The sequence below is a fragment of the Petromyzon marinus genome, chromosome 6 (assembly GCF_048934315.1).
Source record: "Petromyzon marinus isolate PM22_M1 ecotype Great Lakes invasive population chromosome 6, UKy_Petmar_22M1.pri1.0, whole genome shotgun sequence".
Classification (NCBI taxonomy): Eukaryota; Metazoa; Chordata; class Hyperoartia; order Petromyzontiformes; family Petromyzontidae; genus Petromyzon; species Petromyzon marinus.
In genome coordinates this window covers 16,416,989-16,705,346 of record NC_133672.1, presented here as the reverse complement: position 1 = coordinate 16,705,346, position 288,358 = coordinate 16,416,989, and the positions used below count along the sequence as shown (strand labels likewise).

Sequence of the window (288,358 nt, the reverse complement as noted above, 5' to 3'; positions counted from 1 at the left end):
TGATTAATCACTGCGCGCCCCGGCGCCGTGTGAGATTAATTGCCAGGCCTGGAGTGGGAAGCCGTGGGAGGCGTGCCGTCGAGTCGCTTGCCGAGGAAGGGAGCCTGACTCGTGTCTGTTACGCCCGTGCCGCCCGGCAAGCCTGGGCGAGCGAGTGAGAAAGGGATATACACTGTACCGTTTTTCCTTCGCGAGGATTATCGATGAGAGGGAGAAAAAAAAAATCACACGTTCCGCCTGTACACGTCTGTGGAGTGGGCGCCTTGGTCGTAATGGCATTAGAGAGATTATCAGCAAGTCCAAGCGTGTCTTACACGAAATGCAAAAAGCCAAATATTGATCTGGTCCAGGTGGGACACGCGGCGTGCACGCTCTTGCGCCTCCCTTTGTGTGGAGGCGCACGGTGAGAATGGCGAGAGGAGCGGTCACGGAGGAACAGACGGTTCGCCATCGCGTTTCCCGCAGCGCTGCTGGAGCAGAGGTCGCGTTATGGATCTTCATGAGCACACGTGCTCATTTCGCCTTCACTACCGTCTCGGCAAACATCCCCGGCACTTTGTGTCCAAGGGAAACCCCGAGGATTGGCAGTGTTTGTTCCTTTGTGATACCGTCTTATTGTGCGGGGAATGTCAATCAAGTGTCGCGGTATTATGCTCCGCCGATGCATATGGTAGTAGCGCATTATAACAGTGATACCTGTCTGAGATTCAAAGCTCAAAGCGGCGCTCAAAATCAGCATGAACATAGACTTCATAACCAAGCGAACGTCTGCCTAAATAGGATACATATTGAATCTTTGAGACATGTAATATAAATGAAGGCATGGAAATTTAGGTTGGCAAAGTACAGGTTTAACAGTGATTAGATAGGAGGATAAAACTTTTCCATTTCATCAAAGGCACCGGGTCCCAGCACATGCTGGTCTATGTTCCTAATGCAGTGTTTACATCAAAATGCTATTAGACTTCAATCCCATTGCTGGAGCAAAGCACTGCACGGGGCCAGATCCAGTGCAAGATACAAGCATACTTAGATTTAATACAACGTATGCTTGCGGTGCACTGCGATGGAGTCTAGTTACCATGCTGAGACACAGGGCGGTCCGATAGAATCGGTGCACTTGACTTTGCTCGCCTGATTTTGAGAACTCCTCCAGAAACAGACCAATCCTATGAATCTATGTCTCCACCGTACACCCGAGCTGCTGGTAGTAGCTTTTGGTGGTAGTGCGGTGCATCAGTTTGCTAAACACATTTTATTATCCCATCTTATGTGTGTGTTCAGCGACTGTAGTTTGGCCAGTAATAGCTGTGCAAAAGTCATCACGGTGGCACACCGCGCGGCATATTACAGTAATAAGCCTGCATGACAATTGACATGAATCGAAGTGGCATTGCTGCCGTGAAAACTATTTCCACAGAACGGCACAAGAGCGCGCGGGTGAAAATAGGCAGCGTTTTGTCCTGCATTGTGATATTCTCACACTGCGCACTCATTATAAAGCCGCCGCTGCTGCCACTTCTGCCCGTGCTGCTAATGCTCGTTAATTAGTAGTGGCAATTTAGTGACCGTGCGTATGAATGTCATGCACCCGACACGAGCAGAAGTAGCAGCAGCAAAAGCCATTAAATATACTCATCGCGACGACACATTCGCACCGTGCCACATGTACGCACTCGGGGTGAGGATTCCTGAAACGCCAATAGCGAGCATCGGCGTTTCAGGAAGAAGCGATGGTTTCCTCAAGCATCGCTGCCTCTCTGGGGATCGCTATTGAGGCCGCAGTCTATGCACCTGCGTTGGGACAATGCGTGTGATGGCGTGACCGAGGCCTGCGGAGTGAGACGCTTGGCTTCGGTGCGCAATATTGCCTGTGTTGAGTTTGTCTCCCTGCTCGTGGGCTCGCGATCCGGCCCGTGCACCTCATTAGGAATCCCTGGAACGCCACTCCACCGTTCTGCCTCGGTTGTCACTGATACTCAATTAGATTCTCAATTTATTTCACTTTGGGTAATTGCAACTGCCACCTTTATGGGATTACGCTGTAATTGATGTTTAACGGGGACAGATTTGCTGGAATCGGGCTTATAGATCACAAGGCAGATATGGTGCGCCCTGGTTTGTGGGCCAGATGGCAGGAGTTGTGGTGGCCGGCTGTAAATTGTTTTCATTTCATATCATGGCAGCTCCAAAAAAAAGGCTCGGACAGGCTCTCTGAAATGATATTGCATTCTAAACAAACCGTGTTAAATATAAAAAGGGGGTGGGGTGGCTGGCTTATCAGCAGTATGATAGAGTTTGCCGATGTCTGTGCTGTATATCAATTTAGAACAGGACTGGATGATGCGCACGGCAAAGCTAATTTTCTGCCGCGTTGGTTCGGCTAATCTGAGTGGGGTTTTACAGCTGATTTGTGGCGGCCGCCCCTGGCCTGGTCTCAAGGAGCCCTCGCTTCCCCTAGGCTCTGCGTTCCTCCTGCTTCATCTCGCCCCGCTCGTTGCGTCTCTCTCTCTCTCTGTCCTCTCTGTAGCCCTGTGCGTTCCCTGCCTCTCTACCCGCATCCTTAATGTTTCTCTTTTTGGAGAAAGTGGTATTTCTTTGTGCACCATCATCAACAACAGCCATGACGACGAAGGCTTCTCGAAGCCATCGCCATCTCTCACGGTCTAGCAATGCAACGATCCAACAAGCTCCTGTATACGCGCTCATTTCATTGCTCCATCTCTGCATTAGATATCCTATCTGGCGTGTTTTGTTATTTGGCTGCTACTTCATTGCTAGCCTTGACCACCGGATATCCCAATTAGCAACGTGTTTTGTCCAACTCCACTTACATTTTTGAAGAGTCAAAAATGATGTCTCTAATCTGCAGATATTCTGTGATCCATTTGTTCATCTTTCTGTCTTTCAGTTTTACTCCGAGCAAGTCCCTTGTTTTGTACACCAAACAAACATAAAATGGCCTCACACTTGCCGCACAGGCCGATTGTCACTCTACTCTTGGCACTAATGGGCCACAATCTGCACGCATATTTACAAGATGTTCTTATCCAGATTGAACCAGAGCCAGACTCTATTTCCATTGAACTAAGCTTGCGACCTGTTCTAATTGTTTATGCCTTGGTAGCGTTATGATTATCTCATTATTTCTCACTTGGCCATATGCATTTGCCGTTGCGGGACTGAACAAAGTTGCTGCCCCAAAGTTTCTGCACGACAGTGGGTAATATGATAAATGATTTGCAGATTTCACAACCCCGAAAGGCTGGCCTAATTTGCTGAGTGTGGATGCGCTGGAGTACCAGTCCAGCCTCCCCTCGGTCGCGTGGACGGCGGTAGCTGGAGCCGGCGCGACAGCGCACGCTCCATTCCCATTTTTTTTAAATCTTTTTTTTTTAGAGCTCAGGTTTTGAAAATTAATCCCTCAGGTGTTTGCTGAGATGTTAGGGTTCATTTGTACAAAAGAGTGTGCTTTTGCATTTCTGAAGAAAATGTATAGCTTTTGTCTATTAAATTCAGAAAATATTTTAATGAGACCACCCCCTTTGATTGATGATTCATGATAAGATCCATGTGGAATATACATAATGTAATATATTAATTTTGAATGAGGAAAAATGTTGGAGTGCAGTTTTTTAAAATTGTGCAGGTACATCCGTGCACATGCCGAGTGCTGATTGTAGCTTTAAACGGTCATAAAATTTGAAGTGCTCAGAAAGACGATGCAAGGCATCGCAGCCATCGAGCAGAACAAAGCAACCCGGACAAGTGTCTGCACCCCAAAAACACGCGCCAGTGCCATGCCATGGCTTCATCGCGGGTGGATGAGTAGTGTATCATGTTGTGAGCATTCACGCTCTGTGTTCACGCTGTGTATTTATGCTGTGTGTGGCTCTGCGTTCACGCTGTCTGGATGCAAGTTATGCCCATTATTGATTGGTCATTTTTTTTTCTTATCCAAGTTCCAAAAAAATCCAAGTCTAGTTTTTTTTTTTTGCTGACATGCAAAAACCTGCTGACAATAAGCGGGGAGCTCTGTCTTCTCTATTCTTGTTCGTAAAATGAACAAACGGTGTGACACCAGGTGCGGGAACAGTGAGCGTGAACACGGTTTTAGAGCATGTGTGCGCCGCCGGCTGGTGTCCCACCGTGCAGCGCACGCTCGTGCCACTTTCCCATGCTCAAGCAACACATCTGACCAGGAGTAGCCTCGGGCGATTGTGGAATATTTCCCACAATCTCCCGAGGACCAGGGACTTATTTTCCAGAGCCTCAGCCCAAGCCAGCTCCGGGTTAAATTGAGCCACGCCTCACGTGTTCCTCGTGTGGCTGCCACCGGAAAGCGGCACCAGCTGAACCACAGGGCCCAGGCTGTCGGTGGGCCGGCCTGCACACCGTGGGTGGCCACCGAGAGCCGTTCCTGAGAAATCCCGGGTGGGCTACGCCGCACAAAGTCTCCCAAAACCCCTTGGGCATCTCCGCCCACACATTCACCCGACATTCATACTGCTGCTTCCCACACCTTGATTCTTGAGTCCTTTGTTCTTTTCCCCACTGCCATGGCTTTAAATATGGAAATGTATCACGCTCATTATGGTGGCGTGTCAGAGAAACGTGTCCGGCATGCCAACCCTGGCTGCCGTAATAATGTGAAAGCTTTAAAAAAAAAAAAGACAAAACAGCTGCATTGGAAGAATGCCGGAAAGACTGTTGGTGGCCGACGGATATTGAGGATTGCTGTGCGAGGAAACGTAACAAACAAATTCGTGCTCGTGTGCGCTCGGGTGAAGTTGACTTGAGCACGAGTAAGTGCATCATATTTTTATGGTTAACATTTTAAATGGCTTGTTGAGCTGTGATGTATTTTGGTATTCTTTTATCTGTCATTTGGCATAAATCTGACGTGCTTTCTACAAAGTACCTGTTTTAAACTTTTATGTTTAATTAACATTTGATGAGAAAAAAAAAAGTGTTGCACCGTATAATACATTATTTTTGAGGAATAAGAATTTTCAAGTTAAATAAAAACTAACATTTTAAAGCCAACTTGAAAGAAGATGGTGTGCTGCGTGTTATTCATGTTATTTTCATTAAGATGTGCCTCACAGTGTTTCTAAATGTCAAAGGATAGTTCAAACAAGCACGATTAAATAACGCAAGAAAATATGCATTTACTGCTGATGGAACTCTGAAAATGCAGTGTTTGTAAGACAACGTTTCGACATATATATTTTACATTGGAGACCATGTTTCCTCTGTTACACTCATGGTGTTTTGATACCTTATTGTCTTCTAAAAAAAAAAATCTACAACAAAGGATCGACAAAATACTGCTCGGGAAATTAGTTTCAGCTGCAAATATTATAAGGGTCATGAAGAAAGACAAAGCGAAAGATGGACAGCAACGTAGACTGACATATATAAACACAGTTGAACAAATTGAAATGCAGTCGGACACACAGACGGAACAAATGGAATATGAAGATCCAAAATACTTGAGGGAAAGTGAGGCGAGACAATGAGTGATTTCCTGCAAACTTGCAGTGAAGGAGCCTGGACAACACGGGAGAAAAGGCCCTAATCAGTAGGGTATAAAATTAGCGTGGCCAACCGTTGTTCTCCTGTCACGTTGATTAACGTTTCGCCGCTAATGCGTTCGGCAGTGCCCGTAAATTTTGGGTCAGTCTCATTTTTTGGGTCTGCGCCTTCTGATAGTCGGCATTTGTCCAGAATCTATTTACTCCCCTCCCCCCTCCCCCCCCGAGTCCTCCGACGTGAGCTGTAATGTGGCTATAAAGCAGTCGGGAACTCCACGCTGATTGTCCCCATAATTGGGTAACAGATTAATCCACTGATTGGCCCTGATTTTGATGAATATCTCAATTTGACCGAAACACCTTAAGAGGTTTTTTTTTGCATTTAAAAGCTTTTTTTTTTGCCACCGTCTAAAGTGCCTAAGAAGGCGAATTTTAGATTAACTGCCCAATCCCAGAACGGGAAAACGGCGCCTGCGCGGTCGCCCCTTTCCCGTTGACGGGATTGGATCGCGGCGCGCGCACGCGACGCTGAACCACGGCCGCCGAGGCGTTGCCGCGGCGGCCGTGGCAGCAGTCGGCGGGTCGTCGGAGGCCAAAACGAACTCAACCCTCACCTGCTGTTACGGGAAGCCCCAGCGCCCCCCCCCAGCCCCCCGCCACCACCCCATCCGCCACGTCCCCCAAGGAAATGAGGGGGTCGCTATTACGAATTAACCCACAATTTCCCATTTTCAGGTCAGGGAAAAATTAAAATCCATTTTTATAGCCTTTTGAAGCTAATGAAAATGTTGAAAGCTTATTCTAGCCGTTTGATAAAACTGATTGACGACTCGCATTTCATGGCTTCACCTTTTTAAGAGTTTCGTGCTGCCGGCCCAGTAATTGCGCAATGTGCGCTTTTTTAATTAACTGTGGTGCTCTCATTCTGGATTCTGGCAGGATTTAATGCGGCTTGTTGGGAGAATTGCTCGGTTCGTTTGAACGTTGTCGGAACGGCGTGTCGGACATATTTAAAGTCTCGAAGAACGCCGCGGTCCCTTGCGAGGGAAGCCGATAAAGGCGGCGGTGGCGGCGGCGGCCTACCGCTGTGCCATGCGGCCATTTCCCTGAGTGGGATCGTGTGACGACTGCCGGGTTGGGACCATCAGGACATCAGTGGTGCTCGTATGCTAATCACAGCAATTGTCTTGACGCTCGGGGTTTAAGGGTTCAAAAGCGTGCGGGAGAGAACATGCACGTGGGCGCCAACGGTTCGGCACTTGTTATCTCAGCTTCGGAGCAACCAATGAAGGTCACTGTTGCTCTGAAGCAAAAATTAACAAGGAAAATTCTGAAAAGAGCAAGACGCTATAACAGTAATGAAACTGTCGCACTCACCGCACGGATTTGTTTCAAGCCGAGGGGGGGGGGGTGGGGGGTTTGTTTCACCAAGGGCCCTGGGCAGGTACAAAAAGTGCACCTTTCTTCCCTTAATTTATATTAAAAAAAAATATTCCATGCCGGAGAAGGGAATTAGGCAGTCGTGTTTGAGGGCTCTGCGCCGGCTCGCTCCGTGTCGTTACCGTGAAGCCCATTTCGGGCGGCGGCAGACAGGAGCGGCAGGAGGAGCCTTATTAAGACAAATCCGATGGAATTTCATATTCCGCTTGATGACGGATTGGCTGGGCTGAGGCGCTCACACAAAATTCAATTTTAATGATACAAGTTTTCTTGTGAGGGCAGCTACCTGCATCATTGCCTTTGGATCGCTGCTCCCGTCCAGACCATCCCAGGCCCAAATTCAACAGTGACCTCTTGTCTGCAGCCCTTACACCTCTTGCAGAGACACAGTGCTGTATTCCACTGAATTATTTGCAAAATTCTACCTGTCTTAAGCAAGCTATGTGTTTTGGTAGTTTTACACTTGTACAACTTTCACTTGCATTACTCTGCAAAAAAGTTACGTTACAAAAGAGCATTGTCATGGGTTTGTATGAAATACATCAGCTTAACGCACTGAAACTATTCGACAAATGTTTTCATACGGAGTGAATTATACCCTTGCTTTGAACGTAATCCAGGTGAAATTAAGACTATATTGTTACGTTGTTTTACAGACATTTAAATACGTCAGTGTGTCAAATCTATATTCATGCACACACAGGTGCTCTGTAGAACTGCACAGTCTCTCACGTGCGCACTAGGATGTGAATAGGGCACCGCGGAAGACACATCTGGGGCTTTTCCTCGAGTCGCGCATCCGCTCGGCTGACGGCCGCACACCGCCAACATCGTCAACAAAAGTCACGTTTTGTTAATTTTCTGTAGGTGGAATCACGGAGGGGAGTTGGGGGGGAGGGGGGTCGCCGTGGAGAGCGAGCGAGGGCGGTTGTGGGCGGCGAGGGGTGTGAAGGGTCGTGCGAGCGATGCAATGGGGTCTCTCGCCGAGCGGAGGAGCGGAGACCTAAAATAAACACTTATTGTGACCCGTGTCATTCATCTTCATTCTGTGGGGCTCGCCGTGGCGCGGTCACACATCCCAGCGGCGGCAGGCTGCATTATGAATTAATATGGTTTATATTAGCAAAGAAAATTTGGCCGGGAAACAGTTTGTTCTTGGTTATATTTCGTGAGCAACAGCCTTTATCAAATATACTATTTTGGGACGAGATGAAATTTGTGCATTTATATCTAAAGTTCATACATGTTACTTATTACCCCGTCATTAAAAATTCATATTTCATCTCACAGCAGTGTACACACATTATTAATGAATGAAAATTAAACTAATGTTTTTCATTTGAAAAATGTCAGTTTGTTTGACAGGTTGTTCATTACTCAACAGATTAAACTAAGATGTAAGTCATGCCATTAAACCAGCCGCGGAAACATTACAAAGATGGCCTATTGAATAATTTATCAGGTTTTTTTTTTTACAAATCATAATCTAGAGTTTATGGACTTTAACAGTAAATTTTTCATTTTGTGCAGAGAATTGATTGTGTTTTTTTTGTTGCCAATATCATCAATTTAGAATTACTTCCACAGGAAACAAAACAGCGACAACAAGTATATTATTCGTGCTCGCGGCAGGGCTGTGAATGACGGGTGACTAAAGCAGGCCCTGGTGGAGTCTTGTGGCAGGCTCACCCAACTCACTCTTGCTTCGCGAACTGCCCTCTCCCCAGACCCAGCCGTGACCAGCCCTACAGCGCCATTCGTTATCCTTTCACCCTCGCTGTAGCCACAGAGCACCGTGTTGCGACGATTGAGGTTTCGCTCAAAAGGCAAGGCATCTTGAAAGGGGACGTATTTAATAAATAATTATTGCCTGAAAAGTGCAAATATTTATAAACAACATTTTTTTTAACGTGTCCTCGCGCGGGAAATACCACGGCACATGGCGCGCGCAGGATCCCGGCGAAACGTGACGGGTTTGATCCGCTGCCTTTTCTCGACGTGTTGCTATAATTTCCAGCGCAGATGTCACTTTTGAATAAAACATAAAACCCACTGCGTGCTGTAAGAGAACAAATTAGTGCTATTTGTAACCCACTCTAATTGCTCCGTCACTTGGTAATTTAGCCGTGTAAAGTGCCGTGTTCGGAACGTTTACAGGGATGAGCAGTGGCGGCGGCTCCGAGCCGCTGGCCTGGTGCCAGGCCTGCGCGCCAGAGTAATTGTTTGGTGCCTGTGCAGATGTTTTGACTGGAGAGGGCCTCATTTGCACACGGAGCCGTGCGTTTGTTACACCGAGGCAGCGTAACACCCGTCACAATTTAAGATTGCCGGCTACCGCGATATATCTGGCTCGGGCCGCTTAGCAGGCAGTGCTTGCTCTGAAGTTCGCCGATGAGCCGGTTGATAAGCACGCAGATGTATCACCGTCTCTCGCAGCATCCGTTTTGTCGCAGCGCACTTCAGTAATTGTTGTTATAGTAACGTTGTAGGCGCTTCATGTTGCACAAACAACAGTGGCGTTTTGTTCAACATAAAAGCCCCGATTTTTACGTAGATTTATTTTGTTCACCACCCTATTGACAAAACTACATTTGAACATCAATGTAACTGTGTACATAAAAAAAAATATCTCGTTGCGTCAGCTTAATATGATAGCTATAAATTAATGTAGCCTGTACCTGAAACCGATCTGTCCAGCGTCACCTGCTGTGCCCCGTGTCTCCCCTCTGATCGATACGCACCGCCAAGGAGCATCGATGTATCTTTCTGGGCTAATGGCTTCTGCAGTCGGCAGCCGACACCTCGCGTACCTGCCTGCCCTGGCCTCCGTCTCTGATCACCTGTCCTCTCATGCACGTGACCTGTGAGCTTTGCTGCCGCACTGAGTGCACCACCCGTGCCAGCGAATTGACAGCGAGCGTCCGCGGGAAGAGCGCACGCGTGATGATTTATAGCAGTGTCCTGCATTCTAATTGTGCGATCACTGTCAAGGGACAACGGAATTTCCTTTTGGAACTCTCGTCGGTTTAGCAGTTGGGAGAATGGCCGTAGAGGATGACGTTCACACAACTGCATCTGAGGTTGCTTCGACAGACACCCACCCCCCCCCCCCCCCCTCTTTATCCACGAGAGAAGCCCACCGCTTATATAAAATAACAGGGAAAAATTGTTTCTCTTGTTTTTTTTATATTGTCGGAAAACGAGCTGGATGTTACTGTCGACTGGCCTGAACTCCGCGCAGAGAGAGAGAGAGAGAGTCTTAAATGGCCTTGTTAGGTGGAGTAAGTCGGGTGGTGGGTGGTACAAGTTGATGGAAACTCACTGTTGTGCGCCGAGTCATTGGCGCTTTCATTGTTTTTGGAATGCATCCGATGTGCCAAAATGCGGACTGTCTGCTTGAAATATAACGATGTTGACTCGCTGTGTGGACATCTAACACATTGACCAAATGTGATTGTTTGATTAGAGTTGTTGCGGATTAATGTGACCGTGGATGTGAACACGCCTCTTGAAGAACAAACGGCCCCCACAAAAAGTGTGTTTCTGCATTCCTACACGTTTTGAATTGCAATATGTGGAATGCATATTAATGTCTAGGGTGCAGTCCAGCACACATTAAAACGCTGACGACTCATTGCACCCAGTGAGTTAATAGTCTGACGCCACACACCACCAAACGTCACCTGCCAAGACTATTTAAGACTCTCTCTTTGTGAACAACTTTGTTTCAGGAAGAAGAACAGTTGGCTAAAACATTGAGAGCTTCGTATCCTCTGAACAACAGTTAAAAAAAACCTTGTTATTACGTTTTTTTTAATTACGTGTGTATGTTCGTTGCAGCATTGACTTGATGAGTTGTATTGTGTGCCTTTTAAAAACCGCCGTGCAAAGACTACTTGTCACGTGTGAAATAATCAATAAGCTGAAGTAAGTACAAAAGCCAATGTAATATTATGTTTTTTGCATCGTCGACTGTCTCAGCCTGATCACGAGGTCAGGTTGGGACCATCGACTCGCTACACTTGAGAAGCTGATTTAATTTATGGGTGGCTGACAGCTGGATTCGAAAAACCTAGTGCATGCTCAGTTCGCTAACAGAGCATTTACCTCCAGGCCACATCCGGGAGTCTCATATCCTCGTGTTAATACATGTTTAACTTATCTCCTTACATCGGCATCACCCGTGATATAAACGCATGTTGCTATCATTTCACTGAATTAATTGCGAGTGGATGAGAAAACTTCAGAAACGAGATGACGCATTTCGAGGAGTCGGTGGGTAGCGATTTATGCAATGCTTTTCAAAGTTAATTAAAACATAATGGGCTCTCGAACAGACATCACTTGTGGGTTTTCCCGTGCTAACCCGTGGACAAAAGACACGCTAAATAAAGCTTTCTGAGCAGCCATTGTTCCCTCAGGACAAACACGTTCCAGTGACTTTTTTTTTACAGACTCCTTCACTCCGACTCTTTTTGTGGTTGTCGTAAAGCACCACCATCCACACAAAGGCGCGCATTAACTCCCCCCCCCCTACCCCGTCGTTTCAAAGGGAGGATAACGTTTCAGGCTTTCCAGGCAAAACCCGATAAAACTCCCCATTTTCATAGCGATTACGACTGTTTACGCTGGTTTGTAAACCGGAAACTAAAGTTGTGCGCGTGCCCTGCTCACGGCTGCTGCCCTGCCGAGGGCCTCAGGCGCCCTCGGCAGGGCAGGCAACGACGCGAGAGAGCGAAATGCCACGCGCCAGCGGCACATGAAGAGCGGCCACAATCTGAAAGGTCCACGGTTTGTTGCAATGAGAAGAAGGGGTTTTGGTGGTGGGAGTCAAAAGCCATCCAAATGCTATCCCAGTCCCCAGTGTTAACCACCGGTGCTTTGCCAGGGCCTCTTTTTCACCTTTTTAGTTTCCCGATCACCGTGTCATCCACACACAGCGCCGTCTATGGCGAGTCGTTTTCTGACAGCTGCATGACAAACCTCTTACTCAGCCGGCACTGCGCTCTCGGCTCAGCGTTCTCAATCAAGGTCGCCCGGGTGTCAAAAAAACCGAACGCAGGGTTTCGAGACGAGTTGGCCGCGCGAACAACGCCGTCGCTCGTTATTTTGTGAAGCGGTGACGAGCGTGGGACACGAATCGGCGTTGGTTGGAGTCAGTTCGGTGCACCAGCGTTGTTGACCCTGTCACGTGGCTGTCGCGCGAGGGAGTCCCTCTGCCCTGGTCCAGGTATCGCTGGGCCCTCATGCTCTCACGATGCGGGGCCGTTGCGATCAACCCGCGATCGGTTTGTTCATCCGGCTCCGACGAGGATCAGGATGTCTCGCCGCCACGGCGAGATTGTGATCGGGTGCTCTGTAATCTTCGAGCAGACTGTGAAATCTTACATGGCGTTTTTAATAATAACAACAACAACAACAAAACGCCACGCACACTCTCTCTCTCTCTGCTACGCGGCAATGACACGCGTCCGGATATAGCTGCGTGATGTGTTTCTAACAGGAAACATATCGTGTAAATTAGGTGATGTTTAAAGGCACTCGGGATTCTTGCAATACAATTGCCCAACACAATGGTTTGGTTGTGTTGTTGTATTTGCTTGCATGTTCATTACACTGAGGACAATAAAATTCTGCTCGGGTATTGCGGCTGTAAATAGATAACAAGAACCTTTTTTGGCAAAGCAGCGCTGTAAGTAACGAGGTGAACATAACAGCGACTATTAAACTGAAAGCAATCTCGTAAAAAAAAAGGTATCCAAGCTGGGGTTTTTGTCATGCCTTGTTAAACTGACTGCAAAACAATATCTTGCAATTCCTCGAAAGTTCCTGATGTTGTTACCCGGTCCGCGGGACTTTGTGTTGCGGCTCTCCCTTTGTGAATGCGTGCAGAGAGCGAGGCTGGGAAACCCTGCCTTGCCGTTTGCACAAAGCACCTTACGTTCCCCTTAATTTGTTATTTAAAGTGTAAAGAGAAAGAAAATCACCCCATATGCATTGTGGGTAACTCATACTTTTTGTGGTGTCGATAGTGTCTTTCAGTGTCAGTTTATTTATTTTTGGTATAGCCCTGTGAGCCATTCGGCTCTTGAATCGGGTGCAACCACAACAAACAAAAAAACACGAACAAGAAAAGCATCTTAAAGTGACTTTGTGACTGTGCAAACAGAAAATCCATGAAAAAAAACAGCAAAACATTCCTGAAAAAGCACCGTACACCAACGCTGTGTGCAAAAAAATCCCAGTGGGATGCAAGTCAAACAACAACAACCACAAGCAAACTTAGATTAAGGCCATCATTCTAACTCAGTACTACAAAACAAACATGGCCAAACCAAAAAACTTTTCGAAATCACCAAAAAATAAAGCCATAATTGCAACCTAACAGTGATCACAGGGACTGTGACCGAATTTTTACAATAAACTACATAAATAACATGTAACACCAAATCCTAGAACCATAACTGACTGCATGAGTTACTCCACAACAACAGAAGCATCAGTCGGAGTCAGCGAACCTTGCAAGATAATGTCCACCACAATGGAACAAATGCAACGACATTGGGAAGTTAGACGACTAACTTCAACCACAGCTTCGATTCAGCCATGTCCAACCCCATCTCCCCCAGCGCCCTCACGCTGTTCAACTTCACCGCCATGACAACTGCCACCTCGCCACGTGCTGTCAACCCCAGTTCCCCCGTCTCCCTCGCACGACTTGCCAGGAGCTTCCGGGTCTCCTCCTCGAAGAGCTCCTTCCAACACCTAATCTCAAGTCCGTTTCTCCGTAGAAATACCCACTCAACCCTCCCTATCAATTCTTTACCAATTGAATCATTGATTCCCGATTAATTAACCTCTTAGTCCGTTGTTTCATCCGTTTAAAGGGGCCAAAGTTGGTATTTTCTGGTCAGCAGACAGCCAAGACAACCCCCCGATCCACGTCTATCCTGTCCCCCAAGGCGCTTTAACTTGAATGTCACCAGAGTGGTGGGAGAGGGTTCTTAGTCTCTCTACCATTCTTATTAAGCGAGTTTTCCATTCATCTATATTATACACGTGTTTATATCTCTGAAATCCATATAAACCGATGCATCGTTGTCAGATCGCTATCCTTTCGTACCCATACACCGTGCCCTGGCCGTCAGTGACCGAGCTGCATATGCGCCTTCCCACCACAGCAACCGCCCACAGGGCCTTTAGGATATCCCTCATCGCCAGACAATTATAGAACAGAAACCGCTGGCCCGAACAGTGAGCCTTCTTGCATGAGCAACGCACTTTTTAACCGACCTTCCCGTGCTGGAATTGTTTAACGCAGCCAATTGTATTCGTACGCTCTGCGTTTTGTAGAACACGACAAGCATACGTGCAGTGTGTCCCTGGATTTAACGCTCAAGGGTATGTTGTTAAGCCAGGACTCCACGTTCCGAGTGTTCTATATTGACTACTTGCTTCATCATGTGTGGTTCACGTGGCTGCTTTTGTTGGTAGTTCCCCGGCCCATCGTCTAGCAGTGCCTTACCCACATGCTCGCGGGCTCTGGAAAAGCACATTGTGTGCCCCTTTCAGGTAAAACATGACCAGCGTACTGTCAGCCCTGTAACATATCCAACAGTCGTCTTTGTAGGATTCTACGCCCTGTTACTAACACGGACCGCTTGTGCTTGTCGTGTTTGCCCTCGCGTCTGCTCTTATCAGTGCCCTGTCGTATCATCTTGGTGCGATTGTAACCCTGTCCGCTACCAGGTGGCTGGTGTGCAGTGGAAGGGGCAATGTTTGTCGTGGATTGCGGGCCCAGGCGATCTCCACGATGGCATTTGGTGCAGGGAGGTCTTTGTGGTGGCGAGGGCCTTCAGGGCCGCGTGACCGGGCTAAATCATTTATACGGGTTGATGATGATGATGATGTTGTTGTCTCATATCTGGGTCTCCATGATGGGTTTCACGTCCTCCCTTCGTTGGTTTTGGAGGCTAGGCAGGGTGGCATCGCACGTTCTGGCCCTTGCGTCGGGCCCCGGGCGGTGGCCGTGTTTTCTTGTTCAGATTTGGTCATATTGATGACAAACACTGTGACCAACGGGAAAAGTGAATGACTCAGAACAACCAAGTCAGCGATGAGACTCCCAATGACGACGCGCCTTAATGTCGCAAGTGTGCAACGACCACAGGAGCATTCGGATATTTTCGGTGAAATAGTCCAGATGCAGCAGCAGCAGCAATATTTAATGTGGGCCGTCACTGCGTGTGTGCCCACACACCCCCTGCATCTTAAACAATAGTCTAAAATACGTGGTTGTTTACACAGTAGGGGTGTGGTTCCCCCCACCCCTTTCCCGGGGAGTTTAGACGCCATCAACGGCATGCTGCGTGGGATTAGTGTACAGTTCAGCGCCTGCCTCGCTGCTACTCCCGTCCCATTGCACAGAATGAGAGGAGCCCCTTCCCCCAGACCCCCCCCCCCCCCCCCCCCCACGGCTCTGCTGGCAAATACCCCCCCGATTATGATGAACCGCTGTTTGTTTAAACCCAATTTACAAAACCACACAGTGGGATTCCCCACGGGCTTCTATAGTCCCGTGGCAAGGATTTATTTTATGTGCTGATGAAAAATGTCTTCTCTGAAGGGTGTCTAGCTGGGCTTCACAACAGTGAAAACGTACGCATGAATTAGCATAATTTGGCCTCCCGCCTGCTGATTGCTTATCTTCATAAATGCCATGTGAAAATTATAGGATTAAAAAAAGGATGTGAGCGTTTTAAATATTTAAATCCTTTAACGCTGTTGATTGTTACAGTTTATTTTGAGTATATAATTTTTCATTGTTAATTAATGAATGCATTTAATCACGCAGGTGTCGGAACGCAGGGCCCTTAGCCACATGCTCCTTTGCCCCGACCTGTGCCTTTGGTGCCAAATCAGTTCAGTTTGATTGGATTAACCGGTGAAAACCCTAATTGTCATCAAGGAATATTAAAGTAGCGGGTGAAGCGCTTTGCTCGAGGCTGTCTCCGCTGATTACGTTATTTTGATGCGCCTGCACCACAGACATTGGGTCCTGGTTAGTACTTGTTAAAATTATTTTCCAGCCTTACATATACTTACACAGCTGTCAGTTATTATTACTCACAGGGGCCGTATAAATTGCGACAACAATGCGGTGGCGTGAAATGTCGCCGCGGTTGTTTTTGGGCGCGGGATGCAACAAAGTCAGCGGATCGGCCTCGGCGCAGCGTCGCCCGCCTGCCCCAGTGCCGTGCTCTGCGCGCGAGATTTACGCAACAAGTTGATATCGATGAACATTCCCGAGCAGTGTAAACAACCCTCCAGCGTCCACGGCTCCGGCTTTACATTTCACACAGACAGGGGAAACACCCCCACCCCCCCCCACACACACACACACACACAAAGTTTCGTAGTGCTGTTTCAAATAAGAGGATGGTATGGAGGGACGTATTAGTGTGCGTGCCAGGAGCAAACTTAATGAAAGTCCTGCACGGTTCCGGCTCTCCAGCGACCGCCGGACACTACCGGGACCGAATCCGCGAAATTAGCCGCTACATCATCATGTGACGGCTGCTGCGACCCCGGCGCACCCCCACACCCCCCCCCCCCGGACGCTGCTCGGCGAGCTATTTCGGCAGGTTGCACCGGATTTTCGGTCCGCCCCGTGTTTTGCGCGCGAAGGCGCGGCGCCGCGGCGCGGGTGTTGCAGACGCGCGGGGGGCAGTCGTCGAGCCTGGGGCTGATGCACGCGCGCGCACGCACGCGCACGCACGCGCACGCACGCGCACGCACGCACGCGCACGCACGCACGCGCACGCGGCTCGGGCCGTCCTCGTTCGCGGCTCCTGTCGCGTTGCATCTCGCCCCCGTCGTGACAGAGCGTTGTCACGCTTCACCGTGGTCCCCGTTGCCTTACCTCGGCACGTTGGGGTTTTTTTGTTGTTGCTGTTCTCTCGTTGTCAACGGAGGCCAGGTTATTATCCTCTTTGGTTCTTTCGGTAAAGTCACGTAGAATGAGAATAAAATAATAAATTGATAAAATAGGACAGCGCTGTCCTACCAGACAGTCTCGTCCCTTCACCTGATGAAGGCCGCTTGTGTTGTGGCCGAAACGTCGTGATAATATTATTGTGTTATTTTATTTGATCAATTTATTATTTTATTCTCATTCTACGTGACTTTACCGAAAGAACCAAAGAAGATGAATCATTGCAGTCACGAAAGCTTTAAATCGAAGGTTATTATCCGGCAAGTGATCAGCTGAAGAGCCCGAGTGGTGATGACGGTCCGACGCCCAGCACGTTCGCTTCTCCACAAACTTGACAAACATGAAACAAACTCCCCCAAAAAATTCACGCGTTTCATGCCCGTTTATATTCTGCAAAAAAAAAATTAATGTAAAAAATTCGGGCGAATGTCTGCCATATGAAAGTAACGCGGCCATTTGAAGGTCTCCATTGCTGGTCGTACATTAAGTGCCTCTGCAAAGCAATGCGTAAGTCCTTTCGTGAAAACTTTTATTCCTCACGCAAAGTAATTGTGCTTTGGCTTCAGTCGAGGCCGTTTAAGGACGTGATGGAAAGCACAAACGCGCTCAGATATATATCAGAGGGCATGAGTTAACTGGTCTATCAGTCAAAACAGAGGGATGCTCTGCTTTGTGAGTGTTAGGATAAAGGAAGTGATGAACGGTTTCTTTAATGTTGCTGCTAATAACAACGAAGTACAGTGTTCAAATTATTATTTTTTGGACCTCACTATAACGATCTCAGGCTATATCAGAGCTCTGCAGCTACTGAGTTTGGTATGTGAATGTTAATGTGCTTGTTTTACCCAAGCGACTGTTCGGTGGGGGGGGGGGGGGGTTGGCTCGGGACCGCGATGCGAAATCCGCAGTTGTTTTGAAGGCAGAAATAAGTTGGGCCCCTTGGATGCCGCAGCGCTTCGCGGTGCTGACAGTCAACAAAGGAGCCAAATTTTAAATGGACGGGAAGGTAATTACACATCGCGCATGCCGGAGGCCCTGTCCCCATGTGGATCCGAGCACGACGTTCGCACCGCCAAAGTTCAGCCTTTAATTTCACACCGATTCCGCTCGTATTAATGACAGTAATGGGAGTAATATGCCATAAATTAACTTTTCCATTACACAATGTACTCGGGAAGCGCCCACACCGGGAGTCCTTTAATAGGCTTTTAAAAGAGGGGGGAGGTGGTGGGGGGGGACGGCGCAGCAGTGGAAGCCCGATGGCCCCAGATTGGCGCCGTGTGATGTGACGACACGTGGGCAGGTCTCTCGCCGATCATGCCATCTGACTGCCCAGATGGAATCTCACAGTCGGCGCGCGCGCGCGCGCGCGCGGTGGCCGGAGCCTCGACGCCGTAATCGCTGCGGCGCGCGCGGCTCCGTCCGTGATTGAGGAGCCGCGGCGCTGTGCGGAGCGAGCGGCTGCGACGCGGCTGTCACTGCGAGCTGCGGGAGGGGGGGGGGGGGCACCGCTCCGCGTCTCCTCGCCCTTAGTTTACGTTGTTTATTTTAGCATGCCGAGCGGTGGCAGCCACACCGCCTCTAACGGGAGCCATAAAAACAGCTGTGTTTTCGTGCATTTCCCAGTCACGGCGCGCATAAAACATTCCAAGAGTTGTAAATGTTGTGGCAGGAGAGCGAAGCAACTCAGCCCAGCCTGGGCACGCCACCAGCGCGGCTGGGTGCGTGTTTGAGCCGAATTAATATTCCGCTGGCAGGGATGAGGAGTGAGATGAAGATGTAATGGGGAAGGGTCCATGTGATGGCGTGTGTGTGGAGTGAGCTTTGGGAGCGGTGGCTTCGAGGGGTCGGGGGCTTTGACCTCGGCACTCGAGAAACTAGCGGTGGCAAGTTGAGTTGGTTCGTGGTGCTCAACCTTCGCTGGTGGTCGACCGGCGATCTGGAAGCCGCTCGGACAATGCTGGCTCCGTTCAAAGCAGAGCCACACAAGAGCTACCTATGCACACTCGAGTAGGCAATACGGGTTGCGTTTGACAAACCTCCAGAGAAACCAAAGCGCTTGCTTTTTAAACAATTGCTCGGCACTGCTGAAGATTGGTAATTTGTTAATCGCCAGTTCACGTAACTTACCTTGCAAGTTTGCTTCATGTAAAAAAAAACATTTAATCTGTAATGCCAGGTAATGCATTGTGCAGGAATGTAATGATGCGTCTTCTTAGTGAGACGTAATGACGTAATATATTCAGATTTAGTTTTTCTTCAGAAAGTGGGCGAACCCCTCGTGTGCTCACTTCGTGACGCTTCTCAAAGAGCAACCACGTTGGCCTTTTGTGTGCATTGTTCCTGTGGGCGACTGGGGCGCCGGGAGTTGGGGGAGGGGGATTTACATTTTATGACATGGAGAAATGTCCACGCCATTCAGTGATCACTTTAGATGAGGCCGATTAGAGGCCGGCGAGGAGGTCGCTGTTGGCAAACGGAGTGCTGCCTTTTCCGCCGTGTGGATTGCTGGTCTTTCAGTGCAGGGCGCATTGGTGAGCCCATGATACACGGCCCTATGTACATGTACAGCATTTTCAGTCACTCCAATGCTGGAGGAGGGCCTCTCCATGTCTTGCTGGTCATGGGGGTCATTTGACCATACTTCAGTTGGGTTTTGTGCAGACACGAAATGTGTCCGTGGGAGCAAAGAAGTACAGTGCAACAATGGATGTTGCTGCACTTTCCCCTACCGACTGTACCACATAGGTCCAAAGCCTAAGACAACCTGTTTTGTGCATGGCGGTCACTTAATAAAGTCGAGGCCGCTATTCATTGTTGGTGCCGGCCCAGTGCTCACATCTTGGGACACAGTCAAGCAGGCGGAATAAGGCTGCAATTGCAAGACTAAGACGCTTTATCAGCACAAACTGACGAACCTAAACAGTAACATAAAATACGTGATTAAAGGCGCGACCGGACACAACAATGCTCACCACTATTTATATATATAACAAAATATATGATTTTCTATATTGAGCAATGTAGCAGGTATTAGAAGTTTAAAACTTTACAGGCTTCTGGAATGAAAGGAAACAACACCAACAGTGGATGTTGCTTCACCTGCCAGTCGCAAGCTCAGCGAATCAAGGGAGAGACAGTGACGTGAAATTCCATCTCACAAATCACATCTAATTTTAGTTACCTCAGATCTCCGTATCACCTGAAATAAAATAAACACGGCTACATTTTAAATGCTTTTCATGCAAACTCTTGCAGTGAGGGAAAAAAGTATTTGATCCCCTGCTGATTTATTGCGTTTGCCCACTTACAAATAATTGATCAGTCTATAATTTTAATGGTAGGTTTATTTGAACAGTGAGAGACAGAATAACAACAACAAAATCCAGAAAAAAGCATGTGAAAAATTTTATAAATTGATTTGCATTTTAATGAGGGAAATAGGTATTTGACCCCTCTGCAAAACATGACTTAGTACTTGGTGGCAAAACCCTTGTTGGCAATCACAGAGGTCAGACGTTTCTTGTAGTTGGCCACCAGGTTTGCACACATCTCAGGAGGGATTTTGTCCCACTCCTCTTTGCAGATCTTCTCCAAGTCATTAAGGTTTCGAGGCTGACATTTGGCAACTCGAACCTTCAGCTCCCTCCACAGATTTTCTATGGGATTAAGGTCTGGAGACTGGCTAGGCCACTCCAGGACCTTAATGTGCTTCTTCTTGAGCCACTCTTTTGTTGCCTTTGCCGTGTGTTTTGGGTCATTGTCATGCTGGAATACCCATCCACGACCCATTTTCAATGCCCCGGCTGAGGGAGGGAGGTTCTCACCCAAGATTTGATGGTACATCGTCCCTTTGATGCGGTGAAGTTATCCTGTCCCCTTAGCAGAAAAACACCCCCAAAGCATAATGTTTCCACCTCCATGTTTGACGGTGGGGATGGTGTTCTTGGGGTTATAGGCAGCATTCCTCCTCCTCCAAACACAGCGAGTTGAGTTGATGCCAAAGAGCTCCATTTTGGTCTCATCTGACCACAACACTTTAACCTAGTTGTCCTCTGAATCATTCAAATATTAATTGGCAAACTTCAGACGGGCATGTATATGTGCTTTTTTGAACAGGGGGACCTTGTGGGCGCTGCAGGATTTCAGTCCTTCACGGCATAGTGTGTTACCAATTGTTTTATTAGTTACTATGATCCCAGCTGCCTTGAGATCATTGACAAGATCCTCCCGTGTCGTTCTGGGCTGATTCCTCACCGTTGTCATGATCATTGCAACTCCACGAGGTGAGATCTTGCATGGAGCCCCAGGACGAGGGAGATTGACAGTTCTTTTGTGTTTCTTCCATTTGCGAATAATCGCACCAACTGTTGTCACCTTCTCACCAAGCTGCTTGGCAATGGTCTTGTAGCCCATTCCAGCCTTGTGTAGGTCTACAATCTTGTCCCTGACATCCTCGGAGAGCTCTTTGGTCTTGTCCATGGTGGAGAGTTTGGAATCTGATTGATTGATTGCTTGTGTGGACAGGTGTCTTGTATACAGGTAACAAGCTGAGATTAGGAGCACTCCCTTTAAGAGTGTGCTCCTAATCTCAGCTCGTTACCTGTATAAAAGACACTTGGGAGCCAGAGATCTTTCTGATTGAGAGAGGGTCAAATACTTATTTCCCTCATTAAAATGCAAATCAATTAATAACATTTTGACATGCGTTTTTCTGGATTTTGTTGTTATTCTGTCTCTCACTGTTCAAATAAACCTACCATTAAAATTATAGACTGATCATTTCTTTGTCAATGGGCAAACGTACAAAATCAGCAGGGGATCAAATACTTTTTTCCCTCACTGTAAATGCCGCAGACATCGTCTGAATTGTGTTAAGTTATTCAATTGCAGTATTACCAGTCGTTAATTTCCATTGGTCCCGCATCTTTGTCGACTCACGGGTTATTATCTGCCACGACCTGGATCAGAAAGATAAACACGGAAGAAATGCTGAAAAGTGCTCAGAGCATGGAGAGGCGCATGCTTTGAGTTAGACCGAGAGACAGAAGCAAACCCCACGCGGATCGGGAAACAAATGCAAATTAGAGACACGGTATTGACTGTTCAGGAAAGTAAGTGGGCCTCGGACCGGACACATCGCTCGAAGGGATGATGGCAGATTGATGAGACTGGTGAATTAATGGCAGCCAAAGGCGCGAACATGCCAGAGAGAATGTCCATTGCAGAGATGGAGTGATTGGATGAGTTCATGCACAGGAGCGAAATGAATTGTGGCATCGCGGGACCGTAAGGCATGGCACAAATGTGGGGTGGAGACCTTCATTCAGCAGTGGATAGATCACGGTTGGTGATGAATCCGAGTGGTGGAGGCTCACATCGTGGAAACTTAACGGTGCAGATCACACAGCCACGGGTACACAACCACACAGATAACGCCAAACCTAGTGCAGCTCCTCAGCTCAGAAACAACATTCATGCATGAGCAGAATGAGAGGTTTGATTATTCAAATATCTCGTGTAAGGGGCTCTGTGTATTACCTAAAGGAAAGCAATGCCCTTTGTAAAGTACGAAATCGTAATTTGAAGCTTTCGTGGCTGCAGAAATCCATACTCTTTTATTGTATTTATACCTACGTGACTTTACCGAAAGAACCAGAGAGCACGAAATCGTACTTTATACACTACCTGTGTTGACTCTCTGTTGAGAAACTTTAAGGGACAGATTAAGCACTGTCCCTAAGTGATGGATTTCAAAGGCAGTAAAATGGAATCCATTGAAAGGCCCTCTTATGTTACACGAGAAATATGAATGTTAGACCAATTTGTCAAACAGTTGTGGTAAATAAAATATTTCCGTTATCATGCCAAGCGGACCCCTGTAGGCTGGGCTTCCGTTCAATCAGCGCCGTCGCTTGTGCCTTTGTTGCGCTGGCGTATGAGCGCTCACTGCTCCCATCCATTACGGATTGGCAGAGCTGACAACCCCCTCCAGCCCAGCAGTAATTTATTAGCGGTCAAAAGTGTGTTTTTATGATTCTGTAAGCCATTTACCAAGGGGATGACAGGCTGATGGGCGACTCGCTCGTTACGGGATGCGCTTGCTGCTGGTAAGCGGCCATCACCGCCCCCCCCCACGCCGCGCCGCCGTTTTACCCGTGGCATGCGGTTTTTGCGGCAGTGACCCCCTCGGTGGTGCGGCTCGGCTCTCGGGGTCGCCTGGCGCGCGCGAGCCAAGGCTGCGGTCTAACGCACGGCGGCGAGCTCGCTGCCTCGTGCCGTGCCTTCCTTTCCTCGGCTCGAGCCCACGGTACTCCCCCCCCCCACCTCAGTGGCGTTCGCGAGCGAGAACGAACAGGGCGCCCTCTTGCGTGAGATTCCCTGAATTTGAGCGTGAAGTGATTGCCGCTCGACAACGGTTAGGGGAAAGCGCTCCCGGGCTTGTCCCCCCCCCCCCCCCCCATTCGATGTCGTTCGCCCACCCCCGCCCAGCAACCGCCCACCCTCATCGCGTGCCCTCTACAGCACCCGTGACCCTTCGTTGGCTCTGTGGGACACTGAGCGCTACACGCACATTGTGTTCCCTGAAAACTACGCATCACAGCCTCGCTGACCACGGCATTTAGCTTACGCAGCGATACCTGCACACGCGCGCGCACACACACACAAGCACTGCAGGGCACCTGCTGGCCTCAACAAAACAGCTCTGGTTGATTATATTACTTATCTTTAAAATATTGTAATGCAAGATGCAACGATGACGAATTACACAAACGCCCCAGACGCGCGCACACAAATCGCACACAGACACGTGGGGTGAGTGAAATACTGCGGAGTGCGAGACGCTGAAAAAGTGACACCCGTTTGACCATTATTTCGAATCCCATCTCTTTCGCACAATTGTCTACTTAGTTATCACATGGCTTGCCATTAATTGACATGGATGTTAATGAAAGTAAAGTAACAAGTATGGAACTGTGGACACTTTATATAGCCCATACTCTGCTCCTGGCTTCACGTCCAGTTTTGTCAAATTAGATTTATTTCATTTTATACCTACGTGACTTTACCGAAAGAGCCAAAGGGTAAAGATTTGTACTTCTCCGTTGTGGCCTTGGTTTCAGTCGAATGAGATTGCACTGATTTAACTATACCATTCACAAATGACTGAAAAGAGTCATATAGTACCCACCAAAATAACTGCTTTTTGAGTTTATCCATAATAAAGGTGTTTTTTGGGTTATTGGTCGCGAAAGCCTACGTAGATTTCAAGTTTTCGTGACTGCAGGGATCCATACTCTTTGTTTTTTTTCGGTAAAGCCACGTAGGTATAAAATAAAATAAATTAAATCACGACGTTTCGGGCGCAACACAAGCGTCCGTCACCAGGTGTGACAACCACAGCAAGAAACAATTGCGATTCAGCTGATTGCAATTCAGCTATTTCAGATCATTACAATGTGTAACGTTCATAACGTACACGCTGTCAGTTATACAAATAATAATGACGTGATTTAACAAACTACAAAAATGACGTTATGTAAATGCAATATTGCAATTTAAAATTTTGAAAACAAAAACCCATTTAGCAAAGCACTTGTTTAATCCACGATTGCTGTTTGTTTACCTTTGATTAATTATTGAGTTGAGTGTTTTTCATAAATACGAGCAACCCTACGTCCTTTGGACGTGACCGTCCATCCCTCCCAGCCAGCCGTGATCCCTTTTATTATATAGAGAGCCCTCCCTTTATCTCTCTACCTTTCGCTTGCTTTCTCTGTACAATGTCGCAATTTATCTCGATTTCTCGCTTTGTCTTTAATTCTATATGTTTCTCAATTCCTCTGCCCGCTCTCCTCCCTTCACTGTACCTCACCCACTTCCCTTCCCATCTCTCCGTCCCCCTCTCTCTCTCTCACCTCTAACCCTCGCTCCCCCTAGTCCCACTCTCCTCTTTCCGTTTTTCTCTCTTCCCTCTCCGTTGCATGCCCTTTATAACTCTCTCTCTCGCTCTCCTCGCCCTCCCCCTCTCCCACCACTGGCCTCCCTGGCCTTCCTCACTCCGTGCTCTCGCTCGGCTCGTAATGCTTCGTGAGCGTACGGTGGATGTATCGGCCAGCGAGAGGATTCCGCGCGAGGTCTGCACGTATACGAAACCGGCTCGACGCGGCGGCTCTGCGGGATGACGTCTGCTCACAGAACGTGCGCGCACGCGCGCACTCGGAAACGGGTGGTGGTGGTGGGTGGGGGGGGCAACCAGCCAGACAGGAATCCACCCAGGTCATCGAGGCGAGAATAACAAAAAAACTTTCTCATCTCGTACAGTATCGCAATGAGTATATGTTTTTTTTTGTGTGTGTGTGCCGGGAAACAAAACGTTTAAAGAGAAATAAAAAAAAACGTCGAATGATAACCACGCGACGGTTTGATAATTTAGCGCAAACAGACGAAGAGGATTATCGTGGATCTTGCGTCGCGTGATTTGTCGTAGTCTCGCCACATCGCGATACGAGCCTCGTTCATCAAACAAAAGCACCACGGTGTGGGAAGTCAACAGCAGTGTTCTTGCATAGAGGCTGGGTTCCCGTCGTGAGAATGCGGAATTCCCACCACCGGCTCAGGGCCAACGGTGCAAGATGCGTGCGGAGAGGCCGTAATGAGGCAGCGCTTAGCCACATCGAGCTGCGGCAAGGTGTGGGTTTGGGGATGCGTGGCGCCGGCGGTCAGGTGGCGCGGCTCCAGGTACCGGGTGCCGCTCGGGTTGCCACCACGCTGGGCCCCCGTCCGGTAACGCCAGCGCTTCTCGGCCAGGGAAGCGAGGCGCACCGCGGGACACTGGCGTGGACACCGCACCCGGCACCACACGATGCACCCTCCTTCGCATCAATCAAGTGCCAGCCTGTGGTGGCGGAAGGCTGAGCCGCGCCTTCATCCGCGGGGACGTCCACGCGTCGATGTCGCTCCCAGCGCCAGCGACGGAACGCGGGACGCGCTCGCTCACTCATCCGCCGCCCGCTGCACGATCGTTGTTTTTAAAATTCATGCGAAGTTTTTTTGCTCCCTATATTTCATGCGTGTCTCTACTGCCCTGTGTTCTCTGTGTGTGTGTGTGTTCGAGCGTATGTATGCCTACGCGCATGAATAAGTGCGTGTAGTGGTTGTCACTTTGTGCTACGAAACCGGCGACCCGAATTGGATTCCCGCTCACGGACAAACAGCGACGATTACCTGAACCAATTCTAGGGCCCAGCCTCGGTGGACTAAAATCAGCACCTGGGACGATGTGTAAACATCGTCACTAGGGAGGCAAAGGCGGCCGGGCGTGGTTTAGGGCACCCACCCCCGTCGTGTGCCGTGCCGGCCTTCATAGGTGTTCGCGGACAGCACTTGCCCCAACAGTCTGTTCAGGCTACTCGGGGGATCTTTGTCTTTGTTGTACACATATGCGTGTCAGTGTTTGCTGCTTGAGCTGACCAAGCCAGGTCGAGGCTAGATTTGGCCGGGATTCTCACAGCTTGTACCCAAACAGAATCTTTTTTTTTTAGAAAGCATTGGTGTGTGCGCGTTACGCGCGCGCGCGCGCGTCTGTGTGTGTGTGTGGGAGGGAGAGGTTAGTGTCTGTGTGTGTATGTCAGTGCGTGTGGGTCTTAGCTGGGGAGAACAATAGACCAGGAAGATTAGTGCTCTAGGTTTGCTTTGTCGTCACTATCACAAACGAGCAACTCCGCTGCGGAGCGCTCTTGCAGACTGACGTGCCGACAGCATGTTTGGTCGCACAGTGTGAGCACGAGGCTGAAGGCGAATAGAGATTCCAGCTGGTGGGATCCGGCGAGAGCAGGAAAGGAAACCAAAAAAAGGACAACAACAAAAAACCCGCCTGCAGATAGCAATCTGTTGAGGGGGTGGGGGTGGGTGGGGGGCAGTTGGAGGGACAGAGCCTTTAGTTGAGCGCATTAGCACACCTGGTTTGGGCAGGAAGCGGGATGGCGTACGGGAGCGCAGTCTCCGTCGTCCGAGGAGCTCGGGGTTGAGATCAAAAACTCGCTGGCCGCTCGCCAGGCGAGGAGGGGGCGGGGGGGCGACCGGGCGACCGACGGGTGCGGGGCCCCAGCGTAAAGTCCTCACGGACACCGCCGCCGCCGCCGCAGACCGAGCCGTGAGTAAATAAAAAAGCGCCGCTACCCTTCGTGTCGCGCCAGACAGCAGCCGTTCGTTGACGAGGTTCTCTTGCACCAACCCCTCACCACTCCCCACCCCCCCCCCCCCCGCGCTACGATCGGAGGGCTCCGTCGACAACAGCAAGTTGCGAATTGTTGTCTGTTGTGCGTTCGTTGCGTTTCCACAGAGAGGGGGGTCGTGTGGTGCGAGTGCACTCTTGTGTCGGCGAAGGTCGAGGCGGAGGGCCCTGGCGGCTGTCTCCACACGGGCTGCCGGATTCTAAGAAGGGCAGTCCGCCCTGCTGTGCCTCTTTGCATTTAGCCTCACGCGGGGTTTTTTTTTTGGTGTTTAATGGCATTTTTCTGTACTATTAAATCCTATTACGTTCAAGAAAGCTTCAAACGGAATTTTGCCACAGTAGCTGCTTTTAGCAGCTACTGTGGCAGCCGCTGAAAGCTGCTAAAGCTAATTTGATAATATTTTGAATATCTTTTTTTATGGGATAGGTATGATAGCTAATTCTTAAAGTATAACTGAAAGCATCCGTCAGATTAAAAATCGCAGCCGAAGTGTTATTTTATGTATGACTTAAAACCGACTCTTCACACCGTAATGTTAGCAATGTCATTAAAGGTGTAGGCAGCTTAGTAATACGTTGCAGTCGATGAAAACAAAACAAACACATCTTAATTCTGCAAATCATGCTTTATTAATAACCATGGTAGTTATAACAACACAGAGACGGATGTGTGGTAGCGGATTGAGGGAGGGGGGGTAGGGGAGTGAGGGGGTAGTGAGGGGGGAGTGAGGGGGGAGTGAGGTGGGAGTGGGGGGGGGGGTGAGGGGGAGTGGGGGGGGAGTGTGGTAGGGGAGTGAGGGGGAGTGTGGGAGGGGAGCTAGGGGGAGTGAGGGGGAGTGCGGTAGGGGAGTGAGGTGGGAGTGAGGGGGAAGTGCGGAGGGGGAGTGAGGTGGGAGTTAGGGGGGAGTGAGCGGGGAGTGTGGTAGGGGAGTGAGGGGGGAGTGAGGTGGGAGTGAGGGGGGTGAGGTGGGAGTGAGGGGGGAGTGCGGTAGGGGAGTGAGGGGGGAGTGAGCGGGAGTGTGGTAGGGGAGTGAGCGGGAGTGTGGTAGGGGAGTGAGGGGGGAGTGAGCGGGAGTGTGGTAGGGGAGTGAGCGGGAGTGTGGGAGGGGAGCTAGGGGGAGTGAGGTGGGAGTGAGGGGGAGTGAGGTGGGAGTGAGGGGGGAGTGAGGGGGGAGTGAGGTGGGAGTGAGGGGGGAGTGAGGGGGGAGTGAGGTGGGAGTGAGGGGGGAGTGAGGTAGGGGAGTGAGGGGGGAGTACGGTAGGGGAGTGAGGTGGGAGTGAGGGGGGAGTGCGGTAGGGGAGTGAGGTGGGAGTGAGGGGGGAGTGAGGTGGGAGTGAGGGGGGAGTGCGGTAGGGGAGTGAGGGGGGAGTGAGCGGGAGTGTGGTAGGTGAGTGATAGGGGGGAGTGTGGTAGAGGAGTGAGGGAGGGAGTGTAGCTGGGGAGTGTGGTAGGTGATTGAGGGGTTGTGCTTTAAGGGAGAGAGGGGTGTGTGGTAGGGGGTAGATGGGTGTGTTGTAGGGGGATGAGTGAAAGAAAGTATTTCTTTAGAGTGTGAGAATGTCTGGTTGGTGTTTCGTAAAAGCTTTGAATAGTTTTATGGCCTCTTCTCTACTACCCCCCTTTCACCCACCCTATCCTCTGCCACTGCCTCTTGTTCTCCACTGCTACCCAATTTAACTGCACTGGATGCAAACCACTTTCTCAAGCTCTTGTGCAACTTGTTAATATTCGCGCGCTCATTCCATTGATTCATCTGTCGAGGGGTTTTTTCCTTCTTTTTTTCTGTGCACCAGAGGCTAGGGGCAAGTGGGAGTGGAGGTAGAGAGCGTTACCCCGTCGGTAATGACCGTGGCTTTAGCTGCCTCTAACTTTCGCCCACGTACGCACGTGGAGTGGGCGCGTGCCGCGCTCGGAGCCGCGCGTGAGAGCTCGCCGAGGGCCTCCTGCCGCGCGCCCGCCCGCCCGCCCGCGCCTGAGCGTCGCATGAGCCACGTGTGACGGTCTCCGAGCACGAGCGACAAGCTCTCTTTTTGGATTTTTCCAGATCCCAAACGGCGGTTGCGACGGTGCGACGCGGCCGACGGTTGCGTTTTGTGCGCCGCACGCGCTTCAGATGCCCTTTTGCGGCCCTCTGGAAAGCTCTCCCTTCTGATATTTGGAAGCCACTGGACCTACACACTTTAAAATCTCGATTTAAAACGAATTTCTTTAGAAATGCGTTTTGTGTTTAGTTTGTTGTCCTTCCCCCGCACCTCCGATTAGTGCGGTTGGCTACGTACAGTGCGAAAGAAGTTCAACATACATACATATTTTCCCCAAATCATCCACATCTCCTCCTCTGTTCCCGAGAATGAAGGCACGATCATCTGTGAATGGAGCCTGATTTCGAGCGGCTCTTTTCCGTGGTTTTGCGTCGGTGTGATGACCGTCAATCACCAAGCTGGGGATTTGCACACTTACAGTGAAGGAAAAAAGTATTTGATCCTCTGCTGATTTTGTACGTTTGCCCACTGACAAAGAAATGATCAGTCTATAATTTTAATGGTAGGTTTATTTGAACAGTGAGAGACAGAATAGCAACAAAAAGCATCCAGAAAAACGCATTTTAATGAGGAAAATAAGTATTGGACCCCTCTGCAAAACATGACTTCGTACTTGGTGGCAAAACCCTTGTTGGCAATCACAGAGGCCAGACGTTTCTTGTAGTTGGCCACCAGGTTTGCACACATCTCAGGAGGGATTTTGTCTCACTCCTCTTTGCAGACCTTCTCCAAGTCATTAAGGTTTTGAGGCTGACGTTTGGTAACTCGAACCTTCAGCTCCCTCCACAGATTTTATATGGGATTAAGGTCTGGAGATTAGCTAGGCTACTTCAGGACCTTAATGTGCTTCTTCGTTAGCCACTCCTTTGTTGCCTTGGCCGTGTGTTTTGGTCATTGTCATGCTGGAATACCCATCCACGACCCATTTTCAATGCCCTGGCTGAGGGAAGGAGGTGCTCACCCAAGATTTGACGGTACATAGCCCCGTCCATCGTCCCTTTGATGCGGTGAAGTTGTCCTGTCCCCTTAGCAGAAAAACACCCCCAAAGCATAATGTTTCTACCTCCATGTTTGACGGTGGGGATGGTGTTCTTGGGGTCATAGGCAGCATTCCTCCTATTCCAAACACGGCGAGTTGAGTTAATGCCCAAGAGCTCCATTTTGGTCTCATCTGACCACAACACTTTCACCCAGTTGTCTCCTCTGAATCATTCAGATGTTCATTGGCAAACTTCAGACGGGCATGTATATGTGCTTTCTTGAGCAGGGGGACCTTGCGGGCGCTGCCGGATTTCAGTCCTTCATGGCGTAGTGTGTTACCAATTGTTTTCTTGGTGACTATGGCCCCAGCTGCCTTGAGATCATTGACAAGATCCTCCCGTGTAGTTCTGGGCTGATTCCTCACCGTTCTCATGATCATTGCAACTCCACGAGGTGAGATCTTGCATGGAGCCCCAGCACGAGGGAGATTGACAGTTCTTTTGTGTTTCTTCCATTTGCGAATAATCGCTCCAACTGTTGTCACCTTCTCACCAAGCTGCTTGGCAATGGTCTTGTAGCCCATTCCAGCCTTCTGTAGGTCTACAATCTTGTCCCTGACATCCTTGGAAAGCGCTTTGGTCTTGGCCATGGTGGAGAGTTTGGAATCTGATTGATTGATTGCTTCTGTGGACAGGTGCCTTTTATACAGGTAACAAGCTGAGATTAGGAGCACTCCCTTTAAGAGTGTGCTCCTAATCTCAGCTCGTTACCTGTATAAAAGACATCTGGGAGCCAAAAATCTTTCCGATTGAGAGGGGGTCAAATACTTATTTCCCTCATTAAAATGCAAATCAATTTATAACATTTTTGACATGTGTTATTCTGGATTTTGTTGATAGTCTGCCTCTCACTGTTCAAATAAACCTACCATTAAAATTATAGACTGATCATTTCTTTGTCAGTGGGCAAACGTACAAAATCAGCAGGGGATCAAATACTTTTTTCCCTCACTGTATGCTCTATGAAATCTAAAATACAACGCTCCATAGGTTTGCAAGACATTTTTTCACAATCGCGTGAGCATTTCGAACTTTGTTGTGCTACAGCGTATTTGTAACCTTGGGATTTGTGACATTGGTGTCACAAAGCAGGAAAACAGAGTAAACATTGCATTTGGTAATTTACAATTATTCCAATTGTTGTATTAGCTATCCAAACGTGGTAAAGTAGTGTTAATTCCCAAACTGTTATACGTTTTGTGGGTAAACGGTTGAAATAAAAAAAAACTCTTCTTGCGAGATCTCGCTGCCTCTGGAGGAGAGGGCAACATCGCCGCCAGACGGAGCCTGGTAACGATGGGTCCACGTGTGGTGCTCCGCCTGCATCGTGTCAGATTTATATTTTTATATCTGAAATCTCATTCTGTGCTCAATGATCAAGGTAAAACTCTTGTGGAAGCGCAAACAAATCTCTACCTTTTAAATGAATATATTTTACTCTTTTATCATTATTAACAGCAGTGATAATTTGGCGCCGTAAAGCTGATTAACATTGGTGGCATTGACTAAAGTTTAATCAATGCTGTGCAGGTATCACTGATTAATACAACACTAAGATATTTCTGGGAAAAATGGAACCCACTGCTTAACTATTATGACGCAGCCCCTGTTTTGATGGACGCATTCCCTTGCATGGGATTTGGGAAATGTCCTCCTAGGTTGGGCACCGCTGCCCCGTTCTGCACCGTGCCACGCCGTGCCGCCCCGTGCTGTCCCGTGCTGCCCCGATGCCTCCGGGCCTACCTGTTCACGCGCGCTTAGTCGCACCACGCCTGGGTACTCCGCTCTCGGTTTCATTCTCCCCATCATCCGACGGTTCCGCGAGCCATCGCTGGACGCTCTCGCTCGCTCGTACGCTCGCGGGCGCTGCATTGCCGGTCTGTCCCCATGCTTCGAACCCCCCCCTCCCCCCCAGCAAAACAGTTGCCCCCGCAATTTCAAAATAAAATAGTTTCAGTCAAAAAGATGAATATGGTAATAAAATATTTACCCATTTTATTGAACCCTCGTAATTTAATTTGCTCCACACAGGTTTTTGGATTTGGGGTTTTTCTCTTACATAGCACCGTAAGATTTCACTTGATAAAATGTAACTTGCCAGGTTCACGGCTTTTAATGTTATTGTGATGCAGACAACACATGTGCGCATTGTTCTTTGGGATGTTTAATAAAAAAAAACCTGCAAAAGAAACAGGTAAAGGGCGAGATATATTTGTGTGTGCTTATTTTTTTACGGTGACATGCTATCTTGGTAAATGTTGTGTTCGTGCAAATACAAAAAAAACATGCAAGAGGCTTGTGGTAGTAATGGGTGTCGGTGGGTTCATTGGTGTTGGCGGCACACTGCTGTTGACGGGTGGTGGTCCGCAGATGTCGTCGTGACCCAGCATGCGTTGGTTGGTAAACAGGTATCGGTAGGTATTTGCGAGTCCGGAGTACACCTGTGTTGACGCCGCTTGAGGTAGGTGTTGGGTACGCGGGAGTGTTGACGGCTCTTGAGGTAGGTGTTGGATACGCGGGAGTGTTGACGCCGCTTGAGGTAGGTGTTGGCTACGCGGGAGTGTTGACGGCACTTGAGGTAGGTGTTGGATACGTGGGAGTGTTGATGGCTCTTGAGGTAGGTGTTGGATACGCGGGAGTGTTGACGCTGCTTGAGGTAGGTGTTGGATACGCGGGAGTGTTGACGGCGCTTGAGGTAGGTGTTGGATACGCGGGAGTGTTGACGGCGCTTGAGGTAGGTGTTGGATACGCGGGAGTGTTGACGCCGCTTGAGGTAGGTGTTGATTACGCGGGAATGTTGATGGCGCTTGAGGTAGGTGTTGGATATGGGGGAGTGTTGACGGCTCTTGAGGTAGGTGTTGGATACGCGGGAGTGTTGGCGGCGCTTGAGGTAGGTGTTGGATATGCGGGAGTGTTGACGCCGCTTGAGGTAGGTGTTGGTTACGCGGGAATGTTGATGGCGCTTGAGGTAGTTGTTGGATATGGGGGAGTGTTGACGGCACTTGAGGTAGGTGTTGGTTACGCGGGAGTGTTGACGGCTCTTGAGGTAGGTGTTGGTTACGCGGGAGTGTTGATGGCGCTTGAGGTAGGTGTTGGATATGGGGGAGTGTTGACGGCTCTTGAGGTAGGTGTTGGTTACGCGGGAGTGTTGACGCTGCTTGAGGTAGGTGTTGGTTACGCGGGAGTGTTGACGGCTCTTGAGGTAGGTGTTGGATACGCGGGAGTGTTGACGCCGCTTGAGGTAGGTGTTGGATACGCGGGAGTGTTGACGCCACTTGAGGTAGGTGTTGGATACGCGGGAGTATTGACGGCTCTTGAGGTAGGTGTTGGATACGCGGGAGTGTTGATGGCGCTTTAGGTAGGTATTGGATACGCGGGAGTGTTGACGGCGCTTGAGGTAGGTGTTGGATATGCGGGAGTGTTGATGCCACTTGAGGTAGGTGTTGGATACGCGGGAGTATTGACGGCTCTTGAGGTAGGTGTTGGATACGTGGGAGTGTTGACGGCTCTTGAGGTAGGTGTTGGTTACGCGGGAGTGTTGACGCTGCTTGAGGTAGGTGTTGGTTACGCGGGAGTGTTGACGGCTCTTGAGGTAGGTGTTGGATACGCGGGAGTGTTGACGCCGCTTGAGGTAGGTGTTGGAAACGTGGGAGTGTTGACGCCGCTTGAGGTAGGTGTTGGTTACGCGGGAGTGTTGACGGCTCTTGAGGTAGGTGTTGGTTACGCGGGAGTGTTGACGCCGCTTGAGGTAGGTGTTGGAAACGTGGGAGTGTTGACGCCGCTTGAGGTAGGTGTTGGATACGCGGGAGTGTTGACGGCTCTTGGGGTAGGTGTTGGTTATGCGGGAGTGTTGATGGCTCTTGAGGTAGGTGTTGGATACGCGGGAGTGTTGACGGCGCTTGGGGTAGGTGTTGGATACGCGGGAGTGTTGATAGCTCTTGAGGTAGGTGTTGGATACGCGGGAGTGTTGACGCCACTTGAGGTAGGTGTTGAATACGCGGGAGTGTTGACGGCGCTTGAGGTAGGTGTTGGATATGCGGGGGTGTTAATGGCGCTTGAGGTAGGTGTTGGATACGCGGGAGTGTTGACGCCGCTTGAGGTAGGTGTTGGATACGCGGGAGTGTTGATGGCGCTTGAGGTAGGTGTTGGATATGCGGGAGTGTTGATGCCACTTGAGGTAGGTGTTGGATACGCGGGAGTATTGACGGATACGCGGGAGTGTTGATGGCGCTTTAGGTAGGTATTGGATATGCGGGAGTGTTGACGGCGCTTGAGGTAGGTGTTGGATATGCGGGAGTGTTGATGCCACTTGAGGTAGGTGTTAGATACGCGGGAGTATTGACGGCTCTTGAGGTAGGTGTTGGATACGCGGGAGTGTTGACGGCTCTTGAGGTAGGTGTTGGTTACGCGGGAGTGTTGACGCCGCTTGAGGTAGGTGTTGGAAACGTGGGAGTGTTGACGCCGCTTGAGGTAGGTGTTGGATACGCGGGAGTGTTGACGGCTCTTGGGGTAAGTGTTGGTTACGCGGGAGTGTTGATGGCTCTTGAGGTAGGTGTTGGATACGCGGGAGTGTTGACGCCGCTTGAGGTAGGTGTTGGTTACGCGGGAGTGTTGATGGCTCTTGAGGTAGGTGTTGGATACGCGGGAGTGTTGACGGCGCTTGGGGTAGGTGTTGGATACGCGGGAGTGTTGACGGCGCTTGAGGTAGGTGTTGGATATGCGGGGGTGTTAATGGCGCTTGAGGTAGGTGTTGGATACGCGGGAGTGTTGACGCCGCTTGAGGTAGGTGTTGAATTCGCGGGAGTGTTGATGGCGCTTGAGGTAGGTGTTTGGTACGCGGGAGTGTTGACGCCGCTTGAGGTAGGTGTTGGATACGCGGGAGTGTTGACGGCTCTTGAGGTAGGTGTTGGGTACGCGGGAGTGTTGATGCCGCTTGAGGTAGGTGTTGGTTACGCGGGAGTGTTGACGGCTCTTGAGGTAGGTGTTGGATACGCGGGAGTGTTGACGCCGCTTGAGGTAGGTGTTGGATACGCGGGAGTGTTAATGGCGCTTGAGGTAGGTGTTGGATACGCGGGAGTGTTGACGCCGCTTGAGGTAGGTGTTGGTTACGCAGGAGTGTTGACGGCTCTTGAGGTAGGTGTTGGATACGCGGGAGTGTTGACGCCGCTTGAGGTAGGTGTTGAATACGTGGGAGTGTTAATGGCGCTTGAGGTAGGTGTTGGATACGCGGGAGTGTTGACGCCGCTTGAGGTAGGTGTTGGATACGCGGGAGTGTTGATGGCGCTTGAGGTAGGTGTTGGATACGCGGGAGTGTTGATGGCGCTTGAGGTAGGTATTGGATACGCGGGAGTGTTGATGCCGCTTGAGGTAGGTGTTGGATTCGCGGGAGTGTTGACGGCGCTTGAGGTAGGTGTTGGATACGCTGGAGTGTTGACGCCGCTTGAGGTAGGTGTTGGATACGCGGGAGTGTTGACGGCGCTTGAGGTAGGTGTTGGATACGCGGGAGTGTTGATGGCTCTTGAGGTAGGTGTTGGATACGCGGGAGTGTTGACGGCGCTTGAGGTAGGTGTTGGATACGCGGGAGTGTTAATGGCGCTTGAGGTAGGTGTTGGATACGCGGGAGTGTTGAACGCGCTCACGGAGGTGTTCACAGCGGACTCAGCGGACGAAGTGTGCCGGCGGTGCGTCGGTGTAGGGGTAGTGCGGGGAAGTTTCTGCGGAGGCTTCAATCTGAGCCCCACGGATCTCCCCTTGTTAGAAAAGTTGCGCGTCGAGTTTGGTTCGCGGCGGCGATGGTCGCGTGCGGTGCTCTGAGGTTTGTTGGCGGGGGGCGGGGGTGGGGGCGGGGGGGGGGGGCTCCCCTCGGCGCTCTCCGGTGCGCTGACTGCGCCGGCGCTCCGGTGGTGCACGCCTGGGCACGGACCTGCCCCGTGCCCAGTTGCAGGCGTGAGAGGAGTTGCTCGCGAGCGTGAGAGGGGTCGCGTGAGAGGAGTTGCTCGCGAGCGTGAGAGGGGTCGCGTGAGAGGAGTTGCTCGCGAGCGCCAGGGGAGTTGCGCGAGTGGAGTTGCGCGAGCACGAGGGGAGTTGCGTGGGGGGAGTTGCGTGATGGGAGTTGCGTGAGGAGAGTTGCGTGATGGGAGTTGCGTGGGGGGAGTTGCGTGAGGGTGAGGGGAGTTGCGTGAGGGGAGTTGCGTGAGGGGAGTTGCGTGATGGGAGTTGCGTGAGGGGAGTTGCGTGAGGGGAGTTGCGTGAGGGGAGTTGCGTGAGGAGAGTTGCGTGAGGGGAGTTGCGTGAGGGGAGTTGCGCGAGGGGAGTTGCGTGAGGAGAGTTGCGTGAGGGGAGTTGCGTGAGGGGAGTTGCGTGAGGAGAGTTGCGTGAGGGGAGTTGCGTGAGGGGAGTTGCGCGAGGGGAGTTGCGTGAGGAGAGTTGCGTGAGGGGAGTTGCGTGAGGGGAGTTGCGTGATGGGAGTTGCGTGAGGGGAGTTGCGTGATGGGAGTTGCGTGAGGGGAGTTGCGTGAGGGGAGTTGCGTGGGGGGAGTTGCGTGATGGGAGTTGCGTGAGGAGAGTTGCGTTAGGGGAGTTGCGTGATGGGAGTTGCGTGAGGGGAGTTGCGTGATGGGAGTTGCGTGAGGGGAGTTGCGTGATGGGAGTTGCGTGGGGGGAGTTGCGTGAGGGGAGTTGCGTGGGGGGAGTTGCGTGAGGGGAGTTGCGTGAGGGGAGTTGCGTGAGGGGAGTTGCGTGATGGGAGTTGCGTGAGGGGAGTTGCGTGAGGGGAGTTGCGTGAGGAGAGTTGCGTGAGGAGAGTTGCGTGATGGGAGTTGCGTGAGGAGAGTTGCGTGAGGGGAGTTGCGTGGGGGGAGTTGCGTGATGGGAGTTGCGTGGGGGGAGTTGCGTGAGGGGAGTTGCGTGAGGGGAGTTGCGTGAGGGGAGTTGCGTGATGGGAGTTGCGTGAGGAGAGTTGCGTGAGGGGAGTTGCGTGAGGGGAGTTGCGTGAGGGGAGTTGCGTGAGGGGAGTTGCGTGATTGGAGTTGCGTGAGGGGAGTTGCGTGGGGGGAGTTGCGTGGGGGGAGTTGCGTGATGGGAGTTGCGTGAGGAGAGTTGCGTGAGGGGAGTTTCGTGAGGGGAGTTGCGTGATGGGAGTTGCGTGATGGGAGTTGCGTGGGGGGAGTTGCGTGAGGGGAGTTGCGTGGGGGGAGTTGCGTGAGGGGAGTTGCGTGAGGGGAGTTGCGTGATGGGAGTTGCGTGAGGGGAGTTGCGTGGAGGGAGTTGCGTGATGGGAGTTGCGTGAGGAGAGTTGCGTGAGGGGAGTTGCGTGATTGGAGTTGCGTGAGGGGAGTTGCGTGAGGGGAGTTGCTTGAGGGGAGTTGCGTGATGGGAGTTGCGTGAGGGGAGTTGCGTGAGGGGAGTTGCGTGAGGGGAGTTGCGTGAGGAGAGTTGCGTGAGGGTGAGGGGAGTTGCGTGAGGGTGAGGGGAGTTGCGTGAGGAGAGTTGCGTGAGGGTGAGGGGAGTTGCGTGAGGGTGAGGGGAGTTGCGTGAGGAGAGTTGCGTGAGGGTAAGCGGAGTTGCTTGAGGGGAGTTGCGTGAGGAGAGTTGCGTGAGGGGAGTTGCGTGATTGGAGTTGCGTGAGGGGAGTTGCGTGAGGGGAGTTGCTTGAGGGGAGTTGCGTGATGGGAGTTGCGTGAGGGGAGTTGCGTGAGGGGAGTTGCGTGAGGGGAGTTGCGTGAGGAGAGTTGCGTGAGGGTGAGGGGAGTTGCGTGAGGGTGAGGGGAGTTGCGTGAGGAGAGTTGCGTGAGGGTGAGGGGAGTTGCGTGAGGGTGAGGGGAGTTGCGTGAGGGGAGTTGCGTGAGGAGAGTTGTGTGAGGGTGAGGGGAGTTGCGTGAGGGGAGTTGCGCGAGGGGAGTTGCGTGAGGGGAGTTGCGTGAGGGTGAGGGGAGTTGCGTGAGGGTGAGGGGAGTTGCGTGAGGGTGAGGGGAGTTGCGTGAGGATAGTTGCGTGAGGGGAGTTGCGTGAGGGCGAGGGGAGTTGCGTGATGGGAGTTGCGTGAGGGTGAGGGGAGTTGCGTGATGGGAGTTGCGTGAGGAGAGTTGCGTGAGGGTGAGGGGAGTTGCGTGAGGGGAGTTGCGTGAGGGGAGTTGCGTGAGGAGAGTTGCGTGAGGAGAGTTGCGTGAGGAGAGTTGCGTGAGGGGAGTTGCGTGAGGGGAGTTGCGTGAGGAGAGTTGCGCGAGGAGAGTTGCGTGAGGAGAGTTGCGTGAGGGCGAGGGGAGTTGCGTGAGGGGAGTTGCGTGAGGAGAGTTGCGTGAGGGGAGTTGCGTGAGGGGAGTTGCGTGAGGGGAGTTGCGCGAGGGGAGTTGCGTGAGGAGAGTTGCGTGAGGGGAGTTGCGTGAGGGGAGTTGCGTGAGGGGAGTTGCGTGAGGGTGAGGAGAGTTGCGTGGGGGGAGTTGCGTGGGGGGAGTTGCGTGAGGAGAGTTGCGTGAGGAGAGTTGCGTGAGGGTGAGGAGAGTTGCGTGGGGGGAGTTGCGTGGGGGGAGTTGCGTGAGGAGAGTTGCGTGAGGGGAGTTGCGTGGGGGGAGTTGCGTGAGGAGAGTTGCGTGAGGGTGAGGGGAGTTGCGTGGGGGGAGTTGCGTAGGGGGAGTTGCGTGAGGGGAGTTGCGTGAGGGTGAGGGGAGTTGCGTGGGGGGAGTTGCGTGAGGAGAGTTGCGTGAGGGGAGTTGCGTGGGGGGAGTTGCGTGAGGAGAGTTGCGTGAGGGTGAGGGGAGTTGCGTGGGGGGAGTTGCGTAGGGGGAGTGTGAAGCCGCGAGCGCTGCGCGCGCCCCCCCCCCGCACCGCCCCCCCCCACGCACCCCCCACCCCCCCCCCGCACCGCGCAGGTGCTCGCGGCAGGGGAGGTGCGACTCCGCTGCCCGCCGCCGTCTCCGCTCGCTCGTCACTGCGGCTCCGGCTCCCCACTCCCCTCCCCAGCTCCTCCCGCCTCCACCCCCTCCCTTTCACCCCCACACCCCTCACTTGGGCCGGTGACTGACGGACGAACCGACTGTCCGGCGCGGTCGGCCGACCAATCGGCTCCCGAGGCCTACGCGCATACATAATGAGCCTCTCCATATTAATGACCCACATTCTGATTTAAAGCTCTTGATGATGATTGTGTGCGTTTGGTCCCAGCTGGCTGTGCTTGGAGCATGCCACTGGAGGACAGTTGTGTTAATTGCTCCGCACTGTCAGGGGGTCTTTGATTTATCACGCCGAGAGCCTGGCTGTGGAAGCAGCATTCACGCGTGCTCATGGACGGGACAGGACTTTGCCTCACTGAGCCTCTGCCTCTCCACTACTACCAGCCGTGAGTGCCTCTTTCTCAACGCTTGCGATATTTGAAACTTAAATTCCACTGCTCGCTTGAAAATTCTGTGCGCGGTTGTGAATATTTCGGTGGTGTGTGTGTGTGGTGTGTGTGTGTTTTTTTTTTGTTACGATTTAAAACGTCGTTTGCGCGTATGGAAAATGCGAGCGTACATTTGGTAATTATTCAAAAGTGCAGCAAATTTTTTGCCTTTCTTACATGGCGTAACCTGCCGTGGGGCAGCGTTATGCTTTGCACCCAAGTGTTTGTTGACGCCGCGTGTTTCACCGTTCGATGGATGTCGTTACGGCGCTCCGTGAAAGTTTACTGTCGCCCGTACGATTCCGACGGTGGCGTTCGCCAACCCGACAGGGCATGGAGAGAGGGGCCCCGTTGAGAGGACAGCGAGGTACATGGCAGGGCTGCCGTGGCGCGAAACGCTCGGCATTGTGGTGGTCATTTGCGTGGCTGTCATGTCGTGAATGTGCATTGTGGAGTGTCAGGGCCCGCCGGGGTTTTTGCAATGATAATCGCCTTTCATGGTAACCGCTCGACGACACGTCCTTCGGCATCTTCTGACAGGCGTTTTGGCGGGCGGCACAATGTGTTTGATAAAGTTATCTGCAAGCCTCCGCGATTGCTTTCATTGTGGTTTAATTCAATTCCAAATGTTTCTTGTTAGGGAAAGGGAGAGAAAGTTGTTTCGCACGCCTCCTTTGCTGCTCCGGTCGCGTTTAAAGCAGATTATACGGTGACAGGCTGCGCTGTGTATAATCTTCTCTCGCCGCTTGCTAACCCTGCATTAAATTGTCATCGTCCCAAACTAAGAAGGGAAATAAATAGCCGCTCTTGGTGTTATCCAGGCAGTGAAATATTTCGCCCTCTTCCACTGAAGCGGCTCGGCGCTCATACCTCACAGGCAGATTACCGCGCCGGGCTGACACATCCAATCGCCGGCGCATTGCACTTTTGGTTATTGCATTCTGCCCCATCCCTGCCTCCATATTTCACAGGGTAACAGGAGATGAACTACTCTGTCAAACACTGTCTTTTCCCGGTGTTCTTGTTTATGTTCATGCGTTCGAGGGGGGCGAGTGTGACGATGTCCCGTACATACGAAATGGTGGCGCTCCGTCTCCGGAACGGAGGGTGACCCACGCCGTAGCCTGGCGCTGGACAGTCCGCCGGTCGCCCTCGCCTCGTCTCACGGAGGCAGGGGCGCGCGCGATGTGGCAGGCGGGCGGCGCTCCTCTCGCGTTCCACAGCGATGCGATCGGAGAGGGGGAGGTGGCGACTGACTTAAGATCGTAGCTCGCCGTGGAGAAGAAACTAGGGGGGGGGATGGGGGGGGGGGGAGACGCGCGAGATTCCCCTCCCATTTGAGTGCTCGCAAAGCGAACACTCGAGTGTAGCAGCGCCAGGTAATTGACTTTGAAATGAATTAGTGCACAAAATCGTTTCGGTTGAAGCGTGATAAAGGAATCAAAATTGCTGTGAGTGACAACTGTCTTTTCAATTACTCAAGCATGACGTGGCGGGCGCGGGGCTCGCGTGTGATGAACGGGCGAACGCCGCCGTGTCCGCTGCTGCCGTCTCACACGTCGGCCCGTGCCTCTGGTCGTGGACGCGAGCCGCTAATTGCCCCGTGCGGTGTCACGGTTGGCACGCGATGTTGCGTCGCTTTGTCCGTCGATGGCTGCACGTGATCGAGAACGACGCTGCGTTGTGTACACTGTGTGTGTGTGTGCATTTTAAAAAAAAAGTGCCGCCCGTGAAGCGTTCAGCATTTTGTGAGGGGTATTTTTAATTTGCCGCTTTCCAATACCCCATTGCACACCATTGCGCGCTCATGTTCTCGTTGAAAATATGACGACACGCCATTGTCATCCTTCCCAAAAACTACCGGACATCGTAAAAAAGAAAAATCCTCATTTTATGTTATTCAATAATGGTGAAATACAGATCAACATTTTTTGGTAATTCTTTCTTAATCCACTTGCATCATTTTTGTGAACATGTCTGTGACGGGTAAAACATGGAAACAGAAAATACACGCGTATTGTTATTTGCGAACAATCGCCAGATTAAAAATGCCGCACGTAAAAACAATATTGTAATTTGTCCGTCGTGTAATGTGTCTGCACAAACCTCACGATGTGTACTCAAACTCACAGCAGTGCAATCAAAATCACCGCACTCGTCAAATATTTTAGTCTTCCACCGGGGATTGATAAAAGCCGTAGTTCGAACGTCAGTTGTAGGATTTTTTTTCAATTTTATTACGATGGTTTCATGCCATTACAGTCATTACAATTACTCATAACTCACACTTTACTTCCCACTGGCAATATGTAAACATACGAGTAAAAATCTTCTCGCCTTTATCATTGGACCTTCGCGCCAATACAGCACCTTGGCCATGTTGTGTCTCTGCCCATCTGTGCAATTCATCTTTGACAGTAATCACATTTCCACTCCAGGTGATCCCATAGACGTGGGCCCTAAATCAGCGAGCGGCAAGGCGGGCACCATCCCGTGCTGGGATATGACGATCATTTTTAAACAAGCAGACCCAGAAAACCCCGGCGAGCACGGCAGGTTTATCACGCTGTCAGCGCCCGTTTGGGCGTCTTAAAAGTTGTCGTGCATTGCGGCGCGTCCGGCTCGAGCCGGCCATGCCGGACGTGTCGCTCTGCTCCGTGGAACTTTAAATTATTCCATTTTCATGAGCATCCACGATTACGTATTATAATTTACATTTTTAAAGAAAAACACTCCGTAACTTGCAAAATTATTTTTTTGTGGCTCAGTGCAGTTATCATTTTATTCTTACTCACAATTTCCATAATATGATGAACATGCCATCGCTGTTATTGTGTTTGGCAGTAGCGTTGTGATCGGTAACGGTGTTATTGGTAGTGGTGTTGTGATTTGTAGTGGTGTTGTGATTGGGAGTGGTGTTTTTGGTAGTGGTGTTGTGATTGGTCGTGGTGTTAATGGTAGTGGGGTTGTGATTGGTAGTGGGGTTGTGATTGGTAGTGGTGTTGTGATTGGTAGTGGTGTTGTGATTGGTAGTGGTGTTGTGTTTAGTAGTTGTGTTGTGATTGGTAGTGGTGTTGCGTTTAGTAGTGGTGTTGTGATTGGTAGTGGTGTTGTGATTGGTAGTGGTGTTGTGTTTGTAGTGGTGTTGTGTTTGGTAGTGGTGTTGTGTTTGGTAGTGGTGTTGTGTTTTATTAGTGGTGTTGTGATTGGTAGCGGTGTTGTGATTGATAGTGGTGTTGTGATTGGTAGTGGTGTTGTGATTGGTAATAGGTGTTGTGATTGGTAGTGGTGTTGTGATTGGTAGTTGTGTTGTGATTGGTAGTGGTGTTGCGTTTAGTAGTGGTGTTGTGATTGGTAGTGGTGTTGTGATTGGTAGTGGTGTTGTGATTTGTAGTGGTGTTGTGTTTGGTAGTGGTGTTGTGTTTGGTAGTGGTGTTGTGATTGGTAGTGGTGTTGTGATTGGTAGTGGTGTTGTGTTTGGTAGTGGTGTTGTGATTGGTAGTGGTGTTGTGAATGGTAGTGGTGTTGTGATTCGTAGTGGTGTTGTGATTGGTAAGTGGCGTTGTGATTAGTAAGTGGTGTTGTGATTGGTAGTGGTGTTGTGTTTGCTAGTGGTGTTGTTTTTGGTAGTGGTGTTATGATTGGTAGTGGTGTTGTGATTGGTAGTGGTGTTGTCATTTGTAGTGGTGTTGTGTTTGGTAGTGGTGTTGCGATTGGTAGTGGTGTTGTGATTGGTAGTGGTGTTGTGATTGGTAGTGGTGTTGTGATTGGTAGTGGTGTTGTGAATGGTAGTGGTGTTGTGTTTGGTAGTGGTGTTGTGATTGGTAGTGGTGTTATTGGTAGTGGTGTTGTGATTGGTAGTGGTGTTGTGTTTGCTAGTGGTGTTGTTTTTGGTAGTGGTGTTGTGATTGGTAGTGGTGTTATTGGTAGTGGTGTTATTGGTAGTGGTATTGTGATTGGTAGTGGTGTTGTGTTTGGTAGTGGTGTTGTGATTGATAGTGGTGTTGTGATTGGTAGTGGTGTTGTGATTGGTAGTGGTGTTGTAATTGGTAGTGGTGTTGTGTTTGGTAGTGGTGTTGTGATTGGTAGTGGTGTTATTGGTAGTGGTGTTGTGATTGGTAGTGGTGTTGTGATAAGTAACGATATTGTGGCTAGTTGCACTTTTAAACTGGTGATGATACCGGAAGAGAGATGACTCAACTCATAATTGTGTGAATTCAGAAACAGGGCTCTGCCGCATTATGATTGTTTTCTCAATGCACCACGAGCAGACCCATAACAATCTCCAGTGGTAGGTGTAAAGTAGTGTTGGGGAACAGGGAGAGGGATGGTGGTGTGTGTTTTTGTCTGTTGGCTGTGTATCTGCTCAGTGTGTGGGACATTGGTGTGTACGTCGCTGTACATCGGCGCTCTGTCTGCACTGCTGTGGGGCGACATTGTGTGTTTATGAGTATGCATTGGCTGTGTGCGCAGTGTCGGGAAAGGTGGTGTGTATTTATCCGTCGGTACGGCTCGACGACTTACTTTGTAAGGGATGGCGGTGTGTGCTCGTAAACGGGTGCGTTGGGTTAACGCAGTGTCTCAGTGAACGGTGCGCGAGAGCATTATTGTACCCCTCATTGTTTCCCGGACTTGAGCATTGTTACATGACCGACAACATCATGACCGTTGCAGCCGCCGCGCCGCGCGTGTGTCCCGATATTTTTAGAACGCCTTCACCACATGACGGGTTTTAGTGTGACGCATGTTATAGCGTTACACGGAAAGTGCTCGCAGCGTCCAGAAAATTTGCAAGGGGATTCCGCCGCCGTTGCACGCTCATTCATCATTGTTATCTAAAGTACCTGCTTTGACAGTGGCGGTGAGAGTATCGGGTGGATGGAAGGGGGGGGGTCACTCCGCGGAGTGCGCGCGTTTTGCCGCTCCGGTCTCCCCCAGGTTAACTGGCGCAGCACGAAGCCCTCCCCGTCGCCCTGGCTCGGTGCCGAACGGGTGCCGTCTGCAGCTCCATGCGTTCCGATAAAACCTCACAAAGCGCGCGCGCACGCGCGCGCGCACGCACAAATGTCCGCGCCGGGTGCGGATAAAGGGATGCGACGCGCTCTCCTTCGGACATGCCCGTGGAAAAATTTGACAATGGCTTTGTGACTTTTAAGATGACTTCACTGCTCCCTGCCTCACAGCGTCAGCTGCTTATTGTGCTATAAAATACATCAAGGGGAATATCAGTCACAGGGTTATTTTAGCATGCTTGAAGAGTAAATGGAGTTCGCGTGCATAAAATACATTTTATATCCCAAAAGGCCTTCATGCGTACATTTGCATTCGGAAGAATATTTCTTTATAGTTTGGGGATATATTAAAATTGCTTTATATTGCTATATCTATTGTTATTAACTTCATATAAAATAATGTTTAAAACAAACATATATATTTTTTTATTAAATGCGCAGATACTTTGCCAGAATTACAATAGAGCGTAAACTTTCGTCACGTTTGTGTGTAGATGAGTGCGCATCACACATTTGTTTGTTTTTGGATGTCTGGCGCATGATGTTTCGCCGGCGTGTGTCATTAAGCAGAGCCCTTCAAGGGCGGTGGTAGGGACCGCGTGGTTGTGGCATTAATAGCCAGAATTTTGCGCATTCCAATTTCGACACGGTCAGTGACGGGAAGGTCACCGTGAACTCGAACAGCGTCAGCACAAGGGTCACGGGGCAGCTTGTTGGCTCTCACACGGCTGGGAATGACAGAGAGCCACGGCGGTTGTGCTCACGGGGTCACGGCTCTCCTAAAGGGGCGACGCATGGTAGACACTGAGAGTTTGAGAGATCGAGCGAGCGAGCGGGGGAGGACGGCGACCGGGAAGCGACCGTTGAGTTTACGTGCGGGAGACTCGAAGCCGAGCGCCGGCGCCTTGGCCGCCTCCGGCAGCGGCGAGAGTGAGCGCGCAATTGGTGGTGGGAAGTGATCGCGAGCCGTGGGGGATGTGCAGCGAGGCAGCCCTTGTGACCCCCACGGCGCGGCTGGATGTTTTGAAGCACGCGGCTGTGGGCGATGGAGATGAGGCATGGGGGCTGCTGGGGGGGGGGGGGATTTGTGTTTTAGCCATGTGGATTTAGGATTGATTGCCTGGTTATCTGAGTGACGGTACAGTAAATACTTCCACCAGAGATCCGGAATGTGCAGTCGCACCAGCTGGCTACTAGGCCTATTTATAGCTTCCACTGGTCCGAACCAGAGCAGGTGGTTATTATAACCATGATAACTGCAATGTAGACAGAGCTTTGTGTGTTTTTATCGATGCTCTGATCCGGACAAAATTCAGTAAAACACTTTTTACAAGAAGGTGCTACACTGAGAGTTGCTGTAGGTCAGCACTCTTAGCCAGGCGAACTGTGAGCCAGGGAAATGATGTGACACAGGCAGCCAGGGAGGGGGGTTTATCTCCAGCCAGACGAGTCGCGAACAACCAAGCGTTGACGTCTGATTTATGACATATTTATCTAGGGATAATGACACACGGTAGCGGGCTGCAGAGCCGGTTCATCCAATTTTCTACCTCCAATGGCTTTCCAAGTGGAGGCATTTTCCTTCTTCCACAGTTTGATGAGCATCAAATAAATTTGGCCATAATCACAGAGCAGTTAGGCCGACAGCGCCGGGGCTTTGTTTAAATCTAAAGTGCTATATTCCATGGTTGGTGGGTCCCCTCCGAGCCGGCCAGCAGGGTGTACTGTGGCAGCACAGCGGGCTGCGGCTGCCCTCCGCCCTCCCCATCACTCTCCCCCAGCCTCGATCTCACACAATCGAGCTCGGGCATCCCTATCGCTCTCTATCGTAGCCCCTCTCCTGCTCCCCCCCCACACCCAACAATCTTACTCGCCACTCTTTCCCCTGCGCATCCCCCCTTTCGCGGTGTCCCACGACTCCGCAGCGCTCCTCTTCGCTCCTCGCTGCCGGCACGCTGAGTGGCCGGGGGGGTAATTAGCCGAATATAAATGCGGCGAGCTGGGAGGGAAGGGGACGGACGGCAGGGACTCTCGCTGCTGATTAGTGCCGTCCGCAATTAGCTTATCTTTTCCATTAATTCGTATTAAAATGGATAGTCCAGTTATATATATACAGTTCACGTGCACACATTTTACTAAAATATTCGGAACTTTTTTTTCAGTGGAAAATCAAAATGCCAGGATAATCGACTGTTCTGGCAAATATTTTTTTGTAAATATCATTAAATTGTTTTGCAAAAACGAACCCACGAGCTTAACACGTAACCTTAAACAATGCGAATTACACCCCAATGCAGCTCGAAGAACTGGATGGAGTCCAAAAGAACTCGCAAACAAACACGTTGCGAAAGAGCAACGCAGAAGATCAGTGGGGCTCATCTTCCGCGAAACGCATTGTCCACCCTAAATTGCATCCACACAAACCATGGCAGATGCGAATACCTGATGCGCAAATCGAAAATTAAAAAACTCCAGTGGTGGTGCGACTGTGGTCATCGAGAACAGAGACCGTGCAACGTATAACGACGCAATGCCCGATCCACAAATACGAATGAGACATCACGGCGGTGATACACTCCGCTGTTCCTGACGCGGCTATCTGGGCTTGACCATCTGAATGTGAAATTGTAGTTGTTGCTCTGCGTCTACATCAGCAGCCGTACAAAAGAAAGAAGAGGCAAACACGTAAACTCCTTGTTTATCCAGAATTTAGTCCAATTAAAATGATTCGTGTTGCATATTATTTATTTGTAGTCATTCAATCTAGGGCTATGTAGACGTCTTGAGGCAGCAGTTACGCAAGTGGCTATGTAAATGCCTGTTTAAAGGTGTTTGCGATGTAACGATGTCTATCGTGGCAACAACGAGACCGCGATTGTCGTTTGGTTTGACGCAGGACGAGGATATTCCACCGGAAAGAATAAAAATTCACGCGCCGGGCTTAAACGATCGTCTATTCACGTGGGCTTCGTCTCATAGATGCCGATTCATCTTTTGACCATCAGCGGGTGTCGTGAAGAAATTAAAGAGTTAAAACTCGTTTCGTAGTCGCATGCATTTTTTTTTACGCACTGCTTCAAGCTGGCGTCACTTGGCGCGATTCGGTACTGTTTCGGTATTGTTTTGAAACAAATGCATTGCCCCTGCCTTACAGCATTGTTTTACAGCGAACAACAAAATGCACACTTACCGTACGTCAGCAGAAAATGTTGACTTTTTCACGGGAATTGTGAAAAATACATTCCCCCGCAGCAGTACGCACACACGGGAAAAATAAATGAATGACGAACACATTCTATGTAAGCATAATTATACCGTGCGTGTATTGTGCACGTCTTAATACTTTCATTATGCTCATCTGACAGTTGTTCTACGCGAGTGAGGCAGTCGAGCACGTTCATTGAAAGCCAACCTATACTCTATCTCCCCTGGTCTTTTTTCAGAATTTTGCGCTGTGAGAGCTCTTAATTTCACAGAGTGCTGATGAGACTCGTGCACCCCGTCTCGCCCAGAACGGACCAAGGGGTGCACGCGTTTGTGACCCCGAAGCCACACACACACGCGCACACAAAGACACACATCTCCCGTGTAGCCTTGAACAGACTGTTGGGGGAAAGTGCTGTCAAGGAGCACCTATCAAGGCCAGCACTGAAAAGGAGTAGGTGGGCGTCTAGTCTGACACCCGGCCGCCCCTGTCTCTCCAAAGATGATTGTTAGACACCACACCGGGTATTCATTGGAGGCTGAGTCTACCGAGGGAAAGCCCGAGACTGGTTTCAACTATTTGTCACTGAGCTTGAATAAAATTCAGATCGCCGAGTTCATAGCGCAGTGCGCTCACCACTGCTCCACCGCTCGCCCATGCACACGTACACACACACACGCGCGCATTTGCGCACGCACACAGCGTAGCGGCGTTAGCGCCAGAGCGAGTTTGTAGCAAAAACAAACTGCTGCGAGTGAAGCGGCGGCCGATGGACGCGCGTCTGTGGTGGGAGTGTCCCCGTTGCGACGATCTGCTCGCTGTCGCATTGCCCGCCCGCCTAGAACATCACTGTCTGTCGCACCGCACCAGGGGATCGCTGTGTCATCGAATATTTTATGCAAAATATTACACGCATGAGTGAAATGTACGAGATATTTGCGCTTAGGTAGTATAATGCCGTGCTGATTAAATAAGTCTAGTGTTGGCAGGGGCGGTCATGCAAAACAAAAATAAATACTAAATGCATTCACACTTACAATAGCGAAGCTGAGTACAAGGGGAGTAAATTAACACAAGGAGGTAAACGTAACGATCAATCTTGTCGCAGAATGAAAGGAACGGTCACGCACGTGTTGCCAGTGACAATGCCACGCACACATACGTGCGATGCGAAATAAGTTCAACATACACACACATAAAATTCTCACGACGTTTCGGCCACAACACAAGTGGCCTTCTTCAGGTGAAAGGAACAAACCTGTCGGGACGACAGAGCTACAATGAACGCTGCTAAGATTCGCAGCGTGTCTTTTAAGCTGGTTGAGGGAAGTGAGGCACCTTGACAAAGGGGTTTACATATCAAACAGGAGAATTTAGCATTGAAACAGTTGAGGGATTAGCTTGTGACTGGTCACAGAAATAGCTAAGTTAAAGTCAAAGCCTACACATCCACAGAGGCACCTCGTACATGGACGCCAAAGGGGCTGCAACAACTCAACTATTATACAGTAAACCGATGTGAAAAAAACCCAAGTCTATTTTATTATTTTATTCTCATTCTACGTGACTTTACCGAAAGAACCAAAGAAGATGAATCCTTGCAGTCACGAAAGCTTTAAATCGAAAAATACACACACATACATAAAATACAATGCGGATTAATGTAGCATGTACATGCATCTCGATTCGCTATACACACGGAGGCGCACATGTGTACATCCACAAGCACGCTCATATACAAATAAGCATCTCCATGCACGTGCGTGCACGTGCATTCGTCTGCACGTACACGAAGCATGCGCACATACATACGTACAACATGCTTACAAATGTACAGAGACACACACATATATATATTTGTGATAACGTAATTTGGACTTTTAAAAACACGCGTAAAACGTACAACTACGTAAAGATCCATACACTCGGGAAAGTTTTGACTTTTAAATTATAGTTTGCACGGGAAGGAAAATCGGCTATAATCATGATAATTTCAAACTTGCAATTAATCGCTCAGCATCTCAAGGTTAGAGCAAAACATTTCAAACATCCACGTGTTTTTTTTAGGCTGCTTTACGTCCGTCTCTTGTATGATATATTGAAGTGGGTGCCACGGGGCAGCTTCCCTTTGCTCGAGAGCCTGGGCGTTTGCACATCGGTATTTACGGAGCAGATGTAAGGGGTATTGTCGGGAAAATGATGGCTGAGCATTAGGAGACACGTTGCGGAACAGGCGAACTGAAAATACAGCGTCAATGTCAGATTCCAGGGCCAAGTGCGTCGGAGCAGTCCTTGCGCATTGCCATTCTGCTCCACATTGGGCTCACCGTGCCAGCTCATGCCACTGTTTATGAGCGCAGTGTCTTCATAGCCACAACGAAATAATGAACTGTATTGGCTGAATGTCGTGATCATAATATGATGGAAAAGGAAGGCCAGCAAGTTAAAATTACAATTCCTCTCTGCGCAGCAGAAAGGTCCAGTTCATTCCCGACCCAAAAACAGGCCGGAAATGAATGAATGACTGACACAGTTGAAAGGAACAACTTGTGTTCTGCAGGGACACCTGGACTCTCGGTGCTTGATCTGTCTGGAGGACTCGAGAGAAGTGGCGCTGGGAGACACCAAACAATAACTCAGTGGCAGAGCTTTGGATGGCATCACTGGACAGGTGGCAGGCTGGCATTCATCTATCTAGTGGCCAGAACAAAACCTGCTGGACATTTGTAGGGTGTGCACCACAGGTTTTTTTTTGGCTTTTGTTCGTCTGTCTGTGCTGCTGTAGATATACACAGTGAACGTTTGTCTGTGTATATGCCGTATGTCTTCCCTTCAAATGCACGAAACAAAGATCCCCCGTATAGATTTAACAGACTTTTAGGGCAAGTGCTGTTAACGAGCACCTATGAGGGCCGGCACGGCACACGAGGGGGTGGGTGGCCAGCATCACACCCGTCCGCCTTTGTCTCTCCAGTGGCGATGTTTACATACTGCACCAGGTGCTCATTTTAGGCTGAGTCGACCTAGGGGAGGCCCAGGACCGGTTCAAATTATCGTCGCTGATGTTGGCCGTGAACTCGGGTCGCCAGGTCCGTAGCGCAGTGCACTAACCGCTAGACTACCGCTCCCCACCTGTGCATATGCACACACAGACACACATGCACTCATTGTGTGCACATGTAGTGGAGTCACGCCGTTTGCATTAAGTTGACTTTTTGAGACTCCAGCAGTCGTCGTGCACAGTTTGATTAGAGTTGCAGCCATTCACCTTTCCGAGGGAAACACTTTTCTGTTCCAATGTTTTATTTGACCACTCAGGGCACAATGTATGGACTGTGAGTACGTATTTACAAAAGTACATGTGCAAACGTGTCTCCAAGCTTCACACCTTAGAATTGAAAATACATTTTTTTTCTATAAAATTCAGTTGTATGTTTCTTTGATTTTTTTATTTATTTCCCTTTATACTTTAAAACTTCCAAAATAAAAGTATGTCCACGTGTATCCTGAGCAGTTGGGATGAACAGCTGACACTTATCGGTCTAAAGAAGTAGATTTTAACCGCAAGCAATGTTTTTATAAAAGTTTAATTGTCGTGATATAATAGGACATTAACGGTATTCCATTGCTATGTGGGACAAACATCTGAGATAATGTTGATTTATAATAGCCTTACAAAGGGCGAGGGTTGGGAATAGGTTTGTAACTGATGTATGCATAATACATGGCTCATAATGAATCACTTTAATGCCAGCAAAATGTTACAATGTGGACATGTTTAATTTGGGTGGAAAAAACACATTATGTCTTCGATGAAGTTTGAACCTGCCACTCCAGCATTACAGTTATTATTGTTTAAAAGATTAGTTCTAGGAACATATATATGTTTTATTAAAAAATACGTTTTAATTGGATTCGATTTAAAAAGAAAAGAATGAAAATAACTCCTAATAGTAAAAGGGCAACATTATTACAATTTCAGCAGCATGCAGTGTTGTACAGGCATGCAGGTTACTGGTGGCAGTAGTAATAGTGGTGGTGTTGGTAGTGTTACTCATAATAATGAATAAAGGTTTTTGGGTTAAATCGCGTAAGTATGAATGTGTCGTAACCTTCCACCACCCGACACAGCCAGTAAGGCTTGTCACGTAAACAACGCGCCAGTTAGTTACTACTTCAGCCGACCAGTGTGTTGGAGAATAAATCCACAACATTTACAGTGTTACTCAGTGGTAGTGTTCGTGCTGATAGTGGCCGTGGTGGGAGTTGTGATGGTTGTGTTGGTAGTAGTAATGTGGTTGGTCATGGTGTGTTTAGAATTGCTTTTTGTATTTAGTTTGCTGTCCTTCCAGCAACCTCCGATTAGCACGGTTGGCTACGTACGGTGCAAAAGAAGTTCAACATATATACATACGAGGATGTTGTTGTTATTGGCAGTTGTGTTAGTGGTGGGAGTCTCCGTATTGGAAATGATAATGTTGCAGTTGTGTTTATTGTAGTTTTGGTAGTGTCTGTGTTGGTAGTGGAAACCTACTCTGTGGTCACCACCTTCATTGCTCTCAGATGAAGTGGTCTCACTAGCCATTCAGCCCCTCGTGATGTCAATGCCCTCTGCCTCAGCTAGGAATCATCACTTTTCGGCACTGGGGCCCAAGGAGAAATAGACTCTACTCCAAGTCTAACAGTACCAACATTGTCCAAAGTACTCACAACCCAAAAGCTCACTACCATGAATATCACCCAGTTCTCGCAATTCTACTACGTTTTTTTACGATCTTATCGTTTATATGTATATAGTGCCTTTGTCCCAGGTGCTAAACAATTATAGTATAATTGTACATTCGATGATAGTGGACAACATGGAGAGTGGGGTTATTAAAAGTGGCGGTGTAGCTATGGTGACAGAAATAAGGACAGATAGGAGTGGTTAAGGAGGGGTTGGGGTCGTGGTAGTGATACGGGTTGAAGTAGGCTCACATCCGCTTCCTGTCACCAAATATGCCCACCACCCCAAGCTTTCTACCCACTCTCCATATCACCAGCGCCTATGTCGGAATCGCTATGCCTGTCTCAACAACCCCATGACCATGAGGCTTACTGCACAAACGTGCCAGCCACCCTTTTGTTAAATTTATACTGCTGAATGTCGTTTCTTGTTGACGTTATTCCTGCAGGAGGGCACCATATAAATCGTTTGTCTCACTGGGACCTGACACACGCACACCCTCTGAGCTCTACTCACTCTGAGTTGTTCCTCCCTGGCTGCCAACTCTACAAGTGCACTCGCTCCCCTAGCTGGGGTGGTGAAATTTGATGTCATCCCTAAACCAGTCTGTAAATTCTGTACCATAAATTCCCCCAAATGTCACCTCTTTTGAGGGTCTCTCCCCTCACCTTCTGACCCCCTCCCCTCACCTTCTAACCCCCTCTAACACGAGAGTCTCTGTCGTCCACCGACCACCGAATCCAAACTCCAACTTTTCAGATCTGACCTCGACGTCAGGTCTCTCCTCCCCTCCACTCACCGTTGCTGGTGATTTGAGTCTCCAGTCCCGTGCAATTCATTAATCCCTCCCAGCTGACCTCATATTAACAGCTCAGCCCAGCCCCATGGCCACAGTCGTCTCCAACACACAAGTCCATCACTCTCACCACCATTTTACCTTTTACTTATTGTGACCACCACCTTACAAACGTATCCTTTTACCTCTCAAGGCCACCTCTTTCCAGATCACCAACGTTCATTGCACCTCACCAGACACCCATCCCCTTCAGTTCTCGGCTTCCGCATTCAGCCTTTCGATCCCAGCTGCAGTATCCCCCATTGCCTACTGCTACGAATGATCTATCTCCTGTAAAGACCTGTACATCGTACAGAACCTCCTCGACCCTTGAAAAAAAAGTCACTTTTTTCAAATTTTCTTGCTGTGGTTTTCACACCTGATGATGATTGCTTGTGTTGCAGTCGAAACGTCGTGAGAATTGTATTGTTTTATATTGTTATTATTTTATTGTTTCCCTTCTACGTGACTTTACCGAAAGAACCAAGAATATGAATCCCTGCAGTTACGAAAGCTTTAAATCAAAACTCTCCTCTAATTTTTCTGCTAAGGTTGCATTCTGGTATTTGACTCTGCTTCTATTACTCCCCAGTCACCTTCCCTTGACATTCCTCAGCCCATCACCATAAGCAGCATCACTACAATCATGTCCAACCTACAATTCTCCATCCTCTGCTTCACAAATTCACCCCTCACTGTGTAGCCTCGCTGTGTGTAAATCGCCAGCTTCGTTCAAGGCTTCAGTCTCCTCCAGTACCGTCCCCCAAGCCTTCAAGACTGCTGCTGTCAAAAAAAGAAGAATCCAAACTGTCCCAACATGCCTGCAGATGTCCTTCCTATCTCAAATCTCCTTTATATCAGAGAAGCTCGAATAGGTGTTATCTTCTCGCATGTCCCCAAACACCTCTCCCTTCGTGATCTCCACGATTCAGTACAATCTGGTTTCTGCCAAGGCCATTCTTATGAAACTGCTTTCCTTCAGGTGGTAAATGGCCTTCTCTCTTCAGACCATAGCTCACTCTCACTCCAAGTTCTGTTAAACCTTCCTATTGCTATGGACGCCATAGACAACTTCAACTTTATCGACCAACTCCATAACAATGATCGTGTCTCGGGCACTTACCTATCAAACTGCTTTTTCCACTTACACACGAGGACTGTAGTGTTGGTGGTGGTAGTGGTAGTTAGTAGTGGTAGTGGTGGTGTTAGTGGAAGATATAGCACTAGCGTCACCACCACAGAAAGGCCACAGCCTGGGCCGCTGGTCCGGGGCGCTGGGGTGCCAGTAGCTCTGGGCAAGACGCCCTCACTCCATGAGCTGACGGCACCGCTGGGCTGATCTCATGTGTGCTCGGGGTGTCCGCTCGCTCCGCAGGCGCTCGGGCGGCTGTGCCGTGCCGGGTCCCAGCTGATTGGCCGCACCCTACACCATGAATCACCACTGACGCTAATAGTTCCCCGTGCTGGTTAAGGGGTGCTGCGTTAGGTGTAAAACATGACATCTTCACAATTCTGCGGTGCACTTAAGCTCGGCCCCACGCTCACACCCTTTCCCCCTCCAGCCAATATCCTTAATGAGGCCAGTAATTAATTGGTGTCCTCAAATCTCCTGATTACTGACATGGAAGGCAGGGCTGCAGGATTAACCCCATTCTCCCTATCCACTAAGTCAACAGACAGCAACCAATTCCACAATAAATGACTTCGCTGCAGTACGTAGCACCACAAACTGGTAATGTCTGTCGTCCTTTGCTCCCACTCTCAAAGCCTAATTACCCGTGTGCGCCGAGCTCCGTGTGCTCGTGGGAGGCAGCGCACACTCCCTTTACCAGGAGCCTGCCGCACGTTGTGCCGAACAAGCGGTGTTTGCGGCGGCGGCGGCGGCGGCGCACAGACGGTCAGGAGCCCTGCGCTCAGATCAGATTCACGGGCCTTGCCCGTTCGCCAGTTACGTCTCGGAGAAAACACAATGCGCACTCTCTTGAACTCTGCAGATGTATAAGTGCATCGTCTTTATCGAACAATAAAGATATTTAATAAAAAGGCCACTTGGTTTAAATGTTGCTGAACGTATATTATTCTTCCTTAGGGTCATTTTAATTTCCTTGTATTTTCACGACGATACATCATGCCGTATTGACTGTGGAGTGACTGATGCTGACGGCTTTTGCCTTTCAAGAAAGTCCCAAGATTTATGGTAATTTATCGCTCTTGTATCCCTTGTCCCCCGTGCTGCCCCCGCCTGTCCTCTCTATTGACGTCGTTCCCAGGCTCCTAAGCAGGATGTCAGCCAAAGATCGCCGCATCGATTCCAACGGGGGCTCATACATCAAGACGGAGCCGTCGAGCCCCAGCTCCATGCTGGATGGCATCTCCAGCAGCCACCACAGCCCCGGTGGCTCCTCCGACGGCAGCGGCAGCTACTCCACCGCCGGCAGCATCAACGGCCACCACCATCATCACCATCACAATCACCACAACCACCACCACCACCACAACCACCACGGCCTGGACTCGCCCCCCGTGGGCTTTCACGGCATGCCCAACGCGGCGGTGCCGCGCCGGCGCTACGAGGACTGCTCGGCTGGAGTGGGGGGCGGAGGCCCCCCACAGCTCACGGATGATCCCACGGCCAAATGCGAGTACATGCTCAACGCCATGCCCAAGCGCCTGTGCCTGGTGTGCGGGGACGTGGCGTCCGGCTACCACTACGGCGTTGCCTCGTGCGAGGCCTGTAAGGCCTTCTTCAAGCGCACAATCCAAGGTATGGGCCTTTCTCAAGCGTTCTTCGACTTCCGCGGCCTCAGAATAGTTTTCTCTCTCGTGAAACGGCACTCCGCCGAGTTTGAACGCCTCTTCTGTGACTTGGCCTTCGTGCGGTAAAAACACCGATTTGCTCCGCTGCTAACAGCCCCACGCATTTGCATGCGCTCTTCACAAACCGCCTGTGGCCCACATTGTGCAGGATGAGTGCGGTGGAAGTGGTCATGCCAGAGATCTCTGGGCAACGGCTCCTGCTGCTGGTGGCTCCGCAGTCAGAGTTCAAAATCCAGAGCGAACCTGGAGTCCCCTTTTGAACCCATACAGATTTTGCCAATAATCGCAAACTGTTATATGTTTGCGAGCATGCACCTTCCGTGTCCGGTGGTCCAGAATGATATAAATTATTGTCTCTTATAACAGCTGCTTTATACACGTGCATGTCGCGTTTTTATTATTGTGGCACGACGCATTGCCATCCACCTGGATACATTACCCAAGCCGAGAGTCCCATTTCGTGAACCCCCGTGCCTTCTCAGATTTCTGCACTCGGTGTACTCCTTCTCAATGTGCCAAAGCAAGTTTTGCTTCGATGGAACAAAGGGTTATCGAACTAATTATGGGCGTTCTTGCAGTTTATTGAGAGTGTTGTGCGTTAGATTTGCGCATGTCATTCAGTGTGTGCCGGTGCCTACTGTTGTGTCAATACAAACATACACGTTTTTGTGTCACCTGATATTGCGTTGTCTGGCTGTGTGCGCGCGCACGCGCGCGCGTGTGTGTGTGTCTGCACGCGTGGGTGTTCCGCGCGTGGGTATGTATATGCATGCGCGTGTGTGTTTGCCGAGTTGAGAAAGAGACAAAGGAGCAACAAAAATAAGAACACATTACTTCAAAAGGGCTGTGCTCCTCTGTGTCACCGAGTGAAATATTTGGGTCTCATTTTAAATGCGCTCTTGTCCAGAGCAGCCACAGTCCTGCGTGGTAATTACGTAAGTGCTCGACGCGCGCGGTAATTGGATACTGGCATTACATTCTAAATGCAAAAATTACTTGGAATTAAAGACGAGATGAAATCAGAACGGACAACAAAATCACACGTTTCACTTCAGTAATGCTGAAGAATCCGAGTTTTTATCTCTGCATTTGCATCTGAATTGGAGTGGAGTGGCCCGGGATCAAGTGAGGGGTTTTTCCTGTCTCTGCGCCTCGGCGCAGCGAGGGCTGATTAAGTTCTGACGCCTGAGGTTGTCCACTCGGCAAATTATCGACAGTGGTTTGCTTTCTGCTTCTCTGCTTTTTCCGATGCCTGGCTTCGACCGACCGTGTTTTGTCAATATCAATCAGTGTTTACTAAGTGTGATTAACTCTGAAATATTTCATCTCGGCTTGCATCCCCAGGGGCCAGAGTGCTAATTACGCTAATACGCATGTGGTTCAATGATCTGTAAAGGTTTCTTGGCTGCTTCTGATCCAGTGTGAGGATGATGCAGCAAGGCCCCTTGTGTGCCCTGTCTTGTCTAATGAGTGGCAATACCACCCGGACAACTTCACTCAATCTCACCCACACAGATCACTCTTCTCTCACTCTCATCCACACGGATCGCTATTCACTCACTCTCATCCACACAGATCACTCTTCACTCACTCTTATCCACACAGATCACTCTTCACTCACTCTTATCTCCATGGATCACTCTTCACTCACTCTAATCCGCGTGGATCACGCTTCTCTCTCTTTCTCTCATCTACATGGGTCATATTTCACTCTCACTCATCCGGCATGAACTACACTCGTCACAGTCTCTCACGTTTAACATCTACTGTATATGAAGAATTTGAAGAATCCCATTCATAATGAGAGATGTCGTTCCTCTTTGAGAATTAAATTTCACCACATTATGATTGAACCCAAGTAAATTTTAGCGTCAATTAAGATTATCATTAAGCACATTTTAGAGGATTGTGACCAAATCATCATGGATGCAGTTGAACTCGTCAAATCTCAGAGATTGAGCATGTCTGAGACTGGGTGGCGCTTGGATGGGCGACCACCATGCATGGCAGGTTGTTGTAGAATTATCAGCTATGTGGTGGGCAGCGGAGGGCAGTACAGCAAAATCGATGGTTGAACTTGCTCCCCGCTCTTCACCAACGCAACACTAAGCAGCATGGTGGAGTACAGTCGAATAGCCCCAACAACCGGCGTGGCTTGGGGAGACCCTCATCCAGCAGCAGATGGACCAGGGTGTCTTCATGTTCGTATTTTGAAATGGTTGGTCTGGTCGCTGTGTGTGGAAGCGTGCTGTGTCTGCCCATCCAGGATCCGCCTGGCGCTACGAATCGCCCCTCACCGCAGTCAACTCGAGCGCTGGCACATCTTGCCGTGTCTAATGTTCTTGTCTCCTGCGTCCGCTTTGTGTTGCCACATCGGTGTCGCCGTTTGCCGCCGTCGCCGCCGCCGCTACTATCCACCGCTGCCCCCGCGCGCAGGGAGCATCGAGTACAGCTGCCCGGCCACCAATGAGTGCGAGATCACCAAGCGGCGCCGCAAGTCGTGCCAGGCGTGCCGCTTCATGAAGTGCCTCAAGGTGGGCATGCTCAAGGAAGGTGAGTGGCCAACGGCGCGCGTGTGTGTGTGTGTGTGGCGCATGCATGCATTTTCACGACCGGGGTCATTCATCATCTCGACACGAGCGGTGCGTCTCCGTGACCTGAGTGCGCATCCTCCCCACAGTGGCGAGCGAGGCCACGAATCCAATTTCGTCGACTGGTGCCTCTCGGCACGTGCCGCTGACAGTGCCACGTGCTCGTTTTGCGGCGTTGCTCACCGGCGTACGCGGTGATGGAGACCTCAACTCTTGAGTCGCTTTTGTGCCAGCAAAGCCCCACGCTCTCCGAGCATCATTATTTGGGCTTCACGGCCGCGAGTTATTCGTGGAGTTTCGTGCATCTTGGTCGAGGAGGGGGTGGTCGTTCTATGGCTGTTTCCAAGAGGAGGCTTGGGGGGGGGGAGGGTAGGGGGGATGGCCCGGGGGGGCGGTGGTCTGACTAGAGGAGCCCGGGGGAGCCGTATGTAATCGCAGCGATTGCGGTCGTCACAGGGGAGCGGGGGTCCATGCTCTGAAGCACACACATGCGAATGGGAGGTGGAGAAGGAGAGGGCCCGGCTTCGGATAAGCAAGTGCCAGCAAAGTTAACGTGCCTGCGTCTGTCGTCTATCTCAGCAGCATACAACACTGTGGGTACAATGACGGCAAACGAATAGAATAACGCTGACTCGGATAAATCGGCGTTCCACCGGCGTTAACTACCGCCACCTAATGCCGTGTTGTCGATGTGTACACCGTGGGGGCAGCACTTGTTACGGGACCTTTTATTTTAAATTAAGCCGGCGCTTGCGCAATGTTTATATATATAAAAAAAGTATTGTTCGTCTAAATGAACTAATGCATTAACAAAAATTGGCTGCGCAATGAAACCTTGGAACAGTTATACAATTTTCCCATTTGCATAGCAGAGTATCATTAGAGAGAAGGAAAAAGGCAAGGGCGATGATGTGTAAAGAGTTTGTTACTTTGCAGCGTAATGCAACCTATTAATCATTATTCATGTGAGAGACGGCCCGGCGAGGAGGGGAGTCCAACTGAATGCAGCAACGTGGCGCCTTGATGCCCGAATAATAAAGGAGAGTAACTCGTGCTGGTAATTTGTGTTTTAGTGTTACAGATGGCTTTGTCGTCCATCATGTTTACTGATATACTGGGTTCTTCCCCGACTTCATTTTCTAAATGTGTCTAAATGCACATTTACCCTTCCTTTATGAATGTTATCTAATACCGAGAATGTACTCAGCGTTATTAATGCCGGGCATGCCGGACACACAGACGTAAGTGGTGCCGGTTGCATCTCTGGGCATTTGCATGCAAGCCCTGTCGATTTGAAGCTCCTTCTGTTTAATTGGATTCACCCCTCTCGAGGGCCGTTTGTCATTCCCGGCCGCGTCTGCGCGTGTTTTATTGTGTGCGCCGGGTTTTTTAAATTTTTATTTGGGTCTGGACATTCCGCCCGTCATGCGCGCGACATGCCAACGTGCGGGCGCCCTCAGCTCCCCCGGCACAGAGAGAGGGGGAGAGGCTCAACAGGATGACGCTCCGAGCCCTCACAGCTCCGCACTCCACCTTCACTTCACCCTCACTCCACCTTCAATCCTCCCTCACTCCACCCCTCACACTCCACCCTCACACTCCACCCTCACACTCCTCCCTCACTCCACCCCTCACTCCACCCTCACTCCACCTTCAATCCTCCCTCACTCCACCCCTCACACTCCACCCTCACTCCACCTTCACTCCTCCCTCACTCCACCCCTCACTCCACCCTCACTCCACCTTCAATCCTCCCTCACTCCACCCTCACACTCCACCCTCACTCCACCTTCACTCCTCCCTCACTCCACCCCTCACTCCACCCTCACTCCACCTTCAATCCTCCCTCACTCCACCCTCACACTCCACCCTCACTCCACCTTCACTCCTCCCTCACTCCACCCCTCACTCCACCCTCACTCCACCTTCAATCCTCCCTCACTCCACCCTCACACTCCACCCTCACTCCACCTTCACTCCTCCCTCACTCCACCCCTCACTCCACCCTCACTCCACCTTCAATCCTCCCTCACTCCACCCTCACACTCCACCCTCACTCCACCTTCACTCCTCCCTCACTCCACCCTCACTCCACCTTCAATCCTCCCTCCCTCCACCCTCACACTCCACCCTCACACTCCACTCTCACACTCCACCCTCACTCCACCTTCACTCCACCCTCACTCCACTCACACTCCACCCCTCACTCCACCTTCACTCCACCCTCACTTCTCCCTCACTCCACTCACACTCTACCCCTCACTCCACCCTCACACTCCTCCCTCACTCCACCCCTCACTCCACCTTCACTCCTCCCTCACTCCCCCCTCACACTCCACCCTCACACTCCACCCTCACACTCCCCCTCACACTCTCCCCTCACACTCCCCCCTCAAACTCCCCCCTCACACTCCCCCCTCACACTCCCCCCTCACACTCCCCCCTCACACTCCCCCCTCACACTCCCCCCTCACACTCCGCCCTGCACCACACGGCAGTTTGCTCTCTGCCGAACACGTTCCCATCGCGCAGGGCGCATGCCTGCACTGGGCGCTGTGTGCTGCTGCTAATGTTGCTGTAAATAAGGGCTCCGGATCAATGACGACCGTCATCACTGGCAAATGCGCGGACTTGAAAACCATATTTGTCACGATGAAGTCTGCTTGATTTACAACGATCCAAACTCCGCACGCACAAATGGATTGCGCGGCACCGCCCAGTTGTTTATGGTACTTGTGTTTGATGGGCGTTGCGCGGGGACGGAATAAAAACCTCGCCTGCCGTTTCTCCATCGCTGTCGGCGGGGGGGTGGGGTGGAAGAAGCAACCGCAGATGAAACTCTGATGAACGCAGGAGGAGCGGCGCTCTCACTGTCCTCTTCGTCGGTCTGACGTGTGCGGACACTTGACGAGGCGTGTGTCACAGGAGGGTAATGGGGCCACGATGCCGAACTTAGTCGTAGGTGCCACGCCGTCATCATCAGCGCGAGCGGCGGGGGTGGAGGGGGGGGGGCAGTCCCTCCGGCACAACACAAGACTCAAGTCCCCCGCTGAACAAAGAGCCTCTGAGAGAGAGAGGGAGACGAAAGGGGGTGGTGGGGTTTGTGCTGTGAATGGTGATACTTTAGATTCTCAAACGCATCGCATCACTCACCCAATATCGATAGAGGAATATTAATAAATTGAGCGCGGTCGTTTATTGAGAGATGACCTGCACGAGCGATTGGTGCCCACGGGAGCGACGGAGTCTCTTCTGTCGGTGCAAGTGCCGTACGTGACGTACCCTTATCTGTTTGTTCATCCGAAGCATCGTAATCGTCGTCATGAGCACTGATCAATCCACTGCTGGATGAAGGCCTGCCCCCTGTCTCTGCCTCCCCCCCCCCAAGCTGTCATCATCTCTCATGGTCTTGCAATTCAGCAATCCATCTTGGCACTTGCATGTCAGCTGATTTCTGCACTCTGTCTCTGCAGTGGACATCCTCTCAGGCGTGTTCCTTCCTTCAGTTGCTCCTATGTCTCGAGTCTCGACCGCCAGCCTTCATCTCTCCTCGCCATGCATGCTACCCTCAGTCACATTTCTCAGCAGTCAATACAATGTCTCCAACCTGCGTACATTCTCCCAAGCATCCGTTCCTCGTTCTGTCATCCAGTGTCATTCCGTGCATTCAAACTCTCCACGCTTCTTTGTCCACGTTCAATCTGTCGTTCCCTTTTCTTTGTCAGTGTCCATGTTTTCAGATCCATAAGTCACAGTGGGTGATGTGCACTGATTAAACGCGGTCTTCTTTAGGTAAATTGCTACGGTGATTTTTATCGTTAGGTTCAAATTTTCTCACAGCACCGCAACCTTTTGTCGTCTGCTTCTTTATTTAAACGCTGTTTACCTCGGTTCACGTTCAATAACCGTCCGAGGTATACATACTCTATTGTGTTTTCCATTTGTCTTCCTGCTACGTATATGTGTAATTGTTTGGAAACCCAGTAAACTTTCCAACGTTGGGCCAACATTGCCACGTGCTCGGGACCGTTGACCCAAAGTTTGCGCAGCATTCACCCAGTTTCGTGTTTTCTGGGGAGATTGTTGTATGCGACTTTAGCCCGTTTATCGTTCTCTATAATTCCGAGTTATTTTTTTCTGGATAGTATCAAGACTGTTATCCGGCTAATCCAACATGGTTCATGTTTTTTCCATTTATAATGATGCCCTTACTTCTCAGGTCTAATTTTCAGAAAACATTAATATGTCCCTGTGAATAGCCTTACTCTGCTTGTCTGACTCAACTTTGTAATACGTACTAATTTCAAACGTTTATTTTATTTAGGCCCCTGATTTGTTAGTGGTCGGATGATTGCATCAATTTTCAATGCGATTTCATAATCCGCAGAGGCCCTGCGTAGTGTTCATGATAATCCTTTAATCTTTTCCAGGATCTGGTGGATAGTATTTATGTGGTCGATGTTAGAGAATCATTTCTTCAACTCTGCTTGCTCAAGTGGTCGGTCGGCCTCTAAATTCCGTTTTATTCTATTCCCAATGATCTCCCTGAACAATTTATATACGTGCGATAAGAGGCACCTAATGGGTCTTCAATTCCTCCAGTCGATTTTATCAGCCTCATTGAATAGAAGAATGATTGAGGTATCATTTCCAAGATTGAGGTGTTTAATTTCTGTGTAAACGTTTAGTAAATATATCCGTTAACTTTGTCACAACAACTAGTCTTGCTTATTTGATAATGTCCATAGTGTATAGCTGCTGGTCCAGGAATATTAAATTTTTTCATCATGTGAAGGGCAGTGTCTACTTTTTTAGGTATCTGGAATTTCCACCCCTTCATCAAAACCATGGTTTCAAGGCAGGGATAGACGATGTTTTTGCTATAGATCTTTGCATACAATTTCAATCAAGGGTTATGGTTCCAACTCTTTATCTGAGGAATGCCATTTGGGAATTGTCAATCGACACCCTCATTTCTGCTGCTTTAGTTTCTTTCTATGACATCCATCTTCAACCATTGTCGTGCTGCGTTCTCCGATGTTACATTTATTACCCATTTGAAATGGTCGGCACCAACTTTGACCTTAATGAAACATTTTTTAAAATTATAAAATGATGAGAAAAAGTAGACTCGATCCCCAGTCTGAATATCGTGGATGGCCCGTGGTGGCTTGGAGATGAAAAATCTGCTTAAATTACTAATTATTGGGAGAGGAGGACTGTGCACTGCGATAAGTGGCCCTGTCCTTTAAAGGTGTAAGAGCAAATGCGGCTCCCTGGAAACGCGGCAGCCGCCTGTGACCTTTATTTCTGTCCCTGTTGGCACGGCAGCGCCTCGGTGTCACAAAGAGCCACTGCGATAAGCGAGCCAGGGACGTGCAATCCGCGTCACGAAGCGCTGGTGGAGCGTACGTGGCAGGGCTCTCGGACGCGCCGTCGGGTTGTTGCCGCGTATTTGTGCGGCGTGGTGTCCGACGTTTCGCACACCGCGCGCCGGGGGGCTTCTTCAGTTCGGTGCCTGAAGAAGCTTCCGGCACGCGGTGTGTGAAACGGGCGTCGCGCCGAACAGCGCGCGGCATGCAGGACAAGAACCACGTCGGACGGCGTTGCGGCACAACTGCAAACACCTGCGCGGTACAAAATTGTTTTCAAGTAAATTGTACACTGATCAGTGCATGCAGGCAAAGTGAGAGCGGTCGAAAAGTTTTGATAGCGGAGGTAGAAACCGAGTTATGCCAGTCCAACGTTAGTCATGTTCTCAGTCAACCACGTAATAATACATCAATTGATGTCAGGGGTGAACATATTTAAGAGGAAATTGATAAAGCGCTGGCCTTGCGCGCACGGTGATCGTCGAAACCTCTTGAGTGGTTTTCATTCCACGTACGAGCGTGGGTGCAGCGTGGATATAACCGCGTAGTGTAGTCATATGTGCAGCATGGATATCATCGCGCGTAATGCATGAACGCTTGCGCGGCATAAATATGATTGCGTGTAGTGTATGCGCATGTGTGTGCAGCATGGTGCTGGCCACCCACCACCTCGTGTGCCATGCCGGCCTTCGTAGTTGCTTGCTAACAGCCCTTGCCCCAAAAGTCGGTGAAGGCTATAGGGGGTGATCTTTGTCTGTCTTTGTGCAGCGTGGACAGGAAGAGGCCCTCATCTGTAGCGCCAGTAAATCTGAGCCCTAAAAAGATAACGGGCAGCAGGGTAACCCCTTCCCCACAGCTGCCCCCCACCCCCACCCCCACCCACCCACCCCCACCCCCACCCACCCCCACCCCCACCCCCACCCCCACCCCCACCCCCACCCCCACCCCACAAAGACAAAGATCCCCCGTATAGCCTGAACAGACTGTTGGGGAAAGTGCTATTAGCGAGCACCTATGAAGGCCGGCACGGCACACGAGCGAGTGGGTGGCCGCCTTTGTCTCGCTAGTTGCGATGTTTACACACCGCACTAAGTACTGATTTGAGGCTGAGTCGACCTAGAGGAGACCCATAATCGGTTCAGATAATCGTCACCAGTGTTGGCCATGAGCGGGAATCGAACTCGGGTCGGCAGGTGTAGCGCGACACGCTAACCACCGCTACACACCCCCCGACCGACAAAGACAAAGACGCACACACCTAGGTGCGCGAACGAGCGAGTGCCCCTCTCAGTTGTGGACTGCACGCGTGCTGACATTAAAACTGCACTCGAAGCCCTCTCCTCGTCGCCAGCTGCGCACGTCTCTGTGGGTGGGAGGGGTGGAAAAGAGGGGTGGCCATGCCCCCCTGCATGACCTGAGCACCCCGATGAAGGCCTGTCACTCGGCGTGTTCTCAGTTTGGGTTTTTTTCTCTCTTCACAGCAATGTTTTAATTATCGGGTATTTTTACTCCGCATACCTCATGCACCAAGATGATTCAGATATTGATCAAATAAATGCTTCCTGAATAAATGCAGTGTCAGGACCTTCATATTTGTTACACTTTTCTCCTGGGACTGCATAGACAATTAAATGCTTGGGGGTTGGGGGTCTTGGTGGATGGAGGGGAGGGAAGGTGGGGGGGAGATGGAACATTTCTGGATCGTTGGGCTACTCCCTTAAGCAGAAATCAGTGTTTTCTCAATTTCCCACTCTCCCTATCTCCCTCCCTCACTTCCTCCCTATCTCCCTCCATCACTTCATCCCTATCTTCCTCCCTATCTCCCCCCTCCCTTCCTCCCTATCTCCCTCCCTCACTTCCTCCCTATCTCCCTCCCTCACTTCATCCCTATCTTCCTCCCTATCTCCCTCCCTATCTCCCTCCCTATCTCCCTCCCTCCCTTCCTCACTTCCTTCCTCCCTATCTCCCTCTCTATCTATCTCCCTCCCTTCTTCCCTATCGCCCTCCCTCCCTTCCTCCCTATCTCCCTCCCTATTTCCCTTCCTTCCTCCCTATCTTCCTCCCTATCTTCCTTCCTCCCTATCTCCCTCCCTATCTCCCTCCCTTCCTCCCTATCTCCCTCCCTATCTCCCTTCCTCCCTCCCTTCCTCACTTCCTTCCTCCCTATCTCCCTCTCTATCTATCTCCCTCCCTTATTCCCTATCACCCTCCATCCCTTCCTCCCTATCTCCCTCCCTATCTTCCTTCCTCCCTATCTTCCTCCCTATCTTCCTTCCTATCTCCCTTCCTATCTCCCTCCCTCCCTTCCTCACTTCCTTCCTCTCTATCTCTCTCTCTATCTATCTCCCTCCCTTCTTCCCTATCGCCCTCCCTCCCTTCCTCCCTATCTCCCTTCCTCCCTATGTCCCTCCGTATCTATCTCCCTCCCTTCTTCCCTATCGCCCTCCCTCCATATCTTCCTTCCTTCCTATCTCCCTTCCTCCCTATCTCCCTCCGTATCTATCTCCCTCCCTTCTTCCCTATCGCCCTCCCTTCCTCCGTATCTCCCTTCCTTCCTCCCTATCTCCCTTCCTTCCTCCCTATCTCCCTCCCTTCCCTATCGCCCTCCCTCCCTTCCTCCCTATCTCCCTTCCTCCCTATCTCCCTTCCTCCCTATCTCCCTCCCTATCTATCTCCCTCCCTTCTTCCCTATCGCCCTCCCTCCCTTCCTCCCTATCTCCCTTCTCCCCTATATCCCTCCCACCCTCGCTCCCCCCGTCTCTCCCTGGAGACGCTCCCTCCTTTACTTTTGGCCACAGCCTCCCCCCCCCCATCCAGAATGCCCGTCTGGAAAATCCTGAGGTTTAATTTTTTCTTCCTCCAGTGGATGAGCCCCTGTGGTATGCAGATGGTATTGATTCGGCAGTTTGATTTGGGTAGCGTAATCGTCGGTAGGTGTGGTGAGAGAAAGTAGGCGGAGGAGCTTGAGTGGCAGTTAGAAATTGCTTGCACTCAGCAGGCTGCTGTGCAATGAGGAATGCATCCCTATCTGTCAAGCCACTGTCAGCAATGTCAGCGTAGAATCTCATCATTTGTTTGGCAGGGATGGCCTTTTTTTTTCTTCTGCTTCTTCTTCCGCGAGAGACTGGATGCAACATCTTTGTCAAAAAAAAACACACAAACCTTCCCGGCTTCAAGTTCTCCGTCCCATCAAATGCGAACAAATGCTGCTGCGCTGGCGGCAGTGCTCATGCCGCGCACGAGCCTCGAAGCATCGGCGTTGCGCTGTTAAGCCACCGCCGCCGCTGCTCCACTTGGTGTCATAAACGCTTCGAGTCAAAAGCCACAGCGGTTGTTTCTCTCGCTGTGGTGAGCGCAGGGAGCCCGTGCTCATCTCTAGCTCACACCCCCACGAGGTACTGGTGGAAACTCCACATTCCTGTGGTGGGGTGGGGGGGTGCCTACGAGTCACTTCAAAGTGCAGCCACTGTTGAATTCTACACAAAGTGGTCTCAGTTGCATTGACACCTCTAGGGATGAGTGGCTGAGCTGGCCCCTGACCACGATTTGAACTCGAAACCTTCCAATTGGGTGTTGCGTATTCTTAGCACCACGTGACCGAATATGACGATGATGATAAATACTAATAGTAATAATTCGCTGGTGCGCAAACACACGGCGTGCGTTTTACATCCGAGTGCTATATTAAAATACCTCTGCAAATATTTCCAGTGCTAAAGTCAACAAAGATGCAGTAGGCAGGGAGGGTGTATTGAGCCCACAGTCGCCTTTGCAGAAATGACACCTCATTCTTCCCCACCTGCATTATATCACCAAGAAAAAACGCATGTTAATGTAGCTCTGCGCGGCTGAGGGTGCGCGAGTTCTTTTGACGTATGCACCATATATGGCGCTTGTGTATAAACACCCTTGCCCGCTCGCTATTTGTTTAGTGGACGGACACCTCGGGAGGGTGCCGTGGCGAGTTTTCATCTTGCTCAACAGCTTTTGAAGGCTACCATTGAATGGCCGCGTGGAGGGATTGCGCTGAAAGGTGCTGTCATCTCAAATCCTTCCAGATTGCTTCTCCCCTCATCTGTCAAATAGGTGTCACAGCCAGCCAGACAGAATTAACAAATAAAAAAGCAACGTATTACATGAAACATAACAGTGGAATTAGCCAGGTATTGACCGGCCTGTCCATCTGACAGCTTTTATTCCCTTTGTTTCCGTCAGGTTTTATGATTTAGGCGAAGGCTCGGCCTCCCTAAGCTGTAACTCAGTGAGGCGGAGCGGGCGCTTTGTGTGTGCGCTCCGCCTTCTGTCTTCGCTCGTGCGCACAACCGCTCTCCACTTTAATTATCGCAGACTCTATCACGGCCCTCATTTATTTGGTGCCCGTGTTTACGAGTGAGTGAGCGCGCAGGTTTTGCCGAGCCCCCGATTCAGTTTGCCCGCTCGCTCGCCCGCCGTCAGGAGCCCTCCGCTTGCTCTCCCTGGGGTGACGCGGCTCGTCACCGCTGTTAACTGTAATTAATTTGGATTTATTACAGCCGCCTCCAAACAAAAAAAGAAAAGGAGCACAAATGAACCTGTTCCCCCGTTAATGCATGTTAACTAGTTTCATTACTCCTCTGAACCCGTCGCGCATTTCCCGTTTGCACGGCTGTCTGCCTAATGGATGTCATACTCTTGCCAGCGGTAAATTTGTCGCTAAGAGAGGCACCGGCAGCTGGCAGACGACAGGGACACGCGCGCGTATGCGCGTGTGAGCGGGCGCGCGCGCGCGCGTGCGTCCGCACGCACTTGCGCGCGCGTGCGTGCAAGGGTGTGCGTGCTGGAAGTGTGAGACCGGAGTGGGGTGTGGGTAGCTGATGTGGGGGAGGATCTCGTGGGACTGGAGAAGTGTACCCAACCTCACTTATCTTGTCAGAACCAGGCACGACTGCTCGAGCTGCGGCGGCGCTACTGCCGCCCGGGTTAAATGACGGCGTCCCGAGTGACGGGTTCAGCTCTGACCCCGGTCACGGGGAGGGAGGTCCCCCGCCGAGGGTCCCTCTCGGCGCGTCACACCTTGGGGAGCGCCAGCTTTGGCGGGCGGCGCTGGCTGCTTGCCCTCGTTGCGCCCAGGGATGATCGCTCGGGCTTTGTCAGCCACAGATGAGGCGGCGATCTCACCTCCATGATGACCCTCATGTTCGTTCTCTTGTGTACGCCGTCTTCAGTTTTCTGACCGAACGTAGCCGTCTTCGGGTTCACAATGAAACACGTCAGAGATACCCACCGCAAGCCTTTAAATGTTTCACTGGAACTGTCGGTGACGCATTTGTAAATTTTAAATAACACGGTGTTTCTCCCAAAAATGGAGAGATCGTGTTGCAGTTGGGTGGAGGTGGGGGGGCAGGCAGGAAAAGAACACGAGTGGCTCAGACACCATACCAATCCAAGGCGGCGATCGCGTAGCAGGGCCGCATCTCTGCAGTTGAGCTGAAACATTGCATCCGCCAGTGCTTCGTGCGGCTTGCCTGCTCTGATGAGGTTTAGGCCGGTCACGTCGGCTGCTGGGCTTCAGCCCGGTTATGTCAACCTCAAGAGCGGGGCCCGGAGCCCACCGAGCATCACCGTGCGGTCACGACGACGCGACGGGGGCCGGCGCCACAAAGGCTCTAGCGCGGGCCGCGGCGCTGTCCCATTCACAAGGGCCGGGGCCTCTCGCCGCGTGATGAATGGAGAGCACGGCTCAGCTCCCAGTCACTTTGCCCGAATTGATTATGGTTTTAATTTCATCGGGCTGTTTACCTTTCTGCCGCCTACCTTTAATGCCCGCTTCCCTTTTTTGGCCGCTTAATTGATGTTTTGGCTCTGGAGAGAAGGATCCCCGGGAAGTATTTTTATTCCAAGCCTCGTGTCACTTTAGATCTGATCAATGCAAAATCCATTATTTAAATCAATATGGGGTGAGGGGAGGGGAGTGTTACTTGAGAGATGGAAGTAGGGCAGCTGCAGGAACCCCGCGTTGTCCGCGGGCATCGGGTGGGTGGACGGACGCGCCGCTCTGGCCCCACGCTCGTCCGCGTGTCATTTTTAAGAGGACAGTTTATAGAGTGAGCCAGAAATGAAAGCTGCAGATCGGTGGATCCCATTCGGCCGTGGCCACCACCAGGCGTGATGAACAGCGGACACACTCTTCACGCTCCGCATGATTTACACCCTAATTTCACGTTAGGCTGTCGTAAAGTCACTCTATATGTCTTGCTGATGGTTTAGAACAAAAATTGTCATTTATCTGAGAAGAAGATGATTTTAGCATACACTATTTTGTGCATGGCTAATGAAGAAGTTATTTACCGTGGCACCGGTCCTGCTGAAAACAGCGGAGAAGTGGTAAATATAAAACACAACGTGTCAGCACAGAATCGGAATAGGTGACACAAAGCCTTTGCCATTGCAGCACCAACGTTTTAGAACAACATTGTTTCCTCCCTTGAAATCGTAAATCTTTCTTTAAAAAATATTCTGAAGCAGAAGATTAGTGCTGGATACAATCACATTTGCAAATGTGATTCGTAACTTTGAGCCTTATCTGTGTATCGATAGTTACATGTTAATGTTTTATTGTGGGACTATGTGTTGTGTTGGTGTGGTCAGGGACTGTTCTTGTTGTTGTTTTGCTGCCTTACCCAAGCTTGCATTTAGTTTTTGTTTTAATCCCCAGTAATGTAAGTACTTATGTACTTCATCTATATTCATGAATTTTTTTGTAACATGCTTACATGGTCTCTATTTTTCACTCTTATTTTTGTTGTACCTTGCTTACCCACCCCTACTGGACATCTGTGAAAAATAGGTTTACAGCTTATCGGATTCCTCCAGGATAAATCAAGATTCTGATACTGACCAAGAACAAATGACGATTACATGATATACAGTGAATTTTGCTCGTTTCTGCCAATATTCGTGGAGTTATTTGACACTGCTGGTTCAGTGCTTTTAAAGTAAATTGTTGAAGGGGTATTAGGCCGGAGATTGGCTCCAAACAAAGCTTACTCTTAAGAATAACGCAAGGAGGCACATGGCATGGCCACGGAGGGGGCAGGGGAGGAGGGGGGGACACACGGTACACATTGTAGGACACGTCACACAAGGCGTGAGGCATGGGTACGGATTGCCGGATGCGGGACATGGAGCATGGCCCGTGGGAATCCCATTGTAGCGTGTGCCCTGAGCTTAGATGCCAAGGAATATATTTGGACCTTGTCACTTCTTTCTCAGCCAGTCGGTGCACCCAAGGGCCCCCGTTGGAAGTTTATTTTGCGCCAATACGGAAAAGCAATGGAAAAACCTTGCATGGAAACCACCTTCATGATGTTAGGTACTGTGAGAATGATTGCAAATTATGCCATCATTACTTGAGAGATGGAAAAATTAATTGCTTAGGACACTTGCGCATTTGTATTTTTCATTTAACACGTTCCTTTGCGCACGTGTACGCTCAGAATAAAGGTACAGCGCTATTGTGGCCGAGCTGAAATTGAGGTGCGCGTCCTGTGCAGTGCGGCAGATAGAGCCTACAGAGCATGGCAGGAGTCGTCGCGATTGCTAAAATCAAGTTGGGGGGCAGGGGGGGGGGCTATAAATGTGGTGATCTCTTGTTGCCTCTTCTCTGCGTCATCTAGCATTTCTCTCCCGTGAAATATTGTTTGTGATCTCCTCCGTGCTAATTCCAGCGCGGTAGGAGCTTCCATCAGCTCTGGTTATTGCGCCGCCGCGGCTTTGGAGTCTGGACAGTGGTGGGTTTTGGAGGCAGCGCCGCCTGCCAAAACAATGATCGAGTTTTGCCAAACAGTCAGCCTCACGCGGCCCTCGTCGTCTCGCATTTGCCCGGCCGGGACGCAAAGGGCGCTTGACCTGCGCGGCGTCAGCGACGGCTCGGCGGCGGTGTGCGCGGGCGACAGCGTGACGTGATCCCGGCCCGCCACGCCGTGACAGCCGGGGGCCGGTGCGCTCCAGCGACGCGCCATGGCAGCAGCATCTGAGGTGCGGGCTCCTGGAGCCGGCCACGTTACCAACAGCTGTGCTGCCGCCGCAGCTACCGCCCCGCCCTCCCGCCCGCCCCCCTCTCGTTGCCCTTCCCACGCATCGGCTTCCAGCGCTCACTGCCGACAAAAATGCCCTCCTTACTCGTGACCTGCGCGCGAAGTTCATTCGTCCTCTTCAATTCGAGCCACGGCGAAATTGGCTTAAGAGTGTGGGTCAAGAAGTGTCTGTGTTGAGTGACAATGTAGCGGTTAGCGCTCTGCACTATGAACCCGGCGAACCCAAGTTCAATTCCCGCTCACGGCCAACACCAGGTGATAATTATTTGAACTGGTCGTGGGCCTCTACGTCGACTCAGCCTCAAATGAGTACCTGGTGCGATGTGTAAATGTCGCCACTCGGGAGACAAAGGTGGCCGGGCGTGGTGCTGGCCACCCTCGGGTGCCGAGCCAGCCTTCATAGGTGCTCGCTAACAGCATTTGCCTCAAAAGTCTGTTGAGGCTATATAGGGGATCTTTGCCTTTGTGTGTTGAATGGCGCTTGGGTCTGTCTCGTTCACGTGGCCTTAAAGTGCACATAGCCTGGCACGAACCCCGTGGTGACGTCACCGCTACTTCCTGGCAAATGACGGTTGGTTATTGTGTGTTTACAAACATGTTTAGGGAGTGAGGTCTGCAGTCTCATGCAGTGGATCACGAAACACAGTGTCAGAAACGGTAGTCTCTCGCTTGGCTTGAATAAAAAGTATCCTGGTTGCCTCGTTAATAATGATGAATGTGCTCTGAAGAGGATTACGCTATACACATTTATGTAATGTGCAATCATTTTTGTTTCCGTATTAAAGCGGGAGAGGACGTTGGCAAAGGCACCGCATATCACAAAAAATGTGTATCCTGGCTCAGCCCAGCATGAACCGTCGTTGTCAAACTTGTGTAATATCACAGCGGGCTTTTCATAATTGAAATTATATCTTTAAATTGAATGAGCGAGCGCTCCCTTGGCCTGTGCGTGTGGATGTTGGTGCCACAGATATTCCCCTGACGTTATAATGCACGTGGCTGGCACAGGGTCATGGCGCCATCACTCCCTACGCATGGACCGATGTGGGGGTTTTTTTCTTTTTTGTGTGCAAATAAAAACACCGGTATGTTGTACATTTTGTACACAAACGCTGTCTCGGAGCTTGCGCTCATTTTTGACTGCACAACAGGGATGGTGCTGGCGTAGTCTCGATCGTTTGATTACAGCCACAGTTCGGTGCAAATTATTCCGCCGCGATCAATGCGGCACAGCGTTCTGCGGATGTGTGCTGTGCAGACAAATACACGGGAAGTTTGTTTGCTGAAAGGAAGAGGAAATCAACATTTTGGCCAACATTCAAGACACCCACCCCACCCACCCCCCTCCCTCCCTTTGATACGCGCGCAGCGTGCTAGACTTGGAGGGTTAACGAACTCATCTGTCGCTCAGCTCTTAAAGTGTTTGCCCAGATGTGACGACGAACGGTAGCGAACTGAACGTCTAATGCGATCCTAATTTAGGCGAGAAAAATCATCTTTGGATTCGCCGAGCCATCAATTAACGCTTGTAATGTATCTAGCGTTTATTTTTAGACGGAAGCTCTAGTGCAGTCGTGCTTTGCCTTGCTCAGCACGACGTTAACAAATGCTGTTTGTCAATTGCACGCGCGGCGCGGTGTTTACTTATCGGGACAGTTCAGACACATATTGATTAGGACACTTACACACATTCGTACGCCAAGTCATGGAGAGTTACACATGCAGCGTGTACATCTCTCCCGTCACTTCCATGAGCAGGCCCGCCAGCGTGGGAAGTCATTTGTCCGGCTGAGATTGGCTGCGGGATGACCGTATGCAAAGTGGAAATAGACGACAAAAAACGCCGCCTTCAGGCACGTAGCTCGATTTGTATTCCTTGCCTGGAGGCGATGACTCTATTAGACACATTTAAATCTCTGTGTGCCATCTTTATGCTTGTCATTAAATTCATTCTGTGCAAATGTTTGCAAGGAGCACCTCGGTGCGATTCCTATCGAAGTCATTAGAGACCGTAAACTGATGATAACGTACCACAAAGCGGAGGGGCCCGGTGTTATTTTGCGATTTCTAAGCAGCTGCGGTTATGTGCAGCATCGTCACGGCATTGTTACCTGACTTAGAACGTGAGCCTCAAACACGTCGCCTGACAGCTTCCCCACTCGACCTCTCAGCCGCCTCGCCCCGTTTCGCTCCGTCCTAGCGCGGACGCTGCAAGTAGACCTGACGTGGACGCACGCTCGCACGTGCCTCCGGCGATACTCGTGCTCGCTGCCCACATCCCCCGGGGGCAGGACAGAAAGCACTTGAGATGAGAGAAAAAAATCATAAGCATCGCCCTTTATCAATCCGCTGTGAACGCATTCGTGCAATCGCTAAAAAAAAGTTGATGCAGCTCGTCGGCCCGTTATGAATTTTCACTCTTGTGGCAACTCCTGAGAAAATAAATGCGCCCATATTTTGTTTGCGCGTTCTTTAACTCGAAGATGTTCACCGTGGCGTAAGTGCTGAGGCTCACATTTATTTCCATTACGTTGTGAGCAGCTTTTCCAGAGGCGATGCGCATCACCGCTGAATAATTTGTTACACCGTCTGATTACGTTGCAGGAGACAGGGAGGGGAACTGCAAGAGCTCTGTTTAATTAGTCGTAACTCGCAGAGTTGTGAGTCGAGTGCCTGGGTCGTGGAGAATGCTGGGCTCGCTCTGGGAGGAGGTTAAGCAGACTTCTGGTGCGGAACGCTCCTCAATTTTACACTCGGCATTGCCGTTAACGTGTCAAATGTGAGGTGTCATTTTTGGTTAGCTGTTTACCGTGACGCTGCGGGTCTCATGAGAAACTGGATTAATTAAATTAGGGACCTCTTGATGAAAGTAAATTAAAAGGATAGATTGGGCAAAGGACAGCGCTCTCATGTGGGATCGCTGGCCGCTGCGTGTAAATCAGGGATGCACCAGCTCAGGGCTGACCTTCCCAGCGTGGACAGGTTATTTATCGATGGCCTGAACGTTACCTCCAAGCAAGACGTTATTGACAACAGAGCCACCTAAATTGGCCTAACTGGCAATCATATGGAAGATCAATGCAATAGAACATAACACATATTCAATTAAATGCATTTGAATTCGTGTAGAAACACATCAACAATGTAGATACGTGTTAAATCCGTTTGACTCTGTTTTTATGATCAAGGTTTTTGCGATTGGAAATTTCCACACTCGTATTGAACATTTATCACGGTTAAAATGTCAGTGCGGAGCGAAGTGTCATGATGACTGCTCTAGCAATGTAACCTTCCGTGGAGACGGCAGCTGAGAGTGAGCCAGCCTGCCGCTAGCATGTGTAATTTACATCTCATATTTAAAAACTAAAATAAGGACTTGCCCTTTTATTAAATTCTGTTTCTCTCAAAATATGTGGAACTACATTTAAATTATTTAGATATCTAAATGTTATAACTCCAATTTTAATCTTCGAAGAATTAATAAATTATGTGGTTAGTTATTAAACAAACCTTTAAGACATCATTAAATACATCTATATATTTTTGCAAACACCTACATTTTAAAAACACTTGTGACTGTTGAATTTACATTAATGATGGGGGGGGGGGGGGGAGGTTGGGGGGTGCGGGGCGATGGGGAACGATGATAATGCTGGAAATAATAATGGTTGTAAAGGGGTCACGCTTCCTGTCGCTGCTGCTGCTGCTGCTGCTGTGTCTGCCTCGCACGCTGCCTTCCAGGCGTGCGTCTCGACCGGGTGCGAGGGGGGCGGCAGAAGTACAAGCGACGGATCGACGCCGAGAACAGCCCCTACCTCAACCCCCAGCTGGCGCAGCCAGTCAAGAAGCCCTGCAACGGGAGCCTCGGTGGGGCCCGCTCCACCTCAGTCGTGCGCGGCCCACTCGTGCCCGGCCGATGCCACCGCACGACACGCACTCGCATTTCCTTTCACCTTTGTGCCAACGTGCTGTTCGGCGGTGTTTTATGCACCCGCCTGGGTTCTGACGTCCCGTGTCAGAGGGACACGGAGGTGTCTAGGCTTTGGAAAGGGAGCAGCCCAAAGAGCGATAAGGGAAGGATTTTGTTCGAAATGTGTGTTCCAATGCGGTGGAGCAGTGGCGTGTGTGCCGGAGACAGTTTTGTCATGCCTGCTGTTATGAGACGCTGCAGAGCTGGTAGAATTGAGCCGTTTGTCAATGGGTAAGACTGTAATTAAATGCTTCCCCACTCGGCCGGGGCGAGATCTCCCCTGGGTGATGCGACTGAGGATTAGTGTATCACTTGTCTCCACGCTGCGCTGGAAATCCACCAGTGCAGCAGCAGCAGCAGCAGAAAAAAAAATATCACCTGGCAGCCTCGGTGCTGCGTCTAGACTTCGAGGCTCCACGGCTAAACGGTGATGGCGCAGAGCGTCTCGCCGCTCTCTCCTCCCTCTCTTCTCCTCTCTCTCTCTCTCGCGGCTTTCGCAGCTTTCCGACTCAAGCCGTGCGCCCTGCACGGGGAAAACAACCCCAGAGCTGCCCGTGATTAACTCCCCCCGTTTGGCTGCAGCCCTTTCAATTTTCACTCTTTATCTGAAGCACTGCAGATAATGCACCGGAGGGCTTTTTAATTGGCCGTGGTATCACGGGCACCCGTGTAATCTATGGCCGGTTTCCATTTACTGGGTGTCAGAGGTTCATTCAGGCAAGAAATTTTATTGTCGTAAAGTCCCAGTCCTGTTGTTCTTCTGGCTGCCTGGAACATTTACAGCTCCCGAAGCCATTAATGTTAATAGTTGTATTGATTCCACTTATGCCAACATTAACCAAGCATCTTCTACTGTCCCTTATTCTCCTTGACATGGAGGAATTGAAATGAATAAAGGGTTTGGCGTTGCGTCGACAAGAAAAATATGTTTCGCACGCATTGATTAAGCAATTTGAACAGTGAATGTGCAGTTCAAGTCAATTAATGTGTAGAATTATTGGTTCTTAAATAATAAATTGTCAGTGTTAATGAGCATTTAAGATCGTGAATGTAAATCAATAGCGTGGATTGCCTCAAACATGTAAATGAAAATAATGACATTTACTATATTATTATATTTATATTCAATTATAAAACAGTTTTTTCTCTTTAATTACTTATTATTGCTAAGTATTAGGCATGAGGACTCAATGTTGTGATTGCACGTTAGACACAAATTAAAAACGTAATCTTGAAACACGTACTCACACCCAATTGCGGATTACATATTTTTGTTTCGTATCAAATTTCTCGACGATCGCAGGTAAAATGTTCGACTTATTCTTAAACGTGCCATCGGGAAAGAGTCTTCCGGTGCAGCTGGGGAGTGCGTGGCTTCAATTTGGATCCCAAGTTCAGGACACGTGTGGTCCTGGTCCCTCGGCATCGCACTGAGCGCGCCACCTTTGCATTGCTCCCGCCAGTGAACAAGATCATCTCGCACCTGCTGGTGGCTGAACCCGAGAAGATCTACGCTATGCCCGACCCCACCGTGCCCGAGGGAGACATCAAGGCCCTCACCACGCTGTGCGACCTGGCCGACCGCGAGCTCGTGGTCATCATCGGCTGGGCCAAGCACATTCCAGGTGAGGCGGTCCCGCACACGCAAAGACAAACGTCCCTCCCGTGTAGCCTATAATGGACTTGGGGAAAGTGCTGTTAAGCGAGCACCCATGAAAGCCGGCAGGGCCACACGAGGGGATGGGTGGCCAACATCACGCCCGGCCGCCTTTGTCTCCCCAGTGGCGATGTTTACACATTACACCTAAGTACTCATTTGAGGCTGAGTTGACATAGGGGAGGCCCAGTACCAGTTCAGATCATCGTCACAGATGTCGGTTGTGAGCAGGAATTGAACACGGATAACCACTGCACCACCACTCGTCACCTATATACACTGACACATGCAGCAACAACAACTAAAAGCTGAAGTTCATCACTAATTGGCAGGGAAGTCATCACAACCTTGTGCCAGACTAGCTAGACTTTGAGGCTCAGTGAAGTGGTGACACCTCGCTGACAGGAGGTTATAGGACAGGCTCAGATGTTATGGGTTAACTGGCTGGAGTGAATGGCAGATGCACATTCACACAAAGACAAATGCAAAGATCCCCCATATGGTCTCTAACCAATCGCTGGGACAATTGCTGAGTTTTCAAGCGCACCTATTAAGGCTGGCATGGCGAAGGAGAGAATGGGTGGACAGTACCATGCCCAGCCACCTTTGTCTCTATCGTGCTGATGTTTACCCACAGTGCCAAGGTATTTATATCAGGCTAAATTGGCCATGGCCTGGAACTGAATTCAAGTAGTGGGTTAAAAACTCATTGCAAGACCACTGCACCATCAATTCGCTTTGCATACACCCACACGTATAAGCACACAAAGATCCCCCAGATAGCCGTAAATGGGCTATTGGGGCAAGTGCTGTTAATGAGTACTAATTAAGGCTGGCAAGATACAAAAGCAGAGGCACACACGCATATAATGCACACACACACAGGCCCCATGAGAGTTTGTATATCTTAGGCAAGTTTGGTAGACTTGCAAACACACACACAATAATAATAATAACAAACAGAACCACTGTTCACCACTACGTGAAAATGATGTCACGCTGACGCTTGTATCAAGTTAAATGCTCGCACACGCGCGTATACATGCAAACATACATGCAGATACACAATCTAGCCCCACTATGGTTTCCATTTGTGCACGTGCTCTCTCACACGTGCATAGGTGAATCACAGAAGCTCACACGAGCCCACGCGCGAATTGAGCCTTTAAAATAGCGTTGTGAAATTAAACATTGCAAACGTACATCACACAAAAACACTAGCTAAATTAGAAATGAAGTAAAGATTTGAAAAAATATATATAGATACCTCTTAGCACAGGTTGGATTTTCATGAAGTTGAATTTGTTTGGAATTTTAAAGTCCTGCACTCGTGTTTATGCGGATTGTGCAAAGTGTTCGTCGTGCAGTCGGTATCGCAGAGTGCATGCGGTGGCTGGCCATGCGCGAGTGTGTCTAAAATTTGCTTAATGTGACCTGGCTCTCCCCACCTCTTGTGAACCTCGGGAGTTCAGTCATGAGGATTTTTCTTGCATCGGCAAGGCACTGCGGCTCTTCGTGATGACTTTACAGCCCATTCATTGGTCCCCTCGGATGCCGCTTTAATGGATAAATAAGTATGAATGCCCCATCTAACCGCAATTAACATTTAACTGTGCCGGTGTGGAAAAGAGAGCGAGGGAGCATTGAAATAAAATCAATAGGGGTCTCTTGATATATATGAAATGCAATAAGAAAATTGATTTGCTTAATGTTATGTAGTGTTGTGGGTATCTTCCGTGGTTTTCCATCACGAAAGGTCAGGTGTTGTAAATGGACAAGAAAAAAAGAATTCTGCGAGTACTCTGTATAAAATTGAGTTACCATACTAATATCTTCTTTGCATTAGGAAGGTGCTCTGTGGCCAGTCGGGCGTTTTAACTGATTATGGCACAATGAAATTAAGTGGCTTCGATAACATAAATCTATTTGAGAGATGGGTTTTTAGAGAGAGATTAAGGGGAGCAGCGAAGCAGGCAGACATGTGCTTTGCTCCTATCTCTGCGGAGCCTGATTGTTGGCCTCCAAGCCGTGCAGCGGCTCCCTCACTCAGCGTGGACGAGCTGCCTCTCCCGTAATAGAGGAGACGCATCGTTCTTTAACATTAGTCATATTAAAGGCAGAGCATGGGAACATTAACCGTAGTATATTTAATGTGGCCCTAATTCGTCATTTCCTGCAGGCTGGGGCTGCCGAGCACTGTTGCGCTGCTCGAGCAGATCCGCGGCCATGAGAACCGCGTGGCATCGGGGCACTCTTAATGGCCGGCAAAACTCGCGCGGCAATTAAAGTTACGACGACAGAGAAAATGACATGGGGGGGGGGGGGTGGTCATCAACCGCGTTGCTCCTGCCCAGAGGCCGCCATTGAATCGGTGGAGCTGCTTCTGTGTTGGTGTTTTTCTACTGAACTATCCGGTACTGTTCACCAATGAACTGCTCAATCGAAACAAACCCGAGTCCAGCCTAGGAGCGAGCTTTAATTGGGCCTCACAGATCCGCCAGTATTGATACGGCATGGCGGTTGTGTGGAGTGCAAACTGCCTCATGCGTTGCAGTAATCGCATTACCGACTCCGTCGCCATGAATAACCACATTTCCAGCTATCACGTTGCCAATAGCTGCATTGACGGCCAGAACGTGGGTGATGTGGTGGATGGCTCCATGGACTGGGAGCCAGCGGAGGGTCCGGTAATCATGTGACGCTGCTATTTAGTGAGGATCCTGGCAGCCACTTCCCGGAACACATGAAGTGTTGGTATGAGGGCTTGACAAATAAATGAAGGTGTGGGCCGGCACTCGTGAAGGCAGGAAGCTGAGCATGTGTGAGTTCGGGCTTCTGCAGCAGCAGGGTTGAGCTGATCTTTCACGCTTTTCTGGTTTCTGCAATGCTGATGGCCCACACTGCTAATGATGGCATTGCTGACCTCGGAGCTGACACGCGGAATAAGAATCCCAGGCAACTTGTCTCAGCCCGTGTCTCATTCCCCTGTGCCGATTCCATATTAACTGTGCGCGTCGGTGTTATCGGTGTAAGATTCCATCGTACGTGCGCAGACGTGGAGGAGCGGGGGGGGAGGGGGCGCACTTGTGCTCTACTACGTCGCGATATCGAGGCACATCTGGAGGTGCCGCCAGTAAAATATAAAACGTGAATTTTGTGCTCAGGATTGACGTTTGTTTAGTGATGGAGTGAACGACAGTCCTTCCAAGCGATGATTAATCAATACTTCCTGGCTGTCAGTGCGGGGCCACTCCTCTGGCCTCCACAGAGACCTGCATGGGGCCAGGGACCACTGGGCCACAGGGGTCACACAGCCCCTGAGAGCCCTCCCAGAGGCATCCATGAGTTCCACCTATGCACTGTCAAGGGGCTTCGTGGCACGTGGCGGTGCTGAGGGAGAAGAGGAGGTGGGATTGGCTGGGTGGCTGTGAAGCACACACGGCGTTCGGGGGCTAGAAGTGGGACGAGGGGGAGCTGGTGTGCGAGTGAGGCTGCATACCGATGGGAGCATTTCAGCTGGAGGGTGATGTTGCCAATAATGCAGACCCTCGTGGCTTTCCCTTTGGCTTAGCGCGCGCGTTGATTGTGGCTTTCTAAAGATTTGCTGAGTGTCACTGATATAAAACGTAGAGATTAGTGCCACGAGCTGAAATTAATGTTCACAATATTTCATCTCTCTAGTCCACATTTGTGAAAGGTTTTTCCTACTTTTATATTATTGTTTTCCATTCCAGCACATTTCTTGTTAGATAACTGTTAAACTGCATTCATATTTCCCCTTTCCACGATGTGTTCCACAATTCTGACATATTCAGAATTATTTGTCATTTTTGTATTTCAATTTTCGTTTTAAACCTATCGCTATTTTGATTGTGTTAATCAGTTTCCTTCTCGTTGTTTCTCGTGCGTTTCACATCCGGGTTTCTCGTTTCCCCTGCAGGCCATACATTTCCCTCCATCCTTCGTTTTGTTATTTTTCATTTCCAGACTTTGTCTAATTGGTTTTCTTTTCTAATTGATGGCCATTAGATGTGTTTGTTCTCTCCGCCCCGTCCTCCAAGTCATCAATAAACGTGAAGTGGAAAGGCCCTCTCAGCCGCCTGATTATGTTCCAATCACTTCCCCTGTCAGCACTCAGCATGACTTAGGGTAATGCCCAGCCAGGCTCTCTACAGGAACAGGAAATATGTTTGCTCTTCTCCCTGTTTAATAACCCTGAAAAGGTAATGAGCCCGTGAACGAGGCTGATACATATTTGCTTCTCTCAACTGTGCTGCGGGTTGCATCAGATGCTGCCGCTGCCGCTGCTCTTTACTGTTTGCTGAGAGAACAAAATCCCCCCACCCACCCACCCACCCCACCCCCCTCCTCAACTCGCACGAGCGCTCATTTTCTCAGCTCTCGGACCTAAAATTAGACGAAGCAGCTTAAGATGCTGAGGAGGTCCTTACGTGGCTCTATAAGGGATTAGTTTTTTTACACGGCGTGGCACAAGTCATTAGAATAAAAGCGGGCTCCGTATAGCGCTGTCGGCCCGCGGAGTGAGCCCTCCGTGACAAGAGCGATTGCCGCTCGCAAAACACGGCGTTATTGCGCATTTTCCTCGTGGTTAGTTCGATCGCATTTGCAAATCAAATCAATTCATCAGTTTCTATCATCGTCATTAATAACACTCGCGGTTTACAATCTTCTTGTAATAAGATGCAAATGTGTGTTGAAAGCGAGTTACCTATAAATCACCATCCTGTCGGTGGCAATCATTAAATATCAGAATGCACAGTCAATTTTTAGTATTTTCAATTTACCGTATGCCTTCTGGAATATAAAGATAGATGGATGTAATTACACAAACCAAACACTATTTCAATTCACCTTGGACAGCAAATTTAGTGTAAGGAATAACATTCCTGTCATCACGGCCCATTATTTCATGTGGTTCAGGCAAAGTTCACAAGCAGGCACAGAGAGAGAGAGAGAGGGGCAGCATTGTCTGTAGGCCGCGTCGTGCACACAGAGCGGGGCAAGGCTGCGGGCACAGCAGCATGTCCGGCCACCGCACACGCTCATTCGTAAGGTCGCACTCATTACACACAAAGTGCTTGCCACAAATGAACCACGATACCTCGCTGATCTCGTCAAGGAGTATAAACCATCACGTGAACTCCGCTCACCCTCACTGCAACGGCTTTTGGCTAACCATGGAAGGAAGAAGGTCACTCCATCGCGCGCTTTCAGATGCGCTTCCGCGGCCGTATGGAACGCTCTTCCTTCCGATATTAGGACGCCACTGGAGCTTTCCACTTTTAAATCTAAATTGAAAACGGATTTCTTTGGAACTGCTTTTTGTGTTTAGTTTATCAGCACGGTTGGCTACGTACGGTGGAAAAGAAATTCAACATACACGATGCCACTTTATTTATCTTCTCTGCTTCCTGCATTATAGCTCATCAAACTCAAGTAACAATCGTGTTTGCCTAACGTATTCTCATGTAATGGCATGCATACATTATATATGTTTACTGTGCATCACATGTATATTGTATCGTTATAAATGTTTTTATCTCTCTTGATGGATGCGCCCTTCAGACCGTGTCGCATGCCCCGTGCCATCTGTGTCCCATGTACCGTGTTGCACCAGCGTGCACCAGCGTGAGTGCACGTGCGGTAACATCGCTTTTCTTAAGAGGGATTTCACGAGGATGCCATCACGGAGGCATGGGATGTAGGAGGGATGTACGTGGGTGCCATGAAGGGGGATTGTGAAGTAGGATAGCGATGTACGTGGTAGAATTGGCACGAAAACTAAAGTAAACTATGTTTTTTTTACCAGGTAAGGCCCACTGAGTTATGTAGCTATAATCAGACCTGGCTACAAATAATAGCTCAACGAAGTGGCTAATCACGTGGAAATTTATAGCAGCCCAATACTGAAAGCGCGTGACGTTTCTAAATGTGGAGGGAAACACCCCGAGGACCCGTAGAAAAACCCACGCGACCACGGGGACAATATTCAAACTCCAAATATACAGGGGGTCAGGGTCGGGATTGAACCAACGACCTCCTGTATACCAACATTAGGGCAGGGGGGGGGGGGCGAGGTTGGGCATAGGAGGTTGCCCGTGTAGCTGTGAGGGAGGTGCCAACGCTGGCGCTGGGTCCGTGCCAGCAGAGTGGAGGCACGAGGTCGTAGCACTGTCGTGACGTTTTAAGCTGCACCCTGGGCCTGACCGGCTCCTTGCACGCATCTGTTTTGTCTGACGAGCGAGGTGCCCGTGCGCGTGTTTATTTTATTTATCTCCTCTTGTATCTCTGAAGTAATTATTTTGATTATCTATACTTTGATTGCCTGCCATATGGTAGCAATGATCTAATCAGTGGCAACTTTTAACCATTAACGTTTTGTTTGTAAACATCTGTCAGGCACCAGGTATGTTAAACGTGACAAATCCTCCTGTCCAGTCTGTGTGGCCAGTCTAATGGAAACTTTTAACGAATCCCGATGATATGCCATACCGGGATGAATGCCTGTGAGAAGCGCCGTGCTGTGCTGTAGAAACAAACTCAAATGACGAACTCCGTAGATTTTAATGCTTATTTGCGTTTGCTTTGGCGCTACAACTAGGAGTGGGAGCTTTGCGTGCAAACCATTCAAGTTAACGCTAATTTGCAGCACAAATTGCGTTCAAAAAGAATAACATGCGGCCATAGTAATTTATGCTTTATGTCTCTTGAAATTATACGGACTTAGATTAATTGCGGCGAAGGGTTTATTTTTTATTAGCTTACTTTCACATTTGGCTGCAGCGAGGGTCCATCTGCTGCGGTGGCCTCGGCAAGCACTGAGCCCCGTGCCTCGACGTGGGGTTTAAATTAGCCTCATGCACGCGCGCAGTGTGCTCGCATCCACCGAGTGCCTGCGGTCCACCAAATCTCACGGTGGAGTCGCATCCACCAGCTTCGTATGGAAAAAGATTGCTTTAGAATAATATGTTTTCTTGTTCGCTTCCTCCCAGAAACATGTTGGTGCGCTCTCCGCATTATTATCATCGCTGCCGTAAACTCCGTAGCATAAACCGAGCCTCTGGCGGCTGCTGGAGAGGGCGTTGGGCGGCGTTGCTGGGCCGCGAGGTTCTAAATAATTCACTCCGTGATGCAGCTGGATTTCCTCTCTCACATGTCTGGACTCCTCTTCCATTTAAGGAGGCTTTTTGGACTCGGAAATTTAATCCAATTCATTCCACCAGGGGATTTCTTCTTAAATTCCATCAGTAGATGTTTACGGGTACCGTGGGACAAGAGGAGCTAATGTATTCCGCTTGGTTCCCCCGCCTCAAATTCACCCAACCCCAATTCCCTTTCCTCTTAAAAATGACAGTAAATCGAGTTGTGGCTTTAAATTAGAGGAACACCTTACAACAGCCGCATTATCCAGCCCTGTACTTTGCAGAGTGACTTGATTTTTTTTTTTACAAAACACAAATTTCGTCGGTGTGGCCAGGCCAGCGCAATTTGCGAGTTAGCGACGGTGGCTGCAGCAGTCCCGGGGGTGTTTGTGTGCAGTTGAAAGCATCCCTGCTGAGTGATGCTCAGGGAGAGTGGAGCAGGGCAGGGCAGATCCCGGGGGACGCGCGACCCCCTTCCCCATCTGCGGCCCCTCTGCTCCTTAATGAAACTGTATTGTGCGGCAACGATAATGAAGTGGACAGGACCTCTCCTGCAGCACCCTCTCTCCGCGGCGCGGGCGTCCGGCACTGCTCGCCCATCGCGTGCTGCCCTCCCGCCCTTTCTCCCCCCCTACCCCCCCTCGGCTCGCCCCCGCTGGTCGCCCACAGTGCCCAGCCCAGCCTCAATCAGCCATGTTTATCCAGCCAGATGAGCCTGCCTTATGGTACCACCGGGCGTGCACTGATGGTGCAGTTTGTCTTTATCCGCCGCTTCATCTGGCCACGGCCATTATGGGCCCCGGGTGCTGATTACTTCTGGGCACAATTCATCCATCTGAACCCAGCACGCTGTCCGCTGAGGTCCCGTGCCCACACACCGCCTAATATTTACTGTGAAATATGAGCCGTCGCCATCTGTAATGGCTGTAAAATTTCATAATTACATGTCCTTTATTGCATTGCGTAATGATCCTGAAGCGGCGCAAAAGAATAATTAATTAGGAGATTATGAGCCGTAGATTCGGAGAATTAAGGGAATTATTTGGGGGGGGGGGGGGGAGAGGGGGGAGCCTACACACTCTGAGCCCCTCCGCGACTCTGCTTTACTGCGTGTGCAGCCCAAAAACACGAAGGCGGCTCGGAATGTCCCAGCGCGCGTCGCCGCGCAACAGAGGGCCATTATTATCCAACCGCTTTCAGTGTTCGACAAACATATTTAGCAAAAACACGCCACGCTAAGTGGGTGATATTTGTTGAAGAAACCTCGTCGAGTAGTTTTGAGGATATCTTAGTGTGTGTGTGTTTATGAATGCGTTGGGCTTTATTGCAGATGTTTGCATGGTTCAGTTTAAACAGTCATGGGTCTCCCCTCACAAGTCCTGGAATGAAAAAGTGTGAATATTTTCATTATTCTGACCTAAAATAGATTAGGCACTTGGCTACTGATTTCTGTAGCATTTGCCCGCTTATGTTGCCACAATTGGCTATTGAGTCAATTAGTGAGATGCATTTATTGTGTCTAACAAGGAAATCAATATTAAAATTGGTTGATTTACTGGTGCTGTAATTATGATTCCATGTTGATGGGGAGCGTAGGATAGTGTGATTATCGTCCTTATTTTGGTACAACAAGACATTTATTGTCTCTGTGGGACCGTGTTCTATTTTGTCTTCAAAACACGAGTTAATTGCCTCCTGTGGACGTGCTGTGTGGCACCGTTTGCAACACACAGCCCTTCCTCGTGGACGACACTTGGAAAGGAAAATGGCTCACGTGGGTCCCTGCAGGCTTCTGCTAAGGCTGCCAGTGGCATGCGCTGTCCCGCCAATGGCGGGACAACGCATGCCACTGCCGGGGCCGAGTGGAGGGCCAGGTGCCCCATGGGCACTGTGCCACTCTGCTGCCCTCGTCCTGTTCCTCTGCTCTGAGCGAAGGGCCAAGTGCCCCACTGCGCCTTGCGCCACTCCGATGCCCTCTGCGCAGCCCAGGCTTCTTGCAACAGCGCTCGGGATTGACTGATTAAAATGTAAATGTTGATATTTGGGAACATAAAAGTCGCTTCCCCGTGTGCCACTTACCGCCCTCCCTGAACGCTCACAAGCTGCGATTCGCGGTGCTTCAAAATTAGTGCCAGCGTAGCGATCGCCGCCAAAACCCAAACTCTGTTTCTCCCAGCAATTCTGGCCTCTAATTAGGCAAACAGGCGAACGATCCAAGCATCCTGAACAGCTGCTCCAGTATATTTAGAATTAATCTCAGCTCAGAATAGTCTAATTTATGCAATGGTCTGGAATTACGGCATGCTTAATTAGGCTCATTGAAGCCATGTGACTGAGGCTGCCCCGGGAGAAGATGCTGAGGGCTCCGAATGTGGATTACATTGTTCCGAGAGCAGACCTGAGCCACGCTAATCAGCCCCCACACCTGTCTGGATTAAAGGTCAGCTGTGGTTAGCACAAGAGACTGGGATTTAAACTGGAAGCTTATCCACTAGGATTTGTAGTATTCATGTAGCGGCTAACACAGCGATCAAACTTGTCTTTTTTTGGGGAACTCAGCCTCACACAAGACTCTCGTGTAATTGTCCCGACATCCATCTGAGTCTCGAGTATTACACATGATGAATCCTTTATTCTTGACCAATTGAATGTGTAAAATGTGAAGCAGGGTTTTAATGGTATTAGTGAGCTTTAGGATAAAACTGAATACAAGATTCACAAAATAATGTAGTTCATGCGACGTTGTGAAGATATATTTTTTTGCATCCACTATTTGTGTTTCCGCAATTGATAATAATGAAATGTAACACTCCTTGTGGCTGAGAATTATCTGGCGTCAAATGTTGCCAATCTTGGCTGCAAGTCCTATGATGTTGACAAATTTGGCAAGTTGTATCATCCATCTGCTAGGTATTAGGGGATTATGATCAGTAGTTTCCGTGATGCAGGAAATGAAGCGGCACAGCCCAGGCAACTTGCCATGGAGTAAAGGCTACCTTTGCTGCAGGACGCACCACCACCGCTGATATGGGGGCATCAGCAGAGTCGTTTTAAAGCCAAACAATGCTTTGTGCAGTTTGTGTGGAATAAGCACTGTTTCCTTTATACGCTGCTAATTTAAATTGCTTACCTTTCAGCCTCAAGCTATTTACATTCCATTCACTGAAACAAAATGATCTTTTCAATCAGATGTTTATTGTGAGGTTTTTTTTCTTCTTCTTCTTCTTCCAAAACCACAATCAGGAGGCCCCAAGACCTCCACAGATAGCATCTTTTCAAGTGACCAGAAATAGAGGGAACCATTATCACGGTAACCTCCAGCGGCACCAGGCATCCTTCTTTCTCGCGCTCCCATTCAGCGCTCGGCCCGTCACTCACGGCTGCCGCCGTGCCCCCCCCCCCCCGAATGTGGCGCGTGGTGGGGGGGGGCGCTCCGGCACCGCCACGGCGACGTTGGCCACCGCCAGGCTTTTGCCGTTCTGCACACGTAAACATCGACGGGGGCGTCCTCTCCATCATCCAAAGTAAATTCACTCTGAAGGCCTATTCTTCCCCCCCCGTATTGATCTCTTCATGTGAATGTAGATTTGTATCTGTTAATTAATGCAGTGGGAAGCAGCCCTTGTGTTAATCAGCGAGATAAGAAAAATTGGACACTGGGATGGGGCTGACAACAGTAAAAGTGTCAGGCTGATAACATCACCAATATCACCGCAGATAAAAAGTTCTGCCAGCGCTCAATAGACCAATCATTCCGGTTTTAATTATTGGCCCGAAGATTCTGACCAACTGAAAGCGTATAAATCCAATCGTTTGCCGCTGGCAGTTTTGAGTGTGCTGAGCATTCCTCTCGGATGCCGGAGGCCTCGGGGGCCGGGACTCGCTGCACGGCGCACGCAAGCCCTGCCCGCCTCATGCCCCCCACGAGGCCCCGATGCAGTGACAGGTTTAAACGCGCACCGGCCAGTGCTATCCTACACCCGTTGAGTACGGGCACCGCATTGCCGCTGAGCCATGCCCGTTGACATCGGTGCCAGTAGTTTAATGCTCCGAACGATCCTCGCAAAACGGGATTGCTGTCGGGAAAATAAATGTCAAGGAAAGTGCCCACTTCGGTGAGGTTCGCAAGGCTAGTGGTATCTGCCGGTGATGAAACGGTATCATTCTCATTGCTTGTTAATAGAAAATTAGTATAGATTTGTTTCATTAAAAACTATTTCGAAAAAAAAAAGTTTCAAATGGCAAAGGTGTCATATTAACTGTGAAATCTCGGTGTGAATCGCAGACTCGTCTCATTAAAATGTTGCAGTGCTCTAATTTAATAAGTCAAACAAAAGATGTATTAATATAAAGTTTTAAATTAGAAAGACAGATAGTCAGATAGCAATTTGCTGCGACTCCACAAATGAAAAAAAGGAACTTAACTTATTATCCTGATCCCTTTTGCACATTTATGTTATAATTTTTAATGGTACTGACCAGACCGAGAGTGGGTTATTTAATTTGCGCTGAGCAAGACAAAACTCTGTAGTACGGGAAAGCAGTTATCACTCCATAAATACATCGGAAGGAGCACCGTGGTACAGACCATTATTGAGCTCTCAACCAAAAAACATGGATCTCAAAGCATTGTATGGGTGTACGTGTGTGCGCGTGTGTGCATGTATGTGTATGCGTGTGTGTGTGTGTGTACGTGTGTACGTGCCTGTGCGTGGCCCGCGTGTGCCCGCTATGCGTGCCAGGCTTCTCCACGCTGTCGCTGGGCGACCAGATGTCGCTGCTGCAGAGCGCGTGGATGGAGATCCTGCTGCTGGGCGTCGTGTTCCGCTCGCTGCCCTACGAAGACGAGCTCGTGTGGGCCGAGGACTACGTGATGGACGAGGAGCTGTCCAAGGTGGCCGGCCTGCTCGACCTCAACTCCGCCATCCTGCAGCTTGTGCGCAAGTACAAGGCCCTGAAGCTCGACAAGGAGGAGTTTGTGGCGCTGAAGGCCATTGCCCTGGCTAACTCTGGTACGCCCAGCACGGAGCCCACCTTAGCACGGTGCTGCGTCAAACACATCACCCCGTGTAACAAAAAAAAAAAAGATGCAACATTACCCTAAATTGTAAAAGTCTTTGGTTGTGGTACAAGATTCTGTAAATGTTTGAATTTACGCAATTAGTTTATATTTCCGGCGAGGACGCCCCACCGTGGAGATGGAGCGATGAGATAATTTTGTACGCAAAAGTGAAATGATGGATTGTGACATTGCAAGGCCGTAACAGTTGGCGATGGTGGGGGGGAGGTTTTCATCCAGCAGTGGATAGACCGCGACTGATGATGATGATACAATCGGTAGTAGTAGCGCACAGGACCACAAGTGTTTGAAGAAGAAGAAGAACACTGCTTTCATAGTCCCTCACGACACCGTGCTGCTCTGTTGCACGAATGAGCTAACACAAACAGAAACAAAGCTCACATTTTCCCCTAAAATTATTTGTCAGTTTTTAATGGGCGTATAACTGCAGCCTTAATGAAAGAATGTAGGTCGTCCTGTAATTCATGAACAACTTTGAGAGTGTTTCCGTTTTTGTGCAGTAGAATATAATGTGCAAGCCGCGCTCCCACAATGTGCGTGCACTCAATCGGTTTTTAAGAGCCATGCTCCAGCGCAGCCATTTATCCAAAGCAAATGTTTTATTCTTTTTTGATAAATATTTGTATTGAGCAGTGCCAGATGCTGACATGGATGTCAGTCCATTGATGAAAAAGTCAAGGTCGTGCACGAAGTGTGCTGCAGCCTCCCTTCAGCGCCGCCCGCACTCCCCCGTGCCTCTGAAAACGCTCGCTACACACGCACACAGGCCAGTGTCTTGGTCTGAGGCCAGCTGGTTTCTCTCGTTAATTACAACAGGGGAAAATGTCAATAAAATGTGTTAAATGAAATGTAATGAGTGGCCGTATGGGAGGGCAGTCATTTGTTCGCATTGTTCGCTCTTCAAGGTATTGACAGTTTGTTTTGGGAGCAGCGCGTTGATCAATGGTGGCTGCGAATCGGTCAAACTGAAAAATGAAAAAGCAGATTGGCTTTGCTCAGTTTCAGCGGAGACATTAGAGGCTGCGGTAAGCCACAGACGAGGCTTTTGTCTAATCGTGCCCCCGAGAACTAAAACGTGACTCCTTTCGAAATTATTTTTAATTGATTTTGTAATTAACGGGTTCAGCCCTTCCATCGACGTAGGGCCTGTTGACTGATGGGAAGGAAATTGTTTCACCAAAGTAACACCGTGCTCATTTGTCTTCTCAAGTAGCTCTGATGTTGCAAGTTATGTGTTCGAGAATCTCAACTGATCTGCCTTTTTATCAGCCTTTTAAAAACAATAACATTTAAGCCTGGCTAAGCTAGACGACTAAACGTCTTGAGGTTACGCTTGAGAACTGCCTAAAGTACAGGGCACATGCGCTTTCCTTATTGAGTGATTTGTCTTTTTAAATCCCGGTCCACCACAATCGAGCACACAAGCTGTCGTGTACAAGGTACTCTATACGTACCTCGATGTACACACCGCAACAAAAAACAATTGACGATAATAATTGTAATTCATATTGAATTTAGTTATAACCGCATCTCAAGACACTTTACAAAAAATGAGAAATACATTAGTGTTGAAGAGGAGGGTTGTGACTTATATAGTGTGCGTGTGTTCTGTGCGTGGGTGAAAACACTGTACGCTGCATAGTCTTCTGTGTGTATGTATTTGTGTGCGTGTGTGTGAATCCGTGTTAGCAGCAAGGAGAGGGTAATGCATCTACGAGTTGTCACTATTGTACGGTGGATGGCTCAGACAATAGGCATGTCCTTTCCAACTTCATTCGTCGCAAGTAGATGCTGCCCGCAATGATGCGGTCGCATGTAAAATTAGTTGGGTGCAGCAAATTTTTATTTCCATTGTGCAATTATCTTGCAGCGTAATTGTGCCTGTCTGCCGCATACTCATGCAACATTAGCCACAGCCTGCTCGTGTTCCTGCGAGCTGCATACTAACGCCCCGGAATCGCGACGCACGCCACATTCATACTTGGGCACGCACGTGCGCCGACGGCACTGGAAAGTGGTGGTGCGTACTGTTCGGCGTGCCGCGCACCAGTCCTCGTGTGAGCCCTGTTGTGACGTGAGCCGCCTCGGTTGTTTTTGTGTCTCGTTTAAATTGGTCACTTGGTATAATGGTACAGCAATTAGCAGGTGTGTAATGGGGGGGTTTAGAGGAGGGGAGGGGGGGGGGGGTTACTAAGACTGTCAGAACTTAACAAACTCTATTCCAAAGTTTTCATCGCACAAGTTCGGTTGAGAGACAACCGGATGAGCCGTGATGAACAGTTGATGTGGAAATAAGTAGATTGCTCAAAGCAGGGGAGTGCGCATGGAGACAACTGGTCTCCTTTATAAGAGAGACTTGTGAAAAAAAAGGTGTATAAGTAAAGCAGCTTATTCTTGTGTATGACAAACGTAGGTGCAAATTGTACGTCCAGGTTTAAGTAGAGCAACGAGTTGGTTTGGATATGAAATTGAATGGCTCGCCTGCATTAGCTCCTGCCATATACTGAGGCGCTGGAGACAACCACGATCATGGTGGCATCTCTGACATTTTTACAATACATATTTTTTATCATCATTAATTTTCAACTAAATACACAGCACGGTATAAACAATTACACGGTAACAGAAAACAAGTAGCACATCGATCATATGTGACATATCTTCTAGTTGCCAAAATACTTTTGAATATGGTATCAGACAGGGCTTAATTTCGCATTGAATATTTTATGGGTCACTGGCAAACTAGAGCAGGCTCATGACTAGCAGCCACAGCCATAGAAGTATACTGGATGTGATATGCCAAAATATTTTCCAGTTCACTGACCCAGACGGAACCAGCAAAAGTTTGAGTACTTTTTATGTTATTTAGCAGGTAAATATCACTGAACTATGAGCTCTTTTTCAGAGGCAACCTGGCCACACATGAAAGCTCATGTAAGTGCCTCATGATCATGTGGCAATTTGTAGTAGCAGCCAAATAATATAAACGCGTAAATTTTGATTTAAAGCTTTCGTGACTGCAGTAATTCATATTCTTAGTTCTTTCGGTAAAGTCACGTTGAAGGGAAACAACAAAATAATAAAATATATATAAAACAATAAAAATTCTCACGACGTTTCGACCATAACACCACCTGAAGACGACCGTTTGTGTTATGGTCGAAACGTCGTGAGAATTTTTATTGTTTTATATATATATATATTATTATTTCATTGCTTCCCTTCAACGTGACTTTACCGAAAGAACCAAGAATATAATATAAACGCGTGTTTAAAATGTGGAGGGTAAAACCAGAGGACCCAGAGAATAATCCACGCGACCATGGGAAGATCAACCCCCACTTTGAATATGCATGTGTCAGGGTCGGAGTCGAACCCACGATCTCCTGCATATCACGCGAGATAGATAACATCTCCCCACCACCATTGCGCCCAAATCCTGGTACCAGGTCGTGATCTACAAGGCATTATCCGAAAGTGTTCGACACGGTGTGAACATAGCCTGCGTTGCTAACCGGTGTGTGGCCTGCTCGTGCCGTTGCCGTCCCACAGACTCAATGCACATCGAGGACGGAGAGGCGGTGCAAAAGCTTCAGGACGTTCTGCACGAGGCGCTGCAGGACTTTGAGGGCAGCATGCACGGCGAGGACGCCCGGCGCGTCGGCAAACTGCTCATGACGCTGCCGCTGCTCCGGCAGACGGCGACGCGCGCCGTGCAGCACTTCTACTCTGTCAAACTGGAGGGCAAGGTGCCCATGCACAAACTTTTCCTCGAGATGCTGGAGGCCAAGGTCTGACCGGACCTTGAGCGGCGCTTAAAAAAAGAAAGTAAAAAAAAAAGAGGACGGACGGACAGCAATCGGGGGGTGGGGGGAGGGGGAGGGGGGTAACGCGCGGCCGTTCGCTCCCTTTCAACTACGGAAATTCCTTGCACTTGACGATGTTGATGGACGCTCTTGGATAGGATGGAGGCTCCGCTGGGACCCTTTGCGCAGGAGGCCCGTCGTTACGCCCGTCACCGCGGCGGTGCCTCGCCCCGCGTGCGTTTGTAGAGGATGTCCTGCTCATGGAGGCGGCCGGCGCGGAGGAGTGGAGCTTCCTCGTTTGTAAATGAAGCACAGAAGCGCAACACTGCCCAACCCGCCTGCGGTCGCTTGGCCTCCTGCTGGGGTGGCCGCGCTGGTACGCGTGGACAGCGGCAAAACTCGGAGACTGCGGACGCAATAGGAGCTACCCTCACTGACTGACGCGTGGCAGTGTTATTTAAATCAAGGATACCTATTTAATAAAAAAAAGATGAATAATTCTTATATCTAAATGCATCATAAGTTCCGATAGGTAGTCATCAAGTCTTCCACATTGTTGTTGTTGTTATGTTTCCCGTGTGCAGACGTTATGCAATTTGTAATATCGGTGCTGCTTTTTTTTTTTGTTCACTTAAAATTTGTACTGCTTTGCTTATTTAACACACTTGATTAATTTATGTAAATTCTGTAAACTTTGAGTTTCAATCTCAGGATTAATTCCTTCATATTCCACCGTGTCATTTTAATTACATGTAGGACTACTTGTAGATAATATTGTAAAATAAATGCACAAATCAGGTCTAATTATGAATAATGTCAGTTTTAGTGCATCTGTTAGCGGTTTTGAGTGCAGAGTGAGGCGTCACAGCAGCTATGATCTTGAGCTCGCTGTTACAGCCTCGGGCAGCACCATAACACACAGCTTTGCACTGAACAGCAACTGCACACCAACAGACCACAGCACCATAACACGAAGCTCTGCGCTCGCCAACAACCAATGTCCAGCAGCACACTGCACCACGACACACCGAACACATAACACGTAACAACACATAACAACACATAACAACACATAACACGTAACAACACATAACACATAACAACACATAACAACACATAACAACACATAACAACACATAACAACACATAACAACACATAACAACACACAACATATAACAACACATAACAACACATAACAACACATAACAACACATAACAACACATAACAACACATAACAACTGAGCACCTGCGGACAAGACTTTGAAAGATCCAGTTGTCCATGTCCTGACTTACGATGGCACTGCTACAAATGACAATACAAGCAATAATTGGGGAATTGAAGCAAAGTCGTAACATTCAGAATGAGAACACACAACACGGGTAATTTTAGGCTTTAAATTGGTGGTACATTTTGAATCGGGTTTATGCCACGCGTTTGGCTAATGGGTGATGTCCCCCCCGTGCAATTACGATGGTAAAAACGGCCACGTGTCGGCGCATGGCACGCCAAATGGAAAATTATTGGTGCCTTTTTTTGGAAGGGATCGGCTCGGCTGTGTGCTGTGGTGTTGGCTCGAAAACAACAACAACAACAACAACAACAAAAACTCCTGCAAATGTGTGACCCCCATCATCTGTCTCCCGTTTTGAGTGTAGCTTTGACTGTGGTGTACTGTGCAAGTCACTTAGAAACAGGGTAGGCTAGTGTTTCCGTCATGAATGTGAAGTTTATATGATATAGCTGCTGTAAAATTATTGTCTAGTACAGGTAGATTTATTTAAAGCCTCTTGTGTCAATCTTCCATGTCAAATAATATAACTATTGTAAGGATTTAAATAAAAGGACATTTGTGTAATGTAATATAACAGATAAAATACTCGTGTACATTTTATAAACAAAAGATGTTTTGATTTTTCTTTTTCGCATTTATTCGATGTTGAAAGTGCTTAATTACCAAAAAAAAATTCTGCTGTATATTGCAACTGAAGTACAATACAATGCAGCCGTGGGACGTGAATCAGTGTTGTGTGTCTAGGAAGCCATTAGCTCGTTATACCTGCAAGGTGGTGCCGTTAACCTGATTGCCAACTGTAAACGTGCATTGTTATTCAACCCGTGCTGTTCGTGGCTAAACGCAGTGCATTTCTTCTACTGTATATTATAGAAGTCACTTTGTTATCGATGAAAAAAAAAGGTAATCGCTGTATTTGATATAAAATGCGCAACTGATTTAAAATTGGCGTTGTAATCCCGTTCACTTTAAACGCGTGCACTCGCCACGTGTAGTCAGTCGACGCCGGGGCGCTGGTCTCCCTCTTTTTGGGTCGGTGGTCTGCAGGACGTGAAAGCTTTTGGTATTGAAATCCAACTTAAAAGCGTGATCGTGACGGTTGTAATTTTTGAACACGATGCGCCGGCTATTTAAGGAGGCAATGACAAAGTGTATTGAAGCAAAAGAACAACTGCACAAAGATGCCCCGTTTGTATGTTACAGGACAGTGGGAAGCTGCGGAGATCAGATTTTTAATTTACTTGGTGTTTAGACGGCTGTAATTCCAATCAACCGGGATCTTGTGAACTTAGTACAAATGTAAACTGCACATATACGAATAGACGTGCAATATGACCACTTATTTGCTGAAACAAAGAGGCAAACTGTTCAGCAAAACTCGGCAACAACAATGTATTGGTTCTTAAGCACGTGCACGTGTTCCCAGCTAACAGTCACGCAATATTGAAGTTGACATTTTCCTAAGCAGCTTAGCTTATGCCTGCTTTCAGCCATTTGAAGATCATGTTCTGTCTTGCTGTGGCAGATTGCTGGTCCGATAATGCAAATATAGCAGTGACGCAGTGCTGCTGCTGCTGACAGCGCAGAGGGTGGATTGAGCGGAGGGATCCGGTCCGCCTGGATCAGGGCAGCTCACGCCGGGCTCCGTGCGGCACGTCATGCTGGGGACAGGCGAGAGCTGTGCGGCGTCAGCCCGTCAGCGTAACTCGAACCTGCGCCGAGCCTAGCTGCAGCCACGCTTGCCCATTGACTCGGGCCTGATAACATCGCACGGACATTTGACCCAAAGAGCAACTTGTGTGCAATGCCGATCGACTCGACGCAAGCGGGCGAACGGAGAGCCAGAGCCGTGGCTATGGCCCTGCGCGGGTGCCCGGGTCCACGCTTCGCGACTGCGGTGGAGAGCGAAGTCGGCGGCCACACGGGGTCGCGTGCTCACGGCCGCGCGCCCTCGCAAACCCGTTGGTGTGCGCGCACGCACGCGCGCACGCACGCACGCACGCGCAGCTCCATTAACTTTTTATTTGTCTGCTCGCATGAATAAAAACAATGATACATTTGTACCATCATCAAATTACAACTGCTTTTGTGGAATTAACTGCATGTTTGTTGCTTTGTTTTCCGAGGGCCGTGACAAAAGCATAAGCGATGTCTCGTAGTCGGTTACTTTTAGATTATTTTATTAAATGCAGAACAATAATGCTCGAAATAGTATTTCCTTGCCCCGATTTTCTTCACATCCCTTGCGAATTACATTCGCGGCAAAATTAGGGTGCTGTCACTAAAAATCACCGTTTACCTCCATGATTCCAACAAACTACAAACTGATAACCTATTGGATGAATTCCAAAAGCTATCAACTGATATCTTCACGTAGAGGAACAGGAAGAGTTAACAATTATAAATGTAATCACAGAATTCTCTGTGGGGTGCCCAAGAGATTGCTTCCAATGTTTGGTCCACTGGTCTATAACGATGTTACACGTGTGCAGGATACCGGCTATAACGGCTAATGGGACTAATCCTGCTCAGTGCGTGGCTATCAGGGCACCCTCCATCACAGCCACCCGCGGCTGCGATTAATTACGCTGCCGAACACGTTGCTGGGCTTTCCAGAAGATAGTGTTCTGTGCCATCGCAGCAGCATGAAGCCCCAGTGTAGGCGAGACAAAAACAAAAGGTTTTACCGAACTTGCTTCCGCCAATTTCTAACTCAGTTTGGGTCTTTATTTCCATAAATGCTATTGAAGAATGACTTTAAGCTTTAACATAAACAAAACACATTTCTCCACCTGATGACGGCCGCCTGTGTTTCGATCGAAACGTCGTAGTTTTTTGTAAAAAAATTTAAACCTATCTACGTGACTTTAACGAAAGACCCAAATAATATGAATTCCTGCAGTCACGAAAGCTTTAAGTCGAGGTAAAATATATATATAACAAAAAACTCGAAATATCAAGTATTTACGAGAAATTACGTCTTCAAAAGCTGATCAAAAAATGTAACAAAAATATTTTCCAATTACACATCTGTACCCACACATGTGTGCGATACCTGCCACAGTGGGTGGCAGGGTATGCACGGCCACCTGTACCTGGAACGCTGTAGACTAGCGGCTTGCACAGTCGGATTGTACGTAGCTGCTCGTTCCTTCGGCTGAGAGCGAGCAACCTTCCTTCACTCCACAGTACGCAGATGACATAAAACCCTGAACTGAAAAGTGCTAACTCCAAATAAGGACATTTAAAGAAGCTTATATGAAGTCAGTAGCCGAAAATCCTTTCAAACAAAATGTGAAAGAAAGAAATTGCTTGCTGTCCAACAGACTCCAATGCTTCTACGCGTTAATGACACGTTTACTGGCGTTCGTAGTGGAGTGCAAATTAATGCTTTGCGTGCAGCCAGAGCGAGGCTCTGTGCTGTCTGTGAAACCCTCTTGCCACAGTCCACGGTAACTTCGCATGCCTAGACTCGTGCAGAGGTGGTCCCATGTCTCATGTTCTAGGACTCCAATGGTTCACACCTTTCAGGGGCGTACCTTACATCGTATAGCGTGAACTTGTCTCCACGACAATTGGAGGACAGGGTCCAGGCCACTTTAAATAATCAGCGCAAGGCTGAAGTGTAGTGACATCACCGAGAGACTTGGCTGGCAGATATGGTGATATGGGATTGAATCACTTATTACGATGTCAGGGATTGTGATGGGAAGGACAATGCAGCAGGAATATGGTCGGTGCTGCCATGCACGGCCTCCATGCAGCAATCAAGCTCATCAGACTGGGATTCTGGCATTGTAAAATGTAATATTATCTCACTTGTATTAAAGTAGAAACCTCCATTGCGTTAACACCTTGTCTCAGGTTAAGACAGAGCCTCCAATTTCCATCACAACCTAAAACCCGGGCTCCTAATTCTCAACCCACAACGTGGCTCTATGTCCCTGAAGCTTCTGAAATTCTATTCAAATATTTACAGCAATTAATACTCGGAGACAGACACCAACCGCACTCTATCGGCAAAGTGCCACAGTGTATTGATAGGCTCTTAAATAATTTGACCACCGGATGGGGCCACTTCTCTAAAAGGTGAATCATTGTCAAGCGGCGTCCTTCAGCGAGCAAATTCCCAGGATTTTCCCATTGGGAATTCTTCCGTCATGAAATGAGAAGTGATTTCATGCCCGTTGGGCCACACGGCCGATTTATCCCAGTGTTTTGTGGTGCCAGAATCCCCCATGGCAACAATGAATGCAACACAGAACGATCACAGCCATCAGACACATAAATTGCTTTTATCAGGCACATCGCTTCAGACACATCGCATCATCAGACGCATCACAGTGATCAGACACATCACAGGCATCAGGCACATCAGACACACCACCGCCATCACACACATCAATTTTCATCGGACACATCACAGTAATAGGGCACATCACAGATATTATATGCATCACATTCATCAGACACATCACAGCGATCAGACACATCACAGGCATCAGGCACATCAGACACACCACCGCCATCACACACATCAATTTTCATCGGACACATCACAGTAATAGGGCACATCACAGCAATCATATGCATCACATTCAGCAGACACATCACAGCGATCAGACACATCACAGTCATCAGGCACATCAGACACACCACCGCCATCACACACATCAATTTTCATCGGACACATCACAGTAATAGGGCACATCACAGCAATCATATGCATCACATTCAGCAGACACATCACAGCGATCAGACACATCACAGTCATCAGGCACATCAGACACACCACCGCCATCACACACATTAATTTTCATCGGACACATCACAGTAATAGGGCACATCACAGCAATCATATGCATCACATTCAGCAGACACATCACAGCGATCAGACACATCACAGGCATCAGGCACATCAGACGCGCCACCGCCATCACACACATCAATTTTCATCGGACACATCACAATAATAGGGCACATCACAGCAATCATATGCATCACATTCAGCAGACACATCACAGCGATCAGACACATCACAGGCATCAGGCACATCAGACACACCACCGCCATCACACACATCAATTTTCATCGGACACATCACAGTAATAGGGCACATCACAGCAATTATATGCATCACATTCATCAGACACATCACAGCGATCAGACACGTCACAGGCATCAGGCACATCAGACACGCCACCGCCATCACACACATCAATTTTCATCGGACACATCAAAGTAATAGAGCACATCACAGCAATCAGAGATGAACCCTGACAATCGGAATCACAGATCCCCGCCGAAGGCAGCAGGCGCCATCGGATACTGAAAGTTCGCCGGAGTCCACTGCCAGTTGCACTGTTATGCAAACATCTCGCCATCGCCATCGTCGCTGCCGCTGCTGCTGCTGGGGGGGTTTGTATTTAATGTTGAGACGAAGAGCGTGGATTCCCTCGTCTCAAAGTCGCGCTCCGCAGCTCGCCGCTCGGCAGACAGGCGGGTGCCACCTACCGTCGGCGGTTCGCAGGTCCGGGCCAAGCCGAGCTCAGCCCAAGGGGAAATGGGGAAGTGCGACTGGGAGATCGGTGCTGTGCTGAGCCTCATCAAAGACGCCCGGCCCTGCCGTCTCACGGCGCCCTATCTCATCGAGGCGGACGTTGACCTCGTCACAACTCGCAGGTGACGCACGTGGCGTAGGCAGTAGAGTCGTGTGGCTAGTGCAGATGGGACCGCGCAAATGCTGTGGGTTTTACTCTCCAACACACCGGTGTGCTGAACAAGCAACGAATCGGCATATTTTGTTTACGTGACAAACCTTTTTTTAAATGGCTGTGTCGGGTGGTGGCGGATTTAACGATGCATTTATATTTACGCGATCGAAGCTAAAGCAACCCTTTATTATGGGCCCATGTAGTGCACGTAATGCAGCGGGAGTTAGAGCCGTCGTTATAGTGCGGTGCAGCTGGGGTAATGCAGCCCGCACAGGTAGTGCATTCTTTCCTGGCAGTGCTAGGTAAGTGCAGCAATGCAAATGGTGCCAGGAGTCCAAAGGCAGGACAGGTGATATCGCGCTGCAATATAGTCCCGTTAGTACAGGCAATGCAGGCCAGGTAGTTGCAGGTAGGAGCGATTAAAATAACGCACGCGGTACACGCGCGCAGTGCAAAGCTAGTAGTACAATCGGTTTGGTGCTGCAGGTCATGCGGCCCGAGCCGTACACGGCGGAGAGCGCTTAAACCACGAGGCCACCTGCCCGCCACTCTCGGATGAGGCCATCCGTAGCAGGTGCCTCCCCCCCCCCACACACCCCGATCCTCTTCACCCCACCCTCGTCCTCGGCCAGGTGGGAAGACGGCCTCACCTGGCCTTGAGCACAGAGCGCCGCTTTCGGGGCAGAACGAGATAAGGAGGATTGGCGGAAGACCCGAATAAATCTCTCCTTTATTAACTCGCAACATATTTGCCTTGGGCGTGCAGATTCATTGCAGATATTTGTTTAAGCAAATCGATTGCGGGTGTAATTCACCACGAGCTGCGAAAGAGGTTGCGCCCACGTTTTAAAGGTCTCGGTCGCTCATTAACCCTCGCGGCGGGGTGCGCGCGTGGGGGGGTGGGGGGGGGGCGGTGTGTGGGGGCGGTCGGGGAGGGGGGGGGGGGCAGCGGTGTTGCCCATGAGGCGCGGGGCACCGTGCGGCCTCCTCCCCTGTCAGTATCGCATCTTAACAAACGCCATCAATCAGCCGCCTGCCCGGCGCGGTCTCCCACCGCTCGATTGCTGCGGCGCGGACAACTCACGGAGACACACGTGCGTGCGAGCCATCATCATTATCAATCATCATTACCACCACCACCACCAATCATTATCATCATCATCATCGCTGACATTATTATTATTATTATTATATCAGCAACCGCCGACATAATAGCTAACACCATTGGTTTCATAGCCATCACTATCATCATCGTCATCAACCTCACGGTTTCTCCATGCAGGAGCGCGCTGTCGCTCGGCCTCCCGGGGTTGTCAATCACACGTCACACGCGCGCACAACTGGGGTGGGGGGTGGGGAGGAATGGTGGTTGCTCAACGATCAAAACAGTCGCTCAACAAAGACAGCTGCCGAGGGCGCGCACCTCACCGAGCGGAGACGCCGCGCGGGACGGCGGCGGTCGGCGAGAAGCAAAACGAGCGCGCTCCCGACGACGACGACGAGGAGGAGGAGGAGGCGTTGGCAAAGCGACAACTTTATTTACATTGCACGCGCGACCTGCGGTTTCTACGCGCGAGGGTTGTCGCGTCTGCTTATTGCACCGTGACCCCTTGGCGCAGCGCGTTGACCCCGGCGTTTAAGGCTGGAATGAAAGTCAGTTTCAAGAACAAGCGGTGCAATTTTTTATGGACACGTACGAAAGAACGGTAAAACTAAATAAAATAAAAAATACAGGAGTCGAGATCACGCCCAGGCGTGCACGTAGTTTACCTTCGATTTATCCAGGTCAGCCTCACTAGAGCCTCAATACTGCTCTCAAGGAGGGTCCTGCATCGGCGTGTTCATCCAATACAACGGGCTACATAAACATCTCCGCTTGAACTTGGGCGTACTACAAGTACAATAAATATGTTAATTTCCCACATTAACATAACCATCTCCACGCGCCCACTTCGTTGGGCGCACTACAAGTTGACACTTTGGCTACGCCCATCTTCAAACTTTAAAGACAGCTTGCCTTTGGGAGCTTTCACCCCTTTTTCCACTTGAAGACGATCGCTTGCGTTGCGATCGAAACGTCGTGGATGTCTTTTCGTTAATTTTCAACCTATCTACGTGACTTTACCGATAGACCCAAATAATACGGCCTATAGCGTTTGCACTCGTGCATTTTGTCCAAGACCAAGCTCGGCTATTCGCACGTTTCCTTTTTCCATGGCTCGAGTTGACGCGCCGCGCAAGTCGGAGGTCCTAGGGCGAGAGAGACTGCCGGAGCCGCGGCCCGCGAAGGAAGTCCCCAGGGGGCCACCTGGGTCGTGGCGCGCTCCCGACGGGCGAGTCTCGGGACGCGAGTCGATGCTTCATCGGCCACATTTTTCCATGCAGGGGTGCACCGATGACCCCCCCCCCCCCCCCCGTAGCGAGCCGCGTGGGCTGTGCGGAACCCGGGCTGGGCAGCGCTGCTAAGATGCATCAAGCCATTGACTCGAACGTATCGATCGCAGCGCACAGACTTTACATAAAATACATTCATTAATCACGGTAAAGGGTCCAGTCTCGTGTTTGAAAAGTTTGCTCAAGGCATTCATCAGCCTGACTCCAATCTCTGGCCCGGTCTGTCTCTGAAGCGACTTTGGCAGGGAAAGGGAAATGCTATTGTTGGCTATTGTTGGCTAAACGAGCCTGAGGTTGCCAATAGCATGGCTGCTCGAGTAATGCTGATGAGCGATAAGCTAAATTCGATATTATTGAAACTGGAACCGTTTCTAAGTGGAAGCTAATTTGCAGAGAGCAGCTGAGCCACTTGCACCATCGCTTACTAAACATAGCAGACGTAATCAGTGTGACTCAATCACTCCACTGGCCGAAAGCATGGGCCACCTTAAGGGCATCTTCCCCTTCACATGTAATGCTGTGAATAACAAGTTAACGGGGGTGATATCCAATCACAGTGTTTTACACGATACGCCACTGGAATTTAAGCAGCACAAAGGCATTTATTCCACGTCATCTTCATTCCGTGACATCTGGATTCCCCACCGTATGCACATTTGCAATGACAGAATCAAGTGCAGCTGGGCTTGATGCGCGCGCACCCGCTGACAGACGAGCAGCCCTGGTCAATTCAGGGAACACGCGAGCGAGGCGACAGGGCTCGTCGTTGTCCATGCGCGTTGTGGTGACGACCCACAAGGGGGTTGGTGCGTAGTGGCAGAGGAAGATGACGTTAGAGGGGTGGAGTGTGGACGTGGTGGATGCGGTGGTGCTTCGTGTGAGACAAGAATTGGGGCAGTGCCGGATTAAGCTAGTGCGGGGCCTGGAGCATATGTTACAATAAATAAATACGTAAATATTAAAACACAAATGTTTTACTTACATAGTAAAGTAATTGTATTTCATTTGCTATACAGCCAGATAATACGACGAATCGCTAACCTTAAAAACCCAGTCGTTCATAAAAGTCTAAGGCGGTATAGTACTATAGTAATAGAGCAAGTGCAGAATCACTGAACCGGAATTTATATCTTGAAAGCATTTAGCGCGGGGCCCTTGAAAGTGCGGGGCCCACAGCATTATGTAGCTACTGTTGCTCCTCGGGTAATCCGGCACTGGATGGGGGGAGCGTGGAATGCAACGGTTAGCGCGCTGCGAACCCGACCACCCGAGTTCGATTCCCGCTCACGGCCAACGCCACCAGTGATGATTATCTGAAACGGTCCTGGGTCTCACCTAGGTTGACTCGGCCTCAAATTAGCACCTGGTGCGGTGTGTAAACATCGTCACTGGGAAGACAAAGGCGTCCGGGCGTAGTGCTATCCACCCACCCCTTCGTGTGCCATCCCCAGCCTGCATAGGTGCTCTCTAACAGCACTTGCCCCCAAACAGTCTGTTAAGGCTATACGGGGGATCTTTGTCTTTGGTGGGTGTTGTCGTGATGGATGTGGTGGTACCAGATGTGTTGGGATAGAGATCGGTGGAGACGGTGGCTGTGGTTATTTTATTTGTTCCACTCACAATCCCGTGTCGCCAATTTCTCGGCTATTTTGCAAGTGAGATCCGTGGCACGTGAGCACAGAAACAACAACAGAAAGGCTAAAGAAAAACATCAATACGTCATTTTGCACAACTAAGAAACGAGGCATTTAACGGTCATAAACGAAACACGCGTGCATGCAAAAAAAAGCACAGTGCAAATAAAACGTGAGAGCAAGAGGCGCCATAAATGGTTAGGTGCACGGTGCAAGTATAACGGTGTATGTAAACGAGTAATCGATGCTGTGAGGTGGTGGATTCGTGGTTGTGCTGGTGACTGTGGTGGATGGGAGCAAAAAGCCCATTGTAAAGCAGATGCTGATGAGTGCACATGGTGTGAGTCACGATGTGCACGTGCAGTCGCGCACAAAGTGGAAACAAAACTGCTTTGCATGCAAATGCGTTGGGGCCACTTTGATCAAAACGTTTACGTGAGGCGAGGTCATATTTGCCACGTTTGTGGACACATCGTTTTTTTTTTAAAAACTGCTGTTGTTGCATTACTGGTAAACGCAGGCAACACGGTAAAAGGAATCGGTTACCGGTTTTCCACATTGAAATGTCTCCAGCAGGGGTCGACAACTAAAAAAACACAAGAAGAGACATTTTTTTCGAATTCGGTAAACAAACCCCGCCCCCCCCCCTCTTTCAAGAGCCACAATGCAATGTGTGGCGAATACGAGACGAGACAGGGGTTCTGAAAGAGCGGCATGCGGGTCCGAAGCCGCAGGTTGCCGACCCCTGGCCTAGAGCAATACGCACAAACAATCTTGATTTGAAGCTTTCGTGACTGCAGGAATCCGTACTCTCTGGTTCTTCTTTCGGTAAAGTCACGTAGGTAGAAATATCTTATTTGATTTCTACCTACGTGACTTTACCGAAAGAGCCAAAGAGTACGCACAAACAAGTTCGCCTTTGTGGCTGTGAAACGACGTCAGCTGCTGTGGTGGTGTAGTGGGTTGACAAACGCGGCTTTTAATCCCGAGGACCGCCGCTGAGATCTCCCCACGTCGCAGTAGAGACGATGCTTCTTAAATCTGCCCGCCTCTGTCGACCCGGCAGTTAAGTTGGTTCAGTAGCGTACACCACAGTTACATCGATCGACAGGCTTCGCGTGGTGGGGCAAACTGCGGTGTATGTCCACCTCTTCCTACGAAAATTGCACTGGAATCGATTGCCAATGATTGTGTTTTATCAATCGGTGATCTATTCCCGGTAAACGTGACGTTTTGGGCCAACATTGGAGTGTGGTAAGAATCGTTGGACCCACCTGGGCCCAACGTTGAATCAAAGTTCCACGTTTACTGGGTTCATACTCTTTGGGTCTTTCGGTAAAGTCACGTAGATAGAAAAAAAAAATCACGACGTGTCGATCGTCTTCAGGTGAAACAATACAGCAGGCGGACTGCTGAGGCAGGAAGAAATGTAGCGAAAGAGCTACTGCAGCCAAAGGTTATATACGTTTGAGATGGGTACAACCCAAGGGTAAGCGGGCAGCGCTATAGATGGAATTTGCAAGTAAATGTAAGATCGCAGAGCTAGGCATAACTCGGCTAATCATGTATTTTTCACGTTTAAAAAACGTCTATTTTTCACCTGAAGACGATTGCTTGTGTTGCGATCGAAACGTCGTGATTTTATTTTAATATTTTTTCTATCTACGTGACTTTACCGAAATACCCAAAGAGGATGAATTCCTGCAGTCGCGAAAGCTTTAAGTCAAGTTTACTGGGTTTTTAAAACGAGAATCGCTTAACGGATAAAATAAGATTAACAACCCTAGTTTTTAACTTGGTTTTACATGGACATTTTAGTCATGCTTGCCGCATTGAACCGGGTCATTCACCTCTAATGTAATAAAGATTCACAAGACAATCACAAAACGGGGTGGTCGAGAGCGACCTCGGCGCAGAATCTCGAGTCAAGCGACTTCGACAAAGAGTCGCGCGCTACCAAGGGCCTTCACCTACATTCGAATCTCGGTCGCTCAAACCCCCGAGCTCCGTGCCTTGACCCGAGGCTAAAAAGGTGCCCAGACCCCACTACGCCGAGCCACTCCCGGCCCCGCTACGGCGTCGAGGAACTTTTGACGAAACGTGGCGTCAGGTTTAGTTACAGGTTGCCGATAGCCCAGTAACCGTGGGACGTTCGGCTAATGTTGAGCAAACGTTGGCCTGTTTGGGGGGGAGGGGGTGGAGGTGAATCGTCTCAGTCACATTTACATGGTTTTACAAATTGCACCACGCTTAAATGTCCTCTTTAACCGGTGGAGCCCGGCGAGATTCGCGAGCTACCTTTCACGGCGCGGTCCATTGTAGTTGCATGCAATATTCATGCAGTTGCATGTAATATTCATGCAGTTATGTGCAACGTTACAGTGTGCGGGCACCGGGAGTTTGTGTAACGCGCTCGTACTCCGTGGCGTTTCTCGCTCGTTTTACGCGACTCCCCCGGGCTCGTGGATCCGAGTCGCACTCGGCCCTAGCACTCGAACCGCGTCGTGGAGTGTGGGGGACACCATCGACGTTGCCTGGCGACCGTCGAAGTGGGAGCGGGCGGCCGGGCCCTCGTTCCGAGCGGTCTTCACTGTACGCGCTAACCCGGCCGAGGACACGGGGATACACAGAACACGCGCCGCTGTCCGTCAAAGCTGTCTCGCCGCGAGCTCAAGTTCGGCTGGGACCCTCTTTGCTAATTAAGTTTATGCAGCGTGACTGCAAGCTATCCAAAAGCCGCTTACGCGCGATACATTACCAGCGAATTATTTCCGCCCGTCGATACCGACGTGCGTGCAAGACGCAGCATTCGCGTGTGCAATCGATTGAGCGACATGCTATGCCTAAGCAGGACTCGCTGACCGCCAAATGCATTAACACCACACACGAGCACACGCATGCATTCCCCACCGAGTGTTTTCAAGCACGAGTTGGTTTCGAGGGCTGAGCAAACGCCGCGAGCGCTGTCCGTGGTGCTGAAGAGGGCGGCTGCTGCCGCCGCTGCTGCTGAGCCGCTGTCCCGCGGTGCCTCGAGAGGCTGTTCCTGAGGAGCGCTCTCCGTGGTGCTTGAAGAGGGCTGCCGCTTGCTGCTGCTGCTTGCTGGCTGCGGCGCTCAGCCCGTGGAGCTGAAGAGTCGCCGTGCGGCCATCGCAGCCCCGTGCCGCTCCGCCCGCGAGCGGTCGCGACTGGGGAATGCGTTTCAAGCGCCTCCCTTGACGCCGACAATGCGCACCGCGGTCGCGCCTCTGCTGCTGCTGCTCCTGCTGCTGCTGGTCGCGAGCCGGGCCGCGGCACAGGGCCTCTTCCCGCGCCTGGAAAACGTGGCTGCCTTCAGGCCGGTGAGGCTAACGCCGCCGGGCGCGACCTGCGGCCTCTCGGGCACGACCACATTTTGCTTCCCCAGTCCCGGCCCCGATCAGGGAGGAGCCCCGGTGTGCAGGCCGGCCCTGTGCGCCAACGCCTGCCCGCACCACGCCACAACGCCGCCGCACTCTACGCTGGGCTCGCGCTCGTGGGCGACCGAGCCCGGGGCTTGCGCAGCGGTCGATCCGGGGCAGGGGGCGGCCGGCGCTGCCGCGGGAGAGCCGGTGCTACGGTTCGCCGAGCGCAGCGACTGCCTCGCGACTCTGCCGAGCGAGTCCCTGGGACCCGAGGCCTCGTTCACCGTCGCCGTTTGGCTCCGGAAGGAGGGGAGCGGCCTGGCGTGAGTAACAGGGGTCCGCGGTGCGTTGGCGCAACACGTGTAAGGGGGGGGGGGTGTGGGGTGGTGGTGGTGAGGCATTACTCGGTAGTTGCCGCGCAAGTTTTGAGGTCGCTTTGAAGTTGTCAGCGGTCGAAACGCAGCGACAACACGTGGCTCGGCTGCGCGCAGCAACAGGTGCTGCTCCGCTCGCTCGCGATTCGCGAATGTCCATTACGGTGGCGCGCGACTCGCTTCAGAGTGAATCTCGTGGCCTGTGCACCACCACCCACCACCTCTGTCGTACACGGATATCTTGTAAAGGTGACGAACTGTCGTGCACGACGCGGTTGGGTCGAGTTGCGCGTTCGCCTTCAACGTTCACTGGTGGTGGGGTGGTGGTCGCCTTGCGCGGCCCTTGCAGGCGAGGCCTACGCTATTGCGCACCGATTACACGCGGACAGGAGCGGTACTGGACTACCCTAGGAGCAACAGTAGCTACATATGCTACGAAGCCTCGCACTTTCAAACTATCAATTCCGGTTCAGTGATTCTGCACTTGCTCTATTACTATACCGCCTTCAACTTTTATGAACGACTGGGTGTTTAAGGTTATCGATTTGTCGTATTAACTGGCCGTGCGGCAAATGAAAAAATACAATAACTTTACTATGCAAGTAAAAAATTGCGTGTTTTAATATGTAAGTGTTTTAATATGTAATTTAGAGCCCCTTTATAACATATGCTACGGGCCCCGCACTAGCTTATTACGGCACTGAACGTGTGTGCAGAGCACGCAGCAGCAGCAGCACACGTTACATCGCCTTGCCCGTTTAAACGAAACGATATTGTTTGCGGAACGGTCGGTGAGACCAGGACCATCATCGAGAAGGCCACGGAGGGGCGGACTGTGTTCAAGTTGGAGGTGGCGCCCGATGAGGTCAGGTTTCACTACCGCACGGCGGATAGTCTGCAGCAGGGCACTCTTGTCATCAACGCCACGGGCAAGTTCCCCCCGGGCCGCTGGACTCACCTCACTCTGCAGGTGCGCGTGCACCTCTCAGTGGCTTGTGGTGGTGTGTGTGTGTGTGGGTGCCTCTGCACGTGTCTGTGTGTATGTGTCTGTGTGTACGTGTCTGTGTGGGGAGCGGTGGTGTAGCGGTTAGCGCGCTGCGCTATGAACCTGGCGACTCGGGTTCGATTCCCGCTCACGGCCAACACCGGTGACGATTATCTGAACCGGTCCCGGGCCTCGCCTAGGTCGACTCAGCCTCAAATGAGTACCTGGTGCGGTGTGTAAACATTGGCACTAGGGAGACAAAGGCGGTCGGGCGTGGTGCTGGCCACCCACTCCCTCGTGTACCGATCCGGCCTTCATAGGTGCTCACTAACAGCACTTGCCCCCTACAGTCTGTTAAGGCTATATGGGGGATCTTTTTTATCTTTGTGTGTACGTGTATGTGTGTCCCTCTGTGTTTACGTGTCTGTGTGTCCCTCTGTGTGTACGTGTCTTTGTGTATATGTGTCCCTCTGTGTTTACGTGTCTGTGTGATCCTCTGGGTGTACATGTCTTTGTGTATGTGTGTCCCTCTGTGTTTACGTGTCTGTGTGATCCTCTGGGTGTACGTGTCTGTGTGTACGTGTCTGTGTGTCCCTCTTGTGTGTACGTGTTTGTGTCTGTGTGTACGTGTCTGTGTGTCCCTCTGTGTGTACGTGTCTTTGTGTACGTGTATGTGTGTCCCTTTGTGTTTACGTGTCTGTGTGTACGTGTCTGTGTCCCTCTGTGTGTACGTGTCTGTGTGTACGAGTCTGTGTGTCCCTTTGTGTTTACGTGTCTGTGTGTCCCTCTGTGTGTACGTGTCTGTGTGTACGAGTCTGTGTGTCCCTCTGTGTTTACGTGTCTGTGTGTCCCTCTGTGTGTACGTGTCTGTGTGTACGAGTCTGTGTGTCCCTTTGTGTTTACGTGTCTGTGTGTACGTGTCTGTGTCCCTCTGTGTGTACGTGTCTGTGTGTACGAGTCTGTGTGTCCCTTTGTGTTTACGTGTCTGTGTTTACGTGTCTGTGTGTCCCTCTGTGTGTACGTGTCTTTGTGTATGTGTGTCCCTCTGTGTTTACGTGTCTGTGTGTCCCTCTGTGTGTACGTGTCTGTGTGTACGAGTCTGTGTGTCCCTTTGTGTTTACGTGTCTGTGTGTACGTGTCTGTGTCCCTCTGTGTGTACGTGTCTGTGTGTACGAGTCTGTGTGTCCCTTTGTGTTTACGTGTCTGTGTTTACGTGTCTGTGTGTCCCTCTTGTGTGTACGTGTTTGTGTCTGTGTGTACGTGTCTGTGTGCGTGCATTTGTGGATGTGCCTTTAAGGTGCGCACAGCCCACACGCGAGCGCCGTGGTGACATCAACGGAACGGCGGCTGTCGTCTCTCCGTGTGTCTGTGGGGTGCGCTAGTCAGAGCCCTCCCTAGGGAATCGGGGCGACCGCCCTGGGCCCCTTGCTTTGTTGGGGGGGGGGCGCTTCGATGTTACGTTGTCAGATGCAATACTTCCGGTTTAGTTTGAAGAGCGTCAGTCGAGATTTGCCCCGGTGACCGGCATCCCTCTGGGCACCGTGCTGGCAGTAGTTGGCAGTGGTTAGCTCACTGCGCTATGAAACCGGCGACCCGAGTTCTATTCCCGCTCACGGCCAACACCAGTGACGATGATTATCTGAAACACTCCTGGGCCTCCCCTCGGTCGACTCGGCCTCAAACTGGTACCTGGTGCAATGTGTATGCATCAACACTGGGGAGACAAAGGCGGCCGGGCGGGTTGCTGGCCACCCACCCCTTAATGTGCCGTGCCTTCCTTCAAAGGTGCTCGCTCACAGCAGCTCCTGGATGCAGTCTGCTGTTGAACAAATGGGTGAAGAGCAGAGGGCATTTAGTTTGGGACAATACTAGGCACAGTGTGTTTCGATCCAGTAGAGGAGTCATATTTGCATGCTATGAGTAGGACCCTGAGTAGGACTAATAGCTGCATTCTTGGAGACGCTGATGTTTTAAGTGAAAATCTGCAGCCCCGGTCAAAAAACGATTGCAATGGTCAAGCCTCGAGTAAAATGATTTGATGAATCAACGAGCAAACTGTTGCATATATTCGAGAAAGTTGGGTTTCATGGCAAGAGAACCATATACGGAGTATAAAATACAACTCCGCAAACCATTGATCGCGTAACCATTGTGATCCATGCAGTCGATACAAATGTTTAAGGAGAAATAATCATTATTAACCAATTCTTAAACTGTATCAAAAGCGAAGGCAAGGTTATAAGTGGTATCACTAATGTCGTGAAGCATTGATAGTATAAATGTTGTCTGCATAATTAAATATATAAGTCTTAATGCCTGAGTAGGACTAATATTATTAGTACTACTCAACATCAGCCTCTCCAAGATGCAGCTATTAGTCCTACTAAGGTATTAGTCCTACTCAGGTATTAAGACATATATTTAATTATGCAGACAACATTTAGACTATCAATGCTTCACGACATTAGTCCTGAGTAGGACTAATAGCTGCATCTTGGAGGCGCTTATGTTTTAAGTAGAAATCTGTAGCCCCGGTCAAATATATAAGACTATATATATTGTGATTGTGTTCACCATGCCCAGGCATTGCATTTGTAACCAAACGTTTTATTGTTAAATGTGATTCTGCACCTTGATTACGCTTTGTACAACATGGGGACGATGTGCCACCTGACAGGTTTGTTGTGGAGATAAGATGGTAACAAGGAGTCTGGCCGCAGGTGTCTTGGCGTCCTTGCTGTATAGACCTGTCCTGGATGTAACTCTATAGACGCGATAGGGTTGCTGGCAAAGTAATTGCACGGAGTGATATGGCCCTGCTAGGAACATGCCTGCAGACAGATGATACCATCTGGAACCTCCCTGCTCTGCACAGATCCTCATGCCGTGCTTAAATTTAAGCAGCCTCTTTGTTTTGTAATGTAAATACCAGAATGTATTACGTGTCCTTTTGCTGGTTTCTAAAGTCAAGTTACTCACGTGCTGTCAACAAATGGCTATCGACACCCATGTTCATAAATCAGCTGTCGGTCCATGGGAGAAATGCATAGACGTATTTTGGTTCGAAACGGCACAGAGACACAAAGAACCGGGTTACACATTGTCCAAATGACTGACGCATACGAGCTTAATCGTAGCGATCCCCAGCTGTGATCTCGGGAATGAGGGAGACAGGATAGAGGAAGAGAGAGATATGGAGAAGAGTACGGGTAAACAGAGCGAGGAAAAGGAGGGCAAGAGATGACGGGCAGAAAAAAAATGCCACGGGGGGAAGAGACCCTAAAGTTTTCGAACGCATGCGTACACTTTCAACTGCGGTGGCTAATTTTTTAAACTCGACAGAAGCGCGCGTCGAAAAGTTAAGAGCTCATCGTGCGTTCGAAGGGACCGGCACGTTTTGTTACGGTGCGTGCCATCGTGACTGTCATCTCCGTGTCACTCTATGGGAGATGTGATGCTTCAGGGTTGCGTGCTATGGGGTTGCGTGCTATGGGGTTGCGTGCTATGGGGTTGCGTGCTATGGGGTTGCGTGCTATGGGGTTGCGTGCTATGGGGTTGCGTGCTTCTGGCTTGCGCGAGTCGGGGTTGCACGTGTTTGGGTTGCGTGCTGTGGGGTTGCGTGTATCTGGGTTGCGCGGGTTGCGGTTGTGCGGGTTGGGGTTGTGCGGGTTGGGGTTGTGCGGGTTGAGGTTGTGCGGGTTGGGGTTGTGCGGGTTGGGGTTGTGCGGGTTGGGGTTGCGTGTTTGGGGTTGCGAGCGTTGCTGTGCTCCGTGAGAGAGACGAGTTGGGAAGTCACCGTCCGTCTCGCCTCGCTGGTGTCGCTCCGCAGTGCTGCTCCCCGCTCTGACAGGGTTTGCCGGACAGGCTGCAGAGCGGGCCCAGTAATTCTTACGTTTGTCTCCCGGCGGTTGTTCTTGGTGGCGCGTAAATGTCAATCGTGGCCCGATTTGTTCTTTTTTTCCATCTCATAAGTGCTGGGGAGTTTCCATGGAGATAATAGTAGGCCGCGCTGAGGAAACCGGCGTGAAGCTGCCTTAAGCACATTTTCTGTGACTGTCAAACACAGAAGATCTCTTCCTCTGGAGGAAAGGGTAAAACAAAAAATAAAAAAGAGACGTCGTAATGAGTGTGAGGCGCAATTTGGGACGGTTGAATGTTTGTCTCGAGCGCAGAGTGGGAACGAGTGAAAGATGAGTGCCAGGAGGCTTTTGGGAGAGGAGCTGAATGAGAGTGATTTGAATAACATACTGCAATAGCACACGGATTTAATAGAACACAGTGGAGTGGTCGCAAAATGAAAGGCCTTTTTTTCACATAAACAGCTCAGGCTGTTGTAGAAGATCAAATACATGTTCTGTTTTGCATTTCTCATACGTTGATTTCTGCTAATGCATTCTTGTTCAGTAAATACATTGCCTTGACTTGACTGTCTCGTGCATCTGTGACCGGACAAAACGCACGAGCGGCTACCGGATTCTCCTGCAGCTGTCCCATCTGGCTGGCTGGGGAGCCACCAACAGCACCGATAAGTGCGGGACAAAGAGGCCCACCGTGCGGACGTCTGCACGGTTCTCGCGGACCCTGCGCTCGTGCGCGGTGGTGAAGCTGCAGCACGGCCACCGCCGACGACGTGAACGTGAACCGTTCCCCATCGCCGTCGCGCGGGCGCGCGCGCGCGAGGCTTTTGTTGTCCGCGAGCCAGCGGCACGGTGGCGATTGTCTTCGTTGTGCGCGGCGAAACGAACGCAGGTGCAGGGTGCGCGACTCGGCACCTTCATTAACGGGCCCGAGGAGGATGGTTCGGCGTTCCACGCGGCGCTCCTCGCGGGCCCTGTCGCCGACGCCGCACGGCGCGCCGAGCTCAGCGTTGGCCGGGACGTGCACGGTGCGTGGCAGCGTCGGCCCCCTCCACGGCGCCACGGCGTCACGGCCACGACCCTCACCGTGGGGAGACTTGCGCTGCCTGCGTAGTCCTCTGAACCCGTTGCGTTTTTTTTTGTCGACAGGTGCCGGTCGGTTTGTGGGACTGGTGCAGGACCTCCGCTTCTACAGGGCCGCCCTCACTAACAGGTTTGTAGGACTGGTGCAGGACCTCCGTTTATACAGGGCCGCCCTCACTAACAGGTTTGTAGGACTGGTGCAGGGCCTCCGCTTATACAGGGCCGCCCTCACTAACAGGTTTGTAGGACTGGTGCAGGACCTCCGCTTCTCCAGGGCCGCCCTCACTAACAGGTTTGTAGGACTGGTGCAGGACCTCCGCTTATACAGGGCCGCCCTCACTAACAGGTTTGTAGGACTGGTGCAGGGCCTCCGCTTATACAGGGCCGCCCTCACTAACAGGTTTGTAGGACTGGTGCAGGACCTCCGCTTCTCCAGGGCCGCCCTCACTAACAGGTTTGTAGGACTGGTGCAGGACCTCCGCTTATACAGGGCCGCCCTCACTAACAGGTTTGTAGGACTGGTGCAGGACCTCCGCTTCTACAGGGCCGCCCTCACTAACAGGTTTGTAGGACTGGTGCAGGGCCTCCGCTTCTACGTGGTCGCCCTCGCTAACAGGTTTGTAGGACTGGTGCAGGACCTCCGCTTCTACAGGGCCGCCCTCGCTAACAGGTTTGTAGGACTGGTGCAGGACCTCCGCTTCTACAGGGTCGCCCTCACTAACAGGTGCTCGCGACCTTCCCGACTTCAGCGTTCCATCGCAGTGCGGGGTGGCACGCTCGGAGCGCCTTTGATCGCGCGTCGGGAGGAGAGAAATATGCGAGAAATAAACAAGGCGCACATTTCGGCTCTAATCTGGGGAGTATTCAGATCTGATATGCGCAACTGCGCATCAATCCTTGGAGAATGCCAGTGAAAATACGGCTGGGAAACTTTGCAATCTGAAATATCAATGATACCATTCAACTGCGGGTGTAGATGAATGTTGTAAATCTGATGCTGTCAATCGCGGAATGGCAGCGGAGTTATGTAATGTGCTGAAGCAGCACGGTGCGCACATGTGCCCTGGCGTGCTGTTTATCACAGGAACGCTGCCAAGGGCTGCTCTGTGCCACCACGTGCACACGTGCCAGAGGCTACAGCAAGTTTCCTTGATTTATCGGTTTAAATTCAGGTTGTTACGGGTGCTCTTAATTGTTTATACGTATTCATGTGGGCTGTCCCTTTTGTAATGCTGAGAGAAACGGCTGCCCAGAGAAGTGGTCGTGTGTCATTAACGGACGTGGAAGATTAAACAACAACAACAACATAATCATCACCTCGGCACTGATGTCGTGGTCCCCGCAGTGTGCTGAGTGTAGGGGCACACGTGTGCTTTAATGTGCTCCACCTGGGCATCATTGGCGATGTGAGCTATTGGCCAAAAGTTCCACAAATGAGGCACGTGATTAACTTGTCTGTTTGCTATTGCAAGCGGTACTTTAAGTCATCAATAATTCATGAGCTGCACAGAGAAATTACTTGACAAAGCTCCGTGGTTTCTCGTGCTGCGTGGAGTGTGCTCGTGTGTCTGTTCGCCCAATGCTCGTGTACCCACGTGTCCACGTGTCCATATTTCCTGCACAATTGTGTCATGCCACATGTGCACGTGTACACATATGGGCATGTGTCCGTGCACCAGCCTGTTGGGGAGCGGCGGTGCAGCGGTTAGCACACTGCGCTACAAACCCGGCGACCCGGGTTCGATTCCCGCTCTACCGCCAACACCAGTGACGATTATCTGAACCGGTTGTGGGCCTCCCAAATGAGTACCTGGTGCGGTGTGTAAACATCGCCACTGGAGAGACAAAGGCGGTCGGGCGTGGTGCTGGCCACTCACCCCCCTCGTATACCGTTCCGGCCTTCATAGGTGCTAGCTAACAGCACTTGCCCTTACAGTCTGTTAAGGCTATACGGGGGATCTTTTTTTATCTTTGTCATATCCACACGTGTCCACGTTTCACTGTGTCTGTGCGCTCATGCGTTCATGTGCTAGTGCATCTGTGTGTCATTGTGCCCGTGGAACCGTGTGCCAGTGTGTTCATATACCCGTGCATACCGTGTTTTATATAAATGTGTGTGTGTATATAATCCACGTGCCTGCGTGTCCATGCGCGCACGCGTCCGTGTGCCCGACGGTCACAGGGAGGTGGCGGAGCTGCTGACGGGCCGGTTGCCCCCGCTGCACGTCCAGTCCGAGTGCCGCTGCCCCGGCAGCCACCCCCGAGTGTCGCCGCTCCACCAGCGCTACTGCGTGCGCAACGGGGCGAGCGCGGCCACCCACGACGACCGCGTGCCGCGCGTCAGCCCCCACAAGCGGCCCCTCTCCCACGTCAACGACGACGACGCGAGCACCGTTTGGGTGTCGGCGCCGTCGCCCGGCCCCGGGCAACCGCCGCCCAGCGTGGCCGTCTCCATCGAGCTTCGGGGCGGCTCCTATCAGGCAATGTGGTCGCCGTGGTTGAGGCATGACGTGCTGGGGCCCGTTTAGGATGGGAATTGGATTTAGACTCGGAGGAATCCGATGAGCTATAAAGCTCTTTTTTCGATTTAAAGCTTTCGTGACTGCAAGGATTCATCTTCTTTGGTTCTTTCGGTAAAGTCACGTGACCAGTCACAAGCTAATCCCTCAGCTATTTGATATGTAAACCCCTTTGTCAAGGTGCCTCACTTCTCCCAACCAGCTTAAAAGTCGCTACGAATCTTAACATCGTTCATTGAAGCTCTGTCGTCCCGACAGTTCTGTACCTTTCACCTGAAGACGGCCGCTTGCGTTGTGGCCGAAACGTCGTGAGAATTTTATTGTGTTATTTTATTATTTTATTCTCATTCTACGTGACTTTACCGAATGAACCAAAGAAGATTAGCTCTTTTTTATTTACTACAGATGTTCAGTAGGAACGTGCGTTTTGAGCCGCTTGCGTTGAGCTACCATTTGTGGCCAGGTCGCTTCTGAAAAAAACAGCTACATAGCTCAGTGGGCCTTACCTGGTAAAATTAAATAAAAAAAAACCTGTTTAGTAGTTTAAATAGTTTAGTTTTGTAGTGAGCTGTGTCATTGCATTGCGACAGAGCTGCCTCTTGCACTGGGTTAATTCCCCTCCGTTAAATTAGTTATTTTTTTTAATAACAGCGGCCAACCTATTCGAAGGCACCCACGGTGAGAATATTTAATAAGTTTCTACCACTGGCTCAGGGCCGCCAATTGAGTCGCGCCCTCCGTCATACACTCATTCGAGCTCGGCGACACCTCAGCTTCAGTGAGTGGCTGGCTTATAAACATAGCGTGCAGTGAAAGATACACCGGAGTCACGTTGTCACTCGGCACTGAGGTTTGTCTTTACTCCCCTAGGTCTTTTACGTCATCGTTCAGTTCCTGAGCCCCCAGCCCGAGGGCGTGAGGATCCAGAGGAGGCCTGAGGCCGGCTCGCCGTGGGTCGACTGGCAGGTTTTTGCCAAAGACTGTGTTAGCATGTACAACATGAGCAAAAACGGGCCCTTGGAGAAGCCCGACTCCGTTAATTGCCTGCAATTTCCCAGGTGATTGGGCTGTGGCTCATGCAAATAGCCCCACAAAGTGTGTTTCTGCCTCATAAACATACTAATCGATGCAGTTGCCATGGCAGCAGGATTTGAAATGTCACTGACACTAGCGGTGCTTTGACAATTCGTGACATAGTAATTAATGAAGGGACTGATGCAATGGGTAATCGCTGATTATGGCGGGGCTGATAACACCGTGACATTTTTGTTTGGACTCCCCTGGGCTGCAACCCCAATTTACTCATGATATTTTGAAATGATAATGGAGAATTGCTAATTTGCCTCCAAACTGATCCAAGTGGAAAAAAAATAAAACTTAATGTTGACTCGGTTGTCACAACACTTGGAAATGTCTCTCAGATTCACACTTTTCCCCAGCAAGGGCCACTATCAGGTGCACACTGGGCCGGCACCTGGAAGCCTTGCCGAGCCATTCCCAATGCGCATGGCAACTGCAGATTAAGTGCCACGTGATTTGTGCGTAATTGCTTTATGCCACGGTGTTGCGTAAGTTTAAACATTAAATCTATACAATGGCTTTTCAGTTCTTGCACATTTTACAGCCCTTTGTCGGTCCACTGCTGGATGAGAGCCTTCCCATGCTGTGAGGGTCATGGGGGTTAGTTGACCATATTTCACCACGTTGGTTTGTGAATGCGGGGAGTATAGACGTGGAATCATAGTACAGTACAATATTTTATTTTGCTGCATGCACTCTGCTGCCCACCGCATAGAGAGGTCAACGCTCAAATCACACAAAGACATGTACGCACACACACACTCTCACAAAGTATACGCGACCTCCGTGAATCGGACACGTTTGAAAAATGGAATTCCACCATCCATCGCTGGCAGGGAGGTACCGCTGTCCAGGGGAAACGTGACGTTCAGCGTCCTCACTCCGGAGCCAAACCTCCGGCCGGGCTACAACGCCTTCTACGCCACGCCGGCGCTGCAGGCCTTCGTGCTAGCGGCGGAGGTGCGCGTGCTGTTGGAGGGACGGCTCCTCGGTGTAGCGGGGGTGGCAGGCGGGCCCCTGCGTCCCTACCACGCCGTGTCCGAGGTGATCGTCAGCGGAAGGTGCGTGTCATCACGAGGGGAGGGAGGCATGCTACGTAACATTCCGTTTTATCTGCTCGATGTGTGCGCGTGTGTGTGTGTGTGCGGCAGAGACCTGAGCATTTCAGATTTTTGTAAGCTTTGGCAGGATTTTGATTTTTCTTTTATCTGGGAATGGCCAACTTTTGCACGTCAAGCTCTTTGACTGATGTTTCTCTGATAAGGGATGACAGTTATTGCGTGGCTGTCCCGTGTTCGCACTGCACGTGGCTGGGCTGCCACGTGCCGTGAAGAGCAACTCCTGAGCATCAGCTGCTGGCAGAAGGAAGGAGCTTTTGTAGCGGTGGCTTCTTGTGCCACAACGCCACTACCCTGTGCCAAACTGCTACAAGGCAGTAATCGGCAGATGGATATCGCCATATATTTGTGTATGCAATCCAGTGTTTGTAGAAAAGGAGGACGGTGGAATTATTTACGTGAAAGTATGTGCTGTGTGGAAGGCCCATTGCGCTAAACGTTGCACGTTATATATTGTTTTAAGGCCGCAGTGTTATTTGACGAATGTGTTGAGTTTGTGTTGTTGTAATTTGTGCCTGTACACGACTGCCAATGCAGCATCACGAAATAATATGTCTTTTTTATTTAAATGTAATGCACAAGACGTGATGGACATTTCACTTTGTAAGGTGTAGGTCCCTCGGAAGTCACACATACAAGCACGTGTTCATTTAAAAAGGTCAGAAATGGGCTTTTGTTGTCTTGCCAAAATAGGCCGAGTTTATATGACAACACATTTTTTTCTTATAATTTATTTTAATTAACATGCGCACTATCTACGGTTCCACACAGTGTAATGACAATATCATAACTCTTAAATACATTATGGGACGCAGTCGTGATAACAACAATAATAATAATATGTGCAACTTCTGAGTGATGCGGTCTTGTGTGTCATCTGCAGCGCATGCGCATAAATCCGTGCGCGAGGTATTAATTCTTTTAAGCAAGAAACAAATTGCTAACCTTGAACAAATCAGCTGGTAAATGACATGTAATAAAAGTGTTCTTCCCTTTGTAGACTCTCATGTTTATATATCATCATAAGGATGTCAGTTTTATAATTGCAGCCATGAAGACGGCATCTGTGAACGTGTGTGGCACTCACAGATGTCTTTTTAAAAAACTGTTTAGGTTTCCTGGTCGTTAATGCATCTTTCCAGCTGGGCTACGAGCCGGAGCAGAGAAGCATGAGAACGTGTCGTTTGTTTAATCAATGTGACATTCATCCTTGAGTGCTTTGCTATGTTATTCTAAATGTTGTCGCGAACACAGCTATCGCCGGAGATTTAAACGACAGTGCGGCTCAACCTGATTCATTCGCTTGTTAATTTACAGCGCCGTGCGGACGGCAAGGATCGCTGACAGGTGTAAGTGCTGAGATCGCTGCTTGCTTTGCTGCAATTCTTTTTTTTTTTTCACGACAAACTTTGGTGTGAAACTCATTAATTATAAATTACACTGCATTAATACTCCAAGTGGCCATTATGGAAACTAGTTTCATTCAGATTTAAACATTTTATTTCAAGCCGTTAATTTCACGTCCTTTATTTTATTAAATGAAGCCTTAATACACAAGCATAGATGAGTGGTTAACTGGATGAAGAATAGTTAGCCGAAAGAAGAACAATGAACCAATACATCGGAAAATATTTTCATCATTTTATTTCATGCATTTTGGTGTTGATACACAGTGGCGCCCGTGAGGGGTGTTCGCGCGAAGAAACCGGCCATCCGAGTTCGATTCCCACTTACGGCCAGCACCATTGGCGATTATCTGAATGGGTCCTGGGCCTCTCCTAGGTCGACTCAGCCTCAAATGAGTACCTGTTGTGATGTGTAAACATCGACACTGGGAAGACAAAGGCGGCCGGGCGTGGTGTTGGTCACTCACCCCCTCGTGTGCCGTGTCGGCCTTCATAGGTGCTCGCTAACAGCACTTGCCCCAACAGTCTGTTAAGGGGGATCTTTGTCTTTGGATTTCTGTTTTTGGGTGCCTGTATGAGTATGGGTTATGCCTTTACAAGTATGGATTGTGCCTCTGTGGGTATAGGTTGTTGTGTATGAGTATGACTTTTGCCTGTATAGGTATGGGTTGTGTCTGTACAAGTATGGGTTGTACCTGTATGAGTATAGGTTATACCTGTGTAGTGTCAACGATTCAGAGACAGAGTTTCTAGGAGGCACTTTCCTTCTTAACAACTTTCACAGTCTCATCCGCACACTCTCCACAGTAACTCAACCTGGCCTATACACAACACTAGCCGTCTAACACTGACAATGCTGACTGAGACAGCCAACTACTATCCTATCGAGACGACAGCGATGACGAGACGAGTCCACTCCCAGAACCGGCAGCCTCGAGCCCCCCGCTCCCGGCTCCTTTTATGCTCCCAGCGCGGTCTTGGCTCCGCCCTGACCACGCCTCCCTTCTCGAACCCGCTAGCAGCAGGTTCCAGGGGCTTCCAGATGGGGTCCTCCGTGACCCTTGCCCCGAGTTCCTCCGCCCTGCCAACACACGGCCGTGTTCACGCTAGGGCTGAACGATTTGGGGAAAATATCTAATTGCAATTTTTCTGACAGATATTGCGATTTGATTTGTGATTTTTTTTAAGTCAAGCTTCAGTTCAATATTCACTGTGTAATAGATTTAAAACATGCGATGGAGCATTACCACAAGGTACCATCAAAATATGAACTGCTCTATATATTCTAATGCAAGGATGAGAACTTAAAATATATTAATTGCTTCCAACGTTTATTTATTAAAATGTTTAATTGAAATAGAACGATCAAACATAGAACAATTGTTAAGTTAAATAAAGTTATAATAGTAAAAAATAAAACTGACTTTTCAAATCGCAAAAAATCGCAGCCTTTGCGATTTGCTAATCGCATTGTTTCAAATTTCGATTTTAAATCGATTAATCGTTCAGCCCTAGTTCACCTTCACCGGCATGTGTCCTGTCTGCCCACCACAGCTGCCGCTGCTGTCCAACAGCAGCGCTATCACACTACACCTGTATAAATGTGGGCATGGGTTCGACCTGTATCGCCAAGGGTCGGTGCCTTTATGAGTTAAAGGCCTTTTGTGTGGATGTACGTTGAACTTTTTTCGCGCTTTTACGTAGCCGAACGTGCTAATCTGCCTTGTGTGTGCCCCCCCTTCCGCCTTTGAGAGTGGCCACGTGTTGTGCCTGTGGCGAGTACGAGTCGGAGGGGGGCGGGGGAGGCCCTGTGCGAGTGTGGGGGCCGTGTCTGTATCGGTAGGGGCGAGAGTGCGCGCTCATCGCCAAGGGGGGCGCCCGCGTGCGCGCGCGCGTGCGTGCGTGCGTGCGCGTGACACGCAGGTGCGAGTGCCACGGCCACGCCGAGCGCTGTGACTCGTCCACCACCCCCTACCGCTGCCTGTGCTCGGCCCAAAGCAACACGGAGGGGCCCAACGTGAGTGCAGCCGGGTCGGCACCACCACCCTCCGTCCCACGCCCCGCGTGTTCACACACACGGGGCGTCGCTCACCGTTAATCCACTGCTGGATGAAAGCCTCCCAGAGCTGCCCACCCCCGTCTCTTCGGGCTCTCTGTTTAGCTGAAACTGCTGCGAGTGGTGGCCTGGCCGGTAGCCACGGCGCTGTTCGTCAGCGGGGATGTGGCCCCTGGCTGGTGCAGAAACAGCGCGTGCCAAATGATCACTGTAGATCACAAGCGAGTTTTTGTTTTTGTCGACGCATCAGGTTGCACGTGCGGCTGCGCGAGTTTTTTTTTTGTTTTCGGTTCTGTTCTATCCCGCGTGGGTCTTTGAGTGGAATTCTCTTTAGGGGCCGTCCATAAATGACGTCACGCACCTAGCGGGGGGGAGGGGTGGGGGTCAGATATTTGTGACGATGTGTGACGAGGAGGGGGGGGCGGGTTGAGAAATGTGACGTCACATCAAAATGCGCAACTTTGAATAAATATAGACAACACGTTCTACTTAATAAAATAGACTTTTTAATAAACGTTTTCTCCTACAACATCAGAGTGCAGCGCCACATTAAATACGCACTACAATGACAATAGTTTGACGTGATTTGAAGCATGTTTGATTTTCAAAATGGAAATATGGTTTGGGGGGGGGGCAGAGCTTTGTGACGTCATATTTGAGGGGGGGGTCTGACTTTTTGTGACGCCGTGTGACGAGGGGGGGGGGGTCATAAATCGTCCAAAATCGCGTGACGTCATTTATGGACGGTCCCTTAAGCCACCACGCAGGGTTCCCGTGTCTGTGACGATGGGACCAGCCCAAGGCACGGGCTGCCCCCCACCCCCCACCACCACTAGCTTGTGTATCGACACGTAGCAGCAAGGATGGTTAAATGTTGATGAATGTTACACGAGGGCCGGGATGAGGAGGGGGAGCCTAGTCGAGACGCTCTTGGCAGCCACTGAAACTCCGTCGCGGCTTAATGAGAACATATGTCCGTACATGCAATATAGCCAATGCTCGAGTGCATAACACCGCACGGAGGAATAGCAATAAGTACTGTAGTGGTGTTTTTGGTTCTGCTCGCAAGATATTTAATTGCGTGCTACCAATTGAAGTGATGTCTTTGAGACGAACTGGTTATTATTCCTGGCACCTCGGTCCCAAAGAGGCCTGCTTGAGAGTTGTCCTCAGCGTGCAAACCCCAGCTGCGTGTCGTATGTCGTATTGCTGAGCGACTGCGTGGAGCGAGCGTGGGGTTAGTGTGGAGAGAGCGTGGGGTTAGTGTGGAGCGAGCGTGGGTGAGCGTGGGGTTAGTGTGGGGTGAGCGTGGGGTTAGTGTGGGGTGACCGTGGGTGAGCGTGGGGTTAGTGTGCAGCGAGCGTGGGGTTAGTGTGCAGCGAGCGTGGGTGTGCGTGGAGTTAGTGTGGAGCGAGCGTGGGTGAGCGTGGGGTTAGTGTGGAGCGAGCGTGGGTGAGCGTGGGGTTAGTTTGGGGTGAGCGTGGGTGAGCGTGGGTGAACGTGGAGTGAGCGTGGGGTTAGTGTGGGGTAAGCGTGGGTGAGCGTGGGTGAACGTGGAGTGAGTGTTAAACAAGCGAGCGTGGGAGAACGTGGAGTGAGCGTGGGGTTAGTGTGGGGTGAGCGTGGGTGAACGTGGAGCGAGTGTTAAACAAGCGAGCGTGGGAGAACGTGGAGTGAGCGTGGGCAGTGCCGGATTAAGCTAGTCTGTAGCATATGCTGTTATGAAGGGGCCCTAAATAAAAAATAACACAAATATGAAAACACACATGTTTAACTTGCATAGTAATTGCATTTTTTCATTTGCTATACAGCCTGATAATACGACAAATCGCTAACCTTAAACACTCAGTCGTTCGTAAAAGTTGAAGGCGGTATAGTACTATAGTAATAGAGCAAGTGCAGAATCACTGAACCGGAATTGATAGCTTGAAAGCGTTTAGCGCGGGGCCCTTGAAAGTGCGGGGCCCGTAGCGTACGTAGCTACTTGTGCTCCTCGGATAATCTGGCACTGAGCGTGGAGCGAGCGTGGAGCGAGGGTGGCTGAGTGCGGGCGAACATTGGGGGTGAGCGGTCGTGAGTGCTACTAGCACCGTGCCCCGCTGCGCAGTGTGAGCTGTGCAGGCCCCTGTTCAGAGACAAGCCGTGGCGGGCCGGGGACACACGGAACCAAAACGCCTGCCGGCCCTGCCTCTGCTACGGCCGCGCTTTAAGTTGCCGCTACGAGGCCATCCTGGACCCACATCCAGGCCTGCACTGGCGAGGTGGTGGCGGCGTCTGTCAGGACTGCACACAAAACACAACAGGTTCGGCTGTACCATCTCTCCACACACGCACAACACAATACCACGGTTTTCACCTGTACCACCGCTACGCACACAAACACCATGGTTCAAGCTGTACCATCCATCCACATGCGATACCACGGGTCCAGCTGTACTATCAATACACGTGCACACAACGCCACGGGTTCAGCTGTACCACCGCCCATACACACGCAACACAATAACACTTGTTGGGCTGGGCGATCCGTACACTCGCACACAACAACACGGGTTCGGCTGTTACCGTCGCTGCACGCACAGCACGGTCGCAGTGAAACACTTCCCAACAAATGTGCACTCGCAAATTCCAGAGCGCGTGTGCGGATGAAAAAAGTCTTGAGATGACGAGCGGCGACGTGAGGACACGCGCCGTCCGTAAAGTTGCATCGTGGAAGTGCAAAGGAAGGCGCCTCTGCATCTTCTCGCTGCATATTCGCTCGGTGTCGGCGCTTCCCACCAGAGACGGCAGATAAATTGTAGCGCTTATGAAGTGCCAGTTATGATTTTGAGGTTACTTTTGTGTTCTTACCAAATTGAAAAATGGAGAAGTAATTGGGGCGGTTTGAGTGGGGTAGGGATGCTGCACCATTCATCTTACTTTGAGTGACAGAAAACAATATGAAGTTTGTTTGAAGGCTGCCTTAGGGGAAATTGATACATAAGTTTCACAGTGGGAAGCTGTCGGCAAGGATGATGGATGAGACCCAGCGCCTGGCCTCTTGTTTCCCACCCGGGTCTCTGTGGACTCTGGTCTGGAGAAGGGTGGGAATAAGTGATAAATCATTAGTATGATAAATTTTTCAGAGTTTTTACCTCAAAAGTGTGATCAGCAAGGGCAGCGTAACACCGCAGCGCCCGCTCGCACGAGCCCCTTGCCCCGATTCATCGGCGCTTGAATTTCCCCGCATTTTATAAGGCACTTAATTACACTTTTGACAATCTGGGAGAAGACAAATACACATCATCGTCGGCTAATTCATTGTTTTCTCTCGGCTTGCTGTGCGATATAGCTTAACACTACCTCACTTTATAATCATGATTTGATTAGCGGACTGGGGAGTTTTATTAAATGGAATCTTATTACGACCGTTAATTGAAAATTATTTTTGGATCTCCCCATTGGACAGGTATCCTATCGTTGTTGTTTAAATTCAATTTAGAATTATGTAATATATTAATTAGTTCTTTCACTGCATCGGACAATGTAGATTTAGGGCAGCTAACCGAGTTGTGTCCCTTAGGAAGGAATGAGTGCGAGGCATAGCTTGTGGCAATTAAAATATAAGTGTCCCATCATTAATCTAAATGATTCGTTCCCCAATCTTTTTGTTCCCTTATCGCTTTGTGCCTTGGCTTTCCTGCTCCAACCTCCTCGTCACTGGCTAAACCCTTGTCCACCTTCTTCCTCGTCACCCTCTTCTTGCAGGACAGCACTGTGAGCGGTGCGTCGACCATTTCTACATGGAAGTGGGCGCCGATGTTTTTTCCCCGGACTTGTGCCGACCGTGCGATTGCCACCGCCCCGGTGTGCTCATCGAGGACGAGCCCTGCAGCCTGGTTTGTCCTGAACGCACAGCTACTGCATCCGCCCTCGCCTGCACGCGACGCCCGCCCCTCCACCCCCCCAAGCGAGCCTCACCTGCGATCGCACAAACGCCAAAGTGGCACGGAGAGTGAAGCGTGCAAGCAGCCTTCACTTCGTTTGCACCGCCGTTATCGCGGCCGGTAATTTAAATTGTCCGAACTCGTGCCACACTTCGCTGCGCACGAGTGGCAGCTGCTGCTGGAGAGAGCAGAAGGTGGTGGCTTAGTGTGTGCGGAGGTGGTGCTGGCGGCGTGGGCATGGCTCGCTCACAGGGCAGCTGTGTGCGTGTGTGTGTGTGTGCTGTCACAGGTGGGCGGGCAGTGCCGGTGCAAGCCGTTTGTGACAGGGCGGCGCTGCGATGCTTGCCGGCCCGGCTATTACGACCTGAGGGCCTCCTCCACGGACGGGTGTACCCCGTGCGGCTGCCACGTGGCTGGGACGCGTGGCGGGGACCCCGACTGCGAGGAGCACAGCGGCCAGTGCAGGTGCAAGCCCAACGTCAGGGGTACGACACGGCATCGCCAGACCCCCCACCCCCCCCACCCTCCCCCCCCAGTCTGTTTCCGTCATTCGCATAAGAGCAGCGGTGGGTCCAGTGTGAGGTTTACTGAGGTCCCTCGCATGAACCAAATGTGTGCGTTCAGGTGCAAAGTGTGACAGCTGCGACTATGGATTCAAGCTTCTGAGCGCGGCGAACCCGCTGGGCTGCGAGTCGTGTAACTGCAGCGCGCGGGGAGCGCTGGACCAGCTCTGCGACCCAGACAGCGGGCAGTGTGCATGCGTGCCGCACGCCGAGAACACGCGGTGCGACGCCTGCTCCGCGGGATACTACGGCCTGCGTCCCGCCGGCTGCAGCCCCTGCGAGTGCGACCCGCAGGGTGCCGTGCCGGGCAGCGCGTGCGACGGGGCCACGGGGCGGTGCGCGTGCAAGCGGCACGTCGCCGGCCGTCGCTGCGACTCGTGCAGCGACGGCTTCTTCGGTCTGAGCGAGCTGACGCCCGACGGCTGCTCCCCATGCGGCTGTGACCCGGCCGGCACGGCGAATGGGACGGCGGGCTGCGACGCACGTACAGGGCGCTGCCACTGCAAGGCGCTGGCATCGGGCTCGCTCTGCTCGCTCTGCCGGCCGGGCTCCTACAACCTTTCGGAAACGAACGCGGCTGGCTGCGAGCCATGCCTCTGTGACCCCCAGGGCACGGAATTTGGCACGGTGTGCGATGGCAGCTCCGGGCAATGTGCCTGCCTGCCGGGGTGGGCCGGCCGGCGGTGCTCCACTTGCCAAGCAGGTAGAGGCGTGTGGAATAACGGTGGAAATCCGCTTCATGGGAAATCCCATCCTGGCCCATCCCCACCGCTCTAACGGGCAATGCACCTTAATTTGCAATTCGCTAGTCACAACTGTTTTGCTTGATGGATTATGTGCGAAAGAAAATGAGGCTTTGCAAATTTTGAAATATAATGCAAAATTATATTCGCGTTGTCACAGTCCAAATACAATTGATATAATTGGTAAGGAAGATGTAAAGCCACATGATTTATGAAACAACAGTGCAATAAACAATCACATTTGGAGGCTGCACGCATACCTTAGACATGAATACTAAAACGCATTCATGAGGATCCCTCTGCAAGTAGCAGCAATCTGTTATTCCTGCCGTATTAATCATGCTGCTGGCAGCGTTTCGTAGTGGCTAATTTGTCTGCTGTGTCTCCGTGCAGGGTTTTACCGCTTGGAAGGAGACGCCTCTGGCTGCCGGCCATGCGACTGTCACGAGCGCGGCTCTGCGCACGCGGCCTGCGACGGCAACTCGGGCCAGTGTGCGTGCACCAGCCACACGGTGGGCGGGAGGCGGTGCCACCGCTGTGCCCACTCCTATTACGGCTTCGCCCAGGAACTCGGCAGGTAAACCAACGGGCACGATGCCACGAGGCCACCCTCCACCTCTTGGGTGTGGGCGCCGACCTGCCTCGAGGCCCCCCCCCCCCGGGGTCGTGCGGGTGACGCCTCGCGCGTTCTCACATTTGGCGGGGGGGGGGGGGTCACCCTACTGCAGTCGAACGCCGTCACGTCACTTCCAACGGTGCCTTCTCCCTGGAAAGTTGCCTTGTTGTCGGACTTGTGCAGCGACGATCACGTTTGGAGTGTATTTCACACAGGCATCTACTGCTATGCCGTTTGCGAGGTGAGCAAACAGAGCTCCACCTAGTTCACGACGACCCAAAGTTTACTCTTGATTTTAATGAAGTGTAGTTCTTGCAAACGCCCTTTTTACTGCGGTGCTGTGATCAGTGCAACGCAGCGTTATGCTGAGGGTTGTAATGCCTTTACATGCACAGCGTATCTCCTGTATGAAATACATTTTATAAACTAGGAGCGCGGAAAGAAATGGGCTCTTAAAATATAACGGCGTGTGTTGTGAGGTCGTATTGATTTTGCAATAAACATTCCCAAACACTTTTTTTCTTGTCCCCTGAGGCTATAACATAATTGCAGCCTCACAAGTAACAGCGTGTTTACATTGCGGGTCCTCCTGGTTAATTTGCCACATTTATAGGGTTCAGGGCAAGCGCCTCTCGCCGGCGTGCGGTGCGTTCTGTGCTCGAACGACGCCGCGGCAAGGTGCATGACTCGTTACAGAAGAGTCGCGAGTTTGAGCCGCAGTGGGAGGCCATCCTGCCTTCCTCCACTCCTTAGTGAAAGGGGACTGGCTGCTTTTTGTTGAAAATTAACAGAGGTCACCGCGTCAGGAGGCTGGATCCCACAACAGAATCTTGGATACAATTCAAAATCTAGACTCCGCGGACTCAAGCTGTCCGCTCTCATCTCACTCTATCCCCCTCCTCGCACTACCCCACCTCTCCCCGCTTATTTAACTCTACTCCCCCCTGCGTACCCTCATACCTTTCCCGTTTCGTCTCACTCTCCTCCCCTCCATGCACTCTCTGCTCCGGCAACCGAGGCTCTCTATAGAAGCTCCAACCTTTGCTCAATGGGAGGTCGCTCAATTCTCCTCTGCTGCCCGCATTGTCTGGGACTCCCTCTCCCCGGCCATCCACACTGCCGACCCCCTGCACCTTTTCAAGTCCGGGCTGAACATGTCCTTTTTTGTTTGTTTTCGTCCCCCCACCCACTGCCCCGTTATAAAATAAATACGCCCACCGTTACCGTTCAGCATCTCGAGACGCTCCGCAAGCCCACGTTGCACCGCGCGCAACCTCCTGCCCTGGCTCGGCACCGCACGTTCGTGCGGCCAGCGCCATGGCTTGACGGGGTGACGCGACCGTTGCGGCGTGCGTCCCCCCGCAGGTGCCGGGAGTGCGCCTGCTCGACGGCCGGAAGCCTCGACACGTCGTGCCACCCTGACACGGGGCAATGCTCGTGCAAGGCCCTGGCGATGGGGCGGCGCTGCGACGCGTGCACGCACGGGGCGTCCCACCTCCGCGCGAGCAATCCCTTCGGCTGCAGCAAGAGTGGGTGCTGAAATCCGTCAGCGTAATGTGTCCGTTTAATAAACTTCTGTCCACCCGTCTGCATTAGTTTACTCCGCTTTCTGTCCGTCGTTGCCCCTGGCTGCCTGTCATGTCTCCTTGTCTTGCTTTTTTGCCCACCTTTAATCTATCTGTCAATTTCTTTCCGCATCCGTTGTTTCTGCAGTAGACTACAATTGATGTAATAAAAAGTGTGTTGTCTGTACGGAGCTTCTGCCTGGTTTGTTTTAAACGTAACGACCACTGCAGCCTCGGTGGTTGGGGCCAGCGCCTGCACTCGACTCGGCCCGAGTGGCAGAAATCTGCTCGAGGTTTTTTTAAGCAGGCGCTCGCTGGGACCGACCAGTGCAGTCACGGACACCACCTGGCCTCCGTTGCGTGCGTGGCTGCATTGCTCCACCCTGTCGGTGCCAGTTGAAGTGAAACCTCGTTTACTTGCCCTCATAGTGGGGCACTGCTCCACCTCTGTTTGTTGCCACTTCTGCAGACACTGAAGCCAAATCCTGATTGAATTCCACTCGGCAGATACAAAATTGTTCCCAATTTACTTTCAGCAATTGGCACAAGATGACGTGGAACGCCAATGTACACGTTCCCGTTGTCGAGGCACCGTGTGACGTATTTCAATGAGAGCCCGAGCATTCTGTTGCTGCGAAAAGACTTCCTCTCTTTTTTTCCCCATCATCATTTTTTTTTTGCGAGCGAAACATCCGCAGAGCCATTGCGAACGAACGGCAGCGTGCTCGCAGCGCGGCTCCGCACAGAGCGGAGTGACCGTGTGACGAGCGCGTCCGCCCGGCGCCCGCGTCGTTCCGGGAGGCGCGGGAGGCCTCTTTACCGGCCGCGTCGGCCGCGCCCGCTGAGCGGGTAACGTGTCGTTCCTGTTGAGCAGCGCCGTCGCAGCAGCCGCCACCCGTGGCCCGCGCCCTCGGCTCCTCCGCCATCGGGCTCGCCTGGTCCCCACCCGACGCCCCCAACTCTGACCTCCTCACCTACATCCTTTATCGCAATGACAGCCAGATCTACAGCGCACGGGATCAATACCCATTTGGTAAGCGTGTAAATCAGCCGGTGACCTTCCTGCCGAGGCTTCATTAATGCTCGCGTGCTTCGGAGAGAGGGGTGGCAGGGAAGGGGCGGTGGGGGGATGGGGGGAGGGGGAGAGTGCGCGTGGTCGTGCCACACGAGGGTGGCACGGGCAGGCGTGGACCTTCGTTAATAATCACCCGCAGCCCGCCGCCACCGTGCCAAGATGCTGTTATGCAAATGAAGTAATGGGGTGTTGTAAAAGCAAAACGAATGTATTGCAGTAATTGGAATGTTAATGTTATTTATTGCCATAGTAAACCTGTGCATGGGAATGAGCACGGCGCTCATCGCGAGGCAGGTCACTCGCAGTGCAAGCGGCATCTCAATGTCGTGTCTGCGCAATGGGCTTCCCGGCGTTAATGTCAGAAACACTTTCATCTCTCCCATGTACTTTATTTAGCCACGTGAGATGTTAATGGGATTCATTATCTCTCTCGCTGTGGACGTCTGGGTGTCCACGGTTATGCATAAACATGTTTACGTTCGAAGTTAAACCCTTGAGTTTATTATCGTGTTACTCTTTATGTGTGAAGAGGTTTTAAAATTTCATGTCTTGGCTATGACACAGGCACATAATGGCCCGGACTCCTGAATAATTTTCCAGGTTTTTTTAAGGTCACGTCACAGCAGATGGCTTCGGTCATTCGCTGCTGAAGCCACAGAATGGCGGTGGCAGGAGTCTCGCCGCTTGCTCAGCGATGAGCAAGCTGAGAACCAGGCCTCTCACCCAGCCCTGTCTAAATGCCTCTCGTTTGCCAGCACCGTACACGATTGCTATCCTCTCAAAGCAAAGGATAAACAAATTAAAGTAGTGTGTAGTAACACGCAGCTGGGCAACCTTCCCATTCAACGAAAGGAGGACTGCATGAGGAAGAAGCATCCGTTGCCAACCCTCATGCGCTGGTGGTGGTTGCAACCCACGCTGACGTCTGGGTTTTTTAAAGCCCCTAATGGAAATTCTGGTTTGTAGGAATTTGTTACCTGGCACAGACCGTTATGCCTGTTGGCTTCGTGGGTAAATCAAAGCAAATTTGTACGCTGCTCCTATTTTTCATCTCTGCGCATAAGCGTGCGGGCCATTGCAGCATCGCGTTCCCGGCTCCAGACAGGGGCGTTGGGTTTGTCCGTTGTTACTCGGTTTGGTGCGGGGTACGGCGCCCACGTGCAGCCCTGATTATGCAGTGCGGTCAACCCCATTGTCGGCATGAAACGCAACACTTATCAGCCAAACTCTCTGTGGACAGGTATCAACGTGTCACCCCTGTTTGTTGCTGTGGAACGGAATTTGCATAAATATTATGTTTAATGCCTGCGGGGGGAGCAAAAACCCTTTCTGCCTTGTCATTGTGCAGTAATTGCTTTTTTTTTTGTTGCCTTCCTCTGGTCCAATTTTATTTTGTTGCGGTTTTGCGTCGGCAGGTCCACAAAGTTTCAACGACACGGACCTTTCGCCGTACACGTCCTACTCCTACTTTGTGCGGACAGCGAACGTCGCCGGCGGCGCGCGCAGCCCGGCGGCGTCCCAGCGCACGCTCGCGGGACCCCCGCCCGGTGGCCCCACGCTGGAGGTGCAGGGCCCCGTGGGCGCCCGCGCCGTCTCGCTGCGGTGGAGCGAAGCGTCCGGAGCGAACGGGCCGGTGCGGAGATACGTCCTCGAGTCGCGCTTGCCCGGACAGGCCTCCCCGCCGCAGCTTCGCTATGCCGGCCTAGGCAACGCCGCCCCGGTGCCGGGGCTGAGCCCGTTCACGTCGTACGAGTTCGCGGTGCGCGCCTGCACGGACGGGGGGTGCAGAGACGGCCGGCCTCTGCGGGTCGTGACCCGGCAGGCGGCCCCCGAGGGTCAGGCCGCTCCGCGCGCGACGGCGCTCGGCCCCACGGAGCTCGGCGTGTCCTGGGACCCGCCCTCGCGACCCAACGGTACTAAACGAGGTCCGGGCATTACGGGATGCCACGTCGCTTCAGCAGTTCGTCAGATGTCGCCCGACGTCACCGGACACCACCGAACGTCACCGCCGATCGGCGTACATCTGTCGGCAGGTCACGAGCAGAGCCGTTGCGATAACTCTTTCGCGATGTCTCCCTGCCGCAGGTGCGCTCGTTCGCTTTGAGCTGTTTCTGCGGGGACCCTTGGAGGGGACGAACGCGTCGAGTCCGTCACCTCGCGAGCACCTCGTGCACGAGAGCTCGGGCTGGCTGGACTCCCAGGCCGGCGCGGCGCCTGGCGAGGTCGCGCTGCCGGCCACGGCCACGAACGCCAGCGTTGGGGGCCTGCGGCCGTTCTCCACGTACGAGCTGCGCGTGATCGCCGTTAACCACGCGGGCGCCGGCTGCTCGCCCTGGACTCGCGCTCGCACTGGACAGGGCGGTACGTGACCCGGCGCACCTCGCCGATATTTTCTCTGCATTCATTGTGTTTCGCGGCATGGCAATAATTGAACTTTACAGCATTGGTCTAAGTTGAAAACTCATTTCTCAATTGAAAACTTTATTTCTTTACAGCTGCTTTTTGTGTTTAGTTTGCTGTCTTTTCCCCGTACCTCCGATTAGCACGGTTGGCAACTTATGGTTGATAAAACGCATAATCATGACCTTGTTTAAAACAGAGGCATTTGAAATGCCTCAATCCCTCAAACCCCCCCGCCCCCCTGGCGCTTTGGGGCTGTGGTTTGATATTTGTGCCCTGGATGTATTTCACTCAATGAAAAAAGCAGCGGTGTTCCGTGTGTCACAGTCAAGCCACGGTCGAGGCTCTCTCGCGGGTCCCGCACGTGCGAGAGAGCCGGGCTGCCAAGAGGAATGCCACTGAAGAATCAACCCATTGATTTTGTGTTGCCGTTTCACTCCGGCTTTCATTCATCGTTCGGTAAAACGGCTGGCATATTTGACTCTGGCAATCGCTCGATTAATCAGTCGAGCTCGCGTGATCGACAGGATACTGACAGGAGGGTGACGTGCCCTAGCGTTGCCAAGACAGCGTGGTCCCGTTGCCATGTCAGTGAGGGCGGCCTCGGCCTGCAGCTCGTGGCAGCCTCTGAGTGACGAGCGGGGACAAGATTACCCTGCGTTCATTTAAGCAACTACACACAGTTAGGTGCGCATGCATATGCATGCGTGCGAAGTCTGTACGTATAAAATGCGCGTGTGCGTACGTACATGCGATTGGACGTGCATGTGTGGAGCGAGCGGTAGCGCATCGGTTAGCGCTACGCTGCGCCACGAACCTGGCGACCCGAGTTCGATTCCCGCTCACGGCCAACAACGGTGACGATTATCTGAACGGGTCCTGGAACCTTCCCTAGGTCGACTCAGCCTCAAATGAGTACCGTACCTGGTGCGGTGTGTAATCATCGCCACTCGGGGAGACACCCGACACCACCGAACCTTCGTAGGTGCTCGCTAACAGCAGTTGCCCGAACAGTCTGTTGAGGCTACAGGGTGGGGGGGGGGATATCTTACGTCTTTGTGCGTGTGCATGTCACAGCGTCGGTGCCCATGGCAGCGCCCGAGGTGGTGCCCGTGAGTGCCACAGCCCTGAAGGTTTCATGGGGCCGCCCGGCCGCCCGGGCCGTCGGAGGAGAGGTGCTCGCGTACCGCGTCGCTCGGCTGCGGGGGCAGATGGACGATCCACATGCGCCTCCCGTCACCGCGGAGGTGATCACACACGGCGAGGGAAGGGGGCATGCGCAGCACGATTAGTTTTTACCCGTCAGTGAAATGCGCCGCGTTACAGACGTCCCTCACACTCGTGACGCTTCAGCAAAAATAAACATCATAATAACCTTTACGGACGGGAAAAGAGCCATTGAGGCAAGGGAGACCAGGGGAATGAAAACTGCCTGCAAAGGGTAATCGTCCAATGCACAGTAGATAAGTGAAACAATACGTAAATGAACACATTAAATAACAGAGAAATCCAACGTGGGGTAATGAATCCATTAGCAATCTTGGATCGTGAGAGAAAACTCTCGCCCATCAGGCGCATGAACGAATGAGCGTGCGAGTGTGTTACATGTCAAACAGTACAATTCAACTCTGACCCTTGTTGTTAGTCAGTTGACAATAATGCATGGCAACTGTGTTCAGCGTATACCGACCATCCAAATCAAGATGAACTGGGATTATACGTGACGTGCGAGCTGTGTCGGCGGTACAATGACGGTGAAGAGCGTGGGTGAGCGACGATTATAAGTGCTGGTGGGCGCGGAGCGCGGGCGGGTTCACGACGGGCGTGTAATGAGGCCACTCACTCCGGTCCTTGCCACGTGCGTTCGCTGTGGATGGACGGTGGCTACGCTGGGAGCCCCGCCCACCGCATTGGCTGCGTTTGTCTGAAGGCGAATGCTGGGGATCCTGACCAGAATCCCCTAATTGATGCCGTAGCCTCGGAGCTCAATGATTACAGTGAAGCTAATTATCCACGGGTCAGCGATTTAATGTTTGTGCTAAACGTAATCAGGCACACATGTCAGTGCAGCTGCCGTGCTGCACATGTTTGAGCTGGGCCGTTTTTTTTTTCCTCTTTGCCAAAAGTTTTATCCTGAATATTAAAAATGTTCAAAATTCAGGCTGACGTCATCATCAACAACAATGATGACGTCAGCCTGCACTATTTAAGACCGGAAGCAGGTGGATGTCCTCACTATTCTGGCAAATCGCTCGAAGATGCTGGATGTAATAACCAGCGAAACGTCGTACTCAAATTGTAAATGTCGTGGATCCACTCTTCAACACACCGGTGGGCTAAAGTAGTGAACTTTTTTGTATTTTGTCTTTTGTCAGCGTGACACATTTTTTACTGATTGGCCGTCTCGGGTGGTGGAGGGTTGCGACACATTTATAAATAACGCGATCTAACCCACAAACCTTTGTTATGAATAATACTGGTCGCGAAAGCCTACGTGTTAAACTGACGTTAAAATTACAATGATCCAATTACCCCCCCCCCCCCCCCCGTGGCTTATCTTGGGTTTTGTATTTGTCTAAGTCCTCACTAATCCAGAATAAATAAAATGCAATTAGTGGTGAGACCTGGGTAAACACAGATTGCAATGTCAGTATTTCTGAGACTTAACCCTGTGCCTGTTGTGCAGAAAAATGTAACATTCAAATCGCAACGTCACATTGTCAGGGACATTAAGAGCTTGCTGTAAAATCATGCTGGTTCAGAAAAGAGGATTGCAGAATGACAGATAATCAGTGGACAACATTTCAATTTCTGTATGAAGGTAAAATTCAATCAAGTCAGATTAATATGAAAAAATAATGAGCTGTGCACGTTTCAGATAATGCATGAGGACACTCCAATGCCTTCCCCCTCATGTCTATATTGTGCCTATCTTCTTGTCTGTCTGTGTCTTATTGTCCTATTTTTTTGTCTGTCTCTACAACAGGCGGATTATTTTTCAGTCGCTCTTCATTGGTGATCGCCCGCGGTGTGCATCGTGACTCTCTCTCTCTCTCTGCCCCCACACCTGACGGGGGTGGTTATGTGCGTGGGCCCCTTTGATAAGCAGTGTCGTGGAAGCTTCGTGGTTGAGGTGTGTGTGGGGTAAGTGGCACGGTGGAGGTGATGGACCTTGCTCGGTGCGTCTCCGGCCTCCGCCGTGTCCCTCCAGGAGGTGTGTGTGCGTGGGCCCCATGACGAGTCGTGTTTGGTGGAGGGCCTGGAGCCGTTCTCTCGTTACAACTTCTCCGTCAGCGTGTGCACGGAGCGCGGCTGCGTCGGGAGCGCGCAGGGTGTCGGGGTGACGCTGCCTGCAGGTACAACCACACGCACACTCACGCACACTCACGCACACTCTCGCACGCTCGTACCAAAGATCCCCCGTGTAGCCTGAGCAGACTGTTTGGACAAGGGCTGTTAGCGAGTTGCACCTATGGGTGGCCGGCACTATTCCTGGTCGCCTTTGTCTCCCCAGTGACGATTTTTACACACCGCGCCAAGTATTCATTTGAGGCTGAACCGACCTAGGGGAGGCCAAAGACCCATTCAGATAATCGTCACTGGTGTTGGCAGTGAGCGGGAATCGAACTCGGGTCGCCAGGTTCGTAGCGCAGCACACTACCGCGCACTATGCGCACCATCAAAGTTCAAAGTTCCCCCGTGTAGCCTGTAACAGACTGTTGGGGCAAGTGTTGTTAGCGAGCACCTATGAAGGCCGGAACGGTACACGAGGGGGGTGGGTGGCCAGCACCACGCCCGACCGCCTTTGTCTCCCCAGTAGCGATGTTTACACACCGCACCAGGTACTCATTTGAGGCTGAGTCGACCTAGGGGAGGCCCGGGACCGGTTCAGGCAATTGTCACTGGTGTTGGCCGTGAGTGGGAATCGAACCCGGGTCGCCGGGTTCACAGCGCAGCGCGCTAACCGCTGCACTACCGCTCCCCACATGCGCACCATACACACACACACACACACCGCACGCAAACTCACTGCATGCACCGCACGCACCACACGCACGCACTGCACCATAAGCGCGCGCACGTCACGCTCGGCGCTCTCTCGCACGCACTCACTGCTGCCTTCCCGAGGGCCCGGCTGGCACACTCTAGAGCACGAGCTTCTTTAATTATCTGCTTCTGTGCTTTAGATGTATAAAAAGCAATACCTCGAGCCTTAGCTTTAAATTCGGTAATTCAGTGGTGGCACTTACCGCTGCGTAAAAAACAGGAGCGCGTGCTGACTCAGCGGCGCTGTCATCGGCGTCTCAATTATCCCCCCCCCCCCCTCGGCCGCTGGCATCTCAGAAAGCCACCGCGACTCAGAGCCAACATCAGTCGAGGCCCGCGCTCCCCCCGCCCCCGCCTCCTCCGCCCCCCCCCACCCCCCTCGCTCCCCCCACCCCCCTCGCTCCCCCCACTCCCCCCCCCGCGCTCCCCTCACTCCCCCTGCCCGAGCATGCAAACCCGCTTTGAGTGGCCCGCGCGAGCACACACAGAGCACGCTCGCTCCCGGTTGGGCGTAACGCACAAGCGTGCCGCGCGCGTTGCGTGTTCTGAGCGTTTGCGACGCGGGAAATCGTTCCTGCTGTCCTCGCTTCCGAGGGCAGAGTCGTGGTGTGGGCTCAGAGTGGCACGGGCTTGCCTCAGTGTCTCCGTTAAGTTCAAGCAATCTCTGTGTGCGCCTGGTGCACGTGCATGCTCACGGCGAGTTCCCTGTTTTTTTACGCACTCCTCGCATCAGGCGAGTGTGATAGTGGAGCAGCTATGCGGCTAGTCGCTTACTTTGCTCCGTGGGCGGTTGCCCCCGTGGTCTGGAATTCCCTTCCCCCAGCCGTCTGTGCTGTCGACTCCCTGCCCCTGCTCGAACATAGGCTGCTGACCCTGACTCTTTCCCATGACTCACTGCCTATTTCTCTCTATGAAGTAAATAGTATAGATACAAATTAACTCTTTATCTGTGGCCCACAACGCCTTGATATTGCAGGCACATTGAGTACCACGTCATTATACAGCCGCACTATCTAAATAACACGTGTAGGGTCCGGGGAGAGGGGTATGGTGCGCATATAGCGGCGTGTTTCTCAGTGGCATATTGCCGCAAAATGAAACGATGACAAAAGTTTACTTTTGGCCCCGTGGAGGGGCCGCGAAGAGCAACTGAATTATTGAACCGAGTTTTGGGGCTTATTACGGTTTTTTTTTCTTTCAGAGAGGAGTTCGTAATTAGATCCGGTTTTTCCTTTTTTTTTCATCACGTACAATATAACACAATTACGAAGCGATCGCTGGCAGCAAAGTGGGCACCGGCAATGTGACTCGTAAGTTACGTTCACGTGAATGCGAGCGGGCGTCAGCCCGTCCGCAGCGTTCTGCTGGGCTCACAGCCTGGGCCAGATAACGTATTATGAAGCCATTAAAATGATAAATTGTCAAAGCTTCTTTCCTTTGGAACGGGAATGTCACGGGCAGCCAGTTAAAATGGAACCATACATTTCTCACCCTGTCATTAGCAGACACCTCTCTTGAATCCCCGTAATAACTATACCAAATAGAATCAATATAGCATTGATGAATGGACATGCGCTGTATGTGGGGTTTTTTTCTCTCTGATATGAATAGGCTTTCGATTCGAGGCAATTTCCTCATATACTGCAGCCAGAAAATAATTATTGAAACTGACAGGTCGAAGCAGACTTAGCTCACCGCTAATACATAAATTATAACGCGCCCATCACAGAGCACGGCATAACGCAGCGTGTTAGCGCCACTAACAAAACAGCACTGCAGTGCATTCCGCATTCATTGAGCAAAGAATCACATTTGGCTTGAAGAAAGACTTCCATTATTTTAAACACGGTTGTTTATTTTTTCAGGAATGATAATTTGAATGTGTATTGAATTACATAATGCATTTTTTATGCGCTGAATATCATTAACGGGACGCTGTGTAGAGTTCATTTGGAGCACAAGATGAATGTGATATTAATTTTGTTTCTATAAATGAAATCAAGTCGTGCATACATCTTAATATTTAGCTATTATGCGGCCACATTGCAGGGGGCACTTGTGAAATGCTCGGTTTTACTTTCATTAACGTACACACAAATATACTCTCATTATGTACGATGATTTATGCATGAACCATACACCCATACTCAGAATATGTAAACTAACATATACACAAACATACAGTACTGCAAATATGTGATATATGTGATAATATTTATTATTTTAAATTCAAGTCTCAGCCCATCAATATAATGTTTGGAATTGACAAAATAAGTACCACTTTGTGGTCATTGACCTTGGTCTGCTTGTGGATACCTTTACCAAATTATGTCTTTGCCTGTTAGTGTCAATCATCATCATCATCATCAGCAGCAATTTTTTATCCACTGCTGGATGGAGACCACCGCACATCGACGCCATCCCTCATGGTCCTGTTGTTATCTCCTCGGATTGCTCCTCTATTTCGGCTGCCATCGTCACACCCGTCCATCGGCCTCCATTCCTTCTGCCGATGCTGCCTGCCCAAGCGCATTTAATTTGTTCCTAACAATCACCGCCATGCATCTCCTTTGCATTTGTTTCTTTGATCAGCGTGTCCCTCTTTCCATCTCTCACCCTAACTTCCAAGCACACCCATCTCCGTGGTTATCTGTGCACTTTCTCAGCTTATGTTCCACGTTCTTTGTAAGTGTCCATGTTTCTGACCCGTATTTTATAGTTGTTAATATGCACCGATTGAAAACGTTCTTCTTGAGGAAAATTGGTGCTTTTCAATGTAACATGTTCCATGAACGCTCACTTATGCTCTCGATCTTGTTCAAATCCACATGTCACTGTAGGTAATATATAATTGACCACGTGTACATACTGTACTGGCAAGGAGATTCTAGAAAAGATAAATTAAGATCAAATGCCATTATGTCTGGCTTTCTGTGTACTATGAAAAGGCATTTTGATGCAGTGGAAATCGATTCTCTCATCTGGGTGCTCACAAGCCAGAGCCTTGAGAAAAACAACAACACGATCAAAAGCCATCGACAGAGACACAACATCTCCACTGAGATCGCACGTTCAAGAAAGTAACGGTGTGAAGCGGAAGAGGAGTTAGGCAAGAAGATATGCTCTCACAACAGGGGTATTCACAGCGACACTCCAAGATATTGTCCAACAAACCGGAATTGGAGAAGTAAAGGCATAAGTGGTTAAAGTGGTAAGAGTCTTAGCTTTGCTGATGATATCGTCATTATAACTACCACTGTTAATGAACTACGGGAAATTACTGAACGTTTCATGCAGTGCTATCATAATAACAAATTAATCAGCTTCGGCCCCTTCATCAATCCACTGCTGAATGAAGACCTCTTGCTGTGTGGATCATGGGGGTTGTTTAATCATACTACACCACACTGGGCGGTGCGGGTCGGCGAACGGGCACCCAAGACAAGGTTCAGATATTTACTCGCTCCTCATGTTAGCTGTAGCTCAAAATTAAAACCCAAGCGTCCGCATTGACAGCGCAGCGTGCCGATCGCCGTTGCCACTGCTGCCCCCAGCCTCCAGCGAAGTTCGCAAACGTCGCACAGCGTTCCTGCGGTTTGGCCGGGAAAAATCCGTTTGTGATTGAGAGATGTGAGGAGCTGTTCGTGATGCTGGGAAACCGGTGCCGGCAGCAAGCCAGCTTGCTCCACGCCGCTTCCAAACAACGGTGCGGTTGTTTCAAGCGCCCTGCGCGTGCATGCTTCTCGGTTACCGCGCGCGGCGCGCTAAGTTTTTCGGCGGCGTTCACGCATTCTGGTGCTTCCAGCTCCAGCGGGGCAGAGTGCGCCGAGCGGGCAAGGTGTCAACGCGTCGACTGTCCGAGTGGCCTGGAGGGAGCCTGGCCGACCCCACGGGGAACACCTTGTCTACCGGCTGGAGCGGACGCTTGCGGCACTGGCCAGCCCCCCGCCTCGAGCCAGCAGGGGAGCGAGGTTCCCGGGATATGCCTACTATCACTTCCCAAACTCCACGTTCCCAACCAACGCGTATTACACAGGTATGTCCGACTTCACAGCCAGCCCACCCTGGCCCATCAATGATTCTGGACGGTGTGCCACGAAATACAGAAAACTCTTAATGTTGACCCTTGCAGACACTGCCTCACATTTGTGACAGATTTTGACAATGAAATGGTTTTGAAAATCTTTCAAACTATAAATTGTATTTTGGCAAAAATTGTTCATGATGGATTTGAAGCAGAAATGGAAAAAGAGACCCTCGTGAAAGAAGATGAAAATGTATTTTTTTTCGCCTGGCTTTGTATATTGCTTACCTTTAGGAGATGATTGTGCTGCCATTACCTCTGTCATCATAAAGCTCATATTGTCAATAGCGAAAGCCATTAGTGGCACTGGGTGCAGTTAGGGCTTATTGACTTCACTGTTAACAAGTTAATTTGTTTTATTTCTGCCTGAATGGTGCTCGTTACTTAAATGTTCACTGTAAAAGCTCCATATTTTTTAGAATGAAAGGCGGAATAGCTAATTGTTGACAAGCTTAATCAGGAGATAAATGAAAAATATATTTTCTCCTGTAAATCATTTTGTGCTTAGCCCATAAGATTGATCATTGCAATACTAATTCTAATTTTGTAATTTTCATATCTAATGAGCCTGCCTCCGATTTCATTACTTTAATTAGAGTAATATGAAATGTCATTAATGAGCTGCAACATGATAAATACCATGTTAATTCGAGTATGACCCAGATTCCTCCACTAACCCAGGTTGAAAGCCCACTTTGTAGTGCTCTAATAAATTTATGTCATTTTCTTGGCACCGTGTGGATTTTTTGAGCTTGACTCAAGGCATTGTGGCTTCGAGAATGGGGGGAGAAACTGAAATTACTCGCACCCTCCGGCATGCCACGGTGTCACTAAATTGCTTGCCCTCTCAAGTGGTCCTGCACAACGCTGTGCTGCTTTAATACACCCATCGCCTTCGCAGGCTGCATGCCAACTTTTCCACCGTGTACTCCAGCACGCTCCACCATGTGCCACCTTTTGCAGCTGCGTGCCACCAAATGCTACTACTGTGTGGCTCCATGTGTCAGCATGGCCCACCATGCATACTAACCTATGCTACCCAGTGCAACTCGGTACCACTTTGTGCCATGGCATGTCACTGTGAGGTTCTAAAAGCCACGACATGTCACGTACCATAAAGTTCTACCTCTCTTTGAGTCATGAGTTTCCATGTGCTACCATGAGCCACCACATGCTACCACATGCCACTCTGTATGCTACCACATGCCACCACATGCAGCTTCATTCCACACCATGCCACTCCATTCCATCCGATGCCACCCATGCCACCACATGTCACCATGCACCACTGTGCCGCGCCACGAGTGAAGTTATCCCCTTGCTTCCTGCCCAGGGCTGCGTCTACGCTTCAGGACACGGCAGGCGGAGGGGCTGCTGCTGCTGGCGGCATCACGTGATGCTCGGCGCGAGTTCGTGGCTCTGCTGCTGCACGACGGCCGGCCGCGCTTGCTTTTCGACCCCCAGGTGCCGTTGCTGGGCCTCTCGCCCTGCCAACGTACCCGCTTGGACCTTGACTGGATTTCCAAAACGCTTCGACGCAGTCCATTGTGCATTTGAAAAATCTAATTGAACAGTCGTTTGACGCACAATGTCTACTCGTAAAAGATTGACAAGCTCCGCTGTTGAAAATACGAGGGGACATTTTGCTCATTTATTGGACTTCCATTGTCGTTAAAATTGCGGGAAAGCCAACCGTCGCTTGCGCCACAACCCCGGGTCGAGCAGGTGGTTGCGCGCTCGCTCGCGCTCAGCGCTCTCGGCAGCTCCCAGCTGCGGGTGCACGTAGGAGGAGGTCAGCGATAATCGTACGAGAACAACAACTTTCTTTCAAATGGAAAACAGCCGGGATAAATCAGCTGTTCTTTATTTTTTTCGTGCGAAATAAAAAAAAAATCCATTAAATTCTACGACATTTTTTTACATGCGGCTTCATTTGTAAAATAAACACGCGCAAAAAACAAGTGGGACAAAACTCAACATGCGAGTCCTGGTGCATTTGGCAAGCAGTTGGCGTCTGAGCGATGCCACATTGGCTGCCACTCGCAGATGTCCAGCTGCTCAGCCGTTTGCATCCATTACACCCCTCCGCTCCCCCCCCCCACAACGCGATCCTCACTCTCTCTCTCTCCGCTGCCGGCAAATCCACACGCAGCGACAGGAGCGGTAGCCTCCCAGAGTAAACGCGCAGGGCTCATTCAAAACTTCACCTGTAATTGGAGAAGAAGAAAAAAATAATAATCGCTAAACAAGAACGGAAAATAATTACGGGATGGACGTTGACGTTAGACAAGGCGTGAACTCGAGAGCCATGGGTGTAGGGACGCTCCGTGCTCTGGCAATAGGGGAATCGGGGTTTTTCTCCCCCCCCCCTCCCCCCCCCCCGGTCAGGTCTAATGAAGCACGTTGTCAGGACTTGCCCATTGTTGTCACCATGATAACATCTGACTGGACAGATCCCTATTTAGCCAAACTAAACATAATGATTCCCACGCCTTGGGGCTTGCGATTTTTTTTCTTCCTCCAGCACTGAACCCACACTGCCATCCTTCATAAGAGATTCCTATCTGGTGACATTAATAGAAATGCAAATATGCTTAACAAAGTTTAATTACTGCCATTAATCTCATTATCAGCTGGGTGTGGACAGCTTTATTGCCGCTCTCTTCCCAAGAGTACTCAGACGTTAGCCCTAACTGGACACGTTGAAGTGACGGTGTGTGTGTGTGTGCGTGAGCAAAGTTTATATCGGGATTGCAGAAATATCCACGCAGGTGAAGGCAATCTGCATTGTGTTTTGTTAAAAAAAAATATAGAAATTAGTAACCTCGCTTCAAGGATATAAGCTTGCTTGAACATTGTCCGCGAATTTAGCACGGGAAAACAGAAACAGAATACTCGGTTAGATAAAGCGTCATTTAACTATGCTACTCACAAAAGCCTACATACCAATTACCGTAATAACCGAATGAAAACAAATCTATGAATATGAGTCGGAAGCGGTTATAGGGAAGAGTGGGAGCAAGTGACTGTAGTGAGTGATCAGTGTGCGGTGTTTATGCTTCGGTCTTGCATGTCGAAATGTGTTTGCTCGTTGTTTTGCTACGTGGTGTTGGTGGCCAGGGCATGTGCTTTTTGTAGTGTGTATATATCTTCGTTTGGCAGCGCCTCCCTTGGGACGGGGCACTCAGGGTGGCATCTCCCACCCACCCTGCCCTTGATACCGCACTGCGCGCGCGCGTGTGTGTGTGTGTGTGGTGTGCGCGGTATGTGTAATGCTTGATCTTTGTGGTGTGTCTTTTGCGCATGGAGTGTGTGTGTGTGTGTGAGGAGCGGAAGTGTAGTGGTTCGCTCAGTGCACTACGAACCCGGCGTCCCCGAGTTCGATTCCCGCTCACAGCCAACACCGGTGACGATTATCTGGTGTGGTGTGTGAACGTCGCCACTGAGGAAACAAGGGCTTTCGCGCGTGGTGCTGGTAGCCACCCACCACCTCTCGTGTGCCCTTGCGGCCTTCACAGGTGCTCGCTAACAAGCGCTTGCCCAAACAATCTGTTAAGGCTACACGGGGCGGGGGCGATCTTTGTTTCCGGTCCGTGCCTGGTCAGCAGGGTGGTGCGGCGAGCCTGGACGGGGAGCGCCGCTGTGACGACGGCGCGTGGCACCACGTGGAGGCCACGAGGACGATGGGAGCTGGCGAGCTGCGCGTCGACGGGGAGGTCGCAGGTGCCACGCCCGCCCACGGTGGAGCTCGGACCCCCCCCGTGTAAACTCGTCCTGCTGCCAACACAGGCAGACGCACGTTCTAACTCAACGTGCGCACGCACGTATGCATGTTGAAGTTCTTTCGCGCCGTACGTAGCCGACCGTGCTAATCGGAGGTGCGTTGCCAAGTAGAACCTGGTGAGCATCCGAGTCTTCATGCGGTGTTCAATCGTGACAAACAAAAACTCTGGTTTATAACTTGCACCTTCATTGCAGTGGTTGTGAAACTCAAGAAAAGGTCATGGGGTAATGCTCATCTGCACTCTTGGCTCCGAGCCAGTGGTGAAAAATTCCACATTCATCCAGCAGTGGTTAGATTATCACTCATTATTATTCTGGTGTGGGCCACCGTAGTTGTACTGGTGGTTATAGCCGCGAGGTCTGGGAGAATATAAAAGATGGTGGTGCGGTACGAGTGGTGCTGGCGGCATTGGCGCTGGTGACATTTTGACCCTTAACACTTCCACCGTCGAACCTTATTTGGTGCTTCTCGGTCTTCTCTTTCCCTAAACACAGGAGTGGTGTCGGACTCTGGCCGAGGCCCCATCATCGGCGAGAACACGCTGGTGTTCGTGGGCGCATTGCCTCGGCGCTACGCCCTGCGCCTCACCGACATTGGTGGCTATCACACAGAAGTCACTGCACGCGTGCCGCCACGCTCTTCGCGTACACAACGAAGCTCACTCCTCTGCCCCGGCCTCCCCCACTGCCGCCTCTAGGAGATGAGGCTGCGCTGAGACGAGGCTTCGTTGGCTGCATGAGCGACCTCTTAATCAAGCGGAAGGACTCGCCTCTGGAGGAGTGGGAGCCGCTCGAGTGGGATCTTGCGGCGGAGGCCTCGGGAGTGCCAGCGCCCTGGGAGGGCTGCCCCACAGAGCTCCAGCCTGGAGCTCACTTCCTGGGACACGGTCCGCGTGCACTCTGCATTGTGTACCACAGAACGCCACACATGCTGCATGTGTATCACCATCATCAGAAGCAGCAGCAGCAGCAGCTATCAGCTATGTTTATTTCACTGTTGGGTGAAGGCCTCCCCAAGCTACTGCCATCTCGCACTCCACTGTGAATCCAACCACATGAGTATGATTGCCAACCACAGCTAACATCAGCAGAGCCATATATGAACGTGTTCTGGGACCCGCTTCCCTAACTCGCACTGTGGGTTGTAGCGAGTGAATTTTAATGGACAAAAGTCTATTTGTGCCACATTTTTTTTTGACACAGCGCTCCCAACAAGCCCATCAAATAACCAGATGAGTAAAATACCACCCATTTCAAAATAAATCAGTTCCCTATTCAAATTGATTGCTTACTTCACGTGACTAATCATTTATTCCAACGTTTGTAATTAATAACACTCTGTGTAAATAGTGCGTAATTCTGTGCTTGTGTGGCTGCCACTAATGCACTCATGCATCGATGCTCACAGGGCTAATTGGAACATTAAAGCATTGACGAGAAATGCTTAGGGCTCGCTGTGAGGACAAGTTTGTCTTATGATGTTGCTTTCTCCTCATGCTTGAGACCTCCCTTCCACTGCTTGTGTCGGGGTTTATTGTCCATAATTTTTTTGCACTTTTCCAGCTGGAGGTGGTTTTATGAGATTGTTAAGTGAAATCAGTGAAGGTTTAAAATATAATGAGCTTCATTGGCCTAATGTTACTTTTGGAAAAAAAGGCAGACCTAGTTAATCAACTTTAAGGAATGAATGGATGTGAGATAATTGTGCTGAGAGGGAGTTTAAGCTCCTTGAGGAGACGTCTGCGATCGGACGAAACAATGTCCAGTATCAGACTCAAGAGCGGAGCGCACAGAGCGGACTGATGTTTCTAATGTACGTATTGCATGTCTGTTGAACTTCTTTCGCACTGTACGTAGCCAACCGTGCTAATCGGAGGTGCGAGATGGGGTTCAGGAGAGGTGCATCTGAGCGCCTTCTATTTGCCGGGCAGCAGCAGCGAGCGTCGTGGCCCGCTCTATTATGTCGAACTAACAGGAAAATCTTTACAATATAAATGTAAATCCTCTTGCCCTAGCTCTTGTGGGTAAAATGCGTCTGTATATGTATTTATTACAGCGATCTGTCAATCCATTGCTCGACGAAGACAGACCCACGCCGGGTCGGTCATTGGTTAGAGCGGAGCAGGCCTGGGCTGAGCTGTCCTCGTTTGGTAGATGTTGCGCCCGCCCTTGCTGCTGCCACGATTTCTATCTCGCTCTGCCGGTGAAGCTGTTGGACTCAAAGTGTGACGAGCACGAAGCTGAGGTTGTGGCAGATCAGGCTGTGAGTGCACAATCACGGACCGCCGGAGGTGAACTCACAGAAAAAAAGTGAAGAATTCGACTGTAAGCGATGATATTCAATCACTGTGAGGGTTTGAACGTATCGTAGATCCGCACCAGAAAAAAATCCGAAGCTCTGTTCACGCCCAGCTCCCTCTCGCTTCTCAGCGCTCATGTCTGTTGGTGGCCCTATGGTGGGGGCCAGTCTATTTATCGGACGACCAATGCTGACTTCCTGCAAGATACAATTAAGAGAGTCAGCTTTCCCCTAAAGCTGTTTTGAAAATAAAAATATTCCGATAAGAGCAGTGGGGGTAGATGTATAGTGAGCGTGGCGCTGTTTTATCTTGTGCCAATTTGTGCAGAATTAAGTGCTCGAGCTTCCAGTGCCCCCCAGTAAGTGGCATTGCTGGATAGCAGTGCTGATATTGGACGTCTTTTTTCATTACAAGCTCTTAATTGCTTTAAGGTTCGCGTGTACAAAGACATTGGTGGTTTTTGTGCTCCCATGTCAATTTGCAAGGGAGCAATCTGCAAGTGCACAACAAAAATAGGTCCACGCAATATCATGGTGCGAGTCACCTATGCAGATGCATCTTCTCGTGTTAACACCGCTCATCATGATGAAATCCAATTACCCCGTGAGTCTGCGCGAGCGTAAGTGCTTTGGAAGCGGCGTGGTGCCAGCCGGGGGGAGTGGTGGCACGGTGGCTTGCGCCGGTGTTTATTGTCCTAGCAATCCCCGCTTTCCGAGTCGTCGTCCGAGGCAGTTAACCACGCTGCACGTACGTGGGTACGTTGAACTTCTTTCCCACCGAACGTAGCCAAGCGTGCTAGTCGGAGGTGCGCGGTCATCAGAGAGGCACTTGGCCTCGAGACAAACGCCCGGCCCTCGGGGAGGCCCAATGCGGCTGGGTGATTTGGTGCCACACCTTCACGTGTGCTGTGCCAGTCCCCATCGGCGTTCGCTAGCAGCCGTCACCGAACTCCGAGTTAGCGCCGGGGTGTGGCCTCCAGCATCGTCTAACGTTCTTTCATTGCCTTGCAGCACATTCGTCGCAGGAGATTCAACCACGAGCAACATTCAGTTACGGGACGTTGCAGTGATTTAGCATCGTCCGGCCTTATGCTCAGCTTTAAGAGATCATTACATATGTGCACACGATCTGAAATCCAGATCCGGTGGTTTCATATGGGTTTAATAATTCCCATTAGAGATTTTACAAAGACTTACACATAATTCATCTGCCACTGTTCTCTAAACGGTTCTTCCTCAATGTCGACTGGGAATTCTCACTGCGCAGTTTTAGCAAATGAATAATGGTTCCACATTATTATTGTCGCGTGGTGAGTTGAGAGCATGCACTGGCGATGGTTGGCATAGGTAGCTGCTCCTCACAATCAGCATCTTTATTTATACTGGAGGAATCCGATGAGCTATAAAGCTCTTTTTCACAGATGTGCAGTTGGATGTTCCGAATAAATAAGACGCGAGTGACAGTTCGTGAATGCCTTGTCTGAATCCCCCTGGGTGCTGCTGATTTCAATTTGCAAAAGAAATGTATAATCTGATTAAGTATTTGTCGAAAGGCAATCCAATTTGAGGTGATGTTCCTTGCCGTTGTGCCTCGCTAGGGTTTTTGGAGTTGCGGTCAGGCCTGTTTTCCGGAGAAGGTGACTTTGAGGTGTCGCTGCAGTTCCGCACGGAGAGGCGGGGTGAGATGATCTTGCTGTTCGCCCATGGTGAGGAGGCAAAGTCGTTCATCACGGTAAGTAAAACCAACTCGTTGTTTTTGCGAGTTCACCCTGGTGATAATTTTGCATTGCTTGCCTCTGTCTCCACATCACTCGTCTCAGCATGAGAGCTGCATCGTGCTCTCGTGTGTGGCGACGCTGTTTTCCCACAGTGTGTGCTCTCTGGAGAGCAGCTCCTGTTTGCCGTAGCCATTGGCTCCCAGACAGCCTTGCTAAATGCGACGGTGGGCAGGAGCTACTGCGACGGGCGGTGGCACACGGTGACAGTCGGCAGGAACGCCTCGTTCATCTCCGCCTCCCTGGATGGCGCACCGGCGGCCACCGCGGTGGGCGTGGTGGGAGACCTAAAGATCACGTCCCCTTTCTACCTGGGTGGTGTGCCACCAGGGCTTCCCGCTGAGGGCCTGCTCCACCACCGCAGCTCCCATCCAGGTGATTCCCGTTCACGCACGAAGGGCGCAGTGCAGGCGACGCCGCGTTCGTATGTCAGTGCGACTTAACTTCATGCCGTGAACGTAACGCCGCCACGCAAAATGTTCAAATGAGCTAAGTTGCTGCCGTCTCGTGATGTCTTTGAGAAGAGTTCGGAGGCTGCGTCGGAGCCGTGAGCCTGATGCGTGGCTCGGCGGTGGAGCTGGTGCCGGCGTCCGTGGGTGCGCGGGGGGTGAGCCTGGACGGGTGCCCCCGGGGGGGCACGGGCGCAGCGTGCGGATCCGCCGAACCCTCGCTTGTCTACAGCGGCACCCGGGGGACGGCGATCGACACGGGGCTCGACGCCTTCACCGGTTCGCGGCCGTCGCACCACACGGCCGAACGTTCGCGTTCGCCTTCGGCACGGGCGGCCGCGCGTACCTACCCGCAAGGCGCTCAAAGCGTTTTGGATGTTGTCGTTTGCGCAGAATACCTGTACAGGGTGACGGCGGTGAACGAAGCCGGGTTTGACGTGTCCCCCTGGGAGAGGGTCAGGAGCAGGGAGGGAGGTGAGTTCCGCTCATCGGCTCAACGAGCCGCTCGCGATGAGGCCCGCTGTGTGCTCCCCGATGGGGTGGGTGGCTTCCTGAGGCGTCGGGCAAGATGCGGAATCAAATTAACAGCGGACCAAAAGTTAAGGTGACGGAAAAAGCGAGGGATGGCATGGGCCGAGAAGGGCCCAGGCAGAGGACGAGGTCAATAACAAGGGCAATATCGTGAGGGTGGCCGTGATTGAGTAATTAGATTGTACAGGAGATACTGTGATTATATTAAATTAACTCAATTTGCATTGAAATCGCTCCCTTTTTAAAGTTTGCTTGCATACATTATACTATTTTATCGGCTTGAAAGATAAAAAAATTGGTTCCTGCACATTTATTGGAAATTAACCCCGAAAGAAATGAATGTCATAATTCAGAAGATAACCGCTAATGCCAAAAAAAGAGGGAATTTTTAAACAGTTTGTTAAAAATCCTAATAATATAGCTAACAGCCAAAGCATGACAAATGGCAAGAGGGGGTGCTGCAGGCACCGTTATTATATGGTGACTAATGAGCTAATTACAGAGAGCTTATTTGATTTACTGATAAAAAAAACCCCTTCAATTCTTCACTCACTTCACTCCTCACTGGGGAGAAAAAAGTCTTTGCACACTTTCGAAAGTGCCGCGTCTGTGCTGTCACCTCGGGTTACCGCGGGTTTCGGTGGAGATAGTGCGCGGGGAATGCCTGCGATGATATGAATGCGCAACAAATCACTGCCCGCTCTCACTGTTCGTGAAGTAATGACCCCAATCAATACACCAAATTAATCAATTATACACCCCTAATCGCACAAAACAAATTGAAGGATACATTTTAATCAATGTAATTACTTATGGTTCAGGCTGGGTACATGATTGGTAATGGATATTGTCTTTGCCTTAATTTATAATTGAAAAAAAAATAAAGTCTAGACTGCAGAGTGACCTCTTGATGCTATCGTTTAGATTCATAAAGGTGGCACTCAATCAAAGTTCGTATACAACGTGCAATACCTCCGTGTACACAGTGCAAACTCTGCACGAGTTTTGTCTAAAGGCACTTACGTGGACGAATATATTTAACTATGTAAAAAAAAAACGAAAGCGGGAATTATCTCGCGGTGAGGAGAAGAGATGGAATTTGAGGACAGGTGGAAGAGCGGCCAAGTGAAATGCAGCCCTTGTCAGAAGGAAAAACAGTTTTTTTTTTATTTTGCTTCTCTTACAAGAATTAAACAAACAAAAAAGTCCGCGACCTGTGTGCAATTTTAGGAAAAGCACTGACAATTTAATGAATCACCTGCGACATTACAAGCGCTGCAATGTGTTTATCCTGCTTCAAGGGCTTTCCCATCAGTACATCGAGTAGCCTGCCGGTCTGCGCGCATCGCACAACCAAAGTGCCGGCATTCATTCACGACCCCCATGCAGCAGGCTGCTGGCACATCGCTCTCATCACCCTCGTCACCCTCATCAGTCTCATCACCCTCGTCACCCTCATCACCCTCGTCACACTCATCACTCTCATCACCCTCGTCACCCTCATCACTCTCATCACCCTCGTCACCCTCATCACTCTCATCACCCTCGTCACCCTCATCACCCTCGTCACCCTCGTCACCCTCATCACCCTCGTCACCCTCATCACTCTGATCACCCTCATCACCCTCATCACCCTCGTCACCCTCATCAGTCTCATCACCCTCATCACTCTCGTCACCCTCATAAGTCTCGTCACCCTCATCACTCTCATCACCCTCGTCACCCTCATCACCCTCATCACCCTCGTCACCCTCATCAGTCTCGTCACCCTCATCACTCTCGTCACCCTCATCACTCTCATCACCCTCGTCACCCTCATCACCCTCGTCACCCTCATCACCCTCGTCACCCTCATCACTCTCATCACCCTCGTCACCCTCATCACCCTCGTCACCCTCGTCACCCTCATCACCCTCATCACCCTCGTCACCCTCGTCACCCTCATCAGTCTCATCACCCTCGTCACCCTCATCACTCTCATCACCCTCGTCACCCTCATCACCCTCGTCACCCTCATCACCCTCGTCACCCTCATCAGTCTCATCACCCTCGTCACCCTCATCACTCTCGTCACCCTCGTCACCCTAATCACCCTCGTCACCCTCATCACCCTCATCACCCTCGTCACCCTCATCAGTCTCATCACCCTCATCACCCTCGTCACCCTCATCACTCTCATCACCCTCATCACCCTCGTCACCCTCATCAGTCTCGTCACCCTCGTCACCCTCATCACCCTCGTCACCCTCGTCACCCTCATCACTCTCATCACCCTCATCACCCTCATCACTCTCATCACCCTCATCACCCTCGTCACCCTCATCACCCTCATCACCCTCGTCACCCTCATCACCCTCATCACCCTCGTCACCCTCATCACCCTCATCACTCTCATCACCCTCATCACTTACGTGCTTGCAAGACTGATCTGTAGCGCTGTAAGTGGAAGGTTGCAAGTTCAAATTCTGGTCAGGGGTTGACTCAGCCCATCAGCCCTTTCGATCAATCAATGCAAGGAGAAACCACTTTGTGAGAAGCCTACGGCGGTTGGTCTATGGTTAGACTCACCCTCACCGTTGGAATGTGGAATTCCCACCGCTAGATTAGGGTTGCCAATGGAGATGAGCACCGCTCGCTCCACGCTTATTTGAGCAGGGGGGGGGGCACTTTGGCCTTGATAGGAGACAATGTAACCATGCTGCCTGACCCTGCGACTTACCCGGCCGCTTCCCGGCTCTGTGAGTGACTTGTCGGTGTGGGTGCGGTGTCGGTGCAGCCCCCGCTGAGGTGAGACCCCCCCACGCTGCCCGCGCCATCACCGCCCTCTCGGCCGAGCTGCTGTGGGCCGAGCCGGCAGTGTTCACCGGTGTCGTCAGCTCCTACGAGCTGAGGGCGTACCACTCAGCCCACCCCGAGCAGCTGCCTGTCACCGCCGCTTTCAGTGACACCGCCTCGTGGGACGGTGAGCTGGTGGCGTGGTCTGTGAGGCCCCCGAGTTCGGACACCTCCGCAAAGTTGGTAATGAGCCAGCCCCTCGTGACGACCATCATCACTTACGGTGAATCTAGCACTTGCCCACACGCTGATTTAATCGCTCCATCTTCCTCCGTGAGCGTGCTCTCCAATGCATTCCCTCCCTTGGCTGCCACTCCGTCATTATTCTTAAATATTGGCCAACATCCCTTGAAGCTAGCTCTACATGGATTACGAAATGAGACGAGGAACGAAAATCGCCACCGTGTGTGAACGTGACTGTGCATGTTGATATGCTGCGCGGTAGTAGGATCGGAGATTCCTACCGGTAACGATTTTTCACCTCAGCCACAGCGTTCATCATTCTATTGTAATACACAACCGGTAGCAAATTTTCCTTTCTGATAGAAAAAAAATGAATGGTGTTGTAGTCCCGCCTGGCTTGTTAAGCGTGCGTGCGTGCGTGCGCGCGTGTGCGTCTGCTGCAGCCCTAGAGGGGAAGCTGGAGGGTCTGACCCCGCACACCAATTACAGCGTGACCCTACTGGCCTGCACGGCGGGCGGCTGTACGGAGAGCAGCGCCTCCCTGCTCGTGCGCACCGCCCGGCAGGGTCAGTGTTGGGGAATCCCTCGCGCCGCCGCCGCCGCCGCCGTTCAGCCCTGCTGCCACCCTAGCTGCCCTCCTCCTCCTCCTCCATGTAACTCGCTTCATTCCGTGTTGGTCATGTGTGTGTGTGTGGCGCCAACCTGTGTATATTTAAGCTAGAAATCGTACTTGTCTGGCAATTATAAAACATTATTTCCCAAGGGGGGGTGGGGGGGTGGGTTGTTAATCTTCTCGTGGGTGGCTAGTGGATTACTAATGGGTGGAACAAAAGCAGAACAAATCCTGTCAGGATTTCTCTTGGCCGTGACCACCTCGCGAAGGCTGAGCGTCAGAACAAACGGCGATCGGTGGCGAGAGATCGGCACTCGCCGCTGGGTTTGGCCGGGGTTGGGCTTGCCTTCACTGAGCCAGATCATGGCGAGCAGGGAGGAGAATTTCCCGAGGCATAATTGTTCCATTCATCTTGAAACGAAATGCATTAGGTGCGCTTCTTAAAGGGCCGACGCCATCAGAGACCATATTGAAAATTGATAGGCCTTTTAATTGCTAATGAATTTTCTGTGAAGAGATTTTAATTATAATTTGCTCAAGGCGGTGTGGCGGCTGGCGATTATTCCTGATAAGCTTTCGGTGGTATTTGGACAATGGCCAGTCATAGTTGCTGCGGGTGCGCGCACAGTGAAGACCTTGGAGGAAGAAGGGCCATTGTCACACGCGCGGGGGCTATGCGCGCGTGTGCGACGCCGCTCGCATCGATCCGGTGTTTTGATGACATGCAAATTAAGAGCCACGGAGCCCTCTCCAGCGTGCCTACGTACATTTGAACAGTTAACAAAAGTGTTTTTGCATAATTCAGCATTACCCGTTTAATTAAAATTAATTTATACTTCGAGCCAATTATTTGAAATGCTCAATGAGGTGATGCAGATGCAGTTAAACCTATGAATACTGTTGATTCATTTTTTCCCACCCCCCCCCCATCCTCACCAGAGTCTCGTTGGTGTTGGGTTGCAGTGTTTTTATTCAACCGTTGAATAATATCTCCAGTAAATTTTTGTTACCATTTAAAATGAGAATTGCACAAGGAGCCGCACACACACAAGGTGATACGACAATGTGCCGGCGTGTTGTTCGTCTCCTGCCATGGCCTAGCAGCCGCCTGAGACCTGTTGTTCATCGTCATCATCAACCTCATGCGAAGCAACCGGGGCTCCTCACATGGATGCGCGCGAGATCCCCAAACCTACGTGACTCTGGGCGTCCCCTCGCGCGCGCTTTTGTGATGTGACCTTGGGGCATCTTCCGTAGCTACCACACTGGAGGCATCGCCGGCGCAGCAGCCCAATTTGCTCTATGCGGGAGCTGCGTGGGTCATTACACCGAGTGCCATTGGTAGTAATCTGTGAGAGAGCTCATAATTTCTTACAAGCTCCTGGCACCTGCCTGATGCGATGATACAAAGACAGGATCCTGCGAAAGACGCATAGTTTTGTTTTCCGTCTCGTCGGTGGCGCAGGTGAATGTTTCATATTTCATGGACAGAAGTGATAATTGATTATTATTATTGCTGTCTGCCTCCATACATTTGTTTCAAGCTGTGCTGTGTAAGTGGATGATTTACTCCACGTGGAAATGTCTGTGAGTGTGTCTGGCTTAATATTCGGTGTGTCGTCCTCAAAAATATCGTCCCTGCATGTTACGTCACAAACTCAAACCTCTTTGTATGTATGTATGTTGAACTTCTTCTGCACCGTACTAATTTGTGCTATCTCATGAACTCTCCTTTCCCTGCTGGGATTTTGCTATCAGTGTGAACGAAATATACTGCTTCAATCAATCGGTCAGTTCGTCAATTCACCAGACAATCAGTCATTCAATAAATCAATTCATCAGTCAAGCAGCTATTCAATCAATCATTGAAGACAATGCAACTCGGCGAGTCAGTTCTTTAAATCGAGAGCTGGCTGTAGCTTGTGAAAAACACAGAATCCCTCCACATCTTGGCGGTAGCTGTCGAAATACTCTTAAGTGCTCAAATACAAAACGCTACGATTATGTTACCAATGCCTCAAAGTGACATGATTGCAGTAACAGGGCCACGAAAACAATGACATAAGCTAACAGTGTGCAATGCAATACAATTTGCATTTTAACAGCGATTAAATGTGACCGCGTCCCTAGACGCCGTACAACACAGTGGGGGTAATGCATATGAGAGGTGCCTGAGGAAAACTGGCGCTTGAACGTGCAAATACCGCATCACTTATAGCAGTGGAAATATGAAGCTACGGCGTGAGCAAGTCACACACGAGAGCCAACGTTAATTGGTAACGTTTACTTTAGTGGGGAACGTGTGTTTGCAAAACAGGGGCGCGAGTGTAGGCACGCGTGCAGGCGTATGTGAGAATTGTGTTTGCTAAGAAAGATGTGGCTGTTGCAGGGACTGGTCTATGGAAATATTACCGCAAGGCTCTATGGGGGTGACGAACACAGGGTGCCATCCATTTAGTACGTACGCATGGAGGGAGGAGGAGGGGGGTTAACCCAAATGCGTACGCTTGCGTATGGGGGGGGGGTCTACTGACAATGTACGCGTAGAAAACGTGGGGGGAGGGGGGGTGAAGCCTCGATCATTTGTCTACATTGGCCTTCAAATGAGTTAGATAGTCTGGCGGTGGACTATCTGTTTGCTTAAACACGTTAGTATTACTCTTTGGTTCTTTCGGTAAAGTCATGTAGGTATTTTTTATTTTCTACCTGCGTGACTTTACCGAAAGAACCAAAGAGTATGGATTCCTGCAGTCACGAAAGCTTCAAATCACGTCAATATTATTAATCCTTGATCGTTTCTGCGTGGATTAAATATCGACCATTCTATAGGATTCGGGGGGGTGGTGGTGGTGCATCAGGCGTACGTACGCAGGTGGGTGGGGGGGAGGTGTACACACACGTGCGTACAGGCAGGAGGGGTAGTGCTCAAGTTTTGACAGATCTTTACGCGTACCTACTCAATGGATGGCCCCACACAACCGCCCGCGCGCCGCGCTCGCATTCACTGCCGCATTAAGGATGAATTATTCACTTCAGAGTGCATCGTTGGAGGCAGTAAGGAAAGTTTCGACGCGTCGCAAAGTTCTGAGGCCGGGGCCGCCACCGAGAGTCCGCGTCGGGTTACCGCCGCCGCAAATCATCGTCACCGCGGCCGCTCTGCGGTGATTTTTTTGTTAACGGAGGGGGTTGTTTGGGACGAGGGGCGCGGAGGGTCTAGCCATGGCCGCACTGGCAGCTTCTCAGGGGCCGTCCATTGAGTAGGACCGCAGAAATCTGTCAAAACTTGAGCCCTGATCCACCCCCCCCCCCCCTGCCTGTACGCACGCGGACTTTTTACACCCCGCCACCACCACCTGCGTACGTACAGCTTGACGCACACCCCCCCCCCCCAAACCCCCGAATCCTATCGAACGGCCGATATTTAATCCACGCAGAAACGACTCTCTAACTCATTTGAAGGCCAATGTAGACAAATTATTATCGCGGCTTCACCCCCCTCCCCCCCCCCCCACGTTTCCTATGCGTACATTGTGAGTAGACCCCCCCATACGCAAGCGTACGCATTTCGATTAACCACCCCCCCCCTCCCCTCCATGCGTACTAAATGTATGGCCCCCTCACCTCGCGTGTCTAGCAGCGTCCGAGTCTGTGCCGGCGCCCGAGGCCACGGCGAGCGCCACCTCCCTGCTGCTGTCATGGCCACCCCCGCGAGAGCCCCGAGGGGTCATCACCCACTACTCGCTCTACCGCGACGAGGCGCTCGTCTACAAAGGCACGGGGCGTGCCGTCAACATCACAGGTCAGCTGCACAGGGAGGGAGGACTTCCTCTGTCAGCCGTCTCACGGTGGACGGCGGAGTAGCCTCGTTTGCATGGGCACCTGAGGGGCCGTCCATAAATGACGTCACGCGATTTTGGACGATTTTTGACCTCCGCCCCCCCCCCTCGTCACACGGCGTCACAAAAAGTCAGACCCCCCCCCCCCTCAAATATGACGTCACAAAGCTCTGCCCTCCCCCCTCCCCCCAAAAGCATATTTCCATTTTGAAAATGAAACATGCTTCAAATCGCTTTAAACTATTGTCATTGTAGTGCGTATTTAATGTGGCGCTGTACTCTGATGTTGTAGGAGTGTTGTTATAACACTTAATGTTGTTATAACAATTCTATATTTATTTAAAGTTGCGCATTGTGATGTGACGTCACATTTCTCAAACCTCCCCCCCCTCCCTCGTGGCACATCGTCACAAAAATCTGACCCCCCCCCAGGTGCGTGACGTCATTTATGGACGGCCCCTTTTGCTTGTGCACCACTGCCAACGCAGTAACAGCCACGTGTCCCTGTTGAGCATGCCAGAAATGTGAATAGCTTTAGGATTGCAGGCACGTGTGTGTGCGCCCCAAACCCACCTCCCATCGCGTGGACTCCATGTGTCTCCGCCAGGCCTGGGGGTTTTCTCCGTGCACACATTTGTGCTCTCGGCCTGCACGGAGGGCGGCTGCGCGACCAGCTCCGCCGTGACGCTCACCACCGCCCAGCTCCCACCGACACACGTAGCGGCACCCACACTCAGCGTGCTGGACGCACACTCCATCAACGTGCAGTGAGTCCATCACCTTGCTGTGAGTCCCATCACCGTGCTGTGAGTCCCATCACCGTGCCGTGAGTCCATCACCGTGCAGTGAGTTCCATCACCGTGCAGTGAGTCCATCACCGTGCAGTGAGTCCATCAACGTGTAGTGAGTCCATCACCGTGCAGTGAGTCCATCACCGTGCTGTGAGTTCCATCACCGTGCTGTCAGTCCATCACCGTGCCGTGAGTCCATCACCGTGCAGTGAGTCCATCACCGTGCAGTGAGTCCATCACCGTGCAGTGAGTCCATCACCGTGCAGTGAGTCCATCACCGTGCTGTGAGTCCATCACCCTAACGTGAGTCCATCACCCTGCAGTGAGTCCATCACCGTGCAGTGAGTCCATCACCATGCTGTGAGTCCATCACCGTGCAGTGAGTCCATCACCGTGCTGTGAGTCCATCACCGTGCTGTGAGTCCATCATCATGCTGTGAGTCCATCACCGTTCAGTGAGTCCCATCACCGTGCTGTGAGTCCATCACCGTGCAGTGAGTCCATCATCATGCTGTGAGTCCATCACCCTAACGTGAGTCTATCACCGTGCTGTGAGTCCATCACCCTAACGTGAGTCCATCACCGTACAGTGAGTCCATCACCGTGCAGTGAGTCCATCATCATGCAGTGAGTCCCATCACCGTACAGTGAGTCCATCACCGTGCTGTGAGTCCATCACCGTGGAGTGAGTCCCATCATCGTGCTGTGAGTCCATCACCGTGCAGTGAGTCCATCATCATGCTGTGAGTCCATCACCCTAACGTGAGTCCATCGCCGTGCCGTGAGTCCATCACCGTGCAGTGAGTCCATAAACGTGCTGTGAGTCCATCACCGTACAGTGAGTCCCATCATAATGCTGTGAGTCCATCACCCTAACGTGAGTCCATCGCCGTGCCGTGAGTCCATCACCGTGCAGTGAGTCCATAAACGTGCTGTGAGTCCATCACCGTGCAGTGAGTCCCATCATCATGCTGTGAGTCCCATCACCGTGCTGTGAGTCCATCACCCTAACGTGAGTCCATCACCGTGCAGTGAATTCATCACCGTGCAGTGAGTCCATCACCCTAATGTGAGTCCATCACCGTGCAGTGAATCCATCGCCGTGCAGTGAATCCATCGCCGTGCAGTGAGTCCATCACCCTAATGTGAGTCCCATCACCGTACAGTGAGTCCATCACCGTACAGTGAGTCCATCATCGTGCGGTGAGGCCGACACCGTGCCGTGAGTCCATCATGAGATCTATCCATCGTTGCCATTTTAGTTCAAAATCGTTAGTTTACTGAAAAGCGGATGAAGGAAACAAAACATGTACGTGTAAAAATGTTTTCTGGGCTACTCACATTTACTTAAACATAAATAATTTGAAGTATGATGGAGTGTTTTTTTTTATTAATACAATAGCTACTGTTATGAATGTGGCGATTGTACAGCGCGCCCCACTCGGGTTGTGTGAGCTTGACCTTTGCCCCCTTGCAGGTGGAGTGAGCCCCTAGAGCTGAATGGGGAGCTGCAATGCTACGAGCTCTACGCCATCGGGGACAAGCCCGGGGAGGAGGAGGAGGAGGAAGGCTCCACGTGGCCTGGTGATGGAGAGAAGCCCCCAATGTGGCCTAAGCAGGTGGTTGAGGTTCATTATGAGGAGGATGAGGGCCAGGACGAGGCGGCCGTGGCTAGAGGAGGCGACCCCCTGGCCTTGCCAGCTTTGGCCTACGGGAGGCTCTTGTACAGAGGCGGAAACGTTACCGTGGAGCACAGTCTGCGGCAGCTCATCCCCGGAACTCTGTACCAAATCCGGGTAGCTGTGAGTGTCTCTCTGCACCACTCTGCAACACGATCGTTGCCACTTGCTACGGCTCAATTTGTCACACTTTGTAGCTCAGTTACTTAGCATCGAACGACACTTTGTTGTTTATTTTGCGTTTCCCGTGGCCGTGGATTACATGCGCATGTACAGCCCTTTGGCACAATGCACCGCAACATGAGGACCTCCCCACGCATTGCAGGTAGTTTTAACCATACTTCACCACTGCTGGTGAGCGTGGGTTGGTGAAGGCGAGGGAACACAGAAGTACAGCGCAACACTGGACTTTGCTGCATTGCCGTCAATGGGCCAGGACGCAGCCCAATTGTAACTTGCGGTGAGGGTGAGCGTGGATCGAGGCAGCGGGCGTGCATGCGTGCTGTGCGTGGCGTTGGCGTGGCGTTTGTAGGCGTGCACGCTCGGTGGGTGTCGCGTCAGTGAGCCGAGTGCCGCCCGCACGGAGGAGGCGGCTCCGGAGGGGGTGGCGCTGCCCGTCGTGCGGTCCCCAGCTTCAGGCTCCCTGCTCGTGTCCTGGGGCCCACCCGTCCGGCCCAACGGTGACAGCCCTCGCAGGCCCACGCGCCAGCGTATACGCCACGCACACCAACAGACACACTGTCATACGCATACGTGCCAAAGCATACGCGCCGATATATGTACACCAGCGTATGCACAACCGCGTACAGCAACATTGGTAGCAAGACACAAGTCAACATTTTTGCACGGCCCAAAAACAACAACACTCACGCGCATTGTTCCCAGGCATTGGGTCGGCGCTTGAGTCCGTTGGTAGCCATGCGGCAATGGGGAAAATTCCACGTTCCCATGGTGAAGGGTGGTGTTTATAAAGGCAACCACTTGACTTTCCACAGAGTTACATTTGAAAAAATATATATACATTTTATCGAAAACAAATTACAGAATGTGTCTCAAGTGCCTAACCAATCATAATGCAGACATGATTCCCTGTTAAAGGTTTCAGTTTGGTGTTTTAACATCTTAACACCTGTTTTGTTGCCAGAAAAAAGGGGAAAACGTATTCTCATATTTTTGTACTGGCAAAGGAGGTCCCATAATGCCTAACCAAGACTGAACATTTGCCTTTCTCATGTTTTGCGTTGGTAATTGTAGGATGGGATAATCATTGGGCTGCAGTGGATGCTGCTCTGGACTCCGTTTGATCAGCTTATCCCAAATCGCATCATTGCATCACAAAGCGAAACTCTGACTGGGCTACGTCTCGCACAGGAACACACGTCTTCGCGAACCCGCACGATGAGCAGCAATTCAGTGCAAGCGTCCCCCTCTCAATATTTGGTTGCATTACTAAATCAAAACATTCGCTTCTTAATCCAAAACCAACGCAGAGCTTTACATGCATAAGCTTGCGTATAAATGTACGGCATTGTGAAATCTACAAAACTGTCCTATCATTCGTGGCTTGAGCTGGGAGTCACTCGGCGCAGGTTTGCGGTACCGAGGTCGCCTCGACCGTGGCTTCGTTGGCAACTCAGGCGCTTTCCCCGGCCGTCTGCTGACACCTGCTGGGCTTGTTGGCGGCTGCCACAGCTTGGCGCTCTCGCTAATAAATGGAGCATGTCGCGGGCATTGCCGCGGCTCCTCCAACGGCGCCGTCGGTTAACGCGGTTGATGGCGTGCCTTGGCAGGGGTGATCACGAGCCACGGGCTGCTGATGAACGGCAGCCTGGTCCACGACTCGCCGCACTCCCTGAGCTACCGCGCCACCGGGCTTGCGCCGTGGAGCCCGCACACGCTCAGGGCGCGCGCGTGCACGGCGCGCGGCTGCGCTCTCGGAGCCCCGGTGAGTCCCGGCTTTGGGGTCGCGGCCAGGCCGAGCGAGCGCGCACCAGGCCGGCACCCCCACGGCTCGGTCATAGGGCGGCACGCCATGCCTCACGGGCCTCGCTCACGCACACCCTGTAGCGACGCACGCCGACGTCGCCGCTATTGCGTACTTACAAACAGTTCGTCAATTGCGGAGCAAATTGTCCGCGCGCAGTGCGGACACCGATTCGAGTCAGGAGGAGGTGCGCACATGAAGGATGTGATTGCAGAGCAGGGCTTGGCACGGGCGTGCCCACCGCACTCGGCGCTCAGCCCCACGTAGGTGAGGAACGGGATGCAGGGCTGGTCTATGCGAGCGAGCCCGGGCTTCGCAACGTGGGGGACCGGCCGGTCAGCGTTTGACCCCTATTTGTCTGCTGCGCCGCGGATGCCCTAGCTTCGTATTCCGCTTCCGGAGATATGAGCTGGAAATTTTCCCTTAGAGAGCCCCCTTACTTACCTGCAATATTGCTGCTAAAATTAGCATTAACACCTCGTGCCTAGCAGGCACTTTATGCTCGAGTGTAATAATTTACAGTCTCTGTGGGTGATGCTAATGAGCCATGCCTCTGGGGTCCTCCGGAACGAGCTCAAAGCAGAACCAGCAAACTTGATATGTAGCTGATTAATGTTCAGCAGTGTCCAGTTAGAAGCAGCTCATTTAAATAACTATTTTTAGAAAATTGATTTTGGCTGTCTGTGAATGGAGCTCTGTTTGCTTTATTGGAGTAAAACTCTTAGGACGGCAGAAATGTATTCTATCTCTCCACCAGTATACGCCTCACTTGTTTGTTATGTGACAACTGGAATGGCACAATTTGTGGCATTCTGTTACATGTATGTATGTGTCCATGCATGCACGATTCCCACTCACGGCCAACACTCGTGACGATAATCTGAATTCTGTTTTGGGCCTCCCCTCGGTTGACTCAGCCTCAAAGGATTACCTGATGCGATGTGTAAACATTGCCACTGGGGAGACTAAGGCGGCTGGGCGTGGTGGTGGCCACCCACCCCTTCGTGTGCTGTGCCGGCCTTCATAGTCGCTCGCTCACAGCACTTTCTCCAACAGTCTGTTCAGGCTAGAGGGGGAATCTTAGTCTTTTGTGCATGCTTGCCTGCATTCAGGCATGTGTGCTTACACACCGCAAGGTGGTGCATCTGCCAGTCCTGTTCCGTGGCCACTTGCAAACAAGCGTTTGACACTTCGCTTAGCTTCCAAAGTGCGCCTAGCCTGGCGCAATAACTGTGGCTAGTGGCAGTCGTCATTGTGGGTCCTTTTACGTGCAATGGTTTGTGTGCACCTATGTGTACGCACACGTGTGCACGTGCGCGTTTGTGTGCGTGTGTCTGTTTTTGTGTCTAACCCTGACCCGTACCCGCGCAGGTGGAGGTGCGCACACAGGAGGCCGCCCCTACAGGGCACGTGGAGCTGAGAGTGGCCACAGAGGACGCACGCACGACTCGGGCCATGTGGCTCGGACCCGCGCAGCCAAACGGACGACTCACCTACAGCCTCACGTGCATGGGGCCCTTCTACAGCCGCCCTGGTGGGTGGCTTACGCGACAGGTCACAGACACAAAGATAAAGACCACGATCCTCCGTGTAGCCTCAACAGACCTTTGGGGCAAGTGCTGCCAGCGAGTAGCACCTAAGAAGGCCGGCACGGCACACACGTACACACACACTTCACGTACACACACACACTTCACGTACACACACACTTCACGTACACACACACTTCACGTACACACACACTTCACGTACGAGCCGACTCTGTCCTGCCACAAGAACATTGTCCTCAGACATCGAGTATCAATTTAACATTTGCTTTCCTAATCAATATTCATGTATAGCTGGAATGTAAATATTAACCCTCCCAGGGAATTGATAGATTTTCACAATTCGTGGGTCACAATTTGCTTCATGATTGTTTTGCCTCTTTTTCCCAATCTCGTTTGCATTGATTTTAAATGTTTTCCCATTACTTTATTTCCCCCAAATATATAGGATTCACTTGTTATTTAACAAATGATTATTTTTCACACAAATTCAATGCTTGTCGGCGTCGGGATCGATTTTAACCGATTAATTTGCGCGGCGTCTCCCCTCCTTCCCTCGGCCCTAACGCGTGAACGCGTCGCACGCTCACGCGTTTCCAGAGAGCGGTGACTCCAGCGTGGTGGAGGAGTCTCGCGAGGTCCACAGTGGACACGAGGCCGGCGTGTGGGTGTTGGTGCGAGGCCTCGTGCCGCTGTCGTCCTACTCCTGCTCCGTGAACGCCTCCAACAGCCGCGGCCACGTCCTGAGCAACCGCGTGGCCACGCGTACCCCAGCCGGCGGTCAGCTGAGGCCGTGTGTCGCACGGCACAGCGCACTCTGCTCACAGTGCATGGCACTCGTGGCGCGCTGTATCATAAATCACAGCGTTTGACACAGAACACACACATATTGGGTTTAAAAACCCACAAACTTGGGTCTGTCATATGTGTTTGTCGGAAGCATTTCGACAAAATTAAATCTAAATTGCGATGGAATTATTTTCCTAAGGCCATTGCCTTTTCTGCTTCCTTGTGCTGCCCATCTGCTTCCCCACACGCGCTGCCCCCCCCCCCCCCCGCGCGCTACTCCCTGCCCGCTGCCCCCCCCGTGCGCTGCCCCGTCTGTTTCTCACTCACGTCCCGACGGTGCGCGTGCGCAGCCCCTGACGGCGTGGAGGCCCCGAGCCTGACAGCTGTCAACTCCACAGCCGTGCGGGCGACATGGGGGGCCCCGGCCCCGAGCAGTGCCCCGGGGGTGCTGCTGTACCAGCTGCAGATGCGCAGAGCAGGTGTCCCCGATGGCGTCGCAGAGTAAGACGCCGCTGTTGCTGCTGCTCCGCTTAGTGGCTCTGCGGAGGCCATCGCCCCCCGAGAAGCTAGCATGAGCGTCGCGTTGTTATGGGCTCAGTAACCTCAATGCCAAACACAAGCGCTCATTTTAGCTTTGTTTTTTTTATTGTACCAGTGCTGTTCCATTCACGTGCAAACTTGACACGAGTGCGAGCGGTCGTACTTTCTTGTCCCAAAGTGTAAATGAGCGCAGAGTCGAATGCTGATGCTGTGGCGTACGTGCTGGTCTCTCCCCTCTCTCTCCCCCTCTCCCCTCTCTCCGCCTTGGCCGCAGTCTCTTCCTGGCACCGTCCACAGCCTCCAGTATCACTGCGGCCGCACTGCAGCCTCACACGTGCTATGAGTTTAGATTAATTGCGTATAACAATGTTGGCAGCGGCACGAGTAACTGGAGCCAAGTGGCCACACACGAGGACTGTAAGTGGACGATGTACTCTCTGTTATGGGCCTCTGTGTGAATCCTTACACTGTTAAATGCGGTTCATTAAAATTAATACAATTTTTTACTTTGAACGCTGCGTCATTAAACAGCTGTGCATTGCTTTAAAAAAAAGATATGGATGAGTTTATTTCCTATGTTATGCAGTTGCATATTTAATTGTGTGCCCATGTTGCATCCTGGCAAGTCACCATCCCTGAGTAAGTGAGAGTAGCGTGTGTTTGCGTGAGACTCTGGTTCACTGGCTGTATGCTGATACCTCCAGCTCCTGGAGCAATGGAGGCTCCCACGGTGTCTGTCCTGGACTCCAGCACGGTGTCACTGCGGTGGCAGCGCCCGGCGCAACCCAACGGCAGGCTCTCCCACTACGGCGTCTACTGCAACGGTTCCCTCTGTGGCTCCGTGCCCGGCACCGGCACGGAGCTGGCTTTCAGAGCGGGCGGCCTTCGCCCCTTCTCGCCGTACGCCTTCGCCGTCGAGGCCTGCACGCTGGCGGGCTGTTCCCGCTCGCCGGACTCGCCGCCGGTGCGCACCCTCCCTGCCAGCCCCGACGAGGTGCCGTCGTCGCCGCCGCCGCCGCCGCCGCCGCCGCGCTCCCCCACGCCCAGCTCCGTGCTGGTGGCGTGGCGCCGCCCGCGGCAGCCCCCCGGCCGCGTCGTGAGCTACGCGTTGGAGCGCCGCCGCGCCGGCTCGCGGCTCGCCTCCGCTGTGGCCACGTGGCCGCCGCACGACGAGGCGGACGGAGCTGGAAAAGAGCCGGAGCGCCCGGACGAGTCGCCCGACCTCGTTCCGTGGACCGCGTACGAGCACCGCGTGCCGGTCGGCACCGCCGGTGGTGTTGCGGCCGGCAGCGAATGGAGCCGGGTGACAACGCGGCACGCGCGCCCCGGCGGGCTGCGGCCGCCTCGCTTGGAGGTCTTGGGGCCCGACAAGGTTTCCGTACGTGCCCCTAGCACGCGCCCTCACCCGCACCTCCTGGCAGCGCGGGCCGCCGCGGTCGCCGCAACCGGGCACGGGCCTCACCTGCGCCTGCCGACTTTGCAGGTGCAGTGGGCGCCGCCTCTGCAGCCCAACGGCCGGCTGGCGCGCCACGAGCTGCTGGCGCAGGGCGCGCGGGCCGTGATCGGCGACCCCTCGGTGCTCGCGCACACGCTCACGGGCCTCGTCCCCTTCACCGACTACGCCGTCAGCCTCCTGGCCTGCTCGAGCGGGGGAGCGGACCGGCCCGAGATGGCGGTGGGCCAGGCAGAGAGGCCGGGAGACGCGGTGGGCACGGATGCACCCGAAGAGGCGCTGTGCACGGAGAGCGATCGTGCCCACGTTCGCACCCCGCCGGCGGCCCCCGAGGGGGTCTTTCCGCCTGTGGCCACGCCGGCAAGCAAGTCCCTCGTCGTCCTGTCCTGGCAGCCGCCCGCCAGGCCCAATGGACCCCGGCTACGGTAACCGAGGCGGCCAGCGTCGTAGAGCTCACGCTGCTCGCATCTACGAACGTGTACGCTTTGTGTGACATCTTCACAAAAACACGCGTGGTTGCAGATGGACGGTGGTTAAAAACACGTCTCGCTGTGCTTGGAATACAATGTCCTTGCTACCAAGTTGTCTGTGTGTCGCGCCCTGGCAATTTGCGCGCGGCGAGAGGCATTCTGGACGCGTGAGAAGCCTGTGCCGCGTGCCATGTGCTCTGCAGATACGAGCTGCTTCGCTGCAAAGTGGAGCAGCCCCTGTCAGTGTCTCCTCCGAGAGACATAAACCTGTGGATGAGCATTTATCTGGGAACAGATCTTTCCTTCGAGGATAAAGGACTCAGCAGGTAATTAATGGATAACGATTCCTCGAGGCACCAGTTTCATGGCGCCGGCATTGTTTAGAGTCGTGATTTATGTGATTTACGATGCTGGGTGTCTGGGCTCCGTTACTGCTACTACGACTAGCAACCTCTTCCCCCCCACCCCCACCCAAAAAAAAAGCACACAGCCTGGGACGCTTTACAAAGTGCTTCACCGTTAGACTTTGTCACTCGAATCCAGTGGCGCATTTCAATTCGGTTTCACAGTTGAGCAGCTGTAGTTGCTGCAGCACTGCAGTGGGCGTGGGAAGCGGTAGCGTAGCGGTTTGCACGCTGCGCCACAAACCCAGATGCCCGAGATAGATTCCCGCTCACGGTCAACATAAGTGACGATTACCTTAATTGCCACAAGTTGGTAGCCTGAGACGAGCCCGAAGTGTATTTACAGATTTTTTTTTGTCGATCCGCTGCTGGATGAGGGCCTCTATACACTGTACGGGTCACGGAGGTTATTTGACCATACTTCACCACGTTGATTAGTGTGCGTCGGTGAAGGCGTAAGGCACATACGTGGCAGCATATAAGTACAGTATAACAAAATATTTTTTTTACTTCACTGCCTGACACGTAACCGCCGCAGCCTGTAACAATCTGTTGTGCATGGTGGTCACGCATCCAATAATTATTCACGCTCACACCTGCTTAGTTTCAAGATCTGAACTGTGGGCACATTCACCGGTGATTTGGCCCTAAGCAGACCCCGTAGCATATGCATCGCGTATACAAGCCCTACGTTTGCCGAATACATTGACATCTACATCGTTAGAGCAGTTGGCTTGTTGGCTGTTTCACCGTGCGCGTGGCCCTGACACGTCTCCGTTGCTGGGCTCGGCAGGTTCACAAGGTACGCCTACCGCCTGCTGGTTCACAACACGGCAGGCTCAGCAAGCAGCACACCCGTGCTGACCGACACCCTGGCCGGCGTGCCCCTGTCCGGGAGCCATCTGGAAGCACGCGCCCTCAACCACACGGCCCTAGTGGTCAACTGGACCCGCCCCGGTCCGTGGCAGCCCTTAGCGCAGTTCTCTTAATATTCAGACAAGAGCCCATTGAGACCACACATCGCACCGCAATTGCCTGTTCCCTCCCGATAAACTGTGCGGTCATGGTCGTTTACAAAAGGTAAAATTTTGAATGTAGTTGATAAGCAGACTGGTTGTCTGACACGCAGACGTTAGTCATTAATTCTTCGTCAAAAAAAATAATTGGCTTGTATTGATTTGGTGTTTAGAATATTTAGCTTTCTAAGACTTTCTGTCAGAAGTCACTCCGTGGAAGGTCGCTCATTCAGTTATGCTGCCCCCGTTGTTCAGAAATGCCTTCCCCCAGCCATTTGTGCTGTCGACTTCCCACCCGTTCCATGGCAGGTTCATGAATGACTGCCTCCCTGCTTCTCTGCACAGCGTCTTGGAATGCGGTCGCATTTAGATCCCGTTACGCATCCACGTATTGTTCTATTGCTACGCTAAACGCTTCTGAGTTGCTTTGCGCCGGCACGCGAGAGTGGCATGACTATGGGATGTGTCTGGGGTGCCGGTGCGCGTGCCTTGACAGGACTCGCCGAGCTGCAGGGCGCCGTCACCACCTACACCGTCTCCATCAACAGCAGCTTCTCCGCGCGCTCCCTGCAGTTTCCGCCGGACGCAGAGCGCGCGGTGATCGCGGGGCTGAGCGCCGGCACGCTGTACCGCGTCTCGCTGTCCACATCCAACGGGGCCCACGCTGTCACCAGCACCCCAATCCACGTGGTCACGCCGGACGGAGGTGAGCGCCGGGCGAGACCCCCCCCCCCCGTGCTCTCGGGGAAGGGGCGGGGGGGGGGTGGACAGAGTGAAAGAACAGGCAACACCGAGGCAATTGATTTTCCGTGAGGGCGCGGGGGGCAAGTGGGCCTCTCATCTTCGCTACGCTAACATTTCCTGTTGCTGGCCGGGGGCAGGTCAAGTGGTAAAAGCTTTAGTTGTCACAAGACGAGAAATCAATAGTGGTCCCAGCGAGAGGAGCACGGGGGCCCTGGGAGTTGATGCTGTGAGGAAGCGATTGACAGGGGCGACCACACGTGGCTCACGTCGCTTCAATGCAGCTCGTGCACTCGCCTGAGATAATTCTTAAGACTATAGCTGCTGTGTCTCAGGTTGCTTTTTGTCCGTGATTTATTAATTAGTTGAATGCTTAAATATGCAATGTACCTGATAAACAGACAGCATCACTTGTCGCGGTGTTTATGGCATGTTTCACAGCCTTCAGTCACAAGGTCCATGGCATTAGAAAATAATGACAAAACAATTCATTCCATCCATTCATTGGTCACATTTTTTTCACCAACAAAAAAAAACCACCACGAGCGATTTCTTACCAAGAGGAGTGCATTTTAAAAGCAAAACGGCGATATTTTGGGATTATCGTACGACCATCGATTATCGCTGAGCTGTGTTTGTGCGTGCGTGCGGATCCATCCAAGGTGTACACGACAGAGCCTCGGTTTTGCGTTTGTGGACACGAGCAAGGGGTTTCCGGCGCGCGGCCCCGCGGTGTTTAGACTCGTGTGCGCCGCATCTCAATGGTGCATTAACGTGTCTCGGCAGTGTTTGCGTATCATGCCTCTCTGATGTTCACGCCTAGGCAGACTCCCAGGTGCTCACACGTCCGTGCGCAACGTCTCAATGGTATTTTAAATTTCCGTGCAGAGTTCATGTCGCGCGACATGTATCGGTGTCTCGGCAGTATTTGTCAATGCAAAAAAGGGACGATCTCTCGGAATCAGAATCTGTATTTATCCTGGAGAAATCCGATGAGCTATGAAGCTCTTCTTCACAAGATGTCCAGTAGGGGCAGGTCAGAAACGTATCTCTGATACGCCGATGACGTCATTATGTATGTATGTTGAACTTTTTTCACATTGTACGTAGCAAACCGCGCTAACCGGAGGTGCAGAGGAAGGACAACAAACTAAAGTTCTAAAGAAATTAGTTTTCCATATAGATTTAAAAGTGCATAGCTCCAGTGGCTTCCTAATACCAGAAGGAAGAGCGTTCCAGATAGCCGGAAAAGCGCATCTGAAAGTTGCGCGATGCAGTGACTGTCCTTTTTTCGATGGCGAGCCAAAAGCCGCTGTGAGGAAGACCGAGATCAGCAAGGACGAGATCAGCAAGGACGAGATCAACAAGGTAATAACTAATCATGGAAATGAGTGACGGGGAGTTATTGAAGAACTTAACCACAGAGTGCTGCAATGTGCGGCACGAGATATATCTGATGTCAAGTGCAGCAAGTTCATTGAAAATAGAAATAAAAATACGGTCGGAGAGAAACAACTGGAAAACACTGAAAACGTAATATCCAGCGGAATTATTGAAGGTGGTCTATATCCAAATGATGAAATAAAGAGGAGGAAAGCAAGAATGGTGTGCTTTTGGAAAACTGAAATGGATAATGAAAAGCAACTTCCTGGAAAGGAACAATTTCAATCGGTGCATATCACCTGCCACATGCGTGTGATCAAAAGCATGGGCAATCACAAAGGAACATGGAACAGAGGCTGACGAGTACCCAAAGATGCATGTAGAGATGCAAGCGGGACATTATAGTGAAAGACGGAGAAAGGAACACCTTGATCAAGGAACAAACAGATCAGAGACAACATATTGACTGTTTAGGAAAGTATGTGAGCTTGGGAAGGAAACATGATTAGAAGGGACGATGGTCAATAAAGAAGACCGGTAACTGAATGGCAGCAAAAGCAGGGAACACACCCTATAGGATGTAAAAAATATGAATTTTATTTTTTCAACAGCTAAAGCCCACTGAGCTATGAAGCTATTTTTCAGAAGCAACGTGGCCACAAATGATAGCGCAACGACGTGGCTTATCACGCGAGAATTTATAGCAGCCAAATACTCGAAACGCGTGTTTATAAATGTGGAGGGAAGATGCGCCAGGGTCGGGATCAAACCCATGAGCTCCTGCATACCAGGCGACAGAGGTAACATCTCGCCACTGACGAGATTGGAGTGACGACATCTGGTCGTGTGCAAGAGCAATACGGATTGTAGCATTACAGGACTGTATGAAATGGAAACAGCAAAGGGGCGGGACCATCATCCACCAGTGGCTAGAACATGGCACACAAACACGGACCGCGTCTTCGCAAATATTTACATTCGTGTGCTCCGTGGCTCGCACGATGTAAGCTCCTTGTCCGCGTGGTGCACGCTTCTCCGTCAGTGCCGGAGGGGTTGGCGCCACCGCAGGTGGAGGTGCTGAACGGGACGGCGGTGCGGGTGGCGTGGGCGGCCCCGCCGCGCCCCCAGGGCCGCGTGACGTCGTACGCGGTGGTGGTGGATGGGCATCGGCGCAACACCGGCTTCCAGGAGCCCGGCTCCACCATCGTTGGCGACCTCCAACCCTTCACCGCTTACAGCATACAGGTTGCGACCCTGCGTGTCATGGATTTTAAAGGTCTACCTGCATTGGGTAGTGGTCATGTCCCTTGTTGGGGCTCAGCCAGTTATGTAAATTCCACATTAATGTGCCAGGGCCAGTGGTAACCAAAGTACAATAACTAATGACTTCCCACAAAGTGGTGCTGATTTTATCACCCTGGAGGGATATTGATGGCCTGAGTTGACTCTTGACCGCGATCCGAACTGATGACCTTGCAGATGTGAACTGCATACATTTGCCAAAGCGAAATCCAGCCAGGTTGTAAAAATATCCCTTCTAAATAAAGGGGGGTTTGCATTGAGTGTAATTTTATTGTCACATGCACTTAGCATAATTATTTTAAACAGCTTGTCAAAAAGTATTGCTTTTACATGTCCTGCTGCTAATGAGTAATGATTCGCAAAGTCAATGATTGAAACATGCTCATGGAACTTTATAAGCAACTGGTAATTAAATCACTCGAGTGCTTTGGATAAATATAGCTTTGGAAGCATCTTAAAAAGATTGAATCCACAGAACAGCAGAGGCCCTCTAATCTGAATTAATTATCAGCAGAATCTAACCGGACTCACAAGAACCGCTGACAATTGGACGGCGATTATAAAACCCTGGCAGGGCAAGCGATGCCTTGCATGCAGGATATATGTCGCATTTGGGGAGCAGTCAAAATATTATTGTAATAGTATAATGGAGATACGAGCCTCATGTTTCAGTACGGTCGTGTGGTCACCTGTGCTGCAGATTATCTTGCGTGACGCTGCCAAGCGGAACCACGAGGGTTGAGGATGGGGGTGGGCTTCACAATGTTCCTAGTGTTGAGCTGGCGGCGTGAGTTCATCTCCAGTAGTCTCAGCCACCTTGTAAAGCACTAATTAGAAATAGTGCATACATTCTATTTTAGTGCCGTTTACGGGGGGGGGGGGGGGGGGGGGGGGCTGTCCGGTGCGGATGCCCCGCTACTGATGTGATGTGTGTAATTGGCCACCGGACTTATTAGCGCTCACCATTCTCATTAACGCATCGCTCAAGCTGCGTCGCGCGTCAAGGAGAGCTGGGTGTCGTGGCCTCAGTGGGTGGCGGGGTGGGGCGGTTGAGGGCACGGATGTGCGGATGCTGAAACGGACACTACCGCTTCGCTCCTCCAGCGCGTGAGGGGTGCCTACTGCTGCTGTTTGTGTGTACGTGTGCGTGCGTGCGCGTCGGCTGCAGCTGGAGGTGTGCACGCGCAACGGATGCTCGCTCAGTGACGCCGTGGCGGTGGTGACAGTGGAGGAGGAGCCGCAGGACGTGTTTCCACCACATCTCGGGGTCCTCGGCTCAAGGTCAGTGTCCATGCCGTCCCCGCTTTCCCCCCACCCCCCCCCCCCCACTGTCACCCCCCCCCTCCAACCACAAGCCCCCACCCCCCTCCACTGAGCTTCACCGCAATGCGGATTCAAACTCTGTCCCAGCCATCACCCACAAATAATTATCCCCCAAGACAGGGTAACGGCGGTGCGTCGCTTTGAATAAGGCCCACTTGCACTGCCAGAGGTGTGAAGGTGCAAGAGTCAATTAAAATTACATTGACGGCTCTGATTTAATTCCAACGATGTAGCAATCGTTTACACGGAAAAGCCTCGGGGAGCGATGCCAGGGCCGGAGCCGTGGCTCTTTAATTGAACCCGACGACGTGACAGTACGTAACATTGCCTTCTGTGTTGCTGAGCTTCGAGAAGGAAAAATATCTTGGAGAGAATAATGAAAGGGCCTCGCTATGTTTCGCGGTATTGAAAGGGAATCGTCATGATAACGTGAGCCATGTTTACACTCGAACATTGTTTTTTTTAAACTAAATTACCAACTGATGTGTGTGCTTAAATGAGAGGAAGTACGACGAGGCGTGTGTGTGCGTGCGTGTGTGTGTGTGCGTGTGTGTGTGCGTGTGTGTGCGTGTGTGTGCGTGTGTGTGTGCGTGTGTGTGCGTGCGTGTGTGTGCATGTGTGTGCGTGCGTGTGTGTGCGTGTGTGCGCGTGTGTGTGTACGCGCGTGTGTGCGTGCGTGCGTGCGTGTGCGCACGTGAAGCGCCGTGCGGGTGGAGTGGGACCTGCCCGGGCGCCCACGTGGCCTCCTGCGGGCGTTCTCCGTGCGGCGCAGCGCCCAAGTACCGTGCGCTCACCGCGCGGAGGCCTCGTGTCCGCAGGGAGAGCGCACGGACAGGGATCAAACGTGCGGCTCTGCCTGTTACTCCCCTCTCACACAGGTAACACAGTCTCCGTTAACACTCCCCTCTCACACAGGTAACACAGTCTCCGTTACCACTCCACTCTCACACAGGTAACACAGTCTCCGTTACGACTCACCTGTCACACAGGTAACACAGTCTCCGATACCACTCCCCTCTCACACAGGTAACACAGTCTGCATTACCACTCACCCGTCACACAGGTAACACAGTCTTCATTACCATCCCCTCTCACACAGGTAACACAGTCTGCATTACCACTCCCCACTCACACAGGTAACACAGTCTGCATTACCGCTCCCTTCTCACACAGGTAACACAGTCTCCGTTACCACTCACCTGTCACACAGGTAACACAGTCTCCGTTACCACTCACCTGTCACACAGGTAACACAGTCTGCATTACCACTCCCCACTCACACAGGTAACACAGTATGCATTACCACTCCCCTCTCACACAGGTTACACAGCCTGCATTACCACTCCCCTCTCACACAGGTAACACAGTCTGCATTACCATTCACCTGTCACACAGGTAACACAGTCTGCATTACCACTCACCTGTCACACAGGTAACACAGTCTTCATTACCACTCACCTGTCACACAGGTAACACAGTCTGCATTACCACCCCCCTCTCACACAGTTGACAGTCTGCATTACCACTCCACTCTCACACAGGTAACACAGTCTGCATTACCACTCCCCTCTCACAGGTAACACAGTCTCCATTACCACTCCCCACTCACACAGGTAACACACTCTGCATTACCACTCCCCACTTACACAGGTAACACAGTCTGCATTACCACTCCCCAGTCACACAGGTTACACAGTCTGCATTACCACTCACCTGTCACTCAGGTAACACAGTTTGCATTGCCACCCCCCTCTCACACAGGTAACACAGTCTACATTACCACTCCCCACTCACACAGGTAACACAGTCTACATTAACACTCCCCTCTCATACAGGTAACACAGTCTGCATTACGACTCCCCACTCACACAGGTAACACCGTCTCCATTACCACCCCCCTCTCACACAGGTAACACAGTCTACATTAACACTCCCCTCTCATACAGGTAACACAGTCTGGATTACGACTCCCCACTCACACAGGTAACACAGTCTTCATTACCACCCCCCTCTCACACAGGTAACACAGTCTACATTAACACTCCCCTCTCATACAGGTAACACAGTCTGCATTACGACTCCCCACTCACACAGGTAACACAGTCTCCATTACCACCCCCCTCTCACACAGGTAACACAGTCTACATTAACACTCCCCTCTCATACAGGTAACACAGTCTGCATTACGACTCCCCACTCACACAGGTAACACAGTCTTCATTACCACCCCCCTCTCACACAGGTAACACAGTCTACATTACCACTCCCCACTCACACAAGTAACACAGTCTCCATTACCACTCCCCTCTCACACAGGTAACACAGTCTACATTAACACTCCCCTCTCATACAGGTAACACAGTCTGCATTACCACTCACCCGTCACACAGGTAACACAGTCTTCATTACCATCCCCTCTCACACAGGTAACACAGTCTGCATTACCACTCCCCACTCACACAGGTAACACAGTCTGCATTACCGCTCCCCTCTCACACAGGTAACACAGTCTCCGTTACCACTCACCTGTCACACAGGTAACACAGTCTCCGTTACCACTCACCTGTCACACAGGTAACACAGTCTGCATTACCACTCCCCACTCACACAGGTAACACAGTATGCATTACCACTCCCCTCTCACACAGGTTACACAGCCTGCATTACCACTCCCCTCTCACACAGGTAACACAGTCTGCATTACCATTCACCTGTCACACAGGTAACACAGTCTGCATTACCACTCACCTGTCACACAGGTAACACAGTCTTCATTACCACTCACCTGTCACACAGGTAACACAGTCTGCATTACCACCCCCCTCTCACACAGTTGACACAGTCTGCATTACCACTCCACTCTCACACAGGTAACACAGTCTGCATTACCACTCCCCTCTCACAGGTAACACAGTCTCCATTACCACTCCCCACTCACACAGGTAACACACTCTGCATTACCACTCCCCACTTACACAGGTAACACAGTCTGCATTACCACTCCCCAGTCACACAGGTTACACAGTCTGCATTACCACTCACCTGTCACTCAGGTAACACAGTTTGCATTGCCACCCCCCTCTCACACAGGTAACACAGTCTACATTACCACTCCCCACTCACAAAGGTAACACAGTCTACATTAACACTCCCCTCTCATACAGGTAACACAGTCTGCATTACGACTCCCCACTCACACAGGTAACACCGTCTCCATTACCACCCCCCTCTCACACAGGTAACACAGTCTACATTAACACTCCCCTCTCATACAGGTAACACAGTCTGCATTACGACTCCCCACTCACACAGGTAACACAGTCTTCATTACCACCCCCCTCTCACACAGGTAACACAGTCTACATTAACACTCCCCTCTCATACAGGTAACACAGTCTGCATTACGACTCCCCACTCACACAGGTAACACAGTCTCCATTACCACCCCCCTCTCACACAGGTAACACAGTCTACATTAACACTCCCCTCTCATACAGGTAACACAGTCTGCATTACGACTCCCCACTCACACAGGTAACACAGTCTTCATTACCACCCCCCTCTCACACAGGTAACACAGTCTACATTACCACTCCCCACTCACACAAGTAACACAGTCTCCATTACCACTCCCCTCTCACACAGGTAACACAGTCTACATTAACACTCCCCTCTCATACAGGTAACACAGTCTGCATTACCACTCACCCGTCACACAGGTAACACAGTCTTCATTACCATCCCCTCTCACACAGGTAACACAGTCTGCATTACCACTCCCCACTCACACAGGTAACACAGTCTGCATTACCGCTCCCCTCTCACACAGGTAACACAGTCTCCGTTACCACTCACCTGTCACACAGGTAACACAGTCTCCGTTACCACTCACCTGTCACACAGGTAACACAGTCTGCATTACCACTCCCCACTCACACAGGTAACACAGTATGCATTACCACTCCCCTCTCACACAGGTTACACAGCCTGCATTACCACTCCCCTCTCACACAGGTAACACAGTCTGCATTACCATTCACCTGTCACACAGGTAACACAGTCTGCATTACCACTCACCTGTCACACAGGTAACACAGTCTTCATTACCACTCACCTGTCACACAGGTAACACAGTCTGCATTACCACCCCCCTCTCACACAGTTGACACAGTCTGCATTACCACTCCACTCTCACACAGGTAACACAGTCTGCATTACCACTCCCCTCTCACAGGTAACACAGTCTCCATTACCACTCCCGACTCACACAGGTAACACAGTCTGCATTACCACTCCCCACTTACACAGGTAACACAGTCTCCATTACCACTCCCCAGTCACACAAGTTACACAGTCTGCATTACCACTCACCTGTCACACAGGTAACACAGTTTGCATTGCCACCCCCCTCTCACACAGGTAACACAGTCTACATTACCACTTCCCACTCACAGGTAACACAGTCTGCATTACCACTCACCTGTCACACAGGTAACACAGTTTGCATTGCCACCCCCCTCTCACACAGGTAACACAGTCTACATTACCACTCCCCACTCACATAGGTAACACAGTCTCCATTACCACTCCCCTCTCATACAGGTAACACAGTCTACATTAACACTCCCCTCTCATACAGGTAACACAGTCTGCATTACGACTCCCCACTCACACAGGTAACACAGTCTCCATTACCACCCCCCTCTCACACAGGTAACACAGTCTACATTAACACTCCCCTCTCATACAGGTAACACAGTCTGCATTACGACTCCCCACTCACACAGGTAACACAGTCTCCATTACCACTCCCCTCTCACCCAGGTTACACAGTCTGCATTACCACTCCCCTGTCACACAGGTAACACAGTCTGCATTACCACTCCCCTCTCACACAGGTAACACTGTCTGCATTACCACTCCCCACTCACACAGGTAACACAGTCTGCATTACCACTCCCCTCTCACACAGGTAACACAGTCTGCATTACCACTCCCTTGTCACACAGGTAACACAGTCTGCATTACCACTCCCCTGTCACACAGGTAACACAGTCTGCATTATCACTCACCTGTCACACAGGTAACACAGTCTACATTACCACTCCCCTCTCACACAGGTAACAGAGTTTGCATTTTCACTCACCTGTCACACAGGTAACACAGTCTGTATTACCACTCCCCTGTCACACAGGTAACACAGTCTGCATTACCACTCACCTGTCACACAGGTAACACAGTCTTCATTACCACTCACCTGTCACACAGGTAACACAGTCTGCATTACCACCCCCCTCTCACACAGTTGACACAGTCTGCATTACCACTCCACTCTCACACAGGTGACACAGTCTGCATTACCACTCCCCTCTCACAGGTAACACAGTCTCCATTACCACTCCCCACTCACACAGGTAACACACTCTGCATTACCATTCCCCACTTACACAGGTAACACAGTCTGCATTACCACTCCCCAGTCACACAGGTAACACAGTCTCCATTACCACTCCCCACTCACACAGGTAACACACTCTGCATTACCACTCCCCACTTACACAGGTAACACAGTCTCCATTACCACTCCCCACTCACACAGGTAACACACTCTGCATTACCACTCCCCACTTACACAGGTAAAACAGTCTGCATTACCACTCCCCACTCACACAGGTAACACACTCTGCATTACCACTCCCCACTTACACAGGTAACACAGTCTCCATTACCACTCCCCACTCACACAGGTAACACACTCTGCATTACCACTCCCCACTTACACAGGTAACACAGTCTGCATTACCACTCCCCAGTCACACAGGTTACACAGTCTGCATTAGCACTCACCTGTCACACAGGTAACACAGTCTACATTAACACTCCCCTCTCATACAGGTAACACAGTCTGCATTACGACTCCCCACTCACACAGGTAACACAGTCTCCATTACCACTCCCCTCTCACCCAGGTTACACAGTCTGCATTACCACTCCCCTGTCACACAGGTAACACAGTCTGCATTACCACTCCCCTCTCACACAGGTAACACTGTCTGCATTACCACTCCCCACTCACACAGGTAACACAGTCTGCATTACCACTCCCCTCTCACACAGGTAACACAGTCTGCATTACCACTCCCTTGTGACACAGGTAACACAGTCTGCATTACCACTCCCCTGTCACACAGGTAACACAGTCTGCATTATCACTCACCTGTCACACAGGTAACACAGTCTGCATTACCACTCCCCTGTCACACAGGTAACACAGTCTGCATTATCACTCACCTGTCACACATGTAACACAGTCTGTATTACCACTCCCCTGTCACACAGGTAACACAGTCTACATTACCACTCCCCACACACAGGTAACACAGTCTAAATTACCACTCCCCTCTCACAGGTAACACAGTCTCCATTGCCACTCCCCTCTCACACAGGTACCACAGTCTGCATTATCACTCACCTGTCACACAGGTTACACAGTCTACATTACTACTCCCCTCTAACACAGGTAACACAGTCTGCATTACCACTCCCCACTCACACAAGGTAACACAGTCTGCATTACCACTCCCCTGTCACACAGGTAACACAGTCTCCATTACCACTCCCCTCTCACCCAGGTTACACAGTCTGCATTACCACTCCCCTGTCACACAGGTAACACAGTCTGCATTATCACTCACCTGTCACACAGGTAACACCGTCTGTATTACCACTCCCCTGTCACACAGGTAACACAGTCTGCATTGCCACTCCCCTCTCACACAGGTAACACAGTCTGCATTATCACTCACCTGCCACACAGGTAACCCAGTCTGCATTACCACTCCCTTCTCACACAGGTTACACAGTCTGCATTACCACTCCCCTGTCACAAAGGTAACACAGTCTGCATTACCACTCCCCACTCACACAGGGAACACAGTCTGTATTACCACCCCCCTCTCACACGGGTAACACAGTCTACATTAACACTCCCCTCTCACACAGGTAACACAGTCTGCATTACCACTCCCCACTCACACAGGTAACACAGTCTCCATTACCACTCCCCTCTCACCCAGGTTACACAGTCTGCATTACCACTCCCCTGTCACACATGTAACACAGTCTGCATTACCACTCCCCTCTCACACAGGTAACACTGTCTGCATTACCACTCCCCACTCACACAGGTAACACAGTCTCCATTACCACTCCCCACTCACACAGGTAACACACTCTGCATTACCACTCCCCACTTACACAGGTAACACAGTCTGCATTACCACTCCCCAGTCACACAGGTTACACAGTCTGCATTAGCACTCACCTGTCACACAGGTAACACAGTCTACATTAACACTCCCCTCTCATACAGGTAACACAGTCTGCATTACGACTCCCCACTCACACAGGTAACACAGTCTCCATTCCCACTCCCCTCTCACCCAGGTTACACAGTCTGCATTACCACTCCCCTGTCACACAGGTAACACAGTCTGCATTACCACTCCCCTCTCACACAGGTAACACTGTCTGCATTACCACTCCCCACTCACACAGGTAACACAGTCTGCATTACCACTCCCCTCTCACACAGGTAACACAGTCTGCATTACCACTCCCTTGTGACACAGGTAACACAGTCTGCATTACCACTCCCCTGTCACACAGGTAACACAGTCTGCATTATCACTCACCTGTCACACAGGTAACACAGTCTGCATTACCACTCCCCTGTCACACAGGTAACACAGTCTGCATTATCACTCACCTGTCACACAGGTAACACAGTCTGCATTACCACTCCCCACTCACACAAGTTACACAGTCTGCACTATCACTCACCTGCCACACAGGTAACACAGTCTGCATTACACTCCCCACTCACAAAAGTTACACGGTCTGCATAATCACTCACCTGTCACACAAGTAACACAGTCTGCATTACCACTCACCTGTCACAAAGCTAACACAGTCTGCATTACCACTCACTTCTCACACAGGTAACACAGTCTGTATTACCACTCCCCTCTCACACAGGTAACACAGTCTGCTTTATCACTCACCTGTCACACTGGAAACACAGTTTGCAATATCACTCACCTGTCACACAGGATACACAGTCTGAATTACCACTCCCCACTTACACAGGTTACACAGTCTGTATTACCACTCACCTGCCACACAGGTAACACAGTCTGCATTACACTCCCCACTCACAAAAGTTACACGGTCTGCATAATCACTCACCTGTCACACAAGTAACACAGTCTGCATTATCACTCACCTGTCACACAGGTAACACAGTCTGCATTATCACTCACCTGTCACACAGGTAAGACAGTCTACATTACCACTCCCTTGTCACACAGGTTACACAGTCTGCATTACCACTCCCCTCTAACACAGGTTACACAGTCTGCATTACCACCCCCCTCTCACACAGGTTACACAGTCTGCAATTCCACTCCCCTCTCACACAGGTAACACAGTCTGTATTACCACTCCCCTGTCACACAGGTAACATAGTCTGCATTACCACTCCCCTGTCACAAAGGTTACACAGTCTGCATTACCACCCCCCTCTCACACAGGTTACACATTCTGCATTGCCACTCACCTGTCAAACAGGTTACACTTGCATTACCACCCCCCTCTCACACAGGTTACACAGTCTGCATTACTACCTCCCTCTCACACAGATAACACAGTCTTCATTATCACTCCCCTCTCATACAGATAACACTTTCTGCATTACCACCCCCCTGTCACACAGGTAACACAGTCTACATTACCACTCCCCACTCACACAGGTAACACAGTCTGTATTACCACTCCCCTCTAACACAGGTTACACAGTCTGCATTACCACTCCCCTGTCACACAGGTAACACAGTCTGCATTACTACTCCCCTCTAACACAGGTAACACAGTCTGCATTACCACTCCCCTCTCACACAGGTAACAAATTCTGCATTACCACTCCCCTCTCACACAGGTAACACAGTCTACATTACCACCCCCCTCTCACACAGGTAACACAGTCTGCATTACCACTCTCCACTCACACAGGTAACACAGTCTGCATTACCACTCCCCTCTCACACAGGTTACACAGTCTGCATTACCACTCCCCTCTCACATAGGTTACACAGTCTGCAATTCCACTCCCCTCTCACACAGGTAACACAGTCTGTATTACCACTCACCTATCACACAGGTAACACAGTCTGTATTACCACTCCCCTGTCACACAGGTAACATAGTCTGCATTACCACTCCCCTGTCACAAAGGTAACACAGTCTGCATTATCACTCACCTGTCACACAGGTAACACAGTCTGCATTACCACTCACCTATCACACAGGTAACACAGTCTGTATTACCACTCCCCTGTCACACAGGTAACATAGTCTGCATTACCACTCCACTGTCACAAAGGTAACACAGTCTGCATTACCACTCACCTATCACACAGGTAACACAGTCTGCGTTATCATTCACCTGTCACACAGGTAACACAGTCTGCATTACCACTCTCCTGTCACACAGGTAACACAGTCTGCATTACCACTCCCCTGTCACACAGGTAACACAGTCTGCATTACCACCTCCCTCTCACACAGATAACACAGTCTTCATTATCACTCCCCTCTCATACAGATAACACTTTCTGCATTACCACCCCCCTGTCACACAGGTAACACAGTCTGCATTGCCACTCCCCTCTCACACAGGTTACACAGTCTGCATTGCCACTCCCCTCTCACACAGGTTACACTGTCTGCATTACCACTCCCCTGTCACACAGGTAACACAGTCTGCATTATCACTCCCCTCTAACACAGTTAACACAGTCTACGTTACCACTCCCCTCTCACACAGGTAACACAGTCTGCATTATCACTCACCTGTCACACAGGTAACACAGTCTGTATTACCACTCCCCTGTCACACAGGTAACACAGTCTGCATTACCACTCTCCACTCACACAGGTAACACAGTCTGCATTACCAATCCCCACGCACACAGGTAACACAGTCTACATTACCACTCCCCACTCACACAGGTAACACAGTCTGCATTATCACTCACCTGTCACACAGGTTACACAGTCTACATTAATACTCCCCTCTAACACAGATAACACAGTCAGCATTACTTCTCCCCTCTCACACAGGTAACACAGTCTGCATTACCAGCCCCCTCTCACACAGGTAACACAGTCTACATTAACACTCCCCTCTCACACAGGTAACACAGTCTGCATTACCACTCCCCACTCACACAGGTAACAAAGTCTCCATTACCACTCCCCTCTCACCCAGGTTACACAGTCTGCATTACAACTCCCCTGTCACACAGGTAACACAGTCTGTATTACCACTCCCCTGTCACACAGGTAACACAGTCTGCATTGCCACTCCACTCTCACACAGGTAACACAGTCTGTATTATCACTCACCTGCCACACAGGTAACACAGTCTACATTACCACTCCCCTCTAACACAGGTTACACAGTCTGCATTACCACTCCCCTGTCACACAGGTAACACAGTCTGCATTATCACTCACCTCTCACACAGGTAACACAGTCTGCATTACCACTCCCCTCTAACACAGGTAACACAGTCTACGTTACCACTCCCCTCTCACACAGGTAACACAGTCTGTATTACCACTCCCCTGTCACACAGGTAACACAGTGTGCATTACCACTCTCCACTCACACAGGTAACACAGTCTGCATTACCACTCCCCACTCACACAGGTAACACAGTCTGCATTACCAATCCCCACGCAAACAGGTAACACAGTCTACATTACCACTCCCCACTCACACAGGTAACACAGTCTGCATTACCACCCCCCTCTTACACAGGTAACACAGTCTCCATTACCACTCCCCTCTCACACAGGTAACACAGTCTGCATTACCACTCCCCTGTCACAAAGGTAACACAGTCTGCATTACCACTCCCCACTCACACAGGGAACAGTCTCCATTACCACTCCTCTCTCACACAGGTAACACAGTCTGCATTACCACTCCCCGCTTACACAGGTTACACAGTCTGCATTACCACTCCCCACTCACACAGGTAACACAGTCTGCATTACCACTCCCCTGTCACACAGGTAACACAGTCTGCATTGCCACTCCCCTCTCACACAGGTAACGCAGTCTGCATTTTCACTCACCTGCCACACAGGTAACACAGTCTACATTACCATTCCCCTCTCACACGGGTAACACAGTCTGCATTATCACTCACCTGTCACACAGGTTACACAGTCTACATTACCACTCCCCTCTAACACAGATAACACAGTCTGCATTACTTCTCCCCTCTCACACAGGTAACACAGTCTGCATTACCACCCCCCTCTCACACAGGTAACACAGTCTACATTAACACTCCCCTCTCACACAGGTAACACAGTCTGCATTACCACTCCCCACTCACACAGGTAACAAAGTCTCCATTACCACTCCCCTCTCACCCAGGTTACACAGTCTGCATTACCACTCCCCTGTCACACAGGTAACACAGTCTGTATTACCACTCCCCTGTCACACAAGTAACACAGTCTGCATTGCCACTCCACTCTCACACAGGTAACACAGTCTGCATTATCACTCACCTGCCACACAGGTAACACAGTCTACATTACCACTCCCCTCTAACACAGGTTACACAGTCTGCATTACCACTCCCCTGTCACACAGGTAACACAGTCTGCATTATCACTCACCTCTCACACAGGTAACACAGTCTGCATTACCACTCCCCTCTAACACAGGTAACACAGTCCACGTTACCACTCCCCTCTCACACAGGTAACACAGTCTGCATTATCACTCACCTGTCACACAGGTAACACAGTCTGTATTACCACTCCCCTGTCACACAGGTAACACAGTGTGCATTACCACTCTCCACTCACACAGGTAACACAGTCTGCATTACCACTCCCCATTCACACAGGTAACACAGTCTGCATTACCAATCCCCACGCAAACAGGTAACACAGTCTACATTACCACTCCCCACTCACACAGGTAACACAGTCTTTATTACCACTCCCCTGTAACACAGGTTACACAGTCTTTATTACCACTCCCCTGTCACACAGGTAACACAGTCTGCATTACCACTCCCCTCTCACACAGGTTACACAGTCTGAATTGCCACTCACCTGTCACACAGGTAACGCAGTCTACATTACTACTCCACTCTAACACAGATAACCCAGTCTGCATTACCACTCCCCTCTCACACAGGTTACACAGTCTGCATTACCACTCCCCTGTCACAAAGGTAACACAGTCTGCATTACCACTCCCCACTCACACAGGGAACACAGTCTCCATTACCACTCCTCTCTCACACAGGTAACACAGTCTGCATTACCACTTCCCTGTCACACAGGTTACACAGTCTACATTACCACTCCCCTGTCACACAGGTCACACAGTCTGCATTATCACTCACCTGTTACACACGTTACACAGTCTGCATTACCACCCCCCTCTCACACAGGTAACCCAGTCTGCATTACCACTCCCCACTCACACAGGTAACACAGTCTGCATTATCACTCTCCTGTCACACAGGTAACACAGTCTGTATTACCACTCCCCTGTCACACAGGTAACACAGTCTGCATTGCCACTCCCCTCTCACACAGGTAACACAGTCTGCATTATCACTCACCTGTCACACAGGTTACACAGTGTGCATTACTACTCCCTTCTAACACAGATAACCCAGTCTGCATTACCACTCCCTTCTCACACAGGTTACACAGTCTGCATTACCACTCCCCTGTCACAAAGGTAACACAGTCTGCATTACCACTCCCCACTCACACAGGGAACACAGTCTGCATTATCACTCACCTGTCACACAGGTTACACAGTCTACATTAATACTCCCCTCTAACACAGATAACACAGTCTGCATTACCACCCCCCTCTCACACAGGTAACACAGTCTACATTACTTCTCCCCTCTCACACAGGTAACACAGTCTGCATTACCACCCCCCTCTCACACAGGTAACACAGTCTACATTAACACTCCCTTCTCACACAGGTAACACAGTCTGCATTACCACTCACCTGTCACACAGGTAATACAGTCTGTATTACCACTCCCCTGTCACACAGGTAACACAGTCTGCATTGCCACTCCACTCTCACACAGGTAACACAGTCTACATTAACACTCCCTTCTCACACAGGTAACACAGTCTGCATTACCACTCCCCTGTCACACAGGTAACACAGCCTGCATTATCACTCACCTGCCACACAGGTAACACAGTCTACATTACCATTCCCCTCTCACACGGGTAACACAGTCTGCATTATCACTCACCTGTCACACAGGTTACACAGTCTGTACTACCACTCCCCTGTCACACAGGTAACACAGTCTGCATTACCACTCCCATGTCACACAGGTAAGAGTCTGCATTGCCACTCCCCTGTCACACAGGTAACACAGTCTACATTACCACTCCCCTGTCACACAGGTCACACAGTCTGCATTATCACTCACCTGTTACACACGTTACACAGTCTGCATTACCACTTCCCTCACACAGGTAAAACAGTCTACATTACCACTCCCCTCTCACACAGGTAACACAGTCTGCATTACCACTCCCCTCTCGCACAGGTTACACAGTCTGCATTACCACCCCCCTCTCATACAGGTTACACAGTCTGTAGTATCACTCACCTGTCACACAGGTAGCACAGTCTACATTACCACTCCCCTCTCACACAGGTAACACAGTCTACATTGTCACTCCCCTCTCACACAGGTTACACAGTCTGCATTACCACTCCCCTCTCACACAGGTAACACAGTCTGTATTACCACTCCCCTCTCACACAGGTAACACAGTCTGCATTATCACTCACCTGTCACACTGGAAACACAGTTTGCAATATCACTCACCTGTCACACAGGATACACAGTCTGAATTACCACTCCCCACTTACACAGGTTACACAGTCTGTATTACCACTCACCTGTCACACAGGTAACACAGTCTGCATTACCACTCCCCACTCACACAAGTTACACAGTTTGCACTATCACTCACCTGCCACACAGGTAACACAGTCTGCATTACACTCCCCACTCACAAAAGTTACACGGTCTGCATAATCACTCACCTGTCACACAAGTAACACAGTCTGCATTACCACTCACCTGTCACAAAGCTAACACAGTCTGCATTACCACTCCCCTCTCACACAGGTAACACAGTTTGCATTATCACTCACCTGTCACACAGGTAACACAGTCTGCATTACCTCCCCCCTCTCACACAGGTAACACAGTCTGCATTACCACTCCCCACTCACACAGGTAACACAGTCTGCATTATCACTCACCTGTCACACAGGTAAGACAGTCTACATTACCACTCCCTTGTCACACAGGTTACACAGTCTGCATTACCACTCCCCTCTAACACAGGTTACACAGTCTGCATTACCACTCCCCTGTCACACAGGTAACACAGTCTGCATTATCACTCACCTCTCACACAGGTAACACAGTCTGCATTACTACTCCCCTCTAACACAGGTAACACAGTCTGCATTACCACTCCCCTGTCACACAGGTAACACAGTCTTCATTATCACTCACCTGTCACACAGGTTACACAGTCTGTATTACCACTCCCCTGTCACACAGGTAACACAGTCTGCATTACCACTCCCCTGTCACAAAGGTAACACAGTCTGCATTACCACTCCCCTGTCACAAAGGTAACATAGTCTGCATTATCACTCACCTGTCACACAGGTTACACAGTCTGCATTACCACTCCCCTCTAACACAGGTAACACACTCTGGATTACCACTCCCCTCTCACGCAGGTAACACAGTCTGCATTACCACTCCCCTGTCACACAGGTAACACAGTCTGCATTACCACTCACCTGTCACACAGGTAACATAGTCTGGATTACCACTCCCCTTTCACACAGGTAACACAGTCTGTATTTCCACTCCCCTCTCACACAGGTAACACAGTCTGCATTACCACTCCCCTTTCACACAGGTAACACAGTCTGTATTTCCACTCCCCTTTCACACAGGTAACACAGTCTGCATTACCACTCCCCTCTCACACAGGTTACACAGTCTGCATTACCACTCACCTGTCACACAGGTCACACAGTCTGCATTACCACTGCGTCATTCTCCTCTTCGATGTGCACTGTATGTACCAGACAGGACCCACCATAGTGACCTCTACTTAAAATCTAATCTCTGATCACTTGATGGAAATGAGAAATCTACATTGGGCCATGTTCATACAATAAATGCTCACTGGCAAATCTATGCTCTACTTTGCGAATTAATGAACCCCGATGTCAAATCCAACAAACCTTAGGCGTCCATAATATGACCTTTTAACTTTCCCAATAACAAGACGTGGAATAGGTGACAAAGACTTTTCCATTGCAGCACCAACGTTTTGGAACAACCTTGTTTCCTCTCTTACCATCGTACCATCTTAAAAAATATTTCAAGCGGAAGATTTGTGCTGGATACAGCCACATTTGCGAATGTGATTTGTAAATGTAATATTTAACAATCGATTGAGTTCAATTTTAATGTACAATTTTTATTGAGGGACTGTGTTGTTTTTGCGTGGTCTGGGACTGGTTTTGCTGTTGTGTTACTGCCTTTCCGAAGCTTGGGAGTTGATTATGCAAATTCAACTAATATGATTTATTTTATCTTTAAAAGGAGCACCACGGTGGCGAGATGTTATCCTCCTCGCCTGGTATGCAGGTCGGAGGTTTGATCCCGACCCTAACGCCTGCTGTTTATTTGGAGTTTGAATGTCCTCCGGGTCCTCTGGTTTTCCCCTCCACATTTAGAAACATGCATTGAGAATATTTAGACAATGTTGCTGCTATAAATGTCCAAATGTTGGGTCACTTTGTTGAGCTATCATTTGTGACCAGGTCGCTTCTGAAAAATAAGTTAACACCTCAGTGGGCTTTGCCTGGTAGAATGGAGATGGTTTAGTTTTATTTATGTTTGTGTGATTTGCTTACCTCTCTTGTACTTTGCACTACTATCATGTTTTCGTACTGTTTGTTGTAACGTTATTACCCGCCCCAACTTGGACATCTTTGAAACATAACTTTATAGCTCATCGGATTCCTCCACTATAAATAACTATTCTGATTCTCATACAGGTAACACATTCTCCTTTATCACTCCACTCACACAGGTAACAGCCTCCATTACCGCTGCCCGCTCAGCCACCACAGCCACTCTCTTTACACAACCACTACCCACTCACACAGCCACTCTTCAATATTCGCTGCACATTGTTGGGTGCGCTGCGCGTTGCCAGGTTTGCTGTGGGGGAGTAGTACACGAGGCCAGGCCCGACTACGCATGTTGCGACGACCGCCTTGCGCTGCCGGAGGGTGGACCCTCGGCCGTGTGCTGCGGCGGGCGGTTTCACCGGCCCCTGGTGGAGCACACGTGCTGCGAGGGGCACTACGTCCACGTCAAGCCAGGTAAGCAAAGCCCGGTGGCGGCGGCGGCGGCAGCACCGGCAACACTTACACCACCCAGCCAAGCCCAGGTAAGCAAAGCCCGGTGGCGGCGGCGGCGGCAGCACCGGCAACACTTACACCACCCAGCCAAGCCCTGTGGCTGCTGCCAGACACAGGGGGGCACGTGCCGGGGTGTGCAAGTACAATCCACTGCTGGGTGAGGGCCTCCACAACACCGGGCGGGTTGAGGGTGTTATTTTACTAAACTTCGTTTTAAATATGGGGGGAGCATAGATGTGTAAGTAGCATGCACAGTGCGGTCCAATGGATTCGGATGGACCGCCCTCTGATATCCTCCATGCGAATCGCTCATCCAATAATAACCTCATATCCATGGATATCAGCCATCCAAGCACTGACCAGGCCTAACCGTGCTAAGCTTCTGCGGTGCGTATAGGCGAGTGCCATTCCGCCAGCACCCACGGTGTACAGTCGCTTCGCGATTGAAGAATCACGGGCCGAGCTGACTCCACGGCAGCGGTGGCAGCCGGACGCGTGCGTGCCCCGTGCGTGCCCCGTGCGTGCCCCGTGCGTGCCCCGTGCGTGCCCCGTGCGTGCCCCGTGCGTGCCCCGTGCGTGCGCTGCGCAGGAGAGGCGTGCTGCTGGGACCCCGGGTGGCGCGAGGTGGCGGTGGGGCCGGGGGACGCGTGCTGCGGAGCTAGGCCGTACGCGCTCCGCGGGCAGCAGCGGTGCTGCGGGGACACGCTGCTCGACGCGTCGCGTGCCTCGTGCTGCGGGCGCCGTGCGCTGGGCGAGGGCGAGACGTGCTGCGGCGAGGGCGAAGCAGCCAGCGCCCACCTCGCCGTGCCAGGTCGCGCAGGCACTCGGGCAGCAACGCCCTGCTCCTCCACCCCTTTCACGCCAAGAGGATCGTCGCGCGGGATAGTTGAGCCTCGCCTGTAGAAGAATAATAATAATTAGATGTTTATAGCTACAGACATCTTGCAATCCGTCGGGTTGGTCGGGGGTTTGGTGAAGGAGGGCACCGAGGACAGATGTCACTCGCTACCGATGATCGCCGTGGCCAGGCATTGAACTCGGTTCTTTGCTTTCACGGTGCGATGCGCCACCACGCCCCCCTCTCGCCTCTACGTTGCGTTGAGCTTGCTTGGGGTTCAAAACGAGTGTTGAAATGGTCGTAACATGAGTGACCACAATGCAAATAGTAAACATGCTTCTTTGGTTCTTTCGGTAAAGTCACGTAGAATGAGAATAAAATAATAAATTGATTATTCTCATTCTACGTGACTTTACCGAAAGAACCAAAGAAGATGAATCCTTGCAGTCACGAAAGCTTTAAATCGAAAAAGTAAACATGCTCTTTATTAAAATGTAACTTTGCAACTTTTTTTTTTTTACAAATAACATCATCGTGTTAATTGTTCCAATATAAACATTAGTTGGTGGGCGCAGGTGAGGGAGCTGCACTTTGTCGGTCATGATTTTCCTGCCAAGTCTCTGTGGGTCGTTCTGAGATCTAAATATAAAACAATTAGGGCATACAAACCTTCATGTTCTTTCAAGGAGCTGTAAAGTGATGGTCTGCTGCTCCTAACGGCTCTAACTAGGATATTTCCATGAGCGTTGCATGAGGGTTACCTGCCATGCGCCCATTAGCCTTAACTGTCCGGCCAGCGATTTTGACGCATCAGCAAGACCAGGATTAATCCATTTGCAGAACGTTCATGCGTCTCATGAACGAGCAAGGGCGGTTTGAGGGCGTGGGTTTCGGAGCACTTTGGAAATGGATTTACACTTGGGGCCTTAAACGCGGGGGTTTCGTTAGACCGAGAGCTGTTTCCTTTCCTTCAGGTCACATTTAAAATACGAACCACAAGTGGCGGGCGCCCTGGATTATAGCACGCAAAACAAATTGCGGAGCTCCCGCTCCGATTCACGTGCCCTTAATTGCACCTCTTCGACCTTGCCAAGGTGTAGTTGCGTCACCGAGCGGAATAGCCGGAGTGGAATTTTCCGCGTAATGGAGGGGTTACGGTGAGAGGAGATGCACGGTTTAGGCACTGGACGGAAAGAGGCTGCCGGCAGAGGATTGTTGATGTGTGCCTGAGATATTAAATCACTTAGCGTAAAGTGACAGTGAATTAATTTGCCTCCTAAAGCCCAAGCGCTCCTCTGAGTGTTTTAAAAATAATGCTGTGTTTGAGCTTTGCATAATTATGGCATCCGATCGTCAGCGGGTACGGTCTAATGGCCTGTGTGCATTTGCGAGGTGTGTAATGTACAAAACATCTGTTTTACACAGCGGGTGTCTCTCAAGTGGAAAATTAGGCAAGTTAATGTAGCTTTGCTAAAGAGGAAGCATGGTCAATAACGTGCATGAGAGGTAATACGGGCTGATTATCTTTATTTTGCAAAGTGTATAGTTTCATTGTCTTCAAGGACCTTGACTTGCACCGCTCTCTGCGAGAAGCCCTCGACAACTTTGTGAGTCGCCCGAGTTCCCGCGCGGACGATGATCCCGCCTCTGTCCGCACGCCGGCGCCAATATTGGCGAGCTCCTTACACCTCCTTGAGGTTGGCGCCTCGCTCCCGGGACGCCCTTTCATGCGAAAGGACAAACACAGCAGGTGCTCGCGCGGAAAGGTGATCTCCGTGTGTCAGCGCGTTCGCACGTGGGTATCACAACAGAAGGTCAGATAAGTGTTTGAAAGGCCCCTACCTGCAATACCGGGGCCCTTTTGCCCATGTTTGGCTGCTCTAAATTAGAATGTTATATCACCGCCGCCTTAAAAAATGTCAACGCTGTACATTGGGTTTTGTTTTCTGTGCCACGATCCCGCCAATGGCATTCACCATCGAGAACAACAAACGGACGTCTAAGCGGTTGCAATGGAAATATATGCGTTCCAAGATCACTTGCTCTGCCGTCATGTTGAGTATGCGTGTGGATTTATGCTGTGTGGTGTGTGTGCTGTGGGGCGTACGTGGTGTTTTCACCGTGTGCGTACTTTTGTGGTGTGTTCACCGTGTGCGTACTTTGTGGTGTGCTTACTTTGTGTGTAACCTTCAATTTGTCATCAATCCTCGGCTCGCATTCCCTTCCCACATTTCTCGCCTCTGCAGGAACTCATGCCTCCATCTGCACATCTCCCGCATCTGCAATTTCCCTCTTCCAGCTGCTGTGTGAGACCCTCATCCATGCCTTTATCTTCTCTATGGCACCCCCAAATCCCCTTGTCTCCAAACTCCAATTGATCCGAAATGCAGATTATGGACCGAACAAAGAGACCCCCCCACATCACCCCGCCACCATCCCCGCTGGCTCCTCATTCAATCCTGGATTCATTCTGAGATCCCACTCACTGCTTTCAAGACCTTCCACGGACTCGCCTCTGCCACTTCTCTCTCCCCTCTCATCTCACTGCCATCCCCCTTCGTGCACTATCTGCTGGAACAACCAAGGCTTTCTGTCGAAGCCATTCCTCCCCCCCCTCGAGTCATATTTTGTTCACTGGGTGTTCACTCCTCTGCTGCCTGCCAACACGAGAACGTCCTTCCCTTACCCATTTGTGCCATCAACTCCATTCCGCTTTTCAAGTCCAGCCTCAAGACGTGCCTTTGTTTTTTACTCTTCCTACGACTGACTGCCTCTCTATTAAAGATATCTCCACCGTATCTTGAGATGTTGGTCACTTTCAGACGCTACGTAATTCCACGTTGTATTTGTCCTCTTCTGTGTTCTGTGTGGAGTGCTTGCTCTGCGGTCCATATGCTGCATTTACTGTGTGGTGGTGTTTACCGCGTGGTACCTGCTGAGTTTAAAGGGCGTAATGTGTGGTGCGTGCGGTGGTGTTTACATTACCTGTGTGGTATGTGCGGTGGTGTTTACATTACCTGCGTGGTACGTGCGGTGGTGTTTACATTACCTGTGTGGTACGTGCGGTGGTGTTTACATTACCTGTGTGGTGCGTGCGGTGGTGTTTACATTACCTGTGTGGTACGTGCGGTGGTGTTTACATTACCTGTGTGGTACGTGCGGTGGTGTTTACATTACCTGTGTGGTACGTGCGGTGGTGTTTACATTACCTGTGTGGTGCGTGCGGTGGTGTTTACATTACCTGTGTGGTGCGTGCGGTGGTGTTTACATTACATGTGTAGTGCGTGCGGTGGTGTTTACATTACCTGTGTGGTACGTGCGGTGGTGTTTACGTGTGGTGGTGTTTACATTACCTGTGTGGTACGTGCGGTGTTGTTTACGTTACCTGTGTGGTACGTGCGGTGTTGTTTACGTGACTGCGTGCTGCGTGTGGAGTTCTTCACCGCGTGGCCTCTTCTACACGGGTGCGACTACAGCAACGCCACTTTACTCGCTTGCTTGGGCGTTGCTGTGGCCGGGATTGGGGGAGGTGGTGAGGGGAGACAAAGGCGGCCGGGCGTGGTGCTGGCCACCCACCGCTTCGTGCGCCGTAGGCGTTGCTCGCCAACAGCACTTGCGCCCAACAGTCTGTTCAGGCGACACGGTGGTGGTGGTGATGGTGGTGGTGGTGGGATCTTTGTCTCTGGGGTGTCGTCTGCCTGCCTGGTCCGGTGGTGGCAGCAGGCATGGTGTGCTGCGGTGGCGAGTACGTGGCGTCCTCTCTCACCGTGTGCTGCCCGGGCGACGACGCCGACGACGCCGCCGAGGAAGATGAGGAGGAGGAGGAGGATGAGGGCGGCACCGGCACGGCGCACGCATTCTCCTCCCCGGACGAGCGGGCGTCCGCCCTCGACGCCGGCGCCCGCTGCTGCGGCTCGGAGCTGCTCGACGAGGCCGGGGAGCGGCGCTGCCCCCGTGGCGGGCAGGGGCTGGCAGCTGCTGCTGAGCCAGAGCGCCTGCAGGTCATCACGGTGGTGGTGGTGGTGGTGGTGCCGAGCGGTGTAGGACAGGGGTGGGGGAACCTTTTTTTTTCTGCCAAGGGCCATTTGGATATTTACAACATCATTCGCGGGCCATACAAAATTATCAACTTTAAAGTTAGCCTGTTATATTTGGTCAAACGTTTAATTAACTCGCCCCTAATGCGATGGGTGGAACTGCTTCTCTTTGGTGAGGCGTGTGGTGATGTTAGCTGGTGTTGATGACGATGTTGCTACTACTCGCAACTGCTTTTCCAGGTTCGCTCCCTAGATTTATTGAAATTCGAGTCCCGCCTGCGGTTGCCTTGGCAGGGCCAGACCCAAATGATTTCGCGGGCCTCATACGGCCCGCTGGCCGGACGTTCCCCACCCCTGGTGTAGGAGGAGGAGGGGGGGTGGGGATACTGCGTGTGTTGTTGTGGGAGTAGGGGAGAGGGGTGTGTGTGTGTGTGTACTGTGTGTATGTGGAGCGGTGGTGTAGCGGTTAGCGCGCTGCGCTACGAACCTGGCGACCCGAGTTCCCGCGCACGATCAACGCCAGTGACGATTATCTAAACCGGTCCCGGGCCTCCCCTAGGTCGACTCAGCCTCAACATGAGTACCTGGTGCGGTGTGCAAACATCGCCACTGGGGAGACAAAGGCGGCCGGGCGTGGTGTTGGCCACCCACCCCCTCGTGCGACGTTCCCAGCCTTCATAGGTGCTCGCTAACAGCACTTGCCCCAACTGTCTGTTCCAGGCTATGCAGGGGATATTTGTCTTTGTACTGTGTGTATGGGGAGCGGTGGCGTAGTGGTTAGCACGCTGCGCTGCAAAACCGGCGGTGACCCGGGTTCGATTGCCGCTCACGGCCAACGCCAGTGGCGATTATCTGAACCGGTCCTGGGCCTCCAGCTGGGTCGGCTCAGCCTCTATTGAACACCTGGTGCGGTGTCTAAACATCGCCACTCGACAAAGGAGGCCGGGCGTGGTGCTGACCACCCATATGTGCTGGATAACAACACTGTTACTGCTATGGGGAACGATGCTGCAAGTGGTTACCACGCTTAGCCTATGCACCTGACAAACTCCGTTCGATCCCGCGTTGTTGGTCACGACACCCCTTGAATGGCAATATGGGGAGATTTATTGAATGATTTATTTTTACATTTGTATACAGCACACGGCTAATTTTGTGTTTGTGGCCTGATTTTATCACCTGGCCGTGCAACTTTTGTTTTCTTCCAGACACTTCCTTTTATGCACGAACCGTGAATAACACCGCGTAATGTAAACTTCACGTGGTGTATACGTGCAACGTTGCTATGAGTAACGTGCACGCATCACGTCCAAATAATCTCCCTTGACAGACCATCGACGTGAATGCGTCAAGTCTCCAATGGACTCGAGATTACACGATGTTAAAAACACGTGCGAATAGTGAACAGAAACATCTCCAACCATTGACGTGATCGTTATTTAAGTCGAGGCGAGACGTGTCAGCTTGTTCTTTGACGAGGTGGAGAAGCTTGCTGGGTGCTGTGAGAGCATTTCCGCGCCACAAGCTCGGTCACCGCTATGCCCCATGCCTGAGCGTGATGTGACCACTGGCTGCCACGTGGTTTTGCCGGCAAATCGCTTTGGGGTCAGAGCGAGACCCCCCCCGTGGCCACTCGGCCCGCACAACAATCCCCGTGCTTCTTCCGTCATCAGGGCGGCGGGCCTGGCGAGGAGACGACTCTGGCTGGGCTCCGTAGCAACCGCACGGACGCTGATGAATGCTTCTCTCCTGAGTTCGTGGTGTTTTCCGGCCCCGTCGACGTCACCTCCTTCACCGGTAACACGCAGAGCCGTGAGCGCAGCAGCGTGGGTACGGTCGGTTATATCGTAGTTGCGTTGTCGCCATTGCGCTGGAGTCGCCCGCGCCGTCGCTTGTCTCTGTGTCATCAGTGGCGTGCGACGCTCGCGTGGAGCGAGCGCGCCACGCGGTGACGGGGTCTCTTGAGCGTCACCGCGCTGCTTGTTACAGGACGCTTCCTCGCGACTGATGCCTCTCTTAAATCTCCTCCTCATGGCACGTAATGGCCTAGACTCAGTGTTTTAATTCCGAACCACTAAAATGAAGGTACATGGAGTGTACCCTCATCGTGCATCAAGTAAAACATCAAGACGACATTTTTGCGGAGTAATTTTTTTTTATTGAGTGAGCTGTTCATCATTAGACCTCCTTTGCCAGTACCAAAATATAATAATAGGGTTTTTCCCATTTTTGAGTGCAGGTATTGTGGTTAATGCAGACATGAATCCTTGTTAAAAGGTTTCAGTTTTGTTTCCAGAAACAATGGGAAAAACCCTATTATTTTAATATGAGCTCTTCATTTCAGGTTTGTGGGTTAGTGATAAGCCACGTTCATCCAAATGAAACTGCATCTCAACAAATACCGAAACGGTGGGTATTGTTTTCTTTTGTAACTTGGCAAGATGGCTCGGGAAAGGCGGAGGGGGGGGGGAGCAGAAAGGACGGAGTAGCAATTCGTTTACACAAAGCCCGTGCTGCGCGAGTGAGGCTCTGATTCCCATTCCTCGTGGAACAGACGCAGCCTTGGCGCCGCTCACGACATACAACTACCATCCCTGGACCAAACAAGCAGATGAGATTGTCGCTTAACAGCTGGTCTTGTCTCGTGCGATCGACGACGGTGGTTGCCGATGAAGAGGCGGGCAGAGTGAATGCGTCTCCGTGTCTGTGGATCCCTGGCCCACGTGGGGCGACGCGTGCGTCTCCGCCACGGAGCGACGCGGAGAGGAATTCCACCCCGAGAGATTTTGGGGCAGGCGAAGCCGCCATCGCCGCACTCTCGCTCTGGCGACAGAAACCGGTCCTGACTTTAGTGGGCGTTGAACCGCTACTAAACTTGAGCCTGTGCCGCGTGAGTGAGGCTGTCATTCCCTTCCACGTGGAACAGACGCAGCCTTGGCGCCGCACACAACATACCGCTACCGTGTGGTGGCGTCGAACCGGCACGGCTATGGCAGCAGCGTCCCTCGCCTCGTCACCACTGAGCCCGCAGCCCCCCGCAGCGTGAGCCCCCCTCGCTGGAGCCTCGTGCCTGGTCGCCAGGACGCCCTAAGGCTCTCCTGGCAGCCTCCTCTCCAGCCCAACGGTGAGAACCTTGCATGGTGTGACAGGCATATCCCACGTGGTGTGTATCAGTGAGCCACTCTCCTGTATCAGCCATAGCCAACAGTGAACCACTCTCCTGTATCAACCATAGCCACGAGTGAACCACTCTCCTGTATCAACCATAGCCACGAGTGAACCACTCTCCTGTATCAACCATAGCCAACAGTGAACCACTCTCCTGTATCAACCATAGCCACGAGTGAACCACTCTCCTGTATCAACCATAGCCACGAGTGAACCACTCTCCTGTATCACCATAGCCAGGAGTGAACCACTCTCCTGTATCAACCATAGCCAACAGTGAACCACTCTCCTGTATCAACCATAGCCAACAGTGTACCACTGTCCTGTATCAGCCATAGCCACGAGTGAATCACTCTCCTGTATCAACCATAGCCAGCAGTGAACCACTCTCCTGTATCAGCCATAGCCAGTAGTGAACCACTCTCCTGTATCAGCCATCGCCAGGAGTGAACCACTCTCCTGTATCAACCATAGCCAACAGTGAACCACTCTCCTGTATCAACCATAGCCAGGAGTGAACCACTCTCCTGTATCAACCATAGCCAACAGTGAACCACTCTCCTGTATCAGCCATAGCCAGGAGTGAACCACTCTCCTGTATCAGCCATAGCCAACAGTGAACCACTCTCCTGTATCAACCATAGCCACGAGTGAACCACTCTCCTGTATCAACCATAGCCAGCAGTGAACCACTCTCATGTATCAGCCATAGCCAACAGTGAACCACTCTCCTGTATCAACCATAGCCACGAGTGAACCACTCTCCTGTATCAACCATAGTCAGCAGTGAACCACTCTCCTGTATCAGCCATAGCCACGAGTGAACCACTCTCCTGTATCAGCCATAGCCACGAGTGAACCACTCTCCTGTATCAACCATAGCCAACAGTGAACCACTCTCCTGTATCAGCCATAGCCAACAGTGAACCACTCTCCTGTATCAGCCATAGCCAACAGTGTACCACTCTCCTGTATCAACCATAGCCAGCAGTGAATCACTCTCCTGTATCAACCATAGCCAACAGTGAACCACTCTCCTGTATCAGCCATAGCCACGAGTGAACCACTCTCCTGTATCAACCATAGCCACGAGTGAACCACTCTCCTGTATCAACCATAGCCACGAGTGAACCACTCTCCTGTATCAACCATAGCCAACAGTGAATCACTCTCCTGTATCAGCCATAGCCACGAGTGAACCACTCTCCTGTATCAGCCATAGCCAACAGTGAATCACTCTCCTGTATCAGCCATAGCCACGAGTGAATCACTCTCCTGTATCAGCCATAGCCACGAGTGAACCACTCTCCTGTATCAACCATAGCCAACAGTGAATCACTCTCCTGTATCAACCATAGCCAGCAGTGTACCACTCTCCTGTATCAGCCATAGCCAACAGTGTACCACTCACATGTTTCAACCAAAACCACCAGCGAATTTTGTTGACTGGAGCAGTAAACTTGAAGTCCCGTCCTCTTCTTTAATCTCACTGTCACACATTTGGCACGGACTGTGACGGGAACGCAGTCTTCCCACACACCCGTGATGGTTGTTCTCACGTTCTCCGATGGCTCGGGGCATGCTGGCTGCCAGCCACTGTGTGTGGAGGCCACGCGCTGACGGGAGAACGTGCCACTGACACGGCTCTGGCACGAAGTGCGCGTGGCGTGAGCCAATCGCCTGTCACCAATGCTCAGGGCGCCCATCACCATCTGTAGCCAGGGCAGCAGTGACCAGGGTGAACTCCCAGCAGCCTCTGGGCACTGGCTATGTTGGGCCTGGCACGGGGACGTTAGGGAAGATTTGAAACGTTAATCTGAGTCACTTGCGTGTGCTTTTGCGGGGAGAGGCAGTGCAGTGGTTAGAGCGCTGCGTTACAAACCTGGCAACCCGGGTTCGATTCCCACTCATGGTCAACGACAGTGATGATTATCTGAAGCAGTTATGGGCTTTCCTTATGTCGACTCAGTCTCAAATGAGTATCTGGTGCTGTGTGTAAAAATCAGCACTGGGGAGACAAAGGCGTCCGGGTGTGGTGCTGCCCACCCACCTGCTCGTGTGTCGTGCTGGCCTTCATAGGTGCTCGCTAACAGCACTTACACCAACACTATGCTGCTTAGGCTATTTGGGGGACCTTTGTCTTCGTCATAATAAGTTGAGAGCCTGTTTTAGTTGCACCCCTGAGCTTAACAAGAGATTAAATATTTCCTGACTTAGCGTTGAGAGAGGGCCCACTCTCTCCCCACAAAATAAGGAGTGGCAAATCCTGACACAGCGAGCAATGGGTGGGGGTGGGGGGGGTCATTGAATTATTTAATATTCCACTGTGCCTTTTTTTTGCAAATGAAAAAGATATTAATTCCACTTTAAATTGGCTCATCCTCCAGAGTAATAAAAATGAAGAGGACGTATCCGATTTTGAATTGCAGACGGCGAAGCAATTTCTCGTTTTAAAAAAGTGCTGCTGCTTCGCTTTGGAGTGCAGTGGCTGAGGGTAAATAAGTGTGTGGGGCCTCGGTGATTTGGCTTAAAAGCCTGTGACAAATTGGGTGATAGATAGAGTTTACACTCAGCAGCACACGTAATGTGACAATGGACATGCTGTAAAGGTTTGAGATTAATGATAATTAATGTTAATGATGCCGAAAAAATCATTCCAAATTAGCCCCGTGATGGAGGATAATTAGTTTCCGTGATGAAAGTGCGCTGTGACGGAGGCTGCGCTGGGAAGCCCTTCGCGTGACGGCTCACACGAGCGTCGCACGCCGCCGCCGCCGCCGCCGCTGCCGCCGCTCCACTGTAATCCCTCAAATTAAATGTCAACTTCCATCGGAGTTTTGTAAATTTGAAGATATTAACAATTCCATACGATTGGCATGTAGCGCCATCAAACACTGAAAAACCGAACAGCGTATGCCGTGCCAGTGTGGGTTTTTTTATATTTTTTTACGAAAGAGTCTTGGTTTTTCTGTTACATCGTTAAATGATTGTTCCTGTGAATAATGTGTTGGTGAACTTTAATGTAAACACGCACACACAACCACTCGCCCAGGTGCGAGTCTGCACTCCTCCCACATCTAGACAAACACGACGAGACTATGACCATTCCCTCGCAAATCAAATATATACCAATTAAAAAGGGCCCTTCCTAAGCAATTAAACACATTGATGGGTCTTTGTTATGAATGCTGTACCTTGTAAATTTGCACAGCGTGTGATGTGCAGGTACAAGCGTGCGTGAGAGGACTATGTTAGGGATTAGGGGTTAGGGTCAAGGACAGAGCAGTTAGGGTTATGGGTCAGGGGTTACGGGATTCGGTCACTGATAAGCCAGGAATGCTGCTTAATGCGCTGACTGGTCTTGTGAGGATTTGGATTTAATGATAAGGGATTAAAGTTGGGGATTAAGGTCAGAGGTTAGAGTTAGGGATGTGGGTCATGGGTTTGGGTAATGGGTCAGGGTTTTTGTTTGGCTGGGAATCTTTCTCCGTGTGTCCCCGGCTATGCCAGGCCCTGTCACGCACTATATGGTGGAGCGGGATGGGCTGGAGCGGCACCGTGGATCGGAGCTCCACTTTCTGGACGAGCACGGCGTGATGCCCTTCCGCGTGTACCACTACCGCTTGGCCGCCTGCACCGTTGCCGGCTGCACCTTCAGCAGGCCGGTATGGCCAGCACCGTGGGGGGGAGGGACTCTATCATAAATAATCTATCAGTGTGAATTCTGACTCTGGTGTCTTCATCGCTGCACCATGCTGTGCTTCAATCATAAATGCATCAAACAGAGCGAGTGTTCACGCGTACGCCTTCATTGTCGTGCGTTACCTTGATCCCACTGGAGCGATTTTACCACCTTTTTGACTGTGCACCAGGCACAAACAAAAATCGCAAGCGTGCATGTAGCATATCCCACAGCAGCATACGTGATGTACCTGGATGAGGCTCTCTGTACAGGCAGTGTAACTGCACTGGGGCCCACCGGCCGGAGAAGCCCGAGCACCGGTCCACAAAAAGAGCAGGGATATTTGATAGGGTGCTCCAATTAATTTCTTGCACCATGGCCCGTGCCAACCATGCAACGCTACTGCCACTACGGGCACCCAGGCAGGGACCTGGAAGAGGCGACCTGAGCTGGAAGATCTGCTCGTGTGAGCTGCGCAGGTGACCGCAGCCACCGCTCAAGGTCCCCCGGAGGACATCGCCGCTCCCGTGGTCACGGCTCGGGGCCCCCGGTCGCTCTCGCTCAGCTGGGCGGCCCCTGGCCGGCCAAACGGAGCCATCCACCTCTACCGCATGGTGCAGGCTGGCGCGGGGGTCATCCACACCCACATGCAGGGGCCCCTCCTCCTCAACGTTTCAGGTAATCCATCAGTTCCGGCAGCTATGAACTGGACTGCACCCCAGTCACCCAAATGAGTCGGCTCAGGCTTTTCAGAGTGTCCGCATCAGCCGTAGCCGACAGATTTAAATTTAATTGCATGGAAATCCATCAATCATTCAATTATCTGCGCTCGTGCCACCTGACACACTGTGTGGAAGTACCCGGATCGTGCGTTCAGCAAAATCAATGTGAAGTCCCCGTTCATTCCGGGATCTGTAACGAGACCCGCTTACAGGCTCGCTATTTGCACGACTCCGCGTTGGCACGGCTGCGGCTACATCTAAATCGCAGGCCGCGGGTGCTGCGTGCGGCGCAGAGAATTCTTGCTTTTGAAATGAAACGTTCAGCGGCGGGAAGGATGGGGCTCGCGTTGACTGTGGACAGCGCCCGCACGTAAGAAGCAGCTCTCGCCGACCCGGCGCAGACAGTAATAACTTTCAATCAAACGCGCCCTTAAGCCGCTCGCAGCTAATAGAATCTTATATTGCACATTTCCCCAAATTAAGTCGTCATCGCCGCCGCCTATTGGTGAAGCCCTTGCGCGGAGGGTGCCGCTATGAGCTCGGCACGCTCACTTGCCTTCCACCTTCAGAGCACCAGGCGCGAGCCACAGTCTCCTCCAGAAAGACCTTCCAATCTCTGCAAAGCGGTATTTATCGCTCTTTAATGGGAAGGGAAATTGAGGGCACACCGCATAGAGAAATCCATAATGAGTATTGATACCTTTTAAGTGCGCCCATGAAACCACAGAAATCATGCATAAAATGGTGCTGGCAGCCGCCTGCCACATAGCTCAATACTGTATGGATTTAGTCTGAAGGATAATTATCCCAGTCATCAGTCACAGAAACATGATTAGGTAAAATAGCAACATTACCAGCTTCATCATCATTTCTGGGTGTAATCTGACCATTCGTTAAATCAGTTGTGTGACCTTTAGTGTGATGGACTGGGGAGGGTGTCCTACAGCATAATGATTTTGCCATGAGCATAATGCCTTCTGACAACTAGCATTAAATTATGTGTGAGGAAAGAAAGCAGAACATTTAAATGCCCCAGGGTTTTGTATAAAATTTTCAATATCGTACGATTTATAACACATTCGTTGGGCTGTCGGGTGTGGTCGAGGTCAGAGACCACCGCGAGTTGCTGAGCCGGCAGCTCCCCGCGCCGCGCCGCGGTCCCGGTGCGTGGCTCTGGCGTGCCACGCCCCTCGGTGCAGGGCGCCGTTTTGTCCGCGTGACACGGCCCTCCACGCCGACAGCACGCTTCCCGCTGTTAAAGCTTGGCAGTGGCAGCGCGGGACGCCCTCTGCTGCCAGCCAGCCCGCCACACGACGAGGCACCTGCAGGCTTATGGGTCGTGGCAGCCTGTCACGTCCAGTCCAGACACATCCTCTCCCAGGGATGGCTCCGGCAGAGCACCTGACATAGCTCCTTAAATCTCCCATCGCAGCGCCTTTCTAGCACGGAGCTGACAATGTATTCCACGGGGAAGAGGAGTCCTTGGTGGTGGTGGTGGTGCAGCAACTGGCTGTATTATGAACCCGAGATGTGGAAATGACGGCTGCTCATGAGCATCAATGCCTGAGGATATTGAAACTATTCTATGCCTGACCCTCATGTATGGGTTCCATTGTACTGAATGCACGTGTGTACTTTGTTCTTTTACCCAAAATAATCTCAGGGCTGGAGCCATTCAGCAGCTACAGATTTGCGCTGGAAGCTTGTACGGCCGGTGGCTGTAGCTCCAGCCCTCTAGCGGATGCCACGACCCTGGAATCAGCCCCCCAAGGTGGGATCCCACACCCCTGCACGTGCACCTGCTTGGCCCCTGTCCACATGTGTGTGCACCAGGGGCTGTGCTCAGCCTATCACTGCACCGTGCCTCTCCACACACGGCCTTCACTTGACCTCTCTTTCGTCCTCCGTGCGACACACAAACACATCTTGCTTGAATAGACCAGCCATCAAAATGGACTTGTCACATTTTGTACAAGCCTGCGTGCGTGCGTGCGTGCGTGCGTGCGTGCGTGCGTGCGCGTGTGTGCGTACGTTACTAGAGCTGTGCCCCTGGCCTCGTGTGTGTGTGCGCGTGCGCTTTAGGCGTGTGGCTGCACCCGCGGAACTTTGTTGTGAGCAGCAGCGTCGTGGAGCTGCGCTGGGCTCAGCCGGCGCAGCCCAACGGACGCATCGTGCACTACCGGCTGCACCGCAGCGGCCGCCACGTCTACACGGGGGGCCCCGAGCTTCTCTCCTACACGGACCGCGGTCTCCGCCCCAACAGCAGGTGAACGAGCGACGCCCAACACGCAGGGTGTGCGTTAGCGCCGTGAACACGTGCACGTGCACAGGCCCTTTTGTCAATCTCGACTGCTGGATGAGGGCTGCTTCACGCCGTGCGGGTCACGGGGGTTGTTTGAGCATGATTTAGGACGATGGTGAGTGTGGCTCGGTGAATGTGAGCACCATAGATGTCGGAGCGTAGCGGGGCACAACAATGGATTTGGATCGACTGCCCCTCACGAGGCTGCCTACAACACCTGTTTTTTGTTTGCACGGTGGTCACCCATACAAGCACGTTTCAGTAGACCCTGATACCTTTGACCGAACAAAAGTTCACCTCGCAAGCAAACCCCCACAGCTCCAAATACGCCTCGATATGCCGTGCCAGAAATGCGAAAATAAATGTGGCGGCTATTCGTTCAGCCGCAATCTTCCTGACACGTGGAACAGTATCACTTCTTGTTGGTATCTCCGAACCACGCCTGATGCATTCTTAATCGACTTCCTCAATACGTTTCTCAGAAAACATAATAATTGTCTTGCACTTGCCCTTCATTTATAAGCTACCTAGTTTTAATGAGTTGTTAATTTTTCCACAAATGTTTTTAATTATATGTCCCTTTCAGCATCTACTTCTATTTTGAAAGTAGCAGTTGTCTCAATGAGCTCCCAAGTGGTTTAAACTAAAGCTATTGTTTTATTTATTGGGGTGTATGAGGTGTGTGTATGTGTGTGTGTGAAGCGTGTGTGTGTGTGTTTGCCATGTAATGTGTGTGTTGTGTAGTGTGTACTTACTCTGTGGTGTGCATGCTATGTAGTGCGTGCGTACGCTACGTAGTGTGTATGCTATGTAATGCGTGTGCTATGTAGTGCGTGTGCTGTATAGTGTGTGTATATCATGCAGTGTGTACACTATGTAGTGTGTGTGTGCAATGCACTCTGTATGCTATATAGTATGTGAGCTGCGTAGCGTGTCCATAATATCCATAATACGTAGTGTGCATGCGCTATGCAGTGTGCATGTGCAATGCTGTGTGTGCGATGTAGCGTGCGTGTTTGTTCATGCGGTATACGCGCTGCGTGTTCCTGTACCGCCGGTCCACGTGTTCTGCTCGTTTCGCTCAGCTACGTGTACACGCTGGAGGCGGCCACCTCGGCCGGCGTGGGCTCCAGCGGGGGTCACTGGGTGCGGACGCCCCCCTGGACCCCCGAGGGGGTCCCCGCCCCCCACGACGTGCGCGTGCTGGGCCCCCGCTCCATCCTCGCGTCGTGGCGCGCGCCCGGTGGGAGTCCCCTTCCTCCCCCTCCCCCCGCCGCCAATGCTCACGCCAGCCTCTTCACATTTGCGCGCTTTGAATTTAGTTTCCTCCTCGGGCAAGTTTGAAGGCAAGCGCATGCACGTAACCCCTCTTTCTACACAATCCATATGAGAACATCGCGGCGATTAGTCACACCGCATACCCACGGCACGCGGTCGTGACTTTTAGCTGCGGCAATCCTTCATTGGCCCCGTGCTCTGCTCTACAACTTCATTGAATAAACGTCAAGGCTTCTCGGGAGATCAATGGTAACGTGCATTGACATTTCGCTGCCTTTGTCTCATTAGCGGTGTTTAACCTCGCCGTCCCCGTGGAATACAATGTCACTGTGAATCTGGGCTCGGCGAGGGAAATGGCTTTCTCGGCGGCGCAGTCCCGGAGCCTGCTGCTGGAGGGCCTGGAGCCGCACCGACGGCATGAGCTGCGTGTTCTGGCCTGCCAGTCAGGTGAGGCTCCCGGGGCCACGGACCCACGCACCGCCCCCCCCCCCCCAGCACCGCGCGGCCCCCAAACTCGCGGATCGATACGCTTCCGCTTTCATGTCGTAAATGAGCTTCGCCAGGCCGGTCCGTTGCAATCTTTGAAACAAAGAGATTTGTTTTCTTGATATCAGCACCACAAAACCTTTTATTTACAGATTAAATGGGCTATTCCTGGCCACGCCAGATAACTTCGAAGCAATTACGCTCAGTAATCATGGGTTCTTTGTGTGCCTCTCAATAAGTGCCAACCACCTGCATTCGTATGGGTGGTGGATCTCTCAGAGGGATTAGGGGTAAATTAAATAATGGTAACAAGATTATTTTTGGTAAATTCTCACAAATGTGTGATAATGGGCTGTATAGTAGACAGGAGGCTTTAACCACCATCATGTATGTAGGCCATACGACCAAATCACCTGGAATGTGCCTAGTCTCATCCGATCTCATAAGCTAAGCAGGTGTGAGCCTGGACAATGCTTGAATGTGCAACCACCATGCATAACACTGGTGTTTAAGGCTGCTTCAGGGCTATGTCGTGGAGAACAGAGGAGCGTTGCTAAACATTTTTCATTTCAACTTGTAATGCGTCACCGAACAGTCTTCGCTCGCTCTCGAAGAGAACGACTCAGAGGCGCGAGGAACCACACGCGAGCGGGAAAGGTAGCCACGCGGTGAGCCGGCGCCAAATTCCCCCCAAGCTCTGCGGTTCTACATTGATTAAGGTGTTATCGGACAATTAATGAGTGTTTACACGTTGGAGGAAACTGGAAAACTCGGAGAAAACGCACCCGTGCAAGGGGGCAGCACTCCTATCCCATAGAGATGGAACGGATGGAGTCCACATTCGCTGTACCGCTTTCTCCTGGCGAGCCAGGGTATGGCACCTCGATGCCCATGGGAAGGGAGTTTCACAACATTTGTCCCACCCACCAACCCTCGCCTCCACAGTGCTGGATTGCCACCCGACGGATACGAATCCATGGTACTGTACTGTGTCCCACCATCTATGCAGTCTGCCTTCACCAACCCACATTGATGAGCATGATGACGTAAAATATCAAATTAGCCCATGACCCGCCAGGCATGGCGTAGCCCTCATCCGGCAGTGGATGGACAAGAGGGCTGTACATTCACACGAATGTCTGAGCCGTGAGTGCTCCCGTTGCTAAGCGCGACTTGTAGAACAGCGGCGGTGTGCTGCTGGCGCTGTGTGAACAGGCGGCTGTGGCCTGAGCGCGCCGGCGTACGCCGTCACGGAAGAGGCCGCCCCGGAAGGGCAGGGCCCGCCCGGCGTCGCAGCCCTGGGGACTGCCGTGCTCGAGGTCACATGGTCTCCACCCGAGCATCCCAACGGCGACATCACAACATACGTCCTGTACAGGTGACGTGGCATCGCATGGAGGCCACATCTCTCACACACAGTGCGGCTGCGCGATCTCCGCACCCCTGCCCCGTTACGTGCCATCTCACTGCCGCGACGGAGACAGCGAATGCATGGCACAATAGTAGCAAGAGAGTATTCGGTTCATCATGAGCGCCCTGTGTTGTACCTGCCTGTAATCAAATGCCCGATCTCATCAGGTCTCGGAAGCTAAGCAGGTTTGAGCCTGGATAACGCTTGTCTAAGCATTCACCATGTATGCAAGGTCGTCATTAAGTAGCTGCGGAGTTGTGCCACGAGGTGGCCAGCAGGCAGCAGTGCTTAAAAGCATATTGTTGTACTGTACTTATATGCTCCCATATGTATGCTTCCCAGTTTCACCAACCCGTATTGACCAGTGTGGAGAAGTATGGTCAAATAACGGACGCAACCTGCATGGCATGGGGAGGCTCGCATACAGAAGTGGATTGAGAAATAGCCTCTTATGCAAATCTTATACCCACAGAATACCATTTTCAGCCACACTACTGATCGAGTTCGTTCTGAGGAGTGGAATTTAATAAAATGCATATCATAGAGATGAATGTGTGGTGAGGACTGCGTGGTAGTGATGTGTCAATTGAAAACTTATTTCTTTCCAACTTTTTGTGTTGTTTGTTGTCCTTCCCCTGCACCTCCGATTAGCACAGTTGACTACTTACGGTGCGAAAGAACTTCAATATACATGCATACGTAAAGTGTCTCCCAGATGCCGTAGGGCTGAGGTCGTACGTGGCTTGTTCCTGGGCGTGTGGCAGACGCGATGCCGGTGCGCGGAACGAGCTAGTGGTTTTCGTCTGGTCAGAGGGCCCGCTGGTGTTCACCGACGCCTCGCCAGAGCTGCGGCCAGGCTCCGCGTACGAGTACCGTGTGCGGGCGCGCAACCGGCAGGGTGAAACTGACGGGCCGTGGGCACGGGGCTGGACCAGGGAGGCCCTGCTGGGTGACCTCGAGCTACCCGGCGTAACGCCACATGGTCCCTACTCCCTGCACACCAAGTGGCGGCCGCCGCACGCACCGCACGGAGCCATTCGCCAGTACCGGCTCGAGTATGGCCCGCGGGGCTCAGAGAAGTTGGTGCCTTCCCCCGAAATCAAGGCCCTCACCGTGCCGGTAAGTCGCCTTGAACGGCCGAGCCATGCTCAAAACCACGGCAAATACCCATGGTACAATGTAGGAAGATGGAGGCAGATGATTGGTCTCAACACAACGTGGGAGCAGCAACCGATTTAAACGTCTGGCATTCATATTATTTTTACTGTCGCAAAAAATCTCCAAGTTGTTTAACATTGCTGAGAATTTTGATTTAAAGCTTTCGTGACTGCAGGGATTCATATTCTTGGTTCTTTCAGTAAAGTCGCGTAGAAGGGAAACAATAAAATAATAAAAATATAAAACAATAAAATTATCACGACGTTTCGACTGCAACACAAGCAATCATCATCAGGTGTGAAAACCACAGCAAGAAAATTTGAAAAAAGTGGCGTTTTTTTAACGTTAGCACCACGGAGAGCGATTTGGCAGTTTGTTCAGATGGATTAGTCCATCCATGTTCGGAAAAGAGGAGGGGGGAGACGAAAATAATGGATGCGGTCTGAAAGCCACCGTAAGCGTGAACAATCAATTAAGACCGGAAATGGTTTAAGGCTAATGGTTACTCCGACTACACAATCCGCAAAGCTATCACTCCAACCATGAAGAAGGACCCTCTTGAGGAGCCTTTCAAGACCATCACTTTACCCTACATTGCGTGGATCACGAAAAAAGATCTCCAAAAACTTAAATAAACACAAGATCCAGGTCTGATTCAACACATTACATAAAATCCGTGATCTGGTTCCGTCTGTAAAAGATGTGATACCGAACATTCAGTACCCTGGCGTCTACAAACTAAGTTGCCTCTGGTAGTAGTTACATTGGAGAAACCAAACGACATGTCTCTGACCGCATTCGTGAACACAAAGCAGACCTAAAACACGGTAGGACCAACACCTCAGCCGTGGCAGATCACTGTTATAATTCAGTAGGCTCACATGACATTGACTTCTCCAAGACAGAGGTTCTTTGCAAGCCATCTGGCTACCATGAGAGATTCATTCATGAGGCTATCCACATATACAAACACAGAGAAAATTTCAACCGAGAAGATGGATTCTGGCTTAGCAATCATTGGAAGGAATTGATAAACCATGTCAGGTCTTAATTGATTGTTCACGCTTACGGTGGCTTTCAGACCGCATCCATTACTTTCGTCTCCCCCTCCTCTTTTCCGAACATAGATGGACTCGTCCATCTGAATAACTGCCAAATCGCTCTCCGTAGTGCTAACGTTAAAAAAAACGCCACTTTTTTCAAAATTTTCTTGCTGTGGTTTTCACACCTGATGATGATTGCTTGTGTTGCAGTCGAAACGTCGTGAGAATTGTATTGTTCTATATTTTTTATTATTATTTTATTGTTTCCTTTCTACGTGACTTGACCGAAAGAACCAAGAATATTGCTGAGAATATTTAGGATGGATCAGGCATTCGTAAAACAACAATAAGTTTCAAAATTGATTTTATTCGCTATTGCCTTGTTAAATGTCATATAAAAAGTTAGCAATGTGGTGAAATAAATGTGAAAATTGCACTGTTGAATGCTGCCTTTTTTGTTAACCCTATTAATGTTTTCTCCCAATGTATTATGCAGAGCAGAATTGATGAATTTCAGGGCATGAATAAAATATTAACCCGTCTCAGTATTGGTTTCCTTTTAAAATAGAAATGGCTCTTAACGAAGATTCCGTAAATAGTTGTAACAGTAGAAACTTCCTAGTGAACGCGACCGTGCGGTAATTGAAGTCGGGGTTGACCTCTGGAACATAATAAATATTTCATGTTGGGTGAGTAATTGCAGAAGGGCGATGTCTCACACCCAAATTATGACTTGCGTAATGGCTGATCATTTTACTGATGGTGCCTATAGGTTGTGTTAATCTCAAATCCTATTGATCCCAGCAGAATTAAGGTGTTGGGTGTCAGCCGCTGTGATTAATACGTGACTCGCTGCAAGACAAATGCTGTGCAAATTGGAAAGAGCAGGTGGACGCTTGTTTATTGCTGTGTTTCCCTGAACAATACGCCTTTCTCTTAACCTGAACCTTATTAGGTGATTACACCATTTGTCCGCACGTAAAACCAGACACATTAACCGGCTGGCCCTTGCCATAGGCTTGTAGAGTTCCCAACATTAGCTCAGTGCCGCTACGAGAGATTAGCGTTGGTTTCCATGACCTTTGAAAGCGAAACATATCAAGTCCTAGTTAAAATTTCCAGTCTAAATGAACCTCAGATATTACCGAACCCCAAGTGGCACAGTGCTGAGCAGCGGTCTCAAATAAGGAGGTGTCCGTGGGTGTGAATGAATCTGTGCTGTTTGTGAGGCGAGTAGTGGCTTGCACTGCTATACCACGTGACCCATGCTCAGGCCAAAGTGAGGCATTCATAGTGAATCACAGGCATCTATTGAAAATGTGTGGTTTACTTTGTATGAAAAGTTTTTTTAATATATATACTGTATATGTTTTTTGTATCCATATTGTGTGATTGGTTTCATGTCATCAACACATATCTGTTGGAAGGAGATGGTCAAACTGATGTTTAAAATTTTGGGAGACCCGGAATTGAGTAAAATGTATTTCAGAACGAAATTTAAAGCGATCGGCATCTGAAACCCAGGTTTAAAACCAGGATACCAGCAATGGCAGCTCGGTGCTCTGACCTTATATCCACTGAACCACCTCTTCCATCATGAGTGAATCTTAGGTATCCATAGCCAATCACAGTTGTTTGTAATGACAAGATTTTTGTTCATATACTTAGTACATGTAAACAGTGCCGGATTAAGCTAGTGCGGGGCCTGTAGCATATGTTATAAAGGGGCCCTAAATAAAAAAAATTAAACACATGTTTCACTTGCATAGTAAAGTAATTGTATTTTTTCATTTGCTACACAGCCAGATAATACGACAAATCGCTAACCTTGAAAACACTATTACTATAGTACTATAGTAATAGAGCAAGTGCAGAATCACTGAACCGGAATTGATAGCTTGAAACCATTTATTGCGGGGCCCTTAAAAGTGCGGGGCCCGTAGCGTATGTAGCTACTTTTGCTACTCGGATAATCTGGCACTGCATGTAAAACTAAAACGGTGCAAGTGGTCCCTATAATTGGTAAACCATATTAGTGGTTCTTTCGGTAAAGTCACGTAGAAGGGAAATAATAAAATAATAAAAATTAAACAATAAAATTATCATCACACCTGATGATGATTGCTTGTGTTGCAATCGAAACGTCGTGAGAATTGTATTTTTATTATTTTATTATTTCCCTTCTACGTGACTTTATCGAAAGAACCAAGAATATGAATCCCTGCAGTCACGAAAGCTTTAAATCGAAATTTGATAAACCATAGTTTAATTCGCTTAAGGTGGTGCTCTTCTGGGTTGGTAGTCTGAATCAATTTGTGGACATTCCACAATTTCTACAGTGGGGCCCAGTATATCCTTGGGTAAGTTCACCGTTATCTTCCCGAAGTGTTACGTATTTTATCCAGCCCAATTCAACCACCTCAGGAAAAAAAAAATAGAAAGCGTGATTTTTCTGCGACTGCCGATGGCTAAAACCCAAAAAAATGATCGTAATTATATCGTCAGCTGCTGTGGTGTACGCGGAGGGCGCACGCGGTTTGTGGTGGTGGCTGAACCAGCGCTGCCACCCTCTGTGTAGCAGTTGAACTGCACCGTGCGTCGCAGCAGCCGCCCGCCCCCCTCTCCGGCTTCTTGTGAGATGTGAGCGCCCCCACCCAGCCAGATTCTGGGGCTGCATCTGCATCAGTGAGGAGGTCGCAGCCTTTTCATCATCCTGCTCCGTCCAGAAAATAATCAAACTTAAATATTCACGATTACCCGCGAGGAATCGAGGCAAGTATGTCCGCCTGTGTGTATGAGTGTTTCACTTCGCGTACATATGAATATGCATTGATGTGCTTGTTTATATAACTGTCTGTATGTGTACCTGTATGTATGTATGCATTTATGTGCATGTGTGCACGTATGCGTGCCTCCAGAGAGAGGTGTGTATGTATTTTGAACTTCTTTCGCACCGTACATAGCCGACCGTGCTAATTCGAGGTGCGTCTTTGCATAGTGAACGGTAGTGTAGCGATTAGCACGCAGGGCTAGCAACCCGGCAACCCGAGGTTGATTCCCGTTCATGGCCAACACAAGTGACGATTATCTGAAACGGTCCTCGTCCTCCCCTAGGTCGACTCAGCCTCAAATGAATACTTGGTGCAGTGTGTAAACATCGCTACTACGGAAACAAAGACGGCTGGGCATGGGGTGGTGGTTACCCACCCCCTCGTGTACCGTACCGGCCTTCATCGGTGCTCGCAAACAGCACTTGCCCAAACAATCTGTTAAAGGCTATCCCGTTGGGCGGGGTGGCTTTGTCTTTGTGCTGCAGGGGGAGCGGCGAGAGGCGCTGGTGTTTGGGCTGGAGCCCCACACGCTCTACCAGCTGCGGGTGGTGATGGTGGTGGTGAGCGGTGCGGGGGAGAAGCCAAGTCCCTGGGCCTCCGCACGCACCCTGGAGGCTGCTCCGAGGGGGCTCGCCCCACCGGTGGCACACTCCCTGGCCGGGGGGCGCAGCATCCTGCTGCACTGGGATGCACCGGCACGACCCAACGGCATCGTCCAGGTGAACGATGCACTGGGACGCACCAGCCTGCAGCTCCGTTTTGTGACAGCCGTCCGCGCTGGGATGTTATCTACGGGTATTAACGAGGCATTTAAAGCGCCAGCTGGCTGACCTGTCAAACTGTCAGGCAGTTTCGAGTGGAAGTATGAACTGTTTGTTTATTTGTTGAGAGGGAGTTGTCTATTGATTTATCTTTTTTTTAATTGTACTGATTTCGGGTCAGCGAATGGTGAAATTGGCCCATAATTCCTCTACTGCTTTTGGGGAAAATCAGCATTCGCCCACCAAGGGAAAGTGGAATCACCACCACCATCGCAGGGCTTCCTCATCTGCCCCAAAATCTCGTAATAATGCCCGTCATTTTTCTTGTACACCAAGCTGAGATTCAGTTGCATTCGGATGCCGTATCTTATATTGATGTAGTGCTTTTATCCATGGTGCTTTACAAGGGCTATGAGTGGTACATTGAGGGTAACAAATGATGATATGGTAAATAGGGATGGGATATAGGGAGGGCGGTTTGTGGGTACCGGAATTACGGGGGTGCCTAGGGATGGAGGGAAGGATGGGCCAGGGAGAAGAAGTGGGTCTTGAGGGAGGAGCGGAAAACTAGACAGGGAGGATGCTTGCTACTTAATGTGGAGGGGAATGTTTGTTCCAGTGCAAGGGCGCAAGTAGGGGAAAGGAGCGGAAACGGGATTGGGCACAAGGAGAGGGGGGAACGGTTAGGAGTAGGAGAGATTGAGAGAGAAGCGGGCGGGAGGGGACATAAAACGAGTATAAATGCAAATGATCTTGTAATTTTCTTGAAACAGAGTTGAGTACCCTCAGATGCCGATATGACGAGGGAGATACTTTGATGATTATTTTCCAGAACTACAGCATTCTCAGCGACAGTGGCGTCGAGTTCAGCGGGCTGGCTCGTCGCTTCGTGCTGCGGCGGCTTGTGCCGTACAAAGACTACTCGCTGGCGCTGGAGGCGTGCACGTCCGTGGGCTGCGCTCGCTCCGGCCCCGTGACAGCCCGCACGGGCGAGGCCGCTCCGGCCTCCCAGCCCGGGCCCGACGCCCGGCCGCTCGGCCCCACGAGCGTGGAGCTACGCTGGACACCGCCCCGCCGGCCCCACGGCCGCATCCTCCGCTACCTCATCATCGGCGGCGGCACCGCCACCGACCCGGCAAGTGGGCGGAGGGACGCCGTGCTAGAGGAGGTGGCTGAGGAGGCGATTGTCAATGCCTCGATGAGCTCACGGGAAAAACGCTCCTACGTGCACCGTGGCTTGAAGCCGGGAACCGCTTACCGCTACAAGGTGCGCTCGTGGAACTCGGCGGGGTTCGCCGAGAGCGGGTGGGTCACCGTGCGCACGCCGCAGGCTGCTCCGGCGCAGCTGGCGCCCCCCTCCGTCCGCACCGTCCCTCGCAGCCCCCGCAAGCTGTGCGTGAGCTGGACCCCTCCGTTGGAGCCGAATGGAGAACTGCACCACTACAGGCTGCTGAGAAACGGTTCCCTTCTCCCGTTCATCTTCGACCAGGCCACGCTGAACTTCACAGACGTCGACCTTCTGGCACACACCGACTACAGCTACGCGGTGGAGGCCTGCACCGCGGGAGGGTGCGTCACCAGCCCGGCGACGAGCCAGCGCACGCCGGAGACCGCGCCCAGCTTCGTGCCTCCCCCCATGGCCGCCCCCATCAATGCCACCGCCATCCGCGTCAGCTGGGCGCCCCTCGCTCCCGATCGCGGTCAGACCACGCAGGCGAAGCTTTTCGTGGACGACGAGGAGCGCCCCGAGGGGCTGAGCGAGAGCGTGACGGTGTCCGGCTTGCGCCCATACTCGGAGCACGGCTTCTTCGTGTCCGCGTGCACGGGCGGTGGTTGCGCCAACAGCAGCGGCGTGAGAGCGCGGACGCTGGAGGCCCCTCCCGAGGGCTTGCGCGCCCCGCGCCTGGACGTGACCAATTACCGTACGGTCGACGTACGGTGGCAGAAGCCGGACGCTCCCAACGGACAAATACTGAGCTACGAGTTGTGGCGCGACGGCACTCTGGTTTACTCGGGCCTCAAGCTGCACTACCGAGACGCGCGGCTGTCCCCCGGCGCCCGGTACTCGTACTCCCTGATGGCGCGCAACTCCCGCGGGACGGTGAGCAGCGCAACCTCCGTCGCCCGCACCCTGGCCTCCGCGCCGGGCGGCCTGGCGCCGCCGCGGCTGGAGGCGCTGTCGTCGACGGAGATGCGCGTGGCGTGGGACCCGCCGTTGCGCCCCAACGGGGACGTCGTCAACTACACGGTGCGCATGCGGGACCTGGAGTCCGGCAACACGAGCACGCTCGGCGTGGTGCCGGGGCGCGAGGCTCTCGCAGAGCTCACGCTGGTGGTGGGGGAACTCGCTCCTCGTCAAAGGTGAATGGAACAATGCGTGAAGCAATGCCGCATCACCCTGAGTGTACCCCCGGTACTGTCGGATGTCGTCGGCTCAGCGGGGTTGAGACTGGTTGGAAACTGGATGGGGGACTGCCTGGGATTTCCGGCTGTTGTATGTTAGCTCTGCGAGGGGGGCCAGGAGATGGCAGAACAGCAACGGTTGTATCTGTGCGTTGTTAGGCCCTTCGGCCCACTAGCTCATTGAGGGGTGTTCTAAAAGACATAGTCACCCACATCATTATTATATTTAAGATAGTCCATACCCGCTTATTTGGACCACTTTATGATCCACTTTATTTTTGGTCATGCAATGGACGTAATAATGCACTTGTTTCACCCACTGTCTGGAGAATGAGATTTTGACCGCTCGCGCCGCTCAGTATGCAAGCCCTCGAGCTGCCGGTGACATGCACCTGCACTCTGCGCGGACCGGCCTCAGGTACGAGGCGTGCGTGGAAGCGTGCACGGCTGGGGGCTGCGCGTCGAGCGAGTGGGCACGGGGCAGCACCCTGGAGGCGCCGCCCGCCCTGCAGCCCGGCCCCAGCGTGGAGCCGCAGGCCGACGGCGCGGGCGACCAAGCGGGCCCGCGCGTGTCCTGGGCCTCCCCGCTGCGGCCCAACGGCCCCGTCCTGCGCTACGAGCTATACCGCCGGGGCCCCATGGTAGGCCCTGCTGGTCCTCGCCGGGCCGCCGGGACACGCGTTGCCCTCGTCTACAACGGGACCGCTCGGTCCTTCCGGGACGGGAGCGCGGAGACGAACGCGGAGTACGAGTACAAGGCAAGGCGCACCGGCGGTGTCGTAGCCCACGCTTAAACATCCACGGTGGCTCTGAACAAAACCTAAAGAGCACAAATGTAAGGATAGTGGGGGAATTCTTCGCTAGCGTGAGTCGCTGGAGTTTGTCATTACACTACAGTGTAGCCCCACTGAGAGGTGCATTCAAGGCAGAGAAGCCTGATATGAGGTTTGTGAACACATCCCACAACCCCTGCCTCAATTCAGTTTCTCTCTTGCGTCTGTGCTGCTGTATGTGTGTGTCACTATGTTAAGAAATGTGCAGTAGTGCTCTGATCACAATTTTGTTTAACTCTTGAAGGCCAATAAAATGTGCATCTTTTTGAGAAAATCAAGAGTGAGCATTATATGGATAGACTAGCCTCCCAACATGGAAATTTAGAATTGTTCACTACTGGTTCACAGCTACCAGTGGAGGAGATGTCTCTTAACCCTTTCCTGTTCTAATGACATACATTGATATACACTTCTGATTCCGTTCCGATGACGTACGTGTACATCATCAAAACGAAACCGTAATTTTTTTATATATATAAAATAACTTTATCGGTACCGAGGCTCTCACGAGGACATGCGCGAGGGCGCCAGCTATCACAGAGTGCGGTCGCGTCGCTACGGTTCTCTGCGGTGAGTACAATGCCTTTATAAACAACGGCGCTACGCCTCTCTCGACAAAATTTCACGCTAAGCGTTTGCACGTTCCGAGATTCGGAGGTGAACGGGACCCACCCGGCAACTTGCAGACGTCTCGGAACGGGAAAGGGTTGAGCTGAAGCGAAGGCGACGCGGGATTGACCAGAGTTTGCCGCGGACAGAAGGATGCTGCTGTCCGCGAGGAGGCTGATGCCGGCGGTGAGGAGGCTGATGCCGGCGGTGGTGCGGCGGTGGTGGTGCGGCGGTGGTGGTGGTGCGACAGGTGCGGGCGGTGAACGCGGCCGGGCACGTCGACGGCGTCTGGGTGCGGGGGCGCACGGGACCCGCTCCTCCCCTCGGGCTGCAGCCACCCTCCTTTTCCTCGGTGGCGGCCACCTCGGCCGTGGTGCTCGTCTCACCGCCCACCCAGCCCAACGGCATCGTCACCGTTTACCGCGTCTTCGCCAACAGCTCCAGCGGCCTCCACATGATGGTACATCGATAATTGGCGGCCCGACCACAACGACCTGCAAGCGGAGCACTTTTGTAAAAAAAAAAATTCTAATAACCTCAGTGCATACGTTAAGGTGTTTTCAGAATGACACATTTTCAGAAAACTAATTGTTTTATCCTGTATTTTGTAGTAGTCTATATATGCAATTTAAACAATGATAATCAGCGGCCATTGGCGGTCCAACTGCACTGACGTGCCCTGGTCCGGGCGAGCCTAAGGACCGGGCTACAAAGGTGACAGGGGGCCCCAATAATTCATCCCACCAAGGCTCACATTGGTCATTCTACGCCACTCACTGTCCTCAACGATCTTTGGTCAATGCTGAACTGCATAGCCAGCCTTTATAGAGGCCGGTGGAGTCCTGTAGAATTTCGGAAGACACCACCTAACTGGCTGGTGCAGTTATTGTTGTGTATTGCGTCCGCCCTTTGTGCCACAGCTATCCGAGGGGGTCTCCGTGGAGCAGGAGATCCACGGGCTGGAGCCGTTCAGCACGTACTCGGTGTACGTGCAGGTGTGCACGTGCCTCCGCTGCTGCGCTGATGGACCCCCCGCGCGCCTGCAAACTCTGCCAGCGACCCCGACCGGGCAGCCCGCTCCTGCCCCCTCAGCTGTGGGGTCCCGCGCTGCCAGCCTGGCCTGGAGCGACCCCACACGGCCCAACGGGATCATGCACAGGTGCCCCTGCTCTCCATCATCGTTTGCGTGTGTTTGTGCGTGTGTGTGTCTTTGCGCGTGTGTCTGTATGTGCACCGGATCTGCCTGCAGATGTGACCACAACTGTACACTCAATATTCATTATGCATACGGTAAACCCTTGTTAATTTGACACGTATGGGGCTCTGGCCTTGCTGAATTGTCTAATAGTCCGAATTATGTACAATGGTACTCCCAAGTGCCTCCTGCCCCGATAAAAAAATATCCAAATTTGTTTTCCAACAATTTTTTTCCAAAAAAAAGTAACACTTACTATCAATAACCAGCACTGCAGGCGAAGGAGGAGGATGTGGCAGGTTCCATGTGGTAGCTGACAGAGCTTGTGGAGGGGGGCTTAATGCACTGAGCATGCACTTACTGTACTGTATATTCACTTTATCACCAAATCATAACTTAAACACCAAATTACACGATCTTAAACTTCACATTTTTCGCTGAACAATTAATGTTTACTTAAAGACTACATTATTTCACACTTTTACACCACATTACTCGCCATCGGACGACATCAGCTGATGTGGCACTTCACCACTGACATGGGTGTCTTCACTCACCGTACGCATCGACACACACTCTGGATCAATTCTATACGAAACTTTGAATTCGTCTCGCAGACTAAGGGATTTATACTTCAGTCCCTTTCTATTACATCTTGACGCGTGTGTGTAGACGGTATTTCTGAGAGGGTTGGCTTGCACAGAGTGCACAAACAAGGTTAAGTCCACAGCGACGGGTTTGCACTAACGCTCACCACACTCGCCGATGCTCGCCACACTCACCACGCGCTCGCCACTCTCGCCGATGCTCGCCACCAGACTGAGTCGTTGTTTTGGTTGTGGCACGCGGCGTCGCTCCACGTGCCATGCCGAAGTTGGACCGTTCGGTACGACAATTCGGCTCATGGCCAATTTCTAATACACCGTATATATGCCGAAAGCGTAGCCGTGTCGAATTATCCCCAATTACGAATGATCAAATACCGAAATAACGAGGTTTTACTCGATGTAGTAATCTTGAACCACTTATTTCTTTCGTTTTTATGAATAGTAAAAGCAGGTTTCAGTGGATAGTGGATTTACAAATGTACAATGTTGCATTGTGTATGTGTGAGTAACATGCGAGTAACGATATACACTTGGGTAACTTAGATAGCTCTATTCTGAGACAACATAACTCTAGCCTTTCAAGACTACAAGGTGGCCTACTCCAGGATGATGAAGACGACTCACTCCAAGGTGACGACGGCAACAGCAGTTCCCCCACAACAGCAGCCCAGAGCCCCGGTTCGTGCCGGCTCTTATCCCCCTCACGACCCAGCCACGCCCCTAATCCCGAACCCTCTCGCTCACCGCACCTGTCCCTGTCTGTCTCTGCCCTTATTACAATTTACGACCATTAGTTCCCACGCGACCCTGTCAAAGCTTGTCGCATCAATCATTATTAGCGACCACTTAGGTCCCACATTACCCGTACGTGACCCTGTCTGTTCCCGGTACCTTAATTAGTAACCATGGCCACGGGGAGCGGTACTGTCCCTACATCACCCCCGTACTGTCCTTACACACGTGTGTGCGAGTACCGGGGGTGGTGCTGGCCACCCACCCCCTCGTCTGCCTTGTCGGCCTTCAAAGACGCTCCCTATTACCACTTGCCCCAAAGATTCTGTTAAGGCAATACGGGGGAACTTTGTCTTTCTGTTCCCTCTCTGGTCTCGGCGCAGCTTCGAGCTACAGAAACGCATGTCGTGTCCTCAGCCGCCCCAGCCTCTGCCGGTGGAGTGCCGGCAGGGCTCGCTGGACGTGGTGTACACGGGCTCTCAGAGGTCGCACAACGTCAGCGGCCTCCTGCCCTACTGCAGCTACGACTTCCGCATCATCTCGCACAACCAGGCCGGCAGCACCGCGTCAGCATGGAGCACCCTCACCACGCACAAGGAAGGTGAGCCGCCTCACACGTCCCGGTGATGCCATCGCCTTCCAGATGCGCTTCTGCGCCCGTCTGGAACGCTCTTCCTTCTGATAATAGGAAGCCACTGGGAGCTAGGCGCTTTTAAATCTAGGTTGAAGACGAATTTCTTTCCAACTGCTTTTTTGTGTGGAGTTTGTTTTCCGTCCCCCGCGCCTTCGTTTAGCACAGTTGGCTACGTGCAGTGTGAAAGAAGTTCAACATACCTTACCTCTTTAGTCACGTGAGAGCAGGCAATACCGAATAATTTGGGTGCATTTTTTTTTACCTTTCGAGCTGAAAATTTGGTGTATTGCACTGCCCTCTATACAAGCAACCCAACCATTTTTTCAGTTGTCCATATACGTAGCAAACGGGGACCGTGGGCAATTTTCTGACACTGCTGTCAAGCAGTACCACCTATATGAATGATCGTGTAGCGATGTGGTGGACTGCAAATCCCAACTTTACCAAACAACAGCACTACGTGTGTCCACGTGCCGTTCCTCTGAGGAGTGGTGTCCTGTAACAACAACTCTGGCGCTGCACGGGTGATGTTTGACCACGCGCACTGTCCTGACAGCCCCAGAGTTTGTGGCGCCATTCGACGTGAGCAGCAACCTAACGGCGCTTTCGGTCGACTGGAGCGCCAGCTTCCACCTGAACGGGCCGCTGCGCGAGTTCGCTCTTAGCGAGGGCGGCACGCGCGTGTTTGCAGGACTCAGCCTCTCCGCCAGCCTGCCCCGCACATCAGACAAAAGTAAGCGTGGAGCGAGACACCAATCCTGTCCATGGGACACAAGCCCTGGGCACAGGACATAAGCCGTGTTTGCCAGACACTGTTCCTGTCCATCCCCTGTCACGTGTGTGTGTGTGTGTTTGGCAAGTGCAGGTTTGAACTTTTCATTTTTTATAAGCCGCGTTTTATTGTGTGCGCGCACAAGTGTGTGGTAATTTTATTGGCAAGTGATATCTGTAAATGATGTTGATCCTCCCTTCTTCAAATGGACCATGAGTTGCAGTTGCATTTAGTCACTATAAAAGATGAGTTGTGAAATCAGCTTATGTGCTGAATGGGACATCCCTGTCTTTGTGTGTTTCTTGTTTTCTCAGCATTCCAGTTTCGCGTCACCTGCACAACAGAAATGGGATCTGTCAGTTCTCCCATCATCTCGTACAACACTGCCACTGGAATAGGTGCGGCGCATTTACTTAACTCCCAACGGCCTCATTATACTTCACGCGGTTGGTCATGTCAGGCCACAGCAGCGCTCTAGCTGAGATGCCACTGGACTGTGTTTTATTCCCTACCAAGGGGAGACAACGCAGGACTCTGGGGGGCGGGTCCCGGATGGAGACCCTCACTTCTACAGCGAGCTGTGGTTCGTGTCTCTGCTCTCGGCCGTGGGGATGCTGCTCATGGCCGTCGTGCTGGCGCTGCTGCTGCGCCGCGCCATGCGCAAGCCGCCCTACACGCGCCAGCGGCCGCCGCTGCTGGGCTCCCGCCACGCGCAGGCCACCATGATGCCGCTCTGCGTCTACCCGTCCTCCGACAACCTCCTGGTGCGTCCCTCACCCCGCTGCGCTTTCTCGGGCTCTCCGGTCCCTTCGCCTGCGCCGCGTCACCCGGGTGGGAACGATGGGCCCCAGGCGACGCGGCATTACGTGGGCGCCACGGCCGACGGCGAGCTCGGTAGCCCCGGGTGCTGCCTCGAGCGTTAGTTGAGCAACTTATATCGGGGTCGTCGTCAGCCAGGATACAAGTTTGTGCCCTCCGGCAAACGTTTAACACAATCGCAGGCGCCATCAGCGTCTCTGGCGTTAAAATGTAAAAGAGTCAGAATACGCACTGTGCTCACTGTGCACTTTGATGTTTCCTATTGTTGTGACTGCACCGGTAATGTCTGTCCTGTGATATCTATTTTTTTTATTTCCCACTGCCACCCATGCGCTTCTGCCTCCATTGTCGTGCTAAGATGAAAGACGCCTGTCCTGGCTCCAGCCTCCATGCTCAGTGTCTCTCCGCTTCTGCCACTTTGCAAGTTCCACAAACTCTCTGTGTGTCCGACCATCGCCTTGTACACTTGGTAAGATCTGGCCATGTCTCGTCCCTTCCATCCTCATACAGGTAGTCCTCTACTTACGATGGAGGTGCGTTACGATGATCCCATCGTAAGTCGAAAATATCGTAAGTCGAAGATGGCCTAGCCTATCCAGGAGTCTTAAAGAATGGTGATAATTTAGCAAAACAGAGAAATTTACAGTACCGTACTGTATAAACTATATACTGTATGTATTAATTACAATACTGTATTGCACAGTAAAATGTAAAGTAAAAAAAACCAAGGTAAATTCTTAGCCTACCTATATGAACTGCAATTTAATCGAAAACATTTTCAGGAAACAATCCTATCTGCTCTAAAAGCTTTTAACATGCGTATTGTATCGTGGTGACCCTAAAATGAAATCGCTAAAGCTACGTATCATACATGCATTGAACGTATCGTAACGTATCATATTGTACTGTACTCACCAAGATCCTGTCCGTCGTCTGCATACTTGAACGATGTTGGGTTGTTGATGGCAATTTTGTCGTATCGCCATCGTAAGATCGAAATATCGTAAGTCCGACCGTCGTAAGTCGAAGACTACCTGTACTTGTCACCACATTCCCGCATATTTACTGTCCTGTCCCTGCTTGTAACTTGATTTACAACACTTTCAGGGTGTACCTTGCCACTGCCTCTTATCACTCTACTGTGCTGTGCCATACTTTACTACACTATGATGTCCTGTAATGTGTGGTAGTGCAATTCTACCATTCTCTACTGTGCTGCGTAACATCGCGATGTGCTGCATAACATGCTGTCGGTTTTTTTTTTGCTACCATGTCATTCATGCAGTGCTACTGGCTTTTGCCACCCTTTACCGTTGCTGCATTATGCCGTGCGCGTCGTGTTTGGCTTCTCAGTTTGACCACCTGGCGGACTCCATCGGCTCGGCAAGTAGTATCACTTTGCGGAGTTTCACGTTCCATAACGAGGTACCCACGCGGCACCACGGTCGCAAGCAGCCTGGTTTCCATAAGGCGATTTCACTCGCATGTCTACCTTCACGGGGCTTTGTCGTTGAGAGGCAAAACGTAAAATAAAAGGGGGGGGAGGAAATATGTAATTATACGAATTTGAATCCACATTCTTGACCAGAACAACAAGGGTTTCTTCCTCCATTGTTTTCTTTCGTGTGATTCTACAAATGGGGGTTGACCCGTCCATTAAGATAATTACCGAGTAGGAACATTTATTTTATTGAAAATCTAAAAGTATTCCTTTTGCAAGAAAAACAAAGCACAGCTGTGCCCACTGTTTATCCCAGTGACGTCTCGTGCTCACTGAGCGCATTGTCCGCAGTCGAGAGAACAATTAGAAGTCTCTCTGAATGAGTTTTATGGGAGCCTGGGTCGTGTGTGCATGGGGTCTGGTGTGCTTTGCGCTTCTGCATGGGCTGCTCAGATTAAAACCAAGCGAGGCCGCTCCACCTCAAGTCGCGACGATGCAAGCCGAGCTGAGTGGAAATGTTGAGTTTTGTCGTGCTCGTTTCTCGCGACTTAACAACCACATTTTCACTTGCTTCACCTGCGATTATTAAGACTGAAATATTGCAACAGTTCCCGTAAAAATGCGTGTCATAAACTCTCCTCCACCCGACACAGCCAATTAATAAAAGTGTCACGTGAATCGAACGTGGCCAAATGTATAACTGCTTCAGCAGCAGCACCACCACCGATTGTTGATGTTGGTGAGTAATCTCACAACGTTTAAATGGGTGCAACGTTCCGCTGTAGATTACATCCAGCATCGTCAGGTTGTTGACAGGAGCTCGAGGTCCAAGCTCTTGTGAACGGCATTGTTCCACTCCCCTAAACGTAACCCACTGAATGTGCGCACAGGCGCACGGCGATTTGAACCACGGTTGACGGCTGAAGAGGCGACTGTGCGCGCCATTGAACTGCATTGAGTTTGGCGAATTCATGGCATGTTCTGGTTATTAAATCACGACCTTTATTATTGTTATTTTAGTGGTATTATTACTGATGTTATTATGAAATCTGACAAAAATGTGTGGATTTAAATGTATTTGTATGATTATATTTGCCAAAAAATGAGAGAGCTGGATTTGAACTCAGTGACTTACAGCCTCATGCGATCTCCACTCGGCTACGGTAAGGGGATTGCACCATGCTCAATTTTTCATTGTTAAAACTGAAGACTGGGAGCTGAGCCAGGGCTGAGTTTTTCATGTTATGGTTACTGGAGATAACATGACCAGCCAGACCAGGACGTTATCTCGTGGCCCTGAGCAACACGTGGACATCCTTGGGCAATTGATCTTGCACAGAAAACAGTGTCCCTCACACTTGAGATGGAGGGATGCCGGACATGTGGTGGTGCATGCCTTTCATTCAGCGCTTTGGGATGCAAGGGTTGGCAGAGAACATAGAAGATCGTCAAACTCCCAAACACTACAATTAATCGGTTATCTGGCCAGCATGGTTGGAGGCCAAATATACCCTCGAGAGGGGCTCCATAGACTCGTACAGCCACTTCTGCTAGCAGTGGCATTAGTAAACAATTACAGGCTTTAAATCTAGAATTACAGGCCTCCTCAACAGGGGCGGAGCTAGGATTTTGATTTTGGGGGGGCTGACTTCAATATTCTGAGATATCCATTGTATGTTTTCCAATGGACGACACAAATGAATAAAACACATTTTATTGGACTGGAACGCGGAGTTTATTAATAGGTCGGAGCCGCTGATGTGGCTAATAAGTTCGATAAGTTCGAAAGGCTGCCGCTCAAGCAGCCTGCAGGGCAGCACAAGGTGGCAGCCTGCAGCATTTTGCAGCAGCTGGATATCCGGTTATCCCAATTACCGACTTTCCCAAAATTTCAGGGGGAGCTAAGCCCCCCCCAGCCCCCTCTGTGGCTCTGCCCCTGCTCCTCAACCTGTATGTCATTGGGATTATTTGACCATACTTCACCACGCTGGTCAGTGAGGGTTGTTCAATTGAATCCTGCCACTTTGATCCCCACTCCCCACATTGAAAATGTGCCAAATCGCACACCCTGGTGCTGAGTCGGATCTCGTGGGGGTTCCCGGCAGGGCCTGCCCGACACGCGCATCTCAAGCCCTAGCTCGCACAAGCGCGGCAGGGCTGCGCGACGGCACAGCGTCTCGGTGATCCACGTGCCCCCGCGCGGGATGCTGCTGAACCCACCCACTCCGCCACCGCCACCGGCTGCACCACCGCTGTGTCGCGCGTGCTCCCACGACTCGCTGCACCACGGCGCCAGCCGGCTCATCGAGACGGCCGAGGCGACGTCCCTGCCGGAGGAGCCGCTCTGGGACGCGCTGCTGCGGCCCCGAGTCCGGGACAGCGGGATGATGAGCGCCGTAAGCATCCGCCGCTACTCCATGTTGGCTCTGAGGTCGTGTGCCGGTACAAAGTCGGTAGCCGACTGTTCGATGTGTCTGTGCCGCCACAGTTTGGGGATGACGAGGAACTCCTGGAGTCCATGAAGGCGTTCACCATCTGCAAGGAGCACACGGTCTTCACCGACACTCACCTGTAACCCAAGACACTCACGTGTATCCGCGACGCAAGGAGTTTCACTGCAGCCGCTGTGTTAACGCCAACGTGACAGAGCGGTCCGTGAGTGTTCGCTCATTCATGCGCTGCTGGCCTTTGTGTTCACGCATTGTCGTGGCATTTCATCAATACGCATTTCAATTCCAGCAACACAGGGAAAGGTTAATACGTTTCGATTATCTCACTACCCCTTGGTATTTTAAAATAATGGAAAGCAAGATTTACTGTGGAGTCCTTGTAGTCAATTTCAGAAACCACGGTTAATTATGTCAACTCTGCCAAAGTTTTACCAGTGTCAAAATGCCAAGAAGAAAGTTTTTAACTTTTAAAGATAAAATTGCCAACTTGTAGACACAATAAGCACACAGCCAGTGGGCGTGCTCATGAGAACGCGTGTTTGTCAACGAGTTAACATGGACAGGGAAATATATGTGATGCTGCTGCACGTTGCGATGTTTTGTGTGCAGCAGTGATTGAGCACCCACAAGTCGGCGGAGATGCGTTAATAGCTTAAGTAGGTTGTGTAAGGTTATTTGATTTCTTTCGGTAAAGTCACGTAGAAGGGAAATAATTAAATAATACAAATAAAACAATTAAAATTCTCACGTTTCGATTGCAACACAAGCAAATCATCATTAGGTGTGAAAACTACAGCAAAAAAAACGCTTTTTTCAAAAAATGTATTGTAGTTTTCACACCTGATGATTTGCTTGTGTTGCAATCGAAACGTCGTGAGAATTTTATTGTTTTATTTTTATTATTTTATTATTTCCCTTCTACGTGACTTTACCGAACGAATCAAGAATATGAATCCCTGCAGTCACGAAGAGCTTTAAATCGAAAGTTATTTGATTTGTTATACGGATGGTCCCGTTTAGCCAGTTTTCTGGCTATTTTACAAGGGAGATTCGTGGTGCGTGAGCAGAGCAGCAATGACAGAACAAAGACAACAAAACATCAATATTGCAGAGAACAAGTGCAGGGTTCTTAAGGTGTATTGCTCAACTAAGGCGAGAAGTGGTTTATATTTCTGTAATGGGATACCTAACGTGTAATGGAATGGGCAGCGGTAAAAATCCGGAATGCTTTCTGAATGGGTTTTTTTTTTGCTTATCGATGCAGGGAGGAGGTTGCTTCCTGATTTATTATCCACTCGTGTTGCCGAAGCGTCGATGCCTTTTTCTACAAATTGAAACAGGGTGTGATTTTTTTTTACCGCAGCAAAAAAAAGTATGGAAAATGACTTTGTATTTCATAGCATTGTGCGTGGTGGCCGTGATAAAATACCGTCGTGAAAGTTTACTGAACACGTATCGAAATGTAAACACTTGTAAATGTATTGTTTTCTCAGTGCAGTATTTCTTTAGGTTAGCACACTGGTAATCGTTGTTGTTTGTCGTCGTAGCGGTGCTGGTTATTGTGAGGAAATCCAGGGACTATTCAGTCCTTTGTGTGGAGTGAGACCCGTCTCGTGTGCACCACTTGCTGACTTGCTCCGATGGGTCACCAGCAAGCGGCGCTGTTTCCCAATCAGCGCCACCCAGCGGCAACAAACGAACACTGCAGGGCAAAAAAATCTAGCTTCAAATCTAGAACTGCAGGGCAAGGCAGGCCGCTTTCATTAACAGCAATAAGCCGTGCTCTTGCGCAATGTTTGAATTTGTAAACATCTGGGTGGCAATAGGCCTGACGAAATTAATGTCACATGGAAGGTCTGTGCAACCACAGTTGTACATTTTTTTCAGGCCGAACAGTGCCGGCTAGATTACTGCGCTTGAATTGTCATGGAGAGACAACGCAGTGGATGGTGGCATGTCTAACTTTAGAACTCAGTGGGTGAAGACAGTGGCGTAGCTATCGAGGGTGCAGATGCTGCAAGTGTACCAGTGACGAGGTTACGAATTAGGAGGTAATTGGACAGGAGGGCCTATTTCTTCCAGATTTGAAGTTTCTAGATTTGAAGTTTCTAGATTTGAAGTTTCCGTGACTGCAAGGATCCATACTCTTTCCTGGCACAGTGCTCCTGCCAACCATACGACTTGCCACTGGGTACACAAGCTAGGTCTGGTTTAACAAGCTGTTTGCATGTGTCCCAGGCAGGTGCTGGCAGCTGCAGTGCACACACAAATTTGCCGATGGTGTTTTGTTATTGTGTGGCCCAATGGGAAAAGTCTGTAACCATACACCCTCCATTGGCAGTTCTTTAGATCAGTTAGGTCAGCTGTGCTGCATTATAAGTATGTTCATTAAACTTCAAAGACATCCTTGTAGGCCTAGACGTAATTGTAAAAAATGTTACTGCTTGTGGTATTACATCTGTGAAGCTCTTATTCGTCGTGCCAAACTTGTTTGTTATAAAGGCCACGGTGACATCATTGGTGAATCCGTTTTCTGCTGCAATGGTGGAACAAGGTACATTCGTCGGTGAAGTTTTCATCCTGCTCCACTTCTGCGATTTTCATTCTTGGTTTAGTGTACCGGATTAGTACTGCCATGTGTCTCCTGACCGTGCTGTTTTTTATATTTCAGTTTTTGATGTAACATTCCATCATAATGCGCATAAAATTGAGAAAACACAGCGATAGCCTTTGGCTGATTCAGAAAGGAAATTCATACTAGAAAAATGTCATGTTGCAAAAAAGATATTCAAGAGATTTTACCTTAAATATTTTATTTACCATTACAACACAGGAAAACAAGTCACTACAGTATTTACAACTGCAACATGAAAACAATGGGAGTGTATAAACTAAGTGCACAATGCGATAGGCAGAATACCGTGTACAGGATACACATTATTATTATTAAGCACAGCAAATTATTATACCCATCAAACACAAATTCAAATGGAATCGTGACATTTACGTGGAATGTGACTTAGTTGAGGGTGCGTTATTAATATTTTATTACACCATACCACAGTTTACTGGTTTAAGGATCACTAATGGATAATGGAATGTCTAGAGCTGTGTAATACATATGGAAAAGCATACAACTGAATAATATACTTTGTGCAAGAAGAAATACGACAAATTGAAAAAGTCTATTTTTTTTTTTACTAATGTACAACCCCCCTTGCTTCTTTCATGCATATCTTTCAATTTCTTGTGGTAAGATTTTAAAATAAAATCTTATATTTGTTGACAGACCCGAGAAATCCACTACTCGTATAAACTGGCCTATTCTGTTGGAGCCGTGTTGACACTACTCAATGAAGCCTTCGCGTTTCTCCTTCTCCACAAGCAGCGATGCCCACCGTAATGCAGGTGGTACAAGTGAGCCACTATATGATTAGAATGCAACTCCTCTGCTCAACTTCAACACCGAAGGGAAAGAAATGCACCAAGCATATCCGACATTGCAGTAGTGCAGCACCAAGACCCACGTTGGTTGTTTGTCCAGTTAACCTTTTTAATATCCTTCAATTTTAACTTCATGGACTCAAAGATAGAAAATTTAGCGCTGAAAATTTAACATTGCACAAAACTGCATAGTCTTAAGGAAAAACAGAGAAGCCTCTGAAAATGTATTGTTGAATAAAAGGTATTCAACAATCATTACCTGCAGAGTAGCTTTAAAATGTAATGGAGCTTAACATGTTCAGAGTGAAAACCAAACATGAAAATTGATACTTAAAAAGGGGAGTACAACCTCTTTTCAACCACACGTGAGCAAGATTGAAAATAAGACTGACTTGCCAAATGAAAGCAATCATAAAAGTACTAAAGCATATAACATAGATAACAAAAGGAAAAATTAAACAATTGTAAGCATCATCGAGCAAAAGCGATTTGGAATGTGGAATTAATGACACTGCATGCAGGCTTCTCTCAGGGTCAGTGTTTTTAGCAAACATGCTTTAGCTTCTATGCTACTTTAAGCGACAAGCATTCGCCCCAGCGTGCAGCCCATCCTGCTCGACACTTTTGCTCAATGACGCAGGGTGTACTCAGCCCAGCGGCCTCTGCCTTATCGCTTCTTTGGTAAGGGAACGGCAGCCTTGGGTGGGGTGACGGGACGTCCCGAGTTCATACCCCCATACTGGTACTTTGCTTTTTTCTCAGAAGGTTTAAGGATCTGAAAGAAAACATTGAAATTGCGATTTAGCGAGCCTTCATTTATCGCACAAATTGAAATAATAGAAAAGTGCCAGTGCACAGCGTGGCATTAACAGTTACAGACCTGGAAGGAGCACATGAGTGTTTCGTCCACGCTCATCATGCCACCAGCGTTATCAAATTCCCCACAGTAGTTGGGAGCGGAGAACAAGGTGACAAGCTGTCGTTTGGCAAAAAATTCATATCCATCCTCTACAACCTGCAAAAAAGAGTGAATGCATACAAGCAGATGTTTATAAAATTGTGTGACGTGAGGCTACATGAACTAAGGTGGTTTAGCTTAGGGAGCTACAGAATGCGCAACCTGTCCCACTGGTCGCACTCACCTGATGGGCACGGCAGATGAGATCCAGGTCGTGACGGTTCAGGAACTTGCTGACCACATCGCCCCCAAACGTAAAGGAGACACCGCGATCATTTTCCCCCCAGCCCTGCACGTCCTTGTCGGGATCCGACCACAGCAAATCGCACAGCAGGCCTGCGTCGCCAAAGAGAGATTATAAGGCGCTGAGCCCACATGCCTCACCCATAATATAGCCTGTAATGCTACAATGTAATTAGCCAAAACACTGGAAACCACACAGAGAAAGCATTCAGTCTCGATGAAGATTCTCTCACCAGTGTCTGGGACGTCTGTGGGTCTCATGATCCGGCGAATCTGTTCCATGGACTGTAGGTCAGGAGACAACCCTGCCATCAAACACAATGCACAGAATTACAGCATTTCACAGCATTGCAACAACATAACAAAATACATATGGTTTTCACACTTATTAACCTAAACGTTAACAATTATATTCTTGGTTCTTTCGGTAAGTCACGTAGAAGGGAAACAATAAAATAATTAAAAAATATATTGCTGTGGTTTTCACACCTGATGATGATTGCTTGTGTTGCAGTCAAAACGTCGTGAGAATTTTATTGTTTTATATTTTTATTATTTTATTGTTTCCCTTCGTGACTTTACCGAAATAACCAAAGAATATGAATCCCTGCAGTCACGAAGGCTTTAAATCAAAATTTTACAATTATGTTGTGCATTTCATATTTAGAGGAAGTGGTTAAGAACAAAGGAACTCACCTCCATGACAGCAAAATATTTTTTCATCAACAATTGCTGCAATCGGCAGGCAGTTGAAGCAGTCTGTAAAGGTCTTCCACAATTTAATATTGAAGCGCCGCTTACCTAGAAAAATAAAACAGTTTTGGTCGTGTGAAATTGGCCATCAAGGAATATGCTTCCTCAATAAGTGTCAAATATCGTGCTTTAAGTTCTCCGCTGTTAAATAAAGTAGCCATGAGATTAAACAACTTTTAAACTTTCAAAAAAAACCCCCTACACATTATCTCAGTGCGTGCCGAATTTCTTACATTCCCTTTGCATCTCCCAATTTGAGCAACATGAAACGTACGTTAACGTTCCCGCGATGAACTATCATGAATACCAACTGCTGGGCACTCGCTCTGCAAGTGTGGTCTTCAGGGTTGGGCATTTCTCCTCGCACATAACACTGCAGGCATCTTCACAAGATAAGACGAGTAGCTGGACTCACACTCATCGTAGAAGCCGTAGATGCGGTTGATGCTGGCGCACTCGTGGTTGCCACGCAGCAAGAAGAAGTTTTCTGGGTACTTGATCTTGTAGGCGAGCAGCAGGCAGATTGTCTCCAGGGACTGCTTCCCACGGTCGACGTAGTCGCCCAGGAATAGGTAGTTGGCTTCGGGGGGGAACCCTCCATACTCAAAGAGCCGCAGCAGGTCCGTGTACTGCCCGTGGATATCACCTATGCAACAGGTGCATATAACATTACTCCCTTTTTTCCCCCGGTTGTAGCGTGACAAGTTATGATTAAGTCAAAAGTGTAATTTATTGATATAGTAACCAAATTCCAAGTCAAGCATGCAGTGTTATATAGCAAGGGCTCAGTTTCAACCAGGACTGTCAAGGACAGTGACCTAGAAAATAATTCATCCACCAAGACTTTCACTCTGGTTTGGCTAGAAATCATGTCTGCTGCGGTAAACCAACAACCTGGAAAATGTTCAGTAAGAAATTAAGCCCTGGTTATAGCCTCTGGCAAAACAGCATGGTACTTTAAATTTTAATATACTGTCAATCAACGGGCTATAATTTATTTTTTAACTGCACTGCACAGATGCAACTGTAAGCTATGACCATGTATGGTCTTAACGCTCTTAATACACTGGTCCGATTCACGCTTTCTCAATGTCATCTCTGACGCATCCTTGTGGTATTCATTGCCACAACAACTTTGTCATGATTAATCTTCCGAGTTCAGAAGTCTGTGTAAAGTTTTAAACAATGTCTAAGTGAATGGTTTTCCTGTAGACTTACTTCTGACCTAAGTAGGGCATTACAGAAAAGCAATGGAATGTAACAGCTTAAATGGGTTGACCCATTTAAGCTTACTTTAATACTATTTTATGAAAACTTAGGTTTGTTTAATTACATTGCTGTGTACCAAGAGGTAGTGCAAATCCTAGTCTCTCAAGATATTTTACGATCAATGTCACCAAGATGTGGGTACACATCATATTTGACACTTGGAAATGTCACATGATAACATGCATATGCAATGTATCGTTTTGGATAGTTGTTCCATCTCTACGCATTACTCAATTGTATTTTCACATTTATCTTTTAATATTGGTCGAAAGTTATTTTTTTTTTTACTCGCCATACATCAATGACCACCGACTTGCAAACACCACTCCTGGGCTGAGCATAGCACTGAATTAAGTCGTTCACAAGAACATGCCGATTCCCGGCACGTGAACGTGGAGTGGTGTATGTTCTCTCGGGACACACACCGCAGATCTTGAGCGGCGCCTCGAGCTCGAGCAGGATGGGCTGGCTCAGAAAGATCTCGCGCGACTTGACGCACAAGCCCCGCACCTCAGCCTCCGTCATCTGCACGGTCTTCCCAGGGCGGCATCCTCTCACTGCAACACATCATCACCGCCACACCTTTACGTCAACCACACTAACGCAACCCCTCCACCGCCCATACATTGCGCAATAACCACACTGCATCCCACACAATAACCACGCTACACCACGGCACAATGCACGATGACCACACTACACCACCACCTTTACATTAACCACACTACACAACCTCCACCGTCCATACATTGCACAATAACCACATTACACCCCACACAATAACCACACACCACCTTTACATTAACCACGAACCACCTCCACCATTCCACACACTGCACAAGCCACTTCACGGCACAATAACACGCGCGATACACAATACCAACGACCTACACACCACACATTTAGTGTGCTACAACATACCATCCCCAACGCATGAACCACAGTAGCCCAGACACAAGCCCCACACGATGCACTAACCGACACGCGCACAATAATCGCTGAACACAAAAAGGAACCCCCCACCAACAGCGCTACCATTCACTCGCATTGCCTGCACAATCCCCACACACACCACATTCACCACCACTCTTCACTGCAGTCAACTTTGGAGGGAAGTGAGCAAGACTCGGCGGGGAGGGGGGGTGGATGGAGAAGGGCAAAGAAGGGAGAGGGGCAGGCGGGGCAGCGAAGGGAAGCGCGCGGCGGAGAGGGAGGCCGCGCGGGCAGGGCGATTCGGGCGAGGCCGAGGAGTCGCGAGTCGAGGAAGAAGTGCAAGGCCGAAGCCGACGTGAGCAACGGGGGTTGCGAGCAGGAAGGTTTTCGAGGATGTCGCTCAGGGACGGCGGAGCGACGCGGAGTGGAGGGGGCGGTAGTGGGACGGGGGGGGGGGTGGTCCCGCCGCGGTGCGAGTATCGGCCCGACGGTCGCGGCCCGCACCCTCGAGGAGCCGCGCGATGATTCCGTCCACATTCACGTCCCCGTCCGCCATTTCCGCGGGGAGGCGCGGTCTCGTCACGTGACGAAGCATGCGCACGTGACTCGTGGGGGAAGGGAGGGGGGGGATGCGGGAGGGGTGCGGAGGAGTGGGGGCGCGAGGGAGGAGGAGCGAGGGAGGAGGGGAGCGAGGGAGGGGGGCTGTGTCGGGTGGTGGCGGGTTTAACGACACATTTATATTTAAGCGATACAACAACAAAAAACCTCTATTTTGGATAATATTGATCGCAAAAGCTTACGTGTTAAACTCAGTGCCGGATTAAGCTATTGCGGGCCTGTAGCATATGTTGTAAAGGAGCCCTAAATAAAAAATAAAACACACTTAAATATTAAACGTATACATTTTTAACTTGCAAAGTTAAATGATTGTATTTTTTCATTTGCTATGCAGCCAGATAATACGACAAATCGCTAACCTTAAACACCCAGTCGTTCAGTATAGTACTATAGTAATAGAGCGAGTGCAGAATCACTGAACCGGGATTGATCGCTTGAAATCATTTGACGCGGGGCCCTTGAAAGCCCGTAGCTATTACATATGTAGCTACTTGTGCTACTCGGATAATCCAGCACTGGTGAAACTAACGTTTCAGCGATACGTGGGGGTTAAAAGTCGTGAAAACTCTGGGGTGAGATTCCTGTTTTAGCGATACGTGGGGGTTAAAAGTCGTGAAAACTCCGGGGTGAGATTCCTGTTTTAGCGATACGTGGGGGTTAAAAGTCGTGAAAACTCCGGGGTGAGATTCCTGTTTTAGCGATACGTGGGGGTTAAAAGTCGTGAAAACTCCGGGGTAAGATTCCTGTTTTAGCGATACGTGGGGGTTAAAAGTCGTGAAAACTCCGGGGTGAGATTCCTGTTTTAGCGATACGTGGGGGTTAAAAGTCGTGAAAACTCCGGGGTAAGATTCCTGTTTTAGCGATACGTGGGGGTTAAAAGTCGTGAAAACTCTGGGGTGAGATTCCTGTTTTAGCGATACGTGGGGGTTAAAAGTCGTGAAAACTCCGGGGTGAGATTCCTGTTTTAGCGATACGTGGGGGTTAAAAGTCGTGAAAACTCCGGGGTAAGATTCCTGTTTTAGCGATACGTGGGGGTTAAAAGTCGTGAAAACTCCGGGGTGAGATTCCTGTTTTAGCGATACGTGGGGGTTAAAAGTCGTGAAAACTCCGGGGTGAGATTCCTGTTTTAGCGATACGTGGGGGTTAAAAGTCGTGAAAACTCCGGGGTAAGATTCCTGTTTTAGCGATACGTGGGGGTTAAAAGTCGTGAAAACTCCGGGGTGAGATTCCTGTTTTAGCGATACGTGGGGGTTAAAAGTCGTGAAAACTCCGGGGTAAGATTCCTGTTTTAGCGATACGTGGGGGTTAAAAGTCGTGAAAACTCCGGGGTAAGATTCCTGTTTTAGCGATACGTGGGGGTTAAAAGTCGTGAAAACTCCGGGGTGAGATTCCTGTTTTAGCGATACGTGGGGGTTAAAAGTCGTGAAAACTCCGGGGTGAGATTCCTGTTTTAGCGATACGTGGGGGTTAAAAGTCGTGAAAACTCCGGGGTAAGATTCCTGTTTTAGCGATACGTGGGGGTTAAAAGTCGTGAAAACTCCGGGGTGAGATTCCTGTTTTAGCGATACGTGGGGGTTAAAAGTCGTGAAAACTCTGGGGTAAGATTCCTGTTTTAGCGATACGTGGGGGTTAAAAGTCGTGAAAACTCCGGGGTGAGATTCCTGTTTTAGCGATACGTGGGGGTTAAAAGTCGTGAAAACTCCGGGGTAAGATTCCTGTTTTAGCGATACGTGGGGGTTAAAAGTCGTGAAAACTCCGGGGTAAGATTCCTGTTTTAGCGATACGTGGGGGTTAAAAGTCGTGAAAACTCCGGGGTGAGATTCCTGTTTTAGCGATACGTGGGGGTTAAAAGTCGTGAAAACTCCGGGGTGAGATTCCTGTTTTAGCGATACGTGGGGGTTAAAAGTCGTGAAAACTCCGGGGTAAGATTCCTGTTTTAGCGATACGTGGGGGTTAAAAGTCGTGAAAACTCCGGGGTGAGATTCCTGTTTTAGCGATACGTGGGGGTTAAAAGTCGTGAAAACTCCGGGGTAAGATTCCTGTTTTAGCGATACGTGGGGGTTAAAAGTCGTGAAAACTCCGGGGTAAGATTCCTGTTTTAGTGATACGTGGGGGTTAAAAGTCGTGAAAACTCCGGGGTAAGATTCCTGTTTTAGCGATACGTGGGGGTTAAAAGTCGTGAAAACTCCGGGGTAAGATTCCTGTTTTAGCGATACGTGGGGGTTAAAAGTCGTGAAAACTCCGGGGTGAGATTCCTGTTTTAGCGATACGTGGGGGTTAAAAGTCGTGAAAACTCCGGGGTGAGATTCCTGTTTTAGCGATACGTGGGGGTTAAAAGTCGTGAAAACTCCGGGGTGAGATTCCTGTTTTAGCGATACGTGGGGGTTAAAAGTCGTGAAAACTCCGGGGTAAGATTCCTGTTTTAGCGATACGTGGGGGTTAAAAGTCGTGAAAACTCCGGGGTGAGATTCCTGTTTTAGCGATACGTGGGGGTTAAAAGTCGTGAAAACTCCGGGGTGAGATTCCTGTTTTAGCGATACGTGGGGGTTAAAAGTCGTGAAAACTCCGGGGTAAGATTCCTGTTTTAGCGATACGTGGGGGTTAAAAGTCGTAGAAACTCCGGGGTGAGATTCCTGTTTTAGCGATACGTGGGGGTTAAAAGTCGTAGAAACTCCGGGGTGAGATTCCTGTTCGGTTTTGTACCGAAACCGACATGGGCCAACATGAAATATTTTTGCAACAAAAGCGCAAGCGACGTGGCCCTGACCTGCCTCGAGAGCGGTGGGGTCGCTTCGTGGCCGTTTTTTTTTTATTAACGAGGCCTCCGTCTCGTATTCACGTGCATTTTGTTTCCAGAATCGGTTTTTGTTTTTGGTACCAAATTCGAAGAAAAATTGCTCTTTTTTTGTTATTTTGGTTGCCGAGTCCAGGTCACCATGGAAGTCTAGTTTACACTGGAAGTCCAGTTTACTATGGAAGTCCAGTTTACTATGGAAGTCCAGTTTACCATGGGAGTCCAGTTTACCATGGGAGTCCAGGTCACCATGGAAGTCTAGTTTACACTGGAAGTCCAGTTTACTATGGAAGTCCAGTTTACTATGGAAGTCCAGTTTACCATGGGAGTCCAGTTTACCATGGGAGTCCAGGTCACCATGGAAGTCTAGTTTACACTGGAAGTCCAGTTTACTATGGAAGTCCAGTTTACTATGGAAGTCCAGTTTACCATGGAAGTCCAGTTTACCATGGGAGTCCAGGTCACCATGGAAGTCCAGGTCACCATGGAAGTCTAGTTTACATTGGAAGTCTAGTTTACTATGGAAGTCCAGTTTACTATGGAAGTCCAGTTTACCATGGGAGTCCAGTTTACCATGGGAGTCCAGGTCACCATGGAAGTCTAGTTTACATTGGAAGTCCAGTTTACTATGGAAGTCCAGTTTACTATGGAAGTCCAGTTTACCATGGGAGTCCAGGTCACCATGGAAGTCTAGTTTACATTGGAAGCCCAGTTTACCATGGAAGTCCAGTTTACCATGGAAGTCCAGTTTGCCATGGGAGTCCAGTTTGCCATGGGAGTCCAGTTTACCACGGGAGCCCAGATCACCATGGAAGTTTAGTTTACCTTGGAAGTCCAGTTTACAATGGGAGTCCAGTTTACCATGGAAGTCCAGTTTACCATGGGAGCCCAGTTTACCATGGAAGTCAAGTTGACCAACCTCCAGCTCCGGTGCCACACGTGGCTCTTTTCGGGCTGTTTCGTGACTTTACTTATGAAGGACCGTCTCGTATTCCCATGTAGTACGCCTCTTCAAATATTGATATATATATTTTTTCATCGAATATGAATAAAATTGCACTTCTTGTTGCTTTGGTTGCCGATCCCTGAGGCTTCAGAGTACCTGCGAGGCGGTGACCGGAATGGCGAGTCCAGCAGGGGGCACACCATTCATTGCGCCTGAATAGCGTTGTCACAGTTGTTTTTGGCACAGGTAAAATGTCCTCGGTCGAACATAGGCCAAATTTAATCCCATATGTCGATGCATTCTTGTACTTAAAATGAATCCTGACTTGACCTTGTTCGACCAACGTCAGTCAAAGTAAATGCTGTGACGGATTGTCACTGGCCGAAAACATGAAGCAGAGTATGCAGATGCTTTTCAAACATTGTTTGATATTGTTCACCTCAAGGGCCCTTTGGAATGACAGACAGCCCACGAGAGTTGACTTCAAATCGCGATCATTTCCACAAGAGGAAGAGGTGGTGTCGGAGTCTCCCTATAAGTGACACAACACATCTTGTGCGCGCAAGGGAGTGAGTGCCGAGGACCCGGCTAACCCAGTGGGCTCCCTGGGCTCCTGTACCTCTCAGCCAAGGCTCGTCGTGACTTTGGGGGAATCCCTGCTGCACGAGCAACGCTTGTTTTCATCTCAGCCAGGCGGCGGTGGTGGCTATGCACGTTTTGGTGTTTAGTTTTGTTGTCCATCCCCCGCACCTCCGATTATCAGCGTTGAGCACGCACGGTGCGAAAGAAGTTCAACATACATAATCCAGCGATGTGGAGGCGAGGATTTGTGGATCAATCAAATGTCGTGGCATAACCCTGGCTCGCCACGAGAATGCAGTGCAGCAAAATTATCGACTCCACCTGTTCCGTTGTTTTTTTAGGATAGAATGTTCCCCCCCCCCGGCACGCGATGGATTTTTATGGGTGCTATGCTTTCCTCCCACGTGTAAACGCTCATTAATTTGCCGATAACACCTTCATATATTGACGACTGCAGAACTTGGGCAACTGGTGGCGCCGGCTCACCACGTGACCGCTGTCTTCCCGCGTGTCTGTAGTTCTTACTCGCGTCTCTGCATAGTTATCGCTGTTCGAGAGTGAGCAACTACTGTACGCGTTACACGTTTATTTTGTTATTAATCAGCTTTTCCTGCATTGTAAAACGTTAGACGTCCTCTACAGCAGTGGTTCCCATAATTGTATAAACCCACGCACCACTGTCAACCATTTCATCAAAGTTTTGCGCACCACCATGCACCAATGTTACATAGTATGACGTCGGAAACCAATTACAGAAATCAGCATGTGTGCGTGTCTCCCTGTGTGTCTCTCCCCCATGTGTGTCTCTCTTTTTGTTTGTCTCTCTCTCTGTGTATGCATCTCTCTCCGTGTCTGTGTTGTCTCTCTGTATATGTGTGCCTCTCCGAGCTTGCATTCATTCACACCTGATGACGGTTGCTTGTGTTGCAATCGAAACGCCGTATGCTATTATTTATTTGGTTTTCTTTCTACGTGACTTTAGCGAAAGAACCAAAGAGTAATTAGTGCAGTCACGAAAGCTTTAAATCAAGTTAGAAATTAGCATTATCAGTCAAAAGCCACGAATAATATAAAAAAAATGTTTCGTGAAAAAAATGCATAATATCAGCCAAAGTTTTGCAGACCACATGTGGGAATCATTGCCCTACAGCAAATATATCAGTGATCCTCAGGGTGAGTGAGTCGCATTAAATGTCAGATAAAGTTCATTTGTCAGCCACTTTATGAAAATGTATTAAGTGCTGCGGAAAATAAAATTGGGTCCATAACACCAACATAAACTGAACCATATAAGGTTATGTACATGAACTGCTCTTGTGTCAATTCACTACTGGATGCCGGCCTTCCCGCACTCCAAGTGGGTTGTGAGGGTTATTTCATCATATTTCACCACGCTGGTCGAAAAAAAATGAAAGGCACGTGACATGATTGACATAAACTTTTTTTCGCAAATTTCTTTGAAGCACGTGGTAAATAATTAAGAGCTGTTGTGCAGTAGAGTGATGAAAATGAGGATCATGGACTTGGGTAGAGCGCAACAATGGATTTTGTTGCACGGCCCTCTGCTGTCCACAAAGTAGCGGTAGGTGCCGTGGTGGCGAGATGTTATCGCCCTCACCTAGTATGCAGTAGGCCGTGGGTTCCATGCCAACCCTGACACCTGTTTGTGCGATCTCCACCCATGGGCGCGTGGATTTTACTCCGGGACCTCCGCTTTTGCCTTCCATATTTGGAAACGTGAGTTTAGATTTTTTTGGCTGCTACTATAAATTCACACATGATTATAAGCCACTTCGATGAGCCACCATGTGTGGCCAGGTTGCCTCTGAAAAAATATATTATAGCTCAGTGGGCTTCTACCTGGTACATGATACAGTTTATAGTTTAGTTAGTTATTTTAGTTAGTCCCGTGGCAGCCTATAACGCATTATTCATGCACGATGGTCATCCATCTGAGTGCTATCCAGCATCAGCCCTGTTAGGCTTCCGAGATCTGGCTTATTCCAGGTTATTTGGTTATAAGCCTAACGGTAATATGCCGCAATTAATACATTTCATTATTTGTCAATAAAAGATTAGCGTTCAATTAAAGGTAAAACTAAGTTCCTACAATAATTTTAAACTGTTGTACCTGATAGGATTGTTATATAAATTGTTGGATATTACAACAAACTGTAAAAGATTAGTCCTTTAATTATCTTAATGTTAATTGATTCCAGGTTTGTGTACATTTGTAAAGTCTCAGAGTTAAGCCATTTGTCAACAGATTATGTTATGCCGTTGGCCTAGTTGTATTACATTAATTGCCTCACATTTCTGTCAAATAGAGGCAATTATTTTGTAAATGTGCTTCTTAAATTTCTTAGAGCCTTCGTGTGTGCATTACAGAAGTCCATTTCCATGCGAAATAAAATGGTAAAATTGTTTCTGAGAGCGTTTGGATTGTGTGCTACATTATTGAAATAACATTTTTGCAAAATTTGCTTCAGCACATGGGGAATATTAAGAGCTGCAATCCAGTAATCCCATCGAGGAGCCAACACATTAAGCAGAAACGTGAGAAATCTATAGGAACCGTTATTCGACATTTCTGGTTATTTTGATGCAGCGATATCGATAAAGCCTTAAAGACCTCTCTGGTCGAGACGGCGAGCACGCCATCGTGTCTTAATCTGGGAATGTCCAGCATTAATCACGGGCGCATTGGGGCCCCTGAACGCCGCGGTTTCACATCCACACATTTGATGGATCACCACCATTACGCCACACAGCCCCGCGGCACCCGGCATTAGTCTTGAGATGAATTGGGCCTGTCGTCGAAATAGCTTCTGCTGTTATGAGAGGTAATTTGGGCGGCAGGAAACGAGCCTGCACGAGTGGTAGCCTTGTACCGGGCCAAGTGCTGGAGCTGGCCTGATCGGGTTACGACTTGTACCGATTTCCTGGGGTTTAAAAAAAAATGCACACACGCGCGCGCGCACACACACACGCGCTGGGGGTGCATGCGCGGGGCCGAGTGGGAGCAGGTGCGCCTTCTCAACCGCTGGCAGTGCCCCCCGAGTCACGCTCAATGCACCTTTTGTGTGCGCAGCTATGAGCTGCCCACTGGGACCGGGGCAAACTTTCTTTTAAAAACGTGGAAAAAAAATAGTACGTTTCTCATAACCGCAGTCATTAAGACATTGCTCGAAGGAAACTTTATATTTCTCAATGACTTAATAGTCAGAAAAGTGTCCCCCCCCAGAGGCCTGGCTGAAATCTTGTGTTAGTGGGAAGTTTTCACAGCGCCGCTTTCTGCAGGAATTTAAATGGAGGGTTATTGAGAATTGTTTTCCTTGTGCGCGAGGGGTCTCATATTCTCTCCGCGCGGCTCGCGATGCACTCAGAACCCCGTGAGCGGGGTATTTCTCTCTCTCTCTCTCATTCGAATTCTCGGTAATGACACAAATAAAGCCTCATGACACCACGGTAAGAAGGCGTCTTGGAAATTAATGTGAAATGTGAAAACATCAATTACGACTAACTTGTCTACAGCACGTAAGTTATCGGTATTTCTTTTCCACTCGGTAAAAAAGCACACACTGCTTCCAGAATAAAGCGAGGCATTCCAACAGGTGCAATGCAATAACATTGGCTATTTATCTCAGTGGCCGAAGTGAACCCACCACTCCGAGGTGTTTGGAATTGGCCGCGGAGCTGAAAAGCGGATTTCTTGATGCACGGCTTTATGCACTCCCCTCGACCAAGGTCAGTTACTCAAACACGACATACATCATAATTAATGTTCGTGCTGTTAATGCATGCCGCCTAGTAGAAGAAGAAAAACAAAATGCGTGCACAATTTACGTTGATAATTAACCAAAGAAAACTTTAAGTGTTTAAAAAAATGTTTGCCATGTAAAGTATTTCCTATTCCGCAATATGTGTTGAGGGTGTTCAGTGGCTCTGCGCCAGCCAGGATTAAAAGTCAGCAAATATCTTCGTCAGCCTACAAACTAATTACACGCCAACAAGTCTAACGGAAAGTGATGCAAGCGAAGCTGTTCAACAAAGCCTAACTCAACCTCACGATGAGGAGTCAAATGGACAGAAGCATCACGAGAGTTGCGTACAACACAAAGGAGGCGCGAGTGATGGCAAAACAGTTGTACACTTTTAACCTCCACCATAAGACGATCTTGCCCCAATGTTTTTTTTTTGCGGCGAGCGATTGTACCACTGATCCTCTTGGCCTGGGGTGAGTCACGCGTAATTGTGAGAGACGGGAGTGAGTGGGCGCTTGATTAATTTGTGGACCCCAAAAGACCGCGGAACCTCTGCCTCTGGACGTCACAGGCCGAACTCGGTTTTTTTTCCCCCTTCCAGAAATTATTTCGTTCACAGCAGCAGCAGCAGCCTAACGGCACCACGTGCGTTCACTCGATGGTGACTGCAATAATCTCATTCTGTTATCACGTTCAGGTCTCAAGCAGAAACAGATGGCAATTCATCATCACCAATAGCGATCGGCATTACTAATTGCAAACCTCCGTTTCAACGATGTGCAATAACGTTGGGTTTTTTCTTATTTCAACTGAGAATCGTTTAATGTTTTAAATGAACACGGGTGTCTAGAACGTGGCGCGCACTATTGCCGTTTGCGAGTGTGCAAAGAGTTTGAGAACTTTAAAAAACAAACCACTGCGGGTTTTTTCTTCTTTAAATCATTTGAGCACAACTTTTTGAAATAGCTCCTCTACGCAGTTAGCGTGATGAATTGCCGGTCGTGGCGAGCAGGTATCGGGTGACGGTGTTAATGGAAGGATTGGGAATTCGTGTTAACATCTATACAGCACTTCAGGAAAAATAAAAACGGCGGTCATTGTTAAATATTTAAAGCACATTTCCTTGAATCAGTTAACCGCTTATCTAAATACGTGGCTAACCTTGAAACGCAGGAGCAATTACAGGAAGCCATTCCTCACGTTGGCCTCTGACCATTTCACCCGGGAATGCGCCCCAATCTCGTCACATCTCGGAAGCGAAGTATGGCTTGAGCCTGGATAGTGTGCTTCAATGCCCGAACCGCAAGCACAAACAGGTTGTCTTTTGGGTCTGTTTGGTTTTGTTCGCTACACTTCCCTCGGCCGCGCGGCTGGTACCCCCACTCGAGAGAGGGCTGCGAGTTAAGCCAAAAAAGTTATATTTTAAAAAAAAAATTAAAAACACGCTTTAATGAAATGTATTGTACTAGTAATGGAAGAACTCCACGACTCCAGGAAGTGGCCGCGAAGCTTGCCATAACGAAAGGGACCGTGGACAATTACAGCCAACGTCAGTTTACCGTCCGACCCAAGCCGAAACATAACATACAAAAAAAATTGTTTAAAAATAGATATATATTTTTTTATATTAGAATATAGTATTGTCATCAGTGTGACATAAGTATACCAAGTTTGCAGTCGATACCACATTGGGAAGTGGGTTAAAATTGAGTTACAAGATTTGAGGACAGAGTGAGTTAAATAAAAGCGTGTAATAATTAAAACAAATGTCATCGTCATACTGCGCTCCCAAAGCTCGCACATCTATGCCGCCCGTCGTTGCCAACCGCGCGCTGCTCAGGGCTCTGAGATATCTGGGCAAAATCGTGAACCCCTCGCGATACGACGAGGACCTGGGGAGAGGGCCCTCGTCCAGCAGTGGATTTACAAAACGGCAGGAGAATGCCTGTCCCAGCCCGCTCTTTGGACTGAACGATCAATAGATGCAGACAAATTTCCTTAGAATTTACAGAATTAAACAAATTATTTGGTGATGCTGATGCGTTGGCAGCGGTGCACACACACACACATGAATACTAATTTTAAAACACTCAACAAATTCGGGAATAACGCTGCCTTAAAATTATATATAATGTGCTATGAAGAAGGGCAGTTGCCAGAAACGTCACCAAGTATATATTTGTTTTCCTTTTTAAGTCAGTGTTTATTCACGAATGTGTTGAGTTTTACATTCGCTGGAGAGTTGAGGGAGAGCTCAAGTCAAGCAAAGCGTCTGGAAATTGCATTGCACACTGCCTGAAAAGTCAGACAGCAGCCAGCCATTCGGATTACGTGCAAATGTAAAAGAACGGATAGTGCACTGTAACATGATTAAAAATGAATGTCAGTTTAACACGTAGGCTTTCGTGACCAATATCATCCATAATGCAGGTTTTTTGGGAGAGATACCGTAAATATCTAAATGTGTCATTAAACCCGCCACCACCCGACACAGCTAACTAGTAAGGGTTGTCACGTAAACAGAACGTGGCCAATTCGTCACTAGTACAGCACACCGGTGTGTTGGAGAGCCAAGCCACAACATTTACAAAAAAACCTGTATTATAAATGTAATGTTAATAGCTTCAAAAAGTCAAAGAGTCTCCGCTTGATCGTTGTCAACACGTGGCCTAGAATCTTCTCTAGGTGGTCTCCAGAGCCCGGAGGCAGCAGCACATTTTTCGTGGTATTGACGCAAATCCTCCGGAGTGTTAACATTATTTTGAAGCACCCCTGTACAGTGAGGGAAAAACGTATTTGATCCCTTGTTGATTTTGTACGTTTGCCCACTGATAAAGAAATAATCAGTCTATATTTTAATGGTAGGTTTATTTGAACAGTGAGAGACAGAATAACAACAACAACATCCAGAAAAACGCATGTCAAAAATGTTATGAATTGATTTGCATTTTAATGAGGAAAATAAGTATTTGATCCCCTCTCAATCAGAAGATTTCTGGCTCCCAGGTGTCTTTTATACAGGTAGCAAGCTGAGATTAGAAGCACTCCCTTTAAGAGTGTGCTCCTAATCTCAGCTTGTTACCTGTATAAAAGACACCTGGCCACAGAAGCAATCAATCACATTCCAAACTCTCCACCATGGCCAAGACCAAAGGGCTCTCCAAGGATGTCAGGGACAAGATTGTAGACCTACACAAGGCTGGAATACACTACAAGACCATTTCCAAGCAGCTTGGTGAGAAGGTGACAACAGTTGGTGTGATTATTCGCAAATGGAAGAAACACAAAAGAACTGTCAATCTCCCTCGGCATGGGGCACCATGCAAGATCTCACCTCGTGGAGTTGCAATGATCATGAGAACGGTGAGGAATCAGCCCAGAACTACACGGGAGGATCTTGTCAACGATCTCAAGGCAGCTGGGACCATAGTCACCAAGAAAACATTGGTAACACTACGCCGTGAAGGACTGAAATCCTGCAGCGCCCGCAAGGTCCCCCTGCTCAAGAAAGCACATATACATGCCCGTCTGAAGTTTGCCAATGAACATCTGAATGATTCAGAGGACAACTGGGTGAAAGTGCTGTGGTCAGATGCGACCAAAATGGAGCTCTTTGGCATCAACTCAACTCGCCGTGTTTGGAGGAGGAGGAATGCTGCCTATGACCCCAAGAACACCATCCCCACCGTCAAACATGGAGGTGGAAACATTATGCTTTGGGGGTGTTTTTCTGCTAAGGGGACAGGACAACTTCACCGCATCAAAGGGACGATGGACGGGGCCATGTACCGTCAAATCTTGGGTGAGAACCTCCTTCCCTCAGCCAGGGCATTGGAAATGGGTCGTGGATGGGTATTCCAGCATGACAATGACCCAAAACACACGGCCAAGGCAACAAAGGAGTGGCTCAAGAAGAAGCACATAAAGGTCCTGGAGTGGCCTAGCCAGTCTCCAGACCTTAATCCCATAGAAAATCTGTGGAGGGAGCTGAAGGTTCGAGTTGCCCAACGTCAGCCTCGAAACCTTAATGACTTGGAGAAGATCTGCAAAGAGGAGTGGGACAAAATCCCTCCTGAGATGTGTGCAAACCTGGTGGCCAACTACAAGAAACGTCTGACCTCTGTGATTTCCAGCAAGGGTTTTGCCACCAAGTACTAAGTCATGTTTTGCAGAGGGGTCAAATACTTATTTCCCTCATTAAAATGCAAATCAATTTATAACATTTTTGACATGCGTTTTTCTGGATGTTGTTGTTGTTATTCTGTCTCTCACTGTTCAAATAAACCTACCATTAACATTATAGACTGATCATTTCTTTGTCAGTGGGCAAACGTACAAAATCAGCAGGGGATCAAATACTTTTTTCCCTCACTGTATGCCCCGAACACATTTTTTTGTTATAGCGAACCTAACATTACGTAGTTAATCTAAGTGCCATAGTCACGTTTCATGGGCCTGCATTTGGGTGCGACTCTCTTCGGAGATTTGATAATTATTTATGGTATAGGAGTCGGCGCATTGTTGAAATTCTGATGTCCCGTCCGGTGCTTAATTTCAGCCGGAGCAGTCCGCAACGCCGTTCCGGGGAAACATGTTAGCACCCAGCCAGATCCACCTCACTGACAACAAAACGCGAGTCCGTGCACATAAACCATATAAACCGGAGCATACGATTACGGGAATACATCTTTCAATGATGTAGAATCGGTATGGTTAGCCAGCCTAGCGGCATTCCGGATAATGTCGAGTGAGAAATTAAGCTCCGGCCACGTCTTTCTGCCTCCATGCAAGCACCACGTCACGTGTGTGGACGCCTGCGAGCAGAGGCCCTGCCAACCGTGACATGGATCGAGCACCTTCTGGCGTACACACGTGGCACAAAATAAACAAAACCACACGAACGAGCGAGGAAACGTGTGCGCATGAAACTACTCGAACGCGATAATATTTCAAACACATATTTACCGCCCATCATTGGCTACACGTGACCTCAAGTTTCATTGCCGTCAACTTCCATCGTGTGGCTGATGAGATTTGTAAAAAAAATACTTTGATTTTCTTTGTGTATGTGTGGAGACAAATATGGGAAGGAGGGATATTTTGTTTTAGCCTTCTGTGCATGAGCAATACACATCAGCTTTTCTGAAGAAGTGCATTGTAGTCTTCTTGTCTTAGGTCACAATCAATATAAATCTGAGAACATGTGACCGACGAACATCAGCAGTGAGACAGTGAGAGACAACTATGGATGGGTTTTGTTCTTATTAGGATTCATCAACAAAACAGTCATAAATGCTTTTTTGCCTGAAAAGGATGCCTCTGGAAATAATATACCGTACCCCTGTAGAGTCCCAAATAATCACAGATTTAGTTAATGCCAATAAAAATCTAATATTTTATTTCGATCACTTTGACTGGCAAAGTAAAAACATCACGACGCGCGGGAAAATGCAGTGCCCTTACCTGGAATAAAATGTCACTTGAAGGGAACATCTCTGCATAGTTCTCTGACATCTGCTTCTACATACCCGTTCTCGAAGACGGTGTGATGCGCTGCTCTGAGATAATTCCCAACGGGTATTTCGTTTCGTGACACAAAGGGGACATGACCACGTGTAATAAAGTATCACCACGTGTGCATCGCCGGATTACGCTAGTGCGGGGTCTGTAGCATATGTTATAAAGGGGCCCTACATTTTTTTTAAAAACATCAATATTTAAACACAACATTTTAACTTGCATAGTAAAGTAATTGTATAATTGTATTTGCTATACAGCCAGATAATACGACAAATCGCTAACCTTAAACGCCCAGTCGTTCATAAAAGTTGAAGGCAGTATAGTACTATAGTAATAGAGCAAGTGCAGAATCACTGAACCGGAATTGGTAGCTTGAAAGCATTTAGCGCGGGGCCCTTGAAAGTGCTGGGCCTGTATAGCATATGTTACTTTTGCTACTTGGATAATCCGGCACTGCTCGTGGTAGAGAATGCAGGTGAGTGGACCTCACGCGAGCCGCTTATAAAGCCACGTGCATCATCATCATCAGCATCATACGGGCGCTGCACCTCGGTGCTGCGAACCGCGCTGTGCCCGCAAGGGGGCGCCAATCATCATCGTCGTGCTCCTGAGACAGCACTGGGGCCTCAGAGTTGACGAGTGACTGAGTGCGAGCACGCTTTGGCAGTGCCGGATTATCCTTGTAGCAAAAGTAGCTACATATGCTATGGGCCATCATTTCGGGGGGGGGGGTTATTTGGGTTAGATCGCGTAAATATATAAATGTGTCGTTAAAACCCGCCACCATCCGTAACAGCCAACTAGTAAGGGTTGTCACCGAAACAGAAAATGCCAATTCGTCACTAGTACAGCACACCGGTGTGTTGGAGAGCCAAGCCACAACATTTACAATCTGATTACGACGTTTCGCCAGTAATAACAACTAGCTTCATCATGCTATGGGGCCCCGCACTTTCAAGAGCCCCGCGCAAAATGCTTTCAAGCTATCAATTCCGAGAATATGTTTTACCAATTTTTTCTGGCAACAGAACAGGTGTTAAGATGTTAAAACACCAAACTGAAACCTTTTATAAGGAATCATGTCTGCATTAACCACAATGCTTGTGGTCAGAATGCAAACAAATCAATTCCGGTTCAGTGATTCTGCACTTGCTCTATTACTATAGTACTATACCGCCTTCAACTTTTATGAACGACTGGGTGTTTAAGTTTAGCGATTTGTCGTATCATCTGGCTGTATATAGCAAATGAAAGAATACAATTACTTTACTATGCAAGTAAAAAAAAAATTCTTTTAATATTTACGTTTTTTTTTTATTTAGGGCCCCTTTATAAGATAATGCTACTTACTTAATCCGGCACTGCGCTTTGGTCCACCGAAAGTCAAATTTGTTTTGGTTGCTGGAGGGAGCGCCGCTCGGGAGGAGCGGGTTCCTCTCAACACAGCTGCGATGCGCGTGGCTTCTCCCATTCGCGTCGAGCTCACTGCGGGCGACCCGAGTTCGATTCCCCGTCGCAACCAATGTCAGTGGTGATTCTAGATTTGAAGCTTTTTGTGACTGCAAGGATCCATACTCTTTGGTTCTATTCGGTAAAGTCACGTAGGTAAAAAAATAAAACAACAAAAATCGCGACGTTTCGGCCACAACACAATACGTATATAGACAGTCTATATACGTATATAGACAGTCTATATACGTATATAGACAGTCTATATACGTATATAGACAGTCTATATACGTTTAGGGTGAGGTATAGTGTCAGGTCGAACGTCGTGATTTCAGTGGTGATTATTTGACCCGTTTCTGGGCCTCTCAAATGAGTACATATTGAGTACATATGGCTCCCCCCCCCCTCTCTTACCTATAGAGCCTCTTGTCACAGCAGCCCTCTTATCTGCCCACTTCAGCAATTGTTTCTTGCTGTGGTTGTCCCACCTGATGACGGACGCTTGTGTTGTGCCCGAAACGTCGTGATTTAATTCATTTTATTTTATGCCTACGTGACTTTACCGAAAGAACCAAAGAGTATGAATACAGATTGCCGTGTGAAAACATCGGCGCTGGGACAACCAATACGGTCCGGCGTGGTGGTGGCACTGTCCCGACCTTCACAATGTACTCCATAACAACACTTACCCCAACAGTCTATGTAAGCTCTTCTGGGATCTTTGTCTTTGTAGCGATTGTGGTCGCGGTTTAAGTCTATTTTTACTTTTTCCCATATTTTTTCCGGTCCAGCATTCCAAATGTCACAGCGTGTAGTTTGCGTACACGATACATGCACCGATTTATTTCACGTGCACGATTTGCGGCACGCATCTTCAGTACAGGGACTAATGTAATACATGCTTACATGCACGTGACGATTCATTCATTGATCCGGTGCTAAATGGCGTCAGAAGGCATGCCTACCTGATACCCACAGGCATCGAATACATAATCTCGTCTGACCATCCTCCAATTCCTGTTTTCTCTGCGGTACTAAAACAATATATATTTTATTATTTTATTGTTTCCCTTTAACGTGACTTTACCGAAAGAACCAAGAATATGAATACAAATATAAAAGTCAAATTTGTTTTAGTGTATGTACACTATTTTCTTTGCAATATCCGTCTCATGTGTCCATTTTCATCCGCACCATGAGTATGAGTGTAACAGGCGGATGTCAAGTGAATCGTGGACTAAAAAGAAAACAAAATGAATGGCTTCTGGAGAATGCTGGTGTTGAAATAAAACTGTTGGAGGCGATAAAATCAAGGGACAATACCCGGTTCACGTGCGCGATGAAGACCAAGGTTCACACGGACAGATAACATCAAAGCATGGACGAGACTCACGCTGGAACAGACAATGAGGATAGCAGAAGACAAGTCAGTGTCGACGGATTGTCCATGGTGCGGCCAACCTTCAGATCGAGGATGGCGCAAGACAAGACAAATACAATACGTATATACCGATACGGTGGTGGCAAGATGTTAACTACCTCGCCTGGTAAGACAGCAAGTGGTGGAGTCGATCCCAACTCCTGACGCTGTATATTTGGAGTTTGCATGCTCTCCCCGTGAATGCAGTTTTCCCTCCACATTTAGAATGAACATCACGAGTTAAATTTCGATTTGAAGCTTTCGTGACTGCAGGGATTAATCTTCTGGGTTCTTTCTGTAAAGTCACGTAGAATGGGAATAAAATAATAAAAACAATAATAACAGAATAAAATTCTCACGACGTTTCGGCCACAATACAAGTAGCCTTCCTCAGGTGAAGAAACAGGACTGTCCAGAAGTCAGCGCTGTCTTCCGGACAGTCCTGTTTCTTGTGTTGTGGCCGAAACGTCGTGAGAATTTTTATTCTGTTATTATTATTTTTATTATTTTATTCCCATTCTACGTGACTTTACCGAACGAACCCAGAACATCACGAGTCTCAGGTATTTGGCTGCTACAAATGTCCACGTGGTTATAAGCCACGTGGATGAGTCACCATGTGTGGCCAGGTTGCCTCTAAAAAAATATCTTATAGCTCAGTGGGCTTCTACCTGTTAAAACAATAAAAACAAGTTTGTCGTTTCGTTCATATAAGCCGAAATGACACTGGTCCACAACTTTTTTAGACGTCGTCTGCTTCAGAGATGGATTTTTTTTTTATTCATTATGGATTTTGATGTGCTGAATTCAAAGATGGCAATGAAAACAACTGATTGGCTACTGTTCCCAAGATATTAAAGTTTTTTTTACATTTTACGTCTATGTATATTGTGTAGATAGTCGAGTTTTGCTTATGAATTGTAAACCTACGCCTCTTCATGTGTTTATGGTTGCATTACATTATAACATGTCACTTGATAACATGTTACATGAAACCATGAAATTACTGAAGAAACGATCGTAGCGCGTGAACTTGAAAAGGTTTTCACGATCATGTAAATGAATCGGTACCACTGAAGTTGTGCAATTAAAGTGGCACCCTACTATGGTTTGATACATAGAACAACATAAAATAAACGTTTAAAAAAAATGCACTGCTTGCTAAAGCCAAAGCTCCTTTAGAGATCAGCTGAAGGCCCAGGGCAGAGTTACGCCGTGGACTTTAACTGAACATTTGTGAACACTAGACGTATGTGACAAAGCGCTTCATAGCTCATCGGATTCCTCGAGTACAGTGGTTCTTAGCCTGGGATGCACGCACCTCCTCGGTGTAAGATGCCCTTTCTGGGAGTGCGAGGCATGGGCAGACTGTTTTTAGAAGGTAAATAATCGAAATACGAAAAAAGCACGCGAACGTGAGTACAACTACTTTGTTTAATCAAGCCCTATGTATTTATTAACATGATAATTGCTTTAACGATTGAGAAACAGATGGGTGCAAGGCTGCAGTCAAGGTGAAGAACCACTGCTCTCGTATACATAGATAATCTGATTTTATTCGGATTTCTGAAATTCATCAACAAAAATGCGACCTAACAACTGATAATGTAAATGGCTGCAGTGGCGCTCACAGGCAAGCAGGGGACAGTGTTTGGAGAACCAAAACACAACCCCTCACCCTGACACTATCCCTAACACTCACCCTAACACTCACCCTGACACTCACCCTAACACTCACCCTTACACTATCCCTCACCCTAACACAATCCCTCACCCTGACACTGTCCCTCACCCTAACACAATCCCTCACCCTAACACTCACCCTAACACTCACCCTAACACTATCCCTCACCCTAACACTCACCCTAACACTCACCCTAACACTCACCCTAACACAATCCCTCACCCTAACACTCACCCTAACACTCACCCTAACACAATCCCTCACCCTAACACTCACCCTAACACTCACCCTAACACTATCCCTCACCCTAACACTCACCCTAACACTCACCCTAACACTATCCCTCACCCTAACACTATCCCTCACCCTAACACTATCCCTCGCCATGACACTATCCCTCACCCTAACACTATCCCTCACCCTAACACTGTCCCTCACCCTGACTCTCACCCTAACACTCACCCTAACACTATCCCTCACCCTAACACTCACCCTAACACTCACCCTAACACTCACCCTAACACAATCCCTCACCCTAACACTATCCCTCACCCTAACACTATCCCTCACCCTAACACTATCCCTTACCCTAACATTATCCCTAACACTCACCCTAACACTATCCCTCACCCTAACATTATCCCTAACACTCACCCTAACACTATCCCTCACCCTGACACTCACCCTAACACTCACCCTAACACTATCCCTCACCCTAACACTATCCCTCACCCTAACACTATTCCTCACCATGACACTATCCCTCACCCTAACATTATCCCTCACCCTAACACTGTCCCTCACCCTGACACTCACCCTAACACTCACCCTAACACTGTCCCTCACCCTGACACTCACCCTAACACTGTCCCTCACCCTGACACTCACCCTAACACTATCCCTCACCATGACACTATCCCTCACCCTAACACTATTCCTCACCCTGACACTATCCCTCACCCTAACACTATCCCTCACCCTGACACTCACCCTGACACTCACCCTGACACTCACCCCAACACTATCCCTCACCCTCACCCTGACACTCACCCTAACACTGTCCCTCACCTTGACACTCACCCTGACACTATCCCTAACCCTGACACTATCTCTCACCCTGACACTATCCCTCACCCTGACACTCACCCTAACACTCACCCTGACACTCACCCTGACACTATCCCGCCCCCTAACCACGTCACGTGTGCGTGCGCTTTCTCGTGCTTCTCCGGTTTCCTCCCACACGCCAGGCGCTCATTAATGGGGCTGGACAAACATCCCAATGCAGGACCCTCCTGAAAATAAAAATGAAACCACGTGTTGAGACTCCGCGACCCTTTTCTTGGTAAATAAGTGGCATTACTAATATTTTCACTTGCCGTTAGTGGCAGCCCTCCCATTGAGCCGAGCCTCTCATTTTTATATTTAAAAAAAGTGTCTTAATTTCATGGGTAGGACTGCCTTCGTTTTATTGATACTGTAAAGTATTGCGATACCCTCTTTAGTAGAGGCGAGTTTTTGCTCCAAAAATACATTGAATAAATGAGCGAACCTTAACTAAACCAGAAACCAGCCACTCGTACTAGTGCTAATTCACATCATCATCATCCTAACCACACGAGTACTAGATTTCCCACTGACCAAAATCAACAAGAACCTAACAGCAAACGCCAGTCCTCTGTTTTTTTTTTTCACAGCCCGTGTCGATCCACTGATCAATGAAGGGCTGTCGGTCTTTGGGGTTGTTTGACCATACTTCACCACGTTGGTACCCGGGACCGGTTCCAGATGTCACTTGCCACTGATGCTAGCCGTAGCAGAGATTCGAACTCGTGTCGCTGATTTCAGAGCGCAGTGCTGTTCGTCTTTTGGTCTAGCAGCACGTTTCGAGGACAGCGCATATATTATCAAAGCATGTTTGTTTGCACGTTTTACGACAAAGTATGTGTGGTTCATGCAGACTTGATGCCTTGTAATGGGTGTCTGTTTGGTGTTTGAACGTCTTAACGCCTCCTGTATTCATCCCTGAAAGAGTACAGCTTGTCTGAGTCTGCGGACGTTTTTAAAATGCGTCTTAAAACATGTATACGCCTTCGCTTATTAAACTTTTAGTTCATTTAGTAAGCGGATTATAATACAATTATTTTTATGCTGAGTGTCTGCTGCTGCCGTGTCCTGTGCGGAGCCTTAAGATCCTTGGTGAAAAGCTCTATATAAATGGGATTATTGTTAATTATCTTGATAACGGCGAAAGGGCCCCCGTAGTAGGGTATGAGCTCTACTTTTGCCGTGCGCGCGCTTTGTGCGACGCCGCGGTTCCCCGCACGCTCTGCCGCTTTGGCGACGTTAAAGACCCGCGTTGTGTTCTTGAAGCTCGCTCGGCTCTGATAATGCATCAGCAATCCAATATTTGGTCGTGCCATTTCAGCGCCAACCCAACCCCATGTGCGCGTAGAGGCTTGCACCCGTTGATCGATGCGTGGAGGTGCACATGCCGCGCGCTCTCCACCACCACCACCTCCTCCAGGAAGCAATGCGCTAGGCATCGTTACACGTGAGCTTGTGCAGGGCGCTAAGTGCCCGTGAGTATGTGCGTGCGTGTGTGTGGGTGCGTGTGTGTGCGTGCGTCTGCACGCAATGGGCGCCTGTGTGTCGATGTAACGGGCGCCTCTGTGTGCGCGCGCGTGTAATAGGCCTTCTATATATAGTTTGAGACTCATTTGCGGAGGTTTAAAAAAAAAAAAAGATGCCGCTGTACAACTTTTTTGGCCGACAAACAGGCTCAACGCATTTGGCTCGAGCCGCCTCGGGAGGAGGAGGAGGAGACGGAACGAGGCGAGAGAGTTGCCGCGTCCTGCTTTTATTTTCGTGCGCTGGTAACGTAGAGCAACGAGAAGGCATCTGGGCACTATTTGGAGACACACGTGGGTGGGGGGGGGGGATGGACAACAACGGGAGAATTAAAAGTGTAAGCGTTGTTCGGGGGAAAAATGTAAGGAACCGGAAAGAGAGTCAGTCCTCACTACATGAGCATGTTGGCAAAATAAAAGGGGGCAGAACGTGGGAACAAATGACGACACGTGCAGTGGACACCTACCGGGGCAATACTGCCCCACGGGGATCGTGACGATGATCGCAAGTGACTCGGTCGCTACCTCTTCGGCAAACACAACAGTGCCCATCATCACGACGAGGGGGTGAGGGGGGTCGAGGTTGGACGCGCTTGCCCGCATTGCAGTCCGCGGCTCGTGAGACGCGCGCGTTCCACGTGCACGCGCGCGGTTACATAACGCGACCCCCCCCCCCCGCCTCTCCCGCTCGCTGCCCCCCCAGAGCCGTTGCGTCACCACCACCACCGCCTACAGCAGAGCGAGAGGGGGGGGGAGGTCAGGGGGTCAACCCCACACACCGCCACGCAGCCCAGAGGCCACTGGCCAGCCGGAGCACCAAACTGGTGCCACCTGAGCTTGCCACATCTTGAGTCGAAACTCATTCATTCACATAGTCAGCAACAACTGGGGGTTGTCGAGCATCTGGAATGCAGTCGCGTCTGCGGACGCTTTACAAGACAAAGGGAAAGTTGACGATGCGCGCGGCGTCCTTCTCGAACGCAAAGGGACGTCAACGAATAGGTAGCTTACTTTTTGTAACCAGCGAATCTCCGCGTTTCCACCTCGGGGTGTCATTGACGGCCAAGATATCCGCTCTGAGCCCATGGAATGTGGGGCCGTCCATAAATGACGTCACGCGATTTTGAACGATTTTTGACTTCCCTCCCCCCCCGTCACACAAAGTCAGACCCCCCCCCAAATATGACGTCACAAAGCTCTGCCCCCACCCCCGAAAAATAAAACATGCTTCAAATCGCTTTAAATATTGTCGTTGTAGTGCGTATTTAATGTGGCGCTGCACTCTGATGTTGTAGGAGAAAACATTTCTTTAAAAAGTCTATTTAATTAAGCAAAACGTGTTGTCTATATTTATTTAAAGTTGCGCATTTTGATGTGACGTCACATTTCTCAACCCCCCTCCCCCTCGTCACACATCGTCAAAATGTCTGACCCCCCCCCCCCCCCCAGGTGCGTGACGTCATTTATGGACGGCCCCTGTGCCGCGCTGCAGATACTCGCGGCGGGTCACGTGCTATCGGAGCGCATAACCAGATGTCAGATATAACAGTGGGGTTTTTGTGGGGTTTTTTTTGCAGTCACAGTTAACCTGGCTGAGACCCTTAACTCGCTCACTACACAGGCGGCGTCTGGGATTCGATCCCAGGATCCCAGGATCCCAGGATCGGTCTTCGTCTCGGCGCTCTGACCTCTGAAACCAGCCGGGTAACCGCGCGGGGTGCGGGGATGAACGCGTTGCGTGTGCGGGTTGGTTCCGATGTACGCGCCGCTCGGCTGGAGGCTGGGTTGCTTGTCCCCTGGGTGCGGAAATAACGTTAAATAAAAAAAATGATGTTGATGATGATACGGCAATGTAAGAAAGCCGACCTTTACTTAATCCCCATAGCCCCGTGTTTACCGATAGTTTGTCTTGGCTAGCACCGCTGCTGTTGGAACAGCCAATCCAGTGTGCGTTCGAGAGACTAACAAACACATTTGACTCAGAATCCCAGACTGATTGCGGAGTTTGTGGAAGTTCGTTAAAGCTTAAATCCGAAATATTTCACGAGTTTTAATTTGCAATTCACGAATTAGGTTTCGGATGGGCTGCCATGTACCCGTCAGTACTATAATTTCTCATTAATTTCCTACAGGGTAAAACAAATGAGGCTCACACCTCTGGTATGACTCTCAGTCATGAACGCATCCTAAATGCAACGATGCAACGCCGCAAGACTGATTTTGCCGATGAACAAGATTACATGCGACACAACCACATGGCAATGTGTCCGCCGTGAAGGTCTCCAGGAGTTCATATGGCGGTGTCGCGCCTGTCATCAGTGGCGTGACGGGGTTGGCACGAGCGATGGTGCAGGGAATGAAATGGGCCCTCCCTATCCAATTCGCTCCCTCTCCTCGTAGCCCAGCGCCAACCCCCTCCATCCCTCCGATCCAGCGGGGCCCGGTGCTCTTGCATCACTTGCACACTCGATGGCCACCCTGTGCTTCTCATCCGCGCCGCACTCAGCAAACGCCACAACTCACCAAGACAACGCAACTCACCAAGACAACGGAACTCACCAAAAGAACGGAACTCACCAAAACAACGCAACTCACCAAAACAACGCAACTCACCAAAACAACGCAACTCACCAAGACAACGCAACTCACCAAACACCACAACTCACCAAAACAACGCAACTCACCAAAACACCACAACTCACCAAAACAGCGCAACTCACCAAGACAACGCAACTCACCAAAACAACGCAACTCACCAAAACAATGCAACTCACCAAACACCACAACTCACCAAACACCACAACTCACCAAAACACCACAACTAACCAAAACACCACAACTCACCAAAACAACGCAACTCACCAAAACAATGCAATTCACCAAACACCACAACTCACCAAACACCACAACTCACCAAAACAACGCAACTCAGCAAAACACCACAACTCACCAAAACAACGCAACTCACCAAACACCGCAACTCACCAAAACACCGCAACTCACCAAAACACCACAACTCACCAAAACAATGCAACTCACCAAGACAGCGCAACTCACCAAAACAACGCAACTCACCAAAACACCACAACTCAACAAAACACCACAACTCACCAAAACACCACAACTCACCAAAACACCGCAACTCACCAAGAAAACGCAACTCACCAAAACAATGCAACTCACCAAAACAATGCAACTCACCAAACACCACAACTCACCGAAACAACGCAACTCACCAAAACACCACAACTCACCAAAACACCACAACTCACCAAAACAAAGCAACTCACCAAAACAACGCAACTCACCAAACACCACAACTCACCAAACACCACAACTCACCAAAACAACGCAACTCACCAAAACACCACAACTCACCAAAACACCACAACTCACCAAAACAAAGCAACTCACCAAAACAACGCAACTCACCAAACACCACAACTCACCAAACACCACAACTCACCAAAACAACGCAACTCACCAAAACACCACAACTCACCAAACACCACAACTCACCAAACACCACAACTCACCAAACACCACAACTCACCAAAACACCACAACTCACCAAAACACCACAACTCACCAAAACAACGCAACTCACCAAAACACCACAACTCACCAAAACAACGCAACTCACCAAAACAACGCAACTCACCAAAACAACGCAACACACCAAAACACCACAACTCACCAAAACACCACAACTCACCAAAACAATGCAACTCACCAAAACACCACAACTCACCAAAACACCACAACTCACCAAAACACCACAACTCACCAAAACAACGCAACTCACCAAACACCACAACTCACCAAAACAACGCAACTCACCAAAACAACGCAACTCACCGGAACACCACAACTCACCAAAACACCACAACTCACCAAAACAACGCAACTCACCAAACACCGCAACTCACCAAAACACCGCAACTTACCAAAACACCACAACTCACCAAAACAATGCAACTCACCAAGACAGCGCAACTCACCAAAACACCACAACTCACCAAAACACCACAACTCACCAAAACACCAGAACTCACCAAAACACCGCAACTCACCAAACACCACAACTCACCAAACACCACAACTCACCAAACACCACACCTCACCAAAACAACGCAACTCACCAAAACACCACAACTCACCAAAACAACGCAACTCACCAAAACACCGCAACTCACCAAAACACCACAACTCACCAAAACACCACAACTCACCAAAACACCACAACTCACCAAAACACCACAACTCACCAAAACAACACAACTCACCAAAACAACGCAACTCACCAAACACCACAACTCACCAAAACACCACAACTCACCAAAACAATGCAACTCACAAAAACAACGCAACTCACCAAACACCACAACTCACCAAAACAATGCAACTCACCAAAACACCACAACTCACCAAAACACCACAACTCACCAAAACAAAGCAACTCACCAAAACAACGCAACTCACCAAACACCACAACTCACCAAACACCACAACTCACCAAAACAACGCAACTCACCAAAACACCACAACTCACCAAAACACCACAACTCACCAAAACAAAGCAACTCACCAAAACAACGCAACTCACCAAACACCACAACTCACCAAACACCACAACTCACCAAAACAACGCAACTCACCAAAACACCACAACTCACCAAACACCACAACTCACCAAACACCACAACTCACCAAACACCACAACTCACCAAAACACCACAACTCACCAACACACCACAACTCACCAAAACAACGCAACTCACCAAAACACCACAACTCACCAAAACAACGCAACTCACCAAAACAACGCAACTCACCAAAACAACGCAACTCACCAAAACACCACAACTCACCAAAACACCACAACTCACCAAAACAATGCAACTCACCAAAACACCACAACTCACCAAAACACCACAACTCACCAAAACAACGCAACTCACCAAACACCACAACTCACCAAAACAACGCAACTCACCAAAACAACGCAACTCACCGGAACACCACAACTCACCAAAACACCGCAACTCACCAAAACACCGCAACTTACCAAAACACCACAACTCACCAAAACAATGCAACTCACCAAGACAGCGCAACTCACCAAAACACCACAACTCACCAAAACACCACAACTCACCAAAACACCAGAACTCACCAAAACACCGCAACTCACCAAACACCACAACTCACCAAACACCACAACTCACCAAACACCACACCTCACCAAAACAACGCAACTCACCAAAACACCACAACTCACCAAAACAACGCAACTCACCAAAACACCGCAACTCACCAAAACACCACAACTCACCAAAACACCACAACTCACCAAAACACCACAACTCACCAAAACACCACAACTCACCAAAACAACGCAACTCACCAAAACAACGCAACTCACCAAACACCACAACTCACCAAAACACCACAACTCACCAAAACAATGCAACTCACAAAAACAACGCAACTCACCAAACACCACAACTCACCAAAACAACGCAACTCACCAAAACAACGCAACTCACCAAACACCACAACTCACCAAAACACCACAACTCACCAAAACAACGCAACTCACCAAAGCAACGCAACTCACCAAACACCACAACTCACCAAAACAATGCAACTCACCAAGACAACGCAACTTACCGAAACACCACAACTCACCAAAACACCGTAAATCACCAAAACACTGCAACTCACCAAAACACCACAACTCACCAAAACAACGCAACTCACCAAGACAGCGCAACTCACCAAAACAACGCAACTCACCAAAACACCACAACTCACCAAAACACCACAACTCACCAAAACAACGCAACTCACCAAAACAACGCAACTCACCAAACACCACAACTCACCAAAACAATGCAACTCACCAAAACACCACAACTCACCAAGACAGCGCAACTCACCAAAACAACGCAACTCACCAAAACACCACAACTCACCAAAACAATGCAACTCACCAAAACAACGCAACTCACCAAACACCACAACTCACCAAACACCACAACTCACCAAACACCACAACTCACCAAAACAATGCAACTCACCAAAACACCACAACTCACCGAAACACCACAACTCACCAAAACACCACAACTCACCAAAACACCGCAACTCACCAAGACAACGCAACTCACCAAAACAACACAACTCACTAAGACAGCGCAACTCACCAAAACAACGCAACTCACCAAACATCACAACTCACCAAAGCAACGCAACTCACCAAACAACGCAACTCACCAAAACAACGCAACTCACCGAAACACCACAACTCACCAAAACACCGTAACTCACCAATACACCACAACTCACCAAAACACCATAACTCACCAAAACACCGCAACTCACCAAAACACCATAACTCACCAAAACAACGCAACTCACCAAAACACCACAACTCACCAAAACAACGCAACTCACCAAACACCGCAACTCGCCAAAACAACGCAACTCACCAAAACACCACAACTCACCAAAACACCACAACTCACCAAAACACCACAACTCACCAAAACAACGCAACTCACCAAAACACCACAACTCACCAAAACACCACAACTCACCAAAACACCGCAACTCACCAAGACAACGCAACTCTCCAAAACAACACAACTCACCAAGACAGCGCAATTCACCAAAACAACGCAACTCACCAAAACACCACAACTCACCAAAACAACGCAACTCACCAAACAACGCAACTCACCAAAACAACGCAACTCTCCAAAACACCACACCTCACCAAAACAACGCAACTCACCAAAACACCTCAACTCACCAAAACAACGCAACTCTCCAAAACACCACAACTCACCAAAACACCTCAACTCACCAAAACAACGCAACTCTCCAAAACACCACAACTCACCAAAACAACGCAACTCACCAAACAACGCATCTCACTTGCGGCGCAGGTAGTGGCCCAAACTCTCACCCGGAATCATCACTTTGCGTGGTGCCCTTCACGATCTCTGTGTTAAACAGCGTTGGGAGCGGTGGTGTAGCGGTTAGCACGCTGCGCTTCGAAGCTGGCCACCCGAGTTCGATTCCCGCTCACGGCCAACACCGGTGACGATCATTTGAACCGGTCTTGGGCCTCTCCTAGGTCGGCTCAGCCTCAAATGAGTACCTGGTGTGGTGTGCAGTAAATATCGCCACTGGGGAGACAAAGGCGACCGGGCGTGGTGCTGGCCACCCCCCCCCCCCTCACCCCTCGTGTGCCGTTTCGCTAACAACACTTGCCCCAACAGTTTAAGGCTTTACGGGAGGCGGGGTGATCTTTGTCTTCGTGCTAAACAGTAATGGACACCACCATCTGCCATGATTAATCCACTGCTGGATGAAGGAGCCCCCCCCCCCACACAAGCCGTCGCCATCTCTCAAGCGATGCAACCATGAATGTAATCCTGACGGAGAATTAAAAAAAACACTATGTAACACAATATTTGTTCCCGGGTAGTTAGTGTTATTTCGTAGTTGCTTATGCCTAAAAAGTATAGAAAATGGCTATTATTCCCCACAAACTTTGCTTTTGTGACCAGGACAGTGATATTTCGAAATTTACCTATTTTAAATGAGAAAACAGGCAAATTTGTGTCTTTTAGTTCACATAAAGTCCGAAAAAAAGAACATGATTCAAAATTACCTAAAGTAATGCAAAAATGACTACAAAAGATTTAGAAGTTAGTAGTTTTTCGAGATTTACGATTAAACTGTAAATCACCCATCATGTTCTCATTATACTGTCCTTGGTAGTGGCGTTCAAAGTCCTGGTGGAGGCACTCGCCTTGCTCTTCCGAGTACGCTCCAATGTTATCCTTGAATTTATCAAGATGAGCATCAAGGATATGGACTTTGAGGGACATCCTACAGCCCATTGTGCCATAGTTCTTCACCACAGTCTCAACCGGCTCCACATAAGTTTTCGACATTGCCCAGAAAGCCACAAACCACTGCGACAATGCTGTTCCAAGCTGCTTTCTCCTTACTAGTGAGCTTCTTAGGAAATTCATTGCACTCCAGGATCTTCATTATCTGTGGTCCGATGAAGAACCCGGCTTTGACCTTTGCCTGAGACAGCTTAGGGAAGAAGTCTTGAAGGTACTTGAACGCTGCCGACTCCTTATCTACAGCTCTGACAAATTGTTCCATAAGGCCCAATTTGATGTACAGTGGTGGCATCAGCACCTTCCGGGGGTCCACCAGTGGCTACCACTTGACGTTGTTCCTCCCCACAGAGAACTCGGTCCGCTGTGGCCAGGCCCGCCTATGGTAGTGCGCCTTGGTGTCCCTGCTGTCCCAAAGGCAAAGATAGCAGGGAAACTTGGTAAAACCGTCTTGGAGATCTATCAGGAATGCCACCATTTTGAAGTCTCCGGTGACCTTCCAGCCATACTCATCATACTTCAAGGCGTCCAGCAAGGTCTTGATGCTGTTGTAATCCTCTTTGAGGTGCACCGAGTGAGCCAGGGGAAGAGACGGGTACTAGTTACCATTATGGAGCAGCACAGCTTTGAGGCTCCTGGATGAGCTGTCAATGAAGAGGCGCCACTCATTCTGGTTACAGGCGATTCCGATTGCCTCGAACAGACTGGTCACATTGTGGCAGAAGCAGAGCCCATCTTGACGGGTGAATAAGTTGCAAAAGGTTGGTGACACTTCCTCTGATCTGCAACTTGCACACTTTCATCCAACAAGTTTCACTGCTTGAGCCTAGATGTCAAAAGCTTGGCATTGGACTTGGTGAGACCAAGATCTCTGATCAAGTCGTTGAGGTCTTTTTGGTTGGGGTAGTATGGGTTTTTCTCCTCAGCTCCACCTCTGAAATTGTCATCTGGATCTACAATGTCTTCCTTGGTCTCTGACTTGCTGCTCTCTTCTAATGATGGCTGCTCTCTCTCCGGAAGAGTGGATACGGGGAGCTCATGGCAGTGTGGCACCGGGGCAATGGATGAAGGAAGGACCGGATACGTGATAGCAGGTGCAATCTTGTCAGGCCGACGTTTGGAAGGGTCCACAATACAGAAGTAACAGTTGCTTGAGTGTTCAGTGGGTTCCCGCCAAATTCTCGGGATAGCGAACTTCATGGCTCTCTTTCACCCTCTGTACCATCCTACAAAAATAAATTTATTTCACCCATGACTAATGTGTAAGAGATTCTCACAATATTTGTCATGTATATATAGTTTTGCAATAACATTGGAAATTGTAAAACATTTAAAAATGAAAAACTTTTACAATTTTTAAAATTGTAACAAATTTTATTACGCAAAATTCCGAGCAACAATTGTCCATCTTACCTTCCAGAGTTTTTTTGCATTGCTAGCAGGTAAAATGAGGTGCCCAGGGTTTGTCTTGATCCCCAACAGGCATGCCGGAATATGCCTTGTAGGCCTCACACATCTTAGCAGATGCTTCCACAGAGTACTTTCTCGCTCTTGTCTTCATACATTTTTTGCAGACAAAGCAAAATGTGCCTGCCGGATGCTTGCAGCCTCTTGATGCCATCCCAGAAAAATGCAGATCTGTATCCACTTAGGCAGCTGGAACTAAACTGAACTGGTGGGCTTAAGGTCCCTGTATTTATACTACTATTTATATTACTTGAACGTTATAGAATGTTCTAGAAGTTACTCCAAGTTTACTCAGCACTGAATCTATCGGGAATATTCTGGAAAATAGGTAAATTTCCAAAAATCACTGTCCTGGTCACAAAAGCAAAGTTTGTGGGGAATAATAGCCATTTTATGTACTTATGAGGCATAAGCAATTAGGAAAAAACACTTGCTACCCAGGAACAAAACACCCCCCAGGCGGCCTCGGTTCCCGCGGTTTGCACCGCTTGCGTCTCCGTGTGCAGTGTTAATTACATGAGCTCTTTCAATGGGGGCAAATTACATTGGAGCTAATTAAATTAAGACTCGGCAAAACAAAACAAATGTATACCAGTCTTGGAGCTACACACCTAGGCTGTGTATCACCAGTTGCTTAAACGCTGGGCTGAAGCGTCGTTAATTAACGAAACAAAAAAACACTTTAATTAATTACATACGGACAGGAGTGCTCTAGCGGTGTCACTGCAGTGGTGACTGAGCAGAAGGCACGGGAGTTGATGGCACATGGCGGAGAGGATCGGGAACGTGGCTATAGGGCAGCGAGACGCCGTGATGATTTTGCCTGAACAAGCCACGTGTATTGTAGTCAACATATTGTCTTCAACGTATTGTAGTCAGCGTATTATAGTCAACGTATTATAGTCAACGTATTGTAGTCAACTTATTGCAGTCAAAGAATTGTAGTCAATGTATTGTAGTCAGCGTATTGTAGTTAACGTATTGTAGTCAACATATTATAGTCAACGTATTGTAGTCAAAGCATTGTAGTCAACGTATTGCAGTTAAAGTATCATAGTAAAATTATTGTTGTCAACGTATTGTAGTCAACGTATTGTAGTCAACGTATTGTAGTCAACGTATTGTTGTCAGCGTATTGTAGTCAACGTATTGTAGTCAACGTATTGCAGTCAACGTATTGTAGTCAATGTATTGTAGTCAGAGTATTGTAGTCAACGTATTGTAGTCAGCGTATTGTCGTCAACGTATTGTCGTCAGCGTATTGTCGTCAACGTATTGTAGTCAGCGTATTGTAGTCAACGTATTGTAGTCAAAGTATTGTAGTCAATGTATTGTAGTCAAAGTATTGTAATCAACGTATTGTAGTCAATGTATTGTAGTCAACGTATTGTAGTCAATGTATTGTCGTCAACATATTGTCGTCAACGTATTGTCTTCAACGTATTGTAGTCAGCGTATTGTAGTCAACGTATTATAGTCAATGTATTGTAGTGAACTTATTGCAGTCAAAGTATTGTAGTCAATGTATTGTAGTCAGCATATTGTAGTTAACGTATTGTAGTCAACAAATTATAGTCAACGTATTGTAGTCAAAGTATTGTAGTCAAAGTATTGTCGACAACGTATTGTAGTCAACGTATTGTAGGCAAAGTATCGTAGTAAAATTATTGTAGTCAACGTATTGTAGTCAAAGTATTGTAGTCAACGTATTTTCGTCAGCGAATTGTCGTCAACGTATTGTAGTCAACGTATTGTAGTCAATGTATTGTAGTCAGCATATTGTAGTCAACGTATTGTAGTCAATGTATTGTAGTCAGCGTATTGTAGTCAACGTATTGTAGTCAGCGTATTGTCGTCAACGTATTGTCGTCAGCGTATTGTCATCAACGTATTGTAGTCAACGTATTGTAGTCAACGTATTGCCGTCAACGAATTGTAGTCAACGTATTGTAGTCAACGTATTGAAGTCAGCGTATTTTAGTCAATGTATTGTAATCAACATATTGTCGTCAACGTATTGTAGTCAAAGTATTGTAGTCAAAGTATCATAGTCAAAGTATTGGAATCAAAGTATTGTAGTCAACGTATTGCAGTTAAAGTATCATCGTAAAATTATTGTTCTCAACGTATTGCAGCCAACGTATTGTAGTCAACGTATTTTAGTCAATGTATTGCAGTCAAAGTATTGTAGTCAACGTATTTTCGTCAGCGAATTGTCGTCAACGTATTGTAGTCAACGTATTGTAGTCAACGTATTGTAGTCAATGTATTGTAGTCAGCGTATTGTAGTCAACGTATTGTAGTCAGCGTATTGTTCTCAACGTATTGTAGTCAGCGTATTGTCATCAACGTATTGTAGTCAACGTATTGTAGTCAACGTATTGTCGTCAATGTATTGTAGTCAACGTATTGTAGTCAACGTATCGTAGTCAAAGTATTGTAGTCAATGTATTGTAGTCAAAGTATTGTACTGGGGATGAACGATTCAAGTCTAAGACGAACATACGGTTAGAACGCCACTTATGGGCAGCCCAGCGGCGACATATCACCCGCTCTTGCCCACTCCGCGGCCGTCAATTCTTAACAACCTCCACCGGCCATTTACCTGGCCAGTGCAAATCAAGGGCACTTCGTAACCGACTCAACCATGCTCTATCCCGTACTACACCTCCTCTGACTCATATATTTGGACACATCATACAGCCTGACGATTTACTGACAAGAAAGGTTTGTCCCTTCCTGAGGCCGGACCCCATCCAACATCCATAGGGGCGAATTTCTATGGCTAACATTCACTCGACAGGAATCGCATTCAAAAGGAGTCGCACTCAACCTCCTGCGCCCCGAACAACTTAGGGTTACTGCCACAACTCTCCCTTCCATGCTTCACAGCATGTGTCCTAACACCCTCCTGTCTCAGTAGTTGGTTTAACCCGTCGCTCCTTGCTAACCTCGCAAAAACAATACCTCCTTCACCTGAACCCACGCAATTTCCATATCCTCAAATAGGATCTGCAGGAACGGTTCCCAATTTCCACTTAACAGCGTTAGCATCCAAAGCGGTGTGACTCCGTGGCCCTTACGCTCTAGACGAGCCAAGGAGGACCTCCGTCTCCTGCCCACCAGGTCAAACCGTTGCAACAATGCACAGGACCACTTTGATCAATTAATGCGAGCCCCCAGCCCACCGTTTCGGACATGCCACAGAGGGTCTCGACCTCCGGGCCATCAGGTCAAACCGTCTGCCACAACACGACGGGACCACTACTCCCCAGCAATGCGAGCCCACAGCCCAGCGCTCTAGACGTGCCACGGAGGGTCTCGACCTCTGGGCCATCAGGTCAAGCCATCTGCCGTAACACGACGGGACCATTACACTCGTGTCAGGCGGATCTCTAGAGATTCCTTGAATATTACCTGAATCAACCAATGCTCGCCAATGGGGGGAATCCCCGTAACATTCCTGGCCCCATGGCATCTGAACAAACCCTGGTCAGTCAACACTTCGAGCCATCCTGGTCAGGATCCGTGACCCAGAGATAGGCCACATCCAGCGTCTCAATCCAATACTGGCACCCCATCTCATCCAAAACGTCCTAATTACCTACATTTGCCACTACACACGCGATCCCCCAAGCGAACCGCAATGATCCCTTAATCTAAAGGGCTTCGTGACAAAACGACTCCAGAATCACAAATCCAAGGCACTCACCCATGTACACATAAATTCCCACCATACACACAATCTAAAATTCCCAATGAACCAGCCACCCAAACTACTACTCGGCCCGCAAGCTTTCGCCACTGCATGCCCGAGTTTGGCCTCTACGAATCCCCAATGCGTGAGGTGAGTTTTAGCGGTCGGGTGTCTGGTGCATCGCGACTCACCTGGGCCGGGCCGTAGCTGTCGACGAGACGGTGGACGCAAGGGACTCCGTGATGTCCCTAAGATGCTTGGCATCCCCGCACAAAGTGTCGAAGCCGGCTGCAGCGGAGCAGGCGAGCCAGGGCGCCCACGACGAAGGCGCCGAATCGGACCGGGATTGCCACTCCCGTTGCCATCCCGGCGTTCCCCCTCGCCGCCGGACTCCTCCACAATCCGCTGCCATCCGTTTCTTCCTGCGACGACTCCACGACAATCTTGGATGGTCGGCTGGCCCATTCGTCTCCAAGCCGAGGTTTTCCGATCCCTGCTTCCACCCCAGACCATCTTCACCAGGTTTTGCCCACTTGCAGGTACCACTCGGGCCCGATGGTGGGTCAAATACTGCCGACATTTCCTTGTAGGCTGTCTGAAGAATGGCCCTCCTCTACTCCGGAATGGCCCAGAACACTTCGAGGCCATCATGGTCAAGAGCCGTAGGCAAAGCAGCCAGTGCCTCTTCCTCCGTCCAGCCAACATGCTGCTCCAAACTGGCAGGTGAAGGCACTCTAGTCCCCCCCCCCCGCCGCCGTAAATTATTTGATCAATGGCAACCTTCGTGGTTGCTCGACGGCTCCTCGCACCGCCGCCCAAGAAGACACCGTCTCCGCCTCCTGCGAAATGGCGGCCCCCGTCCGCGCGGTCTCCAACGCGGGAACCCCGACGCAGGCGGCCACTCCACCATCCCCCCCCCGACTTCGTGGCTCGTCCCCGGCTACGGTGGCTCCCGAAGTCGCCACTCTCCTCTTCGACTTCAAGTCAGCGACGGTCAACCGGAGCCGATCTGCCTCCGCCATCAGGGCTTGCCACTCGTCCGACGCCGGTGCTGCATTCTCTGCACCCTCGGGCTTCGTCACCGGGCTCCCGGCTCCTGATGCTGCTGGGGGAACTCCTTGGCCATCTCCCGTCTCTGAAGATGCTATAGGTGGGCTCTTACTATTTCCTTTCTTCGGCATTTTACAATAGCCACCTTTGACACCACTATAACGTAGCTCTCGGAGACACCGTGTTGTATTTCCATATATTTCGGAATAAAGTCAGCTGACAACTCAACGAGTAACCACGAGTAACTATATACACTCATAATAAAGACAACTTTATTATGAGACAACGTAGCTTCTAGTCTCAAGGCATCTCGAAGACGATGGAGACGACCTGTTCCAAGGCGACGACAATGACGGCAATTCCCCACACCAACAGCCCCCCAGGTTCAGTTCGCGCTGGCTCTTATGCTTCGCCCGGTCCGGCCACGCCTCTATTCTCGAATTCTCCTCGCCGCACCTCCTGTCAATCTCCGCCCTTATTACACTTCCCGCCATTGGATCCCGTGCTCCCCCTCACGTGACCCTGTCAACGTTTGTCTCGTCAATCATCATTAGCACGTTCATTAGTAACCATGATCCCGGGGAACCATACTGTCCCACTATCGCTCCATACTGTCTTTACAGATGTACCCCGTGTAGGTATATCCCGTGTAAATGTATCCCTTGTAGATGTATCGTGTGTGGGTGTATCCCGTGTAGATGTACCCCGTGTAGATGTGCCCCAAGTAGATGTGTAATGTAGCTTTCAGAGACACCTTCTTGTTCAGTTATATGTATATTTATTATGAATAAAGTCCACCGACTTTACACTTGGGCAACATATGTTAAAAAATAAAACAACAAAAAGCACGACGTTTCGGCCACAATACAAGCGGCCTTCATCAGGTGAAGGGATCAGGCTAAGTGACTTTACCGAATAGAACCAAAGAGTATGGATCCTTGCAGTCACGAAAGCTTTAAATCTAGAATCAACGTATGTTACTCTACGCCATGCTCCCTGTGTAGTTGGCTAGCTAAACAGGAGCGTACACGTAGCAGTCACGGAGACAATATAACCCTAGCCTTCCAAGACTACGAGGTGTCCGTTCCAGGACGATGAAGACGACCCGCTCCAAGATGACGACGGCGACGACAGCTCCTTGGTTCCCCCACAACAGCAGCCCAGAGCCCTGCTCCACGCCGGATTCTATCCCTAACACGACACGACCACGCCCCTGTTCCCCGAACTCTCTCTCCCCACACCTGGCCCTGTCTTTCTCTGTCTTAACTACAATTTACGACCCTTTAGGTCCCGTGCTTCTCCTCGGGACCCTGTCAGTGCCCGTTGCATCAATCATTATTAGCGACCACTTAGGTCCCACATTACCCTAACGTGACCCTGTCTGTTTCTGTCACGTTAATTAACAACCATGGCCACGGGGAGCCGGACTGTCCCTACATCCCCCCGTACTGTCCTTACAGATGTATTTCGTGTAGATGTATCCTGTGTAGGTGTATCCCGTGTCGATGTATCCCGTGTAGGTGTACCCCGTGTAGGTGTATCCCGTTTAGGTGTACCCCGTGTAGGTGTATCCTATGTAGATGTATCCCGTGTCGATGTATCCCGTGTAGGTGTACCCCGTGTAGATGTATCCCGTATAGATTTGCCCCATGTAGGTGTATCCCATGTAGATGTATCCCTTGTAGGTGTATTCCCTGTAGATGTATCCCGTGTAGATGTATCCCGTGTAGATATTCCCCATGTAGATGCACCCCGTGTAGATGCATCCCATGTAGGTGTATCCCATGTAGATGTACCCCATATAGGTGTATCCCACATCCATGTACCTCATGTAGGTGTATCCCGTGTAGATGTGTCCCGTGTAGGTGTATCCAGTCCACACGTACGAGCAAAGAAGGATCCACTCAAGGCAGCAAAACGTTCGCTGTACCGAGTGGTTCACGTGGTCCGCAGTGTGTAATCATATTTGACAATTAATATCCTCCACCGGGGTTCTTTGAAATATATAGGCTACACGGTACATGGACGTTAACATTGATAACAATAAATAGTTTAATAATACTGGTCTACAGCCAAAATGCTTCCGAAATCAATGTAATCCAACTTGACTAATTCTGGGTCACTGAGAATGAAAATGATGCTTAAAATAGTTGATTGGCTCTAGTTTTCGAGATATGCTACTGGGTTAGTATATACGACCCTTGACGTGGGAATGGCGGAGGATAAGGGAATTATAAAGGGAAGGGATCTCAATTGAAACCAGAAATTACTCAAATACATATTTGACTGGATGTATGAATAAATCTATGACTGGGTTTGAACAGTACTTTCTTTTTGAGCAAAACGATGAATGAAGCAATCTGAACCTGGTATTGCATAATACATGATATGAATTACATCATGTTATTCCTAGAAGTCATGGATGATGCAATCATAACTAGGCTTACATCCCTCTGCTGAATAAATTTCCCTATATCAGCTCTAGAAATCATACAGTGTCGTGCTCTCTTATTTGTCAGTGATTGATTTTGCAAAGGGACACATTTCTGTTTAGCCAAAGTGAGCATAAATGCCTCGTACTTGTGTGAATAAAGCAAATAACTTCTGCTATGTTTGTGGTGAAGTGACTTTTGCATCACAAAAGTGATGTATAACCACTATGGGTACAACTACAAGGGAATACATCCTATCACCTTTATTTTGCCTGCAAATTTGGAGATCAGGACAAGATATGGGCCCCATACACATGCTGCAACACTTGTGCAACAAATTTTCACCAGTGGTTGAATAGGAAAAGGAAATCGATGCCTTTTGCAAGTGCCAATGATTTGGAGAGGTGTGTTAATGAAGAAAAAGTGGACTGTGCATTATCCAAACATTCCATCAGCTATACGTTCAGTACCCCACGGAGAAGGACTGCCAGTTCCTGATGCACCAGAATCATTCTCACTTGAGTCAGACGAGGAAGAGGATGAAACTTCTGGTTGAACCATCAAGGTCACATGACCCATATTTTCTCCCATCCTCCTCCTCTGAACCACACCTCATAACACAAGGTGAACTGAAAAACCTTGTCAGGGATTTGGAACTACCCAAGAATAAGGCAGAGCTGTTGGGCTCCAGACTGCAGCAATGGAATCTCCTGGCAGGTGATGTTAGGGTTTCCATGTTCCGTGACGGTCAAAAGGATCTTGTCCCATTCTTCTTCATGGAAGGTGATCTTGTAGCCTGCAACATCGATGGTGTGATGGCAGCCCTCAATATCGTTCATGATCCAGATGAGTGGAGTGTTCATTGATTCATCGAAGATGAGTTTTAAAGCTTTTTCCTGCATGATGCCAATGTTTTGCCATCAATTCCAGTCTAGATGAAGGAAACCTATGACATGAAACAACTTTTGAGGTGCATAAACTATGACCAACATCAGTGGCAGCTTTGTGGCGATTTGAAGGTTGTTGCTCTCTTGCTTGGTCTGCAGACTGGATACACAAAGTACTATTGTTTTCTCTGCGAATGGGATAATCGTGCGAGAGATTCCGACTACATCAAGATATATTGGCCACTCTGACAGTCATTGGAGCCTGGGAGGTAACGTGTTCGGCATCCACCACTTGTTGAATCAAGGAAGATTGTGTTACCACCCGCACACATCAAGCTGGGTCTGATGAAGAACTTGTCAAAGCCATGGACAAAACACAAGCAGCTTTCAAGTACCTCCGTGGAAAATTTCCAAGTTTAAGGGAAGCTAAGATAAACGAAGGTGTCTTTGTTGGTCCTCAGATTCGTGAACTTCTTCGAGATGATGCATTTGACAGTGCACTGCGTGGCAAGGAAAAGACGGCATGGAACGCTTTCCAGTTAGTGGCAACAAATTTTCTCGGAAACAACAAGGCAGACAACTAGAGGGAGTTGCTGGAAAACCTCCGCAATGCATACAAAAAGCCTTGGTTGCAGCATGTCACTAAAGATACTTTTTTTGCACTCTCATCTAGATTTTTTTCCCACCGAACTGCGGAGCAGTGAGCGGCGAGCATGGCAAACGATTTCACCAGGAACATTGCAACAGTGTGTAATAAAACACTTCGACGACGAACGTTGAACTGGCGTCTTTATTCATTTATTTCTATGTTGGCTGTACAGCTCCGCGCTCCTTATGCGCGGGCGCGTGTTGACTCCCGCCCGCGCACGGCTCTCTCGCTCTCCCCGTTCCTGTGCACCGCTGGCTGGCGGCGGGCAAGGAGTCGACCCTCGAGCCACCACGTGGCCGCTGGCGTGCCGAGAGGACGAGGCGCAGTCCCCGCTTCCAGGCTTCCCACACTGACCACGAGCCTCTTCCTGCTTCCCCTTATAGCCCTCTCACGCGGAGCCAGGCCCCGCCTCTAGCCACGCCCCCTCTAGAACCTTCGCGATAGTTCCCACGAGCACCCTTGAGCTCCGCCCATGAACTTTGGCCCCGGTGAACCCACTCATCCTGATTGGCTTATGACTGATGCGGCGGAGCCTACCCAGCCGGTCGACGTCCGTCGGTGTACTCTCTCATTACAACAATGGAGAAACGCTACCAGGGCAAATGGAGCCCATCAATGCTTGCAGACTCATGCTGGACAGTGACAAGAGACGCTCCATTTAATGAATACAAGAGACAAGCCAAGAAGCGCTGAGTAGACACTGAATGAGGACTGAACGATGTACTTACATATAATAGTTTTTAGCCTTTTGTTTCATTATACATTTTACGTATACAACCCTTTTGCTGATTTTAAAGTGTTACATGAACAGGACACGTGACATGTTATCATGTAAAGCAACAATAAACACATGAAAAGACCTAGATTTACAATTTATGAGTAAAACTCTACTATCTACAAAATATATATAGACGTAAAACGTAAAAACTTAAATATCGTGGAGACAGTAGCCAATCAGTTGTTTTAATTGTCATAATAAACAGCACATTTCATCTCTGAAGCAGACGACGTCTTAAAATTGTTGACCAGTTTAATCCAAATAAATACTACTGATAAGTTAATGTTTACCTTTGTTGTTAATTATACAAACGGCGGTATGTGTATTCTAGATTTAAAGCTTTCGTGACTGCTAGGATCCATACTCTTTGGTTCTATTGGGTAAAGTCACGTAGGTGAAAATAAAATAACAAAAAATCACGACGTTTCGGCCACAACACAATCGGCCTTCATCAGGTGAAGGGACGAGACTGTCTGGAGGACAGCGCTGGAGTGAGAGAAGCCACGCTTAGATCACGACCTTTAAGCTGTGTGAGAAGAAAACAAAGCGCCTTGACAAAGGAATTAGCATATAATTTAGCATTGAAATGGCTCATTGAAATAGCTAAGTTAAAGTATACACATCCGCAGAGGTACCCCTTGACAAAGGAATTAGCATAGAATTTAGCATTGAAATAGCTGAGTGATTAGCTTGTAACTGGTCACAGAACATAGCTATTTCTGTGACCAGTTACAAGCTAATCACTCATGTGTGCTTGTGTTTACGCGCTTATTATTTGTTTGCTGATTTTGCTGTACGTATGTTTAAACCCATGCCTCGTATGAATACAGAGACTCGCGATCTCAATCGGCTATTCTAATGCCGTATATCGTTAAAACAATGTACAGCCCCTTTGTCAATGGGCTGCTGGATGAAGGCCTCCCCACGCACTGTCGCTCCTTTGACCATACTTCACCACGGTGACAAGTGCGGGTTGGTGAAAGGCGGGTGGGGAGGGGAGGGGGGTACCAGGAGCGATCCAGAAATCACAGACCACTGGCGTTAGCCGTGGCTGAGAATCAAACTCGATTCGTCGGGTTCACAGCGTGAGTCTGCTCTGACCTCTGCTCCGTTGCTCGTGATTCTCCTTTGTCATAAGTCACCGATCTAATTTTAAGTTTTTTTTTGTTAAGCCAAACATCTGAAAATAGTTGTTAACAAAAATCACGGCACGATCAAGTTCAATGTCGCCTTCTTGGGTGTAAGCGCCCAGTTCAATTCCTGGTCTTGGCTCGTGGGCGAAGAGGGAAACGGTCCGTGGCATTGATCGGTGATTATAACTGTGTAACAAAACTAAAAAAAATGTGTTCCTGGGTAGTAAGTGTTATTTTCTAATTGATTATGCCTCAAAAGTACAGAAAATGGCTATCATTCCCCACAAACTTTGCTTTTGTGACCAGGACAGTGGTATTTTGAAATGTTCCTATTTTCAATGAGAAAACGTGGTGAGCATTTGTGTCATTCCTTCACATAAAGTCCTGGTCACAAAAGCAAAGTTTGTGGTGGATGATAGCCATTTTCTGTACTTTTGAAAATAACACTTACTACCCAGGAGCAAAAATCGTGTTGCATAATTATTGCCTCTTGGCGTGGCGCTCCTTGCAAGAACCGTGACATTTCACCTGGTTTCAACAAACGAGTCGAATTCCGTCTTGTGGCAACGAAGAGTCGGACTCCACCACCAGACCCCCATGCCCCCCCCCTCCCCCCTGCTGTGCCCCGCACCTCGTTAGGCCGACGACTGCCCTGTGTTGGCTCAAGTCTGCCGCACGGATCGTGCCGGAGGCAAAGAGTCGATAGAACCTTGACTGTGGCCGCCAAACGCCTCGGCTCGGCGTTTATTTTAGTGTCGATTCGCACGCGTCCTCGCGCTATTTTGGGCCGATTCCTGCCAAAATATCCGCCGTACGCATCCCCAAGCTTGATTGGACGCAAACAGGACGCGCGTACGGAGGACGAGTGACTTGGTAACCCAAGCGCGCGTGTGTGTGTGCGCGTGCGCGTGTGTGTTCATGTGTGCGTGCATTTGGTGCTAGCTAACAGCGCTTGCTCCAACGGTCTGTTAAGGCTATACGGGGGATCTTTGTCTTGTTGTGTGTGTGTGTAAATGGGGGAGCGGTGGTGTACCGGTTAGCGCGCTGCGCTTCCAACCTGAATTTTCCCGGGTTCGATTCCCGTTCACGGCCAACGTCAGTGACGATTATCTGAGCCGGCCCTGAGCCTCGCCTAGGTCGACTCAGCCTCAAATGAGTAACCTGGTACGGTGTGCAGTAAAAATCGCCACTGGGGAGACAAAGGCGACCGGGCGTGGTGCTGGCCACCCACCCCCTCGTGTTCCGTTTCGGCCCTCATAGGTGTTCGCTAACAGCACTTGCCCCAACAGTCTGTTAAGGCTATACGGGGGATCTTTGTCTTTGTTATTATGTGCGTGTAAATACGTTGCGTTCGTGGGTTTATATGGATCTGTTTATAAATGTGGCTAAATATGCACGTGTATGTCAATGACTCAAAAGGCAATCTGTGCATAGTGGTTAATGTGTAATGGTTAGCACACTGTGAACTAGTCCAGGGCCTCCCTTCGACTCAGCCTCAAATGAGTACCTGGTGTGGTGCATAAACCTCAGAACTGGGGAGACAAAGGCGGACGGGCGTGGTGCTGGTCACCCATCCCGTTGTGTGCCGTGTCGGTCTTCAAATGCGTTCGATAAAAAACACTTAACGCAGCAGACTGTCCCGGCTATTTGTTGTGTGTGAACATTGTCCGTGGATGTATGTGTATACGTGCATGCGCGCGTGTACACGTGTGTGCGCCAGCATCTAATCTGTGTATGTGGCTGTGTACGTCGTATATGTGAGTCTTCGTATGTGTGAGGATCTCTCTCCCTCTCTCTCCCTCTCTCTCTGTCTCCGTGTCGACGCGAGCGCCGTGCGCGCACGCCCTCCTCGTGAGTTTGCGAGTTCCTCTTCACGTCCCCCACTCTTTACCGTTGACTGAGCCTCCTCCACGCGGAGCCTCGACGCGACTCTGCGTCTCGCAGAGCCCCGGGGGCTTGCGGCTCCCATTGGCCGCGCCGCGGGGCGGAGTCCGAGGCTCAAAAGGCAACGGCGGCTCCTCCTGCGCACGTTTCCTCCCCTCCCCGCCCCAGCCACGGGCTCCGCGGCTCCGTCTCCCACGGCCTCCGCTGTCCGGAGCGCGGCGTGGGCGAGGCCCGTGGGTCGGGATGTATTCCGCAGGATTCGCACCCTACTACCTGAACGGCCTTGCGCTGTGGCCCGCTGCCGCGGCCGCCTATTGCGCACCTGGTCTCGCCGACCCCTCCAAGAAGGGCTCGTTTTGCGTGGCCGATATTCTGCACCTGAGCGCCGTGGACAGCGCGACCCTGCAGGGGCCTCCTGCGGGGCACAAGCAGGGCCCAACGGCCAGCCGGCCCCCGCCACCGGCGGGGCAGCCACTCCGGCCGACCCCGCGCTCGCCCGGAGGGGACTGCGCCGAAAGGGGTCCCAGCCCCGCAGCGGGCGCGGGCCCCGCTGCCGCGTCGCCCTCGCCGCGTCTCCTGCTCGCCACCCTGCACGCCCAGCAGCACTGCTCGCCGGTAACCAGCAGGGAGCTCAAGTTTGGCATCGAGCGGATTCTAGCGAGCGACTTCACCGCCAAGGCCAGCGATGGCTTCTTCTTCGCCGGTACGTCGCCTGCCCGCGGCACGAACCGGGGGTCGGGTTGGGCATTCGTGCGTGGCGAGTCATCGAGAGATCGAGCAGCCGGAGACAGCGTTAGCGACGCGGGCTGCAAGAGGGCCCCGTCAGCGCCGTCACTTGGAGTGTCGTCGCGGTGGTCCATGACCCCGCCGACTCGGGGGCGATAGCGGGGCTATACTGCAGGATGGCTATGTCTATCACGCGCCTAACAATTGCACTGAGAGGCTATATCGATGTAAGTGTTTCCTTAATACGACGCCTACTTATTTAAACATTTGCACTCTGTTGTTTGCTCGTACATTAAAACGGGTCGTTCTAGTCCGGTCTAAAGTCAAGGCGAAAGTATAAAATGTAGTCCTAATTTACAGAATCAGTTCCTTCATCATCACAAATGCATGCGTGTGATTAGAGTTTCGTTTTTCGCGTGTCCTAGCGTCAACACTTTTAACGTACATTTAACTTTGAATATAAATTCAGTTTAACGTGGTAACAATTTCAAAGGTAGTTTTAATTGATCGGGGTTCGTCTGTTACTCAATCGCTACTATTTGTGCAACTATTCAAATGCCGGACCACCAGAAAACATTTTTTAAAATTAAATTCTCATCGGGCCCCGTGCTGTTAAGCTCAGCCTCCAACCCTTATTAATTATATCTGGCCTCTCTGTATGTGCAATGAAGAAGGGTCATCGCTTAAAACGTCGCGTGTTATATATATGTTAAGGCGACAGTGTTGTTGTCGAATGTTGTGAGCTGTTTTTGCTCCTTGTGCTCACGCACTACTGGAAATATAGCGGTAGTAATGAATACTTTGTTTTATTAACACAAACACGTAGTTTTTAAGCCGTCCGTAATTCACGCTCCCAAGCTGAGAAGTTCAGTTTTTGCTGTTTATCTGTCTTCGACATGAAATTATCGGGGTTTTTCTGTATTGTTTATGTGGGACGCAGAATGGGAATCGCATAAGGCCGATAAATTCTACTTTAAAAAAATATAAACATGAACGCACGCATATTCGGATGGCGTCCATCACACATCGTGTGGATTTCAATGTGCGTTCGAACACGATGCAATGCGGATCCGTGTATTCATCTACGTGCACCAACATCTCACGCCGCATTACGAACGGGACACGTGGATGAAGGCGATGTGTACACATGTCCTGAGAGAGGCAGAGGAAGAGAGAGAGACAAAGCGTTGAGTTCATACGCAGGGCCACGGACTGTGTTACCCTTTATCTCGGAGGCTATAAGCCCCACTGAGTCTAAGGACTCGTTTTCAGAAGGGTCATACAAATGGGATTTGTAACTGCATTAGTGGCGCGGTGGCGAGGTCTTAACTTGCCCGGCCTGCTATACATGAGGTTGTGGGTTCGATATCCTGACGCCTGCATGTTTGGAGTTTGCGTGTTCTCTCTCACCGTGGTCGCGTGGATTTTTGTCAGGGTCCTTCGGTTTTTCCCTCCACATTTAGAAACATGCGTTAAGCGTATTTGGCCGCTATAAATTTCCACATGTTAAACCACTTAGTTGAGCTATCACTTGTGGCCAGGTCGCATCTGAAAAAAAAGCCATTTCGCTCACTGGGCCTTACTTGGTTAAATAAAAAAATAGTTTAGTTTTACTTTAGGGATGTTTACCATTAGTTCAATCCCACGGCCTGTCAACACGAATGTACAACGACCCCCATCGTGAGATAAGACCTCCACGTCCGTCTCGCGCGGACAGCGGGGACTGGAAGGGCATTGGGCAAGACGCAGCAAATCCAAGACCCGCGCCATGCGGCTGATATCATCTAACGCGCCCTCCCCCCTGCCCCAACAGATCTGCCCGGCGCTCTTTCACCCCGCTACCCGGGGCAGCTGCTGGTCGGACACGGTGGCCCGGGCCACCAGCATCATCATCATCAGCAGCAGCAACAGCAGCAGCAGCAGCACCCGTTCGCGGGAGCCTTCCCTCCGGGGATGCACGGGGTCCCCGGCGAGATGCACGCCCACGCGGCGGCGGGGCCGCACCTGCAGCACGGCCGCCACGCGATGCCGCACTTCCGAGACGCCTTCCCAGGTGAGGCGCGGCTGGCGGGGGCGACGACCTTCGGCAGCGGCTCGGCAAGCCGTCGAGTGCCACGCAACGCAACGCCGCTCGCTCGCTCGCTCGATCGCTCGCTCGCTCGATCGCTCGATCGCTCGCCCCTTGTTCAGCGTCGGCGAACAAAAGGTCGACGCGGTGAACACAGCGTAGCGCGAGTGCGCTCCACGCAGCGTCAAAACGCACTTAACGCAGCACGGTTAATGCGGTTTGCACTGTTAAGATGATTTAATAGCGGGCAGCTGGCACAATTACACAGCTATTAAACGGCGACCATTAGCACAGTTAACACGGTTAGGAGGCCGGCATTAACACGGCACAACTGTCTACGTGAGTGTGGGTGGTGTAACTGGCGCAGTTGACACAGCGCACTCGACACAATTCGTGCGGTTAACGCAATCAGTCGAGGTGGTACTCGGGCTGAGGCGGCGGCCGCTAAATAACGATCAGCGCTTCGAGCAAGGAAACGCGTGTCCGTGACGTCGCGTCTCATGTTCTGAGTTGTATCCCGCTCACACTGCACGCTACTAACATCACGTGTACACGTGTTGGTGATGTCGCGCTAACACCGCACGTTGCTAACATCACGTGTACACGTGTCGGTGATGTCGCACTAACACCGCACGTCACTAACGTGCTACTAACATCACGTATACACGTGTCGGTGATGTCGCACTAACACCGCACGTTACTAACGTCACGTATACACGTGTTGGTGGTGTCGCACTAACATCGCACGTTACTATCATCACGTATACACGTGTTGGTGGTGTCGCACTAACACCGCACGTTACTAACGTGTTAATAACATCACGTATACACGTGTCGGTGATGTCGCACTAACACCGCACGTTACTAGCATCACGTATACACGTATTGGTGATGTCGCACTAACACCGCACGTTACTATCATCACGTATACACGTGTTGGTGGTGTCGCACTAACACCGCACGTTACTAACGTCACGTATACACGTGTTGGTGATGTCGCACTAACATCGCACGTTACTAACGTGTTAATAACATCACATATACACATGTCGGTGATGTCGCACTAACACCACACGTTACTAACGTCACGTATACACGTGTTAGTGGTGTCGCACTAACACCGCACGTTACTAACATCACGTATACACGTGTTGGTGATGTCGCACTAACACCGCACGTTACTAACATCACGTATACACGTGTTGGTGATGTCGCACTAACACCGCACGTTACTAACGTGTTAATAACATCACGTATACACGTGTTGGTGATGTCGCACTAACACCGCACGTTACTAACGTGTTACTAACATCACGTATACACGTGTTGGTGATGTCGCACTAACACCGCACGTTACTAACATCACATATACACGTGTTGGTGATGTCGCACTAACACCGCACGTCACTAACGTGCTACTAACATCACGTATACACGTGTTGGTGATGTCGCACTAACACCGCACGTTACTAACGTGTTAATAACATCACGTATACACGTGTCGGTGATATCGCACTAACACCGCACGTTACTAACATCACGTATACACACGTGTCGGTGATGTCGCACTAACACCGCACGTGTTGGTGATGCCGCACTAACACCGCACGTGTTGGTGATGTCGCACTAACACCGCACGTGTTGGTGAAGTCGCACTAACACCGCACGTGTTGGTGATGTCGCACTAACACCGCACGTGTTGGTGATGTCGCACTAACACCGCACGCTGCTCGTGGATGTTCGAGCCGTGACGGCTTGGGGCGAGCGAGCGAGCTGATCGCCCGCGGCGCCGCACGGGCGATGTTAATGCTAATCAGAGGAAATAGGAAGTAATGTAATCTCTGCGCCAGTTTTCAAATCCCAATTTCCTGAAGTGCCTCTGGTGTCGAGCTGCACCCCAACCCCCCTCTACCAGCGCCTCCGTTGGGCACGTGCTCGCAAACACGTGCGCACAGCGAACCCAAAACACGTGCGCACTTACACACAGGTGTCTGTGTGTATGTGTGTGTCTACGCAGTTGTGGGGAGCGATAGTGTAGCGGTTATCGCGCTGCGCTATGAACCTGGCGACCCGGGTGCGATTCACGCTCACGGCCAACACCAGTGACGATTATCTGAACCGGTCCCGGGCCTCCCCTAGGTCGACTCAGCCTCAATTGAGTACCTGGTGCGGTGTGTAAACATTGCCACTAGGGAGACAAAGGCGGTCGGGCGTGGTGCTGGCCACCCACCCCCTCGTGTACCGTTCCGGCCTTCATAGGTGCTCGCTAACAGCACTTGCCCCTACAGTCTGTTACAGGCTATACGGGGGATCTTTGTCTACGTATCGTATGTGTACAAAAAAATAAAAAAATATCCCATACATCTACTGTAGTAGTCATTGACATACTATCGGGGTGGCCGGAAAACTACGCCACTTCGCCCCTTTTTTCTCCCCGGTGCTGGTACTCGTTTATGGCTGAGTCGACCTAGGGGAAGGTCCACGACCGGCTGGAAGTATCCGCCGCTGTTTATTTTAGTCGCAAACGGGAAAGCCGCGCACGCGTGTGTACACAGAGATAAATGTTCCCCGTGCAGCCTTCACAGACTGTTGGGGTCAAGTGCTTTTAGCGAGGGAGGGGGGGGGGGGTGACCAGCACCACGCCCGGCCACCTTTGTCTCCCCAGTGCTGGCGATGTGTACACATCGCACCAGGTTCTCATTTGAGGCTGAGTTTGACCTAGGGGAGGCCCAGAACCGATTCAGACAATCGTCACTAGTGTTGGCCGTGTGTATACACACACACGCACACATACACGTGTACCTGTGTGTTTGTATAAGTGTTTGTGTGTGTATATATATACACACGGGGAGCGGTAGTGTAGTGGTGCGCTATGAACCCGGCGTCCCGAGTTCGATTCCCGTTCCATGCGGACGCCAGTGACGATTATCTGAACCGGTCATGGGCCTCCAATGAGTAGTTAGTGCGGTATTTAGTAAACATCGGCACTAGGGAGACAAAGGCGGCCGGGCGTGGTACTGGCCACCCACCCCCTCGTGTGCCGTGCCGGCCTTCATAGGTGCTCGCTAACATCACTTGCCCCCAACAGTCTGTAAAGGCTATACGGGGGGTGGTCTTTGTCTTTGTGTGTATATATACACACCCACACACACACGTGTATACATGTACAATGTACCAGGGGCACCCCAAGGCATTATTCTGTGGTGCGTGTTGAGCCCTCTGCTCCAATGCGCGGTGCACATTCATCTCCCTCTCTCCACGTCGCTCGCGTGCTTTGCTTCATCGCGATAATACAAACGTCGTTTCGGCCATCTGTTCAATCGCGTTTTTAGTTTCTCATATATATATAAACGACGTGCACTTCAAATGTGATGTTTTTTTATTTCACAAAAATAAAAACAGCGGTAGAGACTCTCCCTCTCTGGCTTCTCTGTGTGCTGTGAAGGGCCATTGCCCGAAACGTCTCCTATTAAATAGTTTTCCTTATAAGGCCATGCCGTTATTGAGCAATGCGTTGCATTATTTTTGTTGCTGCTGCTGCTGCTTGTATTTGAGCACCACTGCCGACGAAGCAGCAGTAGCATCACCAAATAATTTGTTTAATTTAACGAAGTCAACTAGTCGTGTTTCACCATCGCGTAAATAAATACGACTCTGGACGGAGGTGAAGGGGGTTGGCAGCAGTGGCCGTAGTGGGTGGTTCACGTAACCACGCAATGGACCCGGGGCCAACTGAGTTTAATTCCAGGTCATGGACAAAGCGTGCACCACGAGCGATATCTGAAGCAATGTTGAACCTCCACCAGCCCACCATGCTCCATGTCTGTGATGTTAAGCGTATTTGTATTCGTGGACGAAGCAGTGTTGCGTAATAAATATCATTTATTCGCGAAAAACAATCCCATTTGGTGCAGAGCAGTATGAATGTGATGGGTTTTAGCTCGTGAACATTGCATTACGCAGGAATAGGGTAGCATGTATGAGGTCGTATTCTTTGGGTCTTTCGGTAAAGTCACGTAGATGGGTAACACATGAATAAAAATACAAAATAATATTTTATATATATTTTTTATTTGTACCTAACTACGTAACTTTACCGAAAAACCTGCAGTCACGAAAGCTTTAAACCAAGATGCAAGAGGTCTGTTGAGAGTGCGACTTTACTCATTGTTACGATTGTGTTGCCAATGTTACTGTTGTGGTGTTATACGTAGTTTATAAAGTAATGCTCGTGATGATGCAGACGGCGAATTTAACATGGGGAAAAGTTGTCAAGAACACAACTGCAGTTTAGTTTCTATCAATTTTTTTTTTAAATCAACCCTTTGTCAATCCACTGCTGGACAGAGGCCCTCGCCAGAACCCACGGCGCGTGGGTCATTGTTTGTGTTACATACTGCACCGCTCTGCTCTGTGTGGCTTGACGATTTAAGTGATGGGGGAGTCAGCGCCAGCAGCATCGGTTCAGGTATCGCATCGCCACAGACGCTAGCCGTTGTCGGGAATGGAACTCAGGCAGTCAGTAGGGTTCGTAGCACAGCGCAGTAAACACTGCGCCACCATTCCACTTTAATAATATCCATCACAGGAGGAATTTATCTGTTGGAGGATGGACTAGGATAGGTGTTTTCTTTTTTTTCCCTTTTTCTTAATCAGTGTTATAATTGCGAGTGTCAGGAGTTAATGTCTACTCTTGCCGTATCCACGTATAGCCTGGTCGAACATTTAAAGCGCGGGTCGTGACGATGCAGCTTGTCTGCCTACCGAGCTACGGGATCATTTAGCACCCACTTGTACCCGCTGGTACCCATTCCATGATGCCCCCCGCGTGTGCTCACGAGCGCATCTATGACTGTGTCCACCCCTGCATCTTTGTGTGCCAACGTTGTGCCATTTCCCTCTCTCTCCCGTGTGCGTGTACCCATGGACCTGTGTACCCACGTGTGTCCATGTGTGGCCAAACGTGCCCTCCGTGTGCTCTCGTACCATTCGTACCCCTCGTGCCTACACTCCGTGCCCGTGCCCCCGTGCGTGGCCCCGTGCCTCCCAGCAGGTCCGTACGCGGTGCTGACCAAGGAGACGATGCCGCCCAACTTCAAGCGGAAGCGCTCGTGGTCGCGGGCCGTCTTCTCGAACCTGCAGCGCAAGGGGCTCGAGAAGCGCTTCGAGATCCAGAAGTACGTGACCAAGCCGGACCGCAAGCAGCTCGCAGCCATGCTGGGCCTCACGGACGCGCAGGTGCGGCAACCACATCATCAACAACATCGACAACCACCCCATCAACGGCATCAATAGCCGATCCAACAACAAGCACACCGTCAACGGCATCAACAACTACCCCAACAACAACCACGCCATCAATAATATCAATAACCACCCCATCAACAGCATCAATAACCACCCCATCAACAAGCACACCATCAACGGCATCAATAACTGCACCAACAACAACTGCACCATCAAACAAAATAAACAACTACCCCATCAACGGCATCAATAGCCGATCCAACAACAAGCACACCGTCAACGGCATCAACAACTACCCCAACAACAACCACGCCATCAATAATATCAATAACCACCCCATCAACAGCATCAATAACCACCCCATCAACAAGCACACCATCAACGGCATCAATAACTACACCACCAACAACTGCACCCATCAAACAAAATAAACAACCACCCCATCAACTGCATCAATAACCGATCCAACAACAACCACACCAGCAACAACATCAACAACCACACCGGCAACAACATCAACAACCACATCGGCAACAGCGTGCACACCAATATCAGCAGCAGCAGTATTTTCGGTGACGTGCGCAGCGTTACACACCGAGACGCTGTTGGCATGCGACCGTGGGAATGCGCTGTCGTCTGTCGATGTTGCCGATGCTTGTTGCCGAGCGCGTTGCCCCGTGTGCGGTGGTGCGCGTCCTCTGACGCGTGCAGGTAAAGGTGTGGTTCCAAAATCGGAGGATGAAGTGGCGGCACTCAAAGGAGGCGCAGAAGGAGAAGGAGCAGCAGCAGCAGCAGCAGCAGCAGTCGAGCGCGCAGGGCAAGGAGCGCCTCCCGGACCTCTCTGCCTCTGCCGGCGACAGCGACGCAGCGTCCAAGAGCGACGCGGCCGACGGCGGTAGCGACTCGGAGGGGCCCGTGGACGAGGAGGAAGAGGAGGACGAGGTGGACGATGCGGACGAGGAGGACGAGGGCGCGCCGCGGGAAACGGGGGGTGCCGTGGACCTGTCGGGCCGTGAAGACGCCTGGAAAGCGCGGGACGAGAGCCCGGCCGGGCCGCCCCTCGTCGCGGAGCCGCACGACGTGGCCACAGGGAGCCGCGCCCGACTCCACGGGGAGGAGTGACGATGATGGCCGCGGAGCCGCGAGTGACCAATTGTTGTTGCGCTGACGCGGAGTGACTGCGGAAGGGCTGCACTCATTGGGATGAGACCGTGGCCCGCAAAGTTGAAAGTGACCACTCGTGCGTGGCCCGGCAAGTGACGACGGCTGGCGCGGCCGAAGTGACCGCCGCAGATGCACAGCGAGGAGGGAGGCCCCCCGGGGGTTCCCGTTGTTTAGGAGTGACCACGGCTGCACGACAGGGAGGGACGGATTGCTGCATCCCGGAGTGGCGTGGAGTGGAGAGTGTGGGTTTTTGCCTCCGGCCATGTATAGCAGCACCACGACAGGTAAACACGGACTGCGGTGTGTGTGTATATCCAATGTCTACGCGGTGTAGTTACGCGTTTGTACCATATACCGTTATGTATATTTCTTTTTTTTTCTAAACGTATAAGTTAAGCATTCTTGGAGGCCTTAAGCAAACAGTATCCTTTGACTAACCACGGCACATCGGCCGGGCCTCGACGAGTATCGATCGTACACGCGGCCTTTAAGCGGCAGTGACGTCCGTCTCGCAAGGTGCCGACGAGGCCGCTGGATGCGCGAGAGACGGATTCTACGAGTCGGGGTTTCGCGCATTGAGTTTTGACCGAAGCAGTTTAAAGAAGGATACTGAACTACCTCTTTCAGGTGGGGATATGCTTTTTTCAGAAACCCCAAAAAAATCGATTTCTATCCTGGTTTTACACAAGAACGGTTTAGTCGGTCCGGTTGCACTAAGCCAGTGAAACGTTGAACGTTGGGTCCAACGTTGGCCCAACGTTGGACCCAACGTTGACCCAACGTTGACCCAAGTTGGTCCAACGTTGGGTCCAACGTTGGCCCAACGTTGACCCAATTTGGTCCCACGTTGGCCCAACGTTGCATGTTCACTGATAAGACGGAGTCGTTGCCATTCGCGATGATCGCTGTCGGCGGCTCAGCACGCCCTGTGTCATCATTCGAATCCGATTAAAGCAAATGGAAGTGCAGGATGCGTGTCGGTGTGCGTCCCTCGGTGTCCTACGGAGAGATCTGCTACAGCACAACGCACACAACACACCGCGCACACACACATACACACACGGTGCACAACACACACGGTACACAACACACAAGGTACACACCGCACACAGTACATAGCACACACGGTACACACCATACATACGGTACACAACACACACTCCGCACACACGCACTGCAAACACACACACAGCACACAACACACACAGCACACAACACACACTTCATACACGGTCCACAACACACACGGCCCACAACACACACGGTCCACAACACACACGGTCCACAACACACACGGTCCACAACACACACGGTCCACAACACACACGGCCCACAACACACACGGTCCACAACACACACGGTCCACAACACAAACACTGCACACAACACACACGGTCCACAACACACACGGTCCACAACACACACGGTCCACAACACACACGGTCCACAACACAAACACTGCCCACAACACACACGGTCCACAACACACACGGTCCACAACACACACGGCCCACAACACACACGGTCCACAACACACACGGTCCACAACGCGGCACGTAACTATTTTAAAATGACTGCCGACGAAACGAATATTTATATATTTAAAATAAAATAAAAAAATTGCTATTGGATGGTTACTCATTCTAATAGTATAAGCAATATCACACACACGAGAATAGGTTTTCCCCTTTTTTTCTGGCAACAAAACAGCTGTGTTGAGAAGTTGAAACACCAAATTGAAACCTTTTTACAAGGAATCATGTTTGCGTTAACCACAGTACTTGTGGTCAGAATGCAAACA

General features: G+C 50.3%; 4 protein-coding genes across 7 annotated transcripts in view; 3 read left to right on the top strand and 1 right to left on the bottom strand.

The window, feature by feature from the left end:
* Positions 1 to 97,350, top strand: part of ESRRG (estrogen related receptor gamma) — a 113,916-nt gene extending 16,566 nt beyond the window's left edge. Inside the window, exons 1-7 of one of the 3 annotated variants that reach the window (XM_032947669.2) lie at positions 26,930 to 27,127; positions 55,716 to 56,209; positions 58,699 to 58,815; positions 76,042 to 76,167; positions 77,734 to 77,895; positions 89,833 to 90,102; positions 93,723 to 97,350. In XM_032947669.2, coding sequence (XP_032803560.1) covers positions 55,729 to 56,209; positions 58,699 to 58,815; positions 76,042 to 76,167; positions 77,734 to 77,895; positions 89,833 to 90,102; positions 93,723 to 93,967 — 1,401 coding nt within the window. In that variant the 5' untranslated portion in view covers positions 26,930 to 27,127; positions 55,716 to 55,728 and the 3' untranslated portion in view covers positions 93,968 to 97,350. Of the gene's footprint in view, positions 1 to 26,929; positions 27,128 to 39,290; positions 39,626 to 55,715; positions 56,210 to 58,698; positions 58,816 to 76,041; positions 76,168 to 77,733; positions 77,896 to 89,832; positions 90,103 to 93,722 lie in introns of those variants that run through there. The other 2 variants (XM_032947666.2, XM_032947667.2) reach the window with 2 other exon arrangements.
* Positions 97,351 to 107,625: 10,275 nt separating this feature from the next.
* USH2A (usherin) lies at positions 107,626 to 229,733 on the top strand. The gene is made up of 73 exons (XM_076065130.1): positions 107,626 to 108,715; positions 109,568 to 109,736; positions 114,501 to 114,636; positions 114,758 to 114,821; positions 116,874 to 117,171; positions 118,081 to 118,268; positions 119,127 to 119,351; positions 122,738 to 122,831; positions 124,978 to 125,173; positions 126,618 to 126,748; positions 127,086 to 127,281; positions 127,421 to 128,062; positions 128,496 to 128,679; positions 130,084 to 130,247; positions 131,158 to 131,316; positions 132,774 to 133,271; positions 133,444 to 133,719; positions 134,836 to 135,005; positions 136,970 to 137,114; positions 141,611 to 141,841; positions 143,223 to 143,353; positions 145,498 to 145,612; positions 146,168 to 146,269; positions 146,371 to 146,559; positions 149,570 to 149,703; positions 149,842 to 150,121; positions 150,271 to 150,474; positions 150,589 to 150,669; positions 153,503 to 153,784; positions 154,188 to 154,310; positions 157,992 to 158,156; positions 158,801 to 158,960; positions 160,462 to 160,786; positions 161,196 to 161,343; positions 162,454 to 162,608; positions 164,019 to 164,181; positions 164,795 to 164,974; positions 165,334 to 165,484; positions 165,798 to 165,940; positions 166,228 to 166,901; positions 167,007 to 167,401; positions 167,650 to 167,772; positions 168,644 to 168,807; positions 169,363 to 169,572; positions 172,033 to 172,235; positions 173,461 to 173,573; positions 174,316 to 174,493; positions 190,023 to 190,191; positions 190,820 to 191,041; positions 194,792 to 195,069; positions 196,779 to 196,902; positions 198,032 to 198,229; positions 201,784 to 201,938; positions 202,435 to 202,633; positions 204,341 to 204,448; positions 204,760 to 204,943; positions 206,065 to 206,222; positions 206,546 to 206,704; positions 207,959 to 208,121; positions 208,919 to 209,273; positions 213,672 to 213,905; positions 214,780 to 216,308; positions 216,769 to 217,108; positions 218,043 to 218,252; positions 218,713 to 218,951; positions 220,711 to 220,928; positions 221,518 to 221,694; positions 222,048 to 222,131; positions 222,250 to 222,497; positions 222,911 to 223,021; positions 223,906 to 223,977; positions 226,099 to 226,389; positions 226,482 to 229,733. Exons 1-73 carry the CDS (start codon positions 108,237 to 108,239, stop codon positions 226,566 to 226,568), a joined length of 16,248 nt encoding a protein of 5,415 aa, XP_075921245.1. The 5' UTR covers positions 107,626 to 108,236; the 3' UTR covers positions 226,569 to 229,733.
* Positions 229,240 to 234,691, bottom strand: LOC116939394 (serine/threonine-protein phosphatase PP1-beta catalytic subunit). The gene is made up of 8 exons (XM_032947671.2): positions 234,548 to 234,691; positions 233,536 to 233,667; positions 232,257 to 232,487; positions 231,785 to 231,889; positions 231,322 to 231,393; positions 231,030 to 231,181; positions 230,768 to 230,902; positions 229,240 to 230,662 (listed from the first exon to the last, which is right to left on the bottom strand). The coding sequence occupies exons 1-8, from the start codon at positions 234,636 to 234,638 to the stop codon at positions 230,555 to 230,557; spliced, it is 1,026 nt and encodes a 341-aa protein (XP_032803562.1). The 5' UTR covers positions 234,639 to 234,691; the 3' UTR covers positions 229,240 to 230,554.
* Positions 234,692 to 277,367: 42,676 nt separating this feature from the next.
* On the top strand, positions 277,368 to 287,525 carry HLX (H2.0 like homeobox). Of its 2 annotated transcripts, none has more exons than XM_032947673.2 (4): positions 277,368 to 278,055; positions 279,892 to 280,131; positions 285,197 to 285,384; positions 286,105 to 287,525. In XM_032947673.2, exons 1-4 carry the CDS (start codon positions 277,596 to 277,598, stop codon positions 286,513 to 286,515), a joined length of 1,299 nt encoding a protein of 432 aa, XP_032803564.2. In that variant the 5' UTR covers positions 277,368 to 277,595; the 3' UTR covers positions 286,516 to 287,525. The 2 variants fall into 2 exon arrangements, with proteins under 2 accessions (XP_032803564.2, XP_032803565.2); XM_032947674.2 differs by having other exon boundaries at positions 277,370 to 278,055; positions 285,200 to 285,384.
* Positions 287,526 to 288,358: the final 833 nt, after the last annotated feature.

Coding starts and splice junctions, on each gene's coding strand:
- USH2A (XM_076065130.1), top strand. CDS start 108,237: ATGCGCACCGCGGTCGCGCCTCTGCTGCTGCTGCTCCTGCTGCTGCTG. Junction 128,680..130,083: donor TTCGCCCAGGAACTCGGCAG/GTAAACCAACGG, acceptor GTCCCCCCGCAG/GTGCCGGGAGTGCGCCTGCT. Junction 216,309..216,768: donor GAACTCGCTCCTCGTCAAAG/GTGAATGGAACA, acceptor GACCGGCCTCAG/GTACGAGGCGTGCGTGGAAG.
- LOC116939394 (XM_032947671.2), bottom strand. CDS start 234,638: ATGCTTCGTCACGTGACGAGACCGCGCCTCCCCGCGGAAATGGCGGAC. Junction 231,890..232,256: donor CTACGGCTTCTACGATGAGT/GTGAGTCCAGCT, acceptor TTATTTTTCTAG/GTAAGCGGCGCTTCAATATT. Junction 230,663..230,767: donor CACTCATGTGCTCCTTCCAG/GTCTGTAACTGT, acceptor GTTTTCTTTCAG/ATCCTTAAACCTTCTGAGAA.
- HLX (XM_032947673.2), top strand. CDS start 277,596: ATGTATTCCGCAGGATTCGCACCCTACTACCTGAACGGCCTTGCGCTG. Junction 278,056..279,891: donor CGATGGCTTCTTCTTCGCCG/GTACGTCGCCTG, acceptor CTGCCCCAACAG/ATCTGCCCGGCGCTCTTTCA. Junction 280,132..285,196: donor CTTCCGAGACGCCTTCCCAG/GTGAGGCGCGGC, acceptor CGTGCCTCCCAG/CAGGTCCGTACGCGGTGCTG.